The 288,358-nt window shown below is 39.6% G+C and overlaps 3 protein-coding genes and 3 non-coding genes across 10 annotated transcripts; 3 read left to right on the top strand and 3 right to left on the bottom strand.

The window, feature by feature from the left end:
* Positions 1 to 32,012: 32,012 nt before the first annotated feature.
* LOC126267117 (endoplasmic reticulum-Golgi intermediate compartment protein 3) lies at positions 32,013 to 124,907 on the bottom strand. 2 transcript variants are annotated; one of them, XM_049972030.1, is made up of 11 exons: positions 124,706 to 124,907; positions 104,776 to 104,934; positions 104,577 to 104,693; positions 100,585 to 100,613; positions 88,163 to 88,230; positions 87,854 to 88,019; positions 79,780 to 79,837; positions 65,632 to 65,760; positions 32,879 to 32,985; positions 32,699 to 32,793; positions 32,013 to 32,623 (listed from the first exon to the last, which is right to left on the bottom strand). In XM_049972030.1, exons 1-11 carry the CDS (start codon positions 124,800 to 124,802, stop codon positions 32,488 to 32,490), a joined length of 1,161 nt encoding a protein of 386 aa, XP_049827987.1. In that variant the 5' UTR covers positions 124,803 to 124,907; the 3' UTR covers positions 32,013 to 32,487. The 2 variants fall into 2 exon arrangements, with proteins under 2 accessions (XP_049827987.1, XP_049827988.1); XM_049972031.1 differs by having other exon boundaries at positions 88,163 to 88,221.
* On the top strand, positions 54,968 to 60,239 carry LOC126267119 (reactive oxygen species modulator 1). The gene is made up of 3 exons (XM_049972034.1): positions 54,968 to 55,135; positions 58,315 to 58,476; positions 59,705 to 60,239. The coding sequence occupies exons 2-3, from the start codon at positions 58,349 to 58,351 to the stop codon at positions 59,811 to 59,813; spliced, it is 237 nt and encodes a 78-aa protein (XP_049827991.1). The 5' UTR covers positions 54,968 to 55,135; positions 58,315 to 58,348; the 3' UTR covers positions 59,814 to 60,239.
* A 9,957-nt stretch (positions 124,908 to 134,864) lies between the features above and the next one.
* Positions 134,865 to 265,086, top strand: LOC126266681 (saccharopine dehydrogenase-like oxidoreductase). 4 transcript variants are annotated; one of them, XM_049971102.1, is made up of 11 exons: positions 134,932 to 135,088; positions 152,571 to 152,703; positions 169,981 to 170,163; positions 205,550 to 205,737; positions 205,822 to 205,951; positions 226,281 to 226,339; positions 241,204 to 241,334; positions 241,417 to 241,654; positions 244,387 to 244,554; positions 257,896 to 257,990; positions 261,225 to 265,086. In XM_049971102.1, exons 1-11 carry the CDS (start codon positions 134,996 to 134,998, stop codon positions 261,328 to 261,330), a joined length of 1,524 nt encoding a protein of 507 aa, XP_049827059.1. In that variant the 5' UTR covers positions 134,932 to 134,995; the 3' UTR covers positions 261,331 to 265,086. The 4 variants fall into 4 exon arrangements, with proteins under 4 accessions (XP_049827062.1, XP_049827059.1, XP_049827060.1 ...); XM_049971103.1 differs by having other exon boundaries at positions 134,954 to 135,088; positions 169,984 to 170,163; XM_049971105.1 differs by lacking the exon at positions 152,571 to 152,703 and having other exon boundaries at positions 134,865 to 135,088.
* A 14,128-nt stretch (positions 265,087 to 279,214) lies between these two features.
* On the bottom strand, positions 279,215 to 279,289 carry Trnas-cga (transfer RNA serine (anticodon CGA)). Its single transcript has one exon. It is a non-coding gene; the product is annotated as a tRNA-Ser (tRNA).
* Positions 279,290 to 279,514: 225 nt separating this feature from the next.
* Trnas-cga (transfer RNA serine (anticodon CGA)) lies at positions 279,515 to 279,589 on the bottom strand. Its single transcript has one exon. It is a non-coding gene; the product is annotated as a tRNA-Ser (tRNA).
* Positions 279,590 to 279,892: 303 nt separating this feature from the next.
* On the top strand, positions 279,893 to 279,967 carry Trnas-cga (transfer RNA serine (anticodon CGA)). The gene has a single exon. It is a non-coding gene; the product is annotated as a tRNA-Ser (tRNA).
* The last annotated feature ends 8,391 nt before the right edge of the window (positions 279,968 to 288,358 follow it).

Genomic DNA, 288,358 nt, shown 5'->3' with positions numbered 1-288,358 from the left:
CAGGGTTATAAATACAAAATCAAATAGGGGTAATGCAGAAGTAGGTTTAATAATGAATTAAAAAATAGGAGTGCGGGTAAGATACTACAAACAGTATAGTGAACGCATTATTGTGGCCAAGATAGACACAAAGCCCATGCCTACTACAGTAGTACAAGTTTATATGCCAACTAGCTCTGCAGGTGATGAAGAAATTGATGAAATATATGATGAGATAAAAGAAATTATTCAGGTACTAAAGGGAGACGAAACTTTAATAGTCATGGGTGACTGGAATTTGGTAGTAGGAAAAGGGAGAGAAGGAAACATAGTAGGTGAACATGGATTGGATAGAAGAAATGAAAGAGGAAGCCATCTGGTGGAATACTAAAAGGTATCAGATAGTTTATATAATTGTAAGACAGAGATTTAGGAACCAGGTTTTAAATTGTAAGACATTTCCAGAGGCAGATGTGGATTCTGACCACAATCTATTGGTTATGAGCTGTAGATTAAAACTGAAGAAACTACAAATAGGTGCTAATTTAAGGAGACGGGACCTGGATAAACTGACTAAACCAGAGGTTGTACAGAGTTTCAGGGAGAGCATAAGGGAACAATTGACAGGAATGGGGGAAAGAAAAACAATGGAGGAAGAATGGGTAGCTCTGAGGGATGAAGTAGTGAAGGCAGCAGAGGATAAAGTAAGTAAAAAGACGAGGGCTAGTAGAACTCTTTGGGTAACTGAAGAAATATTGAATTTAATTGATGGAAGGGGAAAATTTAAAAGTGCAGTAAATGAAGCAGGCAAAAAGAAATACAAACGTCTCAAAAATGAGATCGACAGGATGTGCAAAATGGATAAGCAGGGATGGCTAGAGGACAAATGTATGGATGTAGAAGCTTATCTCTCTAGGGGTAAGATAGATACTGCCTACAGGAAAATTAAAGACCTTTGGAGAATAGAGAACCGCTTGTATGAATACAAGAGCTCAGATGGAAACCCAGTTCTAAGCAAAGAAGGGAAGGCAGGAAGGTGGGAGATGTATATAGAGGGTTTATACAAGGGCGATGTACTTGAGGACAATATTATGGAAATGGATTAGGATGTAGATGAAAACGAAATGGGAGATACGATACTACGTGAAGAGTTTGACAGAGCACTGAAAGACTTGAGTCAAAACAAGGCCCCGGGAGTAGACAACATTCCATTAGAACTACTGACAGCCCTGGGAGAGCCAGTCCTGTCAAAACTCTACCATCTGGTGAGCAAGAAGTATGAGACAGGCGAAATACTCTCAGACTTCAAGAAGAATATAATAATTCCAATTCCAAAGAAAGCAGGTGTTGACAGATGTGAAAATTACCAAACTATCAGTTTAATAAGTTACAGCTGCAGAATACTAACACGAGTTCTTTACAGACGGATGGAAAAACTGGTAGAAGTAGACCTCGGGGAAGATCAGTTTGGGTTCTGTAAAAATGTGAGGCAATACTAACCTTACGACTTATCTTAGAAGAAAGATTAAGAAAAAGCAAACCTACGTTTGTAGCATTTGTAGACTTAGAGAAAGCTTTTGACAATGTTAACTGGAATACTCTCTTTCAAATTCTGAAAGTGGCAGGGGTAAAATACAGGCAGCGAAAGGCTATTTACAATTTGTACAGAAACCAGATGGCAGTTATAAGAGTCGAGGGGCATGAAAGGGAAGCAGTGCTTGGGAAGGGAGTAAGACAGGGTTGTAGCCTGTCCCTGATGTTATTCAATCTGTATATTGAGTCGGCAGTAAAGGAAACAAAAAAAATTCGGAGTAGGTATTAAAATTCATGGAGATGAAATAACAACTTTGAGGTTCGCCAATGACATTGTAATTCTGTCAGTGACAGCAAAGGACTTGGAAGAGCAGTTGAACACAATGGACAGTGTCTTGAAAGGAGGGTATATGATTAAAATCAACAAAAGCAAAACGAGGATAATGGAATGTAGTCAAATTAAATTGGGTGATGCTGAGGGAATTAGATTAGGAAATGAGACACTTAAAGTAGTAAAGGAGTTTTGCTATTTAGGGAGTAAAATAACAGATGATGGTCGAAGTAGAGAGGATATAAAACGTAGACTGGCAATAGCCAGGAAAGCGTTTCTGAAGAAGAGAAATTTGTTAACATCGAATATAGATTTACGTGCCAGGAAGTCGTTTCTGAAAGTATTTGTATGGAGTGCAGCTATGTATGGAAGTGAAACATGGACAATAAATAGTTTGGACAAGAAGAGAATAGAAGCTTTCGAAATGTGGTGCTACGGAAGATTGCTGAAGATTAGATGGGTAGATCACATAACTAACAAGGAGGTAGTGAATAGAATTGGGGAGAACATGAGTTTGTGGCACAACTTGACAAAAAGAATGGACCAGTTGGTAGGACATGTTTTGAGGCATCAAGGGATCGCAAATTTAGCATTGGAGGGCAGTGTGGAGGGTAAAAATCGTAGAGGGAGACCAAGAGATGAATACACTAAGCAGATTCAGAAGGATGTAGGTTGCAGTGGGTACTGGGAGATGAAGAAACTTGCACAGGGTAGAGTAGCATGGAGAGCTGCATCAAAGCAGTCTCAGGACTGAAGACCACAACAACAACAACAAATAGGTAGAATAATAACTAAAAACATAGCTTGTCCTTAAGACACATGTAAGTGTCTGCTTTCGACCACTTGGAGTGCTAACATCGCTCCAGCTGTCAAACAGAAACAACTTTACCATCAGAGAGTGTCGCAACTGTATTTATAAACTGTAGTGCCAAATACCTTCTCATTTTACCTTCATGGTAGTAATGGAAGTTTTGGAGTTTTTGATGTCCCTTGTTTTAGTTCAAGTTAATATTCTGGTTCATATTTGACAATATGAACATGAATTTCCATACTTTTCACAACAATTTCACCTTATTTTAGATGTGTACTATTATCATTATCAGTAGACCAGCGAAGAGTAGAATCTTCTTGATTTTTAACTGCATGCCAAGTAAAAATTACAGTTGAATTACCCTCCCACATTATTGCTTTATAATCTTTAAAAAATCCATGAACTAATTCTAGTGGATAAAGAACTTCATTTTGTTTGTTTTTATTTTTAGCATTGTTAAGAATATGTCCTTCCATATTTAATTCACTTGATAGATATGAAGTGAATCAAATAAGAGTTGATGAAGAAATAAATGGATGTTCTATTCTAGTCAAAATATTGTTTTCTTTTTTAATTGTAATAACATCAAACAATTAAAATACATAATTATCAATTAGTTTAATATTCGATTTACCACTGTGCAGTAAAAAATCTGTTCCATCTGTGTGAATAATACCAAAGGTGACATAAAGTTAAGAGCAATTAGGATGACTCCAAGTATCAACAATATTAATATTATTTTCTGTTTCTTTGTTATAAAGATTTAAATTATTTTTGTTTTCTCAGTAACTAGAAATGAGTAAAGTTTATAACTCTTGAGATTGTTCAGGATTCTAAGGGAAACATTTATTAACTCATTTTAAAATTACTGTTACATGAACACTGTTCAGGTCAATCAGATCATCATTTAATTATTTTTAAATTTTGAATAGTATCAAAATGGGATTATTTATAAGATGATTTAGTTCATGAATTAATGGTCATCCAAATTCAACATTTGGTTTGAATGAACTAATCACATTAGTTTCTCTATTACAATGATCATTATGTTTAACAAAGATTCCATCATCTAGTTTAAAATTTATATTGATTAATTCAAGTTAACTAATTTTAAAATCATTGTTAGCTACAGTTTCTTAATTAGCTTCAATAGTTAGATTATTAAACCCTAAAACTTGTGCAACACAATCTTCTTTTTCTATAAATAATTTAACATCACTTTCAATAGAAACTATATTTAAAAATTTATCTTCTTTAATGCTCATATTAGGTTTTCACGAATGAATAAATTTTTCTAAACATTTCAAACTATATTGACCAACAGGAATTTCTGTAATTTCTTCTTTAGTATATAATTTATTATTTTTTAATTTAATATTTGGAGTAAAAAAATTGAATAAAAACCAACTATTGAAACGTTTTTATAAGTTTATCTTATTGGAACAGTCTATCTTTTTTCAGACCTGTTGATATTGCAATAATCTACTCATTTATATTAATAAAAATATGTAAAAAATAACAGATTAGGAACCAAAAATAAGAATTCCAGAAAAGACATTAAAGAATATACATGGTAATCTTTTACCAAATTCTATTCAATGTGCAATCATACAACCAAGTAGTTGTGGGAAAACAACATTAATGATTGATAATTATAATGTAGCTCCAGGATGGTTAAATTGGAAAAAATTAAACATTTGTAGATTTATTCTATAAGTCTAGGTCAACCAAAATATCAAGAATTAATTAAGAAATGTGAAGAAATTGAAGATAAAATTGAAAATAATGATGAAATTATTTCATTAGATGAATTTGAAGATAATTCAGTTGTACTTTTTGAAAACTTCATTCTTGAAAATCAAGATATAGCTAGAGAATACTTCACTAGAGGTAGATATAAAAGTACTGATTGTTTTTTCTTAGGTTGAACTTATTCAAAAATACCAAAACAATTAGAGAAAATTTAAAACACATTTGAAAAGAATTTGTTGGTGGTGTTTTAAAATTTGCTCATGTTGGAGAAATATGTAGTAAATGTTGGAATGAAGATAAATTTGTTTGTATTACGATAGATATGACAATAAACGCTAATGATGCTAAATATAGAGAAAAGATTAAGCCTTTTTTAAACTCAGAACATAAACATTAAACATAACTGTTTGAACATAACTGTTTGAATATAACCGTTTGAACATAAAAACATTAAACATGAATGTTAAACATGAAATAAACATGATTATCGTTTTCTTATCCTTAATAAATGTTTGAGAACACAGAAATTGTTAAAAAAGCAAGGTAAAATAGAGTAAGGAAACAATGAAAAGAAGCATTTCAAGAATCGAGAAAACAACCAAGAGCAGAAAAGAACAAAAAGGAAAACCAACCAGTTATTGATGCAATTGAACAAGTTAACTAAGGAATCAAAGGATTAGGTGGTAATGCTTTGAAATCAATTGAAAAACAAATGGTTTCTTGTAATCAATATCATTTAGAAGAGTTTAAGCATATACCACCATTTAAACAATATATACTTTAAGTGAATCAGAAATACCAGGTTTACTGAGTAAATATGGAGAAGAAAGAAAATTAGAAAAAATTTTTGTTAAAAAATAAATATAAGTTAAAGGATGTTAGAATTTATCAATCATAGTGAAGATAATGTTATTAGATTAAGACCTGTTGGTGCTTTATATATATTGGTATATTACCATAGAATTCAATGGTGATAAATTAAAAATTGGTGAAAAGGAATATGAAGGAACAGATGGATTAATTAATCTTTTAACTAAAAACGAATAACTAGGGATTATTTAAGTACAGAGTTTGATTATTTTGCTGGCCAGAGTGGCCGAGTGGTTCTAAGCGATACAGTCTGGAACTGCGCGACCGCTATGGTCGCAGGTTCGAATACTGCCCCAGGCATAGATGTATATGATGTCCTTAGGTTACTTAGGTTTAAGTAGTTCTAAGTTCTAGGGGACTGATGACCTCAGAAGTTAAGTCACATACTGCTCAGAGCCATTTGAACCATTTTTTATTATCTTGATTTAGATAATTATCCTGGAATTTTATTCGAATCAAATGCTGCATATAGTCCAAATGAAATTAAATGAAATAAAATTAATAACTATCATTGCTTGATAAAAACAATTGTTGAAGTTCATTTTTCTAGTTTTAAAGAAAGAAATCTTAATGATTCATTTCAATTTTTTGAAGGTTTAGTAAAATGATACTCAGAAAAAACAGTTGAATATATGTGGGTGAATGACTTTCGTCAGTTGATAGATTATCATTAATTTGTGGAGAAGAATTAGCTGGAAATCAATATTACTTTAATGAAAAAGGAGGGACAACTAAAATATTAACAAATAAATTTAATGATTTTGTTATTAATGATCCAAAACGAGTTCCTTATTTAATTAGATTTTTGAAATATTTACCAAACACGTTTTGGGAAAGTGAAAAGTAATGAAAAGGTCGATTTTGTCGTCCAGGCGCTAATTTATATTAAAGATTAACCAGGAGTGATAAGGGAATTAACCCATTAGACGAAACGTTTATTGCTTATAGATATAATAAAGATTTAGAAACATGACATGTTGCTGTTACAGATCTTCGCTTATTTGCAAAAGAAAGAATGTATTCCTCCATTGCTTCTTCAGGAGAAAAACTAGCTTATACTGAAGTTAAAGGAATAATGTATGGAAAACAAAACTTAGGATTTTTGCCCCAGCTGAGGCAGGCTTGAAATGCGACTTGATGCCAATGGATGGGGTTTATAAAATTCTTTTATTAATTTTTAATCTATGTAAATGAATAATTTTACAATTAATTATACTTTGCTATGTATTGGCAAAATTAAAGCAAATAGAATTAAAATTAAAGCCAATAATGATCAACTACATAGTATTGATCAATTTTCAATTAATGCTCAAGAAAGAGAGACAAGAGAACTGATGGAAATTTACACGACATTAGCCATATTATCTGTGAAAAAATTAATTGAACATTTTATGAAAAAAGGAAACAAAACATGAAGGTGGCTTTTTACCATTATTTTGGCAGCTTTACCATATTTAACTACTATTTGTTCAGTAGGAGCAATTGATAATGTAGTTATAAATAAGAAAAAAAGGATCAGAACAAAAAATACATTATCTAGCAATGGAATAGAAAGGATGTGGATGCAATCCTAAGCCTGCTTCAGCTGGCACTGGTTCTAGAAAAAAATCAATAAAATACTCCCAAAATTTTATAATCATTTATCTAATTTTGATGTACAAGACTTACATAAACAACTAAAAATTAAATATTTGGGATTCATTTTTGTGATTCATCAATTACCTAATGAATTAAAAAATTTAGAATGTGGATTATTACATTTACATACTTCTGCTCATGATGATACTCATTGGATTTGTTATTATAAATCAAAAAATTTGAAATTTGTTTTCGATTCATATTAAGGAAATATAGCTAAACAAATAGTTAACTGTCTGGGAAAAAGTAATCATTTCTACATTGCCAGGAGAATTCAAAGTTTTAATTAAACTTAATGTATGAGTTATAAGTTAATGATATTTTAAATTTAATAAATGGACATTTTTGAAATAAGGCACCGCCCAAAGGTCACACCATTAGTAATCATATTTATTATAAGTTAGAAGAAAAAATTGATCCAAAAAGTAGGAACTTTTATTAATCAGTTTGCTAAAGAATTACATAACATTTTTAAAGTACTTAAAGGATATACATATATAAGTTAGAAAAGCAATATCTTACAAAACCTGAATATATAAGTATTTAAAAAAACATGATAATTATGTCACTACTAAGGAATTTACCAAAAAATTAGTTAACTTAATAAAAATGATCTAACTAATTATGCTATAAAAAGTGAATAGAAAAAGGTTTTTCAGATTATTTCTCAAAAATAGATTTAACTCAATATTTAACAATTTAAATAATCTTAAAGTAAAATATAACAACAAATTATTGAATTTATTTTTACAACTGGAGGAGAACAAAATGTGTAGAATTTCAAGAAATATGATGATATTCTTAAAATATGATGTTCTTGGTGGTGAAAACATAAACAGAAATTTAAAAGTTGATGATTTTGATATTTCGATAATTGTTTTTGAAAAACTTTAAAAAGAACTATTGCTATACAATCATTCAAAATGGTGTGCAAATATAAATGTCTAACTATAAGACTAAAAAATTCTGTTATAACTGTTCCTGTTGACTTACAGGTAATTATATTTGGTGAATTAAATTAATTATTTCTTATTCTATATAAATGAAGAATCATAATCACATCTACTGTTTCAAATGTAAAAAGTTCACTGAAACACATAATGCTCAAAGTGTCACCACTAAAATTGGAAGAGAGAGGATTGAAGGTCTTTGTACAATATCTAAATGTAAAGAGAGTAAATTCCTTAAAAAATTTGGTAGATGAAGCAGTGAGGTATTCGCTCTTCCCTTCAAATATCGGTGAAGAAATTGTTAATCAATTACATAAGCCAGTGAGAAAAAATTTTTTAAATGGTTTTAGGATCATTTATGGCAAGCTGGTTTAGCTGAAATGGATTCTGGAAAGTTAAAAGGAATTTCAAATATATATACAGTAGAGCCCCTCTAATCCATCACCATTTGGACCGGGACCATGGTTGGAACGAAAAAAAGGTCGGATTATCCGAAAAATCTAATATTTATTGCAAAATATAGAAAGGCATTTAGTACAAAAATTAAACGATTAAAGAACTAAAAAAGATGTCTACAGCAATATAAAAAGATGTTTTTTAAACAGTGTTAAACAATGTATTAACTAAAAAACGTCTACACACACTATAGTATGCATTGGTTTTAAAAGGAAAAACGACAAACAAATTACAGTACTGCACTGTCTTAATAACATATAAACGATATATACTGTAATCTACAAATTGTTGACAGCACTGTATATAAAAAAGAAATTTTTTATAGAGAAATAAACTACTGTATGTATAAACTAAGAAATGACAATACTGTATGCATTCTTTTTACAGTGAAAACGAAAACAAATTACTTGGAAAAAAAGTCAGTGATACATTTTTGTTTAGGATATGTTATTCTAGATTTAGCTCCAGTGTCCCTCCTTTATTTATCAACGTCCATTGGAGTTGAAGATGGATTCTGCTCGATGTATTGAAGGACGATGTCAAAAGCGTTTTTTGCAACATTGTGTGAAATTAGGGTGGGGGATTCCATCCGAGTCCATATTCACAGTTTCCTGGCTAACACCGCCAACAATCTGGCCGTCACTGAGCCCTTCAAAAGTGTGACACTCTTTGTCACATTCGTTGTTCCACTCTTCAACTACATTGGCAGGGACGTTCGGCTCCAGAGTTTACAGATCTTTAACGATTTCCAGTGCGTCGTTGTTTTGCTCATCTTTGTTTTGCTCATTTTCAGTCATAACTTGAGGCCAAAGCTTACTCCACGATTTCCACAGTGTGTCAGGTTTTAGTTCATCCCATGCTGCAGCGATTGTGTAGATAGCATCTTTGATGCTCAGGGATTTCATTGCCTCAAATAAGTTATGACCTCCTTCAGATTTTTCCATAATTGAGCTTATATACTTTCTGCGATATCGCCTTTTTAACCATTCCATAACGCCCTGATCCATTCGTTGGATGAGTGAGGTCACATTAAGAGGCAGAAAGAGAGCTTTTATGTCCCCTTTAACCAAATCTTCCTCAGATAGATGTCATGGCGCGTTATCCAACGACAGTAGAGCACGAACAGGCAAATTTTTTAGCTTCAAGTCTTTTTCGACCGATGGCACAAACTCATCGGAAAACCAGGTTTTAAAAAGGTTGCAGTCCATCCCAGCAGATTTTTTATTGCGGTAATAAACCGGCCAGGAAGATGAGTTTATATTTTTGATTGGCCTTGGCTTCTTAGATTTGCCAATGACGAACAAGGGGAGCGTGCGGGTACCATCTACATTGCTACAAGAAATGAGTTATTCTATCTTTTATAAATTTCGTTCCTACCACGGATTCATTTGTAGCTGCGGTCTTTTTTGTTGGCAACATTTTAAAATTTCAGCCCTGTCTCGTCAATGTTATACACTTGTCAGGGTAACAGTTCATTTTCTTCAACAATTTCTTGAAACTTAACAGAAAACTCCTTCGCAGCTGCAGCGTCGGCAGATAGCTTTTCACTGGAAATAGAAACAAATGGACAAATGGGACACCATGACGAGTTTTCCAGCGATCAATACAGCCTTCACTGTCTGCAAATTTACTTTAGGCTTCCAGTTATTTGTGCAAAACTATCGCTTTTTCTTTGAGAATTGGCCTAGATATGAGAGTTCCTTTCCTTCTCCCTTGACAAAACCACATCCACAATGCGTTATCAAGCAGTTCAAGTTTAGGCTTTTTTAATGTTTTGCGATTCTTCAGAGTGTTTTTACCATCAATCGTAACTGTATAGGATTCAATGTCTTTCTGATTCGTCCTCCAATCCTTAATTGACATAACACCTACATTCAGTTCCTTTGCAATTTTTTTTGGAGCGATTCTCCTTCGTCCAGTCTTTGTAGCACTGCTAATTTTCCATTTAGTGAAACTGTTCTCGTGTTTATGTTTGAATCCATACATTTTGAAAAACACACAACTGTACACACAATGAATCTACAGTAATAACTACTGTTGTGAACACAGAATAAAGCAAACAACGACGCTTTTTAATCCCAACAAAGGATAAAACTGCACAATAACATTCAGTATAACAATATGCATAGCGATAGACACCGCAAAAATGGCGAGCGTGAGCATGGTCGGACTAACCGGAGTGACAGACCATCCAAGGTCAGATTAGAGTGGTTCTACTGTACATATATTATCTGTTACAGAGGTATTTTCAAAATTTTCTTGGACTATTATTGTTTTCTTCAAAAAATATTTTAAAAAGCATGACCAAAAAACTTGCAAACAGATAATGGTAAAGAATTTTATACTAAAAAATTCAAAAATTAATGAAAAGATTTAACATCAAACATTATTCAACTTTTATTGAATTAAAAGCATCGGTTGTTGAACAATTTAATAGAACATAAAAAAGAGGTAGATATAAATTGCTCTTCAAGAAAATTGTAAATGTGGTGACTTATTTTGTAAAGTAATTGATGAATAGAACTACACAAAACATTCAACAAAAAAATTACACAAAAGATTACAGAAGTAAAATGAAAAAATCTTTATTGGAATCTGTTTGTGTAACAAATTTGTTTGATACTAATGCAAAATATGAAATTGGTGATAAAGTAAGAATAAGTAAATTAAAAGGAATTTTTGATAGTGAATATATTGCAAACTGGTCAACAGAAATTTTGAATATGTTATTCATTATAATTCAATCACAGAAAAATTGAAAGATTTAAATTGGAAAACAAATAGGAAACTTTTATGAGCAAGGACTACTAACAATGAATTGTTCTGATTGTTATCCTCTTGGAAAAGTTTTAAGTAAGTAAGTTAATGAAGGATATATTAAATGCTTAGGTTTTGCTACTTCACACAATAATTTCGTAAATGAAAATGATGTAATTTTTTAAAATGTTAATCAAAAGTTTATTTATAAATGGAGTTAGTTAGTGAAAAGTTGAACAGGTTCAGTATTGAATATAATTTGAACTATGCTTTTTCTTTATTATACAAGATAGAGTACATTTTTATATTCGAATAAGGGTGAAAAAAGACCTAATGCTGTAATTTTTGTAAATTTTAAATTTGAATTAATGTAATTAGATAGTTTTGATGAATTTTGTGTATTAAAATATCTAAAAATCTTTGTAAATGTTATTTAAAATGTAATTATGAAAAAGTACTTGCAAATTTAGTCACATTCTATGAAACGTTTGTTAGATTAGTTATATCATCATACAATTGGTCTTGTGAATAATTATTCAAAGGATTGAAATAATTTCGCTAACAACTAAGTCTTAAGGTTTGTTTCCTTTGTTGATATAAATATACTGAATTTGGTATGTAATTAATTCTTAAAAATTCTTCACAATTTAGAAGTCTACTTCTGACAATATCTATCTGATTTTGTATATTTTTAAATTGCGTTCAAATAACTTAATATTGTAATTAAAATCACATAAACTTAAAATTACAAATTAGGTCTTAAATTTTGATCATTTGTTTGAGGTACAACATGTGGTAATAAACTATTTATTTGTCCATTTCCTTCACGTGAAATTTCTACAGTTCTAGCATATATTTGACTTGCTTTTTGTATAATTATCCTTAATTTTATTCACTTCTTTTGTATGATTTATTTGATTTTCAAAGAGTTGTTTTACATTAATCTTCATTGTAAATTCTCCACTGTTCTTATTGAAGGTAAACGTCATGAGTAAACCATTTTTTAAATTGTATTGCTTCTCCTTTTTTTAATTTTAATATTCAAGAATACTATACATATTCAGCAACAAATATGATTGTCCTTTTATTTGTTTTTAAAGGCCTCAAATCAGGCTATTAAAATTTTCTGAACTTAATTTATCCTCTTCATCCACATGCTTTTGAATATCATCCCTAGATTTTTCGTATTCTAAAAGTTTAGCCACATCTTTTGCTTTAAACTGAGGATTAAAATTTTCATCAATAATTATTAAAATTTTTATCATTTATATAATTTTATAGAGCTACAAGGGATGCCATTTATATACAATAAAATTGAGTAGATTTTTATTTTTTAATTCGAATAAATTTCTTTCTTTATAAATGGAATGTGAAAATAAAATGATTTGTCCACTGTGCAATCAAAAAAAGGAAGACATAAAGAAATAAAAATGTGGCTGCAATATATGTTGTATTGATTATATAAAAAAGAAACAAAGAGACTAAAGGGAAAACAATTATGAAAATATTAAAGGGCTTGTTAATAACAGAAAAAAATTACTTGAAAAAATATATAAAAGAAATTACCAATTCTTCTAAATATATTCACAACTGTAACCATAATCAATCAAAGAAAGAGAAAATTGCTCTTAAACACAAAGAGAGAGCTTATCAAAAAGTTGAGTGATTCTGCACAAAATTTGTTCATGAAGTATATTTGGAAAAACATCAAACATTATCATATCATGGAAAATATTAAAAACTGCTTAAATTTTAGTTAATCTTCTATACAGCTATATAATTCCCATAAGAAATAATTGTCATCATCTATTATTTTGTTTGTGCTTAACTTAAAATGATTATAAGGTAATGTATTAGTTCTATCTTGTAATATAACACATTTATGATCAGCACTTAAGACAGTTCAACTGTATACACTCAACTCCATAGAATTTATATTTAGTTGATCTAATTAAATCAATATTTCTTTATTTTTTACTTTGTTATCTATCGATTTTTATAATCAGCATAATTAATTTCAATTTTTACCACAGATTTTTACCCCTTTAGATTTTTTCCTCTACTTTATCACCAAGCTTGTTAGTATACATTTTCTATCTAAAACTAATGCGCTCTAACATTATTTTTCCACAATTTCCATATTTCATTTTTCCTAAAACTTTTTTACTTACTGTTTTTTCCATAAATATTATCTTTTGAATAAGCAGTTCTGTCAAATTTTTTTATCATTGACTTCATATCTTCATTTTCAGTTCTTATATCATAAATAAAAGTACCAGTCTCCATATAACGTAAATCAATATTTTCTCGATGTTTTGGTTTCATAAGATTGTAATGAAAATATTTTTTTTTAATTTCGAAATATCTGGAATACTCATTCCAGTGTAAATTGGTTTATCGAATATAAAATTTATTTTTTCCATATAAACTGCTACTAACTACATTTTCTGAAAATACAGTGAAATGATCTTAATTTGGTTTGAAACATAATTTGTATATTGTTGCAAGGTTTCACATTTTTGGAAGTTTTAATAATAATTGGAAGTTTAAATATTTCAATATTTTGACCATTTCTAATATTTTCCACTAATTTTCCAAATATCAAATAATTCATTAACTTGTAAAAATCATTTTCAAATTCATTAGCTGCATTTTTCTCATTTCTGTAATAAAATCAATGTATTCCTTCAACCTTTATGATTATTCAGATGATAAGATCCTATTGATTTTCTTTAATTTTAATACAAGATTTAAACATTGTTTAAGATTTCTATAATATAAAACTTATTTTTCTGTATTGTTTAACTATGCTTCTGGTACTAATGGTAAATCTTTATGTAAATTATGTAATACTTTACAATATTTTATACCAACTTCTAAAATATAACCATGTTTATTATCATCTGATACTTTAAATATTTTTTCAGAGTTAAAATATTTTGGTCCTAACTAACTTAACGCTTTAAATGTTAAAAACTGAGCATCGTCCAAGCATGTAAATTATTTTTGTCTAAATATGCAGTGTAATTTGATTGTTTATTCAATATTTATTATTTGATTTAACATATTCTTTTAATGCTGGAGAAATTCCACCTCAAATTCTTTTTTCGAGAAATAAAATCTTGTCATAACAATTTAATAAATCTAATTAAATTTTTGTCATTTTTAACACAGAATCCCTTGATAATCCCGGAGCTGTAAAAGACCCACATGCATCGAGTTAATATGATTTAATCATGTATATAAAAAATTTCAAAAATATCTGCTTGTATTAAAACAACAGATTTATTATATAAATTTGTGTACCCATCTTAAATTTTTTATTAATTTTTTCCCAAAGTGTTCCTGCACAATTATAATATTTACCACACATGTCGTCTTTATTAAGTTTTGGTTAAAGACATTCCTTTTTAGGTAATTTAGTTTCTTGTAATTTTTTTCAGAATCCAATAATTTGTAAGGATAATTTCCTTTTTAATTATTAAATCTAATTGTTAACTTTCAAAATATTGTGCAGTTTTCTAAATTGAACTTTTGTAATATTAGAAGATAATTTATCAATTCTTGAGGCCATAAATTTAAATGTTTTCAAAAATCTTTATGTTAATCCATCTTAACCTATTTACTAAAAGAAATATATACTTTTTCATTATTTAGAATAGCATCAGTATCTTTATTATCTATTGCTAATTCTTTAATAAAAAAAATGAAAATAATAAATGGTTAAATTATGAATGGAATAAATTTAGGGTTTTCTTAATTAAAATTACAATGTTCATAAGCTATTCCTCAATTTTTTCCTGTTAAATGACAATGATCTCTTACTTTCTTTTCCAAAATAAAACCAGTTTTTTAATATATAAAACTTATTTTATCTTCTTTAATCATTGTCATTGGAGTATGTTGTCAATATATTTTCCCAATTTCTTTAGGTTCTCGTTTTAGCATTTCAACGAATTTTTTGGCTAATCATTACCGATATACATAACAGGTTTTTTATAATGACCATTAGAATATTTAATGTAGTAACTGAATGAAATCGGCTGATATTTATTAAAATAAGCTTTTTCAAGATTTGGCTGATAAGTGTCAATATGTTTCAAAAGACATTGGAATTCTGCATAAATTAAAATGGTACCCTTAATGAATTATCATAATTTTCAGATTCGATTTTTTCACCTTTAAATGCATATCTATTTTTACTTACTTGTGTTCTTTCAATCGCTTTCAGTATTACCTAATTCTTCTTGTCAATCAAAACATCTTAAACATGGATCACAATGTCAGTTTGATGACAATTTTTACTTGACTATGATCTAATTAATAGATTTTTGTAATAATGAGAATTATTTTCATTTCGAGCCAAGAATAACATGTTTTTCTTGTTTGTTTTTATGGTAAAGAGGTTAAAGTAATTGTTTTTCGTCATCATTGTTTCCATATGCATAAACGTTGACTGAAATATTTGGTTGCTTCTCAAGTTTTGGAACATCTGTAAACTGAACAGGAAAATTAATTGTCTCTTTTTCAAAATTTCATCTGAACTAATCTAATATTTTTATAATTATTAACTCTTTCTACATGATCATTTGTGGATATAATGCTGATTTTGTTGTATAAAGAAAACATTTTTGATCGCATATTTTTACATTAATTATAGCTTTTTTAGCTGTAGTTCCTTTTGGTAGATCAGTATAAAAAGAACCAGGAGTTGGTTTCTGTCTATTAACATTTTCACGAGCGCGTTTTTTGTCAGCTCAGTAAAGTTAATTTTATTGTTATTCTATTAGAAATTTGTAATTTTTGTAATTTAGGACGAAAAACTATGGTGGTACATTTATCAGCACTACGGCACATTTGTGAGGTATTAAAACTGGCTGTGAAAGGTATTGCCACTTCCCTTTTGTGTGCTGTTACGTATTGCCATTACACATAATAAAAAGTGAACAGCAGTTTCTGTTTTTATTTTGTGTTTTCTCTTACTTTATTTGCAAAATATTTGTTACTGATATTAAAGTTTACCTTCACAAAGTCAAAACAATCCTTGAAACTTCATTTCCCAATAAATGTATGAGCTGATACAGATCAGAATAATGTATTTTACATAAGTGAAGCAATGTGTTCTGACAACAGTAGTGACCCCACGAGAAACTGAAATTAATTGTTGTAGCAGTCTTCATAAACTTGGTGTAGTGTACTATCAAAATATTTCAAGCACAGACAGAGGTGGTAAAACATATTCCCAAAAGCTTTGGGATACCCTGAAGCTGCTAGTAAGTCTGCCTCCCAAGGATCAGAAATGACAGGTTAATCTTGTGGTAAGTATATACTTCCCAAGCCCCTTCCAGAAAGTACATTGGTGGTAACCATACTTCCCAGTAACCATTAAAATGCTGTCGTTTGGTGGGCTATATACTTCCCATAGTTCTGAAGGGTATATTTCACAGCAAACAGAAACTATATATAGCTGATGCAGCGGATTATCACTGGATGCCAGGAGCATACAGAAGTGGTAACACATATTCCCTTAAACACTGTGAAGAAATAACTTTAATAGGAAGTATATGCCCAACAGCCTACAAAAGGGTTAACATCACATCTATCTTGATACAGAGGGCGTCTTTTTGGACCTCTGGTAGTCGATAAGGTCAGCTATTTATCACTATGCCTCGTGCATCTTATTTCAATTTCATTTCGTGCTTCACAATCTTAGTAGGCGTTAACCTATCTTCAGGTAGGTGAAACACGTCATGATACATAATACACAATTCAATAATCGAAGTCCTTTCTTCTTTGTTTAAGTGATCCACTCGAACCACTTCCTTTAATCTACTAATTCGCGACTTTATCTCTCGGTCCACTGAAACTATACCACATACAAGAGGCAGGAAAAAAACGGAATAACACTGTCGTAGGCGAATTTGTGTAGTACGCATTTCTGCCACTAGTCGCGTGTAGTGCAATTCATTGGTATTATAGTTCAGTGCCACCTGTGTTCATCTGCAGTGATTGTTTCTGCTAGCGCTGTTTTGATCTTAATTCATTTCTTTAAGATGACAAGTCTAAGATAACAACATGCAGTTGCGAAATTATGTATTATACTCGGTAAAAATGCTGCTGAAACTGTTTCAATCTTGATAACAGCTTATCAAGATGATTCTATGGGAAAAAATCAAGTGTACAAGTGGTTTGCTCGATTTAAAAATGGCGACATGTCGTTTGATGAGAAACGTCGTTATGGACATCAATCAACTGCCTGACTCGACAAAAATATTGAAAAAATTCGAGAGCTTGTGCTCACAGATTGTAGACAGCCATTTGTCGACTGTCAGAAATTAGTGGGTTATCTCAGATCTCGGTTTAGCGAATTTTAACGGAAGATTTGGGAATGAAAAGAGCTGCTGCCATGTTTGATCCTCCGGTTCTGACTGACAATCAAAACGAACATCGAGTTGAAACACATCATTCTTTGAAACAAAAGCTTGAAACTGATACAGATTTTCTGTCAAAGGTCGTTACTGGTGCTATGGTTACGGCCCAGAAACAGAGTAACAGTCAAGTCAGTGGAAGATATCATTGTCACTCCATCCAAAAAATGTCATCTAGTCAAAACAAACATGAAAACAATGCTGATTTGCTTTTTTGAAGCCAAGGGCGCAATTGATTCAGAGTTTGTTCCCCAAGGTCAGACTGTTGATCAAACCTTTTATTTGGAAGTTTTAAGAAGATTGCGCAATAGTGCTCGTCAAAAAAGACGCTTTAGCCACAGTGTAAACGAATTAGGTCCTGTGACTCTTGCAGACAAAGACCGCAGCGCCAAAACCCGATTTGTGTCAGACAGGAGACTGATTCTTCCACCACGGCAAAGCACCTACACACATAGCCATCTCAGTTAGACAGTTTTTGACTAAAAATAGCATGGTTCCGCTGCCCCATACACCTTACTTACCTGATCTGACTGTGTGCGACTTTTTCTTATTCTCACACATGAAAAGCAAACCGATTTGACAACACTGAAGAAGCCAAGAAAAAACGAGGGAGGAGCTGTCAGCCATTTCTAAAGATGACTGCAAAAAATGTTTTAAACAATGGAAGCACTTGTGAGACAATGTATTTGTTGTAATGGAGAATATTTTAAATGGGATAAGGTAGTTTTGTAAACAATTTGAAAATACATACCTTTTAAAAAATAATTCCGATTTTTGGGTACCCCTCGAGTGTAGCGTTTCTCGTCCTTCTTCCATGTTGGGCACAACTTCTTCTTCATTTTTGGATATTTGAATGCAACTTCTTCTTCTGTGGCATTCAAAATACTATTGACGTATGTGTCTCCCACCACAGTCACCAAGGTTTCAGGCAAATACACACCTGTCTGCAACTGCTTCTTCTCTACTATTCCTTTGGTCAGACCTGTGTTCCACACTTTAATCCTTAAAATCTTTTCTTCTCACAGGCCTGTTTGTATAACCTCCCGCAGATTATCTGTCTTTTCCATCTGTTACTCATCGTTGTTTCTCTTACATGTGGCGTCTTATCGCTTTCTATCTCTTCTGGTTCCTTGCCTTGTCGATCTCTCTTCTCTCTCAGCTCTAAGTTCGATCATATCTTAATTCCTACTGCTATCTCTGGCGTCGCACATGCCATCACGACGCGTTTCTCTCAGCTCCTTAATGTCCATACGGGCTGCCCTTGAGCCATAACGTCTTCATTGCATAATTATTCTTAAACTTTCGCAAAAGTCTCTGCCTAAAATTCCTTCGTATGGAACATATAACTTATCTTTGACTACATGAAACTTGTCGTCCACACACACACACACACGCACACACACACACACATACACACACACACACACCTTCATCTATGCTCACTGTTAACACTACAGTCTGCACACTACTGTTACTTCTTTAGTGATTTCTTTAAGTTTCATTCTTTCATCAGTGTTACTCTTCAGTGCTGATTCCTTTATTATGCTCACTTGACCAGCACTGTCTACAATTAATAACTTCTTGTTCCTGCACTTCCCTGTGCTCATCTTGTATTTGGGTAAAACTTAGCAGCATGGTTGACTGCTTTCTCATACTGTTCTTTCACTTCCCACTTTCTGCATTTACATATTCACTTGCCTAGCACGACTATTACACAGTCAGGCTACATGTACTGGGTTCTTTGCAAACGTAACATCATGGGTCTCACCTGATCACTCAGTCCTAGGTGCCCTTGAGGATCACATCGATGACACACCGTTGCTCACATGCTTCCAATTTGCCTGTGATAACCTCTACATAGTGTTTCCTCTATCCTTCTCAGCGGTGCTGGAGGATAGAATGGCCATTTCTTTACTCCACTACAACTCGACTGTACAGCATCTATTTTTCCTGACTTGTTTCTCCATAGTGCAATTCCTCGCTTGATTACATCCTCTCCTGTACTTAAAACAATAACCCCTGGGGTGACTGGATTCATCGAACTTTTCCTTACAAGAGGTGCTTGATGTTTCTTCTGTTAATGCTCTGGCTACTGCCAGTGCTAAGATTCTATTCTCTCTCATGACTGTTTTAAACCTCTCAGTTTAGATTCGCTGTATGAAGACTGCTTGCGCCAGCTTACCAATTAGAGCATGGCCACCTGGAGCTTCTGATTCGCTCGTCACTCCTTTGGCAGCTTCTCGAAAGTGGTGTTGCAATGTGTCCTGCTCATTCAACCATACTTTCGGTCCTTTTCCGTCTACTAGAGAATAACAAACATGCATGGCAATCCAAAGTCAGTTTCGACTCAAAGATCTCCAATTGATTCCATTCACATCTGCCAACATTGTTGTCATATCACACACAAGTAGTTTACCCCAAGCTGTACCCACAATCATAATTTTAACATATTTTAGTAGCACACTATGTTGCCACTAGTTTGAATACTAGGTCACAGTTGCCACAAATTCCCTAAGTTCATCTTCATTTCCATAAAAAGCTCTTGGGATTAACTTAAATGCATCAGACAAGATTATATGCTCAATGGGGACCTCAGTGCCTTCCAGATTCACATATTTCCATACTGTGTTGTGATCCACTCCCGTGTTCCTCAATCAAGCAGCGGTGTTGTGTTGACGTATGATGCAGGTGTGAGGTTGGAATTTGGTGCAGTCAGCACACATGTGCTGCTGATTCGAGTATTGGTGTCTCTGGCCTCGGTTGTAGTAACTGCTGCGATGGCTTCCTGGCTTGTTTACTGCTGTGGGCTCCTTGCTGCAGTTTCGTAAATTTTCAGACAGGACGGTGACTTTTTCTTCTTGTCTCACTCTTGCTGTACGCTAAACAGGACTCCTCTGATTGTGCACTATACCTGACCTACCTCAAAAGCTCTAGCCCGCTAGTTTTAGGTGGCTTGCCAGTTCTCCTAAGAGAAATTCCTATCTCCCATACTCTAAGGCACCTTACTTCTTAGTGAAGGTACTCAGTCTGGAATCAAAGCCTGGACCCCTTATATTTGACATCAGTTTCATGTTGTAACAAGACATGGGTCGCAACATACTTACTTTAGAAATTCATTCTCCGATCAGATTTGCGAGATTATGAGGTCATCCATTTCTTGGTACTAGAGTGGTTGTGTACAGGAGTGAAATGGCAACAGGGTCAGGCTGAGATTTTTCAAGTCTGATCTATTTTTTTATTGCTTCTTCACAAGTGAAGGTTATAGGGTACATGAAGAAGTAGCATAAAGTAGACAAGTGAGCCAACCCAGAGTTTTATTTCCCCTATCATCAACATATCTACCTCCTTAGCCTAACATCTGAGTGATTCTCTACTGTATCGAACCACAGGTACCTGGAGAATCTAAAATCTCAGCTTGACACTGTTGCCATTCCACTTCTGTATACAGTTGCTTAGATACCAAAAAACAGATGACCTCAAAATCCCACGTCAGCTCTGATATGAGAGTGAACTTCTAAAGCAAATATGTCAGGGTTATGACACAGGTTTCAATTAAACCTGAATGGTAACTAGTCTCGTTCTGTGCATTTCAGTTGTTCTGTATTTATTCATTCATTTTTTCATTGTGTGTGTGTGTGTGTGTTGTTGTGTGTGTGTGTGTGTGTGTGTGTGTGTGTGTGTGTTTGTGTTTGTGTGTGTGCGTGAGTGTATAAGCACTACATGATTCAAAACAGACAATTAATTGGATCAAAAGGTGTCTAGAAACTACATTCAAGTTGGTCAGCGTCAAAGGAAACATAATATACAACTTTTCTGAATGTGGCAGCTTTTGAAAGTTGTGCATGTAAATAAAATTGTTCCAAAATTTATCTACGGGGATTTGTGTAATCGTAAGCACACCATCCAAGAAACTGAAGTTTTCTCATTTTCGCCTGGACCTTTCGGCCCAACAATTTCTGGAAGAGGTTTCTACCTCTCAAGTCAATACATTTGCTCTTATACTTTGTCCCTAAAATGTTTATCAATATCATTTAAACATGCTCTAGTCCTTGGAGTTGCTGTGCTTTTGGAGTACATGTGATGCTTAATGATCAAGAATCAGTTTGGGTTCTTCTCGCCATACCAAGTATCCCTTAACATGTTTTCCATAATTAATTTGCCACTCATTTCTTCATTATTCAGACTGCTGTCTGACACAGTGAAAACAAGAAAGTGGATACATCACAGGAGTCTTAGTCATTTCTTAAACAATTTTTGCTGGTTTTGGGGCATGCAGTACCTTAATACTGTCTTGCTTATAATGTTAGTACTTCTATACCGTTCGAGCATGTAATAAGCTAAGAGCCCCCACCCCACCCCAAAAAACAAAAAAACAAAAACAACAACAACTATCGCTTTTTGTAAATATATGCACTGAGTAAAGGAGCAAGTAATATAGAGGTGTCATTTTCATGTTCTCCAAAGTATGATGTTGTAGAGGCATTAACAAATAATTAAAATAGATAATATTCAAGGAAGAAAGATTGTGTTTATTGTCCCGTTGATGATGAGGTCAATAGAAACAGGGAACAAGCACGGATTTTGTGAAAGATTGAGAAGTAAATCAGCCATGCACTTTCAGAGGAACCATTCCGGCATTTACCTGCAGAGATTTAGGGAATTCACAGAAAACTTAAATCTGGATGGCCGGATGCGGATTTGAACTGTCTCATCCTCCTGACTGTGTGTCTACTGTGCTAACCACTGTACCACCTCACTTGGTAAGAATATTCATAAAGAACCATCTACCTACGCAAGTGAAGTATATAGATTCCAAGCAATCGTTTTGACATTTGGCATGTAACAGCATGTAGTTGCCAATGGCCGATTTATTCTTCAAAAATGAATTAATCATCTTTGAAACTTCTTACTATTCTGGCACTAAAAGACGTTCCAGGGCAGATTACTAAGTTTACTTTAGGCTTGTTTTAAATTACATGTGGGCCTACTGTTATGTTTACTTCTTAACACAGATAAAAAAAGATCAAGAATACTATACTGACTAATTGTGACTAATACACAATGGCCTACTTCTCTAGCAAAGGAATTAATCACAGAAAAGAAAACAAAGAGGGAGTGCTGGATTAGAGGGAAAAGGAAAATTACAGTTTTTAGTATGTAGTTATATGATTTTTATCTGTAAGAGCAGATAATAGTTGTTAATCACTTATTCAACACTCTTCAATATTAGTCCGTTCAAGCTTGTACACTAAAGCTATTGATCTTGTTCAAAATATATTTTTTGTTCTCCACCTTGCTTTTTCTAAACTTGGGTGTATTTTTCTCATTATGTCAAGCAGATGATCTTATACATTATTGTGTCAATTAGCTATTCCCACTACATATGCAATCAGGTGCCCAAAAACTAGCAATGATCAACTTGGTGCTTTACTTTACAAGTTAACTTGTGAATGTATCTTTTTGTACTTGACTGTCGAGCAAACACATTAAAATTATTGCTAAAAAGTATCAGATCTTTAAAAAACCTTGCTGTATTTATTTTGAGTTCTACCGACCATTCGAGATACATCTTTAAAATTTCAATAACCCAGCTGTATGGTCTCACTTGGGCAAACAGGCAGCAGAAATCGATAAAGTGGCAAGAGTTGATGTATCTATAATACATACTGTGTACAGTGTAGCTACCAGTGTCCTACAAATAGCCAACACGGCTATAGTCCAATCCACGAACGATGTCAGTTCGTGCAGGTCAAAACAAGGACTGGGACAGCATTGTTGCCGATTCCAAGTAAAAGTTGCAGTATGTGCACAAACGTGCTATGCACTTGATGAAAGTGTGTATCCTGCAAATTACGCCTCTTGCTTGCATGTGTAGAATTTGCCACTCACCACCTAAATCAGCCATAACAATTCGCAAAAAATTGAATAAAAATTCACTAACTCTTTATGATCACATATAATGCTCCCACTGCATGCAACATTCACAGCAGAGCACTCAGAATACTACTGAACGTTCATTGGCTGTCAGAGAAGTGTGACGTAGGTGCACAGAACAAACCTCAACTTGACTGCCATTGTTAGTGACTCCAACTATAGTGCCTAAGATTCGCAAGTCATGCTGTGGTGTTCGCGAACTACACTCCTTTTGCCATTGTATCATAGGCAGACCACTATACAACTTGCAAACAGTAATCTACATGAATACTCCAAAAATTACATCCACCTGTGCATAACTCAATAGGCTGACTATCAGTTTCTTGGATTTCTGTTATGGAAACGGACTTCTGCTTCCGAGGTTAAGCCAAGGGATAAATACAATTATGCGAACCACCCCAACCCCTCCCCTCTCATTCACATTTTACGTGAGAAATATGAGTTTCTTTAGATCAAGTATCGCTTTTCTCTTGATGGAGAAGGCGTGCTGCTGTTGCTTAGCTGGAATACTTCCTTACTATGCAGTTTAGCAGACAGATAACCTCTATGAAATTCCTTTTTCTCAGATACTCAGTTTGTGCAACATCCATCTGCTTCTCAAAACTGAAACATCAAACTATGACATGTGGTGTAAAGTGTCTATTCTGTGGAATAACATGTTCTACTTCTAACTACTTGGGCCGACGAAAGATGTTCATGGAAACTGGAAATGTTGTTTAGGAAGTTGTTAAGTGTGGAACTTCCGAGTGTGCGCTCTGGTTTGTCAGGAAATAAGTGCAAATGTGTGTAAAATATGCTGGCTTAAAACATCGACAAAATGCAGCAGCAAGTAACCGTCTCCACCTGCTGAGGAATGCTGCTTGTACTTTGGCATCACAGCTTGGTGGTGCCTTGGAAGTCATAGAGCAAAGGGTGCAGGAGATAATGTCAATGCCAGAACAGTTGAAGATTATATATGCAAATTGTCATTCTGTAATATCAATTCCGTACATGAACACATGTTGCGATCTATGCTGAGCTACCAGGTAAGAGAGATCTGTTTCACCCTCAATTATAAATCAAGGAAACATTGTGCTCATAATATAGAAGAGTTGCTGCAAAATGCAAAAGTGACCACATCATTTTTTAGCTTGAATACATCAGAGCTCTCGTTCAGCACCTGCCCACTGCAAAGGGTGAAGAAATTTCATGTCACAGTCTAGTTTCACTGAATAGAAGGTCCACTACAGCAAATAACTTCAAGAATGGTGACTGCAAGATATTTGTAAGGTAAAAGTTGGCACACATATTAGACAGGTGACAGATGTGCTTGGAGTGGAATAGAACCTACTAAAATCCCATTCATTGCACTTAAAAATTCAATGGAGTGACCAGATACGATTAAGATATTCATTGATGGATCAAAAATTGCTAATCAACCATATGAAGTAACACAATAAAATAACAGTACTATTGCTGTAACAGATTTTATTTAAAAAAAACATATATAATTAGTCATTATCACCCTCAATATACTCCCCTGCTCTATCCTTGCAAGTCTCCATGTGAACTGTCCACTGATGGAAACATGCTGGAAGTCTTCCTCTGTGACCTCCTTGAAGATGCATACTGCTTTTTCTTTCACTGCTTCAAGAGACTGAAATCTTGTTCCTTTCAATGTAGATTTGACCTTGACATGGTGCTTGGTGGGTGGTCTACACTAGGACACTGTACTTCGCTGGAAATATCTTAACAGCCAATGTCGTATGAGATGGTTTGTTGTCTTGATGCGCAGGACCCATGACTTGTTCTTCCACAATTTGGGTTGTTCTTTTCTTCTTTTCTCACAGAGTTGAGCAAGAACTCTGGGTAGTTTGACCGTCAGAATTCCATAAAAAGATATGGTGAAGTTGGGACCAAGATTCATCACATGTTATCATTCTTTTCAATGAATTAGAATCATGTTCAATGGTATTTAAAGAGGCAGTACAAAAATTTTCATGAGCTTTATTTGTTGTATCATGAGAATTGTTGGCACCAGTTTCACACACACTTTTCTCATGTTAAGCTGGTTATGTAAAATTTGCCTTGCACATTTTTTGTCAATTTCTACAGTTCCAGCAATCAATAAAATACACAACCAATGGTCAGGTCAAATCAGATTAGCTACTTTTTTATATTTTCATCCATCTTTGATGCTGAAAGATGTCCCAGGCATGAACCAGTTTCATTGTCTTCTTAGTCATCTTGGAAATGCTTGAACAACTCAAAAATCTGCATACATGATGAACAGTCTTCCCCATTCACTTCTTGCAGTAAAAGATATATTTCTATAGCAATTTTTCGATGCTCTATTATTATACTTAATAACAGCTCTTAGACAAATGAAGACTTTGACCACACTGATTTGTTTATAGACTCAGGCATGTTGTATTTGACTGAGAAGGCTTTATGCCTCACAGCTATTGGTCATTCATCTTTGGTGCATGTGTACTTACTCTGTGACAGCTTCAGTCCCTTTATTTTATAGCCACACCTCATATGTGGCTAGCACATTCCTTTGTCTTAATACCAAACGGTATAGCCTTACTGCCTGCCTCTAATATCAACAGTGTTTACCACAGAGACTGTGGCCAACATGCATGCTTTCCATTTTGTCTAGCCACTTGGGTTGAACATTATCTTGATTATATCTTATTAACTGTACTATCAGCTCTCAACATCATAGTGTTACTGAGGGAAAACAAACTCCAGTTTATGAATATTTTGCAAAAGATTGTTGAGCTGAAAGAGAAGGAAATTTTGAAGAACTTTCTCTGGATTCCATTGCACCAAAGACCTCCAACAAAATGTGTATGTCGACCTCCTCACACAGAATTCAACACACAGCTGGCAAGTACTTATCCCCAACTTCAATGCATCTGACTAAATCCTTGCACTTAATAAAAGGGCATAATGCAGAGCAAGGAGAGTGGTGAGGAACACAACAGACTTGTGCTCACCAGTGCTATAATCTTCAATGTCAGCATGAATGAAAGAATAGCACTTATGAAACTTAAAAAAAATACTGGAAAATATAAACAGAACAACAAATCTGTAGTTCAGTAATGTTAAATACAGCGTTGCTCCACCCCATCATGATATGCCTGGATCTTCTTTGTCATGCTGCCCATGAGGTGGTTGAGATGCTGCTCAAATCTGTGCCACAGCGACACTCCTGAGGTCATCCAGAACTTTAAGACCATTATTGTGATTAAGCACAGCAAATTTCAGCAGGTTCATATCCACAGGTACCGCACACCATCCACCTGGTTCATTCCTGCCTCTTGAAGGAAGGTGTTCACAGAGTGGGTGCCATATGCTCATTCTTTATCAAATGCATCGCCAAAATGTTGACTGCAGTGCTGAACAAAAGGTTGGCTGATTCTCAAATTGCTCTCGATAGTAATGAAAAATGTCCAATTTCCGTACAAGGTACCAGTCAAAATATGACTGAGCCATGTCACTGTCGAACCTGTGGAACTTCACGCTTTTCTTTATCGTGCTAGTGATGGGACAAATGACTGGTTTTAACAACTGAGGGGCCAGTCCATTGTTTTTTAGTTCAGTCAGTTTTTTCCAGTTGAATGAAACAACCAAATGAAAGTGGTCTCTGCACCCATGCCACCTATATCAATGTTCTCACTTGCTGTCGGTGTTTGAGTGATTTCACTTAATGTGAGGCAACTGACATGAATATTTTTACTCAATCTCCAGGTTTGAGTGTTTTCATTTACATACTTTTTCAGCCTTTTCAATTACACATGAACCATTACTTTCGAGACAAGTAACATACCTTATTTCAAGGAGAGATGAATAAAAAGTATATTTGTAAGAAAATTTATGTATTTATTTTCTTAAAAACGATTTTTGGTACTTCTTGATTTAAACATTGATTTTTGGTCGGTTTTGAAGGGTCAATAACTAGTGCTGCATTGTAATTTGTGTTTAAATAAATGAACAATTGCTTTTTATTTAAATTTATTGAAGCACTGTCTCTCTCTTTCTGCAGGATTGCACCTGCCAAATATAATTCTATTTTGGTAAATAATGAGGTGATGTGAACAGAAAGCACATAAGATACTTTTTTTTATTTGTTTGGTGACTTAATCATTTGTTTTTAAGCATACATATACTGTCACTCGTTGGAAGTATGTTTGTGCATGAAATATTTGTCAACATTTGTTAGTTTTTTTTCTTTAATTAACATATGTTCAGAATATAAATCACGTTTACAGGCAAGGTATACCACACGGAATTTATCTTGAGGATCAGTCATATGATTTCTTCCACTCCCAAGACACTAGCATTTAGGCATCCTGATCTACACAAAATTCACTCTTAAGAAAATGCCTATTCATAAACATGGATGAAAAACTGTGCTAAAAGCTACTTATTGATACTAAATAAAAAGTTAATATTGAGCATTAATAAAAGTGATAACAGGCATTAACAGAGAGCAGTCACAATAAGGATTTAATGGCAAAATGATCAAATGTTCCTAAATGCTCTGGACTGCAGGGACTGTTTTCACTCACAAGACGTGAATGAATAATAATCCTCCTGCTACATAAGGAACAGACAGAATCAACCATAATGCTCAGTTGCTCCCACAGACTAATTTCACTCAAAAGAATGAATGAATAGTTCAATCGTTACGTAAAACTACAATGGAATGAGTCAGTTCTTCTCCGACAAACAATTGAATCAATTGTTTTGAATCCACTGTTGCCATCACTATATCATGCACCATAGTGGTTAGGGGGTTTGCACTGGAAGATTCCAACCATTTCACACAAACCAGTGCACAATACCACTGGACTGTGGTTAACTGTAAACAGTGTCTCTGATATGTATCGAATGAACCTTCTCATTACGCAAATCACGCCCCCCCTCCCCCCCCCCCCCCCCCCACTAAATGTGAAGCGATAAACTGAGCACAATGGAAATGATTGAGGAATTAGTGACCCTAGCAAATGAGACAAGGGTGTGGCCCTTGCCAGAATCAATAGTAATAAACAAAGTTACAGGGTTCATTATTTATTGAAATCACAAATGGGTCTACTTTGACTGTAGTTTATAGTTAAAAAATGCAACAGAAAAACATGATTAAGATTAAGGAAGCATACAGTAAATTCTCCAAACCACTGGTCATAAGGGGACACTGGAAGACAGAATCCTTACCATAACATAAGTTAAACACAACAAGAGCAAATTCCACAGGGAGGGTGTGGTAAAGCTAATCTGATAATTAATATGCACTTCACTGAAGTAAATCAAACACGTGGTTCCATATTGGACAGGATGATTGTATCAGTCTGCTTTGGAGTAAGGAAATCACTTGCAGGAGCCCCAAGAGCCTCACTCATGAGCCACTGAACACTGAGCCTAATTCCTAACAAGGTGTCTTCAACTTTAGAAATAAACGCCCCTACCATTGTCTCATCACTCTCATCTCGCACTTGCTTTGGCAGTGTGAACTTGGCACAATTCTTTGTCACAAGAAAATGGAGTGTGCCCACTGGCTGGGGAAACGAATGCCATGGCTGAAATATCCAGAACGATGGGGCCAATCATTTCCAAGTTTCTACGGTGGAAGTCAAAAGCTCATGTAGCAGATGGAGTCATAAGTTGCATCTTTCAATAGCAAATCTCAGAAACTCAGCCAGTAGTCAGTAAGTAAGTAGCACAAGTAACTGTCTGAAAAACACTGCTCCCCCATGATCTCTGTGGAGAATCCAGCAAAAATATCTATTTTTCAATCAGAAAGTATGTTAGATGAACTTCCAGTGGGATGCTACATAACTACCCTCACCCTGTCCCCTCAAAAAAATTTATTTACCCACTCTAGTCCCTCTAATTTTTCCAAGTTAAATTCTCACAATTTGGTAACAACCTCCTATTCTTGAGAAAATCTGCAGCTCACACCAATGTGAGCAAGCTCATGCTCCTCCCCTCCCCCTTTTCTTGGAAAGCTCCTGATCTCCTCCTTTGTCTAGTTTTTTAGGCACCATTCAATCATCATGTGACCCATTCTTTTCTTCAGAAATTGGCTTAACAACCTCTGGGCTCTGCCAACAGAAAGTTGCGCCAGGTTTTTTCAAAGCAGGCCCAGCATTCCACAAGGCCTGCACTTCCACTGACCTAGCTTGATGTTATTAGCCATCCTGACTGCCCGCACTCAGTTTTTTTATAACTAGTGTCTGGCCTATGGCCAGCAAGCACTTCAGAGGCAATTTGGGAGAACAGGATGCTGCATAAAGAAATTGCCTTGGTCTCCCTCAGTTCCAGCTATTTCTTTATTCCACACTGCTTCAAGCTGTTTTGTGTGGCACATCTGCCAGACACCTGCCCAGTTTCTGCAAAAATGTCACCCTGCTCCACCAATGCAGCACCTACAGTCTGGATCTGTGTCATGCCCATACTTGGAAGTGACTGAATTAAAATCTGAATATGGCTCTTCCAGAATCTACAGTACAACTGTCTTGGTTAGTCACTGCCTAGTCATTTAGCTACAAAACATTTGCAACTGTAACTGATTACAAAAAAAAGCATAAAAAAGAATGACTGTTTTTGTTTATTGCATACTACTATGACAAATGTTTCATCAATAAGTGCAACTTTGAAACAAATCATTCAAAAACATGAGAGCAAGTGAAAGCAACTGAAGCATTATTTCTGACTAAGTAATGCAGTGAAGAAGATGTGTACATTACTTGAACATAATGTCTCACTGCAAAAGTTGCAGGCTATATTATGATATATATCTTATTTGAACATTTTGCTTACCAAACCATACATATATAAATGATCACAATACCTTACAGCATTGTAGATCATATAACTTAATAGCCTTGGATTTAGCCAGAACTGCAGTAATAGGTGCTTGTAGAGCAGTGTAACTGAAATGCATTTACTCTATGTTTATCAACTTTGGATTTTGATACACTGTTTACAAATTCCTGACAAGAAATCTTCTGGGAAAGACAACAAAGGGCAAAATTAACGTAACGTCAACAATGCACCTGTTTGTAAAAGATACTCAAAACATAAGGCATCATTTGGAATGCTTTGTAGTCAGTATTTTTAACCACAATGACAAAATGCCCCAGCCAGCTATTGAGAAGTGTGAGAATGGCACTGTAGGTACTATTTCAACAAAAATGTTCCCATTGAGTGTCTGCATGATTACATCTGACCATAAAGAAATTAGATAATGCACTGCATGTGATATGGTTGAAAAACCCACAAATACATAAAGGCATAACATCTCTACAGAAGTTGATGATAGTCTGTAGTTCCAAACTGATGAGATAGGCACCTGTCTTCTTTGCTTGTTGCACTAGAGTAACTGCTTTTTACATTTTTGAGGGTACTGGCTATTCTCTTTCACAGTGTCACACTTTGTGGTAGTAGTAGTAGGCTTCTAAGGGACTCGAAGCTCCCGTACCATCTCACATGATTCCTCCAGCTGCTCCTGTCTTGTGCTGCCTCTTGCAGTTATTTATTCCCAATCTTTCACATTTGCAATAAATTTCATTGCACCAAGTACTCACAGGTCTCCCCCTTGGTCTTTCGCCACATGGCTTGTCCCTGACTATTCTTAACACAGTTTGGTCTTCTTTCATTCTCATCAGATATCCAGTCCATTGCAGTCTTCTCACATTTATTATGTTTACTATCACTGGTTGTTGTGATAGCTCATAGATTTCTATGTCGTGTCTTCTCTTCCAGCATTGCGATTCATTGTCATAATATGGACCAAAGTTTTTTCTATAAACTTTATTCTCAAACACTTGTAAATGGTGGCGTTCTGTTTTTGTTGGACTCCATGTTTCTGCCCCATAGATTAGAACTGGTCTGATGATTGTATTATATAACTTTATTTTTGTTTTCCTAGTCAGTAGTTTGGACCATAAGAGATTTTGTATTGCATAATAGGTTTGGTCAGCATTTTGCAGTCTCACTTTTATTTCTACCTGTCTCTGATTTTGTTCATCTATCACGGATCCCCCACTTCATGACTTCTTGTAGAAAATCATTCCAATTCTGAAAGGGGTGAGCACATGCTGGTCACTGCGACTCCACGATGAGAGGAACCCAACTGTTGTGAGGACAATGGGAGATAAAGATCTTTGTCTCCAATTTTCCTCACAATAATGAGTCCCTCTCATCCTGGGTCTTAGTGGCCTGGTCTTCCTTTTTAACTTTTGCCAATCTATTCATCTCTCTCCCCTGACTATGGAACTAATAGTTCCTACAGCTATGATAGTGTCATGGACTTTTACATGTGCCTACTGGTGGTACAAGTATTTCATCTCCTAAAGGTGAGTAGTGACCGGTAATTTTGTCTTGTAATTTTATAGTTTTCTCGAGCGACTTTTCCTCTTGACGTATTTAAGCAAATATTGCACATTTCTTTGTTGCTTTCTGCCACATTCTTTTATATGTCAAGACTCCAATACTTACAGCTATTATAAATTCTTACCATCTTCTCGTCTTCCTTTGTGCTGTGCAACAGTTTGGTAAAAGGGAAAGGCCAAGTGACAATGCAGTAACTTTTTCTTGTCTTTTAATTAACGTGTAAAAACACAATAGTCAATAAAGAAAACAATTACAAAACTGATATGTAGGCAACAATGACTATTTATGATTACGTTTAATACTGAAAATCAGATTAAAACACCAGTTCTTACACTATACCATGAGCAAAGATGTTTCATTTTGCAAGGTATGTAAGTTACCTGCATAACTGTGTATATTTTTGGTACATAAATGCAATGTAATTAATTAAACGAATTCTTTTGGAAATTACATTCATAAAGGTAAGTGTCTGACAACTAATACAATAAATCTAAGGTAATCAAGACACATTTCAACTGTAGATATTTAATTGACAATTTAAACTTCATTCAAATACCTCTATTCCCCTGTATAACTGACTTGTGGTCTTTACATAACACCAAGGGAACAGCCACTAAGTGGAAGCATTTTTGCCCGTTCAGTAAGACTCTTGATGGAAAACTGGTTTTAATTCACCTTCCCCAACTCAATTTTCTTCTGAATAGCTTTATATGAGTGATACAAGAGAGAATCAATAAGACCAGCCACTGTGAATACACCACCTATGATGGCACATACATTAGTTGCAAAATGTCCAAATGACCTGAAAAAACAAGATTTCTTAGTTTTATCTGACTTTGTACTTTTAGTTTTTTTACTAAATGATATAAAACTTTACCTTTCTCTTTCAGTGTACTTCACCATCATAGGAGCCAACTCGTAGTTGAAAAAAATTCCAGGCATCCCTGATTCACCACTGATTGTAGATATAACCTATAATTTTAAATTTTTATGAGTATTTGAGTCAGTAAATTTGAACCTACAGTAACACAAGTTGGTGAAAGATTAATACACTTACTTTCTGGTGCCTGGTTACAGAAAACTGGTTTGTGAGTAAGATTGTGTTATCTTTGCTCACATATGTTGTAGGAACAATCTTGACATAGTACTGAAACATTGTAGAACCTGAAATGAGCAGTGTGTGTGTGTGTCAAGTACAACGTTAAAAAAAATCCAGTTTTGTTCAATACATAACACATACAACTGATACAAAAAGCACAAATATTACAGAAAATTAGATTAGTTAACATCAAAGGTAAGTCACAGACTTCTTGGTGAGTGACTCAAACATTAAAAGAATCAAATAAAAGTTTCTCAGGCTTCCAGCCACGTCATGTGGTTTAAAATCCATGAGCTTTTGGCTGAGTACTCCTTGCCCACTGTAAAGTGGTGACTGTCTTCTGGCTGCTGCTGCTGTCCTTATATAGCTGGGCTGCCTTCTCTGACAGCACTGGTATCCACTCCGGCACCATATATGGTAATATTTGCGTGGTGCGGCCCCTGCGCCTGCTTCAGCCTTCCGATGGCCAGGTTCCATGCTGCGCTTAGCTGCAGGCCGCCGTCTTTATTGAGTGTGTCGACACAATTTTTTATTTTGATTGCTTCTTTTGTTATGCTATCCCAAAAACTGTTGGTCCATGTGATAATAGATATCTCATTGAATGCAATGTGATGACCGTTTTCTAATGCGTGCTCTGCTACCGCTGATTCCTCTGGGTACCGTACATGGAAACATCTCTCCTGTTCTACACAGTGCTGTTCAATCGGACGCACAGTCTGTCCGATATAGAACCATCCACACCCACATGGTATTTTATATACTCTTGGCATTGTGAGGCCTGGATTTTAAACCACTTGATGCACTGAAAGCCCGAGAAACCTTTATTGGTACATATCGCTGTGAAACTATGCACTCCTATAACACTAAAAGAATCAGTTTACTTCAGCAAATATTATTCAACCTACTCACCCATTCCACATTGGTTTTTTTCTGTCAGAAGCTGATACACAGGTCAAAAGTATCAAATATTACAATGGCAACAATAGCTTACAAATAACTGTAGCCGACGCTGATTTTTGTGTCACAAAACATGAAGTTATTCTTTATAATTAACTCAGATGCATCAATGGTTTAAGAGCTGGTAAAAATGGCACGAAAATTTATCTTGTGTTATATGCTGGGAGGGGGGAGGGGCTGTGACAAGTCCAGATAATGGTGACACCAACTGTGTATTATTTGTGTAGTGAATCTGCATCTGAATAGTTTCATATGTTAAAGTTGTAGTGGGAGGAGTGTTTCACTGTATTACTGTTTGTTGTTAGCTTAACATTAACCGACATATAAAAGTTGCTGTCAGCAAATCTGGGCAAAGATACTTCTTACTAGATGTGATGAGACAGAAGTTGATACCAGCAAAACAATTCATTGCTGGGGAAAAAAAAGAAAAGAAAGAAAAAGAGAGAGAGAGAGAGAGAGAGAGAGAGAGAGAAGCAGCAGCAGCTCATGAATAGTGCAACAAATTCAGTGAGAGTAGCTACTTGTGCACCATTTGACGTTTAAGTTGTCACATGCCACATATGATGGATGCACAGTGAAAATAAAGTGCATAGGTGGCATGAATTCGATAGTAATTATAACTTGAAGTGAAATGATAAATACTGTCTTATTATGCATGTGAAACATGTAAACATGGTTGACATACTGACAGTGTTCTCTTAAAAGGAATAATCATGGACTGATGCATTTCAAAATGAACTGTCACTAGAGATAGGCATATCAGGCTGAAAGCATGGTTGTGAATACATACATTTAATAATAGAGGAGTTTGTCGCACAACTTGACTAGAAGAAGGGATCAGTTGGTAAGACATGTTCTGAGGCATCAAGGGATCACCAATTTAGTACTGGAGGGCAGCATGGAGGGTAAAAATCGTAGAGGGAGACCAAGAGATGAATACACAAAGCAGATTCAAAGGGATGTAGGCTGCAGTACGTACTGGGAGATCAAGAAGCTTGCACAGGATAGAGTAGCATGGAGAGCTGCATCAAACCAGTCTATGGACTGAAGACCACAACAACAACAATAACAGTCCAGGTGGAGACTACTGTCCTTCCTAAACTGTTGAAGGACTGCAAGTAAACAGAAAATAATCAATTGACTGATCTTTTTAGACTGATCCACACCGACGCATAGTGCATTGCAGAAATTAACATCCCCCCCCCTCCCCCTCTCCCTTTCCTCATGAGAAGTGTGGTGTGCTGTTGCTCCAATGGGTCAACAAGGTTTTATTATGTTACATTTGTGTCCTGTGAACAGAAGGCAAAAGTTTCCATAATTAACAAAAGTAAGAAAACTGTAATAACTTCTTGTTCCATGACGGAAATTATCCACTGATGATCAGTGTATGAACACCAAGGGGAAGTCACTCTACGTTCATACGATTCTTACAGTAAATATTATAGTTTCTGATGTAAAGAGTGAAGTCTTCTGGAAAAAAAAATATTTCTTGCATTTGATAAGAACAACAGAACCAAATGAAACAAGATCTCAACCAGATTACAATACTACACATTGAATTTGTACTGTAACTGCAGTTTTTGAGGCTCTTCTCTAGATTTTTACACAGGAATAAAAAGGGAAAGGGCTGCCAAAATAGCTTTACTGTGATTGCTCTTCTGTGAGCAGTTTAAGTCTAAATCAGTAAGCTCACTCTTAGATGACATGGCTTGGGGGCAGATGGAGTTGCAAAACCAAACACTTTGGATTCATTTCTTTCTGATTTCTGATTTCACCGCAGGGACTCTGGCTCATGTTACAGATTGGGGGGAGGGGGCGGGGGGCATTCGAGGAGAATGTGTGTCCCCTAGTCTGTGACATCACACTGGTGGTATTTTCAGCTACTGGCTAATGACCAGTTGATCATCAGCCTTCTTCTAGGGTGTCTTTTAGCTTTATTGTACTTCTCTGGTTATGCCAATGAAGTGGTATGCCAATAATGGGATTTATATAAGCTGCAACCCATGTTGTGGGTTTTGGAAACAGCCACAGAGCAAAGGAGTGGAGTTTTGTTCTTACAATTAGCATCTCAGTATGATATATGGTCAAGGGTGTAATATTCCTAAATTATCTTTTTCTTATCCTTCTTGAACTCAAGGAAGTCTGGAGATAGAGAATAATGTCAGCTCATGCCCTTCATTATCAGTAACAGACAGGAGGACATTTACAATACACTTCTTCATGCATTGTGCTCCCACAGACCTCACAGAGAGGTTGATGGGTTCCATGGGAAGCCAAATGCCTAAGCCTGAAACATGTAAAGTATCTCGTAGTAAATGAATGCTCAGCTTTACATTGCTCTTAAATATAACTCTGACCTTCCAGGAAAGTTATTTTCTTTGAAAATGAGAATGAAAGCACAGTATCCTCATGGTTTCTGATGAATCCAGTAAGACAGAAATATTCTGGCAGTCTAATTAATTGAATTCACTTCATAATCAGTTTTTAGTATGAGGTCTGTGTGAAAAGCAAGACCTTGGACCATGGCAAACCACTGTCTTGGAGTTCCGAAGCCAGCAAGCAACCACACTTGTGATGCACCTGACAATCGTCTTGCTGAGCAGTGTTCAATATCTTCACCAACAGAGACCTGTTTCTCAATATTTCAAAAGATAAAGACCTTGTCTTCAATAATGAAGGATGATTTCAGCCATCATAAATTACTATCTTTCATGGAACATGCCACATACTAGGCAAACCACTTTGCTCAACTGCTCTTCAGCTGATAACCTTCCCTTAGCATTGTATTAAACACACAATCACACCCCAATACAATTTATGTTTTAACATATCTGTTGTCTGGCAAAAGTTTGACTTGCATATCATTTGCCAGTATACTATTCAGTTTGATCAGTTTTTCCCATGGACAACATGTTCTGATAGGTGTTTTTACTTGTGTTGGTAAGTACTGTAACTGGGATTTGACAAAAGATTGGGAACAATTCATAAAACCAAATGAGGCTGGCCGACCAGTCTGGGCTCTCAAAGGTAGAACGCTGAATAAGCATAGAACACAACAACAATGAAAACAGACACTGGAGACAGCAGTATAAACAAACGAGCCCAAAGAGTAATGCAAGACAGAAACCAAAACGTACAGAAATGGAAAAACCAAGGAACAACAGTGTGTTAAAGCTAGCAATATAACTGTGAGATGATACACCACTGAAATCAGGGCCACAGTGCAACAGAATTTACAGAACTGCTGTGAGCACTAATTGGTCAGTGTAAGAGGCTTGGTGCTGCAGCAGGGTGAGACCAGCACTGCGGCTCAGCAATGTGCACACTCACAAATGTTGCAGTCAAGATCCACATTTTCCAGCGGAGTTTCAAAGTCGCCAGGTGGGGATACCAGATCCCTCCACCCTGAAATGGCCATGTATGGCTAGAAGTATCCAGGCTGGTGTTTCAGGATATGAGCTGGTATTATGATTTGTGTACCAATGTGGAAGCCTGCTGACAGGTATGAGGACCCAGGAGTGTCTGGCATGTTTCTGGGATGCAGTAACATGGTTGTGGAGAGTGTGTGGAGACTTCCACCTCCATGTCCATGTCCACAGAAATCGCTGCTGGTGTTCTGGAGTGCAAATTATATCTGTGCAGTTGCGAAAGTGGCCACGTGTGTTTCGAGGACAGGATGGCCTACCAGCAGCCGTGCAGTCAGTAGGTGAGGATGGAGACGGTTGGTGTGATGGCACTCCAAACTGCTCAGAGGGTCCACTGTTGTAAGGTGTCACCTATGAGTGATAAACATCTCGCCCTGTGTCCATGTGTCTTTCACCCCATATGAGCATGTTTGCAGCACTATGCCCACGGAATAGTGTCCAGCATGCTTTGTCCAGGATTCTCAGAGCGTGTCCAGGATTCTCAGAGCTGTAGGGCCAGAAAATGCAGGACAGTTCATGGTCACCTCCCAATGAAGAGCTTCACCGCACTACGGTCATGGACGGGTGTGCTCCGGTACGTGCTCAAGAACATTGCGAGCACTGCTGTGGTGGTGGTGGTAGTTTCCACTGCTTTTAACATTTGCTGCCTGAATGTCTGTACCACCTGCTCTGCCCCCACCACTGGGGGATGTGTGAATGGCAGATTAAAAAGGTGTTGTATGCCATTTGAAGTCCGGAGCTGTTCAAAAGTTGTCACCTCAAACTAGAGCCCATTGGCTGACATGATGGTTCAGGAAAGCCCTTTGATGGTGAGAATTCAGAAGGGCATGTTAATCGAGGCATCTGTTGTAGTGGACACCATACTGACCACATATATGTAGCTGGTGCAAGCATCCACAACTAGTGACCATACAGAACCTGAAAACTGGCCAACAGAATACAAATAAATGTGGTTGCAGGCGCAACAGAAGGTGGGCCTAGGGGTGAAGTATTGTAGTGGAGTGGCTTGATGAGGGGTACGAGTGGAACAGCTGTGCACCATGGCTTTGTGTCCTTGTTTAACTTGGCCAGTAAGAATGTCACTGCACTAGGCCTTTCAGCCATGACATTCCCCAGTGCTTGTGATGGAGTAGCTATAAAATTTGAGGGTGCAGGGTAGTTAGGACAAGAACACAGTGAATATCTGCCTCACAGTCAATCAGGAGGCTGTCACAGATGACTGACAGATAATGGGAGAGATGAGCTAAGCTTCAGAGCTCCAGAATAGTGTTCTCAGGAAACTAAGTGGGCCATCCACGAAGTGTTTAGTGCATGACTCACTGTAGGACTGGGTCACAGCCCATGTCAGCAGCAATTCATGCAGGCATAATGGGGAACCCATCCGAGGTTTGTCACCATTCTGTATTTTATCTGGACACATGACATTTCCTGCTGCTCAAAGGCCATGTCTGGTCCCACAGAGCTTCTACATTGGCATGTTGCACTGTGGGCTTGTAGTTCATGGTATAATTGTAGGAGATGAGGGAAAGTGTCCAAATCAGAAGCACTGTACTGTCCATTCTGGTAGTCAGATGCATGGCTCAAAGAGTGTCAACAGTGCCTTAGGGTCCATAATTAAATTAGTCCTGATCAGGTAATCATGGAACTTTTTAACTGCAAGACAATTACTAAAGCTTCCTTTTAGCAAGAGATTTTTTTTGAGAAATTGTCAATATCTTTGTTACATGGGCAAACTGATTGCCCAATACCAACTCTGCAACAATGCCATATGGAGAGGCATCTGTGGCCAGAACTGGTGAATGCGATAGTGAAGAGGGTGTGTGTTGAGGTGGCATATGCTTCAACTATGTGGAAGCACACTCACAGGCAGCTGTTCACCTGTATTGAAAGCCTCTGTTCTGCAGCTGATTTAGTTAATGCAGGATATGGGGCACTTGTGGGAAGCAAGTGCCTGAAGTACCCCATTTGCTCCTAAGCAAAATTAGCATTTTGTCTAAGGATCACTTTAGCCCCGCATCACAAATATAGTAAATACAGTGCAAAGGTTTCACATGCAGTCCTCAATCGTAGTGTATGTGAAAATTAAGTCACCAAAATAATTAGTACAAGTAGGTACAGACATGGTTACCTGTTCCGGAGTGGAACAGATCTCAAAAGGCAAGTGCTTGTATCCATACAAACCGAAGGTAGTGTTGATAACCGCAATGTCTTGCGACTCCTGCTACATCTGCAAATATGTGGCAGCAAGGTCTATCTTAGAAAAATATTCTCCTCTGAGAGGCAGTCTCCCCGACTTGGTAACAGGTAGGTCTCTACTTGTGCCTTGGAATGAAGGTCTCCACAGCGCCAGAGAGAACCACTGGATTTCTTTACCACTACTAGGGACATGACCCAAGCGCCTGATTAACTGGTTCAGTCACCCCAATCAATCAAATTCCTTCTTGAGAGCTGTCCATGAGGAGACTGGAATGGCTTGTGCTAAGCTGAAATGGGACACTATGTCTAAATGCACTAAGATATAAGTCTGAAAATTTGTGGCGCGCCCCAGGCCAGGTCCAAAAATAGATGCAAAAGTGGCACAAAGGTCATCGAGTTTCCGGAAGGGAAGGGCATAAGACATGACCTGAACCTTGTTACTGATGTAGAATCAAAACAAAAAGAAGGAATCTAGACTGAAAAAGTTTCTGGCTTAATGACTATCGACCACAAAGTGTTGAAACGTCCTGGCAGATTAAAACTGTGTGCCAGACCGAGACTCGAACTCGGGACCTATGCCTTTCGCGGGAAACTTTTCTACCAACTGAGCTACCCAAGCACGGCTCACGCCCCATCCTCACAGCTTTAGTTCTGCCAGTACCTTGTCTCTACAAACAGTGTTGTCAGCCACGTGACTTTCTTGGGGCTGTGGAGATCTGAAATGACCACCATAAGGAATTGAACTGTCAACACATGCTGCCAATGTAGGTGGGGCCATGTGGAACTACTGCCTGAAGTTAATGCAGTTGACACATGCGAAAAGCTTGGTCCAAATGTCCTGATAGCTTATGGCAGATTGTTTGGAAATGTCCAACCTTTCCACGATGGATGCAGTGCATGCAGAAGTTTGTACAATCCAAACCTGTGTGTGCAGTGCAACATGGGAAAGCCGGAAGACCCCACTGCTGGCAGGGTATAGCTGGCCGTTCACAGGCCATCAACACATATGAATTTGATGAATCATGAAGACTCCATCCAGGAAGTGGGTTATCAGGATATCTTGGTCCTGGAGTGTAATGGAGCATCTGGTCCACTGCTGCTAGTGGTAGAGCCATGAGGCACCATTTGCTGCCTGTATGATTTCAAAAGTGCACAACTGTCAAAATATCATATAATGATGGTTTGTTTAGCTTAAGAGTTGAAGTGCTTACTTCCATGTTGGGAGCCAAATGGACCACTATGTCTCAAATTACAAAATGTTTTGCAAGTGAGTTCGTTCCATGAGCTTTGAGAACTCTGCATCCTTTGTATGCTGCTAACCTTTTACAGCATTTCCAACTATTGTGACTGGTATTTGACAAAAGATCAGAAACATCTCAAGAAACTTGCAAGGCTGGCAACAGCCCTGGGGTTGTCAATAGTCGAATTATGAGTGCAGGAAGAAGACAATAATCAGGAAAACAGAAGAGATAGCAGTACAAATAAACAAGTGCAAAGAGTGATCCAAGAGAAAAATTAAGACACTGAGAAATGGGAGCCCAGGAACATCAGTGCATTTTGACTAGTGATATGATTGTGAGGCAAATACACCAATAAGATAGGAGGGCCACAGCACAGATAAACTTATAGCACTGCCACAAGCACTAATTGGTCAGTGAGCGAGGCATAGCACTGCAGCTGAGCGAGGCATAGCACTGCAGCTGAGCGAGACCAGCACTATGGCATGGGGTGTGCATGCTCATAGATATAGAAGCTGCCACAGAAAATACTCCTGAGAATGCCAGTTTAAGACACGTACTTTTAAAAATAAACTCCTCCTTCAGGCAGCCTGTTTTAAAGATAAATATTATATAATTATATATGCAGATCTCAGTCTGATACACTTAAATATTAATTGTTAGAAAAGAAAAGAGGTGTGCTTCGATTGCTTGAGTACATTTAAACACAGCAAGCCACATACCAAATATGAATCATTTAGGTTATAAATATCCAGAAATTCAAAATTACTGAAAGTTGTAGCTTTTGCTTAGACCAATATATGGAAATATACAGGAATGTTCACTAAAATCTAGGCAAATTTTAATTTCATACCACATTATTCTTATGCCAGGGGTCAATGTTGACACTCTGCACTGCTAAGTATGTTGTTTTCAGGAAATATTTGACTGCCAAACAGGCAAACGAAGATTCCAGTGTACCGACATCAAAGTGAAACTTGAAAGACTACTTTGTGAGGACCTCTGAAGTCAAAAAGAGCTCAACTCCTGATTTCTAAGAATTCAAGACCATCATGGTGATCATCGGCAAAAGTTATTGGTGAGCCAACAGCACTAAGCAATTTCCAAGGAGAATCTTCAATTAAAATCCCACACTCAACATGTGACAAATGCTCTCCAAGACCATTACAGTGAAGCATATTAGGCACTGCAATTAGCATTTTTGTTCATTTAAAAATGATGCTGTGGGACAAATCGATGCTGTGGGACAAATCGATTCTTTTCTTGTGAGAAAAGTTTTACAGCAGACATGAAAGTCAACTGGATAAAATTACCAAGCCTCGTACATGATCCAGGAAATATTCCCACTGATGTCTGAAAAAATTTGTCACCAGTCTTTAAGTGTGAAGTCGGCTAGTCACCCATTGGGTGCCTCCCCAGATGACAGATAGGGGAATACTCACCAGATATGGCAGGCATCGGGTAAAAAAAATACCCTAGGTGGACCCAAACTAGCACAAAGGGAAGACAGATCTCAAAGCCATAAAGAAGGCAATATGTCTAGGACAGATCATGTCTGAAATGAAATCAGCAGAGACAGAGGCTTAAATGTGGCAGCGTTCGCGATGCGGCCAGGGGACATTCAAATTGCCAAAAATCCAAAGAAAATTTCACGCTGGACTGGAGATGGTGTCAACAATTCTGAGGTGGAACAGGCCAACATGTCCAATCCTTGAGGATGATGATTATGGTGAGTCTTCATGTGCTAACTGTTGCAGAGAGCAAGAGTCATATCATGCTTCCACATTTTTAAAAGCAAAGAAGCTGCCACAAAAGAAGTTTATTTGAACAATATTTGAAGTACTATGAAGCTGTGGATAAAAACAGTGGTGTCTGGATCTCCATCTGTTTTCAGCAAGATAGTGCAATGACCACACAAGCCATTTAGTACAAAACTGAGTGTCAAACAATTTTAAAATGTTTTGTTCTAATGAATATGAGTCTTCAATAACCCTGGTTTAAATGATAGAATGCAGTTGAAATGGCCTCCAACAAATCACATCATCCCATTGAGGCATCATTAAGGACCACCATTGAGGCAGCTTTCGCTCAAAGGGCTTCACAAACACTGTACCCTATGTGTGTGTGCTTCACACTGAGATTATAGGCTGTTGTGCTTGCTAATGAGGGCATCTGAGTCACTTTGCTCTACAAAGGTCACCTGTGTACTCTATGGTGGTCGCCCACATATCATGTAAAAAGATTTTTGTAATATTTAATATTTTGCAAAGATAGACTGTTCCGTCAGTTCTTGGTACAATATTTGATACATTACAAATGAAAACACACACAACAGTAGTGTAATATTCTACAATGTTTATGATTTATTCCACAAACCAGTTTTAAGATGCTTTGCAATTCATTAGGTACAAAGATAAATATAGGTACAAAGATAAATACGTGGTGCAGAATTTTTTGAAGGATCACAGATTTTAAATTAGTGCCTTTATAGTGTAGCTCTGTTATCAAATATGAAATTGTTAATGTTAAATTTAAGAATAAATTAGAGAAATTATTTCAGTTATAATGCAATGTAAGGTTATGTAACTAAAATAAAATATGTGACACATCAACTAATAAACTATATAACGAATTACAACAACTGTTCTTAGAAGAAAATAAGTTGAACAAGAAAGTCTGCAGACATGTGCCATGGGAGTGGCTGAACCAAATGATCTTGTCTTTAAAAGGTCCTAAATTAAACACAGATAAGATATACTAGTGACATTACGCAGATAAGTGAAGCAGCTCTGTTTATACAAGACAATATTTTGAACAGGACAAGAGAAATAAAGGGAAAAAATGAGGCATGCAATTAAGAGGGGTAATTTACAACATGGTCTGGATAGGATTATTAGTAGTATCTGCAGTTAGGTGTGGTGAGTAAGGGAACTATGTCTGGTCATTCTTCAGTATTAAGCTTGGTCAGATGCGACATATGTTTATTAATTTCCATTATTCCATGGTAGTTCTTCTTCCTTCCTTTATGGATATGATGTAATACTTCATGTTGCACCTTGTAAGTATGGCCTTCTTTAAGCAGCTGGTCTGCAAAAGTAGGACCTTCTTTTCTTATTTTCCTACTGCTGTGGTGTTTTTTTATGAGATTATCCTGCCAGACTGACCTACATAGAATTTGTCACATTTACAAGTGTTTTTATATATTCCACTCTTTTCCAAAGCTGAAATGTCCAGAATGAGATTTTCACTCTGCAGTGGAGTACGTGCTGATATGAAACTTTCTGGTTGATTAAAACTGTGTGCTGGGCCAAGACTTGAACTCCGGACCTTTGCTTTTTGCGGGCAAGTTCTCTACCACTTGCCCGCGAAAGGCAAAGGTCCAGAGTTCGAGTCTCGGCCCGGCACACAGTTTTAATCTGCCAGGACGTTTCTGAAATGTTGTGCGTCCCACAGTGTTGCGCACATAAAACGATGATTTAAAGTTCCTGGACTTAAGCTTTCTGGCTACATTCAGTGAAATTTTTCTTAAATACGGAATTGTGCAGCGTTTATTGCATTCTTAAGGTGGTAGGTTGAGAACAAACAGGGTAATGAACAGAGCACACATGTTGTTCATGCTTTTTGTGAATTTTGGAGTCCATCAGGATAGGAGGGTAGCCATTGTTTGGAGATGTTGTTTGAATGAATATAATTCAATTTGGAAGTTGGGAGATGTATATTAACAATGTATCACTTAGTGAAAGGCGGCATATTAAGTGTCACTGGGTGTTGAGATCTGGAAGGTAGTACAATATCTGTGGTGGTAGGTTTCCTATAAATCTTGAAAGTGTGAATATGATAACTGACGTCTATAAAACTCTGACCAAAGAGGCCATCTACATCTACATCAATACTCCGCAAGCCACCTGACGGTGTGTGGCGGAGGGTACCCTGAGTACCTCTATCGGTTCTCCCTTCTATTCCAGTCTCGTATTGTTCATGGAAAGAAGGATTGTCGGTGTGCTTCTGTGTGGGCTCTAATCTCTCTGATTTTATCCTCATGGTCTCTTCGCGAGATATACGTAGGAGGGAGCAATATACTGCTTGACTCTTCGGTGAAGGTATGTTCTCGAAACTTTAACAAAAGCCCATACCGAGCTACTGAGCGTCTCTCCTGCAGAGTCTTCCACTGGAGTTTATCTATCATCTCCGTAACGCTTATGCGATCACTAAATGATCCTGTAACGAAGCGCGCAGCTCTCCGTTGGATCTTCTCTATCTCTTCTATCAACCCTATCTGGTACGGATCCCACACTGCTGAGCAGTATTCAAGCAATGGGCGAAAAAGAGTACTGTAACCTACTTCCTTTGTTGTCAGATTGCATTTCCTTAGGATTCTTCCAATGAATCTCAGTCTGGCATCTGCTTTACTGATGATCAACTTTATATGATAATTCCATTTTAAATCACTCCTAATGCCTACTCCCAAATAATTTATGGAATTAACTGCTTCCAGTTGCTGACCTGCTATTTTGTAGCTAAATGATAAGGGATCTATCTTTCTATGTATTCGCAGCACATTACACTTGTCTACATTGAGATTCAATTGCCATTCCCTGCACCATGTGTCAATTCACTGCAGATCTTCTTGCATTTCAGTACAATTTTCCATTGTTACAACCTCTCGATACACCACAGCATCATCTGCAAAAAGCCTCAGTGAACTTCCGATGTCATCCATCAGGTCATTTATGTATATTGTGAATAGCAATGGTCCTAGGACACTCCCCTGCGTCACACCTGGAATCAATCTTACTTCGGAAGACTTCTCTCCATTGAGAATGACATGCTGTGTTCTGTTATCTAGGAACTCTTCAATCCAATCACACAATTGGTCTGATAGTTCAAATGCTCTTACTTTATTCATTAAACGACTGTGGGGAACTGTATCGAACGCCTTGCGGAAGTCAAGAAACATGGCATCTACCTGGGAATCCGTGTCTATGGGCCTCTGAGTCGCGTGGACGAATAGCGCGAGCTGGGTTTCACACGACCGTCTTTTTCAAAACCCATGCTGATTCCTACAGAGTAGATTTCTAGTCTCCAGAAAAGTAATTATACTCGAATATAATACGTGTTCCAAAATTCTACAACTGATCGACGTTAGAGATATAGGTCTATAGTTCTGCATATCTGTTCGACGTCCCTTCTTGAAAACGGGGATGACCTGTGCCATTTTCCAATCCTTTGGAATGCTACGCTCTTCTAGAGACCTACGGTACACCGCTGCAAGAAGGGGGCAAGTTCCTTCGCGTACTCTGTGTAAAATCGAACTGGTATACCATCAGGTCCAGCGGCCTTTCCTCTTTTGAGCGATTTTAATTGTTTCTCTAGCCCTCTGTTGTCTATTTCGATATCTACCATTTTGTCATCTGTGCGACAATCTAGAGAAGGAACTACAGTGCAGTCTTCCTCTGTGAAACAGCTTTGGAAAAAGACATTTAGTATTTCGGCCTTTAGTCTGTCATCCTCTGTTTCAGTACCAGTTTGGTCACAGAGTGTCTGGACATTTTGTTTTAATCCACCTACCGCTTTGACATAAGACCAAAATTTCTTAGGATTTTCTGCCAAGTCAGTGCATAGAACTTTACTTTCGAATTCATTGAACGCCTCTCGCATAGCCCCCCTCACACTACATTTCGCTTCGCGTAATTTTTGTTTGTCTGCAAGGCTTTGGCTATGTTTATGTTTGCTGTAAAGTTCCCTTTGCTTCCGCAGCAGTTTTCTAACTCGGTTGTTGTACCACGGTGACTCTTTTCCATCTCTTACGATCTTGCTTGGCACATACTCATCTAACGCATATTGTACGATGGTTTTGAACTTTGTCCACTGATCCTCAACACTATCTGTACTTGAGACAAAACTTTTGTGTTGAGCTGTCAGGTACTCTGTAATCTGCTTTTTGTCACTTTTGCTAAACAGAAAAATCTTCCTACCCTTTTTAATATTTCTATTTACGGCTGAAATCATCGATGCAGTAACCGCTTTGTGATCGCTGATTCTCTGTTCTGCATTAACTGTTTCAAATAGTTTGGGTCTGTTTGTCACCAGAAGGTCTAATATGTTATTGCCATGAGTCGGTTCTCTGTTTAACTGCTCAAGGTAGTTTTCAGATAAAGCACTTTAAAAAATTTCACTGGATTCTTTGTCCCTGCCACCCGTTATGAACGTTTGAGTCTCCCAATCTATATCCGGCAAATTAAAATCTCCACCCAGAACTATAACTCAAGGCTCAATGGAACCGACCGGCTTCCGTATCATCTTCAGCCCACAATAATCACTGGATGCGGATATGGAGGGGCATGTGGACAGCACACCACTCTCCCAGCCATATGTCAGTTTACGAGACCGGAGCCACTACTTCTCAATCAAGTAACTCCTCAGTTTGCTTCACAAGGCCTGAGCACACCCCGTTTCCCAACAGCGCTCAGCAGACTGAATGGTCATCCACATAAGTGCTAGTCTAGCCCGACAATGCTTAACTTCGGTGATCTGATGAGAACCAGTGTTACCACTGCAGTAAGGCCATTGGCTTATTGATGTCTATGGTTTGATCTAAATAATTTATACAGTTGCCCCAAACTCCATTGTGAAGTTCATGCTATTATGGTCATCAACATGCCTAAACCAATATCCAACACTGGAAGAGGGTGGACCATTTCTGCAAAAACTATTTTTCAAAATGGTTAGTAATTATTTCAGCAAGGGTGAACTGAGGGGGCATCCCACAGCTGGATCATCCAACTGTTTGTATATCCTGCATTGAAACAGAAATAATTTTGTGTTAGGCACATTTGTGTAGCTAACCTTACAGTCATCTGTAACAACCAGATTAACTCCTGATTTATTAGATAAGTCTGCCAGAATGTTTAGACACTCCTGTACAGACATATTAATGAATAGTTATTGACATCAAAAGAAACTAGCTTGACACTAGAGGGACATCTGCAAGTCTTTCACCTTGTTCAGAAAGTCAACTGAGTTAAGAATACCGTGACTAGGTTTAGACTTTGTTTTGACCTTGATCTAGTCATTTAACTCTTTCGCTAACATGTAACATGGACTTGAGACCTGAGAATGAAGACACAACAGGAAGGACTGGGTTATGGTCTTTGCAGAGTTTAGGAAAACCATACAGTCTGGGGGCTACAGGGTTCATTGTTGATTGAAAATCCCAGCACTACCCCTTTCCATCCGCTGCTCAGTCACATGTGCAGGCAAGGACAAAGTTACAATGACGAGGCAAAACATTGTGATTGCTTGCTTCATAACATGTTGGTCCACCTCTGGAATGGAATACAGCAGTGACTTTGTGTGGCATGTATTTGAAAAGCCATTAGCAGAAAGTTTTCAGTTTTTCATCCATAGGTCATGCAATTCCCAAAAATTATAAGTTGGTGGTTTGTGGGCTCAGAGGTGGCACCAAATAGCAAATGGCTCTGAGCACTATGGGACTTAACATCTGTGGTCATCAGTCCCCTAGAACTTAGAACTACTTAAACCTAACTAACCTAAGGACAACGCACACATCCATGCCCGAGACAGGATTCGAACCTGTGACCGTAGCAGTCGCGTTGTTCCAGACTGAAGTGCCTAGAACCGCTCGGCCACTGCGGCCGGCACACCAAATAGCATACATGATGTGTAGCATTTGGACTTCTTGTGGGCTCAGAGGTGGCACCAAATAGCATACATGATGTGTAGCGTTGGACTTGACTCAGGTAAATCTCGTGGCCAAGACATTGTGTTAGTACACCGTCCTGCTCCTCAAATCACTTCAGCGTTATTCTAACTTAGTGACATGGACAGTTATCCTGCTGGAAGATGCCATTGCTACCAGGGAAGACATAAAGCATGGAGAGATGCAGGTGGCCTGCAGTGATATTCACTTATTCCACAGTTTGTCATGGTGCCTTTGACTGCTACCACAGGTCCTATGGAAGACCAGACGAAAATGACTCCCACAGCATAATACAGTCTCCACTAGCCTGTGCCAATAGCACAATGCATATTTCGAGCAGCAGCTAGCCTGGGTGACACTGTATCCAGGCACTTCTATCACCCTTGTGTAACCTGGGAAATGATTCATCTGAGAAAGCAAACATTTTCATTGATCCACAATTTGATATCGATGATCCCGTGTCCACTGCAATCGTAACTGACAATTTCATTGGGTTTGCACAGGAACACATAGGGGTCGTCTGCTGCAGACCCCCATGTTAAACAATGTGGGCTGAACGGTGTGCTCCAGAACAATAGTGCCTGAACCAGCATCGTACCCTGTTGTCAGATCTGTCAAAAACTGTTGCCTACCTTGCTTCACAGAATGGACAAGCCACTGCCCTCCATGTTCTTTGTTGAGGCGTGGATGTCCAACACTTAGTTGCTTACTCATGGCTTCAGTGATCTTCAATAACTTCCCGAGACGCTCGCTCCCAAGTGCCAAGCCACAACAATCTGCTCCCTATCAAAGTCACTTTTGTCAGTAGATTTCTCCATATCATTGCTGAAATGGTTACCCATTCATCTCTGCTCTGTTTATATACTTTTCTTCTGTGCCACACGTCTGCACTCCACCAGGTGGTGCTCAATCTCGTGGTAGACAGCAGTCATAATTTTTTGGTTCAGAACTATCTGCTGCACACATTCTATCAAAATAGATAACATTCTGACATTTGAAAGCATAGTCGGTTACCTAAATGTTTCATTGGCTCATGGTAGAGGATAAAAATGATGAAAAACTTCAACATGCAGACACTTGAGGACATACATGAACTACCCTATCAAAGCCTGCTTATGAAGTATCAACAACCGTATTAAGAAAGGAATCTAGAAATATTTTACAGCCCTCTATGTATTACTCTCGCAAGAATTGTGAACACAAGATTAGACTACTTACAGCATACATATACAGAACACTACATAAGCAAAAGGATCAGAAAGAAACCCTAACATGTGGTACAATGTGAAGTAGCCTCTAGCTTGGGCTTCGTAGTAGTTTGCAGAGTATGGATGTGCATGTAGATGTTTATCCTATCATGAATGGCTTCTTTAATCAAGATTCACAGTTGTTCACACCAACATTATCATAAATCATTGAAAAATAGAAAATCCTGAGATGCTTTACAGAGAGGTGACAATAGTGTGACAAGTGTTAACTCTAATTTAATGTATTTCTGCTGTATGTGTACCTCATAAAGACTAGGTGAGAGAGCAGCTAAATCAATAAAAATTCAAAAACACTGACTGGTTTTGAATGCTTCCCGGACACTACCAATTGTTGCTAGCAGGAGAGACAGCATTTAATGCATCTAACGTGTGTAGTATCTCAGTTTTATTTTACACCTCCAACACACCATTATTTATATCCATATCTAATTCTGTAGAAATATTGTCATCTACATCATGCACAGCACAGATTTATTTTACTCTGTGTGTGTTCATTTCTCTTTTCCTTTACAGAGACAGTGCCAGAGAAAGTTTGTTCATGTTCATCATTCAATGGAACTAGCTGCTGTTGTAACAAACTCTGCCACTGTTATCTGCCATTACACTCAGTATAATTAGTATCAGGTAATGTGGCATAATTACTTGGTTTAATTCCACAGACACATGTATGAAGAGTGCACACTTGATACATAGATGCTTGAATGTAATAAATATGTACAAGGTAAAAGAAATTATGTTTCTGTGACTTACTGGTGATAATACATTTTTATGTTCCCAAAATCCTGTGTGCAGAGGACCAAACTGACATAAATGTTTTATGACATTCCTTTGTTTCATAACATTCCTTCACCCATGAAAAGAGGTGGCATGGTCAGTTGCTAAAAACTTAAATGTGGGACTCTAAGCAATGATATAAATAATTCAATCACATAGTTAATACAAAATCTGCTGAAAGAGGGGGGGATGTTATACATGTCAACAAATGACTTCAGCAACCATCAATTCCATGTGCCACTTCTAGTTTCATAGACAGTCATTCTAAACATGTACAGGTTAATGCTGGCAGTGACCACAAATCATTAAAATTGGTTGATGTCACAGGATTTCCATTGATTCAACTACTCCTGTCAGCCACTACACAAGCAGTTTACTGGAGTGTGCAAATGGAAATAAATCTGTGACTGTGATTTTTGTTTTAGATTAGATTCAGTTTTTGTTCCATAGACACAAAAACGAGATAATTCTCGTGGGTGTGGAACATGTCAGAAAATGTAAGAAATATAAATCATTTGGCAGAAGACTGTCAAAATGTGGGAGTACATTACAGTAAACAGTTAGAGCTAACATTTGCTGAATTAATACGCTGTTAAAATGAAATAAAGTTATGCACTTTCAATAAATTCTAGATACACAAAATACCTAATCTTGACACTTGTGACCAAGCAATATCAAAGCTGAAATCTAACAGACCTTTTTCCTTAAACTGGTTAAAGTGTCTCTGTTAAGATATTCATCTACAGAGTAGAAGGAGATGCCTATCAAAAGGTCTTTCAAACTCTGTTTAAACAGTATTTTATCTGAAACCAAGTTCTTAATGGTTCCTGGCAACTTATTGAAAATGTGTGTTCCTGAATATTGTGTCCCTTTTTGGACCAGGATAAGTGATTTTAAGGTCTTTATGTAGATTGTTCTTATTCCTAGTATTGATACTATGTATTGAGCTATTAGCTGGAAACAGAGACATATTAGACCCTACTTGTGACAAATTTTACTGAGGAATATATATATACTGAGAAGCAGTGGTTAAAGACTTTGTGTCACAAACTGAATGAAAGCATCATGCAGTAATACAATGAAATTGTTAGGATTAGTGGGGATGTATGACCTATTTATTTACATAAGAAATGCAGTTTTGTAACAAAGAAAGTAAAGTCTAATATTTCTGATGATAAAATTAAATTGGTGTAAGAGGTAGAAAATATATTAAGAGTATGAAACACAGGTATTTTTAAAAATCTTACAATAAATGATACCAGAAGCATCATCAATATTTTGAATAACTCACTAGTACTAGTTCCCAAATATTTTGCAGTTAGATCTAGAGACAAAATATTTAATGCCTGCAGTCCTGCAGTAAGCAATGCTATGTATGTTAGGACAAAGCACAGTGACTCAGCCCTCTTTCAAATAAATGATGTATATAACTGATTCACTCAAGAAGTGATAATATCTCAAGCACATTACTGAAAGCTTGTTTTGTTTATTCTAGATGTCCTAGCCAACTCAGGCATCTTCAAGAACAATGTTAATTTTTATACAAGAAGATGGTTCAGCCAAGGGTGTTAGTTCCATACCTGCCTACATTACCAAATGACGTACTCTAAAAAGCATCAGTATTAAATTTTAGATGTGAATTATGGTGTTTCATTATGCTGAAAGGGATTATCAAGTGACTTAAGCATCATAATTTTGTGCTATTCCTAGATGTATGTAGATGGTCATAGAAGTGTCACAAGTTTCTTCAATGCAGGAATGTTATACTGCACATACATTAAACTACTTTAACTGTCGCTGGCAGTGTCTTACAGAATTCAAGCTTAAGATCTTCAGGTTCAGTGTCTAGTTTGGAAGAATTTTATAATACTTTGGCTTGTAGTTTGCCAAATGTTTGCATCGCTCTCCGATGTTTTTACTGATTCAACATAGAGAAACAAAGATCTTGTATCGAATGCTAGTTGCGTTGTAACCCCGCATTATCTTTGGAAGTTGTCAGTGATTTCTCTACAAAGAAAATGGAAGTAAAATCAAGTATTGGGATTTTCCCGTAACAAGAGTACCACATATTAAGAAGGATTTTAACCAGACACTTTGCCTACTCCTTTGTAGAGCACCAGAAGTTGTTTTTTCCTCATTTTGCGACAGGCATATATCTTCATCCATACTCACCACTGAGAAGTATTTAGCAGAAGATACTTTCCATGTACCACATATAATGGTTACATCACATTCCATTTGTGTATAAAGCACTAGAATAATAATTGCTTAGATGCCTCTGTGTGTGCTGTAATTAGCGTAGTATTTTTTTCGCGGCCAAGCTAGGTGGCACAGTTTCCTGTGATTTTCCTAAATCACTCCAGGCAAATGCTGGGATGGTTGGTCCCTTCAAAAGGGCATGGCCAATTTCTTTCCCCATCATTGACACAATATGAGCTTGTGCTCCGTCTCTAATGTCCTCAATGTCTACGGGACATTAAATAAAATCTTCCTTTCTTCCTTCTCTCAGCAGTTCCTACAAGAGCAATATGTATAGGGCTATGGTATATTCCTAACTTCCTCATTTTATACTGGTTCTTGAAACATTTTAAAGTGGTCTTAAGATAACTGATTTCCATCTTGAAGCCTCTGCAAGTTCAGGATTTCCATGACACACTCCCACGAGTCAAACAAGTCTGTGACCATCAGCACTGACTCCCTTTGTAAGTGTCCAAAATCCCTTGATAATTCTATTGGTTATGGATCCCACACATGTGAATTATAAGTCTAGTAAGGGTGGCACAAGTGTTTTGTACAAAATTTCATTTGTAACTTGATTTCCATTTTCCCAGTATCCTACCAATCATTTTAAGGCTGCCACCTGCTACACCTATGTCTCAGCCTAAGTGATCATTTCACATCAATCAGGTATGTGAGGTGAGTGATTCCAACTGTGACTCAACAATATTGCAGTCATAGGACACAATGGCATCAATTTTATGAAATGCACAATTTTACATTTCTGAAGTTTCAAAGCAATTTGTCACTATTTGCACCACTTTCAAATCTTATTGAATTATGATTGTATATTTGTGCTGATTTTTTCCAATAGTACTTCAATATGGATAACATCATCTGCTGAAAGTCTGAGCTTACTATTAATAGTGCTTGCCAGGTTATAACATAAAACGTTAACAGTAAATATCCCAACAAGTTTTCCTGGCGTATCGCTCTAAGTTAATTCCACAATGTCGACGGCTCCCCATTCCAGACAAAAAGCCGGGTGTTCCCTACCACTAAGCCATTAACCCTTCGATAGTTGTGCCCCTTTGTCTCCCAATCCATACTCGAACTCCACCTGTGAGGTCCTTCATCGATTTTCATCAGTACAGAAGTTTCCAAGCGTCTGGGCGGAAAGTGGCCGAATAAGTGGTACAGACCATGCGAGTACTGGCTTCTAACTGCTGTAGCACCTGCGAAGTGCGCGCGATTAACGTAAGGTTAATACACTCACAAATTCGTTTGACGTCTTATACATCGTCAGTACGAGCTGATGTAGTATCGGGTCAAATGTTTTCCCAGTTGATAAGAAATACTGCATCCACCAGACTATCTTGATGTATAACTGTCAGAATGTGACGTGAGTTCAGCACGGGTGCACCGTTTCTTCGCTTCCCGCGCGCGGCCTGGAACGGGCTACAATAAACTTACGAAGTTTCGTTTGAAAAGAAATGGTTCAAATGGCTCTAAGCACTATGGGACTTAACATCTGTGGTCATCAGTCCCCTAGAACTTAGAACTACTTAAACCTAATTAACCTAAGGACATCACACACATCCACGCCCGAGGCAGGATTCGAACCTGCGACCGTAGCAGTCCCGCGGTTCCGGACGTTTTCGTTTGATTATCAACCTTCCGCAGCAAATGTATAAACCCAGTATTTGGCTTTTTCAGACTTAGAGTGTACGGTACTAATTGCTTTAAAAATGTCTCTTCATATGAAAAGCATCATCAGCGGTATGTGCCTTCTGTTAATTCTTTTCACATGTAAATATGAAAACTAGTTTTTGCTATGATTGTTGGTAAAGGTAGGGGTAAATTTATATCGCTTTCACTATTCGCTTTTTTCGCCTTTTGGAAGCCCACTTTCCCTTTTGTACTATAATTTCGGAACTCTGTATGGTATAAATGATTTGACGTACTGTAGCTGCAATAGGCGAGCAGTGGAAATAATTTCTCGTTTTCCTGTCCGAAACCTCAGTTAACGAGAGAAAAACACGCAGTTGTCACTAAAACACTTGAAAATGAGCAAAAAAACAACTTCTGGTGCTCTACAAAGGAGTAGGCAAAGCGCCCGGTGAAACTCCTTCTTAATGTGCGGTACTCTTGTAACGGGAAAATCCCAATACTTGATTTTACTTCTTTTTTCTTTGTAGAGAAATCTCTGACAACTTCCAAAGATAATGCGGGGTTGCAACGCAACTAGCATTCGACACAAGATCTTTGTTTCTCTACGTTGAATCAGTAAAAACAACGGAGAGCGATGCAAACATTTGGCAAACTATAAGCCGAAATAATATAAAATTCTTCGAAACTAGACACTGAACCCGAGGATCTTAAGCTTGAATTCTGTAAGACACTGCCAGCGACAATTTCGTGTATGTATCTGAAAGTCATATATGTCCTGAAACTATATTTTAGTAAGTAAATAGGCAAATATCACGTTTGTTCTAACTCACCACTGCAATAGTTATAGTAAGATTGAAAAGGTTAAGCATAACGCTTCTTAATTCACGTCCCGTCTACCATATAAAATTTCTGCTTTAGGAGAAATCCTAATTTTTTCTTTCTTTGCCAATTTAACTCGTCGTTTCTTTTGTCATTAGTTTCAATTTTATGTTTAGTTTCGGGCATAATTTGCGGAAGGTGGTTTATGTAAGTACGAATGCTGTTCAAGATGACTGTTCTATAAAAGTAGCGTCTCATGGTGTTTACAAAAATTACGAATTTTGAAATATATGGCCATCTTTAACTTTGTCATCTAATGTAAAAGTGTAACATATATTTGATAAATGTCAATTTTCATTAGCCCTTCTATTTTTTTGTATTTTAGGCTTCACATGAATGTGCAGTCCTGTGTCTCATGTAATTATTAAAATTGTAAACTCGATTTCTGGGTCATAAATGCAGTGCGTATAAGAAGTGAAGCTAAAAATACGAAAAAGCTTGGAAGTGAGATACCATCTGCATCATTAATATTAGCTCACAAAAAAGTATTTTTTTAGTGTCTAAACATTACTAAGTGTAGAATGTAATGTTCAATCTTTACTGCTACACCAACCATTACAGTTCAGCTAGGTTACATGAATACTGTCCATGACATTTAGGTTGTTCCATCTATAACCACAGATTTTTCAGGGGTGTTAACTCCAGCAGGGTGTGCTCCTAAAAGCCCTCTGCATCACATAGTCTTAGTTAATCCAAAAGTTATTTTCATGGAACACAGAGCTGATAATTCTAATGTTGTCTTTCATTCAGTTCCATGTCCAGTTGACATTTCAAGAACATAGCAACTAGGGTGGCCTTGTGATTTGCCCCAATCACATCCTACTCTTACATGTTAGACTCCAGTATTCCCTCCAGTGACTGAGCCATAGCAATGTAGCTCTTTCTAGATTTCATCTGACAGACTACAGTTTGAAGATTGTGGGTGGATGATGGGGATCACTGACTTGCTTTGCCATCTCCACAATGACACACACACACACACACACACGCCATGAGCAGTTCTCAAGACCTGAGGTGTAGCTCCCAGGTGGTGCCCATCAGCTTCCTCAAAATATTGTTTCTTGCACTGACCTTTAGCCCAGTGTTATGCTAATGTTTCCTCAAGGACAGTATCAAGTCAAGAACATACACCCTGATATAGAGGTAATGGGCAATGTTGCCACGTGATGTCCAGTTCACTCTGGGCATCTTTATTCTATAAGTTAAATAGGCACTGTTGCATCATTGACATAGATGAAATGCCTTGGAGTGTTCTGTAAAGGGCTGATCATTGGGTAAATACTGAAAAACACAGGAGTGAGCACACCATGTCATTTCTATATGCCACTTGATCATCTTACCCTGGAGAAGGACCTGGATCTTCTATTCTGCAGGAGATTGTCTATAAGGGATGTTAGTTGGTAATCACTTGTGAGCTTATAGACTTTCCTCTGCAATATTCTGTGGTTGATAGTGACATAGCCAGCATTAAGCCGTCAGAGGCGACTCCAGATATCTTATCCTGTTTGGAACCATACTCAATAAGCTGGGGAGGTTCAATAATTGACTGCAGCAATGTTTTTCAGGTCAAGAACCAGCCACTGCGATTAAACCTGAAAGGCTGATTTAGTGGTGAATCTGAAACATCCACCACATACCTCATGAATGATCTTGGTGTATGCAAAGCTAATTACTAGAAAGCCAATAAACTGACATTGAAATGAGGTAATCTGGTCCAGATTTACCATCATAATGTGCAATTTCTATGGAAATATTAATTCTGAATATCACTTATCTGCCTTGATCCATTCCAGCATCAAAATAAAATTTGTGTGACAATAATTATAATAACTATTGTTGTAAAAATTATGTAATGGATCCCCGTGCCTATTTCAGTTTAGGTATGATATATGTGCTTTTTTATTTATTTTTGTGGCCTGCCCTAGTTTCACACAGGTAGTACCAAGTATCTGCATTCAGGCAATTTATCTTAATAGCAGCAATTAATTACATACATTTTACTTATGAGTCAGTCTATCTATTGGTGAAACTCATATCCAAATTATTACAAGTAGTTTCTGAACTTAGTCTTCACTACAGACAGACTGTGGGGAGGCCTTTAATTTGGTAATATGTTTAGATAACAGAAAGTTCACTAGCCCCTAAATAAGGTGCAAACATAAACGTTAGGCTACACTACAAATCAATCTGTTGCTATAAGCTTTATTTGGCCCTCACATTTGTTAGTTTCACAAGCACGCAAAAAAATTATCATCTTCCAACCCAACTTAGACATTGGGATTGTTAGTCTGTCACAAAAATCAGGATTTCATGGGGAGGTCCAATATCAAATTCTAGCTATTCTACTCATTACATAAAATTTGTTGACTCCACCAACTCTTAACCACAATTGTAACCTCAGCTGTCAAACTATGCTACAGATTGTTCCATCACTGCAATCTCCATTTCGCGAAATAATGTAGGAGCAAACTAAATATTGCAGGTGTTCTTTCTCTTTTTGCATTTATATCATTATGTGCCACTTCTTTATTAAGTCATGGGTCAAAGTCAATGTTCATTATGAGTATGTTCAATCATGCTGTCCAAATACACACACACAAAATAAGCTACAGCACTCCCAGTTTTCAACCAATAGGCTTCTCCTTCAGCCTTGAAAGGTGGATCAACTGGGGGGGGGGGGGGGGGCTGAAAAGGAAAGGGTGGGATAGGTCACTCAGGCTCTTTCCTCCTAATAGAATGGTCCCTCTTGGTCCAGAGGCTGAATGACCTGAAACTCACCCTCCCCCCACCCCTACCCCTCCTCCCCACTTTACAGCTTACCCCAACTAATTCCTCTTTCATAACTGAAGAAGTAATTACTTGTTTGGGGAGGGGCTCCTGTGAGTACTGGCCAGATTCACTTCCCTGTGATTTTTAACTATTTTATGTTTTGTATTTAACTACTTTGACAAATTGTTTTTCCTACATGCTCACCTGAATTATAACTTTGTGCAATCATAAAACTGTAATACTTATGCTTAACTTTCATAGTGAATTACATCTCTTTCAGTGAAAAATTATCCTGAATTTCTAATAAAGCAGAAATGCCAGTCCCTGTGGGTGCTTACCAAACTGGTCCCAGTTGTTGGGATCGTATGAAACTGGGATTTACAATTGGTTTCTGTGTGGGAATGGCATCTGGTGCCCTATTTGGAGGATTCTCTGCTCTGAGGTACAGTTTTCTGACAGAATTGTATTAATAAAAAATGGGATTGTTAATTTTAATATGTAAATGTCATTGAAGCGAACACAAAGTATGTACTTGTTGACGACAGATGCCTAGTTTTAAGTACAAAGGGACTTTAATTCTTCCCAGTATATCATGCATCACTTCTTTTCGATAAAAGGTATCCTGCTTTATAAGTGTCAAATTATGGTTTCCTAACTTGTGATGCTCATTACACCTTTCCTCAATACATATGTAATGTCTGATACATCTGACACTTTAATATTCAGTGAAAAACATGGTGTGAATGGCTCTCATGTTGAATTTTATTCAGACTTGGAAAAAGGCAGATTATTCTATCTCCTATTTGCTCAGATTTAAAATAAGTTTATTTCATTGCAAACTTTGTCTAAGGGGAATAGAGTGGTGTATTTGTTACAGAGTCTTTTAGTTAAAAACAAAACACAAACTGTGAAATGACAATGAAACAGAATGGATGGCCTTAATGATTTTCAGGTTGTGGACTTCCAAGCGCTGCCCATAAACAAACACAAAAGTACAAAGACTGTCCTAACTTTGGGATGTGTTAGGTAGTGAAAGGTTTGAAATGAGGTGTAGTTCATTCAGACCTACATATCCTGACAGTTCTGGCAACATGATAGGGTATATTTTAGCACCATTGAAAACATGTTTCCAGAGCTGTAGGCCAGAGCCCAGTAGTTTACTCTGCTACCAGTTGAGAGGGGTCTAAACATTGTGTATCAACTGCCTTGGCATTGCTTGTTTTTTTGGCGAGTGGCATGCCATTCCAATGGGCACAAAAATCCTCAATTACAATGAACTTTTATTCAGTAATTTCCTGTCAGACATATAAAATAGTTATCACCAAATTTTTTTCAGTTGGGCTTCTCCTTTCTAACCTTCGGTGACCTGCGGATCTGAAAGCTAGTTCTGCTTTTATATGGGTCTGTTGGCAGTACTGAGAGAGAACTAGAATCACAATTTTTCTCCATTCTAATGCATAAAGCTCTTCTTATTGGTTTTTGACTGATTCTGCATGTTAATCATTATCATAAAAAGCCATTACTTTAAACAATTATTTTTATTTATCAACGAAAGAAACAAGTCTTAATGTAAAAAGTCTCTACTCTATTTTTTTGTATCTATTACTGCGTTATATTATTTGAAATTTTTTGTGTATATCTCAATTTGTGGAATTTTCTTTATGTAACAGGTATGGGCTTCGTGGAAGAGAGCTCGTGAACAGTGTTGGTAAAATGATGCTGCAAGGTGGTGGCACTTTTGGAACATTTATGGCAATTGGTACTGGAATAAGGTGTTGAAAATAACTTTGTTCCCAGAATATAAGACTGGATATGACAGGTTAACATGTAGCACAATGTTAATATGGCATTAGCCAAAATTAGCAATGGACACATTATAGAATAGGTGGCATTGACAGATTAGATTATTATTAGCTGCATATTCTTTCTGGTTGATATGTTATGAAACTGTAAAAAAAATTGAAATTGAGTGAGTCTGTGGTCTGTGATTAATAAAATCAGCAAGTATGTGATTAATATCCTTATGGAACTGACACATGAATTACTAAACATAAGGCATTGACTGTTTTTAATTACATGTATAGTTGCTAACTATCATTTTTGGGTATACTGAACATTAATACTATTGGAAGTTTGTATCACAACCCATTTTTGGTTTTGCATTATTTCCTGTTGACATTTGTAATAAAGAATCCTCTGAGAACAGATATAAATGATGCTATTTAAAGGTGAAATTTCCACAGCTGTGACTTTTTACTGTATTTAAGAGATGACACTTTTATGCACATTTGACAAGTAAATGGGTTTGAATTATAAATATTCATGTACTATACATGCAGTAGCCAGGGTGTAGGTACAAAATCCAATGCTTTCGCTGCTAAGGTGATGCAATTAGATGAAACCATTCCCATCATGCAGAGATCTTGGTTGGGCATGCTCTGGGATAGGACGAGATAGAACATATCACAAATCTAGCAAACGTCTGAATTTTTTTAACATTAAGAATGTTTCACATAACTTGAGAAGTAAGTGAGCTGCTTACACAGATAAGAGTGGCAACAGACTTTGATTCCTCACCCTACATGGCCATTGGGTTTGTGAATACGTCACGGGAGAATAAGAAAATAAACTATTATGTTTTAACAAAATTAATTAATTTCTCCTAATATTAGGAACAATATATTAGAAAGAAACTTCCACATGGGAAAAATATATTAAAAACAAAGATTCCAAGACTTACAAAATGGGAAAGTGCCGGTAGATAGGCACAATAAGTAAAACACACACACAGAATTTCTAGCTTTCGCAACCGACAGTTGCTTCTTCAGGAAAGAGGGAAAGACGAAAGGCTGTGGGTTTTAAGGGAGAGGGTAAGGAGTCATTCCAATCCCGGGAGTGGAAAGACTTACCTTAGGGGGGGGGAAAAGGAAAGGTGTATACTCGCACACACGCAGACATATATAGCAGACATATGTCTGCTTGTGTCTGTGTATGTATGGATGGATATGTGTGTGTGGGGGGGGGGGGGGGGGGCGGCGAGTATATACCTCTCCCTTTCCCCCTAAGGTAAGTCTTTCCGCTCCCGGGATTGGAATGACTCCTTACCCTCTCCCTTAAAACCCACATCCTTTCATCTTTCCTTTTCCTTCCCTCTTTCCTGACGAAGCAGCCGCCGGTTGCGAAAGCTCGAAATTCTGTGTGTGTGTTTTATTCATTGTGCCTATCTACCGGCGCTTTCCCGCTTGGCAAAAAGGTACGGCCAAACTTTCAGGAAACATTCCTCACACACAAATAAAGAAAATATGTATGTGGACATGTGTCCGGAAACGCTTAATTTCCATGTTAGAGCTCATTTTAATTTCATCAGTATGTGCTGTAGTTCCTCGATTCACCGTAAATTTTCACAATCAATGTGTTTGGGCTGACGAGAATCCGTACGCAATTGTGCAATCACGTCATCAACACAGATTTTCTGTGAACGTTTGGTCAGGCATTGTGGGTGGTGTCTTGATTGGGCCCCACGTTCCTCCACCTACGCTCAATGGAGCACGTTATCATGATTTCATACAGGATACTCTACCTGTGCTGCTAGAACATGTGTCTTTACAAGTACGACACAACATGTGGTTCATGCACGATGGAGCGCCTGCACATTTCAGTCGAAGTGTTCGTGCGCTTCTCAACAACAGATTCGGCGACCGAAGGATTGGTAGAGGCAGACCAATTCCATGGCCTCCACACTCTCCTGACCTCAACCCTCTTGACTTTCATTTATGGGGGCATTTGAAAGCTCTTGTCTACGCAACCCCAGTACCAAATGTAGAGACTCTTAGTGCTCGTATTGTGGTCGGCTGTGATACAAAACGCCATTCTCCAGGGCTGCATCAGCGCATCAGGGATTCCATGCGACGGAGGGTGGATGCATGTGTCCTCGCTAACGGAGGACATTTTGATCTTGTCCTGTAACAAAGTGTTTGAACTCACGCTGGTACGTTCTGTTGCTGTGTGTTTCCATTCCATGATTAATGTGATTTGAAGAGAAGTAATAAAATGAGCACTAACATGGAAAGTAAGCGTTTCCGGGCACATGTCCATATAAGATATTTTCTTTCTTTGTGTGTGAGGAATGTTTCCTGAAAGTTTGGCCGTACCTTTTTGTAACACCATATTATATATATACCGTTCTCAGTTCACCTAAATCTCTTCTTGTGAAAACTTCCGCCGATGGATTAAATACAAGGCGGAAACTGGTAAGCACACTTGTGCTACAGGTCGAAACAGTTTGTGTCCTACACTTGAGATACTGACAGATAATTTTAACATATACAAAGGGCGTGCTGGAAAGTAATGACCCCAGTTTCTTTTATGTGAAAACTCTTTAAGGCATTTTGAAATAAACCAAATGTTATCAACACTTTAAAATTTATTCTTCGTGTCTACGTACTTGGCTGTTGATGTTTTCCCTGATGAGAGACCAGTTTGTTACTACCATCACTATCAAAGTGAAGTCTTTGAGTTCTGAAAACAGGTGAGGCCAAGTTGGGACTGTGTAGAGGGTGTTTCTCACACGCTTACAGAGTTACGTTACACACCATCATGTTACATGCTACAATTCGGAACCGTCTAGTGCCAGACAGATGCAGATAAGAAGAATAAAGATGTAGAATGTTAATAATGACAGTTTTACTTAAAAAATTTGTAAGAGTTTTCACATACATCCAGCATTACTTTTCAGCACACCCTTGCATATGTGTCAGTCACACTTCGATCATTGGATAAGCCTGTAAGCATTATTTTGGTCAGTCTCGCTAGCACCTCTGATTTATTGCCAATGCACAGAAACAATTCAAAGAATGAGCAAATTTGGTGAAGAAGAAAACATATTTGCTATAAAAACATCAAAACAATTATAAAACTTTAAATGAAATACAGTCAAAGGAAAAAAATAAATCTCTGGAAATATTGTTTTGAACACCACAATTCTTTACTAGGCATGGGCCTGTTGGAGGTGGTACACCACTGCCTTCATATGACCTTTGAACTGACTTGCCCAGCCAATTTTGGAGGACCTATAGTTTAACATGGATTCCAAACCATGGTACAACTCAACATTTTTCACATCAACAAACAATAGGACTGATTTAGGAACCTGAGACCTTTTGGATTTGTGGTCTCTCAAACAGCAGTTCAAACGGAATCTTGTTTGAACAGTCTGTACATTCATAAGTGTTGGAATGCTTGTCCTGTTCAGCACTCTCGTTACACCTCTTCCTTGTCACTTGCATTTTCTCTATAGTTGGCTCCCACTTTTGCACAATGCTTCTTTTATTATAAAGTCTCCTCGTATCTCTTCAAATTTTTGTTGAAAGAAGTAGTCTCTTTATTACTTTTATTTTGAGATCATACAGTTTTATTTTGCTCCCAAGAATCTGTTGTGTAGATTAGACTTTAAAAGTAGTGTGCCCATTAAGTGGAAGAACAGTTTTTAGGTCAGCAGGTAATCCTCCATTCACATAAATAATACAACAATTTCTGGTCCATCCTGCCTCCCAAACCCACAAATATTTGTGTTGTTTCTGCAATTGGTAGTATTTTTGAGATTGATTGCTGGCCTTTATTTGTTACTTGTACCATCACTGCATTATGACATTATGTGGAAATGTAACTAACATCACATCTAGCCTTCCCATTATCAGATCATCATGACTTGCAAATAACAAGCAGTTGTTTCCTTTACTTAGATTTGCAGGTACTACTACTTCAGGAGTGTTCCTCGTACTTAACGTCAATGTCCCAGTGTAATGTCTTTTCAGGTTCAATAAAGTTTTAGCTAACATGCAGCTTCTCCTCCAACAAATCTAAAACAACTTTTTCAGGACACGATTTTCCTCGCTTATTGTCGAGCATCCCTGTGTACACAGCACACTTATTTATAAAACCATTCGGATCGTATATTTTGATGCCATATTTATGTCTAAAGGACAGTATCTCTTCCAAAGGACAGCTGATTCATTTATCCTCCTGAATAATACATACAACACATTCTATTGTTAAAATAATTTAGTATGTGTCATATTTTATATAACTGATCCTCTGCTTGTGGGTATCCTAGCAGCAGATTATTAGCAAAACGTAATGAGTGCGAGATGATTTTATGTTCATGTCTGCTTGCTCATTCACATTGTTATTCATGTATTTTGAAACAGAGAATCTAACTTCCAATAGTTTTGTAAATGGTATGATTTCACATTACCCATATGAAATGAAATGAAATACCCAGAAAGACAAGTACTTTGTCCCCAAATCATCTTTGCAGTATCATGAAATGTATTTGACAGCTATCATCACTATGGCATGTTTCTGTATTCTCAACATTTTGGATCTCCTCCAATTTGTCATCTTTTGATACATCCAGTAACTGATTGGCATTGAATTTTAACTCTATTTTAGCATTAAAATATTGCATTGTTCTTGATTATCCATCAAAGAAAAGACACCTGTAGGGACAAAAAGTTGTTCCCGGGACTTCACTGCTTGTACAAACACATTTCACAGCTGCAATACTACAGTGAAGCACATTGGTCATGGGAACACTTATAAGAATTAGCAATACTGGGCTATGTTGATGCTTAGAAGTGACAGCCACAGTGAATAATGTGTTAATGCTTGGAAGGTTCCCCCATCACAGTTCCAGAATATTCCTTCCTTTATTGACAAAAATGGATTTCTTGGTATTTCAGTGGGATAATTAACCTTATCAAAGATATGGGTACCCAGTCTAAAATTTGATAGTGTTAACAATTTTCTTGAAACATATTACTGTTCACAGCTCTCCCTTAATCAGGGAAAAAAAAAACGCTTTGGGAAAAATTAAAAAAGTTTTGAGTTTTTGAGGAGGAGCACTGACAGAAATCTAAACAATTTCTCCTCTACAGACATTATTTAATTTTAATGCTGCAGGCCCACAGGAAATAAAAATCTCTCTTCTTTGGAAGCGGCAATGTTATTGTATTCTCTGAAAGGTACACATGGTGTACAAAATACTTAAAATGCTTGAAGCACTAACTGCGCTGCCCCCCTCCCTATCAATAATACTACTAATTTAAAACAAATCTGGAATAGAAACATTAGTTAATCATGTTTTAATTCCTTCTGTAATTTTTGCCATTCATCAGCATCATCTGTCATGATTCAACTGTAACCTGTGTTCACTGCCCTATCTCTAAAATAAGTTCCATTACACTCTACTCTAAATGGTAGCTTTCATTTTAGTATGTTCTATAAAAATTTATGATTAGTGCATGCGTACCAGTTTGGTCCTTTTTAAGTAATACATAATGCTTTCATGAGTTGTCTCATTTTAATTTCTGACCTGTCTCCTCTCAATTTTTACAACCTTCAGGTATTATTAATGTGTGATTTTAATTTCCTGTATTTTTATACAGTACATTCAGTTCCTTTCTACCATTCTGATAGGTCTAAATGCTGTTCACATTTCTTCCATACTTTCCACAAACACCTCAATAACATCACACATTGCTTATAATTAAGGAGTTTCACTATAACATTCATGATTGCAGCTTGATTGAGAACTTACCTTCATGAGTCACAACTTCAGTGCCATCTATAGGATTTGTTTTTCCAGGAATATTTTTACCAAATGATAAATGTGTTATACGATGTGATGTGTTGAAACTGGAGGAAGAAAATGGCTGCACATCATGCACTGGAAATAAGCACAGTAAAATTAGTAACTGAAAACTTACTCACAGGGAATGAATAATAAATCTGTTAATAACTTGTATTGACCCAATTACGCTTAAGATAGCTATTATTATTTACTTTACAAAAAAACACCAATGACACTACACTCATAATTGTAGTACATATCAAAATAGTGTGTACATAAAAAAATCTGGTGGTATTTCACAATTCAGGGCCTTTCCTTATGCAAAGATTTCGTGATACAGCATTGCAGCTTCCCTCAATCTGTAATTATGAACAACACTGTTAATGTTTTTGATACAATAACTTACATATACATAGATACTCTGCAAGCCACCATACGGTGCACGGCTGAGGGCACCCCGTACCACTACTTTTCATTTTCTTTCCTGTTCCACTAGCAAATAGAGCAGGGGAAAAATAAATGTCTGGATGCCTCCACATGAGCCCTAATTTATCATATCTTATCCTGGTGGTCCCTACAAGCAAACTATGTTGGCAGCAGTAGAATAGTTTGGCAGTCAGCTTCAAATGCTGGTTCTCCTAATTTTCTCAGTAGTGTTTCTTAAAAAGAATGTTGCCTTTCCTCCAGGGATTCCCATTCGAGTTCCTGAAGCATCTCCGTAATATGTGTTGTTTGGGCCTACCAGTAACAAATCTAGCAGCTCGCCTTTTAATTGTTTCGATGCCTTTCTTAAATCCAGCCTGGTAAGGATCCAAACACTCGAGCAGTACTCAAGAAAAGGTTGCACCAACATCCTATACAGGATCTCCTTTACCTAAAATTCTCCCAGTGAACTGAAGTCGACCATTCGCCTTCCCTTCCACAGTTCTCACATGCTTGTTCCACCTCATTTGCTCTGCAACATTACGCCCAGATTTTTAAACGACTTGACTGTGTTAAGCAGAACACTAGTAATACTGTATCTGATCATTACAGGTTTGATCTCCCTACCCATCCACATTAACTTTCATTTTTTTACGTTTAACACTAGCTGCCATTCATCACATCAACTTGAAATATTGTCTAACTTTTGTTATATCTTCCTACAGTCACTCAACATAACTAAGATGCCTTGATCAGAAGTCTTGAGAAAAAGGCTAGGTTCCCAAGAATCTTATCAAGAATTTCAAGAAATATTGAACTGTCCTGCCCCCTCTCCTTACACGGTGTGCAAATCAATGTACTATTAGTATAATAACCAGTGGCATACACTGAAAATGTTGGTACAGCAAGCAACATTGAACTTATCTACTGTATTGCTCACTCATTGTGGTGTTATCTGTAGTAAATTCCGCTCTGTTATTCTTCTTGCAGGACTACTCAATAATGTCACCAACATATCGGTTTAGAACCTTCATCTGCACCAGCAGATCCTTTACTATGGAATTGAACAGATGACTTCCTTAATGAAAGACATTCTTTTCAGTGTGGAAAACAATTGTTCTACTGATGAAGTTGTAGCCAGTATGATTAATATCAGTTCATTGAGTTTATAGAGTACAGGAAGTCATGTGTGACATTCATTGTGAGACAGGAAACTTTGAATTTCCTTCACAGACTTGGCTTCAAGATTACATGACATGAACATTGCAGTCACTTCAAACTTGAACCTAAAAATATCAAAAAAATTTCCTATTTATTGTCCTTAAGCTTTCAAACACCTCCTTAACAAACACATTTTCAAAGCTTGAGAACTTATCTGAGTTGAACATTTTTGTAAACTTTAAATCAGGCAGCAATTCAAATCTAATGTTTAACTGCATGATTATCGTATCTGGTATCTCCAGGTACAGCCTCCTGTAGTCATCCTTTATAGATGTTTCAGTGCAGTTTTCCTTTCTTCATTTTCCTGGAGTATCAAATATGCTTTCAGCCTTGCACAATGTTTTTTCAAACCCATCACATGTCTTAGTACACAGCTCTTCTTTTGTATCTTCCACTTCTTTGCTATATAACATGTCTAAGAATTTTGACTGCACAATGTTAAAAGTAATGTCTGTCAGTAAATTCAATTCTTCAGACACAACATGAAGTTAAAACTGAAAATGTCATAACATCATGAGAAATCCACATGCTTCACTAACAGCACTTGTGCCCCAATTTCGTGTATTTTCCAAATTGCACTCATACAAATCTTCAAGTTTGCCCTTACAATCTGCCATAATTTGTACCAAGTGACTTCAATAATTTCATATTATTGTTGGAAATCTCTTCTTCACTACTGTATCTAATAAGTTGGTTCTTTTCAAGGAATGGCCAAAAAATGGTACAAGACCACTTATATTAGCAAAAGGACATTCTACATTTACTCATACACTGTCATACCTGTGATAAAACCAAATTCAACTTGTTGGTATAAAAGTGCACAGATACTGCATGTGGAATTACTTCTCTAACTTTTTGTCTGCACACCATTTGAAGTGCTGTCAAATATGAATAGAGTTGACAAATGAGATTTGTGACATCCAATATTTCATCTAGTAAAATAGCAATAAATGTTGCTTCTCTCTTATAAGTTTTTATTTCGGAAGTGGTTTCATAGATATGTCATCAAACTCGGCCAACAAATGAATTAACTCCATGCAATTACCTTGATTGCAGCTTTCCCTGTGTCCTCGAAATGATAATTCTTGTCATCATAAAATGTCATCATAAAATGCACATGGCTGCTGTAAATCTCTTTAAGTATTTGCTGGTTCTGTTTCACTGTTTCATTGAGCTTTAAAATGCTTGCACATTTATTTTCACTTAACTGCAAATCAATCCTACTTTTACCAAATGTTTTCTGCCTTGAAGCTGCAGTGTGCAGTTTAAGGTCAAATAATCACAATATTTACTGTCCAAGGAGATTTGTCCTTTCTGAGCAACAAACATGGCCAACGAAAGAGTTTACACAATGTTTCACTGCTGCAGATTAAATGTTCAAAGTCAATGGCTCCTTCTGGCAGAATGGGTGAAGGAAAAGAACTGATGAGGTATAGAAAATGGGGAAAGTTGCCCAGAACCCTGGGTCAGGGGACAGGGGAGACTTACCAGATAGGAGAGACGGAAAGACTGATTGTTGGGAACCTGAGAGCTTAAAGGTGGAAGTGATGCTAATACACAAATAGATATTACCGACAAAACATTGTGCATGAGTTAACAAGAGTGGAAAGCTGTATGCGGTAGAGATGGGAGAAATACACAGATCAGAAAACTGCGAGGGAGTAAAGACAGATATAGTTACTGAGAAAAATTGCTCATACTGGAGAAATTAACATAAATTAAGGCCAGGTGGGTGGCAACATGTAACTCCAGCTTCCACCTGCAGAGTTCTGAGAAACTGGTGTCTGGGGGAGGAATCTAGATGACAAGTGTGGTGAAACAGGCACCAAGATCATGACTGACAGTTGTAGAGCATGAGTATACACCCTGTGCATATGCCAATTCACCCTAACTGATAACTTAGTGGTAGCCAGGCATATGTAAAAGGCCGAACAGTATTTGTATGACAGCTGGTACATGACATGTGTCATTTCACAGGGGGCTTTCCCCTTGATAGTATGTTTTGCCATTTACATATGCTGGTATAGGTAGTGGTAGGAGCGTGTACAGGACAAGTCTCACAGTGGGGATGGTCACAGTGGTAGGAGCTGTAGAGTGGTAGGAGCTGCAGGGTAGGAAAATGGGTGCAGGTGGAGCATAAGGTCTGTCAAGGATATTGTGGAGATTGGGAGGTCAATGAAAAGGTATTCTATGTGAGATGAGCAAAATATAGGACAGAATGGACCTAATTTCAGGGCATGGTTTTAGGAAGTCATGGTCTTGTCAAAGTCGCTGATAAATACATTCAAGACAAATATAATACTAAGTGATAAGAGGTGTACTCCTAAGTTGTTTTTTGTAGGGATTAGCAGTACAAGGATTGGATGTGATAGCCTGGGAAATCTGCTTTCAAACTAGGCTGGTAAGGTAACTACATCCAGTGAAGGCCGAGTTGAGAATGGTGGGGTATTGCTGTCAAGAGTCTACATCTGGACACATGCATTTGCCTTGAATACCAAGACTGTACAGGAGAGAATGTCTGACACAAAGTATGGCAACTGTCAAAATGTAAATATTATTGTTTGTTAGTAAGTTTAATGTACGCAGAAGTATGTAACTGATCCTTGGTGAGGATGAGGTCAACATCTAGGAAAGTGGCATGGAATTCAGAATAGAGCAATGTGAAATTTAAAAGGGTGAGATTCAAAGAATTTTAATAGCTCAGCTTTATCATAAGTCTGAGATGGCAAAGATGTCATCAATGTGTCTAAATCAAACCAGGGGCTGAAGGGTAATAAATCCTATGAAAAACATATACTATCAAAGGGAGAGCCACCTGTAAAACTAGACATATCGTGTACCAGTTGTCATGTAAAAACTGTTGGGCCTTTTACATGTATGACTACCACCAAGTTATCACTAGGCAGGACACAGGCAGAAGGTGTATACAGCCAACACACAATATCCTGTTGCACAGCATGCTCTACAACTTGAAAGTTGTGATCTTGGTGCCTGTTTCACCACACATACCACCTGGTCCCTTCCTACAGAAAAAGAGTACCTGAGAACTCCGCAGGTGCGAAATTGCATTACTTGGCCTTGGTTCTCGCCACGCCTGGTCTTAATCTATGTTAATTTCTTTGGTCTCAGCATTTCTTCTCAGTAACTATTTGTTTCTTCACTTGCTTTCAGTTTCCTTACCTCTCTATTTCCCCCATCTCTAACACACAAAATGCACTTAGCTTTCCACTCTTATTTACTCATGCACAATGTTTTGCCAGTAATCTCTGTCTTGTGTGTTGCCCTATCTTTCACTTTTAAGCTCTCAGGTTTTTAAACCTAGTCCAGTAAATCTCTCTAGACCGGGGTTATGGAGGGCTTTTCTGAACTCTCACCATACCTTACCAGGCATTCTCCTTCATCCCTCTTCCATCTGCTTTGACCCTTCTGCCAGAAGAAGCAGCCACTGGCTCCAGAATCTTGCAGTTTTCAGTACCTTTATATGTGTTTTCTTCTGTCACCACTTGGTGAGTAGATTTTTTATTTATCCAATTACATTATATTTTCAAAAACTGATAATTTTTGTTGAGATTAAATATTCACATGAAATTTCAGCATTTGTCCTCTGCCTTTAAACTGGTGAGAGAGGGGGTAGTTTGGCCATTTTCAACAAGTTCTAACTTGAATGGCAGTGAGTGTAAAGGTTTATTAAAAACATTTACTATAACATCACTGTCACAACCACTCATTTTACAAAACTGCTGGTTAAAATATTATTCAGACACATTAAACACGATGCATTCTTCCATCTCTTAACTCACTAATCCACATTGAATTCAGGGTAGAGAAAACATGTTGAATGCAACACACACATTTGGGCTAGCAGAAGAGAAAACATGCTGAATGTAGTCTTCCTACTTGCATACATTTACCCATGTTTCAAGCGAGCTTGGCATGATGTCACAAATGGCCAAATGAGACTTGAGACTACCAAAGTGCCTTGATTACATTTCAGTAACTATTACAGAAGTGCTCATGCAGGTGCAACATCTCTTGTTCAGCTACGAAACTAGTTATCGGTTTAAAGGAACGAAAATATGGATTGTGAAATAGGTATTACAGTATAAATAAAACAAAAAGAAACTTCCACATGGGAAAAATATATTAAAAACAAAGATTCCAAGACTTACCAAGCGGGAAAGCGCCGGCAGACAGGCACATGAACAAAACACACAAACACACATACAGAATTACGAGCTTTCGCAACTGGCAGTTGCTTCGTCAGGAAAGAGGGAGGGAGAGGGAAAAATGAAAGGATGTGGGTTTTAAGGGAGAGGGTAAGACTCCTTACCCTCTCCCTTAAAACCCACATCCTTTCATTTTTCCCTCTCCCTCCCTCTTTCCTGACGAAGCACCTGCCAGTTGCGAAAGCTCGTAATTCTGTGTGTGTGTTTGTGTGTTTTGTTCATGTGCCTGTCTGCCGGCGCTTTCCCGCTTGGTAGGTATTACAGTATGATTTATATATTGCAAGTGGACTTATATTTCATAGAGCATGGAGAATAAGCCCCTGGTAAGAACTATTCCCTACGTGTGCAGCTATCAGGTATCTGTTCACAGAGCTATAGTTAAACCGTGTAGCACCTGTTGCGGTCCCAAATAAAGTTACAAGAACAAAATGAACAGTCCACTTGCAGCAGTGTCAGTACTGGACTTTCAATTGTTGCATTTTTGGTTGATCTGCTAGAACATCTGTTCTAAGTTCATAGGTAAGTAACAGTTTATCTAAAAACAGGAATGACAGGACTACACAGAGTTTTGGTAGTAGTTAGAAACAAGTACATTTTATTGTTTTACACTGCATGAAGCTGTATTAGTCTACAACTTGTGTTCAAATTCATAAATCCTAATTTGAGAGGAAGGGCCAGTTTGGAATAATTGAAGAACTAGTTTAATCAGCTTTTAAAGAAAGCAATCTAATTTTTCTGTATAGAAGACATTACTTAATTTATCATTTTCCTTGTAATTTTAGGTTTTCACATAGCACGTCCAGAGCCGCAGCCCAAATATGTGTAATAATTACAACCATATAGTGTTCAATTTTTTCCCCCACTATTTTGGATTTACAGCAGTCTCTGTATGTTGATACTGTCGCAGTAATTGATCCCCCTCAACCAATAATGTTAATTTGCCTTCCTATCAGAGCACCGTATTTGTACTCGTCTTCCCATGAAATACAATAAAATAGAAATTGTAGTCCATATTTCAAACTTTTGGAACACTCTTATCAATGAATCTGTGGAATTATGACTGTCTGGAGACCTTGTCAATTGGAATGGCAGTTTCCAGTTAGATAATGCATCTAATTCTGCTGAAGAACAACTTCGTGCTCTATGTAGCCAGTGTAGTTGTGAAGATGGAAGGTGCTCATACCAACACACAAACTTGCAAAAGATGCACAAGCACCCTAGCAACACATGCAAATTGGTAACTGGGTACACAACATATGCACGAGAGTGATATTAAAAAGGAGACCTCAGTGCACTTTCGCTAGGCTACACCCAAAGATGCCCAGAAGACTGTGGCAGGAAGTTGGTGACATCTGGCAGTTCACCTGAAATTTCATGGAACAATCTATATGCTGGGAAAGTTTTAGATTTCACATGGTAAAATAGATAAAATGTAGAGACTATTAGGAATGTAATCCTAAAAGTAAGGTCTCCTATATTTTTATAAGTACGTAGACCTGTTTATTTCTACAATGGTTTACATCAGTTTACAGCTTGAACATTTAGCTATTTTTCGATATAATCACCATTTCTGTCGATGCAATTTTGTAGATGATGCAGTTTTTGTATGCCCATGTCAGCTCGCCGCCATGCTGTTCAGAAAGTTATGAACCTCTTCTTTCACCTCGTCATTGGAGCTGAATCAATTTCCGGCCAAATGTTCTTTGAAACTAGGGAACAGGTGATAGTCACTGGGCTCCAAGTCAGGACTATAGGGTGATGAGTGGGTGGGTGATTATGTTCCACTGAAACTGCTGCAGGGCAACAACAGTTTGCCGAATGATGTGTGGGCGAGCGTTGTCATGGAGAATGTGTACACCCTTGCTCAACATTCCTCTTCTCCAGTTCTGAATTGCCCGTTGGAGTTTTTTCAGAGTCTCACAGAACCTGTCAGCATTAATTGTGGTCCCAGTTGGCATAAAGTCGACCAACAATACCCCTTTCTGATCCCAAAAAATGGTTGTCATGACTTTACCGGCAGACGGTGTTTGTTTGAATTTCCGCGGCTTTGGCGAAGAAGGATGCCGCTACTGGCATGATTGTTGCTTGGTCTCAGGTGTAAAGTGGTATGCCCAGGTTTCGTCACCCATGACAACTGAGTCCAGAAAATTGTCCAGTTCAGCTGCAAGGCGGTGAAGAAATGCACAGGAAGCATCAACTCATTGCCGCATGTGGCCCTCAGTCAGCATGCATGGCACCCATCTTGCGCACACCTTCCAGTAGTTCAATGTTTCCGTTAAAATCTGTGAGCAATGCTTCGGGAAACCTCAGGAACCAACATGCAGAGATAATCCAGGGTGATCCACCGATTTTCACGCATGCTTTGCTCAACCGTCAACACTGTTTCCTCAGAAATTGATGGTCTCGAGCTCCTTTGTTCATCGTGAATTTCGGTCTGACCAGCTGCAAATTCTTTACACCACTTACGAACATTTTTGACATCCATGCATGACTCACCATACACTTCTGTCAATTGGCGATGGATTTCAATCAGTGCAGTGCCCTTTGCATTCAAAAACTGAATAATTGCGTGCAATTCACACTTGGTGGTAACATCCAACGGGAGCTCCATTCTCAAAGGCTGCCAAGCCAAGACTGAGCGCCTCAGAGTGGTGTGCGCATGTTTACACACAGTGCGTGAAGCACTCTTCATAACAGTGTAACCAACTGCCACACAAACAGAGTTCTGTACTTATAAAAAATAGGAGACCTTACTTTTGGGATTACCCTTGTACAGTAGAAATATCACATTTTCTTACCACACAGAAGTCTGTCATTTTATCTATCAGTCAGTTAAAAAATCCCAAATTAAAAATTGCAAATTCCTTAGCAAAAGAGCTCAAAATTCACAATAAGTAAACATGGCCAGCCATTTATTGAATTAAAAGGTTGAGCAAACTACTTCTAGCCTGGACAACACACAAAATTTTATGTTTCTTTCTAAAATAGCAATGTGAACAGTTAAAATAAAGGGCAGGTTCCCACTTAAGTTTGCTTCCGTCCTCTCATCATAATAAAGAGCACACTCCATTAAAATGAAGCAAAATGCGCCTCCTCAGCCACACATTGTGCATTCATCACACCGGGGTATATAATCTCATGCATAATGGATAGTGCTTTATACTCAAGAGTATCAAGGTGAAATTAAATGATCCTATGACTTTACTGACTGAGGGACTCCATCACGGGTTTTTCTGTCAGCGGGTGTAGTTAACATATCAAGGTAAAGTTTATTTTGTCATAGTTTCCTGTATGAAGTACGGCTATTTTTCATCCTGCATGTTGGACATGTCTTTGACACAACTGTGATTACGGCCAGTGGGAGAATGGCACAGTGTCATCTCTGCATGCCTCCTGCATTGCCATATCTCTTTGCTCATTTCACCATATTTTCTCCTGGTCCAGTACCCATTCAAATTATATACACACCTTCTACTGTTGCAGAGAGGAAGGTGGTCCTATATGTTATGGGTGATTTTTCTCATTTGGTCACATTACTTTTAGGGCTTCAGGAATCTGAGCAAGACAAAAACTTCCTTGCTTGATGACACCTTATCTGCTGCAGTGCCTTCAGGACCTCTCAGAGCTCAATGTTATGTGTATGAACACTGTCAGGAAGATGAAGCTGAGGGCATGCCAAGAAAAGACAAGTGGGCAACCAATGATGTCACCTTGTTTTGAGCTGAAGTTCATATACAATGTGATAAATTTGTTGTGCTAAATTCTCTCAAAACTGCAGCCCACTCACAAACAGTAGACACAGGAGAGAGGTAGATTCTGTCTTAATATAGTTTCAATACGCATTCAGAACAGTGCAATTTTGTCTGCTGATAACCATGATACACTCAGAGTATAATAACAAGTATACAATTTACTCAAAGAATTATGGGTTTATAAAATCCAGCACATGACACTGCAAAGCAAATGTTCAGCAGGAGTCCAAGCAACATTGGGTGTGCCATAGGGAAGCATTAGAGGATCATTAATGTTCTCAATAAAGATTCATCGCTAGATATGGTTAATAGCAGTCTCACTGCCTGCAATGTTGCTGCTTTTTCCTACAAGCATGTGTTTTTGTTGGCTGCTCATTAAAAAAATACAGAATAAATTGTTGCTTCAAATGGCAGCTCCTTTGAATATAAATAAAATCAAGTTAATGAGAGTTTAGTAGCACTTGACAAAGATTAGTGATATACTGCTAAGGAGTCTCCCTCCAATCTGCAGGTCATACTGTAAAGCAATATGAAATGGGGCAAACATCTGAAATCAGCTTTATAGAAGATAAATGGAGGATACATTTGTTAGCATGATTCTGGGGAAGTGTAATGAAACTGTAAAGGAAATTGCACACAATACACTAGTAAGACTTATTCTACACTACTGCTCTAGTGGTTGGAATTATTATCAGTAGTTACGCATTACTGACTGATTAACAACTTCATGGTAACTGGTGTTTAAATACTGGTTTTAAAACTATTAAAATGTAAAACTGAATGAAAAGCCCAACAGTCCACTGTAGCTCATCATCATCATCATCATCATCATCATTTAAGACTGATTATGCCTTTTAGCGTTCAGTCTGGAGCATAGCCCCCTTACAAAATTCCTCCATGATCCCCTATTCACTGCTAACATTCGTGCCTCTTCTGATGTTAAACCTATTACTTCAAAATCATTCTTTACCAAATCCAGGTACCTTCTCCTTGGTCTGCCACAACTCCTCCTACCCTCTACTGCTGAACCCATGAGTCTCTTGGGTAACCTTGCTTCTCCCATGCGTGTAACATGACCCCCACCATCTAAGCCTGTTCGCCCTGACTGCCACATCTATAGAGTTCATTCCCAGTTTTTCTTTGATTCCCTCATTGTGGACACCCTCCTGCCATTGTTCCCATCTGCTAGTACCTGCAATCATCCTAGCTACTTTCATATCCGTAACCTCAACCTTGTTGATACGGTAACCTGAATCCACCCAGCTTTCGCTCCCATACAACAAAGTTGGTCGAAAGATTGAACGGTGCACAGATAACTTAGTCTTGGTACTGACTTCCTTCTTGTAGAAGAGAGTAGATAGTAGCTGAGCGCTCACTGCATTAGCTTTGCTACACCTCGCTTCCAGTTCTTTCACTATGTTGCCATCCTGTGAGAATATGCATCCTAAGTACTTGAAACCGTCCACCTGTTCTAACTTTGTTCCTCCTATTTGGCACTCAATCCATTTATATTTCTTTCCCACTGACATTACTTTCGTTTTGGAAATGCTAATCTTCATACCATAGTCCTTACATTTCTGATCTAGCTCTGAAATATTACTTTGCAAACTTTCAATCGAATCTGCCATCACAACTAACTCATCCGCATATGCAAGACTGCTTATTTTGTGTTCACATATCGTAATCTCACCCAGCCAGTCTATTGTTTTCAACATATGATCCATAAATAATATGAACAACAGTGGAGAGAGGTTGCAGCCTTGTCTTACCCCCGAAACTACTCTGAACCATGAACTCAATTTACCGTCAACTCTAACTGCTGCCTGACTATCCATGTAAATACCTTTAATTGCTTGTAAAAGTTTGCCTCCTATTCCATAATCTCATAGAACAGACAATAACTTCCTCCTAGGAACCCGGTAATATGCCTTTTCTAGATCTATAAAACATAGATACAATTCCCTGTTCCACTCGTAACACTTCTCCATTATTTGCCGTAAGCTAAAGATCTGGTCCTGACAACCTCTAAGAGGCCTAAACCCATACTGATTTTCATCCAATTGGTCCTCAACTAATACTTGCACTTTCCTTTCAACAATACCTGAGAAGATTTTACCCACAACTCTGATTAAAGAGATACCTCTGTAGTTGTTACAATCTTTTCTGTTTCCATGTTTAAAGATTGGTGTGATTACTGCTTTTGTCCAGTCTGATGGAACATGTCCCGACTCCCAGGCCATTTCAGTTATCCTGTGTAGCCATTTAAGACCTGGCATTCCATTGTATTTGATGAGTTCCGACGTAATTTCATCCACCCCAGCTGCTTTATTGCACTGCAGTCTATTGACCATTTTCTCCACTTCCTCAAATGTGATCCTATTTCCATCATCATTCCTATCCCATTCTACCTCAAAATCTGAAACATTACTGATTGTATTTTCACCTACATTGAGTAACTCTTCAAAATATTCCCTCCATCTGCCCAAGGTATCCACAGGATTCACCAGCAGTTTTCCTGACCTGTCCACAATACTTGTCATTTCCTTCTTACCTCCCTTTCGAAGACCGCTAATTACACTCCAGAATGGTTTTCCAGCAGCTTGACCCATGGTCTCCAACCTGTTTCCAAAGTCTTCCCAAGATTTCTTCTTGGATGTTGCAATTATCTGTTTGGCTTTGTTTCTTTCTTCAACATAACTTTCTCTGTCTACCTGAGTTCTAGTATGTAGCCATTTTTGATACGCCTTCTTTTTCCTTTTACAGGCTGCCTTGACTGTGTCATTCCACCAATCTGTATTTATTTAAGTCGATCAGAGATGCACACTATCAGTTTCGCAACATTTAACTTGCATCTTCTGGTCCATGCCATACAGTAACAGTTGTGTGGCACAACAGCAGACATTAAACAAATTAGAAAAAAAAGTAGTACAGCCTATGCAAAAGAGTAATAAACATTCTCATGGCGTGTAAATGGAAATCTTTGGAAGGAAGGTTATGTTGTCCTTGGAAACACTGTGGGTAAATTCTGGAAAAAGTATCTGACGAAGAGCAGAGAAGCAGTATGCTGTCTTCATCGTGTATTCCACACACGGATTATGGGATTAAAATAAAGAGGACTGAGGCTGTTGGCCACGGCATACAGTGTTATTCTTCTGCACTCCATACACAATTGGACAGAAAGTCACCAATATTACAACAATTGTCTTGTGGGCTATTGTGTAGATATGTCAGGAACTAGTACTGGGGCTGAGTGTCACTGTAGATATGTATTACGGTATGTGTGTTAAATGAGAGCATATCTTGCAGAATTTGAAAAATTCTCAATGCTCATGCCTAACAAGAAGCATAGTCCTTACATTGTGACACTGTGGAACAATGAGAATGAAAACTGGCTCTGGCTGCTTGCCCGGTGTGGCTACAGCTGAGTGACAAATTTGTTATGCTTTCTGTTCACAGTGAATGTACAGTTGTTTGACTGACATGAACAGAAAGCAGTTGTATAGCTTCGTGAGGGTCTCCATAGGTCAACATTGTTCACTCTGTGTCATTCCTTTTTCTAAGTATAATTTTATTTATGTTAATCTACATAGAAAGGCGACACAAGATGTATTACATGTACCATAGTAGGTACTCAGAAATATTGGTTTATGGAACAACTGGACTCCCTAAGAGGCATTTCTATCACTATATGGCTCAAGAGAATGCAGTGCTTTTCACTTTCTCTTTATACGAGTTCAAAATAAAACAAGAAACTGAAATAAACTAATGTAATGCTGACAACACATCTTATTCTATGCTAAAATGAACAAAATATCTTATTGTCTATGAAATATCAATGAAAATGTAAGGAAATTGGATACATAAATAAATCTACTCACCAAGTGGCAGCTGGAGAACACACGTATATAAAGATATTGAAATCTGCAAGATTTTGGAGCTAGTGGCACCTTCTTCTGGCAGAAGGCTTAAAGGGGAATGAAGACAGATGAAGGAAAAGGACTGGGGAACTGCAGAAAATAGATACAGTTTGGAAACGTCACCCAGAACCCCAGGTCAGGGGAGACTTACAGGCAAGATGTAAAAACCTGAGAGCTTCCCCTTCAACCCTTATGCCAGAAGAGTGAGCCACTGGTTCCAAAAGCCTGCAAATGTATCTTTATATGTGTGTTCTCTTACTACTGTTTGGTGAGTGATCATTCTTTGTACATGTTAAACCTGCCAGCTGGACTGGTACTTGAACTGGGTTACACTTTTGTAGACAGGAGTATTCCCATAGAAAAGAATGGAGAAATAAGAGCAGTCTGATTATGCTTTGAATCTATCTGTAAAGCCTGGCAGAATCACTCAATTCGAAGAATATGGCTTGCAAAAGACAGCTTTGCAAGTTCAAGTTCCAGTCTTGCGCCCAGATTTAATGTCCCATATCACACTACCTTTCATTGTTATCATACTACCTTGGTACTTCCTCTGGCCATTTGTATATATTGACTTACCATGCACATGATTAATAGAGAAGCTCTGGCCAGGTGCTATATGGAAACTGCCCCCTACCTAAAGTAAAAATAAAATAATCTGTATAGTTTTGTTAGTGACAGAAACAATACAAAGATTACACAGTGGCTACATAAATATGAATCACTTGTTGACTTCACAGGAAATCTGAAGAGAACAAAGTAGTATTCTAGCATCTTTATAGAAATCATACTCACAGAGCTTTTGTTGGGGGAGATGTATTTGGAAATTCTTTTTACATGGAATCCAGGGCACAAGTGAGTAAGAGATAGCAAATCAAACAGAAAAAAGTGGTAATAAGGATTTCACTTTTTCATTCCAGCCCACTACAGCAATGGAAGAGTCAGTTTTTACAATTAACAAAATGCCGTCTGCAGCTAGAGTGTAAGCGTGCAACTAGCATCTTCTAGAATATCATAATCTTTGAGTCAAGAAAGTAGAAATGACTTGATGAAAATGTCAAATCATTCATAATAAATGGACTCTTTGGGGATCATCTTCTCAATGCCTTGTACAATCTGCCTAACTTTTTTGTGAGACCATTTAAAAAAAAATACTATTCATTCAAAATCCAACCACTCAAATAGAAACACACTGCTGCAAACTGAAATTGCAGCATTATGAATGCAGCATGCATCAACCATCAAATTGTCATGAAGTGTACTACATGCTTCTACATGCAAATTGTAGTATCTGCACCAGCATACATACATACATACATACATACATTCTTATGGATGTAGAAGAGCTGGCATGGGTCTCACGAAAGAGTAGTACAGAAAGCAATCACAGGTGGTGCACATCGAGTGTTGTATGGGCGGAACTGCTGATCCAGATGTTTACTTGCCTGCAGCAATGTGCTGGACCAGTTAGCTCTTACACTGAGACAGGCTAACTGGCTTTCACAACACACCATGCTCTGGGTTCCCATGCTAGTTGTTTTGGCGATCTGTACAGGTAGCATTTTGTGCTTGTTTCTATGCCAGTCTCTATGCACTGTTCAGACTCTCTGCTCCCTTGTAGACTGCCCCATATATCAAGATGTTCCTGTTCCAGAGTACTGCTCCCCAACTTTTGGATTGAGCACCTAGTGTTGGCTAGGTTAGAGCAGTCACACTTGTTCTGACAGGATTGTTCCAGGGCACTGCCATGCATGTACAGATACCAGAGTTGCAATGGAGGACTTTCTTACATGTGTGAATATTTTATTTATTTATATTTTCATAGTGTTAATTTGTGGGCACCGTGGACCTGTAATTTTTGCAATGGCGGCAGGAACAGTTATGCCTCCAGAAGCAATAATAGCTGCAGCAGGAGTAGATGCTGCTCAAACCAAATGCAGAATTGCTTTGCTCTCATGCTGTGCTGGTGACAGGGCAGATGCTTGCAAAAAAGCCTTCTCTCCCATGGCACAGTAGAGCACTTGCCTACGAAAGGCAAAGGTCCAGAGTTCGAGTCTCGGTGCAGCACACAGTTTTTATCTGCCAGGAAGTTTCAGGTTATTAGAATGCTCAAATGCAACTTACGTTGCCATTGGTAAATTCACTGTTGGCACAAAATGTTTCTTTTGTTTTTGGATTCCAGATTGTTGACAAAGTTGACTTAATGTACCAATCAGTCACCTTTCCTTTTGGACTCTTTACTGAATTTGTATGTCCAGCTGTTTGAGAATATATTGGGCTGGGCAAAAAATTTGAGGTCCATGTGTTCCTAATGCCATCATCAGTACCAAAAATTTTGTTGCTCCTGCCCTATCCTTTTTGCCATTTGCAACAAACTCAAGGCTGAGTCGCAGCAGCATTGGCAGGAACGTGGTGTTGTTTCCATTATTTCATCTAGTCAGTGGGCCACCCCTTTGGTAGTGATTCACAAGACAAATGGCAGAATGCTCTTTGTGGCAATTACAAACAAACCGTCAATGTACTCTGTGTCATGGATTTATTATTGTATTCCACATTCACAGGAAGTGCTGGTGAGGCTGTCAGGGGCCCAGTATTTTCCTGTATTTACTTATGTGATGCATATCTGTGTTTGCCAGTGGATGCTACTTCTCATTGTTTCTTAATGCCCTTGACCCTTTTGGGCTTTATCAGTTTAGTTGCTTGCCCTTTGGAATTTCTTCTGCCCCAGGAATTTATCAAAGATACATGGAGCATTTATTAAGGACATTCCCTGTTGCATCAACTACCCTGATGTCACCTGGGTCATGAGTTCTACAAAAAAATGTAGGTTTTTTGCCCCTAAGGTGCACCTTTCAGGCCATGTGCAAACAAAGATGACCTCATCCCAACAGATGAACAAGTCAATACCATTGTCAATGTGCCAACACCCAAGAACATGAAGGAGCTCCAGTCCTTTCTGGGCAAGGTTCCTTATTATACTAAGTTAATTCCCCAGGACACAGACATCTGCCATTCTCTTAACCAGCTCCAAAAGGGCATAAAATTAACATGGTCTGCAGATTGTCAATGGATTTTTTTCAGTTGCTCAAGCAGTTTTTGTGCTCTGCTCCCTGTTTGGCTGCTTTTATGCTTGGTAAGCATTTAATACTGACCACCAACACGTCCCAGTATGGCATTGGTACAGTCCTTTCACATCATAACCCATATGCCACTGAGCACCCCATTGCTTATGCATCAAAGACGCTATCAGTGACACAAGGTAAACTATTCACAGACAAAAAAAAAGCCAATGGCTATCATTTCCTGTATTAAAAAGTTTTACAGTATTTTGTACCAAGCAAGGTTCATACTCATCACTGACCAGAAGCCATTGACTTCACTGTTTGGCCACACCAATTGTAGAAGGGGAATTTTTTCTCAGTAATTATTGCTTTGACATTCATTGACCCAAAATTAAGTTCAATTGACAGGAGTCTTTTGTTTTCACATTGGATGATACCTTTCAGCAGATATTGTTTTTCTTTGATTGGGCAGGAAGTCACGGCCACCACGGCCCCTGACACCTCTTTTCCAGAAACCTATCTCAGCAGTCCAGTCGCGATGGCCCGAGCTTCCTCCTTCAGGAGCGAATTTGGCATGGCATACGTTTTTCACATTTTTGACATTGTCCATGGGTTCTCATGCTTGTCGTGAAGAAGCACAGCTGTGGACCAGTAATACCTCCTGCATTACATCCTCACATAGAGCAGCTGATGCATGTGTCACATTGGTGTATATCTCACATGGAGGCTTTGGCATGGCGATACATCTACAGGATGATACGATTGTGACAATGAACATCTTGTATGGATGTGCACAGCCTGTGAAGGAAACCAGGCTGCACTACTGAGTCAGTATTCCTTTTGGCCAGTCCTGGAACACACTTGGGACAGGGTATACAACTTCTCAGGCCCTTTGCTGGAAACGTGGTTGTTGGTGGTGGATGCACTGTCCAATTTCCTGTTTGTAGCCAAACTGTCCTTCACAACAATTTGTGAGTTGTACGTCATTTTTTCCATTGAGGGCTCTTCTCAGCTCCTCATATATGATAACAGTTGGAAATTTATGTCGCTGGAGTTGGGTGATTTTCCTACTTGCAATGGTATTTAACATCAGACTACTGCTCATTTCACCCAGTTACTAACGCATAAGTGAAGCGACTTGTAAAAATTTTGAAGACTGAAATAAAGAAATCTGGATGTGCCTCATTCCACAACAGTGCATTGTCTAGTTTTTTAGCTATGTACCAGGTGATACTGATAAATGGCTGCAGGCTGGCCTAACATCTGCACGGATGCTAGCTATGGGGCCTTTTGAATTTGTTACACCTCAAGTCGCATGCCTTAGAATGTCACAGCCCACCACATTTTCTTCAGGGATGTCATTTGGGCCTGATCTATTGGCTAGCAGCAGCAGTGGCTGCCGGGTGTTGTGGTGGGCTACAAAGGCCGGCCTTTGTTTGTGCCAGGCGATGGGGTCAGTTGTTGTGTCTTCCAGATACAAGGCTTCCGACTGCGACAGCACGCACACCCACTGCCGTCCCCTACTGTGCCCTTTACCATACTATTTTGGCCTGCACAATATGGTGCGAGCAGCAATCACTGTCATTATTTCTGATGCTGAGCCCATAGATCTGAAACATGTACTCTCCTTTCATCACTTGGCTGTGAATGAGTCCTTGCACCCAATCGCAAACTTCTGCCATTCTGAGAGGTGAGTCGTCACTACCTACTTTGGTAGACTTGCTGCCAGGGAATCTCGCACCTCCTCCGGTTTTGCAACAGAGGTCATGGCAGAAACCGGCCCATTTTTGTTCCTATGTGGCCTTTTCAAGGGGAAGGGATTTATTATTCCTGCCAGCGGACATAGATGTGGATGCATATGAGCTGGTGTGGGTCTTGCAGCAGAGCACTTCAGAAAGTTATCATGAATGGCACACAAGGTGCATCATATGGGCGGACTTGCTGACCTAGGTGTTTATTTGTCAGTGGTGATAGGCTGGGACAATCAGTTCTTACATTAAAAATGGCTAACAAAGACCTGACTTTCGCTTTGTATCAAGTTCTTCCTCCTCTGGGGTCCCACTCCCCTGCTTCTGGGTCAAGTACCTACCATTGGCTACAGAAAAGACATCTGTGCTGACGGGAAAGTTCTGCAGCATTGTCACATCTGTGCAGATGCAAAACAAATGCATTTCAGCACATCTGCACAAACTAGGTAAGATAAGACTGTCTACATTCTGTGTATATGGAAAGATTACTAAGGGGGTACTTGATCAGAAATAGCATTTGAATGCTTTTTGTCAGTAGGATCTTGTTGTACCTCACATAACAAGAAGAAACTTCTACCAACATGAGCTGTAATTAGACAGCAGCAGGACTGTGGTCTATTGAGACTGCAGTTTATCACTCCGCAATATTGATGCTCATGTTGTGTCATGATTCCATGACGATTATGAAGATGCAAAATTGATGTGTTCTGGGGGGTCATACTCAATGTCATGGAGGATCTCAATGGCCCCAAGTAACTAATGACTGGGAGTACAGACATACTGTTTGCTCAGCCATGCAGATTCTTGGAGTCACATTACATACCTTGAGCCAGGAAATGGGCTTGTCTGCTGCAAGACAAATATGTACAAAGACAGTGTGATAGTTTCTAGAGTGTGATCCTCTGTCAGCATGGCAACCACCTGATACGACAACAGAGAGAGGTGCTCCTACAGTGGTGGGCTTAACAACACTGGACGAAGGAGTGGCACAGTGTCATCTTTTCAGATGAGTCTTGGTTCTGTGTACTGCTTCACAACTGGAGAACCCGTGTCTAGTTGTTCCAATGAGAGCAAACATCAGATTTCATTTCTCATCTTCAGGCCTAGAACATGATAGGAAGGTATGGGCAGCAATTGGCTACAGAACATGATGATCTCTGGTTCACCCAGTGAGTAATTTGGACAGCAGCTATTACATTTGTGTTTTGTTAAGGCTAGTGACTGTTCCCTACCTTCAAAATTTCTGTGATATTATCTTTCTGCAAGGTAACACAAGACGGAATGCTGCCTATTTTTCCCTTACCTACCTGCATACAAGGGGACTTTAACATACAGGGAGACTTAAACTGATGCCCTAGCCAGCACTTTCCCAGGTCTCTCGCACATTGGAAAGGTCCGATCATGATTTGCCAAAAGATTAACATGTCACCACTCACCAACCACTCTGATTGATAAACTCTGGCCGAGTTGGAACAGCATGGAATGATGTATACAAGTATCTCTTTTATCCAGTCCTCATTAATCTGGGTTATCCACAGTCATTTTTTGTTACCTTGTCCTTTTTTTAACATAAAAAGGATGGTATACAGTTGGTACAATATGGTATATGCACAGTCATTATGATGGAACCACAGATGACATACAGATCACCAGTCTAATGATTTTAGTAACCTTTACTGCAGTCAGTGTGGGTCTGTTCTTTACTGAGTTAAGAAGCTGTACCAGTATTGTTAGTTTGTTTCCTTGTTTTGAGTGTGTGTAAGTGAATTAGCATCCAAGCAAAAGAAAGTGGTTGTTTTGATGGACAAAGAGTCGGAAGCGCTAAATAGGACAGACAAAGGAGAACTGTAGAGAAACATAGCTGCAGAATATGGTATAAGGATATCAACTATGTCAGACTGGAAGAAGAACCAAAAAGAAGCTGAAGACCTCTGCTGCAAAATGATAACTAAAGACAGTTTGCAGAACTGTGGTACAATAAAGTAAGCAAGAAGGAAAACATTGGATGAAGCAATATTCATTTGGTTCAGTGAGGAAAAAAGAGTATGGTGTTCCAATATGCAATCCTATCTTGTGGGAAAAGGTCCTAAACTTAAACAGCAATTGCCCAATAATGATTATCACTGCACAGTCAGCCAAGCTTGGTTGGAAAGATGGAAACCTCATCAAGGCACAAGCCAGTTTTCAGTGATGGTTAAAAGCTGTTTGTGGGACACAGTGGCTGCAGAAAACTTTAAAAAAAGTTGAAGAAGTAATTTTCTCTGAAAAAACCCCTATCTACACAATCATACTGCTCTAAAATGCCACACAAGTTTGAAACAAAATACACAAACACACTGTTTCAGTACATAATCATAAATATGAACAGGCTGCAGCAACTCTCAAGTTTAATCGCCTAAGAACATTTTCCTGTTGTGGCAAAATAAAGGGTTTGTAGGTCTGCATTGCAGTAGATATTAGAGTTTTTGCATTTAGTAGAATATTTCTGGATGTTTGGCAATCTGTATTACGTCCTGTCCCACCCAGTCTGGATAAACGAGGTTCTTGTGCACTCGTATCTATCGTCCACACTCAGTCTGCCTTAGCGCTAACCCAGGTTAAAGCCACTGTTGTTGCCAGAGGTGGCAGTTCTGTGTACTGAACTTGGTGCCCTGCAAATTTAATCGTATGTTCTTCCTACAGTATCGTATATGCTTCCTGTCCTTCCTGGTGTTACAATTTTAATGGCTAGCAGTGTACTTTATTAGTATAAAAGAACGTCAAATAAGCAGACAAATATCTAACCTTGTTTTTAAAAAAAATGTGATGTTCATGAGGAAGATGATAATTAAAAAATAAGTAAAATATGCAATCAACCACAAAGAGATCAACTGCTTATATGCAGAAAACTGGAAATGAGCATATGGCATCATTGGCCAGGAGGCCCCTATTCGGGGAAGTTCGGCCGCCAAGTACAAGTCTTATTTCATTCAACACCACATTGGGCAACTTGCACACTGGTGATTAGGATTAAAGGATGATGAGGAGAACACAACACCCAGTCCACGAGCGGAGAAAATCTCCAACCTGGCCAAGAATCGAACCCGGGCCCACTAGCTTGGGAGGCGAGCATGTTACCACCCAGCTAAGCAGGTGGACTGCTTGCATGCAAGGAAGACAGTACAGATTGTCATAGATGAAGGGCTATTGAGGATGCAAAGTCCATTAATTAAATAAGTGTGAAGAAGGAGCCCTTACCATATTTCTGAAATTAAGAACTTTAAATTGTGTGTGGTCTTGGGAGTATGGGAAAAATTATCTCCAGATTTAATGTATCCAAAAGGAAATGTCTTTTCATAAGTCACCACTGGTTTGTTATTTACTGGGTATCTGTTACAGCAATTCAGATACAGACAAATAATTAAACATTCATCATCACGTCTCAAATCTCTGGCTTCATTATTCCTCTGCCATTAATTATGAACTCAAAGGGTGGTTGTAAAAAAAATCATTTTACCCACATATACAAGTTCATATAGCTACAGGCCCATTCTACACAGTTGTCAAGATGAAGACATTAAAGTTTATACAATGTATAATCTCAAGAATCTGCAAACAGGGAACAATGCATTTTAGCGTGTATATGTTTTTAAGACACATCTAAAATTAAAATAATAAATTGCAAAATAAAATTCCGACACCGTTTTCTGTTTGTTTGTTGTAAGCTATCCACTTATGAAATGAGTTGCTCTTGTTTAGAACAATATAATTTTTTTTTTCACGAATAAAGGCTTAGCAAATATAATAAAACTGTGATACAAAAGTGCACTGGTAAACAGTAAAAATGGCAGTACTCTTACTTACTCTGTTCACTTCCATGTAGCCATATATTTGACAAGCTTCAGTAAAAGCTGTTTTCAGTTTGTCTGAATAATTCTCCACTTGACACTGTTTAACATCTTGCAACTTGTCAATTGCCCACTGTTTTCTCCTGTATGCTTGTTTAACTTCCTCACATGTATTACAACACCTAAAATTTAACAGCATTTTCAGAAAACAAATTTTCACATATACAACCTATTTTTGTCTTTAAGTACTAGACACTATCTATCTAGCAAAATTTGGCAAAAGAATAATTCAACTGTACCAAAAAAAGACAATATGGCAACTTACTCATTTGGTCCACCAGCCCCATAGCAGCTTCCACAAGTTTCCTTTGTTGTGTTACTGTCCTGCAAAAACTAATATCAGTACATAACACAAACATCTCTCTGAGCTTCCATACAGACTGAAATTATTTACAGATGCTGATTGGCAAGGATGCTCCCAAATTTTTTGATAGCTCAATAATCATCACACATGTTCTGTTATGTTACACCAAGACTTGTTAGAGACACACTAAACACCAAAAGTGTAACAATATGTAGAAACATGAAGTAGGAACAACCACATAGTCTCTCAGTTGTAAATAGAGCAATTGGCAATGTACAGCACTGGTATAATTCTGGGAAATTGCAGTTTCTTCGTAAAAGAAATTGCACACAAAACACTTGTAACTGAATGCTGCTCAAGGAGCCATTGAGCATATATACAAAGAAGGTTGGTGTGAAAGACCATAGGCTTGTTTAATTAATGAGGACGTTTAACAGAAACAATGAAAAACTCTAACTGGTAGACGCTCAAAGAAAGATGCCATACATTTCGCAACAATCCACTTATGAAATTTCCAGAACTAGGTTTCTGGGAAGAAAGTATGAGGCCTCTTTAACCCACTACACATTTATGACATAGATATCTTGCAATGGAGCAGGATGAGAATTTAACATTGGATACAATGAAATGTACCTTTTGTTACATACTTTGCAGTAATTTGAAGAGGACAGATGTACACAGAGAAATAATGTGTGCTGAATGGGTGAATGGGACATATCTTGCAACAGGATATTTCACACAAAGGTAAGAAATCGACAAAAGGTCAGATGTAAGAGCAAAAAAGGGACAGAATACCATTTTAGGAGAAATGGAAAGGATTCTGGGGACAATATTCCTTATTACATAGCGTGGTGAATGGTATCTGAAGACACAGTACAAGATATTTTACAGTTCTTCTACTGCTGTATAACAGAGGGTAATAGGAGAATTACACCTTTGTAGTTGGTTGGTACAAGTACAAATAATGTGTTTGTGGACCAGATTTGGACAGGCACAATCTGTTGGTGAAAATCCTGACAAGGTGAACAGCAGGCCATTTCAACAATGTCTCGTGGCCTATGGGTGTCTAGGCACAACTGTTAGCTTGCCCACAGACAGCGAAAGGTAGTACATACTACCCATCACAGTTCTGTTGCACGTTTTGCACTCGTACAAGCCACTTGGCCACCACAATCTGTGTGTATTCGACAAGGACAGTATAGTCATGTAGATTATAACCAAGTTTCCTGACTACTGAAGGGTCAGTGTTTACTCAGCCCTGACCGCCACAATGTGTGGGCATCTGGATGTCCGTTGATGGGCAGTTAAGCTGGAACAGCTTGGTCTACAGCATGGGTCAGAAACATGTCCAGCATGATCTAATGGTACATCACTAGTGCTTCCTTGAAAGATGCCCTAAGTACTGTGAGCATAAAGGGAAAATTGTTAGTAAAAACATCATTTTTTATTTTTTTTAAGCACTGAAAATGCATGCTCATTCGCCCAAGTCTGTTGTATTAGTTGACAAATGCAGTACAAACATCTTTCTTGAACATCTAAAACTGTGTTCATCAAACATAATAATGTTTCTTGTATCAGATCAATTACATACCACCTGCATGCCATTCATTGCTACATTATTTCTTTCATTTTTTTGCATTATTGGTTCAGTATGTGTTGAGAGAAATCAGTGAGTTTCATCCCATTATGGTGCACTACCAACTTCCACGACGTAATACAATTCGCCATGACAAAGAGAATATTATCTCAATGTTCATGTTAGGTTATCAGGGAGATTTTGTCATTAAGGCCTTCACAAGTGATGTTGTATTAAGAAAATAATACATAGTTCTGTGACCTCATACATAATGATTGGTGTATAAAATAAACGTAAAATTTATCATTTCTATTCCGAATAGGAACATGAATTTTTTGTCACAAAAAGAAATGGTCCACACATTTGTTTATTATGCCAAGCTACTGTTGCATTTGTGAATAAGCCAAACTTCGAGAGGCATTTCAAAATGTGCACCCAAGAGTGAATGCTGAGTTTCCTTTATACTGTGAAAAAAACTCTCACTACTTAAAAATCAATTAGGATTTCACCGAAATATGTTCACAAAATTGGTGGATGAAACTATTGCCTCCACTCTTGATTCTTATTATGTTTTCAGCATATTGGTGAAAAGGAGGAGTCCCTTTGAAGAAGGTGAATTCATACAAGAGAGCTGAAAGGTGTTTTGATTTGACATTCTGTACTGAACAGCTGAGGTCCCACAAATGTCCGTAGGAAGAAGGATAAAGAGAATGGAGCAAATTGATTGGTTCGTTTGTATTTGATGTGGGCTATGGTGGGCTTGACGAGATTTATGGAAACACCATTAGTTCATGGGCAGTTCCTCAGAAAACCCCCCAAAAAGGTTGTTTTTACCATTTGTACTTGTACCAAAGCCAAGCATTGGATTCCAAGATGGCTACGAGCAGTAAAAGGCTGTAATTTTTATAGTATATTCCTAAGATCCCAGTCTCACACATTCTTGAAGATTTTATTGATATATTTTTCCATTCCTGAGATAAAGAGGTTCAAAGGTACCTCACATGCACAAACAAAATATATGTGTAAAATCATGTGTGAGGCAAAGTCTGCTGTATCTGCAAGTAGCCAGATATTGGGATGCATGTCAGAACTCTGGAAGAAATGGAGAAATGGAGGAAGCTAGCAGGCAGGAGACCCACATGCAGAAGAGTAATCCAAATTAATGGTAGGGCAACAAAATGCAATAGATGAACTGTGAACAAGACAACAGACCTGGGCAAGCATAAACGACCTAGACGACAATGATGTGCTAAGTAATGCCGTCGCCCCATGATAAGAACAAGGCCAAGATGCAACCAAACAGAGTAACTAGGTGACAAGCGAGGTAGTTATCAGGCAGTCCTAGTACAGTAAAGCAGCAAAGATAGACCTGAAAGTATCAAGCACAAAAACTTAACTGACCGGCTGTGCAGTGAGCAGCACCTTTATACCGGCCACACGAAATGCGATTGGCTGATGCAGTCATGTGGTGAGACAGTGGTGCTCTCTCTGTGAGAGCATAGAGCTAAGCAGCCGCAGTGCCCCCTCATGGCTAAGTCCATCTCCTCTGCCAGGCATCAACCACCACCATGTAAAACACCAGAAAATCTAAATTATAAATAAACTCAGAAAATTCCTCAAATTTTAACATTATATTCTCAAGACATTTATCTAGAAGTTCCATCTTCCATTTCCATTATTGAGAAACACCACAAAACCATGGCTTCTGGGTACTAAGATCGAGCTATAAATTCCAAGACAGCTATGCACAGCAAATTGGTGTAATTTTTATGACAATTCCTAAGATCAGACCTTCAACAATCTTGAAAATTTTCTTGATATCTATACCCATTTCCAAGAGGCAGAGGTTCAAAGTTATCCTGCCTGTACACACAAAATCTGTTGTGAGGAGAAAACTAGTTTATAATGTGACATTGCACAGAGAAAAGTGTTGTAAGTATCTGCATTATTATCAGAAGGGTTCTGGGACACCATGTTGTTGCAGTGTATTGTATTGTATTTATTGGTGTTGTCTACAAAGCATCTTTTGCATAAGACATTGTACATGTCAAGTTATAAGTACACTTCTGAAAGTGATTTCTAGGCATACTTATTTAAGGTTACAATAAAACACTTTACACATTTTGTATTTACACTGAAGAGCCAAAGAAACTGGTACACCTGCCTAATATTGTATAGGGCCCCGAGCATGTGGAAGTGATGGGACATGACATGGACTGGACTAATGCCTAAAGTAGTGCAGAGGGAATTGACACCATGAATCCTGCAGAGATGTCCATAAATCTGTAAGAGTACTAGGAGGCGGAGAGATCTTCTGAGCAGCATGTTGCAAGGCATCCCAGACATGCTCGTGTATGGGGAGTTTAGTGGCCAGCGGAAATGTTTAAACTCAGAAGAGTGTTCCTGGAGCCACTACGTAGCAATGCTGGATGTGTTGGGTGTCCCACTGTCCTGCTGGAATTGCCCAAGTCCATCAGAATGCACAATGGACATGAATGGGTGCAGGTTGTCAGACAGGATGCTTATGTACATGTCACCTGTCTGAGACATATCTAGATGTATCAGGGGTCGATTATCACTCCAACTGCACATGCCCCACACCATCACAGAGCCTCCACCAGCTCGAACAGTCCCCTGCTGACATGCAGGGTCCACATGGATTCATGAGGTTGTCTCCATACCTGTACACGTCCATCTGCTCGATACAATTTGAAATGAAACTTGCCTGAAAAGGCAACATCTTTCCAGTCCTCAACAATCCAATGTCACCCAGGCAAGGCATAAAGATTTGTGTCATGCTGTCATCAAAGGTACACAAGTGGGTCTTCAGCTCCGAGAGCCCATATAGGTGATGTTTCATTGAATGGTTCGCACGCTCACACTTGTTGATGGCCCAGCATTGATATCTGCAGCAATTTGTGGAAGGGTTGCACTTTTGTCATGTTGAACGATCCTCTTCCGGTATCATTGGTCCCGTTCTTGCAGGATCTTTTTCCAGCTGCAGTGATGTCGGAGATTTGATGTTTTACCGGATTCCTGATATTCACGGTACACCCGCGAAATGGTTGTACGGGGAAAAACCCCAATTCATTGCTACCTCGCAGATGCTGTGTCCCATCGCTCATGTGTCGATTTTAATATACGTTCAAACTCACTTAACTCTTGATGACCTACCATTGTAGCAGCAATAACCTATCTAACAACTGTGCCAGAAACTTGTTGTCTTACATAGGCGATACCTACTGCAATGCTGTATTCGGCTTGTTTACATATCTTTTTATTTGAATACACATGCATATACCAGTTTCTTTGACATTCATTTTGGTGAATATAAGGATTTCCATGATGTATAGACATGATAAGGGAATAACACCAGATATCTTAGATAAAGGTTTGCAGGAGATTCTAGATTTGCATCCAAACATGATTTTAATGTTATAAGAACGTAGGCTTCCGCGGCCGGTGTCATGGAGATTAAAATTCATCTGGGTATTATACTGCGTCATTGCTAAAAACTAACAACAATAATAAACTAAAACCGACATTTTGGCCAAACTGCAATGGTCCTCCTCAGATCACGACAGGTTTTTTTTGCATGGGGATAGGTGCTTCTATTTATTACAGACTATTGATGTCTGACGTCACTGTTGTAAAACTTTTAATTGGCCCTCTAATATAATTGGCTAGTCATGACGTAAAGGAAGATGGAAGGAAAGAGGCTATTCGTGGATGACCATATTGTCAATGGTTGGTATCTGTCTGCCAATCAGCGTTTGGCTTCTGATCGGCAAGTTTTCCTCCTGGTGTGCGTGGAAGTGTACTGACAGTTGCCCTACAGCTGTTTGTGCATATATGTTCGTGTCCTGCGTAGCTTCTGCCCCATGACCACTCATGGCCCGTTGGACTGGGATGGCCAGCAGCCAGGATGCCAGGAGTTTGTAGCCATCTTCTCTGTTGATGTTGTCAGGCTGCTTAATAATTTCAATCACCTCCCGTATTTTGCATTCTCGGATCCACGATTCTTTTGCCAGTACTTGGGCTTCCTGGAACCTGATAGGTTGTCCAGAGTCACAGTGGTGTTCCACTAACACTGATTTATTATGTTGCTGTAATCATACATAGTGTTCATGTTCTACTACTCTTAAGCTACAGGTCTCCCTGTTTCTCCTATGTAGGAAGCTCCACACACACACCGTAGTTCGTCAACACCTGCAGTGTTAAGATTGTTGACTACATCCTTGGTGGAACCTATAATTTCGTGCATCCTGTGACTGCTTTGAAGAATCGGTCTGAAACCTCGTCGGCGGAGGACATTGCCTAGCCGTTCACTGACGACTTTTACATATGGTAAGTGCACCAGTGGAAGCTTCTCTTCTTTGCCTTCTCCACGTCTTCTGGTCCCTTTGGTTTTAGCTAACTTTCTTATGATGTTGTCATCATAGCCGTTGGCATGAAACATGTGTTGTAGCTCCTTTAATTCTTCTTTGATGTTATTTTCATTGCTTATCCGGTAGGCTCAGGCAGTTAACGTATGCAGAACAGGATACTTTTGAGCTGGGTGGTGGCGGCTCTCTGCATGCAGGTACTGATTAGTGTGCATTGGTTTCCAGTACACTTTGTGTCTCGGTTTACCTTCGGCAGCTCTGTATACTTCCACATCCAGAAATGGCAAGGTACCATTGTTTTCAGTCTCATGTGTGAACTTAATATTTTTCTGCAGGCTATTTAAGTGCTGGAGGAAGTTTCCCAATTCCACTTCACTGTGAGGCCAGATAACGAATGTGTCATCCTCATATCATAGCCAACAACTGGGACGTAATGGAGCAGAAGCTAGGGCTGTTTACTCAAAGGTTTCCATGAAGATGTCCGCAGCTACAGGGGAGAGCGGGCAACCCATTGCCACTCCATCTGACTGTTTGTAATATTTTCCCTGCCAGGTGAAGTATGTAGATGACAGGCATAAGCGCATCAGATCGCAGATATCTAGTGGGATCCGATCCTGTAGAATGCACATAGTCTCCTCAATGGGTACGTTAGTGAAGAGAGACTTGACGTCAAAACTGACCATAACGTCTGATGGCTTTTTTCTCTTTCCCCCAATCAGTTGTATGAAGTGGGAATAGTCTTTCACGTAGGAGTCTGTTTGTCCAACAAGACGGCGTAACTTAGGTGACAGATGTTTCGCAATATAATACGTAGGTGAATCTATTCCGTTCACTATGGGACTCAGTGGATAACCCTCCTTATTGAGCTTACGTACTCCACAGATTCTAGGAGGAACAGGCACCTTGGTGATTAGTCTCTTGGCTGTGTCAGGATCAATTGTTGAGTCCTTTACGAGGGCCTTCATATTTCTGCCTACCCTCGCCGAAGGGTCACTCCTTAGCACCCTGTAAATGGGATCGCTAAGCAGTTCATCCATCTTCTTTTCATATTCAGAAGTGTCCACCAGCACCATAGTGTTTCCTTTGTCCGCGTGTAGTACCACAATATTCTTGTTATTCCTGAGCTCCGATATTGCCTGTCTTTCTTCACATGTGATATTGGCTCTGGTTGGTTTTGCTGTTTGTAAGATTCTTACAGTTTCTTGCCTTATCTTTTCTGCTTTGACACACGGTACTTGATGGAGTGATGCCTCAACAGATTGAATGATCTATTCTGTGAGAATCTTTGTGGACATAACTGCCTCACCGATGGTCTGTGTCAAGATGATTCTAATGGTCCTTTTTTACTTTGAAATTGCTGTTAGCTGTTCTAGAGTTTCCTCAGAAACTCCACATTTAAGGCAAGAATGGAAGAAAGGCATGGTATGCATTCATTACCATTTTCTCACTACACAATGATTTAAGCGAGCAAAGAAGGTAACATGTCTTGTTGAGTTCTGCATTAAACAAGTACAAAAAGATAGATTTCTAATTACCATAAAGAAGAAATGTCAACTTGAACACAATTAAAAGACACTTAGATGTAGCTTGAAGGATGTGCAAAATTTTTCTGCGTGTAAAATCCAGTTTTTGGAGTAAAAATTCATTTTGTGGTATTTAAATTTCACATTAAGTAAACTATCAAAATTTATGAATGATATGTTCTGCTATGGCAGGGAAAAGAAGGGAACCAGTGGAAAAATACTCCTATCATAGCACAAAAAAGGTGAATATGCTCCTGTTTAAAAAACTCTTACTGAAAAGTGGCATACCACCTGTCTCAGTCTACATTTTGGCAAGTAAAATTATTAATGCTTTTTTTTATGCTGAGAGGCAATGTGACAATGGCAGGGGTGATAAGATGGATAAGTAATAAATACTGGAAGATAGTAGACAGTGTAGTGAGAGAATAAGAGCAACACAGTGGCAGTGGAGCATAGTTGACAGTTTTAGGAAAAGAGTGAAGGAGACACTGCCAGTAGGAGAGGAAAAAGGGATGCAGAAAGCGGAAGTGGGTGAGAGCCAGTGAAAATGAGAGACAGAGTGTATGAGAAAGAGAGAGGGTTACAGTGAGAAGAGACAGCAGCAGTAGGGAAGAATGAATGAGATAGTAGCAGTTAAGAGAGAACAAGAGGAAGACACTGACAGTGAGAGGAAACAGTCATAGCAGAACAGAATGAAGGAGGCAGTGGCTGTGACACAGAGGACAGTGACAAGGTAACACAGATAATAATGACAATGAGTTGGGCTGAATGACTGAGTGAAAATGGGCAAGTGGGAGTGGGTAGGTATAACCAACTTACAGCAATGGACTAGTGAGTGTGAGTGAGTTACAGTTAGAAAACAGGAGGGAGTGAGAGGCCAGTTGCATGTTTAAAAGAGTGTGAGTATGTTTGCATCCCAAAACTTTTGGGAAAATTTTTAAAGGTGCTGAGGAAGGTAAAATGAGGTAGCTGGTACCCCACATTTCACTCAAAACTCTTTAAACAGGGGTATATTCATCTTTCTTGTGCTCCAATAGGAGCATTTTCTGCTAGTATAAGAATATATTTGTACAATATTACAGAATAAAATTCTTATGTTTTAAATAAATAGTGAGAGTGTACAGATTTTTTGTTAAGTATATGTTTTACAGTATCCAAAAATTAAAAATGTAGCAATCACTCTATTTTTAAAAGAAATAGATCATTCTGATATGTTGACACAGAATTAGGGGTCTCCGCAGGTTTCATATCAGTAGGGGCAAAATATTTACATGTGATTTAGAAATTTTGAGAGCAGTTGTTATCTGCTCATTATTTTATATGTTAAAACCTGTTTTTACATTCCCAGCCACATTTTCAGTTTTTCTGCCATTTTTGTTATTTTCTTTTGGTCTCATTATTAGCTCTATTCCAATAATAAACAAATTTTTATGTTTATTTTGCACAATATTCACTGCTCATGCAGTGACTACATTTGTATTTCAATTAACAGTTCAGGGGGACGAGAGGGGGAGATGACAAGACATTACATTTGACTCTGCAAAAGTTTGTCAAATTTACTTCCATTGCAGTGAGAGCTTTGTTGAATGCACCTAACAACAGTATTCTACAATTACACTGTGTAGTACCTGTGAACTATAGTTTCAGGTTTTATAACCCCATTTTAAAGTATGTGTGTCCTACATGGGGCCATGCTACTTCAGACAAGATTAGAAGCTGCAATTGTTACGTGACATACTCTTGCATGAGCATTACATCCCCCAAATTCATTTGGGTTGCTGAGTTGTCCAGAGGCAGAAGATGGTGGCAAACAATTTTTATTTTTCCTGTGATACATCTCGAAACTGGCACATTCGGAACATCCGAACATATGACAGAAATGAAGAATGGGAACTCATGTGGCCGTTCTGGCTGCTAAGGTAGTGAGACAATTCATTTCAATGTCTTAATCATTTCAGCTAACCATATCAAGGCCATCATTATCTCAATTATCATCTATCACTAACTCAATTACTGTCATGCCATAATGACCAATGTATGGATAGTTAACGCCACATCTGAGCATGTAATACTGAAATAAATTCTAGCTGGCAACAGACATTAGAGGTTTTTGAAGATGTGCAAACCTAGGGCTGTGGGAACTGGGAAAATGACTTTCATTCCTTAGGAAGGGAACATTTCGGAGACGGAACTCTCACCGTAGATATCCTTTTTCATATGACCATGTACACATGTAATAATTTCATCACTCAGATGACTGGCAGTTTCGTCCCATTTTATTGTAGCTTTTTAGTAATGCCTGGGTGTACAGGGGTGGATGGAAGGAGCTTCTGTGAATGATTATTGTAGAGGGAACACAACTGTGCGTATCCTGGAAATGGTGAACTAGTGTCAACAGCTAGTCCTTTTACCATCATGAAACATAGGAGAAAAATGGCAGACATGGGGATTGGATCTCTTTAAAACTAAAAATAGTGACATCATCATTAAATATTGAAGGATTGTCAAGAAAGTAAGAAGTCTTACTACCACACAAATACAAACAACATTCATGAGACATTTTAACATGGAAGAAATACACAGAAGGGTAAACAACTGAAGAGCAAAAATTGAAGGCACGAAGACAGCATTAGAACACCCTCATGAACAATATGGTAGTATTATCTCTGTAAAACCAGATACGAGATTAAATCAATAAGTATCATGGACACAAACAACATTAAAATTTTTGCAATTGAACTACAGTTGTGTACAATTACATCAGTGTACAAACCATCTAACATTGATTTTACCTTCCACAGGCCAAATGACTTTCATGACCAAGACATTAAGATTGTGTTGGGATATTTTAACTGTCAAAGTATCAACTTCTATTAAGACAATCATTCAATAGGGGCAGTTGGTAGAGGGGGCATAATTCTTTTCGTGATTGAGAACATGGCTCATGATGTTACAAAAACAGTAGAAGAACCTTTCTCCAGGATGCAACATTGGCCTATATCTTGTATAGTTTCTGGAGTTTTCCGAGTGGCAGTTGTACTTGGCCTATATCCTGTACAGTTTCTGGAGTTGTGTGAATGGAAATTGTAGCCTTCAACATTTCCTGGACCCATTGCACTAAGGGATGGACTGTGTACAGCACACAGAGGCTTTGAATGGAGCAGATAATGCAACTGCAAAGCTTGTGTCGCCAGACATACTGCGTGGCCTGATACAGGGCATAGAGTTCTGCAGTAATACTGAGCAATGCTCCAGAAGCTGATACCGAAAAATGTCAGTGCCATTGATTAAGGCACATTCTACACCACATTCAGTCCGAGAGCCATCAGTGCACACAAAGGTACTATTGCGAAATGGTCATGAAAGTCAAGGTGATAGAGAGGAGCTCCAGTAGTGTCCTTAGGAAGCAAATGAAGGCCAAGGTGAACATGGGCCACCGCACGAAGCCAAGGTGGTAAAGGGTTCACACCCACTGGGAAAGTTGCAGGTACTGTGAAGGAAGTTAAGCTGCCACACAAAGAGCCGAAAACGAATTCGGGGGTGGGGGGGAGGGGGGGGGGTTACAGAAAAGAGAGACATGTTCCATACAACCAAAGGCGTCACTGAAGGAGGAGGTGTAAGATGGGTGGCCACGCAAGGTAGACAAATGGCATGCAGATATGCTCAGAAGAAACTCATGGTGGTAGGACAACAATAGTTTGGCAACTTCTGCAAACAGACACTAAACTGCACTAGTGTAAAAGGGTCTAGTGGCCAAACAGATGCCACGATGGTGGATAGTATTGAGATGGCATACGAGGGATGGAGGTGCAGAAGCATAAACTACACACCCATAGTCTAGTTTCGAACGAACAAGGGACCAGCACAAACAGAGGAGGATGGTTTGATCGGCTCACCAGGAAGTATCCCTAAGGACATGTAGGACACTGAGCGACCGCATGCAGTGGGCTGCCAGGTAAGGCACTTGGGAGGATCAAGAAAGTTGCTTGTTGAGCACGAGCTCCAGGAATTTTGTAGTTTCAATGAATGGAAGAGCAACAGACCCAAGATGTAAAGACTGTGGAAGAAACCAATTGCTCTGCCAGAAATTCATACAGATGGTTCTGTCACTGGAAACACAAAAGCCACTGTCAATGCTCCATGAGTGAAGATGATCAAGACATCACTGACGATGATGCTCAATGAGACAAGTATATGGAGAACTGTAATAGACTGCAAAATCATCAATGAAAAGAAAGCCGGAGATGTCAGGTGAGAGACAGGCCATTATAGGGTTAATGGCGATTCCAAAGACAACAATCAGGACGGAACCCTGAGGCACACCATTTTCCTGGCTACCAATATCCATCAAGGCAGAACCCACAGGGAGCTTGAAAACTCGGTCTTTTAAAAATTTCTGAAGGAAATGGGCAAGTGGCCACGGAAGGTGAACAAGATTGCAGAAATATCTCATGAGAATGCCACGTCACAGAATTCCCCAGAAGATGCTGACCTACAAGGCGAATGGAAAAATATATATCAGAAGATATTAAAAAAAGATGAGTATGATTTTGTTTATTTGTGAGTTCAGAGTGGGCAACAGCATAATCCATGAAAGGAAGAAGATAATGATGACGATATGATGATAATGGCTTTTTGATCACACCTTGTATACTGAACTTGGAAAAAGATTTGGCCTAAACCAATTTTAACCAGTCTCACAGCATACAGAGGCATGTAAACTTCAATGATTACCAGTTTTAAAAAATGAATATTGTTTTACTGTTTCCTATATTTAATTGCTCTTTAGGTTATATACACATTAAGTTTTATTCCCTTCTGATAGGTCTTTTGCAGTACGGTTTTTGCAAACAGTATTAAATTATGTCATTTATCACACAAATATCTTGTCATAATTACCTGTGAGCCAGTTATTGTAGCTCCCAAATCTGTAAAAACAAAAAAGATACACACTATATAAAATCTACACAATTTATCTGCATGGTGCAAGTTAAATGCATACTATGGGAACAATAAATATCAACAGGCATGAAATATAGAAACATGTCAACTGAGTACACAATACACAAGAACAGAATGGATAGTTTTACAATTAATTACAGCTGTATCAAATCTGATCTTAAATGAGTGAAGTTAAACAATTAGAAAAGGTGTATTTACACAAAGTTTATTTACACTAAACATCACATTATGACATAAAGAAAAGGATTTTCTCAAGTGTGGATACAACCATATGGGGGATTATAATTTCATATCATTAAATCAAGGAGGTGGTGTCTGTACTCATATCAATAAAATAGAAAAATGTACTTTGCATATCATAATGAAATAAATTTACGTTTAAAAAATATTAAGTTGAACCTATTGCACAAACAATAAATTTGGTGTACTTTCAGTAAAATGTAATTCTTGGATACAACACATTCTTAAATTCATCACAACAGTTATATCAAGAATGACCGAATCTTGTCCCTTCTTGAATAAATTTCTGCGTATGTCCACGACTGGGGTTAAATTTCCCAACATACTAATCAGGTTGAGACTTCGTGCGTTTTCACAAGAATGCTTAAACCAGTTGCCACAACAGTTCCTTTGAAAAAGACGTGTCTAATTCCCTTCCCAAATTTACCCTACTTTGAGCTCTGCTCCATGTTTAATACTAGATCTTAATCCTCTTCTTTCCAACTTTTGATCTGTCATATTTCACACTACCCCAACTGTGTTTCATTTTCTTTTTGTTGCTTTTCTGTTCCATCATTACTCTGAGTCTTTTTCCCTTCCCTCCAATCTTCTCTTTGACCCTTCTTCTTACTTTTCTAATTATTATTGCTGTTAAAATATTTTTCCCTACTTTGTTTTAGACTAATATTATCTCAAATTACAAATAAGTTCGAGGTTTTATCCTCCCTTACTTTCTAGTGGACATTGTGTTCTATTGAAGTGTAAGTGATGTTGATTTTAAGATACTTTTGCAAAGTTTCCAAGCTTATTGCATAATACTGCAACAAATGAATACATGATATTAGGCCTACATTCTAAACAATAATATTGCTTGTTGTTTACTTCCAAAAGTCACTACAAATGATGTCCACATTACCACAGCGATACAAATACATTTCAGTAATTACTATCTTACTTCACAGATTGATACAAGCAAAGAATGTACTATTTATATACAGTCAGCATTTATCGGTGCTTAGGACATCAACGGCAACAAGTAACTCACATATCAATGAGAATTTGGTTAATTATTACATTTAATTGCTGTAACAGTGACTCTGATGTGAATCACAATTTTTACAGGGGAAGGAAACTTGACAATATTAGTGTATCTCATAACTTATACACATTATGTGATCAAGATTTTCCTGACACCTGGCTGAAAATAACTTACAAGTTCGCGGTGCCCTCCATCGGTAATGCTGGAATTCAATATGGTGTTGGCCCATCCTTAGACTTGATGACGGCTTCCACTCTCACAGGTACACATTCAATTAGGTGCTGGAAGGTTTCTTGGGGAATGGCAGCCCATTCTTCATGGAGTGCTGCACTGAGTAGAGGTATCAATGTCGGTCAGTGAGGTCTGGCACGAATTCGGCGTTCCAAAACATCCCAAAGGTGTTCTATAGGATTCAGGTCAGGACTTGGATGTTATTCTCATGTAACCACTCCACCACAGGCCGTGCATTATGGACAGGTGCTCAATCAAGTTGAAATATGCAATCGCCATCCTCGAATTGCTCTTCAACAGCGGGAAGCAATAAGGCCACACAAAACAACAAGGGGTGTAGGTCCCCTCCGTGAAAACACGACCACACCATAACACCACCACTCCTAATTTTACTGTTGGCACTACACACACTGGCAGATGGCGTTCACTGGTCATTCTCCATACCCACACCCTGCCATTGGATCGCCACATTGTGTACTGTGATTTGTCACTCCACACAATGTTTTTTCCACTGTTCAATTGTACAAAGTTTATGCTCCTTACACCAAGTGAGGTGTCGTTTGACACTTACTGGCATAATGTGTGGCTTATGAACAGCCACGCGACCATGAAATCCACGTTTTCTCACCTCCCACCTAACTGTCATAGTATTTACAGTGGATCCTGATGCAGTTTCGAATTCCTGTTTGATGGTCTAGATAGATGTCTGCCTATTACACATTATGACCCTCTTCAACTGTCGGTCAAGAGACAAGGTCGGCCTGCACGCGTTTGTGCTGTATGTGTCCCTTCAAATTTCCACTTCGCTATAACATTGGAAACAGTGGACCTTGGGATGTTTAAGAGCGTAGAAATCTCGTGTATAGACGTCTGACACAAGCGACACCCAATCACATGACTACGTTCGAAGTCCACGAGTTCTGCGGAGTGCCCCATTCTGCTCTGTCATGATGTCTAATGATTACTGACGTCGCTGATACGGAGTACGTGGCAGGAGGTGGCAGCACAATGCACCTAGTATGAAAAACTTATGTTTTTGGGAGTGTCCAGATATTTTTGATCACATAGTGTATACTTTACCAATACTGCAAACTACTTGTGCTTCTTGTAGTGACTTAATCTGGCAAACACGTAGCAGTTTGTAACAACTTAAACTCAATATCATCCACAATTTACTTGTACATGTATTAGCAGTACTACAAACAATTTGTAGCATTTGTCATCATATCACATAACAAACACAAGTTGGCAAAGTGACTTAAAATCAATTTCTCTCAAACTTCAATAATGTAAAAGGTCTGTCCACCTAATGATGGAGGAGTAGAAACCCCATCAATGAAAGAGCAGAAAGTCTAAATGGATGGTGAAATAAAATAAGGAGGTAATAGTAGCAAGTTTTATTTGTCACTAGCTGAGAAACCTGGAGTTGCCCGGATATTCATTTAGAACTGTGCCCGAGACTTCATACATGTCGAATTTATTTTGAACTTACAAAGTTTCTTAGTATTCAACGGTGAAGTAGTATGATTGGGGACATGACCAAAGAGCTTGTTTGCTTCACTAACACAGGAGAGCTGGCCACATGAACAGCAACTGACACTAAGTAACATAAGCTCACCGGGAACCCCATCTATAGGATCTTTGGTGTGCTATGAAACCAACAGCGCCACCTACTGGTTATTTGGTGTACTACACGTGGATGATTATTCATCTGTACCACTAAGATGAGTAAATGATATTAGATAGAACTTTAAATTATGATATCTTTCTTTTCCATGTTCAGATTTTGATGAAATACATCTTATATGTTGCCCCATGCTACACTCAAGTTACCTGTGGAAACTGCACGAAAATTTGTCTAGTAATTTTGGAGATGGACTTTTTCATACAAACAGATACAAAGGTTTTTGATAAAATCAAAGTATTTTTTTCCTTCTTTTTTTCCATGATCCAAATTTGCTTGAAATAAAGCCAATACATTGCCCTCAGACTATGCTCAAGTTACCCTGTGAAAACACCATGGAAGTTGCTCTAGTCGTTTTGGAGAACAGCATGTTCTAACCGTCACGGTGGGTTTTCAGTTTTATCATTAGCACAGATTAGATTTTACACAGTTGTAGAAAATTTAATATGTATGTTAAAAATAATAAAAACAACATTCTCTCTTTGAATTACTTCTTTTTCTTTGAATCACTTCCTTTTTTTTAAAATTAATCCTATCAGCACTTTTTAGCTACCCAGTTCTTATCCTTCTTTCACATTTATTGGTGTCTGACTTGCATAATGCGTCACAGGAATATCAGATGCTAAAATGTCACAGTTTTCAATGCCTGAAACTATCTAAACCATAGATGAATTGAATAAGCACAGTTCAAGGCTGCAAGCATGTGAACACAATCATTTTGTACTAAGAAAAACTGCTGAGCAGAGAATTACATACCTTCTTTTTGTGGTTCTTCAACTGGATTTCCTGATTTATCTAATCTTCTCTTGTATATATTGTGCTCAATGTGCAGATGTTGCTCGCCTGATGTGTCCATAGCATCAAGCACCAAAACTACAGCAATGAAATAAAAATAAAGTTTTACTGTGAAAATCATAAAACTGTGACATGCTTTTTATCACTACATTAAACTCACATTCACAAGAAATGGAAGGTATAATAATGTCCAGATTTATCCGAAGTTTGGTTCCTCTTGAAGTATCCACAAATAGCTCTTCCGAAATGTCTGGTGACAGATAAGCTTGCAGTTCCGAGACGAAAAGCAATGTCATTATGATACCGCTCAATATAGTAACTGAAAGAGAAAAGATATGAAACAGACTAAGACTAAGAACAAACACTTTCATGTTTCTACTCAGAACAGTGTTACTTCAGTCACAAACACAATTCACACAATGGTGAGATATATCTTTTACATCAGTTAATTATAATCCAACTCATTTCCAATTATTCTTTCATCTGCAGATATCAACTACTCAGCTTGATACATGATTTCTAGCTCTTGTTTATGTCAAACATTATTTACAGAAACTATTAAAATTTTGGGAATGCCTGGATTTCAGTCCAAATTCCCACAATGAGTAATTTCAGCAGAAGCAAACAGACTGATACTGTGTAAATTAGATAACCACACATTTTCCAGAGGCCTTTTTGATAATCTAGGGATTCTTAGTATGTTTATTCATTAATGACTTTTGTTTCTGGTGATAAAAATCAGTTACAGCTGAACTGTGATCTGCACTACCACAGTAGAAGACAACACAATTTTTTTTGTCAGTTACATGGCAAAAAATAGTGGATTGTAAACAAGCCTCTAGTGTTACATCGGTAGGTAATTATATTCTCTGAAAAATACCAATGCTATTGACAGAAGGTTAACAGTATCGATTTCATATAACTTAGAAAGATATCTTTTTATCTTACAGGTAACAGCTTAGTTTAGTATTTAATGTTAGGTTTAGCTGGCATAAGCACAAATAATATTATGCAATACAATTATTGTTAATGCACTGTACATATCAAGTTTTTAAGAGATGTTTTTCTTCGACAATATGTATCTTAACTTGTTTCACAGATGAATGAATGAATGAAATTATTAAAACTAATGGAAGAAGCACCATGGTTGTGCTCTGCACAATATTCAATTGCTATCAGTAATGGAGCCGAAGAAAGCAACAACTACTGCCAAAGAAAATGAGTGGGTCAGTCCATGTGAAATTAACCAATGGTCAAGTTCTTGCCATCTCAGATTTTGATAACTTTTGTACATTTATAGTATTAGTTGTTTACACGAAAATCCCTTCATTTGGGAGTTACTAATTCTCAAAACTTCCAAATTATTCAATTTTTTGTTAATGTTTTAGAACCTTAAAAACACAATATCTCCAAAAATAGTTGACCTACAGACCTAAAATTAGTACCATTTTATTCAGTTTCCTACAAAACAGTATGTCCTGTTTGACAATGTTCATAACAATGTTGAATTTTCCCAGACAATTTTTTTTTTAAATCAAATTTCATGAGGGTGTTCTCAACATATTAAAATAAGCTCTATTTTACAGGTAAATGCAATACTCATTTTTAAGACTTTGGACGTATTACTAAGTTTTAATGTAGACTTTATTGTTTAGTCATTTTTATTTTTTATTTATTTTAGATTATTAGAAACATACATTTAAATTTAAATTCACATTTGGCTTTGCCGTGATAACTGTGAAACACTTTTTACATACATCATAACAACACCTACACAAAGACGACTATGAATAATTTATGTAATTATACCTTCATTTTACAAATACATTTATATTAATCAATATTATTAATTAAACAAAGGTTTAGCTTTTATTATTTAATAAAGTGTTATTTGAGTGCCTTGCAATTAGAAACTTTTCACTCATCTTCAACAAGGAAGACATTACGACACTCCAATAACATTCTTATTAGAGTCTAAGATTACATATTGCAGTTTTCTTTTAAGTGATATAACCTTGTTCTCTCAACCAATAATGACAGATTATTGATGTAACAACATTTTCTTTTCCAATATAATCTGTGAAGCTATTTGTGACTCTTCATCTGATAGTCAATATTGTCTTCCAGTTGCAGCTGCAGGATATAGTTTAAAAAGTATGATTTTTTTAGAACATTTCATTTAACGGATCTTTGTGATTATGGAAAAAATGAGATGATACACAGGGATACATAAATAAAAGATTTACTTCTCCTTTTTCATCTCTTGATAGCACACAAGTTATCAACCATTTATTGTCATAAGCACAAACAATAAGTCCTGTGAGCTGTTCAAAATCATGTCATCTGCATCTGGACCCACTTAAATTTTATAACATCCAAATCTTTACAACCAGAAACAATTTCTGCTTCGCATTTGGCTTTGCTCATAGTAATAAATGCATAATACTTTGAGTCCCTATGGCTGTTATGGCTCTATAAAATCTTTTTGCCAAACTCTTTTTTATTCTGCAAGCTCATTATTTGTACACAGAAAAAAATTACTTATGGAATACTTCAAACAACTGGAAATATTTCTTTTGTAATGGATGTAACCTAGTGCACTACTGGATTGTACTTGTGTTACACATACACATGAAGATATGTGGGCCTTTACGTACTTACTGGTTATTTAGCCAAATGTGTTGTGAAGCTTGAGGGTTGTGATTACAGCTTGAAAATGACTAGCAGTTGAAATGAGCTACTAGAATGGACAATAAATTTATTACAGCCTTTTTGGACAATGTTTTCTTTCTCAAAATTGGAAGGTGTGCTTCCACTGTGCTTATACTATCCAAGGCATGTTCCCATGCTGAAAGCAATACATTCATACTCAGCTGTTGACTTGCTAGGCCTAACTCTGGTGTTTACTCCCTTAGCCACTGAAGATCCCACTTCTCCAAAAGGCAAGGAATGCAATGGAACTGCTAAACTAGAAGTACAAAACAGAGTAAGAAAGAGATATAATGTTGTTTTTTTTCCCCCCAAGTGTTGAACCTTGTTTGGGACATGAGATTTCCTATGAGAACCAAACAATTATGGCATGTAGTTTAGAAAGCTGTCACTAACAAGACAGATCTGAGCATGCTACAAATATGTGATCTGAAGTTTCTGTGACCAGCCTTGCATAAGACTCGAAGAGAGAAAATGAGGAATGAAGACATCAGAGGAGAGATACAAATGGATATGTCAATGACTGAGTACTGCATAGCTCTAGTGGTTTGGACATGTGAAGGGACTGAAGGTAAGCACCTATCAAACAATACTTGGAGAGAAATGTGCTGGGGAAAAGAGCTACAAGAATACCCACAAAAAGATGGTAGGATCAGATTAAAGAGTATTTGAAGACTAGAGGAGAAAACTGGGAAACAATATCAAGACAAGATGAATATCAAGTGAAATGGAAGCAACTTGTTCGTAAACAACCCACCCGGCTCGCTGGAAGGATATGAAGATGATGATGATGATGATGAGCTTTTACATCTGATTGATATGAATGTTAAGAAAACTACCTGAAGTTTTACTTTAGTCACATTTATTAAGCCAATGATTTCGTTTCATATGAACATCCTGAGATGAAAAAGTGGAAAAAATGTGCCACTGTCATGATTTAAAATGATTAATTGCCCAATAAAATGTTGAACTGCATATGTTGAAATACAACAAGTACAATATCCCAATTCGTTTGTTGTGCTTGGTACTTACTGTATTCCAATACGTGTCTTTCAATGTTTTATTAGGCTAAGGATTTTCAGTCATGAAACAATCACTTTCCTGCCACTTTATCCCCTGAACACACATGCTTAATTAGTTATACATGCATGCACCATGTGCGCTTCTTCCCCTCACCAGTGCCTTGCAAATTTTATCTCAACAAGTCATCTTCACTGAGGTGAATTACTGTCAACAGAAGTGAACGCTGTGTTATTATACAGGCGAGTCTCATAAGAGATGATACTCCATTTATTTTGTGAATGGTTCCAGAAATCAGTAACTGATAGTATGCTGAGGGCATGTAATGTTTTGTTTGAATAATTCTCTGAACTCTGCTATCAACCGAGGTACTGAAACAAGTATGGTTATTTTTAATGGAACCATATACTTTTCATTCAATAGCTCTTAAAAAGGCAATTACAGTGATATTGTGCTTTTTAATATTGACCCTGAAACCTTTCCCAAAAGAATCCGATAAATGTACTACAACTGAAAAGCATTGTGGCCAGATATGGCTACTGTGGTGCAATCACTGCTGGGTAGAGCTCTCATACGAGGTTCTGTCATTATATGCAGCAAGACAGGCCTAATCTGCTAAGATAAAATCTCATTTCCTACACTGCATAAACAAAGAGTCAGCTTTGATTTTTGTATATAGAACTATGGCGTATGATAGCTTCTGGCCCATCAGACAAGGCTTAGGAAAACTATTTCAAACTTGTGTACATTTCCAGGTTGATGGGGAAACAACTACTGTTTAGTCAGGCATTTTTCTATTTAAAGCCTCCCCATTGCTACTTACTTGTCAAAGCTGATATAGGACCAACTGTAAGTGATTCATACTTGGTAATGATGCACAACCCGATTCATGGAAAAAAGAAACTTATGAAATTGTAATTGTAGGAAATTAAAAAACTAACCATTTTATTTGGAATGACTGATAACATGTAACATACACAATAAATACTTTTCTTAATGAAACATAGTCTTACACTTTACTTAAGAATGTGTTCACATTGTTTACCACTGACTCCAAGGCACATGTGCAATCACCATTTGAGAGACAGATGAACATATGAAAGTACACTTGCTTCCGAGACATAACAGGTACAATAGAAGACTGGCAGTGTGGCTGCATTTACATTCGTACAAACTTACTCCCTAATGTTGTGCTCACATTCAAAAATGAGGAAAAACAACCCATATAAATATTTCTTGAAATTCAACTTCTCAACAGAAAATGTCTTATCTGTGTAATATACAGTCCACTCAAAGTTGGACAGCTCTCTAGCTTTGAAACCACGCACTCACAGGTCTTGAATCTTTGTATGAGCACTTAACTGTAGCCAGAGATATGAACATGAATTTTATAAGCAAAAGGCCTTCAGTTTCAAAATTCAAGCACATATTCTCCTGCTCAAATCTTACATTGCTTCCATTTGGGCCAACTCATCACACTGCAGACACTCATACTTCAATCGATATTTTTGCGACCAAGTCTCCAAACAAAGTAATTCCCACTGATGAAATTTCTGCACCTCTCTTACCTGCTCATGATGTAATATTCATGAATTATTGATTGATTACTACATCCAAAGAACAAACCACAAGTGTCCACTTTTAGAGATTTTGACTGCTTAAATATGTCTGAGCTGACAGCTGATGTTTATGATATCTCTTGACAGGGAATGACAGTAAATAACTTTGATATAAATTATGAAGTATCAAATTTCACTAAGAGACTCAATAATTTATACAATAAATATGCTTCAAAAAATCCAGAGGAGTCAGGAGAAAATCTGCACCATTGTTTACCAATCAATCCTGTCAGTAAGAAATGCAAAACTCAGATACATCTGCTCATTAACTGAGGACTTTCACAGACCTTCTGTCTTGTGAGAAAATCTTTGAGGGCTAGAACTAACCATATCTCATCTGCAGCTGAACCTCTCATTTCTACTGAGAATTTGAATGAGTATTTCACCACATCTACATCTCTACTTGATCAACGCCTGAGGACACAAAACACTGAATCCCTTGATATATCTGCAGTCAGTACAAACGAAAAAAAGATTTTCTGCAGTTGGTAAGCCTTAACACAGAGAGGAAGTCAACTGCACGAATTTGTTCTGCAATTGCACGATACAACAATATTACAATACAAATGAGCAATTTTTTCAGCAACCCATTACTGCTTATTATAATATATATTTTTAATCATTCTCCAGCATCTTCCCACTAGCCTGCAAAAAGGGACTCATTAAACCTCTACCGAACCACAATCTGCAAAAAAAATCTGGACTACTGGAATACAGGCCCATTTGCATTCTACCAGCATTATCTAAGGCTTTAGAATACATAATTCACAATCAATTTACCAGTTGCTTAACCTTAAATAACTTTATGGATGAATACCAATCTGGCTTCTGGCAAATTAGCAGCATGACTTATAAAAATGACTGATGAACTGAAACAAGCTATGGACAAATAAGAAGAGGCTATTGTGTGCTTTAATGGTCAGAATGAAGAGGTTGCAACGGAAGAATGTAGTAGCAGGTGTCCCACAAGGATCAGTATTAGGACCACAGGACCACTACGTTTCTCGGTATATGTTACTGATGTGTCAATTATTACCTCCCATTGCAAATATCATTTATTCATTTATACGCCATTGACCTGTAATTATACCTACGTGCAAGCCCAACAAATCTGGATGCAGCCATCCAGAATGTATCAGAATGGGTGCAGAACAAAAGATTTTCAAACTTAATCCATCTAAAATTCAAGCAATTTCAGTCATTCACAAAAGACATATTACTACTCAGTTCAGAGAAACTCTTCCACCCTTAACGCTAAACAGCACAGGCATCAAAGAATTTGGGGTAATTCTGCACCATCACTGTGAATGGATTGAACACACAGCTGCAGTTTGCAAGGTGTCAGGATTACTGCATTCTTGAGCTTAAAAACAAACTAATAGAGACACTAATACTTCCCATCCTTGATTATGATGACCCTATTCTCCAAGACTTTTTATACAAGAGTTCACATTGACTGGAATTGGCCATGACTGCTTGTGTGTGATACATTTGTGATGCACATTATTTCAACCAAATCATTCCTGATATTTACATTATCATGGCTATGTGACGATAAGTGTAAATATTATCAGATCCTGGGTATTCTGTATCTTCTCCTCTCAATCATTGCATTCCTTACAATTTATCTTCAATCCTTACACTACTATCTGAACAAGGCAGCAGAAATACTGTTTCCCATGAAATTAAAATCCTCACCTTAGCACTACACACACTACTTTGTTCTCTGAACAATTTTCTGCATCAGGAACCTGACTCTGGAACAATCTTCCTCAAAATATTAGAAAAACTAAAATCCTTTCAAACTTCAAAAGACAGCTAATAGCCCACTTTCTGTCACAATAGCTATCTCTTTTTACAGCTCAATTTCGTTAACCCTTCCTCCCACACCACTATTCCCTACCCTTGTCTACAGAGTTCTCTATGGAAATTCTCTTCTTTCCTAGCAACGACTGTCATTCATTTCAGTCCTCTCCTCTTTGTTTATAAGTGTTGTAGCCAGAACAGCTTCTTCATGTATTCTGTCAGTTGCAGTCTTCGGCCTATTCATCCTAATCCTCTATTTGATGTTGAAGCTGCCAATTCACATTAGTGAGCTAGTAAATTGTGCAAGCGATGATGCGATGAACAGCAGTGAACTAGGATAGACATGACACAACAAAATCATCTGTATTGGTATCACCAGGGCATTTAGGAGCTCTGGGACCCACAGGTCATGGTTCCTTCAGTCATTGCTTTGCATCAGGCCTCTGATCTGTAGGTCCCAAGAGGGAGCCCTATCAGTGCTTGATGCCTGAAGGGACAAATGGTTTTGAAAAAAATTGAGGCACTGGGAGTGATGGTTGTGATATTCACATAATTGGACATCATGTCAAAAACATGTAGGCACTCATATTTTTTTGTGCCTCTGTATACATCAGGCAGTCAATACATTCATTTTTTTTTTTTTCTTTTCTTTTACCAAGATTGGGCAAACTGGCAAACATGGAGGATGGTGTTCAGTGCAGTTAACACACAAAGATGGTTTTCACAAGGACTACCTTCATGTAGTTATTGTCTACAGCTACCACATTTTGGGTCCGCAGTGAAGTCAGATGACATATGACCAAAGTGTAAACATTAGAAGTACCTCATGAGCGATGGGACATAAGGTTTGATGTCGCAACTGTCTATTATGACTTTAATTTTTTTCAGGATGACATTTTCTTCAAAAGCTGAGATAAAGGCACCTTTATCTATCCCATTATCATTGGAACCTTTTTTGCCTCATTAGACAAAATGTATGCCTTGCTGCTCAAGATTAGCCTGTAGTTCCTCATCTGGAGTGTAAGATGTCAGTATAAAATGATTCCTTGAACCATATTCAAGACCTTGTGTGGGACAATGGTCACTGGTGTGTCACGCAGATGTTCAAATACCTGATGGTTGGTACGTTGATTAGGGTTGAAGGACCAAACAGCAAGGTCATCAGTCCCTTGTTTAACAGGTGGTCCATTCAGACAGATTTACTTATCAGAAGAGTCATAACGAAAAAAGGGAAAAGGCTAAAAAACGTAAAAGTGCAGTCATGTAGTCAAAGGTGAAAACAAAAGGAGGGAAAGCGACAGGTGAGCAACCCAAAGGCTATGCTAGAGGCAGGAAATATCCCACCTCTGAAGCAGTACAGGCAAGACCACCTGCTATTCAAAAGCGTTCAACCACTAGAATGTAAAAGAGCATATCATAAAAGGAGACCAACCAAATCTAAAAAACGTCAAAAACAGAGTAAAAGGGAGAGAAAAGAGGATCTTGGCCAGGGAGTGGAGTCAGGAATCTCCAAACACATCTTAAAGTGGGAGACAGCCCAACCCCCACCGCCCTGCCCCTACTCCAGATGGAGATTAAACACCTCAGATTGAAAATGAAAACCACTTTCACAGAGGAAACTGAGAAACAGTTCAACCATCTGGGAATCGTCGGCCAATATTAACGGTAAAGTGCAGGGAAGTTTGTACTTAGTATGAAGAGCCAAAAGAAGGGGGCATCCCACCAAAATGTGGGCTACTGACTGGAAGGCTCCACAACCACAATGGGGGAGTGGATCATTACGCAAAAGAAAACCATGCGTCAGCGTGTTATGTCTGATCCGGAGATGACACAGGGTGGTAGAGTCCTTTTGGGAGATGCAGAAGGAAGAACGCCACAGGACAGGTGTCATCTTAATCACGCAAAGTTTATTAGACAGGGAGGCAGCCTCCCAAGAGTTGGCCCATGACTGTGCAAAGTCGGATTTGATATGAAGTCATAAATCTGCCGCACGAGGGGTTAAAGAGAAGGGGGGTGAGTGACTGCTCCCCCAGCCAAATGATCAGCAAGCTCATTATCTGGGATACCCACATGGCCAGGCACCCTAAGGGAGTCAGCATGGTGAAGATCACTGAGACGGTCATGGATGGCCAAGACTAAGGGATGGCAGGAAAAACAGCCTGAAGGCCACTCATTGAGTCTGTACATAACAAAACGAGGTTGAGTTGGGACTGTTTAATAAAGGTAAGAGCCATTAATTCCACAGTAAACACACCACATGCAGTTTTCAGGAGATGATTTTCCATGCCAGCAGAGGACGTGAAGGCACATCCCACACAATCAGCAGATTTAGAGCCATCGGTGTAAAAAACAACAGCATCCCAAAACTCCCATAAAAGTCGGCAGAAAAAACAATGGAACATCATCGGGGGAACGGAATATTTTGGACCTTGGCAGAGATCCATCCGAATCTGGGACCAAGGAACTATGGGGGGAGGGGGGGGGGGGGAGGAGGGAATGTGGGAGACAGGACAAAGAAGGAAGCTGAAAATCACAGCAAAGAGACCCAAGGTAGAGCCCAACTAGTAAACCTGCCATGTGGTGGGAAACAGGTGGGTGACGTCCTTGGTCTGAGAACAGGATAGAATAGGGAGGATGAGTGGCTGCAGAGCAAGCAGCAATTGCATAAGGAACCAGAAGCTGGGACCACCAAACAGAAAGGGGGGATGGGGGGGGGGGGGATCCCAGCTTCAACTAGGAAACCAGGAGACTATCAACAGGGCTAGTAGGGAAGGCACCATTGGCCAAACGGATACCATGATGGTGGACCGGATCCAGGAGGCGCAGTGTGGAAGAAGCAGCCGAACCATAAACTTGACAACCAAAGTCCAAGTGAGACAGCACTTACGCCCACTGAAGGTGGAGAAGAGTGGAACGATCCACACCCCAAGAGGTGTGGGCAAGGAAACGAAGGACATTGAGTTTACGGAAACATCCTATCTTCAGAAGTCTGATATGAAGCAGCCAAGTGAGCTTGTTGTCAAAAAGAAGACCCAGGAAATGAAACTCTGGGACCACAGGTAATCATTGTGCAGTGAGGTACAGCTCCAAATCAGGGTGGACCATAGTATGGTGACAGAAGTGGACCAACCACGAATTCAAAGGAGAGAAGTGAAACCACTCTGAGAGGGTCCATGCAGAGGCAGACAGTATAGCAACATGCAGCTGCTGCTCTGCAAAGGCTACCGAAGAGGAACTAACCCAAATGCAGGAATCATCCACATACAGAGCAGGGGTGACCAAAGGACCGGCGGAGGCCACAAGTCCATCTATAGCAATGAGGAAAAGAAGTACATTCAATACGGAACCCTATGGGATGCCATTCTCCTGGGCCTGTGGAGAACTAAAAACCAACCGGAACCCTGAAGGACCGATGGAACAGGAACTGGCGGATAAAAATTGGGAGTGGGCCCCAAAGACCCGACTCACGAAGTGTAAGTTGTGATGGTGCCAAGCCATGTCATAGGCCTTGCATAGGTTGAAAAATAGTGCAACCAAATGGCGGCGCTGGGAAAAAGCCTGCCAAACTGCGGATTCCAAGCGAAATAAATGATCGATTGGAGACCATTCCTCTCGGAAGCCACAATGGTAAGGCAACAACAATCCCGAGATTTGAGGACCCAATTGAGCTGATGGGCTACCATCCATTCAAGTAACTTGCAAACAATGTTTGTCAGACTAATTGGTCGATAGCTTTCGACAGACAGGGGGTTCTTACCAGGCTTAAGGATGGGAACCATGATGCTATCCCTCCATTGAGAAGGGAAGTCACCTTGGAGCCAAATACAGTTGAGCACCTGGAGAAGATGTTGTCGTTGTGGAGCACTGAGATTTTGAAGCAATTGGTTATGAATGGAGTCTGGGCCAGGGGCCGTATCATGAGAAAAAGAAAGTGGGGAAAAAAGTTCCCATTCAGTAAAAGGTTTGTTGTAAGATTCTGACTGACAAGAGGTAAAAGATAAGGTGGAAGCTTAGGCCTCCTGTTTCTGGTGAAGGAACGCAGCCAGATAGGAGGCTGATGCTGTGTGTTCCCAACACATCCATTTTCTCTGTTTGATTAAGTAACAGGCTTTGCTGTGAAGGCGTTTAAAGGTAATAAGATTGACAGCAGATCGGTGTCTCTTGAGGTGTTGCAAAAGCTTGACGGCAATCACGGATGGCAATGGCCGTACTCCACCATGGGGCTTGCCGGCAGTGAAATGGTCCAGATGAGCCTGGGATAGCAAGGCTAGCAGCAAAAAAAATCATATCAGATACGTCATGTAGGACGTCATCAATACAACCCGATAAGGAGGGAGAAAAAACGACATTTGCAAGAAACTGGTCTATGAGAAGACCCCGACCAGATGGAAATGCACTGCCCCACAAGGGATGATGAGCATTAAAATCCCTAAGAAGGACAAAGGGAGGAGGAAGTTGCTGAAGAAGAGCAGTTAAGGCAGCAGGTGTAAGAGTCCTGTCAGGAGGGAGATAAATATTGCAAACTGTGACCCCAGACTCCAGGTGGACCCTAACAGCAACTGCTTCCAATGTAGTTTGAAGAGGAATCCACGTGCTAGCAACATCCATATGGACCAATGTATAAATGCCACCAGAGGCCCACAGGGGGCTGACCTGATTGCAACAGAAAGCACAGAACCCATGGAGGGTCGGTGAGTGATCATCAGTAAAATGAGATTCCCGTAGGACCACACAAGCTGCAGAGTAAAATTAAATAAGGGATTACAACTCCAGAAGGTGACGGTAATATCCATTACAATTCCATTGGGTAAGCACAGAACGATGATTCAAATGGGGGCTGAACAGGCTAAAACCAGTCACGCTGCCGGGTCACCATCTGTCACTGACAAGGAGAGGGCGACATCCACAAGGTCAGAGACAAGTTGCGAAAGTGGGGACGGGACCTCTGCTGACACCACAGGCTCCTTGTCCCAGAACTTATGCTTCTTTTCTGTTTGAGATCGAGGAGGGCTATACTGCAAAAGGGAGCCAGCTGCAGCAATATTTCGAACAGAATAAGAGCAGGCGACCTGGGGGTCCACAGACCGCGGTTCTCATGCTCGTCGTATGGCAGCAGACCTTTGGCCTGGAAGGTGCGGGAAGGGGGTCCCGGGAGCTGGGGAGGGGGAGTGGTGCCCGGAGGGGAGGGTGTGGGAATTGCAGGGGAGGGATTCAGGACTGCAGTAAAGAAGGGGTGAAGATGTAACTAATGCATAGCTAGATGTCATTGACACAGGATGAAGACATGCATACTTTTTACAAGCCTTAGTGTAGGTTAGACAATCAAGGGACTTATATGCCTGTATCTTCTTTTCCCTCTTATAAGCCGGGCAATCCGGTGAACATGGAGAATGACTGCCATGACAATTAACACATACAGGAGGGGGAACACAGGAACTCCCCACATGGAGGGGACATCCACAGTCACCACAGAGAGGGGTCTGCAAACAGGGGGAAGACATGTGTCCAAAACACAAGAACTTCAAATGTCTCATACATGGTGGGATGTACAGCTTCACATCACATTGATAAACCCTAATCTTGACCTTCTCAAGGAGGGCATCCCCTTCAAAGGCCAGGATAAAGGCACCAGTATCAATGTGATTGTCCTTCAGGCCCTTCTGAACATGCCAAACAAAGGAAATACCCCACCATCTTAGAGTGTTCCTAAATTCCTCATCAGTTTGAAGGATGAGGTCCCTGTGGAAAATTACACCTTGAACCAGAATTGAAGACTGGTGGGGGGTTATGGACACAGAAATTGTGCAAATACTGTCACAGGCACTACAGACTAAAGCAGTTTTGAACAATGAACCCAACCACATATCGCTCAGTGTCCACTTCGCCAAATTTGTCTTCAATGTGTTCAACCAAAAATAAATGTTTGGTATTGGTGAAAGTATCCCCATCAGTCCTGGTGCAAACCAGATAATGGGGGAAAGGTTCACCCCCTAGCCAATGAGCCTGACCCTCCTTCCAGGGGCAGCCACGGAAGGGAAGGCAGAAGGGGCAGAAGAAGCAGCACTAAAAGTATCATTTCCATTCAAAGAGATGGCTGTAGAATAATGGCCAGAGTTTTGAACCCGTATGCATTTCATTTGCATAGCGGCTGCCCTGATACCACCCACTCCGATCAGAGGCTATCCCCACGGGCGCCACTCAGCCACAGCAAGGGCCATCTGCCACGGCGGCCAATGCCGGGAGCACCAATACTCCGGGATGACAAGCAACCACTCCTAGGCTTACATGAGGAGGTCATAGCTCAGGTATCAGACTCACAAGTGTGGTCCCAGTGTTTACAGGGGACTCAACCAAAAGGGTACATAATGATCTCACCACACGGGCTGGCTACCATGCTGGCTGTGTACCCTAGCATCAGACAACGACGTGAAGGAAAAGATGGAAGGAACTACGAGGGCATAAGCCAGAGACACTAGGTAAAGTGCTCTTCCCCAAATGGCTCATACTATAGAACAGGAATTTAGTAATGGAGGTCAAAGCCCAGAGGGGGACCAGAGAAGGCCAAAAGGATGAGGTAAATACACAACAAAACCAAATTGCAAAGCCAACATAACCAGGAGGGTAGCGGGGCCAACATAAACAAGGACACCAAGAGAGGGAGAGGAGTGAGCAGAGGGGAAGGGCAAACCGGCAATCTTTAACACTGCATGCAATTGGTGCTATTTAAGGTGTTCTTGCCTAGTCACTCTGCACTACAGAAAAAAATTGGAAAATGAAGGTCAAACCCAAAAAAGAGGATTGCAAATACTTTAGCCAAAAGGCAGTGAATGAAAGAATATTTTAAGAATGGAAGGCAGAACCTAAGGAACAGATGGACTGACATCAAAGGCTGACACCATGAGAAAGAGAGCCTCAGGCTGAGCATCCAGCACACGTTCAAGTCAGCCACGTAAGGCTGTACACAACCAGCTAACAGACAGATCCCAAGGAAATGGGATTGGCCGGACACATCAGACATAGGTGCTGCATACGAGCATTTGTTGCTGTTTGGGTCTGTGTGTACTCTGTACTTCATTATCACCTATGGACATAGAAAAGTCTTGTGAATGAGAACAGGCCAAAATGTTGACTCAAATGAAACAATCACCAGGCCTTATGCCAACTGGACACTTTTTTTTCTTTTGAGACCATTAAATATGTAAACAACTTACCTCAATGTTAAAGCCAAAGATTCCTCAGATTGTATAGTTTCCCTGAAATGTGACAATTTCGTGATTGCATGATGGTTACCTGTAAGGATATAGTGAAATGTTTCTATGTTTATTCCATAGTGAATAAAAATTTTCCCGAGTCTCTCTTCAGTTCTTCATGTAAAAGATGAAATTCTCCCAATCTGCTTCGTCTGTGTAGTATAAAAGATGAAATTCTCCCAATCTGCTTTGTCTGTGTAGTATAGGTCCAATTCAGATCTCCCTTCGCTTTAGTTCAGTTCTTTGCCTCGTGAGGTATACATTTACTAGAAAGTACAAATCACTTTCCACTGCCCAATCAAGCTGTTCAGTTATCCCCCTGGGTTCAAAAGCCCAGTGAATGACTGGCTGCCACTAATGTTACTCGGATGCAGTAAATGAGCTTCAGCAGTTGGCCATTGTTGTATTATGATACAGACAACCTGTCTGTGGGATGAATACAGCCCCAGTGGATATCCAGGCTAATCCATATGCTTGGATCTCTGTTAGCAGTCTGCAGTGGGGCACTGTGTCTCTTTTATCTTTCTTCAGACAACTGCAACTTCACACCAGTGCTTCTGTCTTGGATCCTTCTAAATTTAATACTTTCCTTCTGAAAATATCTGCATCTGATCCCAATTGCTTTTACTTTCTCAGTGGTACTTGAAGATTGTTTTTACAGCCTGTTCTCTTTAATGCTACATAGAGGTACCAAAAATCATATTTTCGTTATTGTTTCTGTATTTTGTTGTAGTTAATCATATTATTGTTGTGGTCTTCAGTCTTGACGACTGGTTTGTTGCAGTTCTCTACACTAGACTATCCTACACAAGCCTCTTCACATTTGCATAACTACTGTAACTTACATCCACTTGAACCTGCTCACTGTATTCAAGCCTTGATCTACCCCTACAATATTTATGCCCCACACTTACTCCCATTTCCAAACTGATCATTCCTTGATGCGTCACAATGTGTTCTATCAACAGATCCTTTCTTTTAGTCAAGTTGTGCCGTATTTCCTTTTTCCTCAGTTCAGTTCAGTTCAGTTCCTTCTCATTAGTTACTTGATCTATACATCTAATTGTCAATGTTCTTCTTTAGCACCTCATTTCAAAAGGTTTTGTTTTCACTTCCATACAATACTATAGTCAATACAAACACAGGGTGACAATTATTGAACAATAAGAAATAAAACTGTCATAACCTCTGTATGGTTTGTGTTAAGATGCTCAAACTGCACAGTTGGTTGCAGGGCATGATGGGAATTAGTACAGGTGTCTGGTTTGCTTTAGTGACGAAGCCCACTTTAATTTGTATGGGTTCATCAATAAGCAAAATTGATGCATTTGAGGCACTGAGAACCCGCATTTTGTGATTGTGAAGTATCTTCACCCTCAACGGATGACTGTGTGGTGAGCAATGTCCAGACACAGAGTAATTGGTGTGATATTCCTTGATAGCAGAATGACTACCTAACGGTATGTGAAGGTTTTGGAAAATGATTTCATTCCCATTATCGAACGTGACCCTGATTTCGACAAGATGTAGTTCATTAAAGATGGAGCTCGACCACATAGAAACAGGATAGTATTTCATGTCCTGGAGGAGCAGTTCGGGGACTGCATTCTGGCTCTGGAGTACTCAGAGTCCCAGAGTCCACTGGCATGGGCCTCGATTGGCCGCCATATTCTCCAGATATGAACACATGCGACTCCTTTTTGCAGAGCTGTCTTAAAGACAAGATGTACAGCAATAACCCCAAAACAACCGCTGAGCTGAAAACAGCCATTTAGGAGGTTACGACGGCATCAATGTTCCGACACTTCAGCTGGTTGTGCAGAAGTTCACTACTCATCTGTGCTACATCATCATCAATAATGGTAGGCACATCAAACATGTCATAACCTAAATCCAAATATCTGTAGTGATGTTTACACGTTGAATAAAGTGTGTGCACACTGTAGTTTGTAACTAATTTACATTTTTTTTTCATATAGTTCAATAATTGTCACCCTGTACCTTCAGAAATGATTTCCTAATGATTACATTTCTATTAAACATTAACAAATTCTTCTTTTCAGAAATGATTTTCATTGCTATTGCCAATCTACACTTTATGTCCTCTCTACTTCAATGGACATTAGTTACTTTGTTGCTTAAACAATGAAACTCAACTGTCACTTTTAGTTTCTGCTTTCCTAATCTAATATCAGCATCATCTGATTTAATTTGACTATATTCCATTATCCTTGATTTACTTTTTTTTTATTTTCATCATATGTTTCCAAGACAATATCCATTCCATTTAACTGTTCTTTAAAGTCCTTTGCCATCTCTAACAGACTTTCAATGTCATTGGTAAACTTTATATAGGTTTTTTTTCTCTTCCCTGAACTATAATTCGTATTACAAATTTCTCCTTGGTTGTTCAATGCACAGATTGAGTAACATGAGGGAGAGCTACAACCCCATCTCAGTCCCTTTTCAACACTGCTTCCCTTTCACACCCTTACACTATTGTAACTACAATCTTACTCCTGTACAACTAGAAGATAACTTTTTGCTCCCTGCATTTTACTCCTGCCACCTTCTTGGATATAAAGAGTGTATTCCAGCCAACATTGTCCACAGCTTTATTTAAGTTTACAAATGTTATAAGCGTAGGCTTGACTGTTTTCAGTCAATCTTCTATGATAAGACATAGAGGCAGAATAGCCTTTCATGTTCCTAAATTTCACTGGAATCCAAACTGATCTTACCTAAGGTCAATTTCTGCTAGTTTTGCCATTCTTTCACCAATAATCCATGTCAGTACTTTGCAACCATGACTTACTAAACACATTTTTTTGGTAATAGCCACCCATGTCAGCACATATGTTCATTGGAATAGGAATGCTTCTTAACTTCCAGTATTCTGTGTTGCTTATTAGACCTAAAATTCTCCTCATAAGTCTTCTCTCTAATATTTTCTATTTCTCCAACTTATAACTCAGTACTATGCATTTCGGTTTCAATATAGTATTATTCTTATTGTGCTGTAGTTTTGACTGCACCACAACTAATAAATTTTCAATGATGCCTAGCTGGTCTTGTAAACTGTTTTCTAATTTTTTTCAAAGTTATTGCATGTATGGAAACAGAAACAAAATCATAATTATTTATTGGAATCAATAGTTTGAAGAAAATATTTTGTGATGTTTCCTACATGATTCTCTGCAATTCACATTGAAGTGCTTGGCAGAGGATTCATAGAACTGCTTTCAGACTATTTCTTGACTATTCAATCTCAAATACATTAGCACATGGGAAAAATGAAACCTAAATCTTTCCCTGTGAGATGTGATCTCTCTTATATTATTAACATTATGGTCTTTTATCCTACATAGATGAAGCACTAAATTTTTTCACATTCAGAGGAGAAAGTTGATGATAGGAATTTCATGAAAAGATCTTGCCGCAACAAATATCATTTTGTTTTAATAATGGCCACACCAAATGGAAATTAAAGAAACTGCCAAATTATGTTAACCACTTAGAAACTTACAAATAGGAAAACTGGTTGTCATTGGGTTTGTGGCACAGATATGAGTAGTTCCACAGCATCTGTAAGTGCTAAATGTACAGCCAAATTTGGTCAAAGTATTTAATTTCAATGTTGGTGTGAGTGAATATTGTACTGTATTAACTGTAAACACCACCAAAAACTGATTCATTAATTACAAGCTACAGTTCATTCTGTGATTGAAGAACTACTGCACAATGAGTGATGATTTTTTTGGAAAAGGACTGATGTGGGAGGGCAAGACTTAGTTTCCCAACAGAAGACAAGGGTAAGATGTGATGGTGCTGCTCCAGGTAGACATTCTGAAGGAAAGACAGAAGGAAGATTAGCATTTTACACACCACTGATGAAGACAAAACCCAAGATCAAACTGGGGAAGGAAATCTGCAGTGCCAATTGAAAGAAATAATTCCATCAATCACGTATAATTTATGAAAGAAGATATTATTGAGTTACAAAACAGGAATTGCTTCCCATATCATTCAGAGGCCATGGCAAGCTCGTTTAGTTACTACAGCTACTTAATACATTTGTTACGATGTTAACGTACGACCTTAAAAATTCCAATCTCCATAAGCCTTACACAATAGAAATTTCTCGTTAAAGATTTCTGTAGGAGACTCCCAATGAGTTGCTGAGTCTATGCCATGTCAAGATGCTGCACTACACCAAGCAAACGGAGGTATCCCACGACTACTATCACCTTAGTGTATTTTTTTCTATTGTCTTAGGAATAGAAGACATTTCTGGTATCTCTTACATAGCAAGGTACTTCAATCCCTGTTTACAACTTCACTATAAGAAGCATGTACAATTCAGCAAGCAACTACAGGTACTGTAGGTTTAGTTGTGTTTTAATATTTGTACCGAGGTATTTCCGCACTCTCCAGCAAAACATACACAAAAAATAAGTGATACTGTTTGCAATAAAGCATACTTGAAGGCATGAGTTTCAAACGAGAAACCATTCTAAATAATGTACATGTATGTGAAGCAAGTTTACAATAACTCTAACCTAAGTGGTGTATTTTGTCAACAGTAAACAGCTATTAAATTTGTAATCTGTCTTACGTGCACATCCGTACAGCAAGTGTAAACAAGTGACTATAATTTTAAACTATGCTGATTTCCTTCTCATATAATTAAAAGACTTGAGGTTCAGATTCATGCCAAATGACATCCTAAACCACATGAAACACTGCTGCAACAGGATGAAGCATTAAACATCATTAAATCACCATAACACTTGCAAAAACAGACAAATGATAAAGTTTTAATAACATGTATTTGTTGAGAAGAGTAGCAAATCGGGTTAGCTGCAGTATTGTCCAAAACCATTGCCCCAATGACGTACAATAGCCAGATCAAGTAAAATCTTATAAACCACCTCTTCAACTCACTACTATTTAACTTTCGATCTAACCCAGACTTCCGTTTAATCTGAAGATCAGTATGTAAACACAATTAAGATAACGCATTCACATTTTCAGTGTTCGCAAACTCTCAATCAAATTGTTAGCGTATAATTTAATCTGTATCTTGGGTTGGGTACAACACAAATTAGTCTTACACCACACTCTTATATACCAAAAAATTGTAGATATATAAAAGAATATTGTCAGTGTTCTGATATCTTGTTATTCGCACATGTAAGATATCAACGACAAATAATTCTACATTAAGGGTCAAGGTCAAGTTCTGGTATCGGCAAGTTCAGTCGAAGATAAAAGGGAGAGGTGTATTCAGCATGTCCCCTTGTTATCTTCTGGTACGATGGCATGTATCATAGTTACGGTGATTATCCCTCAAATACGATCGTTAAACTCCGTTACACACTCATATAAGTGAAATACGTTTATTTGGGCGATCGGTAGTGTTAATTTCACTGCTGTTAATTACGAATGATGGTAATTTACAGATAACTTAACGCTACATAGCATGTCACGGACGCTCACCCGGCTTTAATATTTACTCATTTGTATGTTGCCTGCAGATGTCAACTGCCTTCTCGGCTGTTATACATTAACATTAAAAAGGATTTATATTATGCTATCCTTGTGCAGCAATCAAGGGATCCCCAATGAAATTACACGCGTAATGCCTGTAGGCGACGTCAAACGCGGTGGCGGAATGATGCAGTACCTGTTGCGCCTCCAAATGTTTTGATCCTAAAATCATCCAAAGTTTTGGGGTATGCATCGAATTTTCGTAACGTACTAACTATATCAGCCGAGCTCATTTTCAAACAATATTACAAATATAAACAAAACTTTCAACCACAGTTACACAATCTTTGGTCAGAACGTAAACTATAAACATATCCTTGAAAAACAATTTCTTCGACAGGAAATAATCGAAATAATAAATAAAACATATCGAAACTTATATCAAACCGTGGTCAATGGAATATCAGTACATAGATTGCAGCTAAGAAACAATACAAGTAGAATAGCTTTGCACTTTGTTCTGCCGTGTTTTTAGTAATTTGTAAACGCTTATACAGTCTGTGGGAGTCGCCAGCAGAACATCCGTAGACGTACCGTGAAGGATAGCATTATTCTGTGGCGGCACGCATAAGGGACAGATTATTTATTCTTTGATTATGTATAATTGTTCTGTTGTTATTGATTCAATATTAATATGAGCTTTTTGTTGCAATAAAAAATATTATAGCCTAACTACTTAGTGAGTCTTTCTGAAGATTGTAATAAGTAGTACGTGGCTAAAGTGGTAACACCAACGTGATGAATTTCGTTGTAGACGAACAAGTGCACCCCAGTTCAATTTCGTCTACCAGGAGATCGGCGAATCCGCGCGGCACATAGTGTGTTACGGATCGGCGCGACGTTTTGCTAAAGAAACATTGAGGAATTACAACATTGAAGAACAAGAAAAGGCTCTGTTGAATTTTTCTGCGCCATCAAGTAACGGCCTTTCGACAGAGAACAGTAGCGAGATGAAATTACGCCCACCGCAGTTCATACCTGATCAACATGAACTGTGGCTTGCAATGCTTGATCTGACTTTCCATCATCATGGCATTGTAAACGAAGAGACAACATTTATGATCGCTGTTAGTGCGCTTGAGAATAAAACAGCAACGATCAGCGCAGATATAATACTTCAGTCGCCCGCCACGCAAAAGTATACGCGTTTTAAGCAGTTACTCATTGAGCGACTACGTCGGCCGGTGGAACAACGTATCCAGCAAGTATTGCTCGGTGAAAAGAGAGGAGATAAGTCACCTTCGGAATTTGGCGGTGTTAACAGAAAAGAAAAAAATTCCTTGAGGTTTATGCTTATGTGCTGCTCCATGACTCTGCTGTCACTATCTTTATTCTTGGCTTGTATGTAACTTCTGTGTTTTCTTTCAGTAAATGTGTTATTTTTTTTCGTATCCAGGATGTAATTATAAAGTTAATAAAATGTTTTCTTGCCTTTAAAATAATATTTTTCATCAGGTTATGGGCCCAAAACAACATAGTTTAATTAAAACAATATTTGAAATGAGCATATGTCTGTAAAGAAACATAACAGCTAGTGGCGATTATAAGGTGAGCATTGATAAGCTTGAAGGACCTGACGACTGGGCTAAATGGAAATGGCATATTTCTATGGTGCTGCGTTCATATGGACTAGAAGATATTATTAACGGCAAGATGCGACAAGTGCACAAAAAGAAGCGTATGTGGAATGGCACAAGGACGACTCAAAGGCAGCAAGTCTTATAGCAAGTGCACTAAGTAAACCTGTTGCAGAACTCGTCTTAATGTCCAAGAATGCTAAAGAAATCTGGGACAAATTACGCGCCCATTTGAACGTAGCAGTACTCAGCGTCTGAATATGTTGATTGAAACATTTTTCTGTGTTAAACATGATGAAACGGAAGATACTAGTGCACATGTGGTCAAACTGCAAAAGTTATTTCTGGAATTGAACGATGAATTAGAAAAACATGAAGAAAATACGCTATCTGAAAGAATCTTAAACGGTCGAATTTTGTCTACACTGGGAAAAGACTACAACAATTTTAAGGATCTCTGGGATTCGATACCGACAGAAAAGCAAAGCTTGAATTTATTAATTGAAAAACTTTGTACTATTGAACTGCGTGAACAAGACAAGTGCAGCTTTCATAGTTTCTAAAACAAGAAAACGGCAAACAAGTAATCAGCATGTAAAGATGACGAACTCACAATTAAAACAGAAGTTTCTGTGTAATATATGCAAACAATTAGGTCACTGGGCAGCAGAGTGTCCAAAGAACACTCGTGACAGCAATAAAAGAAAAGAGAAGGAAACGAGAAAATGAACACGCTGCATTTACTTCATACGCTATGGGTGTGTGCACCAGTAATCACAGTGTCCCAAACAAATGGTATTGCGACAGTGGCGCTACAAATCATATCACTCCCAACAAACCGTATTTGGTTTCGTATAGTGAATTTGATGCTCCTCAAGTAATTTCATTGGGAAAACAAGATGACAAAATGTGTGCACACAGTCAAGGAACACTTTACATTAAAATTCGACGAAACAATAAATGGTACAAACCTAGAATGGGCAATGTTTTGTACGTCCCTGATGCAAGTGCTAATTTGTTCTCTGTGAGAGCCATTGCCTGCGGAGGCTACAGTACTAACTTTAGTTATAATAATGTCTGTGTTCGAAAACAAGTCAGTGGCAATATTGTTATCACAGGTTATGTGAAAAATGGATTTTATGTGTTGAACATACGTGTTGTTAGAAATGCAAAAATGAATCGTGTGAACTTGATGACTTCATCCGAAACATTGCAAGTGTACCATGAAAGGTTTGGTCATCAAAATGAACAACATGTGAAGAACATTTTAAAAGGAATGAACATTAATGTGAAAGATGCCAAGAGTGAATTTTGTGATTGCTGTGCGCTTGGAAAGATGCATAGCCTGCCATTCCAAACACGAACAATACGCTCTACCAGTAATGGTGAATTAATCCATGCGGATGTCAATGGACCACTGAGCACGAAATCTTTTGGAGGTAAGCATTATAATGTATGTTTCAAAGACGATTTTCGTAAATTTCGTCGAATTTTCTTTTTAAGACACAAAAGTTAAGTGTGTACTGTGCTTAAGCAGTTTTTAAATGAAGCACGAACTAATGGACATGTTGTCAAAGAATTTAGATGCGATGGTGGCAAAGAATTTAACAGTAAGAATGTCAGTGAAATGCTTGCAGACAGGGGAATAGAGCTACTGATTCCTCCTCCTTACACTCTTGAACAAAATGGTGTGGCTGAACGGGAAAATAGGACCATTGTTGAAGCTGCCTGGTCAATGCTAAATCCGAGTAAATTACCTAAAGGGTTGTGGGCAGAGGCATGTAAGAAACAATCTACCTAATAAATCGTACTGGAAAATCTTCAGTTGAAAATAAAAACCCTTATGAACTATGGTTTAATCGACCAGTAGGACGACTTGATCATCTCAGAATTTTTGGCACAGGCTTCTATGTTCGCATTAATAAACAATTCCGTTCCAAGTTTGATGATAAGGCAGTTTTTGGACGACTTGTTGGATATGTTAATAACAAAGATGGGTTTAGAGTTTGGATTCCATCTAAAAGAAAAGTGGTGTTGAGTCACGATGTAAAATTGAAGCCAGAAATTGATTGTGATTTACATAGTGATCATGTTGAAATTGAAGTCCCTCAGGAAGAATTTAATGATCTGAATTCATCTAAAGATGACCAACGTAAATATCCTAGACTGTACACTTCTGGAGGAAGTCAAACTAAAAAAAAAAAAAAAAAAGATTGGCACCCTCGATTCTAGAGAAAGTCAAGAGTCGTGTGAATCTGATGAAAATAAAGAATTAACAGAATTTCTAAATGCAGAAGCTGCTGAATCTTCTAATGAAGAGAAAGAGAAGAATAAAGGGCAGTGAAGAAAAACAACCTGGATGGAAAGTGGTGAATTTTGTATGGCAACAAAAGTTGATGCAGTTGAACATAAAGATCCAAACTTTTTTTCAGAAATATTGCAGTCAAACGAGAAGGCAGGATGGATGCAAGCTATCAGTGAAGAACCTCAATCACTAAAGGAAAACAGTACCTGCATGCTGGTTGACTGTCCGAAGAATGCCGAAGTATTGCAAAACTGAAGAAGAGTTATGCAGATTTCGCAGGTGATAACCAGACAAGGCGCTCAACAACTGGAATTCTTGCTAAGAACTCAGGTGGTGCAGTGTCATGGATAAGTCAGTTGCAGAAAGTAAAGCAATAATTTCATGATTTTTTTCTTTTGGAGGAAGTGTTAAAAGGAAAGAAAAAATTCCTTGAGGTTTATGCTTATGTGCTGCTACATGACTCTGCTGTCAACATCTTTATTCTTGGCTTGTTTGTAAGTTCTGTGTTTTCTTTCAGTAAATGTTTTTTTTTCATATCCAGGGTGTAATTATAAATTTAATAAAATGTTTTCTTGCCTTTAAAATAATATTTTTCACCAGGCGGCACCTGCCAAGTTTAGTCAACGACACCGAGTTGCCAGATACGGCACTGCAACATGTATGGCGTGTGTAGTTGCCTGAACGGCTGTGGCGCTCTCAGACGCACAAGATATCACGTCGTTGATCTCATTAGCCGACAAGGTCTACACCTCGTTAGACGCAGCGCGTACGTCGACGGTGATGTTCGGACACAACAGTACAGACTCTCAGGAAACGTCGGCGATACAACGACGCCAGCAGCCGGACGTTTCTCAACAACTGGATGACCTACGAAAACAAGTTGACGGATTGAAGTAGCAGATATCGACGTTGCTCGGAGGCAAACAGGCACAAACAAGAAGAGCAAGGAAGATGACATTGTGTCTAAGGAGCGTATCTGCTGGTATCATCGACGATTCGGAAGCGAGGCGACGCGTTGCACATCAGCCTGCAATCACCCAAATGGCGACAGCGATCGGAGTTAGGCGCCGCCGGTCGCGAGCTCGAGCACCAGCGCCTACTGTTACGAGGTGAGATCGACGAGGGGCAGCTGTGGGCAAGTAACCTTTCTTCTTTACTTTCATTGTTCCATCGGCTGTTTCTTACAGACGTTAAGTCCGGCCGTGCTTATGTAGTCGACTTAGGTTCGGACGTTAGTGCATAGCCTGTTAGAAACTGTGATGTGAAGCTCCCTCCATCTCAGTCGAAACTCACAGCAGCAAACCAGACGTCGACAGCGACTTATGTAAAACATCAGACAGAGGTAGATCTCGAGTTCCATGAAAGTTTACCATGGACTTTCGTAATTGCCGATGTGTCAGACGCAATATTGGATGCAGATTTCTTGTTTCATTATGAACTTGAGGTATCTATTAGGTCAGTGAGCATTCGACAGGGGACACAGTGCATTAGAGGCACCCTAGGAAGAAGACCTATGTCAACATCTGATTGCAGGCAAGTAGCAAATTGCGAATCCATGTCTGGTGGGCAGACAATAAAGCACAATACGGTACATCACATCAGGACTACACCCGGTCAACCAGTGTCTCGACGCCCACGCCGGTTAGCTCCGGATCCTTTTGCTGCAGCGAAGGCATAGTTCGAAGAATTATTACTCTCGGGAATCGTCCGTAGATCCGACAGTCCGGGCTCATCGCCACTTCACCTCGTAAAGAAGAAAGATGGGACTTGGAGACTATGCGGAGATTACAGGGCACTAAATACTCGTACCATCCTCGATCGTTATCCGATATAGCATATCAGGGATTTTACGCACGCACTTGCAGGCACGACCATTTTTAGTGTCGTTGATTGCAAAAAAGCGTATAACCAGATACCGGTCGCACCTGCTGATATACCGAAGACGGCTGTCACGACAGCATTCGGTTTATTCGAATACCTCCGTATGCCGTTCGGGTTAAAAAATGCGGCACAAACTTGGCAGCGTTTGATTGACAAAGTCCTCAAAGGTTTATCATATTGCTTCGCGTACCTCGACGACATCTTGGTTTTTTCGTTGTCTGAGGAATTGCACGAACTGCATCTAAGGACTGTTTACCAACGTATTGAGGCATATGGCATTTCGGTCAATGAATCAAAGTGTTTACTTCGACGACGTCAGGTGCCATTCTTGGGCTACTCAGTGACAGCAGCCAGTATCAGCCCACTGCAAGACAAGCTCGACCTTATCGAAGAGATAACTCGCCCCTTCGACTATCGCCAACTACGCCGGTTTCTTGGAGCAGTTAACTTCAACAGACAACATCTGCCTAATGCAGCGGCCATTCAATCACCTTTGATGTCAGCACTAGTCGGCAAGGATGCAGTAGGCAAACGACCTTTACAGTGGACATCAGAGATACAGATGGCATTCGACAAGATCAAAAGCTGTCTACGTCAGGCAATAATGTTGGCACATCCGGTTCCTCAAGCTCAGCTGGCAATTGTTGTGGATGCGAGCCAGCAGGCTATAGGTTCAGCTCTACACCAGAAGGTGGGAAACAATTGGCAGCCCCTAGGTTTCTTCTCCCGCAAGCTTACATCATCACAAGTAAAATGGAGTGCCTATGATAGGGAGCAACTGGCAATTTATGAAGAGATCAGACAGACCGCAAGCAGAAGGCAAACCATTGACTGTTTTCACAGACCACAAGCCAATTACCTTTGCCTTCAGTAAGAACAAGGATGTTTGCTCACCACGACAATTTAGACAACTCGGGTTTATCGCTCAGTTTACGACAGACCTACAGCACATAAAAGGAGCTGAGGACGTCGTTTCAGATTTCCTGTCTAGGTTGGAAACAATCTCTCGGACTATTGACTACAAGGAAATAGCTACAGCACAGAAAACAGACCAGCAACTTGCTAAATTCTCTCGTGATAGTACGTCCGGGTTACGCTCGCAACAAATATAACCTACGGGTGAACACTTCCGAGTTTGGTGTGACGTATCGCAAGGAAAACCGAGACCGTTCGCATCTGAGAGATTGCGACGACAATTATTTGATAGCATCTATGGACCGGCGCATCCCGGAATAAACGCGAGCGTCAAACTAATGACAGACAGATCAGTGTGGCCCGGCATAAATAGAGACTGCTGTAATTGGGCAAAAACGTGCCTGGACTGTCAGAGGTCCAAGGTGGGACGAAACGTGCACAAAGCGGTAGGAAACTTTCCACTTACCGCACAACGTTTCACAAATATGCACCTGGACATCGTGGGACCGCTGTTGCCGTCAGAAGGATACCGTTATCTCCTCACTGCAGTGGACCGCTTCACCAGATGGGCAGAGGTGATTCAGTTATCGGATATTTCAGCAGAAACGGTGGCACGCGTATTTCTTTCATCTTGGATCGCACGTTTCGGCTGCCCTTTACATGTCACCACAGACCAGAGGCGTTGTTCTCAGAATTGGCCAACCCCTGTGGGTTCCAACATCATCACACCATAGCGTACCACCCAGCAAGCAACTGGATGGTGGAACGCTGGTATACAACATTAAAAGCTGCATTAATGTGCCATGCACAATCCTGGTCGTCAGCGTTACCACTAGTTTTGTTGGGCCTACGCACAGCATTGAAAACGGATTTAAGGCATCCACCGCAGAATTGGTTTATGGTGAACCCTTACGACTGCCTGCAGAATTCTTCGCCGATAAAGAAGGGGCACGATAAACCGAATTGCCGTTTACATTGCAAATGGTACGCGAGCTTATGGCCAACTTCGCCCATCTCCTGTCTCGATGCATGGAGTGGTAAATACGTTCGTGCACAAAGATCTACACTCATGTACACATGTGATGCTACGGACGGACGCTGTCAAGTCACCGCTGCAGCCTCTATATTCTGAACCTTACAGACTGCTCTCACGGGATGAACATACCATGCAGATAGATCTAAATGGAAAGAGTCAAGTGGTATCATTGGAACGACTCAAACTGCACATATGTTTCCAGAATGAGATTTTCACTCTGCAGCGGAGTGTGCGCTGATATGAAACTTCCTGGCAGATTAAAACTGTGTGCCCGACCGAGACTCGAACTCGGGACCTTTGCCTTTCGCGGGCAAGTGCTCTAGATCTGCAGGTCGAGATGAACTGTCAAGTGCGCATCCTCCACAGAAACTGGTGAAGGATGGGTTGGAAGACGTAATCCACGAAATGAGGCAACAGTAATTAATGTATGTATGTAATGTTTGAGAATGTTCTGCAGCTCAACATCAACAAGGAGAGCACGATTCAATCGGTAACTTCAGGAAGTATTACTCGAGCTACCACCTTACAAAAGCGCTGTTACAACAAAAAAATTAATAACACTCCCTTTGAGCTGAGATAAATTTGTGCAGAGGGGAGGATTCAGTATTGAACAAGCATGTAACAGAGGGGTCACCAACTGCAGATTCCCCTGTCAGATTCGTTGGCACTGCCAGTGACATTGGAGTGGAAGAAATTATGTTTGCTGCAAATGAAGACAATACGTCATAATTTCAATCTACACATACATTTAGGTCTGTGATCAATAAAAAGTACGTCTCACTGCTGTTACTGTAGCTATATCACCTTTACATAATCCTTCTAAACTTCAACCAAAGCTTGACAAGCTGCAGGAACAATTTGTGTTGTGGCTGCCTTTGAAATGTGTAATAACTGTGCAAGGCTTTGATAGAAATCTCCATTGCCAAGAACGAAGAGCAAGTCTTTGATTCACATGAATTTCTTTTCTGACATTCGTGTCTTTCTCTGAAACAACTAGCTAGATAATTTCGTAGAATATAATAACTGGAAGACGACGTCCTAGTGAAGTTACGAAAGTGAGACCGTCTTCTAAATTCAGCTCGCACCACATGTCGCCATGTCTTCTATAGCATGGTTATGTACATCTACGATGGCTGCAAATTTTTCTTCGTCTGATTATTATTGAAGTAGCACCACACATCTTTAATTCATCCTGCTCACTTGTCATAATGTGGCCCTTGACGCGAATTCACAATGTGAAATGATTGCTGCCTGTCCAGCGTAGCAAACGATGCTAATAGGTATACAGTAATGTTTGAACATAGAGTTGATGAAGATGCGAACAGGTTGCAGGCTTTGATAAATCGACGTTGCCAGCAGAAACATACTTTTAAAACTCAAGTTTAGTAGGTTTCTACTGATTGGGCTTGACAGATAGTATTACTTAAACATGTGCACATGGTCCTTTATTAGTGACAAACTTAATTATTTTTACAGAACTCGAGTAATTTGCAAGAATGAAGTTGATAGGTTCTCAGTTACATAGTAAGGAAAGGCAGAAATAGCTTCCAAAATTGCATTGCAATTGTGAATTGAGTATATTTCTTTACTTCTTCTGCTAGAACAGCTACCACCATATTTTATGGGTTCGTCCCTTATTTAGCCTAAATGTACCATTGTTCCTTCAAAATACATACAGGATACAAATTGACCCATTTTTCAATAACTGCCCCATGTATTTTGAAATAACGTAATTGTAATTTATGTGTAGCATAACTACATAAAGAGCAAATGTGGTCATACTCAAAGAATAAAGAAAATACACTCTTTGATTACACCAAACTGAATGAGGTCTATTATCTTCACATTCCTTACATCTCAAGGTAACTGCTGTAAGAATTTGCAGCTCATTACTGTGTTTGTGCTAGCTCTAGTTGCATTAATGTTAATGTAGAGAGAGAGTGTTCTCAGTTACAGTTTTCTGAATTGATGAAAAGAAGTTTAGTGTCGAAGGCAATAAGGAAATAGTTATAACTAACATTCATTTTCCAGATACGTCATCTGTTGATTTTTATAGAATTTCGTTTGGAGACATCAAACTCCTGGATGACATACATTCTCCTGCAAAATATAACAAAAAATATTTCACAGGAAGTACCCATAGTGAAACTTCCAGCCAGTTGAGTCTGAAAAATAAATAATCTACGTAAATAATAATTCTCCACCCTAGTTGTGACATATTGTTTCCGCATTTGAGAACAATAAAATATTTACTCAGATAGTAACGAAAGGTATTCTGATAGTTCTTTTGGTATATTTGTACGTTGCTCTATGTAGTTGTGGCGTAAACCAAGTACTTTAACACATATATGCTACATAGTTACAATTTTAACGAAAATTTCCGCAAAACGTCGATTCATTTCATCTTCTAATGTGGCTCCCATATTTATATTTTAGAACTCTGGTCTTCCTGTCTTATAAGGATATAGAGTGTATATATACTTTCGGTGGTCAATGACCGCTGTTAGTATCTCCCGAGGCGAAGATTGACCGAAGCACATAACAATGTAGAAGCACTGGAGAGGATTTGTTTTGCTCTATGATCCAAGATTTTGCTGTGTCAGCGTCATTGATCTCTGGTCACCGCGTAAATTTGAAACGCCCACTTGACCTTGTGTTTTTGTATTCGTTTGATAAACCGGTTTGATTAAAGTTCAGGTACGATGTCGGATAATGACAAGCAGGATCAGTAGTAAGCGAAAGTCAGCGGGTGCCAGGCGAACACATATTCCACCGAATTCCGGTGAAGCAAGCTTCATAAAATGTGTTTGTATTCGTATTTATACATTCATTTTTTCCTCAGAAGCCTATCGTAAAGCAGACGACGCGTGAAAATGTTTTATTACTAGTGATAGTAATATAACACATTGTTAAACCTGTGTTTATCAGTTTTTGACAGTTTCGTTGTTTTATTAAGTTATTAGATCGAAGGTCTTCATTCATTGTTAATTACATTAAATGCGTAACAGAAGTAAAGTACGTTAGCGCGTGGCTGTCAGTTTTTGTAAGGTTTGTTTGTTTGCGATGTTGGCAGCAACTTTAATTCAAAGTTGATTAATAGTCAATGAATTATTGATTTCAGTGAATTAGTCACTGACGTTGCAATGTTCGCAAAGCTTTCGAGAAGCGCCCTGTCTTATTCAAGAACACCCATGCCATGGTTGAATTGCAGATAAACTTTTAATTTCATTAGAATTTCTATATAAATATACGTCAGGCATATTTCAAACAGTCAATTCAAATGTTAGAGAATGGAGCCAAGGTTTCTATATTCTGTTCATCCGTCAGAATAAATCAATTTTGCTGTATGGCTAAACCAAGTTTAGTTCTAAACAACTGCAAGATGTCGTTCAGTTTGACAGCTAAGAATTTTCAAATTACTACTGGTACCCGTGGATGTGTGTGTGTCCACAAACCTAGACATGTTTTGCCGATAGTATTTTGAGAACCTACTCTAATATTCATTTTCAGGAATGAGCCACTCTACTTAATATTCTACGTTGCTAGAAAAATCTTCCCTGTTAAATCATGCAAAGGTAATCTGCAAATTGATGACAGATATTTGTTTCAGCTATGAGCAGAGCAGTGTGTATTTTCTATAAGTTAGATCCAGTATTAGTACTGTCTGTAATTATTAGGTTAGCGTCATCTCCTTTGGAAGACAAAACACACGCCCTTTTCAAGAAATTTCTTTGAGTGGCTAAGTGAAACATTCCTTTATTTTTGACATCACACTGTCATTAAGGCTCCACAGCTCCTGCACTACATCGATTTCGTGCAGAGGACTTGAACAAAGTGCATAGTTAGTTAGTACCACATTATTTTATGGAGGCACTTTGGAATGAATTTCTGGTGCAGGGGAGGGTGCTGACAGTGACTGATGCAGTAATACTCAAAACAGGAGATGATATATCTACCAATGTGCCCTATGGATACTCTGTGAAAAAATCCAAGAAGGGCTTCTTTCTGAATAGGTACTGATCCATACGGAGCTGATTGGACCAAATTGTATTCAATACAGCTTATGGAAGAAGAGCTCCATTGTGAATGCAATAAATTCGACATTAGAGCTACTCAAGAGTGTAATGTCTTGCTACACTGTGGAAGTGATGACTGATGTCCAGTGAGATATTGATCATTTGTGGTGGCCGCCTTTTTTTGCCAAGATCAGGGAGTTAAAGAAATCCAAGATACTATATTTGAGTGTGCTAGATTACTGCAAAAAACTGGAAGATATTATGGATAACTTAAGCAGTAGTATGAGGAAACATCATAGAGGGGTGCCTCCAGGAATCCATCTGTGAGCCTACCTTTGGGACACAGTGATGGACCCTCACCTCACTTAAATTAACGAAAGCAAGTCAAGAAGTTACTTGAGTTGTGGCACCTGCACATGACCTGCTAATCATTCTTATTTTATTTATTTATTCATCCATAGATCAATTGGCATAATACTATCAGATATGTCAGAAACAGTCAGAAATAATATATACATATAAAGTATTTACAAAACAGGACAGGATAAGGAGCAGAAAGTGCAGGAAATCAGTCATGGTCTAATTAAAGGAACCATCCCAGCATTCACCTTTGTGATAAGGGGAAACCGTGGAAAACACAAGACAGGATTGCCAGATGGGGAACAAATGCCAGTCCTCTAGAATGTGAGTCCAATACATTAAGACTGGAGCAGTCATTTTGCTCACTACGTGATTGGAAGGGGAATAACAAAATACGTTGTCTTGATTGTGAGTGCAACATGCATGATAAGTACATAAAAGGAAAAAAATGAAAATAATATTTCAAGGAATTTCAAAGCACAGTTGGAAAAAGAAACGTAATGAGGTTTTAGTCCCGGTGCAGAACTAGTGTAGGTGCAACAAGCCGCAAATGGGACTAAATAAAACAATTTACATATTCCTGAAGGGCAGATTGTCTAGACATTGAATTCAACCAGTAGACTGAACAAACTATCAGTCAAAATACTGCAGGTTTATGAATATCTTAGTCTCCATTTGGATGAGGATATGACTTTTAAAGACTGCATGAAACTGGTGTCCAAATGAGCAACAGAAATTGTGTGCAAGATTACTAGTACTGCTGCCACAATTCAGATCAGACATTTTTAGAAAATATAGTGATAGCTGTAATTTCATTTCCAGCCAATGTCTGGGTGCACAAACTGAGGTGAAGAGAGATGGTAAAAATCTTGAAAAGTATGCGGAGTGCATACAGGACACTAGAATTAGAGTTCCTCCTAGTAATCCTGGAAATAAATGCTGTGGATCTGCAGATTCAAAGGAGAGGGGCCACTTGTTTGGCTACCCTGGGGAAAAAGAGAAAAAGTGTGGACAATAACTACAGAACAGATGCAGTACTGATATGGCAGACAAAGAATGGCAACATTCATTGGTGACAAGGTGCATTTATGTTTGCAAAATTGAAAAGAATGGAGTAGCTGAAGCACTAAGTTCCCACAAAATGTCTTGTCCACCTCATCTCTGGTCATCAACACTGGTATCTATGCACCTTTAAGTGTAAAGATGATGACAGCTGTGCATGTGGTGACAGGGAAGGCCAAAGCCTTGCAGACAAACAAAAATTACGCGAAGCAAAATGTAGTGTGAGGGGGGCTATGCGAGAGGCGTTCAATGAATTCGAAAGTAAAGTTCTATGCACTGACTTGGCAGAAAATCCTAAGAAATTTTGGTCTTATGTCAAAGCGGTAGGTGGATTAAAACAAAATGTCCAGACACTCTGTGACCAAAATGGTACTGAAACATAGGATGACAGACTAAAGGCCGAAATACTAAATGTCTTCTTCCAAAGCTGTTTCACAGAGGAAGACTGCACTGTGCTTCCTTCTCTAGATTGTCGGACAGTTGACAAAATGGTAGATATCGAAATAGACGACAGAGGGATAGAGAAACAATTAAAATCGCTCAAAAGAGGAAAGGCTGCTGATCCTGATGGGATACCAGTTCGATTTTACACAGAGTACGCGAAGGAACTTGCCCCCCTTCTTGCAGCGGTGTACCGTAGGTCTCTAGAAGAGCGTAGCATTCCAAAGGATTGGAAAATGGCACAGGTCATCCCCGTTTTCAAGAAGGGACGTCGTACAGATGTGCAGAACTATAGACCTATATCTCTAACGTCGGTCAATTGTAGAATTTTGGAACACGTATTATGTTCGAGTATAATGTCTTTTCTGGAGACTAGAAATCTACCCTGTAGGAATCAGCATGGGTTTCGAAAAAGACAGTCGTGTGAAACCCAGCTCGCGCTATTCGTCCACGAGACTCCGAGGGCCTTAGACACGGGTTCCCAGGTAGATGCCGTGTTTCTTGACTTCTGCAAGGCGTTTGACAAAGTTCCCCACAGTTGTTTAATGAACAAAGTAAGAGCATACGGACTATCAGATCAATTGTGTGATTGGATTGAGGAGTTCCTAGATAACAGAACGCAGCATGTCATTCTCAATGGAGAGAAGTCTTCCGAAGTAAGAGTGATTTCAGGTGTGCCGCAGGGGAGTGTCCTAGGACCGTTGCTATTCACAATATACATAAATGACCTGATGGATGACATAGGAAGTTCACTGAGGCTTTTTGCGGATGATGCTGTGGTGTATCGAGAGGTTGCAACAATGGAAAATTGTACTGAAATGCAGGAGGATCTGCAGCGAATTGACGCATGGTGCACGGAATGGCAATTGAATCTCAATGTAGACAAGCGTAATGTGATGCGAATACATAGAAAGATAGGTCCCTTATCATTTAGCTACAAAATAGCAGGCCAGCAACTGGAAGCAGTTTATTCCATAAATTATCTGGGAGTACGCATTAGGAGTGATTTAAAATGGAATTATCATATAAAGTTGATCATTGGTAAAGCAGATGCCAGACTGAGATTCATTGGAAGAATCCTAAGGAAATGCAATCCGACAACAAAGGAAGTAGGTATGCTTGTTCGCCCACTGCTTGAATACTGCTCAGCAGTGTGGGATCCGCACCAGATAGGGTTGATAGAAGAGATAGAGAAGATCCAACGGAGAGCAGCGCACTTTGTTACAGGATCATTTAGTAATCACGAAAGCATTACGGAGATGATAGATAAACTCCAGTGGAAACTCTGCAGGAGAGAAGCTCAGTAGCTCGGTACGGGCTTTTGTTAAAGTTTCGAGAACATACCTACACCGAAGAGTCAAGCAGTATATTGCTCCCTCCTACGTATATGTCGCAAAGAGACCATGAGGATAAAATCAGAGAGATTAGAGCCCACACAGAAGCATACCGACAATCCTTCTTTCCACGTACAATACGAGACTGGAATAGAAGGGAGAACCGATAGAGGTACTCAGGGTAACCTCCGGCACACACCGTCAGGTGGCTTGCAGAGTATGGATGTAGATGTAGATGTAGAATTAGATTCAATGTTTCACTGGGTTGTTCTTTCTTCTTCCTACAGAGTACGTACATAGTGTCTAAATCCTCCTTTTATATGCACTTATGTAAAACAAATTTGCTCTGCTTCCTGATGTCATCCCTGAGATTTTGAGCTGTTACCTGCCTGTATGTTTTTAGGTGGGACATAATCATGATTCATATTACCAATATGAGGCCCATGCAGAATTGATATGATAGCTTCTTTCTAGTTTAATATTGTCAGCAATAATTCCAATTTTTATGGCTGTTATTGGCCTGAATAGCATCATAGTCCTGACAACAAAAGTTTGTAAATTTTTATCCAGATTATCTTTGCACAACAACTTTGACGCATATTGACTAGTAAAGGTACCATCTATGTACATTTTACAGCATAATTAGCTAAACCAATTAGGAGCTTTGCTTTCTGTTTTGGACAAAAAGTGGTAATGGTGTCACATGTCTATATGACATTTGCAAGCTTACTCCTGGTTTGTTCCAATTAAAGAATAAATGTCAATCTTTGGCTTTCTTCTTGTTATTAAATTCACAAAGAGAATGATGGCCTGATTGGTGTTTGTAAGCAGCACAGCTCTCAGTACAGCTTATAAGTTAAGGTAGTGCTACTTGTTTTCAGATACTTTCATTGTAGGAAAAGAAGGAAATGGTTTGGAGGGGTTGGAGAGGTTAGACATGTCATTCAGAACACAGGAAGAGGAAGCCAAATTATCTGAAACAGAAATGAGGCAAAGATATAAGTGTATGGCTCTCTTGATGTTGCCTTGTCATAATAAGTTTTCAAAAACATTAAATCATTTCAAGCAGTAACTATTTTGTAGCAACAGTTTTCTTGGTTGCTTGTGGCTCAAGATCTGTGGCCAACATTGGTCAGTGAAGTGCTGCACTGGGCAAGATGTTGGAACCTCAAAGTATTTGATTAGTCTGTTATACAAAGGATAGCTCACTGTTTTTGTAAGGGGCTGCCAAATGAAACAAGGCACACGGAAAAATTAAGTAAACTGTTTATTATTTAAAAAGTAACCACCATAACTGTTAATACAATGATACTGTGAGACAAGATAGTCAATGCCTTCATGGAAAAATGTTTTCAGTTGCCTACTGAACCATTATTGTACCAAGGCATGCACCTCTTCATCTGAAGCAAACTGGTGATCACAAATGTCTTTCTTCGGGCCTCCAATAATGTGGAAATTGCATGGGGAAAGGATGTGTAAGGACTTGCCCACATGTCGCCAAGGTTGTTTAGACTATGCTGCAGAAATTTTACTGGGAAGCCCTTACACATTCTCCATACAGTCACAATCTCTCCTCGCACAATTTCCATATTTTTGGAGCCCTGAAGGAAAACTTTCATGGCTGTTGATTTGCTTTCAATGAAGAAGCACAACCATTATTCAGTAGGCAACCACAAACATTTTTCCATGAAGGTGTTGACTGTCTTATCTCACAGTGGGATAAATGTATTAACAGCTTTGGTAATTAGTTTTGAAATAATATATAGTTTAATTACTTTTTTATCATCGGTCTCATTTTCATTTGACTACCCCTTATGCTATCAAAATTTTGTGCTTTTTAGAGGTCCATACAATTGAGAAGGTGAAGGCAGAAATGATATTTTCATGAGAGCAACAATTTTCTTATTGTGAACAATGTTACAGGTTCCCAAATTGTTGCCTAATGCTAGACAGAAACATAAAATTAAACTGTCTTGTACTTTTGTGACAGAAGTATGGTGTCTTAATTATTTGATTCATCATTAAGCTTGTTTTGTTGTTGTACTGTGATGATTGTCTTTGGCTGCCTGTATTTAGAGGATTAAGGACTGTTGATTCTTGGTTCAGATTAGACACACATTTCCTACTGATTCCTTCTCTTTGCTTATTTTATTTTTTGCTGTATGCAAGAGATAATTTTCCTGTTAAGACACTATTCTTGCCCATGTTATCTGAAAGTCAAACCTCTGAAGAGCAGCAATATAGGTGTTATGTAAGTCAAGTAAGGTTTAGAAATGACTGCTAATCAAATTTTTGCTGACATTAATAAATGCTTTAAAGCTAATTCATCCACTTTGAAAAGACCCACTATATGCATTTCAGAATATGTAAGATATTGCCTTCCAACATCTGTATGACATATGAAGAGATGCTGACTGAAGAGGTTGACAGTGTTAAATTTCTGGGATTACAACTCGATAATAAATTCAGTTAGGAAGGGTATACTACAGAAGGACTTGCCTATGTGTTACCAAGGTTGTTTCGACTATGCTGCAGAAATTTTTCGGGAAGTCCTTACTCATTCTCCATACAATCCCAATATCACACCGTCTTTACAATTTGCACTTCTATCACACCATGAATTATGTTATTAGTGACACAATCAAAAACATATCTGATTCTGTCAGAGACATGCCCACCACTACTTACATTCTGACCGAGCGAGGTGGCGCAGTGGTTAGCACACTGGACTCGCATTCGGGAGGACGACGATTCAATCCCATCTCCGGTCATCCTGATTTAAGTTTTTCGTGATTTCCCTAAATCGTTTCAGGCACATACTGGGATGGTTCCTTTGAAAGGGCACGGCCGATTTCCTTTCCAATCCTTGCCTAACCCGAGCTTGCGCTCCGTCTCTAATGACCTCGTTGTCGACGGGACGTTAAACACTAACAACCACCACTTACATTCTGTGGTATCAGCTACTTATATAAAAAGAGGCTGTGTTAGAAGAGGATGTCCCATTACAATATCCCCTTCACAGTGTGTTTACAATATTACTATAAAGTTTGCCAAACAGTGTACAAACAGATGCTCAGGATAGAATATAGATATACAGAAGTATCTGATACATAACATATTACAGAAAACATAAGAAAAATATCTACTATACAAGTCACAATCTATACATATATCAGGATATGGTATTCAGATTTTCAAAATCTCAAAACAGATGAGAAAAGTTTCAGAGCTTTAAAATGTAAAACAAGTGATTCAAATCGAAAAACTCACAACGGTGGGTACAGACAAGCAAAAACACCCTCAGTCATGACTAAGAATCAATGTAGTCACATAAACCTTAGTATTTAAGGATATGTTGACTCGTGAAAGAACAAAATAATGGAAAAATATTAGGCCCTAAGTTTACGATGCGGGGATTGACCGATGAATGTAGACCCCACTGAGTGCAAACTATAAAAAATCTTTGAGAGACAGTGAGTGTGAGTGTGTGTGTGTCGCGATGATCAAAGAATGGTGACGCAATGTAGTAGCTTGAGAACCAAAATCAGAGTACAAAAGCATATATATATATATATATATATATATATATATATATATTGTTATATTGTTTTTACTAGTAGATGTCTTCCATACATTTAAAGTTACATAATGCATTGGAAAGTCAATCCCCATTAAAAAAAAAAAAAAAAAAAAAAAAAAAAAAAAAAAAAAAAAAAAAAAAACCTGTCGCAGCACAGATCCAGTCAACAGATGCTCGAGTACATTACGTAGCACCCTGAAAGTTGACTGGTCAAGCAGGGTATAGCCATACAGCAGTGTGGGGAGAGCAGTGTGGGGAGTGGATCTGCCACATCTTTCAGTTTCCTCTTTAGAGTTCTTATCACATACTCCAACAGATAGGTAACTTCCAGTCTAGCAATCGCATCAAATTCTGAAACATTGTTTTGTGTACTAAATATGCTGTTCAGTACCTTCTTCACATCATATGAGATATGTTCCCCTCAGTAATTTTTCGAAGTCAATTATATGGGATTAATGTCAGATGAAATCATAAAGTGTTCACATATGAAACATTAATAAACAGAGTTAAATACAATGAAAAGAATGGACTAATAAGGTAATTCAGACAGATATGCTTAGATACTATTCCTAATCTTTACAGTACAAATTATGAACTTGTTCCATTTCAAAATTGGAAAAAGATCTGATTTAGTCTCATGGCAGATATGTATCAAATTCTAAATAAAAAATCTAACACAGCACACAATTATGTATTGTATCATAGATTTTAACTCAATAAGTAAGTAAGATAGATCTTTAAAAATCATATCATCTTACATTCTAAATTACAGGCAAACAAAACACAATTACATAATTTTATGGATCTGAAAATGGATTTACACTCAGTCAATGGATAAGATAGAACTCTGGAAATACATCATTTTACATACTACATTCATGGCAAACAAAACACAATTATATAGTCTTAAAAATCTACACACATAGTGAATATTTTCTTCTAGACTAGGTATGATTATGCATACACGTTCACAGGTCTTGTTCTTTATACTGTAAATGTTAACAGTACTTGACATTTTACATTCTTGCTTTGCTTACCTGTAACTCCTCTTATCTTTACATCTACAACGGGCATTTTCACAAAAAATTTACTATATTTAATCTTGTCTCTAAATTGTTCAAATGTAACACAAATTAGGTTGCCCGTATTAATAAAACAGTTCCCTTACCACTGATCAGTCTTAATCTTAATGTAAGGACATCCAAAATCTGAATTACCATCTATGTTATTGGACACTTCGTGTAAGAGATCAAATTCAGTTTCGTCAAATTCTACATCCACACTGTTTTTGCAGGGTTTTATCAACATCATTACTATCATATCATTACTTTGGTTACACATGTTGACAGGTAAAGATTTAACACAATGAATGAATACCATAGTGTAACTAACATCTCTTATTATGGAAGGAACACAAAATATATTACTGTTAAAATTACTTTTCCTACTAAACCCTTCTTTCACTTCATTCCACTAATTTGGGTACAAATTTTCACTAACCACAGCTAACATATTCCAGAATGCACATTTACATATGTTGTCATCAACCTGGTCCCAAACAAACTTCAAAAAGTTTTCACCTTTATTCTGTAGGCATACAGACAACTCACCTTTACTGTTTGGATCATTATTCTGCACGATGATGATTACCACCTACATTTATTTGCAATAAACTACCAGTCTCAGACATACCGACCTCAGCTCTCATTCACATCTACATAAAAAATACCACCTAATTCAGATCCAATACAGTCATCACCTGTTTTGCACACATCAAAAACACTGTTTTCTGATCAAGAGAAGAAATCATTAGTACACACTACATCAAAATTCTCATTACTCTCAGATTCTGGTTTGTGATTAGTATCTACATCACTATGATTACATAGTATTCCAAAACTTTTGATCAAAACATAGATGAGAAATCTGATGTTCTTTCTGTTCAACGTCAGATACCTGTGCTACATTATTAATACTCTTATTATTGTCTAATTGTAAGTGTAATTTGGGGGTCCTGTATTCATTGTGTTTATTAACTCCGAAACTGTGGACCTTCACTGAGACTGCCATTTCCTGAATAGTTACATCTATGATTGATTTTCCTGTTAAATTTCCCATAGTTATCCCCATTGTTCCTATTCTGCTGATGTTCAAAATTTCTACCCCTGTTACCATTTTGTCCCTCATAAAAATTACCATTATCTTTGTTTCTGTTGTTATTACCATTGCGATCTCTATCATTTTGATTATCACGGTACATGCTTCTTTCTGCTGCCCTATCCAGGCTGTCAACATATTGTAACAATTGTTAAAGGCAATCATCAGGTCTGTATACTAAATCCCACTCCAGTCTCTCTGGCAATCTGCTATTGAGTGCACCAGTCAGTCATTTCATCAAATGGTTTGTCAAGGTGTGTTAATTTTCTTAAGATGATTCTTACAAAACAATTTTAGGGTACCATCTCTATTCCTCTAATTTGGACCATTCAGAAATTCACTTTTACTTCTCCCTTGTTCAGCTTCTGACCAAAATGTATTTAAAAAACTTTTTTCAAAAGTTTGGTATGTCTACCACTGACTTAAATTTATATGTACCCAAGACAGAGCCTCGCCTTCAAGACATATTTTAACAGATTTAAACTTTTGGTCATCAATCATGCCTGAGACACAATTATCTCTACAGTAGTGAGGAAAATCCACTGGATGTAAATTGATGATGGAAAACTTTTGATAAGAGTGTTGAACCATGCAATACCATTGTTTACATTAGTAAGCAAACTGTTTTAAACATTTAAAATTTGTCAATCTAAACTACTAAAGTTCTGTTCCATTTTTTCTGCTACGGCTTTCAGTTTATCTCTGACATCATCAACATTCATCATTTGTTGTGCAGATTAGGCCACAAACTCATTTTCCAAAACAAATTTTTTTTTCTAACTAATTGACTTTTTCATTCACATTTTTAATCCATTTGACAACTCATTTTCTTAGCTCCAGAAGCTGATTACTAAGTTGGTCTATTTGATATTGTACCCTGTCCATTTTATCATTGTTTTCAGTTCGTATTTCCACTAACTGATCATTAACTGCACTAAATTTGCTGTTGTTATCGGTTTTTATTTGTGTTAACTGATAATCAACTGCATAACACCAGATTTAACTGTTTCTTTGCTGACTACACTTTCACTTGATTCAAACCTGTCTAGACTATGTCCTACATTTTTCACTTCATCACTACTACCCTTCTATCTATTCATTTTCCTAGCATTCACAAGAGTCCACAAAAAAAATTAATTTCACAAAACTTCTGTACTTTTCTTTTTTCTTGTTGATGTCCCTTGTCGTACTTGTGAAGTCCTGTTTCAATTCATTCCGTTTGTCATTGTTGATATCTCGTCACTGTTCATCTGACTTTGTTGGGCGGCACACAGGTCTTCTCTTGAGTGATTGAAGTTCTTGTACATAAAAACTGCAAATACACAAATAACTGTCCTTTCTTCTCATCCAACAGACAAAACTTCGTTATCAGTCAACAGATCCCGGAAGATGCCCACCATTGTAATCTTACCCTCCCACATATCACCATTAAATTTTTCTTAGTCTCTTCATTATTCTCAAAAGCTTCAAGAGGCGTAAATTAAACAAAAGAAAAACTTTTTACTTATCTTCATTTTTTCTTCTTGTTGGTGGCAACTGTTATTGCACCTGGGAGTACATTCTTGTGGCTGAAATTTTGATTTTTAACATTGTGGGTTCCTGATGACTGTATAACTGATGAAGATTTGCCTGTATTATTCTTGAATTTCAATGTTTGTCAAATTTTTCAATATCACACTGTCTTTACGATTTGCACTTCTGTCACACCACAAATTACATTATTAGTGAGACAGTCAAAAACATGTTTGATTCCATCCGAGACATGCCCAACACTACCTACATTCTGTGGCATTCACAATATTCCACAGAATTTACAAAGCAAAAGAGTTTGCAAACTTTCTTGGCAGAAGTAGAATCTTTACTACATTATATCTATCTTATAAATGAATCCAGAAATAAATTTAATAATTCACATTAGATTGTGCAATTAATAATATGAATTTTAAGTGTGCCAGATATTCCATAATTTCAAATATTTCTAAAAGAAGAATAATTCCTTCTTTACACACAGAGTGTAACAAATTAATTTCTTTTTATATCTTTTAGCCTGAAATATAATACATCATATACAAAATCAAATGAAATTCTTTCAGTGAAACAGCCGAGAATGTTCACCTATCATATTCTAGATTAATCCTGGTATCGGCTACTTCTATTAAAAAAGTTATGCTAGAAGATGGTGTCCTGTTACACCTGCCTGATTAATGGACCTAACATGCCATGCTCCAATCTGTAGCAAGCTGGCCTTATTTCTCCTGATGACAACATCCTCCTGAGTAGTCCCTACTCAGTGATCTGAATGGGGGCAGCTGCATTATATACAAACGAGACTGAAATAAAGGTAATGTCAGTTTACATGTTGCAAAGAGATATCATAACGAAAGAGCAACTAAGTATGTAGTTCAGTAGTGCATCTGAAGATATTATTATGTGATTTTAATGCTCCTCAACATGCTTGAGGTTCAGTGTGAGAAAACGTAGTCGGGGAAAATGATAGTGGAGACTGTTGATGAAAATAACTTAATTGTTTCAAATGATTGTTTTGTGAGGAGGATAACTTTACCAGACCAATGATTGAGCACTGTAGATATATGTTTGCTCTCAATCAGACTTCACATGGGAGTTAGTCGCTGAAACCCTTGAACTGATCTCTGTGCGCCATTCTCAGATCTGATGCAGGGGCAATATGTGGTGTCATATGACCGGCCTACAACTGGACTGTTTGGAAAGCAGACCACTAAGCTTTAGGGAAAGGTAAAACCTTTTTCGGAATGTTGAGAAACAAGAATTTTATTGCTTATATTGAAGAAGGTGAAACACTGTGCATCCCAGAATATAAATGCTTTGTTCGAAAAACTAAAATGTTATCAGTAAAGTTGTCTGTGGAATACAATAATGCATTCTGGAATAAAGGGGAGCACTAAAACTGTACAGAAAGCATCCTCTGGAAAAAAGTTCTAAAAACGTCAACAGACAGCAGGCAAAAGTAAAGTACCTACTCAAAAATAAGAAGAAAACTGTGTGGCTAAACAACTGTAAGAAAGACACAGCTAGTGCAACCATCTAATAATAAAATAATTAAATACATGGAACCTGGAACAACAATAGTACAACAGTGTTTTCAAAGAAAATAGAGGACCTAGCCGTTGGTGGGGAGGCTTGCGTGCCTCAGCGATACAGATAGCCGTACCGTAGGTGCAAACCACAACGGAGGGGTATCTGTTGAGAGGCGAGACAAACATGTGGTTCCTGAAGAGGAGCAGCAGCCTTTTCAGTATTTGCAAGGGCAACAGTCTGGATGATTGACTGATCTGGCCTTGTAACACTAACCAAAACGGCCTTGCTGTGCTGGTACTGCGAACGGCTGAAAGCAAGGGGAAACTATGGCCATAATTTTTCCTGAGGGCATGCAGCTTTACTGTATGGTTAAATGATGATGGCGTACTCTTGGGTAAAATATTCTGGAGGTAAAATAGTCCCCCATTCGGATCTCCGGGTGCGGTCTACTCAAGACGATGTCGTTATCAGGAGAAAGAAAACTGGTGTTCTACGGATAGGAGCGTGGAATGTCAGATCCCTTAATCGGGCAGGTAGGTTAGAAAATTTAAAAAGGGAAATGGATAGGTTAAAGTTAGATATAGTGGGAATTAGTGAAGTTCGGTGGCAGAAGGAATAAGATTTCTGGTCAGGTGACTACAGGGTTATAAACACAAAATCCAATAGGGGTAATGCAGGAGTAGGTTTAATCATGAATAGGCAAATAGGAATGCAGGTAAGCTTCTACAAACAGCATAGGGAACGCATTATTGTGGCCAAGATAGATACAAAGCCCACGCCTACTACAGTAGTACAAGTTTATATGCCAACTAGCTCTGCAGATGATGAAGAAATTGGAGAAATGTATGATAAATAAAAGAAATTATTCAGATTGTGAAGGGAGATGAAAATTTAATAGTAATGGGTGACTGGAATTCGGAAGTAGGAAAAGGGAGAGGGGGAAACGTAGTAGGCGAATATGGATTAGGGGTAAGAAATGAAAGAGGAAGCTGCCTGGTAGAATTTTGCACAGAGCACAACTTAATCATAGCTAACACTTGGTTCAAGAATCATGAAAGGAGGTTGTATACATGGAAGAAGCCTGGAGATACTGACAGGTTTCAGATAGATTATATAATGGCAAGACAGAGATTTATGAAGCAGGTTTTAAATTGTAAGACATTTCCAGGGGCAGATGTGGATTCTGACCACAATCTACTGGTTATGACGTGTAGATTAAAACTCAAGAAACTGCAAAAAGGTGGAAATTTAAGGAGATGGGACCTGGATAAACTGACTAAACCAGAAGTTGTACAGAGTTTCAGGGAGAGCATAAGGGAACAATTGACAGGAATGGGGGAAAGAAATATAGTAGAAGAAAAATGGGTAGCTTTGAGGAATGAAGTAGTGAAGGCAGCAGAGGATCAAGTAGGTAAAAAGACGAGGGCTATTAGAAATCCTTGGGAGACAGAAGGAATACTGAATTTAATTGATGAAAGGAGAAAATATAAAAATGCAGTAAATGAAACAGACAAAAAGGAATACAAACGTCTCAAAAATGAGATTGACAGGAAGTGCAAAATGGCTAAGCAGGGATGGCTAGAGGATAAATGTAAGGATGTAGAAGCTTATCTCACTACGGGTAAGATAGATACTGCCTACAGGAAAATTAGAGAGACCTTTGGAGAGAAGAGAACCACTTGTATAAATATCAAGAGCTCAGATGGCAACCCAGTTCTAAGCAAAGAAGGGAAAGCAGAAAGGTGGAAGGGGTATTATAGAGGGTTTATACGAGGGCGATGTACTTGAGGACAATATTATGGAAATGGAAGAGGATGTAGATGAAGATGAAATGGGAGATAAGATACTGTGTGAAGAGTTTGACAGAGCACTGAAAGACCTGAGTCGAAACAAGGCCCCAGGAGTAGACAACATTCCATTAGAACTACTGACGGCCTTGGGAGAGCCAGTCATGACAAAACTCTATCAGCTGGTGAGCAAGATGTATGAGACAGGTGAAATACCCTCAGACTTCAAGAAGAATATAATAATTCCAATCCCAAAGAAAGCAGGTGTTGACAGATGTGAAAATTACCGAACTATCAGTTTAATAAGTCACAGCTGCAAAATACTAACACGAATTATTTACAGACGAATGGAAAAACTGGTAGAAGCGTACCTTGGGGAAGATCAGTTTGGATTCCGCAGAAATGTTGGAACACGTGAGGCAATACTGACCTTACGACTTATCTTAGAAGAAAGATTAAGGAAAGGCAAACCTACATTTCTAGCATTTGTAAACTTGGAGAAAGCTTTTGACTATGTTGACTGGAATACTCTCTTTCAATTTCTGGAGGTGGCAGGGGTAAAATACAGGGAGCGAAAGGCTATTTACAATTTATACAGAAACCAGATGGCAGTTATAAGAGTCGAGGGGCATGAAAGGGAAGCAGTGGTTGGGAAAGGAGTGAGACAGGGTTGTAGTAGGAAACAAAAGAAAAATTTGGAGTAGGTATTAAAATCCATGGAGAAGAAATAAAAACTTTGAGGTTCACCGATGACATTGTAATTCTGTCAGAGACAGCAAAGGACTTGGAAGAGCAGTTGAATGGAATGGATAGTGTCTTGAAAGGAGAGTATAAGATGAACATCAACAAAAGCAAAACGAGGATAATGGAATGTAGTCAAATTAAGTCGGGTGATGCTGAAGGAATGAGACTAGGAAATGAGACACTTAAACTAGTAAAGGAATTTTGCTATTTGGGGTGCAAAATAACTGATGATGGTCGAAGTAGAGAGGATATCAAATGTAGACTAGCAATGGCAAGGAAACCGTTTCTGAAGAAGAGAAATTTGTTAACGTCGAGTATAGATTTCAGTGTCAGGAAGTCATTTCTGAAAGTATTTGTATGGAGTATAGCCATGCATGGAAGTGAAACATGGATGATAAATAGTTTGGACAAGAAGAGAATAGAAGCTTTCGAAATGTGGTGCTACAGAAAAATGCTTAAGATTAGATGGGTAGATCGCATAACTAATGAGGAAGTACTGAATAGGATTGGGGAGAAGAGAAGTTTGTGGCACAACTTGACTAGAAGAAGGTATCGTTTGGTAGGACATGTGTTGAGGCATCAAGGGTTCACCAATTTAGTATTGGAGGGCAATGTGGAGGGTAAAAATCGTAGAGGGAGACCAAGAGATGAATACGCTAAGCAGATTCAGAAGGATGTAGGTGGCAGTAGGTACTGGGAGATGAAGAAGCTTGCACAGGATAGAGTAGCATGGAGAGCTGCATCAAACCAGTCTCAGGACTGAAGACCTCAACAACAACAACAACAACATGATAAAAGGAAAGATGAGATACATATCTCTCAACAAATAATCTAATTAAATGCTGTTGAAATTGCACATGGGAATATCAGATAGTGTCACAGCTTTATGCTTCGAAGTGGCCTCTATCCAATGAAATATTTCACTGGCCTAGAGACTGCCAGAAGATTTTACCAAGAAATTTGTCACCATCTAGATACACACAATCCAAATACAGTAGAAGCACTCTTAGTCTCTACACCAGATCATCAGTGCAAGCAAGATGCTCATTTTACGGGACATGCTGAGCAGTATGGGGGTGGACTGTAAAGTGGTGAGAGACATCACATTACAGAGAACGAGAAATTAAAATCAATGAATGACTGTGATGTTAGTAGTTACAGCAGAGGGAGGAGGGCTGCCTCCTGTGTTGTTTTGACGTGTAAAACCTTGTGCAAGGAAAATTTTTCTAAGGTGTTTGTGATTTATTTCTAAGAGAAAGGCTGGATGACAACACGATTATTTATGGACTGGCTAGGTACTGTGTAGAACTGTATACATGATTGACTGATCAGTAAGAGTTCTGTGCAAGTATTGGATGTCACTGAAGGTCATCTCACACCTAAAGTAAAGAATAAAGCTTCTGCATTGAAGAGAAGACCTAGTCATTGTATGACTTCAAAACCAAGATAACAGAATTCAACAGTTCACTAAAAAGTAGTAATTCTGTTGGCTGTGATAGTGTTTCTAGCAGAATATTAAATTCTTGTTTGGACGACATAGAATCACAGTTAAGCGATCTTTATAATCAATCACTGTCATGCAGCATATTTCCTGACTGTCTTAAATGTGCTGTAGTAGCTCTAATTACAGATGTATGTCAATCGTTCTAGTCTTTTCAAAAGTGTTTGGGAAAGTTACATATCATAGAATACTGACTCATTTATGAGAAGAAATTGTTAATTGCATATCAGTTTGGTTTTTGTTATAAGTTCTCCACACAGAAAGCCATAAGATATCTCACCGATGAAGAGCTAGCAGAAGTAAACAAGAAGAATTATCCTGTTGATAAATTCTGTGACCTTGCCAGAGCTTTTGATTGTATGGATTACAAAATTCTATTTAGTAAGTAAAATGTTTTCCTATCTCTCTTGCTTGGGGGATCATAACATATGAAGCACAACAGGTATCAGTACTGGGTGCTCTCTTTTTTTTTTTTTTTTTCCTAACCTCCATAAATGAAGTAACGTGTAAAATTCTTTGGGGTCTAACTGGGTTACAAGTTAAAATGGAGTCAGCACATGGACAAACTAGTAAAAAAGCTCAGATCTCTGTATTATGCCCTTAGAAGCATTTCTCATTGTGTTAACCTAAAGATAAGAGTGTTGACTTAGTTTGAATATTTTCGTCCCTTGTTGTCATATGGAGTTATCTTCTGAGACAGTGCATCTAAAAAAAAAATAAAGTGTTTATTGAGCAGAAGCTGACAGTAATAATTTTGTGTAAAATAGATTACTGTACATTTTGTAGAAGGATTTTTGAATTCTTAAACTCACTTCCCAACACATTTACTCCTGAACTGCTTTTGTTCATGGTAATAAAAATCAGTTTCAGCTGGACTGTGATACACAATGCAAGACACAAAAATCATTTGCATGTAGACTTTACCCAGAATTCACAATGGAATTATGTGCTGTGATGGTTAGCATTCTATAAGTTTTCATCTAATGTAAGTCAAGAACGTGAGAAATCCTAGCGATTGAAAATTTGAAACATACCTCATTAGCGACTCTTACTCATAGTTATCTGCATACCTGTATTCGGGTACTGGAAAGTCTTCTTAGCTACATTGCAAATAGTAATGCTTGTTATAAAGCTGTATGATGATGATGATAATAATAATAATAACAATGAAACTTCCTGGCAGATTAAAACTGTGTGCCAGACTGAGACTCGAACTCTGGACCTCTGCCTTTCATGGGCAAGTGCTCTACCAAAATGGTTCAAATGGCTCTAAGCACTATGCGACTAAACTTCTCAGGTCATCAGTCGCCTAGAACTTAGAACTAATTAAACCTAACTAACCTAAGGACATCACACACATCCATGCCCGAGGCAGGATTCGAACCTGCGACCGTAGCAGCCGCGCGGTTCCGGACTGCGCGCCTAGAACCGCTAGACCACCGCGGCCGGCAGCAAGTGCTCTACCATCTGAGCTACCCAAGCATGACTCATGCCCTGTCCTCACAGCTTTACTTCCACCAGTACTTTGTCTCCTACTTTCCAAACTTCATAGAAGCTCTCCTGTGAACCTTGCAGAACTAGCACTCCTGGAAGAAAGGATACTGCGGAGACATGGGTTAGCCACAGCATGAGGGATGTTTCCAGAATGAGATTTTCACTCTGCAGTGGAGTGTGCGCTGATATGAAACTTCTGGGCAGATTAAAACTGTGTGCCGGATCAGGGAGTGATGGCCGTCCATCGGGTCGTGAAAAGGGTCAACAAGGACCTCATATCGACCCGAACCATATTCCTGACATTCGACAATGTGCAATTGCCTTCACAAATTAAAGCAGGTTATGAGCTCATTTCTGTTCGGCCATATGTACCCAGCCCTACAAGGTGTTACCAATGTCAGCAGTTTAACCATACACGGCAGTCTTGTGCAAGTGCTGCTAAATGTGTTGCCTGTGGCAGGGACGTCCATGAGGGTGACTGTCCACCTCCGTCCCCTCATTGCATCAATTGTTTGGGCGAGCATGCTGCCTCCTCTCGCGACTGCCCTGTCTACAAAGATGAGAAAAGTATACAGGAAATTTGAGTGAAAGAGAAGGTAGATGCTCGGTCCTTCAAAAAAGAAACGACATGCAAAGATTTCTTGCTTACACAAATTTCACAGCCATCAACTGTTCTTTCGGCAAAACGTAATTCTTCAAAGAAGGCTCATAGAAAAAAGAGTTTCCCATCTCTGCCAAGGCATGTTTCTTGTCCTCCGCCACCCTGCGGTTGCTGTCCCCGGCCATCTTCAGTTTGCCAGGCTGCAACGCTGGTAGCTGATCATCTGGCCTTTCACCAGCAGAGGAAGCTGCCCCTCCTGACCAGCTCAGGAAGGTGGCAGACACAACTGTTGAGTTGATGGACCATGACTCACCCACAACCTATCGATTGCAGCAGCAGTGCTCCCTCAAAGCCAGGCCTTCAGCGGCGATCGAGGTGACCCTGTCTTCCTTTCTTGTTTCTTCTTCTTCTTCTTTCTTTGTTTTGTTTTCATAATGGCACTTCTTCAGTGGAATATTCATGGCATTTAGTCCAACTGAGAGGAACTAAAATTGCTCCTTCAAATGCACTGCCTGCTTGTCATAGGTCTCCAAGAAACGAAGTTACGCCCATGTGATTGTATTGACCTGGCACACTATACCTCTGTGCGTTTTGACCTACCCCCTGTGCAAGTATTCCGGCTCATGGAAGGGTCACGTTGCTGGTTCGGGATGATGTCTACTACGATCAAATCACATTGCACACGCATCTGCAGGCAGTTGCCGTCCGAATTGCTTTCCCCACTTTCACATTTTCCATTTGTACTGTTTACACTCCATCATCATCTGCCTTTACTAGGGCAGACATGATACAACTGACTGCTCAGCTTCTACATCTACATCTACATCCATACTCCGCAAGCCACCTGACGGTGTGTGGCGGAGGGTACCCTGAGTACCGCTATCGGTTCTCCCTTCTATTCCAGTCTCCTACACCATTTTTGTTGATTGGTGACTTTAATGCCCACCATCCCCTTTGGGGCTCTCCAGCATTCTGCCTGAGAAGCTCCCCCTTGGCAGACCTTTTCAACCACCTCAATCTAGTCTGCTTAAATACCGGTGCACCTACCTTCCTTTCAGACGCAACACATACCTATTCCCACTTAGACTTCTCAATATCCACTACCCAATTTGCACATTGGTTCGAGTGGTATGCTCTGTCTGACACATACTGCATTCCACCCCTTCTCCACGTTCAACTAGCTGGAACATCTCGAAAGCCAACTGGGGGCTTTTCACCTCCCTGGCGAGCTTCCATGATCAAAACTTCTCCAGCTGCAATAGTCAGGTCGCATACCTCGTAGACATTATTCTCACTGCTGCTGAATATTCCATCCCTCATACTTCCTCTTCTCCACATTGAGTCCCAGTCTCCTGGTGGACTACAGCATGTGGCGACGCTATTCGTGCTTGGCAACGTGCTTTACACACCTTCCACCGCCACCCTACGATGTTGAACTGTATCATTTACAGACGACTCCATGCATAATGTTGTCGTGTTATTAATGAAAGCAAATAGGCTTGCTGGGTGGCTTTCACCAGCTCATTCAACAGTTTTACTCCTACTTCGGCTGTCTGGTGTGGCCTGCACCGGCTATCTGGCACCAAGATCCACTCCCTGATTTCTGGCCTGACTGTAGCAAATGAAGCCCTCGTCAATCCTGAGGATGTCTCAAATGCCTTTGGCCACTTTTTTGTGGGGGTTTCGAGCTCTGCCCATTACCACCCTGCCTTACTCCCCCGAAAACACGCAGAGGAGGCATGGCCATCTTCTTTCCAGTCTTTGAATCATGAAAGTTACAGTGCCACCTTCACCATGCGGGAACTTGAAAGTGCACTCGCCCGGTCCTGATCCTCTGCTCTGGGGCCCGATGGTATCCATATTCTGATGCTGAAGAACCTTTCTCATGCAGGTGAAGGCTTTCCTCTTCATGCCTATAATCGTATCTGGAAGGAAGGTCATGTTCCCACACACTGGCGTGAAGCAATTGTTGTTCCCATACCCAAACCAGGAAAGGACAAACACCTTCCTTCCAGTTATCGTCCCATCTCCCTTACCAGATGCGTCTGCAAGGTGGTGGAGCGCACGGTAAATTCTCAATTGGTTTGCCTCCTTGAATCTCGACACCTTCTTTCCAATGTCCAATGTGGCTTTCGTAGGTGCCGCTCTGCTGTTGACCACCTAGTTACTTTGTTGACCTTCATTATGAACAACTGTTTGCGTAAGTGCCAGACAGTGGCTGTGTTCTTCGATTTGAAGAAGGCTTACGACACCTGTTGGAGAGTGGGCATTCTCCGCATCATAAACACTTGGGTCCTTTGCGGTTGCTTCCCTCTTTTTATTAATGCATTTTTAATGGGTACGTGTGGGTTCTGTTTTGTCAGATGCCTTTCGCCAGGAGAGTGGGATGCCCCAGGGCTCCGTTTTGAGCGTGGCCCTTTTTGCCATAGCTATCAATCCAATAATGGGTTGCCTTCCAGCTGACGTTTCAGGCTCTCTTTTCATGGATGACTTTACAATCTACTGCAGCACTCAGAGAACATGTCTCATGGAGCGCTGTCTTCAGTGTTGTCTCGACCATCTATATTCCTGGAGTGTCACTAACGGTTTCTGTTTTTCTGGTGAGAAAATGGTCTGTATGAACTTCTGGCATTACCAACAGCTTCTTTCACCATCCTTACACCTTGGTCCCGTTCGTGGAGACAACAAAATTTTTAGGTCTTACATTTGACAGGATACTTTGCTGGTCTCCACATGTGACTGATGTGACTGCTCATTGTACCCGTTCCATAAATGTTCTCCGTGTTCTCAGCAGTACGTCATGGGGAGCAGATCGAATGGTCCTGCTTCACTTTATATCGGTCCATTGTCTGATCATAGCTGGATTATGGGGGCTTTGTCTACTCTTCTGCCTGGCCGGCCATCTTACACTGTCTAAACTCTATCCACCATTGGAGGTTACATCTGGTGACTGGGGCATTCTACACCAGCCCTGTCGAGAGTCTGTATGCCGAAGCTGCCGAATTACCACTAAACTAGCGGCAGGATACGTTGCTTTGTCGGTACGCCTGCGGACTAATGTCAATGCCCGACCACCCGTCGTATTTCTCCTTTTTTGACGGCTCTCTTGACCACCAATACAGGCTGTATTCTCTGCCCTGTTACCTCCTGGAGTTCGCTTTTGTCGCCTGCTCCAGCAACTTGATTTTACCCTCCCTATGACTTTTCGAGTGGGTGAGTGCCCGACACCACCTTGGCTCCAGGTTCAGGCTCGCGTTCACCTTGAACTCAGCTCGCTCCCAAAGGAGAGGACCGCAGATTTGATATATCGCTCGAGGTTTGTTGAACTTCATTCGAGGCTTGCTAATAATGTCTTTATTTACACAGATGGCTCCAAGACTACTGCTGGCGTCGGATATGCCTTTGCTGTTGGGAATGATACCTTTCAATACCGGCTCCTTGACCAGTGTTCAAGCTTTACAGCTGAGCTTCTTGCGCTCTATCAGGCTGTTCAATATATCCGCCGCCATCATCATTCTCCCTATTCCATCTGCTCTGATTCTTTGAGCGCCATTCAGAGTCTCCATGACCCATATTCGGACCACCCTCTTGTGCAACGAATTCAACAATCCGTACAGTCGCTAGCTGATACCGGCGATCGGGTCCTTTTTATGTGGATTCCTGGCCACGGTGTGCCTGGGAATGAAGATGCTGATGCTGCAGCCAAGGCTGATGTCCTCCTGCCTCGGACAGCTTCCTTTTGTGTCCCATCAACTGATGTTAGTGGGGTTCTTTCTCAGCGCATTTCATCATTGTGGCATGAGGCTTGGTCCTCTCTCCATGAAAATAAGCTTAGGGCCATCAAACTGATCCCGACGGTTTGAATGACCTCCTCACGCCCTTCCTGGCGAGAGGAGGTCATTTTGGCCAGGTTGCGGATTGGGCATTGCAGATTTAGCCACCGCTACATGTTGTCCAGTGACCCCACCCCGCAGTGCCCCTGTGGTCATCCATTGACGGTGCGCCATATTTTATTGTCCTGTCCCCATTTTATTCACTCTTGTGTTGTCCTGTGTTAGCTGATGATGCTCGAGCAGCTGCTCATATCCTTAGTTTTATTGCATTGACGGGCCTGTCCAAAGAGATCTAACTTCTTTATTTTGTTTATCTGCGCCTTTGTAAGTCCTTTCTGGTGTTGTCCCCTTGCATTTTTTACACTATTAGTGCACTAACGTTTGTGACTGGGCACTAATGACCTTAGTAGTTGAGCGCCCTAAACAAAAAAGAAGCCTTTCCAGGCGCCAACACCTGATTGCTCTCTTTTCTGACTTACGTAACGCGTATGACACCACCTGGCGACATATCCTTGCCACATTATATGAATGGAGTCTCTGAAGCCTGCTCCCGATTTTATCCAAAATTTCCTGCTGAGCAGCACCTACAGGGAGCCATCCACAAGGCATAGTCAGGGGCTCTAGTCTATGGTTTTCAGTTTTTGGCCGCAACGTCGTGTGTTATGCACTTCTATCGGCGTTTAACCGTTCAACCGGAATCCAGAACTTTACCTTAATGATGATCCACTCACTGTAGTAGAGACATACCGATTCTTAGGACTGGTTTTCAACGCCCAATTGACTTGGCTTTCTCACCTCCATCACCTTAAGTGTAAGTGCCGGCAGCACCTCAATGCCCTCCGCTGCCTGAGTAATACCAACTGGGGTGCAGATCGCTCTGTCCTGCTGCAGCTCTACAGAGCCCTTGTTCAGTCTTGCCTTAACTACAGGAGTCTGGTTTATGGTTCAGTGGTACCCTCAGCATTGTGTTTACTTGACCCAGTGCACCACTGCGGTGTTCGCCTAGCTACAGGAGCTTTTAGGACTAGTCCGGTGACCAGCGTCTTGGTGGGGACCGAAGTCCCTCCATTGCAGGTTAGGTGTGTGCAGTTGCTCTCCAGTTATGTTGCACACGTTCGTAGTTCTCCTGCATATCTGAATTACCATCTCAGTTTCGCGACCACAGCGGTTCATCTCCTGCATCGGCGGCCCATGTCAGGGCTTACAATTGCAGTCTGTGTGCGATCCCTTCTCTCCAAACTGGAGTCCTTGCTTTTACCACCTTTACTTGAGATTCATTCAGGAACACCTCCATCATGCACACCTAGGTCGTGACTTCGCCTGGACCTTTCACATTGCCCTCATTTAATCCTGCAACTCTCCACTGTCACTCCCTCTGGGTTCTTGACATGTACTGGGGCCATGAAGTGGTTTACACTGATGGATTGATGGCTGATGGTCACGTTGGCTTTGCCTGTGTTCATGGAGGACATATAGAACAGCACTCCTTGCCAGATGGCTGCAGTGTTTTCACAACAGAGCTGGAGCCATATTCCATGCTCTTGAGCACATCCGCTCGTGCCCAGGTGAGTCATTTCTCCTGTGTACTGACTCCTTGAGCAGCGTACAAGCTATCGACCAGTGCTACCCTCGTCATCCTTTGGTAGTGACCATCCAGGAGTCCATCTATGCCCTGGAACGGTCCAGTTGTTCAGTGGTGTTTGTCTGGACCCCAAGTCACGTCGGAATCCCAGGCAACGAACTTGCAGTCAGGCTGGCCAAACAGTCTACACAGAAACTGCTTATAGAGATAGGCTTCTCTGAAACTGACCTTCGTTCAGTATTACCCTCCAAGGTTCTGCAGCTTTGGGAGATGGAATGGCGTAATCTCAGTAGGCACAACAAGCTGTGTGCCATTAAGGAAACTACACATGTGTGGAAGACCTCCGTACATGGCTCTCACAGGGACTCTGTGGTCCTCTGTCAGCTCTGCATTGGCCATACGTGGCTGACGAATGGTTACCTCCTCCATCGTGAGGACCCACCTTAGTTTCGCTGTGGCTCATGAATGACGGTCGTGAATCTCTTGCTGGACTGCCCACTTTTAGCTACTCTGCGATGGACTTTTAACCTTCTCAGCACCCTACCTTCGTTGTTGGGTGACAATGCCTCAACAGCAGCTTTGGTTTTATGTTTTATTCGTGAAGGTGAGTTTTACCATTTGCTATAAGTTTTAGCACGTGTTCTTTGTCCCTGTGTGTCCTCCACCCTAGTGCTTTCAGGGTGGGGGTTTTAAAGTGTTGCAGAGTGGCTGGCTTTTCCTTTTTACCCTCATGGTCAGCCAGCCATGGTAGCCTGCTTTCTTGTTTTAACTTCTTCTACATGTTTCTTGTGTCTTTGTGGTTTTTTTGTCCTCTTTTGTCCATTTAAGTGTTTGTTGCCTGTCAGTCGTTGTTGTGGTTTTTCCTTTCATTCTGTTTTGTGTTGTCTCATTGTCTTATTCTCACCCTTCAGCCATTATTTCCTTCAGAACAAGGGACCGCTGACCTCAATGTTTAGTCCCTCCCCCCTCTTTTAAACCAACCAACCAACATTGACATGGTATTTTGTACACTCCAGGCGTGCTGAGCCCTAGTCTGCTCCTTCACAAGCCTCGTGAGTTGTATTTCTTCTGGAGGCCTGAACACTTTTAAAATTTTATGTCTCTTCAGGAATTGGCTAATCCTTCACAACATTGTGACACAGAAAAGCAGAAAAACATATTTCTTGCTCTCTTCTTCGGTGGTTTTCTTCTTACACATTTCACCAAGAATAGCTCATGACACCTGTCGGTGATTGTAGCCAGTTTGCTGGAAGATCCTTTGGAGGTGGTTTATTTCTAGTGGAAAGTTTTTGGCATCTGAGTCAACTTAAGCGTGATGTACAGAATACCATGTTTTTGTGCCAGGCAGTGGTGGGTGAGGTACTGAACTGCATATGGGTTTCCTGTAGATACTGTGGATAAGGTGCCTGTTGTTGTTGTTGTTTTTTTTTTTTTTTTTTTTTTTTTAAGTGACTGAGGACATCAAGGAAGGGTAATGTATTATTTATGCCTAATTTCATAATAAACCTGATGTGGTTGTGAACACAATTCAGATGTTCTAAGAATTCTCCCAGTTTTCATGTCCGTGGGCTAGATAATAATGTGTCATTGATGTAACGATGAAAGTAACTGGATTTAACTCGTGCCGTGTCCAAGGCAATGATTTCAGATTTCTCCATAAAACGGTTGGTTATGGATGGTACTAACAGGCTTCCCTTTGCCTCACTGTTCATCTGGTGAAAATACTGGTCACCATATAGGAAATACAATGATTTCAATATGAGCTTAAACAGTCCCACAATTGTACAATCAAATAGCTGAGACAGGAGGTCTGTACAATCTTTAACTGCAGCATATGTAAATAGGGAAACCACATCAAAGCTGACCAAGAGTAGATGCTTAATTCGGTTGATAAAATTGTTGGTGTTTTTGATGTAACACAAACAGTGACCCACATGCAGTGCAAAGAGGCTGGCCAGATGATTTGCCAGTCTATAAATTGGTGACCCAATGGTGTTCACAATATGGCAATTAAATGAATTCATTTTGTGGATCTCCAGTAGCCCCTAGAGCATAGTTGGTCATGATGCCTGAGGGAGGAGATTCTTAATAGCAGTCTCTTCCATTGCCTACTGTTTTGGGAGCTCTGATATCTTCCTCTTTGTTCTTGACATCGGGACCCTTGGCAGTTTCGTGTTGGTATCCTCCTCAAGTATGAACTAAATTTTAGTGTCAGTCAGCTTTATTCAGAATGATCGATACACTGCTGTAGTCAGTTGGCAGAACCATGATGAGGGAATCACTGCAGAGTGCATGAATGCCGAAATGTGTTTCGCATTGCTATGTCTCTCTATCTTGTTGATGACAGTTCATTCTGTTGTTTTTGTTCTTCTTTTTGTTGTTGTTGAGTGAGCCAGCTGGATTTTGGAACAGCATTATAAAAGAAGATGTAGAAATAAAAATATCTGTAAACACCATAAATAAGGAATGCAGTTTTCAGCTCAGCAGAGCCTGGAACCTGGCTATTGCGGGCTAGGAATGAACACGACAGATATAGGGCAAAAACATTGCCCATTTGGTGAGGAAGTGAGCACCAGTGATGTCACAGCCAACAGCACAGCTATATAATAGCAAAGCGACCATGTCAGTCATTTACTGCTTGACAATAGCCAAGGAGAGCTCGATTGGAAGCTTGTGGGACATTAACCATCTGATGTGGCTAGAAGCCAGAGAAGATTTTATTAATTCATATCACCATACAAATAGAGAGGAAATGTGACACACAGCAGGTGTCAACACAGAAGAGAACCACAGAGAAATGGAAAGGGGCATTCAGCCAGCTATTGCAACAACAGCATGATGCTGAACAAACTGTCATCAACATGATGGAGAGAGATATTGACAAGGCTGCTATTTTGACACTTACAGAAGGTTTTAACAGTGCACCAGTACCTCATAGTATCTCAATCTGTGACATAAGTGGGGTTGAACAAGCAATACGCAAGATGCCTGGTGAAAGCACAGGGGAAATTCGTCAAGAAGCGTGTAGGACTGGGAATGAACTCAGTGGAATTCATTCATTCTGCAACAATCCCCTCATTGTGAGTCTGCCAGCTGACAAGGGCAATATATCCATCATTCTGAATAAAGCTGACTATGATACTAAAATTCAAGTGATTCTTGAGGAGGATACCTACAGGAAACTGCCAAGGGACCCAATGTCAAGAATAATGAGGGAGACACCAGAGCTCACAAAATGGTCATTATTGCAAGAGACACAACATTTAATCAATGTTCAGACCCCTCCCAGCAAAAATGCAACAACTCATCAGGCCTGTGAAGGGCAGTATAGGGCTCAGAATGCCTGAAGTGTACAAAATACGATGTCAATGTGGCTGCTACCATGTCAGGCAAAGAGTAAGCACCATATTCATAAATCATAAATGTGTGCTTTCAGGCACGCCTAAGGGTTATTGTACTTGAGATCCATTTTACTTTCCTTGAATGATGACAGTTGAATAAGTACCTGTGTTTGGAATGAAAATATCAATTTTTATTGGAAAACAAATTACTTTTCAACATAGTTCTGCTTTTTCCCAATAACTGTCACTTGACATTCTGATTTGAGTAGAATTGTATATTTCTTGCAAATCATTCTTTGTGTTTAGAACAAGATAAAATGGAAGCCGGGTCAGATGAGTGAGGAGTGCAACACCAATTTGTAATGCAGTTTGAGCAGTTTTGTGGCATCAAGTCCAAGTGAATGTGCTGCTGCACTGTTGTAGTGGAGCAGTGCTTCCTTCTTCATTAACTGTTTCCTTCAATTTCTTAGTAAGTGGCCAGTATTTCATTGCAGTATGTCCAGTGGTTATTTTTTCTTTTTCTAGAAAGCCTAAGAGTATGACCAACACCACAAAAAATCATTGCCTTAATGTTATTGGCTAAAAAGACAGCTCTCATCTCCTACAGATTCACCAGAAGTAACCAATTATTTTAATTAGTTTTTTGGGGTGTGGTGGTGATTTTAGGCCTCATAAAGGGTAATAACTTGATGCATAGAGTACTTACGCTCTTACTAAACTTGCTCCACACACAGCTAAAAGTTGAAAACGTGATCTATTTGTTATCCACTGTAAGCAATCATGGCACTCTTCAGGATAACCAGTTTTTGTATCTCCATCTTAATCATGAACAATATCATTATTCCCCTCAACTCAATTTTGCTCTCTAGTATTTCATGCACTTTCATTTCAGGGTCGTGAAGAATCATGTTGTGAAATTTTTCGCTGCTGCTTCTTTATGGGCCAAACCGTATATCAAAAAGATGATCTGATGGGGGAAAGGGCAAAGGGTGGTGTTGCAGTTTTTGTCCGTGACATGCACCCCTCATCTGAGCTCCCTCTCGTTACCGACTTGCAAGCAGTTGCAGTTGACATTCTTGTGGGTCGGAGGCTCACAGTCTGTTCAGTTTATTTACCGCCTCAGGATGCAATAGACTCTGAGGCTCTCACAGACCTTATTAGCCAACTCCCCCACCTATTTCTTCTTCTGGGGGACTTCAATGCTCATAATGTCTTATGGGGCTCTCTGACTAATTGCTATGTGGGAGGCTGCTGCTGACCTCCATTCTAGTGACCACTTCCCCCTTTGGATTCGCCTCCTGGATGAGACTGTGGCATTACCAGTGCCGCCCAGGTGGCACCTCTGCAGAGCTGACTGGACACTTTTTAGCCATCTGGTTGGTTTGGAACACCATGCCAGCATCCACGAATGGGTCAACCATGTTACAGCTGTGATCTCCCATACTGCTGAATTGTCGATCCCACGGTCCTCAGGTCATCCCCAGAGGTGTCCTGTCCCTTGGTGGACCACTGAGTGCCGCTCAGCCATCCCAGCGCGGCGTGCAGCTTTGCGCCGCTTCAAGTGCCGTCCCTCAGCTGACAATCTTGCGGCCTTTCAGGTGGCAAGGGCCAAAGCGCGCCGAGTGATTAAAGAGAGCAAACAATGGTCATGGCAATCGTTCTTGAACTCCATCTCTCACTCCACTAGTTCTACGAAAGTATGGGAAGCCATCAGGAGGATTTCCCGGAAACTCAGCCAACTACCTGTCATGGCATTGCTGCGTCAGGGATGTCTCCTCACGGCGCCGAGAGAGATTGCCCAGACACTGGCCATGCATTTTGCGGACTCTACCGCCACTATTAACTGTGATCCAGATTTCTGCCGCTACTGCACTGGCATCGAGAGGGGTCACTTGGACTTCCGGTCTCTAAATTCTGAACCCTACAACTGCCCCTTCACAATGTGGGAACTGGATTCGGCGCTGTCTGTGGCTCATGCTACTGCGTCTGGTCATGATCAAATCCAGTACAGCATGTTGCGGCACTTGTTTCTGCCATCCAAGGAAGTTCTCCTGAACTGTTTTAATATGATATGGTTATCCGGCACGTACCCTGACTCGTGGAGGGAGGCGATTTTGATTCCCCTCCTCAAACCAGGGAAGAACCGAACGCATCCCAGTAGTTATCAAAGTATTGCTTTGACAAGCTGTGTCAGGAAGACGTTGGAACGCATGGTCAACCGTCGTCTGGTTTGGCTGCTCGAGACCAGGCAGCTCCTTAGCCCCTCTCAGTGTGGCTTTCGGAGATGTCGTTCCACTATAGACAACTTGACCCTACTTGAGGCGTCCATCCAGCAGCCAGCAGGCCTTCCTATGTAACCAGCATTGTTTAGGTATATTCTTTGACATTAATAAGGCGTATAACATGACTTGGCGCCGCCTTATCCTCAATCAACTCCATGAATGGGGCTTTCGTGGCCGTCTCCCCATCTTCATTCGGTCCTTTATTTCTCACCGCCTCTTTCGATATCGGGTTGGTAATGTGCCATCTGATTTGTACATGCAGGAGAATGGTACTCCTCAGGGCAGCGTTTTAAGTGTCACCCTCCTTGTTGTCGCTATTAACAGTATCACGTCCACTATCCGGAGTCCTGCCCAATGCTCCTTGTTTGTGGACGATTTTGCTGTTTTCTGTTCTTCCTCCAGTCTTGTCAGTGCTAGTCGGCAGTTGCAGCTTACGATAAAGCGCTTAGAGGCATGGACTGCAAAGATGGGTTTTACCTTTTCTGCAGACAAATGTGTGTGTGTTCATTTTAATCATTCTCAGCGTCTTTTTACCTCCCCTGAATTGCGTCTGAGGGACACCGTTCTTCCTTTTAGAGACACTGTGAGGTTCCTGGGCCTCATTTTTGATTCCAAGTTGTCGTGGTTGCCTCACCTTCTCACCTTAAAGACCTCAAGGTGGGGGCCCTGAAGGCACTGAATAATTTGAAGTGTCTGAGCCATTGGTCCTGGGGAGCAGATCGGGCTCGTCTGCTGCAGTTTTATAGGGCTTTCGTCCGATCGCGTCTTGACTATGCTTGCACCATGTATGGGTCAGCAAGGCCTTCGTATCTGAAGATTCTTGACGCAGTACACCATGAGGGTATCAGGCTGGCCACTGGTGCCTTCCGTACCAGTCCCATCCCCAGCTTGTGTGCTGAGGCAGGGGAACCGCCGCTCGCCATTCAGTTGAAACTCCTCATGGTGCGACGGGTGTGTCATTTCCTTGCCTGTCCTACCTCCCCTGCGTACCCTACCGTTGCCCGACCGTGTGTGGAACGTCTCTTTTTCCAGTCGTCCCAGGGCAACGAGACCATTTGGGATTCGTGCCAAGCATTTACTTGAGTCCCTTGGTGTGAAGCGTGTGGCCCCCCAACGACAAGGTTTTACTCACCTGCCTCCCTGGTTGCTCCAGAGGCCCAGCATCCTTATAGACTTGTTGGAGTACCGGTGGAGCTGCACTCCAGCGTTGGTTTTTACCTCCTTATTTTACGATCTTTTACACCAGCATCTGGACCATGTACCTGTATTTACGGATGGCTCTAAACAGGGGGACTCTGTTGGTTGTGCTGTTGTTTTCCCTGATCGAGTCATCAAGTTACGGCTTCCTGCAGCGTTTACCATCTTTGATGCCGAATTGTTTGCGATCTTGGGGGCATTGGAGCAGATGAGATGTGTTCCCAGTCTTAAGTTCCTCATCTGTTCTGACTCCCTGAGTGCCCTTCAGACCATGCAACACTTGTACCCAGCGGATCCGGTCGTCCAGAACATCCATGATGCCCTACGCCACCTGCAACGACAGGGGAAGGAGGTTTCTTTCTGCTGGGTGCCGCGGCACGTGGGTGTTAGGGGAAACAAACTGGCGGATGTAGCTGCCAAAGATGCATGTTCCCTCCCTCACGTTGTTCAATGTGCCGTCCCCCTCCATGCTGTTACCTCCCTTTTGCATTTTCGTGTTGTGAGTCAGTGGGAAGAGGAGTGGCTGGCAGTTGGTGACAATAAGCTGCGTCTGGTCAAGGCCACTACGCGGCCATGGCGTACCTCTTATCAGTCATGCAGGCGGAATGAGGTTCTCTCACTCGTCTCCGTATCGGGCACAGTCCCGTAACGAATGGTTTTTTACTCCGGCGGGAGGACCCCTCAATCTGCAGTGCTTGTGGCGTCCAGATTACTGCCCACCACATTTTACTTGACTGTCTTTTATTCTCTGACCAGAGGGCGGTGGTTTCTTTGCCACCGGATTTGCCCTCTATTTTGCAAGATGGCCCAACGACTGTGGTTAAGGTCTTACGGTTTTGTGTCCTGTCCAATTTGTTGCCTCGGATTTTAGGGAGAGGGTTTTAATGTGCTGCTGGGTGACTGGCTCACCCAGGTTTTAGGTAAGAGGTCCGTCAGTCACAATTACCTCCTTGTTTCCCTTCGATTTCTGTTCTCCTTTCCTTGTGTTTCCTTTCCTTTTTTAGTGTGTTCCTTCTCCTCTTGTTTTGCCCATGTATGTGAGGATTTGGAACTGTGTCAGGTCTGTGTCTCTTAGCTGTTCTCCTTGTTCGCTGCACACACACACACACACACACACACACACACACACACACACACACACAAGAATCTTCATGTTGCATATTCTGAGTGGCCCCCTACCAGGTCCATGTGAAGTTGGAAGCTCCATGCCATACTTGTCATATGCAAAAATGAGGTCCTGTACAGTATTTCAAACCTATGCTTTAATTTAACATTAACAAAAAATACATGTTTACTTCTTTACATGTGAAGACAAAGGTACAGAAAACTTCAAAACTCTGACTCTTAAGGTCAAAATCCTGAATGTAACTACACAAAAATTCAGTACTGTCACATCTGCATCTACATGAATACCCCAAAAACCACATTTAAATGCCTGACAGAGGGTTCATCAAACCACCTTAACAATAATTATTTATTATTCCAATCTTGTACAGTGCATGGAAAAAATGAACACATATATCTTTCTGTGTGAGCTCTGATTTCCCTTATTTTATTATGGTGATTGTTTCTCCTGATGTACGTTGACATCTACAAAATATTTTTGCATTCGGAGGAGAAGGTTTGTAATTGAAATTTTGTGAAACGTTTCTGCCACAATGAAAAACACATTTGTTTTAATGATGTCCACCCCAAATCCCATATCATGTTAGTGACACTCTCTCCACTATTTCATTACAGTACAAAACATGCTGCCACTACTTGAACTCTCTCAATGTTTTCCGTCAATCCTACAGCAACAGTACTCTGAAAGATGATGGACAAGTGTAGTGTATGTAGCCTCTTTAGTAGATCTATTACATTTTCTAATATCCTGCCAGTAAAATGCAGTCTTTGCTTAGCCTTCTCCACAACATTTTCTGTGTGTTCCTTTCAATTTAAGTTGTTCGCAATTGTAATTCCCAAGGTATTTACTTGAATTTATGGCCTTGAGATTTGACTGATTTATGTGTAACCAAAATTTAACAGATTCCTTTTAGCACTCATGTGGATGACCTCACACTTTTAGTAATTTAGGGTCAATTGCAAATGTTTGCCCCATCCAGGTATCTTTTCGAAATCATTTTGCAATTTGTTTTGATCTTCTGATGACTTTACTAGTCGATAAACTACAGCTCATCTGCAAAAAACCTAAGATGTCTGCTCAGATTGTCTCCTAAATTGTTTATATAGATAAGGAACAGCAAAGGTTGGGGAATGCCGAAATCACTTCTGTTTTACTTGATGACTTTCCATCAGTTACTGAAAACTGTGACCTCTCTGACAGGAAATCATGAATCCAGTCACATAACTGAGATGATATTCCATAAGCATGTGATTCCACTACAAAACACTTGTGTGGTATGGTGTCAAAAGCCTTCCAGAAATCTAGAAATACAGAATCAATTTGAAATCCCTTGTCAATAGCACTCAAAGAGCTAGTTATATTTCACAAGAGCGATGTTTTCTAAATCCATGTTGACTTTGTGTCAATAGATCATTTTCTTCAAGGTAATTCATAATTTTTGAACACAATATATGTCCCAGACTCCTGTCGCATATCAGTGTTAATTATATGGTCCTGTAATTTAGTAGATTACTCCTACTACTTTTCTTAAATATTGGCATGACCTGTGAAAGTTTCCAGTCTTTGGCTACGGATCTTTTGTCAAGCGAATAGTTATGTATGATCGTTAAGTATGGAGCTACTGTATCAGCATATTCTGAAAGGAACCTAACTGTTATACAGTCTGGACTGGAAGAATTGCCTTTGTTAGATGATTTAAGTTGCTTCACTACTCTGAGGATACCTACTTCTATGTTGCTTATGTTGGCAGTTGTTCTTGATTTGAAAATCTGATCTTAGTTCTTTGATGACAGTTCTTGCAAGGCATGTGTGAACATTGTGCCCAGTAGCTTGCACTCATGGAAAAAAATAGTTTATTATTTAAATCATAAGGTTTAATGAGCACAGAGTCTGCAAAATACCAAAATAAAAATTGCATAACTGAAATCCCTGACTCATAACTTTTAGTTTTTTGAATATTAGAAAACTTTCATAGAAAATAATTTTAATTAATACATTGAGTTTCAACAATCAGTTTATTTTGGTATTAACAGTGTGATATATGATGTTTCTTTTTCTAGTGGCTCTGTTACCTGTATCAGAAAAACTGCCATATTCCAATTGTATTTTATAAAAAGCATTACATTCAAACAAATGTTATAAGATAACAATATATTTGCAAGTCACTTCAATTTTTTTCTCATTAGTGTTGGAAATTTTCAGCAGGATCAGTTGAAGGAGAAAAACTGGACCTTGTTATATTTGGTGCCAGTGGCTTTACTGGAAAATATACTACTGAAGAAGCTTTAAGATTATCGAAAGTAAATGATGGTTTTACATGGGGAATAGCTGGTAGGAGCTCTAAGAAGTTAAAGCATATTTTAGATGATATCAGTAAGAAAACAGGTATGTGCTTTAAAAATCACAAACATTATGTAATGATACCATATCTGTTGTCTCCACATTTACAGTTATCAGTAAATAATAAGTCTTTAAGATACATACATTTTTTATTTATTTTTTCCTCAAGACTATTAATTTGAAAATATAATGCAGTATTCATTTAGCATTAATTACACTATAAATACAAAACAGTCTCCAAAACACTTGACATAATAAAAAGAATCTATTTCTAACTGATATTAGATTTCGTCAGTGTTGAGTGAACATGGCACCTGTTTGTTTCATTGAAGTGAAAGAGCAAGTTGGTATATTCTCAATAATAACCAGCGCTGAAAATTTTAATTCTTACTTCACTAGTAATGCACCGTCTAGCCACTGTGAGAATCTATAGTCTGCATCTACATCCACACTCTGCAAACCATAGTAGAGAGTATTTCCCATTGTACCATGTTCCATTGGTGTTTGAAGCACAGAAAAAAATGACTGCTTTAATGACTGTGTGTGGTGCCATTAGCCTCATTTTGCCTTCATGGTGCCCCTGGGATTGATACATAGCAATCTGTAGTATGTTTCTAGGTTACTGAGTTAAAACATTTGTTTGAAACTATGTAAGTGTACCTCGTACTCTAATCGTCCCACACATCACCATAAAATTCCTCATAGTCTGGTCATTTTTTATAAAAACTTTGAAAGGCATAAGATATACAAATGAAGATCCTTTCTTTTAAGTATCTTGATTTTTGTCGCCTTGTTTTTGGCTCTAATTCTTGTTGTGTCTAGAGGTACATTCTTGTGGCTATAATTTTTATAACATTCTGGGTTCCCAAAGATGAAATAACATGAAGATTTGCCTGTTGCTATGAATATTATTTTACTTTATCCCAGTCTTCTAAATCACACTGACTTTTCAATTTTTACTTCTGTCACACCAAAAGTTACATTGTAAGCGACACACTCAAAAACACATCTGATTCCATCAGAGGCATGCCCACTACTAATACTTACATTCTGCAGTACTCGTACAATTCCAAAATGTTTACAAAGCGAAAGAGTTTACATACTTTTTTGCCAAAAGAAGAATCTTCACAGAAATATTTAATTATCTTGTAAATTAATCCAGAAATGCATTTAATAATTAGCATTAGATTGTGCAATTAATAATATGGTTTTTAAATGTGCTTGAAATTTCATAATTCCAAATATTTTTGAAAGAAGAGTAATTTTAACTGTTAGTACATATCAATTATAACACATTAATTTCTTTTTATACATTTCAGCCTGAAATATAGTACATTGTATAAAAAATCATATGAACTTCATTCAGTTAGACAGCTGATTCAATATTCACCCATACAAGACTCAATACATACATGGTATTGGTTATTTCTATAGAAAAAGGTAATGTTAGAATACAGTGACCCATTATAACCTTCACAGGGTAATTGGTGTCTGTCAGTTTGGTTTTTCAGAATTTCTATGATGCTCATCCCTGATTCAAGCAAACTGGAGCCAATTTGCACTGCCCTCCTTCATAAATATGCAATATCCCTTGTTAATCCTACTTTTTTGTGTGTCCCACATACTTGAGCAATATTCTAGGCTGAGTCACTTTGTAAGCAATCTCTCTTGTCTACTGGTAGCATTTTCCTAGTATCTTATCAGTGAACTGAAATGTCCACCTGCTTTAACTCCAACTGACACTATGTGATCATTCCATTTCATATCCACAAGAATTGTTACACCTAGGTATTTGTGTGAGTTAATTGATTTATGTTGTCTCTCACTGATATTTTTTGCCTTTTGTTTAATTCACTATTTTTTGTTTCTGTACATTTAAAGCAAGTTGCTAACCTTTGCATCACTTTAGAATCTTGAGATCTGCTTGGATTGACAAAATCATCTGCAAGAAGTCTTTGGTTACTTCACAGTAAATGATGACAGCCAAAACAGTTACAGGATACAGATTAATTAATTAATCTTTATCCTGCAACTGTTTTGGCTGTCATCATTTACCGTGAAGAATTTCAACAGTTGCTGTTTCAGCCATGTTTAAAATCTTGATCTTTGGTTAGTATTAATGTTGTCTTCTAGGTGATTTATATATTTTATAAACAGCGAAGGTCCCAATACACTTCCCTGGTGGACATTCTTGAAGTTACTTCTGTATCTGTTGATGAATCTTCTTTCAAAATAGCACGCTATGCCCATCATAGTAAGAAGTCCAGTCAAACAATTAATTTGATACCTCAGCAAGATAGTACTTTGATGACTTAGCATTGGTGTGGACTGATAAGGGTAGCATACCACTAAAGGAATTACCAATTTTGCTCATCTTTAGCACAGCTGTAGTACATATGGGGATGTTACAAATGATGCTTTAATATGATGCACTTCTCCAGCATTTTCAAGGAATTAAGGTTCAAAGTTTTATAGCATATGAGAACACCAATTGTCAAGCAGTTGCATTAGCACAACCAGCTAAGATAGCAAACTAGAAATCTGCCTGTACTGCTTCTAATAATTTATTTATGTAGGATTTTGAAGAAAAATGTGTGCATTGGCATTTTAAACCCATCAGTGTTCGGAGATTAGGTTGCAGTAGATACTTTGAGATGAAGAAGCTTGCACAGGATAGGGTAGCATGGAGAGCTGCATCAAACCAATCTCTGGACTGAAGACAACAACAACAACAACAACAACAACAACAACTGTCTTATCTACTTATTGTAAAGTATTAGATGGTACATATTTACAATTAATTTGATTCAGAATGATCACAAAATATAATCTAATTAAAAAAGTGCAACTGAGACAGAACAGTAAATGAGAATTATCTTAATTTTCTAAACAGTTGCTAGGCAATGGCCTTGCCGCAGTGGATACACCGGTTCCCATGAGATCACTGAAGTTAAGCGCTGGCGGGTGTGGTCGGCACTTGGATGGGTGACCATCCAGGCCGCCATGCACTGTTGCCATTTTCCGGGGTGCACTTAGCCTCATGATGCCAATTGAGGAGCTACTCGACCGAATAGTAGCGGTTTCGGTCAAGAATACTATCATAATGACCAGGAGAGCGGTGTGCTGACCACACGATCCTCCTATCCGCATCCTCCATGGAGGATGACACGGCAGTCAGATGGTCCCGACGGGCCACTTGTGTTCTGAAGATGGAGTGGTTTTTCTAAACATTTGCTGAATCACACAAGACAATTGTGTCAACTATACTGAAAATGGTGTCTTGTCAGGTGGTGAGACACTGTTTTATTGAACTTGTGTAAAATTAATGAAAACTGTTGTACAATTATATTTAACATTGAATACTTACTTTATATATATATATATATATATATATATATATATATATATATATATATATATATATATATATATATAAAAGATTCCAAGACTTACCAAGCGGGAGAGCGCCGGCAGACAGGCACATGAACAAAACACACAAACACACACACAGAATTACGAGCTTTCGCAACTGGCAGTTGCTTCGTCAGGAAAGAGGGAAGGAGAGGGAAAAATGAAAGGATGTGGGTTTTAAGGGAGAGGGTAAGGAGTCATTCCAATCCCGGGAGCGGAAAGACTTCCCTTAGGGGAAAAAAAGGACAGGTGTACACTCGCACACACACACACACACATATCCATCCGCACATACACAGACACAAGCAGACATATTTAAAGGCAAAGAGTTAAGGGCAGAGAAGTCAGTCGAGGCAGAAGTACAGAGGCAAAGAAGTTGTTGAAAGACAGGTGAGGTATGAGCGGCGGCAACTTGAAATTAGCGGAGGTTGAGGCCTGGCGGATATCGAGAAGAGAGGATATACTGAAGGGCGAGTTCCCATCTCCGGAGTTCGGATAGGTTGGTGTTGGTGGGAAGTATCCAGATAACTCAGACGGTGTAACACTGTGCCAAGATGTGCTGGCCGTGCATCAAGGCATTGCCTTTAAATATGTCTGCTTGTGTCTGTGTATGTGCGGATGGATATGTGTGTGTGTGTGTGTGTGTGCGCGAGTGTACACCTGTCCTTTTTTTCCCCTAAGGGAAGTATTTCCGCTCCCGGGATTGGAATGACTCCTTACCCTCTCCCTTAAAACCCACATCCTTTCATTTTTCCCTCTCCTTCCCTCTTTCCTGACGAAGCAACTGCCAGTTGCGAAAGCTCGTAATTCTGTGTGTGTGTTTGTGTGTTTTGTTCATGTGCCTGTCTGCCGGCGCTCTCCCGCTTGGTAAGTCTTGGAATCTTTGTTTTTAATATATTTTTCCCATATATATATATATATATATATATATATATATATATATATATATATATATATATATATATATTCCAAGACTTACCAAGCGGGAAAGCGCCGGCAGACAGGCACATGAACAAAACACACAAACACACACACAGAATTACTAGCTTTCGCAACCGATGGTTGCTTCTTCAGGAAGGAGAGGGAAAGACGAAAGGATGTAGGTTTTAAGGGAGAGGGTAAGGAGTCATTCCAATCCCGGGAGTGGAAAGACTTCCCTTTGGGGAAAAAAAGGACAGGTGTACACTTGCACACACACACATATCCATCTGCACATACACAGACACAAGCAGACATATTTAAAGGCAAAGAGTAAGGGCAGAGATGTCAGTCGAGGCGGAAGTACAGAGGCAAAGAAGTTGTTGAAAGACAGGTGAGGTATGAGTGGCGGCAACTTGAAATTAGCGGAGGTTGAGGCCTGGCGGATATCGAGAAGAGAGGATATACTGAAGGGCGAGTTCCCATCTCCGGAGTTCGGATAGGTTGGTGTTGGTGGGAAGTATCCAGATAACTCGGACGGTGTAACACTGTGCCAAGATGTGCTGGCCGTGCATCAAGGCATGTTTAGCCACAGGGTGATCCTCATTACCAACAAACACTGTCTGCCTGTGTCCATTCATGCGAATGGACAGTTTGTTGCTGGTCATTCCCACATAGAAAGCGTCACGGTGCAGGCAGGTCAGTTGGTAAATCACGTGGGTGCTTTCACACGTGGCTCTCCCTTTGATCGTGTACACCTTCTGGGTTACAGGACTGGAGTAGGTGGTGGTGGGAGGGTGCATAGGACAGGTTTTACACCGGGGGCGGTTGCAAGGGTAGGAGCCAGAGGGTAGGGAAGGTGGTTTGGGGATTTCATAGGGATGAACCAAGAGGTTACGAAGGTTAGGTGGACGGCGGAAAGACACTCTTGGTGGAGTGGGGAGGATTTCATGAAGGATGGATCTCATTTCGGGGCAGGATTTTAGGAAGTCGTATCCCTGCTGGAGAGCCACATTCAAGGTCTGATCCAGTCCCGGGAAGTATTCTGTCACAAGTGGGGCACTTTTGGGGTTCTTCTGTGAGAGGTTCTGGGTTTGAGGGGATGAGGAAGTGGCTCTGGTTATCTGCTTCTGTACCAGGTTGGGAGGGTAGTTGCGGGATGTGAGGGCTGTTTTCAGGTTGTTGGTGTAATGGTCGAGGGATTCAGGACTGGAGCAGATTCGTTTGCCACGAAGGCCTAGGTTGTAGGGAAGGGACCGTTTGATATGGAATGGGTGGCAGCTGTCATAATGGAGGTACTGTTGCTTGTTGGTGGGTTTGATGTGGACGGATGTGTGCAGCTGGCCATTGGACAGATGGAGGTCAACGTCTAGGAAAGTGGCATGGGATTTGGAGTAGGACCAGGTGAATCTGATGGAACCAAAGGAGTTGAGGTTGGAGAGGAAATTCTGGAGTTGTTCTTCACTGTGAGTCCAGATCATGAAGATGTCATCAATAAATCTGTACCAAACTTTGGGTTGGCAGGCTTGGGTAACCAAGAAGGCTTCCTCTAAGCGACCCATAAATAGGTTGGCATACGAGGGGGCCATCCTGGTACCCATGGCTGTTCCCTTTAATTGTTGGTATGTCTGGCCTTCAAAAGTGAAGAAGTTGTGGGTCAGGATGAAGCTGGCTCAGGTGACGAGGAAAGAGGTTTTAGGTAGGGTGGCAGGTGATCGGCGTGAAAGGAAGTGCTCCATTGCAGCGAGGCCCTGGACGTGCGGGATATTCGTGTATAGGGAAGTGGCATCAATGGTTACAAGGATGGTTTCCGGGGGTAACAGACTAGGTACGGATTCCAGGCGTTCGAGAAAGTGGTTGGTGTCTTTGATGAAGGATGGGAGACTGCATGTAATGGGTTGAAGGTGTTGATCTACGTAGGCAGAGATACGTTCTGTGGGGGCTTGGTAACCAGCTACAATGGGGCGGCCAGGATGTTTGGGTTTGTGAATTTTAGGAAGTAGGTAGAAGGTAGGAGTGCGAGGTGTCGGTGGGCTGAGGAGTTTGATGGAGTCAGGTGAAAGGTTTTGTAGGGGGCCTAAGGTTCTGAGGATTCCTTGAAGCTCCGCCTGGACATCAGGAATGGGATTACCTTGGCAAACTATGTATGTAGAGTTGTCTGAAAGCTGACGCAGTCCCTCAGCCACATACTCCCGACGATCAAGTACCACGGTCGTGGAACCCTTGTCAGCCGGAAGAATGATGATGGATCGGTCAGCTTTCAGATCACGGATAGCCTGGGCTTCGGCTGTGGTGATGTTGGGAGTAGGATTAAGGTTTTTCAAGAAAGATTGAGAGGCAAGGCTGGAAGTGAGAAATTCCTGGAAGGTTTGGAGAGGGTGATTTTGAGGAAGAGGAGGTGGGTCCCGCTGTGATGGAGGACGGAACTGTTGCAGGCAGGGTTCAATTTGGATAGTGTCTTGGGGAGTTGGATCATTAGGAGTGGGATCAGGATTGTTTTTCTTCGTGGCAAAGTGATATTTCCAGCAGAGACTACGAGTGTAGGACAGTAAATCTTTGACAAGGGCAGTTTGGTTGAACCTGGGAGTGGGGCTGAGGGTGAGGCCTTTGGATAGGACAGAGGTTTCTGATTGGGAGAGGGGTTTGGAGGAAAGGTTAACTACTGAATTGGGGTGTTGTGGTTCCAGATTGTATTGACTAGAATTTTGAGGTGTTGGGGGGAGTGGAGCTGGAAGTGGGAGATTGAGTAGATGGGAGAGACTGGGTCTGTGTGCAATGAGAGGAGGTTGAGGTTTGTTGGAAAGGTTGTGGAGGGTGAGTGAGTTGCCTTTCCGGAGGTGGGAAACCAGGAGATTGGATAGTTTTTTGAGGTGGAGGGTGGCATGTTGTTCTAATTTGCGGTTGCCCTGTAGGAGGATGCTATGTACAGCCGGTCTGGATGTGGGAGAGGAAAGATTGAGGACTATATATATATATATATATATATATATATATATATATATATATATATATATATATATATATATCCAATGAACACACCCGTCAACTCCTATCCCAAATCAAAGTCCTCAATCTTTCCTCTCCCGCATCCACACCGGCTGTACATAGCATCCTCCTACAGGCCAACCGCAAATTAGAACAACATGCCACCCTCCACCTCAAAAAACTATCCAATCTCCTGGTTTCCCACCTCCGGAAAGGCAACTCACTCACCCTCCACAACCTTTCCAACAAACCTCAACCTCCTCTCATTGCACACAGACCCAGTCTCTCCCATCTACTCAATCTGCCACTTCCAGCTCCACTCCCCCCAACACCTCAAAATTCTAGTCAATACAATCTGGAACCACAACACCCCAATTCAGTAGTTAACCTTTCCTCCAAACCCCTCTCCCAATCCGAAACCTCTGTCCTATCCAAAGGCCTCACCTTCAGCCCCACTCCCAGGTTCAACCAAACTGCCCTTGTCAAGGATTTACTGTCCTACACTCGTAGTCTCTGCTGGAAATATCACTTTGCCACGAAGAAAAACAATCCTGATCCCACTCCTAATGATCCAACTCCCCAAGACACTATCCAAATTGAACCCTGCCTGCAACAGTTCCGTCCTCCATCACAGCGGGACCCACCTCCTCTTCCCCAAAATCACCCTCTCCAAACCTTCCAGGAATTTCTCACTTCCAGCCTTGCCTCTCAATCTTTCTTGAGAAACCTTAATCCTACTCCCAACATCACCACAGCCGAATCCCAGGCTATCCGTGATCTGAAAGCTGACCGATCCATCATCATTCTTCCGGCTGACAAGGGTTCCACGACTGTGGTACTTGATCGTCGGGAGTATGTGGCTGAGGGACTGCGTCAGCTTTCAGACAACTCTACGTACAAAGTTTGCCGAAGTAATCCCATTCCTGATGTCCAGGCGGAGCTTCAAGGAATCCTCAGAACCTTAGGCCCCCTACAAAACCTTTCACCTGACTCCATCAAACTCCTCGCCCCACCGTCACCTCGCACTCCTACCTTCTACCTACTTCCTAAAATTCACAAACCCAAACATCCTGGCCGCCCCATTGTAGCTGGTTACCAAGCCCCCACAGAACGTATCTCTGCCTACGTAGATCAACACCTTCAACCCATTACATGCAGTCTCCCATCCTTCATCAAAGACACCAACCACTTTCTCGAACGCCTGGAATCCGTACCCAGTCTGTTACCCCCAGAAACCATCCTGGTAACCATTGATGCCACTTCCCTATACACAAATATCCCGCACGTCCAGGGCCTCGCTGCAATGGAGCACTTCCTTTCACGCCGATCACCTGCCACCCTACCTAAAACCTCTTTCCTCGTCACCTTAGCCAGCTTCATCCTGACCCACAACTTCTTCACTTTTGAAGGCCAGACATACCAACAATTAAAGGGAACAGCCATGGGTACCAGGATGGCCCCCTCGTATGCCAACCTATTTATGGGTCGCTTAGAGGAAGCCTTCTTGGTTACCCAAGCCTGCCAACCCAAAGTTTGGTACAGATTTATTGATGACATCTTCATGATCTGGACTCACAGTGAAGAACAACTCCAGAATTTCCTCTCCAACCTCAACTCCTTTGGTTCCATCAGATTCACCTGGTCCTACTCCAAATCCCATGCCACTTTCCTAGATGTTGACCTCCATCTGTCCAATGGCCAGCTGCACACATCCATCCACATCAAACCCACCAACAAGCAACAGTACCTCCATTATGACAGCTGCCACCCATTCCATATCAAACGGTCCCTTCCCTACAGCCTAGGCCTTCGTGGCAAACGAATCTGCTCCAGTCCTGAATCCCTCGACCATTACACCAAGAACCTGAAAACAGCTTTCGCATCCCGCAACTACCCTCCCAACCTGGTACAGAAGCAGATAACCAGAGCCACTTCCTCATCCCCTCAAACCCAGAACCTCTCACAGAAGAACCCCAAAAGTGCCCCACTTGTAACAGAATACTTCCCGGGACTGGATCAGACCTTGAATGTGGCTCTCCAGCAGGGATACGACTTCCTAAAATCCTGCCCCGAAATGAGATCCATCCTTCATGAAATCCTCCCCACTCCACCAAGAGTGTCTTTCCGCCGTCCACCTAACCTCCGTAACCTCTTGGTTCATCCCTATGAAATCCCCAAACCACCTCCCCTACCCTCTGGCTCCTACCCTTGCAACCGCCCCCGGTGTAAAACCTGTCCTATGCACCCTCCCACCACCACCTACTCCAGTCCTGTAACCCGGAAGGTGTACACAATCAAAGGGAGAGCCACATGTGAAAGCACCCATGTGATCTACCAACTGACCTGCCTACACTGTGATGCTTTCTATGTGGGAATGACCAGCAACAAACTGTCCATTCGCATGAATGGACACAGGCAGACAGTGTTTGTTGGTAATGAGGATCACCCTGTGGCTAAACATGCCTTGATGCACGGCCAGCACATCTTGGCACAGTGTTACACCGTCCGAGTTATCTGGATACTTCCCACCAACACCAACCTATCCGAACTCCGGAGATGGGAACTCGCCCTTCAGTATATCCTCTCTTCTCGATATCCGCCAGGCCTCAACCTCCACTAATTTCAAGTTGCCGCCGATCATACCTCACCTGTCTTTCAACAACTTCTTTGCCTCTGTACTTCCGCCTCGACTGACATCTCTGCCCTTAACTCTTTGCCTTTAAATATGTCTGCTTGTGTCTGTGTATGTGCGGATGGATATGTGTGTGTGTGTGCGAGTGTACACCTGTCCTTTTTTTTTTTCCCCTAAGGGAAGTCTTTCCGCTCCCGGGATTGGAATGACTCCTTACCCTCTCCCTTAAAACCCACACCCTTTCATTTTTCCCTCTCCTTCCTTCCTTCCTGACGAAGCAACTGCCAGTTGCGAAAGCTCGTAATTTTGTGTGTGTGTTTGTGTGTTTTGTTCATGTGCCTGTCTGCCGGCGCTTTCCCGCTTGGTAAGTCTTGGAATCTTTATTTTTAATATATTTTTCCCATGTGGAAGTTTCTTTCTGTTTTATTTACATCGTCATTAATTTGAACCCAACAATTACGTTTGTTATTGTCTCTGTTGCATTTCGAAATCTTCTCTATCGTCTTACTTTCTCTTTTCGTTTGTACAAGAAGTTCCACTTTGTATTCATCTTCCATTTTTCCGTAATCTACCATACATTTTATCCTGCCTAATTATACTCAATAATACGTAATTTACTTCCAAACCATAACCTAAAATTTTCAACGCTTTCAACATAACCGCTGCTATAAAATCCATTGTTCCAAGTTTACAAACATTTCGTGTAAACTCGTGAATACTATTTCACAGCTTCAGTTCCTTTCACCCATTACACAACCATCTCAGATTTTTTCCAACAACTTTCGTTTTATTTCCATTCCCGTTTTTTCCCACAAAACCGATCATTTTCTAGCAGCTTCCCACAGGTTTACACGTTATTATTTCTTCATCAAACAATTGTTAGCCTCATTATCATAACCTGCCAGTACATAACCAGTCCTTTGAATACATTTACACACATATTCTTCGAGATTTTATTCAAAAAATTTTTTTCGAATTTTATTTTTTTGCAAATTATTTCTTCGAAACTTTTTTCGAAAAAATTTTTTTGTCGAAATTTTCTTGAATTTCCCCACCCTTTAACGTGATCTGGAGACAACATAACTACCCAACCTTTGCACCCATTGTTGTTCACCAACCTAAGTTCAGCACATGATCAACATAGCTCATCTCAAACCAACACTGATCAACATAGCTCATCTCAAACCAACACTTTTTCGACTTTTTTCACACCTTTATCTCTCCCTATATAAATCTCTCTTTACTTTCACTTTAACCTCATATTACCCTTTCCACCTACCAATACCATGTCAACCTCACAACATCCCTACAACGACCCCATTAAATTTTATTTACATTCCCTCCGCAAACATGCCTTCACCCTAGCCAGATTACGCTCCCATATTTTATTTACTCAGGCTTGTCTGACATTTGGCATTACTCCCAAAGGCCTCACACTTAAAGTTCCCATCTCTGGCTGCAATCCTTCTTTCCATCAGTCCTTATACCAGTTCCAAACAGCACAATCCATAGCCCTCACCCGCCTAATCCTTCACCTATACATCGACTCGGCCAATGAACACACCCGTCAACTCCTATCCCAACTCAAAGTCCTCAATCTTTCCTCTCCCGCATCCACACCGGCTGTACATAGCATCCTCCTACAGGCCAACCGCAAATTAGAACAACATGCCACCCTCCACCTCAAAAAACTATCCAATCTCCTGGTTTCCCACCTCCGGAAAGGCAACTCACTCACCCTCCACAACCTTTCCAACAAACCTCAACCTCCTCTCATTGCACACAGACCCAGTCTCTCCCATCTACTCAATCTCCCACTTCCAGCTCCACTCCCCCCAACACCTCAAAATTCTAGTCAATACAATCTGGAACCACAACACCCCAATTCAGCAGTTAACCTTTCCTCCAAACCCCTCTCCCAATCCGAAACCTCTGTCCTATCCAAAGGCCTCACCTTCAGCCCCACTCCCAGGTTCAACCAAACTGCCCTTGTCAAGGATTTACTGTCCTACACTCGTAGTCTCTGCTGGAAATATCACTTTGCCACGAAGAAAAACAATCCTGATCCCACTCCTAATGATCCAACTCCCCAAGACACTATCCAAATTGAACCCTGCCTGCAACAGTTCCGTCCTCCATCACAGCGGGACCCACCTCCTCTTCCCCAAAATCACCCTCTCCAAACCTTCCAGGAATTTCTCACTTCCAGCCTTGCCTCTCAATCTTTCTTGAGAAACCTTAATCCTACTCCCAACATCACCACAGCCGAATCCCAGGCTATCCGTGATCTGAAAGCTGACCGATCCATCATCATTCTTCCGGCTGACAAGGGTTCCACGACTGTGGTACTTGATCGTCGGGAGTATGTGGCTGAGGGACTGCGTCAGCTTTCAGACAACTCTACGTACAAAGTTTGCCGAAGTAATCCCATTCCTGATGTCCAGGCGGAGCTTCAAGGAATCCTCAGAACCTTAGGCCCCCTACAAAACCTTTCACCTGACTCCATCAAACTCCTCGCCCCACCGTCACCTCGCACTCCTACCTTCTACCTACTTCCTAAAATTCACAAACCCAAACATCCTGGCCGCCCCATTGTAGCTGGTTACCAAGCCCCCACAGAACGTATCTCTGCCTACGTAGATCAACACCTTCAACCCATTACATGCAGTCTCCCATCCTTCATCAAAGACACCAACCACTTTCTCGAACGCCTGGAATCCGTACCCAGTCTGTTACCCCCAGAAACCATCCTGGTAACCATTGATGCCACTTCCCTATACACAAATATCCCGCACGTCCAGGGCCTCGCTGCAATGGAGCACTTCCTTTCACGCCGATCACCTGCCACCCTACCTAAAACCTCTTTCCTCGTCACCTTAGCCAGCTTCATCCTGACCCACAACTTCTTCACTTTTGAAGGCCAGACATACCAACAATTAAAGGGAACAGCCATGGGTACCAGGATGGCCCCCTCGTATGCCAACCTATTTATGGGTCGCTTAGAGGAAGCCTTCTTGGTTACCCAAGCCTGCCAACCCAAAGTTTGGTACAGATTTATTGATGACATCTTCATGATCTGGACTCACAGTGAAGAACAACTCCAGAATTTCCTCTCCAACCTCAACTCCTTTGGTTCCATCAGATTCACCTGGTCCTACTCCAAATCCCATGCCACTTTCCTAGATGTTGACCTCCATCTGTCCAATGGCCAGCTGCACACATCCGTCCACATCAAACCCACCAACAAGCAACAGTACCTCCATTATGACAGCTGCCACCCATTCCATATCAAACGGTCCCTTCCCTACAGCCTAGGCCTTCGTGGCAAACGAATCTGCTCCAGTCCTGAATCCCTCGACCATTACACCAAGAACCTGAAAACAGCTTTCGCATCCCGCAACTACCCTCCCAACCTGGTACAGAAGCAGATAACCAGAGCCACTTCCTCATCCCCTCAAACCCAGAACCTCTCACAGAAGAACCCCAAAAGTGCCCCACTTGTGACAGAATACTTCCCGGGACTGGATCAGACCTTGAATGTGGCTCTCCAGCAGGGATACGACTTCCTAAAATCCTGCCCCGAAATGAGATCCATCCTTCATGAAATCCTCCCCACTCCACCAAGAGTGTCTTTCCGCCGTCCACCTAACCTCCGTAACCTCTTGGTTCATCCCTATGAAATCCCCAAACCACCTCCCCTACCCTCTGGCTCCTACCCTTGCAACCGCCCCCGGTGTAAAACCTGTCCTATGCACCCTCCCACCACCACCTACTCCAGTCCTGTAACCCGGAAGGTGTACACAATCAAAGGGAGAGCCACATGTGAAAGCACCCATGTGATCTACCAACTGACCTGCCTACACTGTGATGCTTTCTATGTGGGAATGACCAGCAACAAACTGTCCATTCGCATGAATGGACACAGGCAGACAGTGTTTGTTGGTAATGAGGATCACCCTGTGGCTAAACATGCCTTGATGCACGGCCAGCACATCTTGGCACAGTGTTACACCGTCCGAGTTATCTGGATACTTCCCACCAACACCAACCTATCCGAACTCCGGAGATGGGAACTCGCCCTTCAGTATATCCTCTCTTCTCGATATCCGCCAGGCCTCAACCTCCGCTAATTTCAAGTTGCCGCCGATCATACCTCACCTGTCTTTCAACAACTTCTTTGCCTCTGTACTTCCGCCTCGACTGACATCTCTGCCCTTAACTCTTTGCCTTTAAATATGTCTGCTTGTGTCTGTGTATGTGCGGATGGATATGTGTGTGTGTGTGCGAGTGTACACCTGTCTTTTTTTTTTCCCCTAAGGGAAGTCTTTCCGCTCCCGGGATTGGAATGACTCCTTACCCTCTCCCTTAAAACCCACACCCTTTCATTTTTCCCTCTCCTTCCTTCCTTCCTGACGAAGCAACTGCCAGTTGCGAAAGCTCGTAATTTTGTGTGTGTGTTTGTGTGTTTTGTTCATGTGCCTGTCTGCCGGCGCTTTCCCGCTTGGTAAGTCTTGGAATCTTTATTTTTAATATATTTTTCCCATGTGGAAGTTTCTTTCTGTTATATATATATATATATATATATATATATATATATATATATATATATATATATATATATATATATATATATATATATATAAATAGAAAGAAACTTCCACATGGGAAAAATATATTAAAAACAAAGATTCCAAGACTTACCAAGTGGGAAAGCGCCGGCAGACAGGCACATGAACAAAACACACCAACACACACACAGAATTACTAGCTTTCGCAACCGATGGTTGCTTCTTCAGGAAGGAGAGGGAAAGATGAAAGGATGTGGGTTTTAAGGGAGAGGGTAAGGAGTCATTCCAATCCCGGGAACGGAAAGACTTCCCTTAGGGGAAAAAAAGGACAGGTGTACACTCGCATACACACACACACACACACATATCCATCCGCACATACACAGACACAAGCAGACATATTTAAAGGCAAAGAGTAAGGGCAGAGATGTCAGTCGAGGCGGAAGTACAGAGGCAAAGAAGTTGTTGAAAGACAGGTGAGGTATGAGTGGCGGCAACTTGAAATTAGCGGAGGTTGAGGCCTGGCGGATATCGAGAAGAGAGGATATACTGAAGGGCGAGTTCCCATCTCCGGAGTTCGGATAGGTTGGTGTTGGTGGGAAGTATCCAGATAACTCGGACGGTGTAACACTGTGCCAAGATGTGCTGGCCGTGCATCAAGGCATGTTTAGCCACAGGGTGATCCTCATTACCAACAAACACTGTCTGCCTGTGTCCATTCATGCGAATGGACAGTTTGTTGCTGGTCATTCCCACATAGAAAGCGTCACAGTGCAGGCAGGTCAGTTGGTAAATCACGTGGGTGCTTTCACACGTGGCTCTCCCTTTGATCGTGTACACCTTCCGGGTTACAGGACTGGATTAGGTGGTGGTGGGAGGGTGCATAGGACAGGTTTTACACCGGGGGTGGTTGCAAGGGTAGGAGTCAGAGGGTAGGGAAGGTGGTTTGGGGATTTCATAGGGATGAACCAAGAGGTTACGAAGGTTAGGTGGACGGCGGAAAGACACTCTTGGTGGAGTGGGGAGGATTTCATGAAGGATGGATCTCATTTCAAAATGAGGCCTATACTTTTTGAATTTGTCAAAAAAAAAAAAAAATAAATAAATAAATAAAAAAATTTAAAATTTTTTTTTGACTGTATGCTTTTAAAGTTTCACACTTTGAACATCTTCAGACACTAATTCATTTTCCGCTATTTTATCCCAGTTTTACACATCCATTGTGGTGTCTCAACAGAAGGTTTTTTTTATATTATTGAATTCTTGCATTTTTGGTATAAGACTATCTCTTGTTAAGCCCATAGTATCCTTGCCAGTCCCTCAGCAATTTGCAAGTAAATGTTTGCAGTGGGTAGAATGCCTGAAGATCATGCTGGCCAGGGAAGCAGTGAAATACCCTCTTTATCAAGACTGGACAGGACAGTATGGACAGAAAAATAATGTCATGGAGTCATTGATGATGGGGCATAATCCCCAATCTTAACCTGTCAGAAATGTACATTTGTTGTCCAAATTTTGGACTGTGCACACCAGACATGATAGTCTTACATACCCAATGGCAACCTGTGCCATCACACCAGGTGCTGAGCTCTAATGGTAATGACAAATTCAATCTGTAAATGGTTCAATCCCCTAGTTAGCTCTATACACAGATATGTCTTTTTTGACGTGGTACACAGACCTGGGATTTGTCTGATGGACAACATGATTCCTTCCTGTGTCCAGTGCCATTGGGCACACCACTGTCAGTGGACCTCTCTCTTCTATTGCATCAGGGGACGTCACAACAATGATCACCACACTGACAGTTAATGGTGCTCCATACAAAGTCACCCTGTCTGTGTGGATATTTCGCTTACTGCAAACAAGCCCATCTTTGGGCTTTGATAAATATTTCTCTTTTTTCAGTGATGAGTATCACCATCTTCTTATAAACAACCAACATTCAAATGCGGTTTCTGGATGAGAAATCTTTGGCAGGATGATCGTTCAAACCCACATCCAGAAATCCTGATTTAGGTTTTCCGTGATTTCCTTAAACCACTTAAGGTAAATGCTGGGATAGTTCCTTCAAAAGGGCATGGCTGCTTTCTTTCTCTGACCTTCCCTAATGTGAACTTGTGCTCCATCCCTAATGACCTCATTATCAAAAGGGTGTTAAACAGTCATTTCCTCCTCCTCCTCCTCCTCCTCCTCCTGGATGAGAAATCCTTTAGGCTTGTGTAGCATTGGACGGGTTGTCAGAGGCCTGACAGTTTTATGAAGAAAAAGAAACTAAACTAAAGCATGTTTGACAGACATCTCATTTCATGAGATAAGGGAGCAGAAGGCGCAATAATGAAGGAGAAAAAACTATGTAAGAATATTAATTAGTGGCCAAAATTTAACATCACCACCAAGTACAGTCCAGACGATAGCTGAAGAGCCCTGTAGCTAGTTCACAGGAAATAGTTAAAATCTTAATCTCACAAAGACATAATTTCCACAATTCAAAGTACTTTTTATTTGTGGTTCATAACAGAGTTCCATATTCTGGTGTAAATGTCTTCAACAAACTACCATCAGTCATAAATCAAGATACTTGGAATCCACACACATTCAGAAAAGGAATCTAACCAACCATTCCTACAAATGTATATAATTTTTATTCTCTGAGAAATATCATTGTGGTCAGATAAGTATGAGGCAATGATCATAAAGAAGATAAATAGTTGCTTGTTCTAATTCCTTACTTTGTCAGATAAAAAATATATTGGTGAATGTCAGTTTTACAAAATATTTACTTTCTGATTCCACTTTTAGACTCCAAGAATTATCTCCATTTCTAGTGGAGCTGTGGAGAATCAGAAATTATGTTCTTTTGGTATGTTATGAGAAAGAAAATGTCAAGAAAAACATACATTTAAGAATAGAAATATGAGTAAAAACAAACACACAACAAATAGCTGCACAATTTTTAAAACCAGTTACAACAGTCTAGAAAGAAAGTTTGCAGAAGCCACTGTGTGATGTCAAAAAATGTGAAGAAAGTCTCCATTTACTGCCTCATAAACATAATAATTGCTAATGAATGGTCAATGAATGATGATTTGTAACTACCAGACCTTCACAACAAAAGTTTGACAAACTTAATTCTCAAAATAAATTGCTCTAACACAATTGTGCAACAGATAGAACCTTAAAAGCCTTTACAATTAAAACATTTCTTCGCTGATAAAAAACCAGAACACTTGGAAGTAAGGCAATATTTAAATATTTTAAGGCTGAAATGCGAAAGTGACTTTTTTGTGATGTAACAGTAAGGAAGTTAACATTTAGTTGTTTCCAGCACCAGTTCACCTTCATTGCCCATTCACCGATGATTATTAGGAAATGGCTGTGGTAATAACCACCTTGAATTCCACACAGAGCACCCCTCAGGAACTCAGCATTCGTTTGCTGAGTATGGGCTTGGCGACCCTGGGGTTCCTGAGCTGGGAACTGGTAAGTGCCACGAGCCCTCTGTCACTGTAAGCTCTGTGCTTGCTTGAGTGACCTTCATATGGCGCAGCAGTGGAATGTTGAGCGTTTCGGAGAAGGGGGATCTGGGCTTCCCCCCTTGGTCCCAAAGGTACACACACTGTAAAAAAAAACCTCAACCTCAAGTTGTGCTACATGCTGATGAGGTGAAGGGCTCTTGAGGCAAAACAGTCTCTAGTGGGCAACCTATGGGCCACCTGCCGCCCCCCAGTTGTATAAGACTTGTTCAGGCACACAGGGCTCTGCCTGGGTGATAATTGTTTCCTTAGTGTCTCATGGGATCCCTATGGAATGGTCTCATCAAACTAATACTACTGATGGGACAGGTGTACCATCTGTACTGTCAGGTAATACCTACACCCACTACTCAAAGAGAGCTTGGTTGGTCAGTCCTCCCAAATAGCAGTCTCCAAATCATAGTAACAGGGCATTAGTGTGCCATAAAACTTTCATTGAAATCAAGCAAATAGGGGGAACTTTTGAGAAGATCTCTCCTCTCTATATTCATAAGGCATTGGAAGGTATTGCTGGGTCTCTAAAAAAATGTCAAATGACTTCGTAATGGAATACTTCTAGTTGAAACTGCTAACTCAAACCACATATCTCAGCTCCTGGGATGTAAAACTTTAGTTGACTGCCCAGTCAAGGTTGAGTTGCATAACTCCCTTAACTTTAGTAAGGGCGTGGTTATCTGCTCAGATATAATGGAGGTGGAACCCACGGAGTTACATGAAGAATGGGAAAATATGGGTATCATGGAAGTGCAGAACTATAGGAGGAGAGTCAATGGCAAATTGGAAAAATTGGCAACATTTCTACTCATGTTTAGTGCTCTGAAATTACCTGAACATATCCTTGCAGGCTATATCCATCATAAGGTTTGTCCATTTTATTCTTAACCCAATGTGATGCTGCAAATGTCAACAATTTGGCCATACCACTATGAGATGTAATGGGAAGGCTGCGTGTGGCAGTTGTGGTGGCTCAGCTCACAAATCAGGCAATTCTTGCACACTTCCTCCAAAATGTGTAAACTGCTATGGGGTTCACATAGTGTGGAACAGAAATGTGAGATTTACAATGAGGAAAGGAAAAATCAGGAGTTGAACATAAAGAGATGCACACACTATGGTGAAGCTAAAAAAGCTTTCAAAGCTATGCAATCACCAGTTTTTGCTACTTCTTTTGCATCAGCCCTTAAGATGCCAATCACTAAGTGTGTTGCCTCCACACAAACTGAGACCACAGATTCACGTATGAGCACATGCACTTGTTGATGTACCTGTGGGGGAAATGCTCCACTTGAAAATGAAGTTGTTCAAAAGCCATCAGCAACAGGCTTATCAACTAAGCCACATACCACTACCCAATACCAGAAGCCAGCGGAGCCATCCTCTGAACCCAGGAAACCCCCTCCTTTGCATCCTTTGAAAAGTAGTTCCAAGTCCAAGAAAGTGAAAGATAAACCTTTGGATTGGCAAGCTCTCTCCCTTTCTGATGGGGACTATGCTCTTGAGGATATGGACTTACAGTTGGAGGAACCGGAGAGCAAGGAATTGGCTAACATTTCCCCTGACCCCTCTGGTAAATCACTGCTTCCGAGGGAGAAACACAAGAACAACCATCACTAACCAATGGCTTCCACAGGGACTTCTGTGTTGCCGTGGAATTTGAATGGATATCACTCACATTTGGAAGAATCACCGCTACTGGTCCAGGAGAAACCGTTCTGCATCTGCTCACTAGAAGTGCATCTTAAAGTACCGACACACCTGCATTACGGGGCTCCCACACATACAGGAAGGACTATACTTCTGGAGACAGGGCTAAAGATGGAGTGGCTGTTTTCATTGATGATAGATGCCACTCCCTTCCTGTCCCTCTTACCACGGCAATGCAAGCAGTTGCTGTGAAAGTTCTCACACCCTTTAATAACGCAGTGTGTTCTTTGTACCTTCTCCCCAATGATGCTTTGGATGCAGACACACTGGCAGAACTCTTCTAGGGGTGATTTCGATGTGCTATGGGGATTGGCTACCACTTGCTCCGGGGATTGAATGATTGAGCGACTCATCCATTCTGAGAATATCAGCCTTCTGAATGTGTATCAGATGACACACTTTTCCACAGATAAAGGGTCTTTTTCAGCCATTTACCTTTGTTTTTGTTCTCCTGCTATTGCAGACTCAGTGCAGTGGAAGGTAGCTCCAGATTTACATTCTAGTGACCGCTTCTCAGTGTGGATCCGTCTGCTGACTAGGACGGTGGCTGACAGGGGACTGAACAGATGGATGACACAGAGGACAAACTGGTTACAGTACAGTCGACAGGTTACTTTAAAAGGAATTGTGCACAGGAGGTGATGGCCCGTATGACATGAGAAATCAAACAGGCTGCCACAGAGCCCATCCCCAGGTCTAGTAACCAACTCAGATGACAGCCTGTACCTGGGTGGAATGACGAGTGTCAACTGGCAATTAGGGCTAGACCAACAGCTCTGTGGAACTTCTAACACTGTCTAACTACAGACAATATCCATACCTTCAGATCTGTGAGAGCACATGCGAGGTGAGTGATAAAAGAATGGAAGGGGGTTTCCTCGAGGGAATTCAAGACTTCCATTATTCGGTCCACTTCCACTGTACAAGTTTTGAAATCAATAAGACAGATTTCAGGCAAGGATAGTACATGTCCCCTTACGGCCTTGTCAAGTAATGGGGTCATGGTAGATATGCCAAGAGACATGCTCAGGTTTTAGCTGAACACTTCTTTACTGTTACTACCTCATCCAGACAAGCTCCTGCTTTCCAGGTGTTCTGTAGGACTGCAGAGATGAGGGAGCTCAATTTCTTCTTACATAATGAAGAAGTCCACAACCTTCTGTTCTCCATGTGGGAACTGGAATCAGCATTGTCTGCAGCCAGAGACACTGCTCCATGACCTGATGAAATCCATTATGCCATGCTTCATCATCTGTGCCCTGAAGCGAAGGACAGCTCCTCTCTTGTTTCAATCAGATCTGGTTTTAATGGACAGTACCCCACGACTTGGAAGGAGACAATATTAATTCCATTCTGGGAACCAGGCGAAGACAATAGCAACCTAATAGTTACCAGAGTGTCACCCTTACGAGTTGTATGGGTAAGATTCTTGAACACATGGTCATCTGCCACCTCGTCTGGCTGCTCGAATCCCGAGGTCACCTGAGCTGCTCCCAGTGTGGTTTCAGGCACTACCATTTTTGATGAGAAAAGAAAAATTATTATGTAAAAAGAATGGATGAAAATGGGGAAGAAATGGCCTTAAATATTTTTGTTATTTACTCTTTCAGTACGAACTTTGTTGTAGAACCCCTTTTTTATGTGTGGTAAAAATAATTCATTTAGACAGAACTAAGCACATTTAAAATTACGTGAACTTTAGCAACCCTCTCATGCTGATAAATTCAAACTAACTGATTAATAACACTTATTACTTTGAAAATTATTTAAATTAATTTTTTTACATATTTCGGCCTTGGCACACGTTTTCTAGATGCAGTGGGTTTTTAAATATTTACTGAATTATTTCCCGGCGTTAGCTATGAAACACAAGACTGTCTCTGTTAGCATAAAATTGTTAAATATTGCCAAGCCGACCTGAATGTTTAATCATAATTGACAAAACACACTTCACTATTCGTTTAAGTTATTTGCTTTGGAAATTGAAAGAACCCACAGATTAACAACTTCAACGGTAATTATCTGCCTATGAATGCACAAATGTAAAACCAGTAATAAATTCAGTCAGCCTCAGGATCAGTGTAAAAGAAAAACATTTCGTAATTCACTGCTAATTTTACCTGCTCCCGATTTACGGGTTTGGTTAATTTTATAGCGGAACAATTTTTTAAATGTGCTGCCGCTGCAAATCGTTCGGTCGCGGCACAGCCCAGCAACACCAACGATAATCGCCAAAAATGCCGAAAATTCTTTAAAGAAATATTATAGATGACATGGGCAACCTAATTTACATTAGCAATACACAACTTTGATAAATTATAATGTATTTAGACCATAACAATAATTAACCCTCCAGCAGGCACGTCAACTTTCATGACGCCACTAGTTGCATTGTATCTCGTGGATACATGCAACAATTTTTGTGGTTTTTTGTTTGTTTACAAGTTCTTTTTCTTTTGTTTTTGTTTTAAATTGCAGTTACCTTTATTGTTACAGATTTTACAAATACAGAAGTGAACATCAGGCTTATTACACTTTCAAATTAACAGAAATATTTGACATTTTGTAATGTAGAAGTACATGAAATTCTTTTAAAACTTGGTTTTATTATAGATACAAATAAATTATTGAACTAATCAAAGCATGTCTCTTTTGACTGATTGCCCTCTACAGAAAGACATTGTTCACAAATTGTTTTTGCATGCTTTTGCAAACAAAGATGTGTACCACATTTTTCACATGTATACTTGCTGAGACAAGTCTTTTTTGTCTTCCTGTAGCATGACTGGCACCTTTTTCTTTTCTTGTTTTCTGATTCCAAGGATTGTTCGTTTTCTTGCTCTTTTCCTTTAGGTTTGTACTTTACTAGCATTGACTTTATATCATCAGGTAGAGTCATAATAAGAGCTCTTCTTTTGAGATGATCTTGCAGTAGAGTCAGAGCCAAAGGTTTTAGGTACTCGCGCTGATTTGAGTATTTATTCTTGTTGCCCAAGAAAATTACTCTTGAGTTGATGCCTGCAATGTTCAACAGGTGGAAAAAAAATCACCATAGGCCATCTTCTTGTTGACCTAGCTACATTGTAGGTTGCACAGAGTTTGTCAACTACACCAGCTCCAGATTTGGTGTCATTATAGTGTAGAATAATTGCTGGTTTTTGCTCTAAATCTTCCGAAACCTCACTTGACGATACATGCATACTCAAAAGAAGGGCTACAGTTTTCCCTTTTTTCGGGACATACGACACAAGGGTTTCATTCTTGCTGTAGCCAAATATGCTATCATATTGCTGTCTACTTTTTGGTACTACGAAATTCGATGGCAGTTCCTTCTTGTTTTTTCTAATTGTGCCTACAAATGACAGTCTCCTTTTATGCAGTTCTCTTACTAACTCCAAACTAGTGAACCAGTTATCTGCTGTAATGTTTCTACCCGTCCCATATATTGGTTCGGCAAGTCTCAGAACTACTACTTCGGCGGAGTTGTTATTCTGAAAGGGTCCTTCTGGTTGTAATCCACAATATATTTCCATGTTGTAAGTATAATAAAGCTTGGCATCACATAAGCAGAAAATTTTGATGCCATATTTATATGGTTTGGATGGTACAAACTGGCGAAATCCACGGCGGCCTCGAAATGCTGGTAGCTGCTCATCAACTGTGATGTTCTGACTGAGGGAGTAATGTGTCTCGCCGTTATTCAAACACATGGTAAACATTTCCCTCACGGCCGCTAATTTGTCTGTCTTGCGCCGTTCTTGTCTTGTGGCTCCATCATCAAACCAAACTCATCTTCATAGGAACAGGAAACGTCTTTCGGACATTGTCATTCTAAAAATATTCAGACCAAGGTCATCTGCTGTCCAGAAGTTGTGAACATTCTGTCACCCACCACGGAACACACCAGGAAGGTATAATAAGCCAAGACAGGCTTTTATTTCGATTGCATCTGTGTCCTTGCAGTCACTCTTGCGAGCAAAGTTTCCTTTTAGATCAGCTATACGCCTCTTAGTGTTGACCACAATTAGGTCTAGGATATCATTACTGATGAATAGGCTTCAGCAGTCAATTTCAGTTACCATTTTCTTTGCGTCTCCAGCTACCCCAGGCAGTTTGGTTAGTATATTATGAGGCCGTGTCTGTGTTGCTTTCCAAGGCACTTTCCTACATTTAGTTCTATCCTTACCTAAAATAAAAAAATAAGTACATTACACCATTATTAGATATTGTTATTATTACATCTGAAAGCATATATATTGTCTTTTCTACTCACCAAAATAGTAATGTTCATCAGTTTCCTGTGCTTCATAATTTTCCTCTTCATCAAATTCATGATCTGTGTCTGAGTCTACAGATCATGTTTCGAGTATATCTTCAGTTTCTGAAGAAGTTTCTGCAAGATCATCTTCATCTTCAATGGATACCTCGTCGCCAAGAAGAAGGTGATGTACTTCTTCCAAATCCTTAGGATTTTCTAGATCATATCGTTTACTCATTTTGAAAGAGAGTACACGTAGTACACATAGCTTCATTTAGAAGAAAACAAAGGCAACTGCTGACTTGCATATACTGCAAACAATGCAACAGCTGCAGTCATTAGCGGCGACAAAGCGTTACCCGAGTAGGCGCGCTGTATTGAGAGATACAGGCAGTACACGTTCCCACACCTGACCCCCCTGCGGGTTCGGGGGTAAGAATAGGCCCGCGGTATTCCTGCCTGTCGTAAGAGGCGACTAAAAGGAGTCTCCCAAGTTTCGGCCTTATGTGATGGTCCCCACTTGGGTTTGACCTGCCATTTTCAAAATTTCCGTTGTTAGTGCGTGCCATTTGGGGAAGGACGCCTTTCGTGGTGTTTTTCTATTGGTCCATCGTACACCTCCATCTTGCATGCTATCTATTGTCGTGTGGAGGGATTTACACCCCATGTCTTCTGGGTTGCCATCTCGTCTTGTGCGCAATCCCCTTCTTAGCGCCCACAACAACTGTGGACCCTTTCAACACCTAAAATCCAGCACGGTAGCCAGTCCGTTGTGGTGGGGTCGTCATGTACCCTCTTGGTGGTAGCCCCCTGACCACGCAGGGATCGCACTACAGATGCCAGAGCTGTTTCCTCCCCATGCATGCCAAGGAGTATGTGCCCATCTTGTCTGGGGCATGGGGACTCCGGGCAATGGGATATCGGCCAGGTACCCGTTGCTTTGGCTGGGTGGCGCCCTTGGGGAGAGCCCTCGTTCAGAGTAGGTGGCATCTGGGCGGATGTGGCGCAATGAAGCGCAATAAATCTCACCAAGCTGGTGGTCGCACTGCCACCAGCGTCTCTAAGCGAGGCAGAATTGAATTCGATGCTGCACAATATGATCCTCAGTCGTTCCCCTCGTTGGCTGCACCATGGGAGGGACGCAGATCTAGTGCCAAGCAGGAGCCTTATGTACCACAATACCTTGTCTGCAGCAGGACTGATGGTGACTTCTTTCTTTCGACAAAGCCTATGTTTTTTGTGGAACACCTGGAGGATAAGTTTGGGGAAGTGGCGGGGTTGTCTAAAATGAGGAATGGGTCCATCCTCCTCAAGACGTCCTCCCCAGCCCAGTCCGATGACGAGCTGAGAGCTGACTTGGAACGACGTGGTGTGCATTTTGTCCGTCGTGTGCACAGAGGACCCAAGACCAACAGGGTGGCCACCGGTGCCTTTATCTTGGCCTTCGAGGTTGCTGTATTGCCTGAGAAGGTCAAGGTAATGGTTTACCGTTGTGATGTCAAGCCATACGTCCCTCCCCCGATGCGGTGCTTCCAGTGCTGGAAGTTTGGGCATATGTCCTCCCGTTGCCCATCCAGCGCCACATGTCGGGATTGCGGACGCCCCTCTCATCCCGATTCTCCATGTGCGCCTCCGCCTGTCTGTGTCAACTGTGGGGAACACCACTCTCTATGCTTGCCGGACTGCCCCGTTCTTCATAAGGAGCGGAATATTATGGAATTTAAGACCCTGGACCGGCTTACTTATCGCGAGGCAAAACTGAAATTTGAAAGGTGCATCCTGTCCCTCTTCAAACTTCTTATGCTGCAGCCACGTTATTGTCGCCCTTGCGGGCGGCAGTTGTCGCCTTCAGTGGGCCCTCAGGGCTGTACACCTCTGTCTGCCCCCCTTGTGTCTGGGGGCAAGCGTTCCTCTGTTGCCCCCTTAGCAGTTGGGGGCAAACCCCCTTCTGTCACTCCCCCCGCACATGCTTCGGGAGTGACATCTGCTCCAAAACCAGAGGGCTCAATCCCTCCCCCTCCCCCTCCTTCTCCGCCGGCGTCGTCTCTGCCGGCTCCTCTCTCGCGGAAGGGGTCCCTCGGGGCCCTCCCTTCTTCCGTTTCTTCTGCTACCCCGCCGGATGTCAGCCAGTGGCTGAAGGTTCCTCCACCTGCTGGTCGTAGGGCTTCTGCGTCGTCATCAGCCTCCGACGCTCCTTCAGAGAAACTCTCCCAGCCCTCTAAGCCAAAGGACAGACGCGAGAAGAAAGAATGGAACGTGTCCAAGAAGAAGGATGCTCCGGCAGTTTCAGTACCGCCTGCTGTCAATAGTTCTGGCTCTGGGGATGCGGTGGAGATCCTCGCCTCTGCCACGGATCTCGCCCTCACGGAACCCTCGGGGGCCTCTCCTATGCTCACAGCTGACTCTCGCCCAGTGGCGGCCGTTGACTCTGCGGTACTGTCTGCCTCTTAGTCGCCTTCACGCCCTCCCAGTCCCTTCCTGTTTCCATTCTCCAGTGGAATTGCGGCGGTTATTTCCGCCACCTGCCTGAGCTCCGGATGCTTCTGAGTGTTTCCCCTGTTCTCTGCATCGCTCTTCAGGAAGCTTGGTTTCCAGCAATGCAGACCCCTGCCCTTCGCGGTTATCAGGGATACTATAAGAACCGCGCTGACTGTCAACGAGCTTCAGGTGGAGTTTGCCTCTTTGTTCACCACTCTGTCTGTAGCTCACCAGTACCCCTTCTGACGCCTTTAGAGTCAGTCGCTGTCAGGCTTGAGCTCTCACCGGCTATTACTGTTTGCTCTGTTTACGTTCTTCCGTATGGGCAGCTCCCCCGACATGTCTTGGCTGCGCTGCTGGCTCAACTCCCGCCGCCATTGCTGCTTCTGGGCGATTTCAATGCCCACAACCCTCTATGGGGTGGGACTGTCTCCGATGACCGCGGTCGCACTGTGGAGCATGTGTTGGCTCAGCTCGACCTTAGCCTCTTGAACACCGGTGCTCCCACGCACTTCAGTGTGGCCCATGGCTCGTTCTCGGCCATCGATCTCTCTCTTTGCAGCCCCGGACTTGTCCCATCTCTTCACTGGAGAGTGCATCCTGACCTGTGTGGTAGTGACCATTTTCCCATCTATTTGTCACTGCCCCAAAGTCATTCTTCTGGGCGCCTGCCCCGCTGGGCTCTCAACAGGACTGACTGGCCGGCTTTTACTTCCGCTACCACCATTGCTTCTCCCCCACAGGGTGACATTGACGAGGTGGTCCGTGTCTTGACCTCGTCAATTATTTCTGCGGCCGAGACTGCCATCCCCCGCTCTTCTGGACTCCCGCAGAGGAAGGCTGTCCCCTGGTGGTCGCCGGAGATTGCTGAGGCTATTCGCGACCGTAGGCGGTCTCTCCAGCGTCATAAGCGGCACCCGTCTCTGGAGACCCTCATCGCCTTTAAGAAGCTCCGTGCCTTGGCCCGTCGTCTTATTGCACGGCGTAAGCAGGAGTGCTGGGAGAGGTACATTTCATCCTTGGGCTCCCGTGTCTCCCAGTCGCTCGTGAGGTCCCGCATCCGGCGGATTTATGGATACCAGACCCCTATGGGTGTCCCTGGAATCTCCCTGGACAGTGCTGTCTGCACGGACGCTGCCACCATTGCTGACCACCTTGCCACGCACTTTGCTACGAGCTCTGGGACTACAACTTACCCTCCTGCCTTTCGCTCTCTAAAGGAGCACGCCGAGCGGACGCCGTTATCATTCCACACATGTCGTTCTGAAAAATACAATGCTCCTTTCAGCGAGAGGGAATTCCTCGCTGCCCTCGCCGATTGCCCTGATACAGCGCCAGGACCGGACTGCATCCATGCGCAGATGCTGAAGCATCTCTCCGGGGACTGCCAGAGACACATCCTCACCATCTTTAACCGCATTTGGAGTGAGGGCGTGTTCCCGTCGCAATGACGAGAGGGTGTTATCGTCCCCATCTTGAAGCCCGGTGCGGACCCTCTGGCGGTGGACAGCTATCATCCCATTACCCTCACCAACGTTTTGTGCAAATTGCTCGAACGTATGGTGGGGCGGCGTTTGTGTTGGGTCCTTGAGTTGCGCGGTCTCCTCGCTCCATCCCAGGGTGGCTTCCATCAGGGCCGGTCTGCTGCAGACAATTTGGTGCGGCTGGAATCTGCTATCTGTACAGCCTTTTCCCGCCAACAGCATCTCGTTGCTGTATTTTTTGATCTGCGGAAGGCATATGACACAACATGGAGGCATCACATCCTTGCTACGTTGCGCGAGTGGGGTCTTCGTGGTCAGCTCCCAGCTTTTCTTCAAAACTTTTTATTGCGCCGCTCTTTCTGGGTGCAAGTCGGTGCCGCCTCTAGTTCATCTTATATACAGGAAAATGGGGTCCCGCAGGGCTGGGTGTTGAGCGTTTCCTAATGCCCATTAATGGTCTGGCTGCAGCCGTGGGGTCGTCGGTGTCTCCTTCTTTGTATGCCGACGACTTCTGCGTCTCATTCAGCTCAACGACTACAGGAGTCGCCGAACGCAGGCTGCAAGCAGCCATTTGCAAGGCGGCATCATGGGCTCTGACACATGGATTTCAGTTCTCTGCGGCCAAGACTCGAGTTATGCATTTCTGCAGGCATCGGACGGTCCACCCTCACCCGGAACTTTACCTCGACGGTCACCTACTTGAAGTGGTGGACACTAGCCGCTTCTTAGGACTCGTCTTTGATGCCCGGCTCTCATGGGTTCCTCATATTACTCAGCTGAAGCAAAAGTGCTGGCGGCACCTCAACGCCCTCCGCTGCCTGAGCCATGCGTCTTGGGGTGCAGATCGCAGCACACTGTTGCGATTGTACAGAGCCCTTGTGCAGTCCAGATTTGATTATGGGAGCCTGGCCTATGGGTCTGCATCACCCTCAGTGTTGACGTTGTTGGACCCCATACACCACTGTGGGGTTCGGCTTGCAACTGGCGCTTTCCATACAAGCCCCGTGGATAGTCAGCTGGTGGAGGCCGGGGTTCCCCCGCTGCGGATTCGCCGCCACCAACTGCTCGCCGACTATGCTGTCCACATGCATTGCTCACTGGGCCATCCCAATCATCGCCTGCTTTTCCCTGCCAGGGTCCTCCCTCTGCCCGACCGGCGACCTACCTCTGGGCCTTCCATTGCTGTCCGCATCCAGACCCTTCTGTCGGAACTGGGGTCGTTCCCTCTTCTGCCGCCCTTCCGGGCCTGTGCACCCACGCCTCGCTGGTGTATGACCCGTCCGTCCGTCCGCCTGTACTTGGCATGGGAACCCAAGGACTCGGTTCCGCATGTGGCCCTCCGTCACCGTTTTCTTGCGCTCATCGCCTCATTTTCAGGCTGTGAGCCTGTCTACACTGATGCTTCCCTGGTGGATGGTCGTCCTGCCTACGCTTTTGCTCACGCTGCCCATGTTGAACAGCGCTCCTTGCCGGCTGGCTGCAGTATTTTTACTGCAGAGCTGGTGGCCATATTGCGCGCTGTTGAGCATATGTGTTACTGCTCAGGTACGTCCATCGTCATCTGCAGTGACTCCCTGAGCAGCCTCCAGGCTATCGACTGCTGCTATACCTCTTCTCCTCTGGTATCCTTTATTCAGGAGTCTGTTTTTCCCATTACCTGCTCTGGTCGTTCGGTGGTCTTTGTTTGGACGCCAGGTCACGTTGGCATCCCGGGAATGAACGTGTCGACAGGCTGGCCAAAGGGGCGGTCGACGCCCCCCACTTTGGCGATCGGCCTCCCGGCTCGTGATTTGCAGCTGGCGTTGCGCCGTAAGGTGCTTCAGATATGGCATGACGAGTGGCGTAGCCTGACTTCTCCGAATAAACTGCGGGCTGTTAAGGAGACGACCGATGTGTGGCGGTCCTCCCTGCAGGCTTCTCGCAGGGACTCTGTCATCCTGTGTCGGCTCCGCATCGGCCATACCTACCTGACGCACGGACATCTTTTGCGTCAGGAGGATCCCCCCCTGTGTCAGTGTGGGTCCCGGTTCACAGTCGCCCACATTTTGTTGGAGTGTCCCCGCCTGCGCATCCTCCGGTAGACTTTTAATCTCTCGGGCACGTTGCCTTTGGTTTTATGCGACGATGCCTCCATGGCTGACGACGTTTTAAATTTTATCCGTGGTAGTCCTTTTTATGGTTCCATTTAGGGGGGACCTGTCCCTTTCCCTTTCTGTGTATCTTGTCCTCGAGTGTCTCATTGGTTGCAGATTTTAATGTGTGTATTCGGATGGTTGACTCTTTCCCAGTTTTTGTTCCCATGGTCAGTCAACCAGTCTCCGGCCCTCTTCTTTTCTTCCGTTTCTTTCTGTCCAGTGTTCGTCTGTACTCTTCTTGTCTCTAGTGTTCGCTGCCACAGTGGTGTTCTTTCAGTGACTGGGGGGAGGGGCGTCTCCTCCCCCCTTGTGGTTTTACTTGTTCGGTAAATTTTGTTTCGCCTGTTTTTGGAATGGGGGACTGATGACCTTAGCTGTTTAGTCCCCCTTAAACATCCCAACAACAACAACAACCCACACCTGACTCATTTATGACCATGTCAGTATCAGGATAAGACTGAAATTTCTGTGAAGCAATAAGAAAGGTATGACACAAGATGTCGTGTGCCAGAAAACCATTACCACTGTTCATTGTGGTAATATTGGAGAAAAAGTAGATCATGTATCTCACAGATACATGCGCGACTGTCGGAGGGTTAAAATTACACACCTTTACAATTTCTCCTCTAATTGCAGCTAAAGATAGATACAGACAAAAGAAGTCTACTCTCTCTCTCTCTCTCTCTCAGCTCTCGAGGAAGATGACAGAGAATGCACATTATGTAGCGCTATTTATATTATTGCTGATTGTGAATGTCTCTTTGTAATCTTACAACATTATTTTCCTCTGTGGCTATATTTTACATTTTTTCATCGCAGATATTAACATATTTCGTAATTAAATTATGAGTATAGAAATATTACAATTGTAAATACATCGAGAATATTATTACAGAAAATATTACAATAATAACCAATGTCCTTTACACAAAATTAAATAATATTTTTTGTTAAACAATTACAGTACATACGAATTTTTTTTTGTTGGTATGAACTGTACGTAGTGTTCTCATTACAGGCGTGCCACAGTTGTTGTTAAGCATTTGCAAATGTGCACGCTCGAGTTCAGCAATTCTGTGTGTCATTTCATTTTGTTAATAGTGTGTGTGCTACCAGGGAACGTTACACATTCCATCCTTGACTACTTAGTTCTACTGGAGATGGCAATACAGGAGTCCTCCTTATGCTGAAACCATTTGATTTGTATGTTTTTTGACCTCAAAAAAGCATATGACACTACTTGGAGATAAAACATCCTTTGCCAACCTCATAAATGCGGACTATGTGGGTGCCTGCCACTTTTTATCCAATCCTTTCTTGAGGAATGGCATTTTCGATATCACGTTGGAGATACCATGTCTGACTGCTATGTGCAGGAGAATGGGATCCCCCAGAACAATGTCCTCAATGTTACATTGTTTGCCACTGCTGTCAGTGGCATTTCCTATGCAGTCAGGAACCCTGTCAAATGCTCTTTGTTTGTAGATGACTTTGCAATCTTCTGGTCTTCCTCCAATCTTACGACAATCGAGGCAGCTACAGCTGATCGTTGGGAGACTGTAAACCTGGACCAGGACAACTAGTTTTCGGTTCTCACCCAAGAAGACCACATGTGTTACTTTTAACCATGTTCAGCAAAGTTTTAACCAACTGGTGCTCACTAAGGGAGACAATATTTTAAGTTTTCAAGACGCTGTGTGCTTTTTGTTTTTATTATTTGACTCAAAACTGACTTGGATCCCTCACCTGAAGGACCTACAAACAAAGGGCTTACAGTCATTGAATATTTTGAAATACCTTAGCAAAAAAGCATGGGGGCCTGACAGGTCCTGCCTCCTGCAGTTTTATAGGGCATTTGTTCGATCACACTTAGATTATGGCAGCATGGTCTATGGATTGGCTCATCCTTCCTAACTCAAGATGTTAGAAGCTATCCACCATGAGAGCATTCAGATATTGACTGGAGCCTTTCAGACCAGCCCATTTCAGAGCCTGTGTGCAGAGGCTGGTGAACCACCACTCTGGATTCGGCGATGTATCCTTTTGGCTGGATAGGCACAGAAAATCTCAGTGCCACCTCAGTCATTGACATTTATTTCAGTGGTCCAACCAATTTTTGAATGGCTGTTCAGGAATCAGTTTCATGTGACCAAGCCATTTGGCATACATGCTACGGATTGTCTCAAGGATGTGGATCTATCAGGCATCAAAATACACAGCTAGGAATATAATACATTGACACCTTGGCATCTCCAGAGACCTGGAGTGATTTAAGCTTGACACAGTACATGAAAACTTGTACTCCAGAATTTATTTTTACAACTTTGTTTTCATCCACATTAAGTACTTGCCACAGTTTTATCATTGTATATACAGATGGAGACCAGCAATAGAATGCTCTCAGTTGTTCTGCTGTTTTCCTGATAGGGTTTTTAAAGTGCATCTTCCAGAGCAATTTACAATTATGATGTGGATTTATATGGCATTCTGATGGCCCTAGAGAGGGTTCACAGACATCACTGTACAAGGTTTCTTATCTGTTCAGACTTGCTTAGTGCACTGCAAGCACTTCACAACTGTGTCCAGTAGATCTGCTGATTCAACTCATCCATGACTCTTTGCAGTGGCTGCAACACCATGGGAAGGAGGTGATCTTTTGCTGGAAACCAGGCCACATTGGGATACAGGGTAATGACATGGCTGACATAGCCACCGAGGAAGCATGTTGGGATGGTGCTGTCCATCAGTGTCACATCCCATCGCACGCCTTCATCTCATTTTGTGACAGATGCATCATGCGCCAGTGGGAACTGAATGGTTTCAGGTGACAGACAACAAACTGTGGTTGCTCAAATCAACAACAAAGGTGTGGCGGACTTCGTGTCAGCCTTGCCGCTGGAAGGAGGTTCTGCCTACCGGACTACATATTGGACAAATCCCTTTAAAACATGGCTTCCTCCTCTGGTGGGAAGATCCACCAGTCTGTGAAGTTTGTGGCATGCCGCTTTCAGTTCAGCATATTGTGCCTGTGTTTATGCTGTATACTGATATTAGGGAAGCCTTCAGTCTCGCTGGAGATCTGCCCACCATCCTCACAGATACCAATTCCAGTGTTACAAGGGTGGTGGAATTTTGTGCACTATTAGGCCTCATCCCTAAATTGGTGGGGAAGGGCAGCAGCCTTCAATACATTATAAACTACTCTGCATGTGGGGACAGCCTTTGTCCCCACCCTTGAGATTTGCATGCTGACTTTTCATTAGGGTGCTGATGACCATGATGTTGAGTGCCCCCTCAACCCAAATAATAATGATAATAATAATAATAATAATAATAATCATACACAGCAGCACAAACTTTGATGCAGCTTCAGCAACCTTCAAAAGCAATAGACAGACACCCTACAGTGCAAGTGTTCAAATCTTCACGTAACAGGCCACGAGACAGATACAATGCCCCAGTTCACAATTATCATGAGTTGGCTTCAGAAAGAACTCCCTTTCCCATTGGCCACACACACACACACACACACACACACACACACACACACACACACACACACACACACACACACACCATTCAGCAAAGACAACAAATCCTCTGTCCACACTCTGGCCAGGCAAAGACCTTCCGCCAACTTTGTAGTGTTGATCTTCAAGCATTGTACTACACCTGGCACAGAATAAAGTATACATACTGAAGATGACTCATTGAATGATACATATTCAGGGCATAAAAAATTAAAACAGACATAATTGTGTTTTTTCATAAGTTTATCTCCAAGAGCTTATTATTCTGTAATTATTACCTAACAAGTTGCAGGTTCTCAGTTTACAACAATAACACCTCATTTCCAAAGTTTTCCTTCCCAGGGTAATATTACTATTTTCATTTCAGTCTGAATAAGCAAAGCAATCTACAACAATTTAGTGATAGTTGTTAACTTGTCGATTCTGCAGAAGAACATGTTCCATTTTTAAACACGTAGGCTGATGACAGATGTTCATGGAAATTGGAAACATTGTTTAAAGATGCTCATGGAAATTGGAAACATTGTTTAGTAGTTGTTAAATGTGGAATGTCGTGCTGTGTGCACTCTGACTTGCCATACATACAGATTTGGTGCAACCGATATCGGCTCAAAACATCAAGACTCAACAGCAAGTGTAATTCTTCACCTGCTGCAGAGGCCTGTGTGTTGTTGGCCTGGCAGCTTGCTGTTGCCTTGAAAACCACAGAGACAAGGGCACAGGCAATAATGTCATTCCCAGAACAGTTGTAGATGATAGAGGAGAACAGTCATTCTGAAATGTCAAATCAGTACAGCAGTACATATTATTATCTCTTGTGCACTGCAAGTAATGAGACATCTCTATCGCCCACTGTTGTGAATGATATTGTACTAAGGAAACATTGTGAGCATATTGCAGAAAGGCTATCACAAAACTGATTATGTTATTTTAGCATCTTAAATAGATCAGAGCTCTCTTTCAGCACCCACTTACAGAAAAAGGTGATGAAGTCTAGTGGCACTGCATAGCAGGTCCTTTACATCAAATAATTTCAGGAATGGTGACTGCAAAATACCTGTAAGATAAAAGTTCGCATACCGGTACATATTAGCAGAATGACAGATCATGTATGGAATGGAACACAACATATTAAAAACATTCATACATAACACTCCAACAGCGTGACTTATTCCACATAGCCAAAGGTACTTCTTGATGACAAGGTTGTGAAGTATGTATGACTGAATGTATGGCTAATTGTATCAAAAAGGAAAGAGAGAGAGAGAGAGGGAGAGGGAGAGAGAGAGAGAGAGAGAGAGAGAGAGAGAGAGAGAGAGAGAGAGAGAGACAAAACTACGTACACTATCCCAACTGTTGAAACTATTAGTTCATTCATTAAGAAGGAGAGAACAATAGGAGGAGAGGAAGGTAAAATAGAGGACAATGATCTTACTAATATTTTTCTCCTCTTCTCCTCACAACAGGTTCTCCCCCCCCCCCCCTCCCCCCTTGAACTGGGTCTCAGTGATCTGCCCTCCTTTCTGACCTTTCCCAACTTAATTCTCTCTCCTATCTGACAAAGGGACTATTATTTCTGACAATTAGAATAGTGCTTGTACATTTACACAAGTCTCTCGGTAGTACTGCTGAAGGTAAGGCACAGCCAAAGATTCTGTTTCAGTTTTATATTGTTTTGTATGGATAACTGCTTCGTTAGAAACACACTGGGCTTGTGGAGAACATTTATAAATAGGTGATTTTACACCTGTTAGGACCTCTACCTTTCAGTTTATTGTGGCTTTTGTTTTAGGGGAAGATTTGTCACACATACCAATTATAGAGGCAGACCTGCAGAATTTTGACTCACTACTTCATATGGCCTCAAGAGCTCGTGTTGTTGTGAACTGTGTTGGTCCCTATAGATTTTATGGTGAGCCAGTAGTAAAAGCATGTATAGAGAGTGGTGCTCATCAAGTTGATGTTACTGGTGAAATTCAGGCAAGTAACTTTTGCATTACTTCTAAATATTATAATCTTGGGAACTTAGTTTTCAAGGAAAATCCTGTTTTCTTTTTGGTACAGTATATCCAAAAACTTATGCTCAGCTACAACACATTGGCAGAAGAGAAAGGTGTTTTCATTATTAATGCCTGTGGTTTCGACTGCATTCCAACAGACATGGGAGTAGTGTTCCTGCAAAATAAGTTTGAAGGTACGTGATGACTTGTTATAATTTAAATATTAAGTAAAATATAAGTTACTTATTGCCCCATATGTAAAAGCACAAAGAGACTTTTACTATGTTTCATTCAAATTATTTATTACTTAAAAGACTACAAGTGAATTTCAAATGGGTGGTGGTGGTGGTGGTGGTGGTGGTGGTGGTGGTGATGACAATGACATTATTAAAGCATGCTTTAAAATGATATTGCTTAATCTGTAGCTAGGTATCAGTAAGCAATTTGCAAAAAATAAAGTCTGTGTACGTTGCTTGCACGCTGACTGTTTCTACAATATTACTTTAGAAACTGCACAAATGATATCTAACATGAAGTTAACTAAGTATCCAACTATTTATAAAACCATGGAGTCTCATTTTACTGTGTTAACACTAGAACCAGACAAACTGACCATTCTGAAATTTTGTCTACCTGTAATCACAATATTTTTATGTTATACTTCAAATGTTTGTGGCTATTGTTTCCTTCCCCCCCCCCCCCCAGTAACCCCACTGTAAAAATTATAAACCTGTATGTGTACTCATTGCTTTTATCTCTCACTGTATACTTACAAATACAGCAGCAAGCATTTTTATTGGTTAATATTTCTTTATGCAGTTATCTCACTTGAGACCTGCATCGAGTTTCAGAACAATAGTTCAGAGGTAGAGACATTGAAAGATAATTAAGAGCTATTACTATGACTATATTCCAGACAGCTCAGAACTAAGTGAAAGTTGTTGTGATGTGTCCATAGAAGTTACATCAGTGACTGCTACAGTAGCAAAATAATCTTCCCCATCAAAACCAGGATGTCAATTAGGAAGAGATAGTATTTCATTCAACAGACGATGGCAGGGAGGAAGAGGTAATTGTTAGTTACCTTCACCATTTTTTTGCGAACTGTTCAGAATTCAGGAAAGAATGAACAGAATGGAATGTTTCTGGCCATATCTTGAATGCATCTGGGAGACTACAAAAGCAAAATGTAGTACACTGTACAGCAGGACCAAAGACACTTTCAGACAGAAACATCAGAATTCACAGCAGTACTAGTTGTTAGTGGCAGTTCATAAATGACGCAGTGCTAGAACATATAACACTGTGCACAAGCACAGAAACCCATAAAATTTGGAGTATGCACTCACTACATTTTCGTATGGTTCTGACTTTCTTGTGCTATAGGTTCAAAATTGATAACTTGTCAACTGAAAACTGGCAACCCACAGTTCTTTTGTGATACAGTGTCAAGAATTAAATTTAGAGACATATTGAATTTTTATGCTCTGATATCAAGGTAGAAAGGTCAAGAAGACTCAAGCAGACAGAGTTTGATTTCGTATCAAAAATTTGGAATCATTTGATTGAAAATTGTTTTGTATTTCACAGTCGCAGAAAAACTTTTCTCATTAAGGTGAGATGTTGATTTGCACTTCACTTGATTAGTAAGCCTTATTAATTCAGCAACAAATGTAATGTGAAATATCTCTTCAATGGATTTCTAAACCTTGGGAAAAGATGATCAACCAGAGAAGGATACCATTCCTTAGAAACAGAAGAAATGTAACAACAGATTTTCACCTGGCCAAAATACAGAAAGCTAAGGGTATAAGCCTAATGCCTGTTGGATATAGTAAACAATTTAAGAAGAGAGGTAACAAAATCAGGAAGAACCTCAAAGCACTACCACATGAAACTACTGTGATGTAGCATGGAGGTACAACCTCTTCTACTTATCAAGGCATGAAAACAAAAATGCTCTCATCCTCAGTACTCTAAAATCAAGTATAGAAACAGAGAACTATTAGATGTGTCTTTCAGAAACTGTAAAATTTTGTAATGAATGACATATAGAGTAGCTATATTGGACCAGCTGACTAGAAAATATTGAGTGAAAGCAGCTTTTTGGAGATGGTCAGTACAAGTGTTCAATGCATTCAGCTTCACTGGAAGAAATTCGTTGGGCCTTTAAGAACAGTTACAGGGAAAGTTAACAGCAGTAAACAGTTTCTGCAGAATCTCAGCAAATAACTAAGGTGTGAACATGTGAAGAGTAGGTGACAAATGTATTTCCTGTAATCAGCAGTGGATCAAATAATGAAGATGAATCAGTGAATAAGAAATGTAGATGGCAATGCATAGTGACAGAATGCAAGAGCAAAATGACTAACAAATGTGACACTTGTAACAAACATGTATATCAAAAACGTATGGAAGTTAACTTGAAGAAATCCATTATTTACATTTAGGTTGGGGTATATTTTCCCCTCTTCTCCTGCTGATGTATATTCTGTATGGTTTGTGGTAGGTCTTATACCAGCACTAGTGGGAGGTCCCTGGCCAATATAACTGGGCAATATTTTGCTGACCCTAATACACCACCAGATGGTAGTAGTATTACCTTTATCCTCTCTTCTCAGAGTTGTTGTTTGGTGGGCCGGATCCTTCCGTACCACCTCCCTGTCGATCCAACTGCAGTGAATATTCCTGGAATGCTTCCACAAGTGCTCTCTACTGCACTACTGGGTAAATAGCCATATTTCTCACAAGTGGGTATATTTTGCCCAACATTTTCACTATTTATTTTAACAACACAACAAACAATTGCTATGGTAATACCACTCTCTTGAGTACATTCAAAAACGTCCACACATTTGTACTTTAGGACCTGAGAGAGCAATCAAAACACAGATAAAAAAAACTACTGCTGTTCAAATGTTCTTTTTAGAGAACTTAAGTTCTTTAATATCCCACCTTCCAGGTGTGTGGACTTGTATTGCAAAGCCTTTGTGTGCAATAATGTGGAGGTGTAAATTGTCTCCACCACTGCACTCAAATCCTTTCTACTGTAAACCATTTGGAAAAACCTCTTGTTATTTATTACAAATTTTAAGAATAATCTGCATCTTAGTACAGTAATATATACGTATTTCATTCAGTGTTGTAGTGCCCCATATTAATTGCTATTCTACTATGATACAGGTCAATCCCCTTCTTGGTGCCCCTGCTCACACAGTATAGGTCAGCCTTTCATAGGTCCGCCTATCTGCCTTTTATTTGTCATTCCTAATTAGAGAGTACACTCCACATTTCAGATACATTTATATCTTCCATTACTTTTTCTTCTACTTTCTCCCGTATTACTTTGAGGTTCCCTTTTGATTTCCATGTCTGCACTCTGTTTCAGGTGTAAAGTCTCTTGCTTACTACCTTCTCCATATCTTAACTCATCTATTGACAACACTACAAGTCTAAGTATTCTTAACTGCTCTCTATTCTCTCTTTTGTTCTCTCTTCTTAAAACCCAAGCTCCAGCTAGATTACCAATTCAAAAACTTACTGTCTCTACTGTCATCTTCTATTAATACATTTTCTGTACCTGTATCCTATTTGTCATCCTATTATTATACTATTTATTACTTGGTTGCTTGTCCCCTCTCCCCTCCTAATTTATGATATGTAAGCATTATGTAAACCTTTCTCCTGAATAGTGTGGGTCAATTAAATAGTATGCTTTTGGGTGTGGACTATCCACAATCTTAAATGGTCCTGCATATTTCAGAAAAAATTCTGCATTTCTTTTTTAAGATTAGAACTATGATGTTCTTCTTTTACCATCATAAGATCGTTTATTTCATATGTGGGGCTTATTGCTGATGTATTATAATTTTGCAGTCTTTTGTTAGCTGCTACACGCAATTCATTTTCTACTATTTTGTCTAAGTTAGCACTTTCTTCCTGTTGTACCTCTGGCCATTTGAAGAATTTTAATAGTGGTTCCCCTATAAATTTTATTCGTGGTATTTCTACAGGAGACAATCCTGTAGACAAATGGGGTAGTTCATTCAAAATCAATTGAAATTCTGGCACTAATTTTGCCCGAGTTGTATGTCTCGGTGAACAATAAGTTCTGCATAAACGTACTATCTCCTTCATAACTCTTTCACACGGATTCGATTTTGGATGATATTTTGATATCATGACATGCCTTATGTTCTCCCAAGCTAAAAACTCTTTAAATGATTGACTCAAAAACTGTGAAACATTATCCATTAATAATCTCGTAGGTTTTCCTACTTCTACAAAATATTTGTGCATACAGTTTATAACTGTCTCTGTGTTAGCTTGTTTAATTGGATATAATGTAATATATTTAGACCAACACTCTAGTAGAACATAAATATATCTGACATCTCCTTGACTTGATGGTAATGGTCCATAAAAATCTGAAGCTGTTAAATCATGTAAGGCTCTAGGTAATATAGGATACATTGTGTAATGTGTTCCTTTATTATTTTCCTTCTCCTTTTGACAGACTTGACATGTCTGGAGTAATCTAACAACTTTCTTACCTAGGTGTTTAAAAAATGCTAAAACTTTATCATATGTTTTATACACTTCCTTATTGCAAAATTCTCATAACCTTTATGTATAAACCAAATTAAATCATTTTGTGCACACTCAGGTACACATAATTTCCAATATGATGTATTTTTATTCTCTCTCCAAAACAACACTTGATTGATCAGTGTCAAAATGTTGTCTTCTGTGGATGGTAACTCATTTTTCTCATACTTTAACATTTTAAGATTTAACTCTTCTTCGTCTTTCATTCCTGATTTTAGTAGCTAACACATGTACTTCATCTTTTGTATAGCTTATTTTCATAAAATTTATATTAAAAATCATTCCTGGTCCAGTATTTCACTGAGAATTACTCATTCCTAATGGCAATAGTGACAAAGCATCTGGTACACAATTTAATGTTCCCTTGATGTATACTATTTGTATCTGAAACTGTTGTAAAATCAATAGCCCCCTCATGAGCCTCCTATGTAATAAACGACTTTCCATTAAGAATATCAATGCTTGGTGATCTGTATATATAACAATATCTGAACCCCAAATCAGTGTTTCAAATTTCTTTAAACTCTGTACAGCAGTAAATAATTCTTTCTCCATTGCTGTATAATTCAGCTCATGTTTGTCTAGGCTGTGACAAGTGAAAACAGTGGTTTTATGTTCTCCCTCTTCTGGGTCCCATTTCCCTTGAAATATTTCTGCTGCTATGCCATGTTCTGATGCATCTGTTGTGATGCCAAATGGTTCATGAAGACTCAGTTTAAAATAGGAGCACTGACCATGGTATCCTTTACTTCCTGGAATGCCTTTTCTGCATTTTCATCCCATATCCATTTCACCTTTTGCTTTAATAGCGGTAGTAGATGTGGATTATTCATGACCTCTCCTTGTATATACCATCTATAAAATCCCACTAATCGTAAAAAGGGACACAACTGTTTCACATTCTGTGGATGTGGACAGTCTTTAATCGTTCTAATGCATTCTGGATCTGGCTTAATTCCTCTTATTCCTACAAGATGACCCAAGAATTTTAGTTCTTCTTGCCCAAAATGTGATTTAGCGAGCTTCATAGTTATTCCCTTGGTATAGAATTTCTCTAGTGCTCTTGCAAGTAAATCACAATGTTGCTCCCAGGTTTCTGAAACAATCAGTATATCATCTACATAAATCAATAGCTCTTGTAACAACTTTCTACCTAATGCTCGATCTAGTGCTCTTATAAACATTGATACTGATATATTTAACCCAAATGGCAAAAGTTCAAACTGGTATGATTTTCCGTCATATAGGAATGCAGTATAAGGTATAGATTTTTTAGCTAATTTCACCTGCCACTGCCCAGTCATCAGATCCACGGAACTAAAATAATTTGCTTTTTCAAAACAAGCAAGTAGTTCATCTATGCATATGGGACAGTCTCTCCCTGGTTCAATGTGATGACTCAAGGTTCTCACGTCTAGTGCTAGGAGCACACCTCCTGCTGCCTTTCTGACAATTAACAGTGGATTGTTGCATACACTTGTACTTCTTTCTATAACATTATTATCTAACATTTTATCTATTTATTCCTGTACTTCCTGTTTTATATTGATAGGTACAGGGTAAGGTATACAGAAAAATAGTTCCTTGCTTTTGATCTTAAAACTACTCATATAATCTCCTGTATTCCCTGGTTTGTCTAAAAATATGTCTCAATATTTGTGTAATATTCCACGTAGCTCTTCCTTTTGAGTAAGGGTAACAGTTCAGATTTGTAAGCCTTTGCATACTAATCAGCTTTATTTGCAGTTTGTTCTAGATTACTTACATCCTCCTCCATTGAACTCGTATTCGCTATTAACCATAAATTATTACTTCCATTTAGTTCTTGACATCACTCTGTCTTAAACAAAATCTCTTTATTATAGTTATCTAGGTTGCATTTAAAAGGGCCACTCTGAAAGTCTATTACCGCTGCATATTTTATTAGCCAATCAAGTCCTAGTAATACTTGTGTATTTATTTTAGGGACTATTAACATGGTTTGTTCAAACACCAGTTGATCATTTCAAAAGTAATCCTTGTTTCCCATTTCACTACATTGCTCTTAGCACCTGTAATACCTACAATATGTATTCCCGTAACTGTTAACTTAGGAAATTCCTTTATTTTTCCACTTCATAGCCATTCCTTCAAAATTATTGATACTTTGCTTCCTGAATCGGTGTAAATTTCCACTACTTTATTTCCTATTCTTCCGATTACAATTGGTTTGTGTTGCAATTTTGATAAATTTTGCTCTTCCGCTAATAACCAATTGTTAATAGGTAATATTTTACTATAAGCGATCATTTTCCTTATGTATGGGCCGAGTATTGTTCTGTCTATCCTGGATTCTGGCCCTTGACCCAGGATTTCAAAAATGGCTCTGAGCACTATGGGACTTAACATCTATGGTCATCAGTCCCCTAGAAACTCAGAACTACTTAAACCTAACTAACCTAAGGACATCACACAACACCCAGTCATCACGAGGCAGAGAAAATCCCTAATGACCCAGGATTGTTCTTGTTTTCCATCACTACGATCAGATACCAGTTGGAACTTACTTCAACAATATGCTGATCTGCCTCTGTGTCATTATTTCATTGCATATTTATTTGTTGGTTTTGAGGTATAAACAGCTGCGAGTCTGTGTTATCAGTCTGAATTCTTCCCCCTCTAGGGTTATTGTGACTTAGACTGTTATCCCTGCTGTGAACAGTTTCATTACTGCTCACTCTATAATAATTGGATTCCTTTGCCTACGGTAAGGAATTAGGAAAGGATTTGTTATTCCTATTCCCTGTATTTTGGTTATTCACTGAATAATTTTCATTTCTTTCAGTATTCAGTGTGTCTAAACCTTCAATAAATAACCGCCTTCTCAAAGGGATCCTCCTCCCCTCCCCCAAAACCATCCCTTGCAGACGTTTCAGGAATTCCTCACATCCAGTGTTGCCTCCCAGTCCTTCTTGAAGAACATTCCGACAACTCCCAACATCACCCCAGCTGAATCCCGTGCCATTAAACAGCTGAAAACAGACCGCTCTATTGTAATCCTTCCGGCGGATAAAGGCTCCACAACTGTGGTACTTGACCGTGTGGAGTATGTGGCAGAAGGACTGCGTCAACTCTCCGACACCTCAACCTACAAAGCTGTTACCCTGGATCCCATTCCCTCCATTCAGACTGAGCTGCAGAAAATCCTAAAAATCCAAGGTCCCTCACAAGGCCTCACAATGGCTTCCATAGACTTACTCACTCCACCTGAGCCACGTACCCCTACCTTCCACCTATTACCCAAAATCCACAAAGAGAACCATCCTGGCCGTCCCATTGTAGCAGGCTTCAAAGCCCCAACAGAACGTATCTCAGCTCTGGTAGACCAACACCTCCAACCTATCACCTGCAGGCTCCCATCCTACATCAAGGACACAAACCACTTCCTAGAACGCCTCAAATCCATTCCCACTCCTCTCCCACCTGAAACCTTTCTTGTCACCATAGATGCTACATCCCTTTACACAAACATCCCACACACCCATGGTCTCTCTGCCCTTGAGCACTACCTCTCCCAACGCCCACCCGAAGATCTTCCAAAAACCTCGTTCCTTATCACACTTACCAACTTCATCCTCACCCATAATTACTTCACTTTTGAAGGCCAGACCTACAAACAAATCAGGGGAACTGCCATGGGAACCAGGATGGCTCCATCCTATGCCAACCTCTTCATGGGCCGCATGGAGGAGGCTTTCCTGAAGACCAAAGAGCTGCTTCCCCTGGCCTGGTATAGGTTTATAGATGACATCTTTGTGGTCTGGACTCATGGTGAAGAAACACTCCTTAATTTTCTCCATAACCTCAACTCCTTTTCGAATCTGAATTTCACCTGGTCCTTCTCCAAAACCAAAGCCACCTTCCTGGATGTTGACCTTCATCTTGTTGAAGCTCACATCCACACCTCTGTCCATATCAAACCCACCAACAAACAACAGTACCTTCACTTTGATAGCTGCCATCCATTCCACATCAAACGCTCCCTTCCCTACAGCCTAGGTATTCGTGGCAAACGTATCTGCTCCAGTGACGAATCCCTCAACAATTACACCAATAACCTGACCAGTGCTTTCCTCTCCCGCAACTATCCTGCAGACCTTGTCCACAAACAGATCTCCCGAGCAATACATTCCTCCCCGTCCAACAACAATATTCCTAGCCTCAGACCACACACAAGCATCCCCCTTGTCACCCAATATTATCCTGGCCTCGAATACATCAATAAATTACTCCGCCAGGGATATGACTTTCTCAAGTCAACCCCTGAAATGAGATCATCCCTTGACAAAATTCTCCCCACACCACCCAGAGTTGCCTTTCGTCGTCCCCCTAACCTCCGTAACATCCTTGTTAAACCCTGCAATATTCCCAGACTACCTTCTCTACCCAGCGGTTCCTACCCCTGTAACCGACCCCGCTGCAAAACCTGCCCCATGCATCCCCCCACAACCACCTACTCCAGCCCCGCTACTAGGAAGACATACACAATTCAAGGAAGGGCCACGTGTGAGACTACACATGTCATTTATCAGCTGACATGCCTGCACTGCACAGCCTTTTACATCGGTATGACAACAACTAAACTGGCTGAGCGCATGAACGGACACAGACGAACTGTCCGCCTAGGAGATGTCCAATACCCAGTAGCGGAGCATGCCCTCCAGCATAATTCTAGGGACCTAGGAACCTGCTACACTGTACGTGCCATTTGGCTTCTCCCACCCAACACCAGTCCCTCTGAACTGCGGAGATGGGAACTTGCACTCCAGCACATCCTTTCATCCCGCCATCCCCCTGGACTAAACCTACGTTAAACAACCTCACTCCCATTTACTTTTCAGTCTTCTCCTCTTTCCCTTTCCTCTTTAGCCATTCATGCATCTTTCCATCCTACATCTTTATACTATACACCTCTTTACTTCTGTATGCATCCTCTTTGGCTTGAAGCTGGCACAGTACCTGCAGTAGAATATCTTTGGCTTCCCTCTGACAACCATGCCTCCATCCTTGCTACCTTCCCTGTTTTCCTTTCCCTGTTGCTTCATAACCTGGGTTGTGAGTAACTAAATCCACTTTCCCTTCTTCCCTTTCTTTCCCCTCTCTCCTCCCTGATGAAGGAACATTTATTCCGAAAGCTAGGAGCTTAAATTTTCGGTTGTTTTTTGTGTCTCTATCGGCTGTACTGAGCTGAGGTAAGTACTGGCCAGCCCCTCTATCTCTTTGTTAGTAATTGTTTCACATCTTTATATGAGATTTTCCATTAATTATATAAATGGTAATAACTCATTCACTGTTTTCCATCCTCTATGCAGTATTCCTTGTCGCGCGTGGTATGGTAAAAGTCTAATGAGTACTTTTATTAAGTGTATTTCATCTGTTGGGTCATCTAAGTATTTCAGTTTTTGTCAAATGCCTTTCTATGTACTTCTTATATGTACCCCATGAATTGTTTTATGGAGTTGGGTCTAATAACTTTAAGATTAATTTTTGAGTTCTTGAAGACCATTACTTCCTCCTAAAGCTTTCCTCAAAATCTTTCCACGACAAATTCTTCTGCATTCCACCACATCTCCCATTAAATAGCCTAATGTGAAATCTACTTTCTTGAAGTCATCCCAATTTCTAGGTAAAGATCTGGCAGATATTCGTAAAAAATAAATTGGGTGTACATCACCGTCTGGTTTATACTTTGGAAATTTCTTTGCTAAATTAAACCCATTATCTATCGATAAACCGTCTATTTCATCTTTAGTTACTCCTGTCATAGTTTCAGGTTTACTATTTTTTTATTTCTTTTTATTATCACCAGTTGCTTTCCGTATTCTATTAAGTTCTTGTTTACTGTTACTTTTACATTCTCCAGAAGTAATTTTGTCATTATTTATTTCAGTTTCGTCTTTTACTTCTTTTTCTGGAAATAACTGTAAACGTTTTTCCAAATATTGTTTAGCATCAGTTGTCCCTGTTACAACATTTTCCTGTATGGACGTGATTATTTGTGTCTGAAATACTAGCTCGTACTGCTTGTAATCGGGAATTCAATTTATCTACATAGCCCGTCCACTGTCGAGTTGTTAATTTATGTACACTTTCCTGTAAATGAGCTGTTAACACTTGTTTAGCTACTTGTTGCACCTCTATTGGCACTGATTCTTGTAATTCATTTACACAAGTATCTATTTCCATTATTTTAATGTTTTGATCATTAATTTGTGCATTAAAGTTAGATTCTAAGTTAGCTTTTTATGGTTGAGTATGACATCAATTGATTCAGTAACTTGTTCCTTAATGGACTCAACTTATTCTATCCTACTCTGCTTATTCTTTAATTATATCTTCTAGTATCGATCTTAACTCCTCATTTTGCATTGCCATCTTTCTTGTGTCGGCATACACTATTTATTACCACTCGACAATATTAATATTGAATTCTATACTCACAGAAATCTCTCTACTTTTTTTTAAATGTTCACAGTTCACCCTTCTGTGGAACTGTGAACTGCTGCTGGTTGTAGAACAACCGAAGCCGATGCTGAAGTTGAAGCTGACGTTGGCTCTCGTGCTGTGCGCTGCCACTGGCTGGACAATACAGTACCCTGTACTTGCGTAACTGCTTGCCACTTTGCATTGATAACTCCTTCCAGATCGCTGTATGCGTTATCCCGTCGAAACAATTTTGTTAAGTTCTGAACTAATTCTGTGCACTCCAGATATCCAACAGTAAATTATAGTTTCCATTCATTATGTGTTTACTAATCTTTCTCAGACAATTTGTTCAAAAGAAACTCTGAATTAGTTTTGATTTCTTGTTACATGCATTATAAGGCACTGTTGTTGATTGCTGATTGCCAGGGGCAACTTCTCTGTCTTCTATTCTTTGGAGTCATAAATCTGACTTGAATTAATTTTCTGCACTTCCTTGCTGGTGCATTCTCTGTCTGCTTTTTCCAGGGTCACCACATGGGGTGTATTTTCTCCTCTTCTCCTGCTGATGTATATTTGGTAGGGTTTGTGATGGGTCTTATACCAGCACTAGCGGGAAGTTGCATCTCTGGCCGATATACTGGCAAATATTTTGCTGACCCTAATACACCACCTAGTGAAAATAGTATTACCTTTATCCTCTCTTCTCAGAATTGTTCTTTGGTGGTCCAGATGCTTCTGTACCACCCCCCTGTCAATCTAACTGCGGTGAAGATTCCTGGAATGCTTCGGCAAGTTCTTTCTACTGCACTCCTAGGTAAACAGCCACACTTCTCACAAACAGGGGTATATTTTGCCCGAAATTTTCACTAATTCTTTTAACAACACAACAAACAATAGCTATGGTAATACCACTCTCTTGAGTACATTCAAAGAGTGTGTACTTTAGGACCTGAGAGGGCAATCGAAACACACATAAAAAACTACTGCTGTTCAAATGTTTGTTACGCCCTTTTTGGTGCATCATTTACTCTATGGCTCTCGTATTCAGGCACTTGCTGCACATGATCCAAATGACTTCCAGGCGACCAGTGGTTGCAATACTCTTTTTACTGGTCCCCTTCTTGCCAGCTCCACCACTGGTCCACATTCAGTGCATACAAGAAAGGAAAACACACAGTTTCTCTTTCCCACTACATTTATCCTTATTCAACTTACTCACAAGAATCTCTTGTTGACTGCTTCCCAATGATGTGTTGAGATGTTTACAAATATCCTGAAACACTACAAGGTCGCATGCAGATATCTATGCCCTGTCCCACACAGTATTCAAGAAAATTATTCCAGAGTTTGTTCAACCACTAGCCATAGTAATCAACAAATGTTTATCCTACAGTATCTTTCCAGAATTCCTGAAAATGGTACAAACTATACCAGTCTACAAAAAAAGGGACCCATGTCAAGTATCCAGTCCATGGAGCAATCTTGCAAGAAAGAAAATTGGAGTGTGTTGAATCCTAGAGATCTGTCATAGGACCTCTCCTGTTTTTTATTTATGTCAATGATATAGGTTGCAACAACTGTATGTTACAGTTTGCTGATGATACTGCCCTTTTTGCAAAGGTAAATCTGACCCGCAAGCTCTAAAGCAACAGATGTGCTCTTTGGAAACATCAAAGAGTGATTCATCAAAAATAAAATGAAGATGAATGAAGGGAAAATACATCATCTGATATGCAGCCTCATTCTCATTGGATCCCAGGATAATGTGGAGGCTGTCAAACTGCTGGGCTTCGTGATTTATAGCAAACTCTCAATGAATGAGTACATAGTGTATGTGCGCTCCAAGCTCTCCTACTTAATTTACCTTCTTGGAGACTAAATGGCGTATGAACTGACCAGTCCTTAATAATGGTGTATTGTGCACTATTTTATAGCCACATAATCATGGCCTGCTGTTATGGGGATACTCTTCAGGTTGCAAGGACATGTTAATGCTACAAAAGAGGGTCATCACTTCTGGAGAAAGAATGGAGCATTGCAAGCCTGTATTCACACAGTGAGGAATAATTGTAATTTTCAGCCAGTATGTGCTTTTGTGCTTCATCAGTATAAAAAACGACAAAGGGGCTTTTTATATGAGGCAAAAAATAAACAATCATGACACGCAGAACAAAAGGAACATTGAAATGCCAAGCTGTAGATTGTCTGGAACAAAAGACAGTTTTCCAATGGTTGCTCTAAAAATGTGCAAGACACTGCATTGAGAAGTGCAATGTCTCCTACCAGAAAAATCCAAAAGGAAAACACTATTGGACATGCAACAGCACTCTTTATACTGTACTGAAGAATTTTTTTTACAATGACGAAGGTGATAGGACAAAATAATATTGTTTTCAATTTGTTATCTACGTCCTTATTGTGAATAGTTTTGTTCATACAATCTTTTATATATATATATATATATATATATATATATATAGAGGGAAACATTCCACATGGGAAAAATATACCTAAAAAGAAGATGGTGTTACTTACCAAACGAAAGTGCTGGCAAGTTGATAGATACACAAACATACACACAAAATTCAAGCTTTAGCAACCAACAGCATATGTCTTTGTGGCAAATGAATCTGCTCCAGTCCGGAATCCCTGAACCATTACCCCAACAACCTGAAAACAGCTTTCGCATCCTGCAACTACCCTCCAACCTGGTACAGAAGCAAATAACCAGAGCCACTTCTTCATCCCCTCAAACCCAGAACCTCCCACAGAAGAACCCCAAAAGTGCCCCACTTGTGACAGGATACTTCCCGGGACTGGATCAGACTCTGAATGTGGCTCTCGAGCAGGGATACGACTTCCTCAAATCCTGCCCTGAAATGAGATCCATCCTTCATGAAATCCTCCCCCTCCACCAAGAGTGTCTTCCTGCTGTCCACCTAACCTTCGTAACCTCTTAGTTCATCCCTATGAAATCCCCAAACCACCTTCCCTACCCTCTGGCTCCTACCCTTGTAACTGCCCCTGGTGTAAAACCTGTCCTATGCACTCTCCCACCACCACCTACTCCATTCCTGTAACCTTGAAGGTGTACACGATCAAAGGCAGAGCCACGTGTGAAAGCACCCACCTGATTTACCAACTGACCTGCCTACACTGTGAAGCTTTCTATGTGGGAATGACCAGCAACAAACTGTCCATTCGCATGAATGGACACAGGGAGACAGTGTTTGTTGGTAATGAGGATCACCCTGCGGCTAAATATGCCTTGGTGCACGGGCAACACATCTTGGCACAGTGTTACACCATCCGGGTTATCTGGATACTTCCCACTAACATCAACCTGTCAGAACTCCGGAGATGGAGTATATCCTCTCTTCTCGTTATCCGCCAGGCCTCAACCTCCGCTAATTTCAAGTTGCCGCTGCTCATACCTCACTTGTCTTTCAACTTCATCTTTGCCTCTGTACTTCCACCTCGACTGACATCTCTGCCCAAACTCTTTGTGTTTACAAATGTCTGCTTGTGACTATGTATGTGCGGATGGATATGTATGTGTGCGTGTATGTGAGTATATACCTGTCCTTTTTTCCCCCTAAGGTAAGTCTTTCCGCTCAAAAGCGCTGGCAGGTCGATAGACACACAAACATACACACAAAATTCGAGCTTTCGCAACCGGCGGTTGCTTCATCAGGAAAGAGGGAAGGAGAGGGAAAGATGAAAGGATGTAGGGTTTAAGGGAGAGGGTAAGGAGTCATTCCAATCCCAGGAGTGGAAGACTTACCTTAGGTGGAAGAAAGGACAGGTATACACTCGCACGCACACACACACATATCCATCCACACATATCCATCCACACATATCCATCCACACACATCCATCCACACATATCCATCCACACATATCCATCCACACATATCCATCCACACATATCCATCCACACATATACAGACACAAGCAGACATATTTAAAGGCAAAGAGTTTGGGCAGAGATGTCGGTCGAGACGGAAGTACAGAGTCAAAGATGATGTTGAATGACAGGTGAGGTATGAGTGGCGGCAACTTGAAATTAGCGGAGATTGAGGCCTGGTGGATAACGGGAAGAGAGAATATATTGAAGGGCAAGTTGCCATCTCAGGAGTTCGGATAGGTTGGTGTTAGTGGGAAGTATCCAGATAACTCGGACGGTGTAACACTGTGCCAAGATGTGCTGGCCGTGCGCCAAGGCATGTTTAGCCACAGGGTGATCCTCATTACCAACAAACACTGTCTCCCTGTGTCCATTCATGCAAATGGACAGTTTGTTGCTGGTCATTCCCACATAGAAAGTGTCACAGTATGGGCAGGTCAGTTGGTAAATCACGTGGGTGCTTACACACGTGGCTCTGCCTTTGATCGTGTACACCTTCAGAGTTACAGGACTGGAGTAGGTGGTGGTGGGAGGGCGCATGGGACAGGTTTTACAGCGGGGGCGGTTACAAGGGTAGGAGCCAGAGGGTAGGGAAGGTGGTTTGGGGATTTAATAGGAATGAACCAAGAGGTTACGAAGGTTAGGTGGACGGCGGAAAGACACTCTTGGTGGAGTGGGGAGGATTTCATGAAGGACGGATCTCATTCCGGGGCGGGATTTGAGGAAGTCGTATCCCTGCTGGAGAGCCACATTCTGAGTCTGATACAGTCCTGGGAAGTATCCCTTCGCCAGTGGGTTACTTTTGGGGTTCTTCAGTGAGAGGTTCTGGGTTTGAGGTGATGAGGAAGTGGCTCTGGTTATTTGCTTCTGTACCATGTCGGGAGGGTAGTTGCAGGATGCATGTAATAAAGATGATAATAATTTTACATTCTGTTGTGTTTTTATACCGAAATGAAAACACTGGTGAAGTCAATGAATAGACCTGTGCCTCGTGTCTTGAACGAATAGACCAATACCCTCGAGAAAATTACACAGTTTTAGTATATCTTTAAATTACATTTATATGTGAGGATCTGTTTGTATTCCTTAGTCTTTTTTTATTTCCATGCAATCCTATCTTCTAGTTTTTTATATTATTTCCATTTTCCAGTTTTGTGTTTCTTGCTTTTTTCGATAAAAATACCTGATATATGTAGTACACAGCACAAGAACTGCATTGTTATATGACGAAAATGTAGAACCAAGAATGTGGTTGAGCTCATTTGCATTACATGTGGTCATATTGGATATACTAGTTACCAAATATTAGCATTACTCACATAAAAAAACAGTAATTAATTATCAAAAGTAGGTGGACTTCATTTACTCAGAAGGGCACTGTATACACCATTGACAGATATTACTTTCAGAAGTACATTTCCTAAGGCCTTTAAAAATATAATTAAACTACTAAGACATAGCAAGTCTTTTGGTTTGGTATTGTTTCTGATCAAGTATTAAAATCTAGTTTTAATGTTATAGTTCCCTTGAGCTTAAGCTGTTGTTTCCTTGAGCTACATCTACATTGGCATGAGTGGTGATATTAGCTGGATATCAGCTGGTAAGGGGATTATGAAAATTATACTGGCATGCTGTATAAGGATATGTACATACGAACAAATGTATGTACAGTGGAAGTGGATGGATACTATGAAAGGAGTCAGAGGTCAGGTTGATGGGAACTAGTAGAAACTGGTAAAAAAGAGTATAAGGGGAACATGAAGATACAGCATGAGAGAAATAGTGAAAGATTATTCTGAGCAGTCAAGTTGAAACTGGAAATGTTTAAGATTTGCTTTTCAATAAGTCTCTTCTCATGTCCATATTTTCAAAAACAACTGTGTAATGTACATCAAAATAACAATACTTCTTGTTTTATTGATTTCTCCAGTTACTTTCAAAATTTTCAATACTGAACTCCACATTAGTAGGGATATAGTAATTTCTTATTCTTCTATAATTTTTCTATTAAAATACTTGTGTAGAACTTTTATTACATATAAGAGTCAAAAAATAGCCAATTACCCATGGGTCTTCCATGTAACCAAAATTACAACCAGTAAATTGGTTCTTCCTTGTAACACAAAAAGAAAAGTACTTCCCTACACAGAGGACAAAGGGCACTAAGGCCATAATAATTACTTGCAGCTTCTGAGTCCCCACTCCCTCATACTAAATCAATTTACACTATTACTGGTGCCCACATCTTAATGCATAAAAATAGTTCTAAGATCACAATATTAAATACTGCTACAACTCTTTGAGTCTTCATACATCATAATCTATCACAGTATGCCATAGTTGGTGCCACCCCTTATTAAGGATGCAAAGAGTCCTAAGACTACAACCCACTTACATCTGCTTGTATATAAAAAAAACACAACCTCCACTTCACTTTTTTATGGTCAGTTTTCCTGCTTTACATGCTATAAATACACACTCTAGTTTAATTCTCTAACAATGCCCTACAGTTAACATGTTGAGCAGGGACTCAATTTTACTGGGCTATCTGCTGAGGCAGCAATCTCACATGCCACTGACCACCTAATGTGTGTATTCATGAAATGGAAAACGTGACAACTAAAATAGCAATTTATTGAAAACCAAAAATTCTTACTGAATATAATAAGGCAAATACTACTACTCACCTTTTGGATGAGTTGTGTGTATATAGCAGTCCATTGGGAAAGACAGTAAAATAGTATCAAAAGTTAGCATTCAATATCACCATTGCTGTGAATGTGTTATATGTATTCCAATATGTAGTGGGATGGTAAGTGTCAGTCATGATATTTTGGAAACAGTTGGCAGATGCTTTCACATGGCATTCACATGAAGAGACTCCAGTCACTACTGATACAAACTCACTATCGATACATGAAGAAGCAAACATTGGTTGGGCAGAAAGGGAGGAAAGTGCTTAATGTATGTAGATATTGTTCCAAATGTAGCAAGACAAATATGAAAACATTTAGGCCCAATGCATCTAAAAAATTACCTAAAGAGGTGGTTACCTTTTGTTATGCATGAAACTCTAAACCGCATCTTTGTGCTGATCATTTTAATGAACTTCATTAAAATTACAACATTTGTTTTTTAAACTCATTACTAATCTTCCCATGCACTGATGTCATCTGAATGAAAAGTACACTGTCAGGCCACAGGATGTGACACAGCACAAACCAAGAGTCCACTCGCTGTCCTGCAGGACTGATGGCATGCTTTATTTTTTAATAGATACAACAATGTGGTTATCTCTGCCACTGGGCTCAAAAAACTCTTGGAAGAGCTGGATATACATAAGTGACTAAAATTTTGAGATTTGTTCTCTAGTATTTATTATTTTGTCTAGTCACTTACAGATAATCATATATTTTGGTACTAAATATTCTGTTGATGTTCCAGTAGTGGTGTAGCATCATTGCCTTGGTGTGTGGCATACCCACAACTGCAAAGGATCTTTTCATTTAAGGGATAAAAATTTTTAACTACTTTCTTATTTTTTAATAGTACTCTTATGGCTTTTAACTAGAAATAAATTTCTCTCTTTGTACTGCACAGCAAGGGCACCCATGTCTGGGGGTAAGTGGTTCCATGAATGCCCCCTAGCTCGCAGGTAAAGGACAAAAATATTGTGTAGTCAGGTGTTTTTCTTTCAAGATGATTTAAAATCTGGTATTAAGTAGATTTTTAACTACGTCTTAACTGGAACTTTTTATGGCTAGTTACAAGTTTTCTTCCAAAATACTGAAAGTACAAACTTTTGCATGGCCCCCTTGCTGCACAGGTTTCCCACATACTTATCTTTTTTTCATCTCACTCCCTTATTGTCTAAACAATATTTAATATTTATTGTTTGTCTTACTGTGTCTACTACAAAATGTATGCCAGTGGCAGTGGAACAAAAAGGTCTGCAATCACATGATCCTAAGTGCATCCTGCCATTCTTTTTCTTTTCCTGGTGCCTTTGTCCAACAGTTCGCAGGGTTGGCATGGTTACGATCAGGTTTGACAGTGTTAATTTAAGAATCATGAAAGAAGGTTGTATACATGGAAGAACCCTGGAGATACTGACAGGTTTCAGATAGATTATATAATGGCAAGACAGAGATTTAGGAACCAGGTTTTAAATTGTAAGACATTTCCAGGGGCAGATGTGGACTCTGACCACAATCTATTGGTTATGACCTGTAGATTAAACCTGAAGAAACTGCAAAAAGGTGGGAATTTAAGGAGATGGGACTTGGATAAACTGAAAGAACCAGAGGTTGTACAGAGTTTCAGGGAGAGCATAAGGGAACAATTGACAGGAATGGGGGAAAGAAATACAGTAGAAGAAGAATGGGTAGCTTTGAGGGATGAAGTAGTGAAGGCAGCAGAGGATCAAGTAGGTAAAAAGACGAGGGCTAGTAGAAATCCTTGGGTAACAGAAGAAATATTGAATTTAATTGATGAAAGGAGAAAATATAAAAATGCAGCAAATGAAACAGGCAAAAAGGAATACAAACATCTCAAAAATGAGATCGACAGGAAGTGCAAAATGGTTAAGCAGGGATGGCTAGAGGACAAATGTAAGGATGTAGAGGCTTATCTCACTAGGGGTAAGATAGATACTGCCTACAGGAAAATTAGAGAGACCTTTGGAGATAAGAGAACCACTTGTATGAACATCAAGAGCTCAGATGGAAACCCAGTTCTAAGCAAAGAAGGGAAAGAAGAAAGGTGGAAGGAGTATATAGAGGATCTATACAAGGATGATGTACTTGAGGACAATATTATGGAAATGGAAGAGGATGTAGATGAAGATGAAATGGGAGATACGATACTGCGTGAAGAGTTTGACAGAGCACTGAAAGACCTGAGTCGAAACAAGGCCCCCAGAGTAGACAACATTCCATCGGAACTACTGACGGCCTTGGGAGAACCAGTCCTGACAAAATTCTACCATCTGGCGAGCAAGATGTATGAGACAGGCCAAATACCCTCAGACTTCAAGAAAAATATAATAATTCCAATCCCAAAGAAAGCAGGTGTTGAAAGATGTGAAAATTACTGAACAATCAGTTTAATAAGCCACAGCTGCAAAATACTAACACGAATTCTTTACAGACAAATGGAAAAAACTAGTAGAAGCCGACCTCGGGGAAGATCAGTTTGGATTCCGTAGAAATACTGGAATGCATGAGGCAATACTGACCTTACGACTTATCTTAGGAGAAAGAATAAGGAAAGGCAAACCTACGTTTATAGCATTTGTAGACTTAGAGAAAGCTTTTGATAATGTTGACTGGAATACTCTCTTTCAAATTCTAAAGGTGGCAGGGGTAAAATACAGGGAGCGAAAGGCTATTTACAATTTGTACAGAAACCAGATGGCAGTTATAAGAGTCGAGGGACATGAAAGGGTTAGTGAATTTATGTTCTGTGATTAACTGTGCATAAGAAATTAAAAATAGAGTAGACATATGTATTAACTGCAGCTGGATGCTTTCACTTTGCAGGTGACATAAACTCTGTGGAAGCATATCTTGAGATCGACGTTGATGTCAAGGATCGAAAGGTCTGTAGAGATACTGTATGCCATTATAAATTGTTTTAATGCTCACATTCTTTGATTTAACATTTTTTATGAAACAACAAATAATGGAATACACGTGTAACTGCCCTCCACCTTCATGCACTTGTTTTCCTGAGATAAAAGTTTCAAGCAAATTTTAATGTTCACTACTGAATTACTATTTTGTATTATTGATTCTGAGCTTACATTGAAAGATAAATCAAACTTTTCTTAAATCATTCTTTAGTTTTCTACAGGGGCTGCTTGTGCAAATTTTCACCAGTGTGCTACAACATTATAGAAATTAAAGATTCTGTTTCACTAAGCGATCATGATAGGTGCTACATAATATTATTGCTATATTAACTTTACATAAAGCATTAAGGCCAAGTATATTGTTTATATATGTATGATTTCTGCTATTTTTTTATTAATTCTTTAATATATACTAGAGCTTCCACTCCCCTCACACATCACTGTTTCTGAACAACAGATATGGAAAGCAACTCTTTTCATACACTTTCATACTTAATTTTCTCATACTCTCAATTTTTTACCACTACCTATCACCTTTTGACTTAAAATATTAGCAATTGTGACTAAATCAAATATATTAATTTTACATATATAAGTTGAACTGTATAAATATATGTACATTTTATAATTAATAGTTCAACATTGTGAGGAATAAAATAAAATGAAAAAAAGAAAGATGGTAGAGGCAGGAATATACCCCAAGCTGACAAAATGCCAGTTGGTGTGCTTGAACACTGTGACACAAATTGATATGTCAAATGTTGCTCAAAAATCCCTCATAATCTATTCATAAATCATTAGAGAATGTTTTATCTTTTCTTACTGCCTACTCAGGCAAAATATTGTACTTGAAAAGTTCACCTACCTGCTTCTCCTAAACAGTTTGAGTCAAATTTGGGAGCCCCATCTCAAGCCCTCCCCTTGTTAGATTTAAATTTGGAGTAGGACTTCCTAACACTTTAACTCTCACGTTCTCTTTCAAAGATGTACAGGAAAAGGGCCTCTTTAGCAGATCATCTACAAAATGTACCATGTTGCTTGCACAATACTTTACACATTCTTTCAAAGAAAAATACTGACCTGGTGCTGTGAGCACAATCGAAAACAGGTCGCTTTGACCCTTCTCTGAGTTCATTATAGTGTGGCTGACCATCATTTTAACACTTGACACTGGTTTCTCATTATTGCAGAAACAGTGCTACAAAAATGTCTTCATTTATGTATTTCATTTATGTATCAGGATGCAGTCAAAGAGAAATGACATAATTTTAGTGTGATATTTACAGTGTGCTCTAGCACTGTAGCGCATGATCAGTGGCCAGACTAGTTTTCTATATTTATAACCTTCCTCTGCTAAGACGTTAATACAGGTTATACTGGTGCATTTCTTACAGGGGTTTTAACTTATTTTGAATGTTGGCTTTGATGTATATGTTGTTAATATTTCAAATAACAGAAACTCCAGGTAGAAATATCAACAATGTAGGAAAAGAAAGATTACAACTTACTGTAAAGATGACATGTTAAGTTGCAGACAGGCACAGTTAAGACACCTACACAGAGCTTTTGGCCATAGCCTTCATCATCCAAAGGGAAATGCACACCATTCATACACACAAGTAAACACACCTCACACACACATGACTGACAACTCCACCAGCTGGGCCATATTGCAACTATCACATGGGATGGAAGCAGCACTCTGGAGGGGAGGGGGAAGGATAGTAGTGTACAGGTGGGAGGATTTGATGTGGAATGATCGTATAAAATTAATTGTTGGTAAGGCGGGTGCCAGTTTGAGATTCATTGGGAGAGTCCTTAGAAAATGTGGTCCCTCAACAAAGGAGGTGGCTTACAAAACACTCTTTCGACCTATACTTGAGTATTGGTCATCAGTATGGGATCTGTACCAGGTCAGGTTGCGCCTATTGGCATTCTGATTCCTGTCCTGTACACCATCAGACAGCATTCCTCTTTCCCCCACCCATACACTACTATCTCGTCCCCCTCTTCCTCCAGATTGCTGCTTCCATCCCACTTGATAGTTGCATTTTGGCCCAGGTGCTGGATTTAACGTGTGTGTGTGTGTGTGTGTGTGTGTGTGTGTGTGTGTGTGTGTGTGTGAGAGAGAGAGAGAGAGAGAGAGAGAGAGAGAGAGAGAGAGAGAGAGACGTGCTTGCTTGCGTATATGAATGGTGTGTGTTTCTTTTTTGCTGATGAAGGCCGTGACCAAAAACTTTTTGTAAGTGTCTTTAATTTTGCCTATCTGCAACTTAATGTCTCATCTTTACAGTAAGTAGCAAACTATCTTTTCCCAAATCACTTATAATTTTTTCTTCTGTTTGAGTTGTTCGTCAATGTGTAGTTGCGTAACCTTAAAATCTGAATGTCCTTGAAATAATACATTTTTCCTTTTCCTGCTTTCTCTTGGCTACCATTGGAAGGCGTATTTTATGCAAAATTGTTCTAACTTGATCACCTCTATTTTTTGTGTTGTTATGGAATATACCACACTATACATTCCATCTTAAACACTTGTAAACCGTAGAAACTGAGCATGTAGAGCTATAGTTAAACACTTAGATTCTTTCCATGTCACAGCAATGTGCATATTGTTTATGGAACTAACTGTTATGTTTTGTTTCTAATAACTTTGATTATGCTAACTGTAGAAAAATAACTAGAATTGATTTGAATGCAAAAGAAAATAAAAGCAAAATGTATTGAAGTAAACATCTTCTTTGTGAGCCACACAGGCTACTGCAGCACTCCACATGATAATGCATACTTGGTTGTTGTTCTGCTACAATTCAAATCAAATAACTTCAGTAACTGCTATGTTGCAAGCATTAAACTGATCTTCAGTTTTTGGTGCTTTGTATTAATTGGCCACATCATATGGTGCCTAAATGAACTATATTTAGTCACTAACTTTTCCAAGATAGCTGAATCTAGAGTTTTCATGTTCAGCACCTGTAGTTTCAATTTTGCTTGGATTCAAATACTGGTAGTCAACCAGTATTTAACAATAGTGATTGATTTGAGGAATCGGGTAACAGACAAGTCTTTTAGCTTATAAGGGAAAAAATCTGCAAATGGTCAGTGTATAGCCATATTTAAATATGAATGAGTAAAGTGAATGTGAAATGACTCATTCCACATCTTTGATTATTCATACGAATGAAACATGAAACTAACCAACCAACTAATTTCATTGCTTATGTAAACAATGAGGATGAGTCCTAGGCTGTATAAAATATACCAGTAAAATAAAATACAAGCAGTGAGATGTGGGAAAGGATGGACTACATCTCAGTCTGAAGTATACTGTGCCAGTGTGAGATACCTCTAATTCAGAGGGCAGGCGGTGATCATAATTTGAAACTACAAAAGCAACAACATTGCAAAACTTTCCAGTATGCTATAAACAGGCAAAAGGGATCTGCATTTAAAAAATCTCATTAGGATATAGAAAAAGCAATCTGTAGAATTATTTAAAAAAATGAACAAATTCAATTATTAACACTTGATAAAGGCAGCATACATAGTAACTAAAATAAACAGTCAAGAAGAGATGCTAGATTTGTCCTAGCACACATTGTGTATGCCAGTTAACAAAGAGAAAAGAAAAGAAAGAAAAACAACAGTCAATTAGAGTAAATAATCTTTCAGTAGTTAAAAAGTAATATTTTTGTAACAGCTATCTCGTGTTGATAGCTGAATATTAAAATCTTGACATAATTCAGCCCTCTCCCCCACAAGGGCTTGTTATACCTTTTTGTTCTTCCAGACATTCAAACTATATTTGGTAGACAGACTTGGATATCCTATAGCAACACTAATGGTAATGTGTGTGCTCTGTTCAGTTTGTCAGCATGCCCCAAAGGGTCATTTCATTCTCTGCCCATGTGTGCATTTTTGGCATAGAAAACTGGCTGCCACTTTGTCATACACCACAGTGATGTTATTTGCATATTCAGCCACTGTTATGAGACACAGAACCTGGAAGGCCTGCCTCACAGTCGCCCACCAGCTGAAGACCACTATGTGCAATTATGGCTCACAAATATTCTGAGAAAAATGCTCCATATTTGCTGCCTGTATGTGGTAACTTGGACCACTATGCCAACAAAAACAGTATGCAACAATCTCCACATGGTTTTGGCCATAAGGCATCCTTCATGTGAACCATTCAAATATCTCAGCATCATGATATGTGAAGAAAATGGGCAAGGGAGCACTTGAAATGGAACTTAATGGTGTTAGACTAATAATGCACTCATTGTGACTATTGTCATAGAGAAGTCCAGAGATGTCAGAAACCAATATACTTATCAGGTTTCTCAGGTTCATCTAGCCATAGGGTTATTCTGTCATCTTTTGGGCCTGTGTCATGTACCTTATGGACAGCATGCAAAGAATAATCAAAGAATATTGGAGTATGTGGGTGAAGCAAAATGAGATAGAATAATGTTACCCAGCAGCAGACACTAATTTTACATATATGCACTTTCACAGCATTCATTTTTAATTTCAATAAGACTTATCTATTTAATTTACTTGAACTCTCCCTTGTGTTCTCTTGAAGTATACACATTAAGAAAAGTTGAACAAAAATTCCAGGAGTATGCACTTTCTGAAACTGACACATCAGACAGTAAAATCAAATCATGGAATATTGTTAAAGGAGAGACAGGGAAAGAAACCACAGAGGATGACATCATTTCTGTGGAGAAGAATGGGAACATTATAAAAGGCATATTGTAGCAGATATTTTTTATAATTACTTGTTAAAAAATAAATGAGAAAATTTGTGCAAACATTTCAGAAGAGAAAGTAAAACAGTAAGCCAAAGAAGAAATATAAGGGTCATTTATTGAAATTTATTTATTTATTTTTGTCCCGTAGATCAAATCAGTACAATGGCTTGTACAACTGATATGGGATAAGTCAGTACAAATATACAGTTTACAGGAGTCTAAAACAGTAAACAAGAACACAGAAGAATGATTATTTTACATTACCTACAAAATTATGTTACTTAAAGTTACAGCTTTACAGAGAATTGTTGCATGATGTGACCAAATTGACTTAACAACATTCAGCTTTGATACATTATCATGCACTTAGACAATTTTGATTCCAAATATTCCTGGATGGTATAAAAGCAGTCTTTTATTAAAAGAGACTTCACTGTCTGTTTGAATTTATTTATTTCTTGGATTTCTTGTATAAAAGTTGGAAGATGATTATATAATTTTATTCCCGTACACTTGACACCATCACTGTACAGTTTTGTTGAGTGGGTAAGTATTCTTAGAGAGGTTTTTGATCTTGTGTCATAATCGTGGTAATCCATATTTTTGCTAATTTTGTTGATACTTTTTTTGGTAAAGAATAATAATTCTAGTATGTATAGGCATGGGAGGGGCAAAATATTTAGTTTCTTAAATAATGGTTTAGAAGTGTCTCTTTGTTTTTTGAACATAATTGTTCTGACTATCTTCTTCTGCAGTTTGAATATCTTAATTGATTCAGAATTTTGGCCCCAGAAGATGATTCCGTAGTTAAGTACAGAGTGAAAGAGTGCATGGTACATTGTGGTTAGGGTACTTGTGTTAGTGACATTCCTTATTGATCTAATCATGAAGCATACTTTACTAAGTTTTGTGCTGGTAACATCAATGTGCCTTTTCCTTGTGAGCGTATCAGTAATAGTGACCCCCAAAAATTTTATTTCATTTTCAAGTTTAACATTATTTTTTTCCAGTGATATAGTTGGTAGTAATGGATTTCTGTTTTGGGCCGTGTGGAAGATTATTCCAATTGTCTTTTTTGCATTAAGCAGCAGCCTGTTACTTTGAAGCCAACAACTTATTTGATCTGTGGGCCTATATATATATTAGATTGGAGAATTTGTTCGGGCGCATATATGGGTATAGAGGTGTAAGGGGCAGCTATTTTTAAGATGGTTAGCCAGGATTTTACTGTTTCTGTAAAGTAGTTATTGAATTCCACTGCTGTTTCTTTCCCACTGGAGACTAATTTTCCATTTATTTTTAAGCTAACATCACTTTGTAGTTGTTTTCCTCTATTAGTATTCATATTAATAAGTTGCCACGTGCTTTTGCTCTTATTTGATGACAATTTGAGGCAGTTATCATTCTGTAGCTTTTTGGCTGCATTTACTACGTTCCTTAATATCTTTTTATATAGTATAAAGTATGACTTAAATGCTTCACTACTACCTAGTTTAGATTTGCTAATGTAAAAAAGTTCTCTTTTTCTTTGTGATGATCTAATAATTCCTGGGGTGATCCAGCTGGAGAGTTTCCTATCTTTGTTGATACATTTTGTTTGTAAGGGAAAGTGGCAATTAAAATAATAACAGAAAATGTCCAAGAATGCTTCATATTTGCTGTCTACTGTTTGAGCCTCATTAACATTTTGCCAGTTTTCATTTTGTCAACTGATTACAAAAATAGGTTTTTTTTTGTTCCAGTCTTCTGGATAAGTGAGAGCCTTACTTACTAGGGTTACATATTATTGGCTGGCACTTTTAAATAAAAATTAATCTCAGATTGCCATTTGAAATAAGGAAGGCTGTCATGACTCCAAAAGGTAAAAGTTCACATGAGTGGATAATATCTCCAATAAGACATGAAAAATTGTACTCTTACAACATGCAGGCTTGTTAGCCACCAATTGGCCGGTGTGTCTGTGCGGTTCTAGGCTCTTCAGTCTGGAACCGCGTGACTGCTACGGTCACAGGTTCGAATCCTGCCTTGGGCATGGATGTGTGTGATGTCCTTAGGTTAGTTAGGTTTAATTAGTTCTAAGTTCTAGGTGACTGATGACCTCAGATGTTAAGTCGCATAGTGCTCAGAGCCATTTGTTAGTCACCTGTTAATGCATCATTAACTCAGTGTTTTTCCAGACAGATTGAAATATACCATTATTAGGCCTTTGTATAAGAAGAATGATTCCACTACCATCCAGTGTCACACCTTGTGTCATTATTTAAATGTATCCAAAAGAACAGCAGAACTTTATTACACAATTCCTTAAACAGGCACAGCTGAAACAGCTTCTGAGTTAATATGACTATGGATAACCCTGATCTGAGGATAAGAGTTTAACACCAATGTAATAACAGTATCTACATCTCAAACCTGAGTGCCCTGTCTGGCTCAGTAGAGTAACACTGACAGCCCAAAGCCTGTATAGGCCATGAGTGATGGACTGGTGATGCCTCGGAAGGTTTGATGCAAAATGTGAGGACATAAACTCCGACTGATGTATGCTGTGCTCCAATGAGTGGAAATCTGATTCTGGGACTGTTTGTGTTGTCAGCTCTTGACCTGGTGAACCATAGCTGTGAACTCCCAATGTTGACTGACTGGAAAGTAACTGGGAATCCTATAAAACTGTCCAGTAGAGGAATACCCACAACTTGTGCTAGTGTCACATAGTTCGTGGAGGCGAGTCAGTGTCAAATATAACAGCACTGTCTCTGGCAATGTGGTGCCACCAGATACCGTGGCAGCTGCTACTGGCTTGATGTGCTGTACTGATATTCAAAAGTGCCTAGGAGGGGCAGCAATTGTGATATCCTAATGCGTGGTTGGTGGTTGGATCGAAAGGCACCAGCTGTGGAAACAACAGGTTCAATCATTAGATTGCCACTGTACTTTCCTTATGTTAATAATTCACCATTTTATTTTAATCATGAGGTATAATTAGTCCTGTCTGCAGAATCATCCACAGAGAAAATAGTAATTTATCTTTTTGTGAAAGTTACTGGTTAGCTTTAAGCTTTGAAAAACACAGTTCATCCAGTTTTTTAGTGCTAAAAATATCCCCCCTCCTATTAACCAAGTATATCAACAGAACTAATAAACAGAGTACAAAAATATTCCACCTCCTATTAATCAAACTAATAAACACAGTAGAAAATTCTAAGTTCTTAGACATAGATACTGATGGAAAATTAAACTGGAAAATCATGTAGCAAATCTGCTAAAATGCTTAGATGTGGTTATCTTTTGCTATAAGAACAACTGCCCAACTCTGGGGGTACAAAAGTTGTTGTGTCCAACTTCTTCAACACTGAGGTGCCTAGTAATAATACAGTTAATCAGAACACTCCAAATAAGTACTACTTTATTAATTACAACAAAACTTGTCTTTGCTTGCCATGCTTGGCTGTAGCTATGAAACTGTGAGGAAATGTGGGCTTACAGTTCAGAAAACACTAAATGCACCAGGGTTACTAAGTGGCAAATTGATCCAAGTTCAGAATGGCTGTACTGTGGCTTCACTACAGTCACTAAAAAACACAAGTTTGTAGACACTTGTTGACAGTTCTGATGGCTTTGGCGCACAGACACAGTTCACTGGAGAAGGAAGTCTCTTCATTCCCTGATAGTTGACGTGGGCTGTGTCACAGTGAGTAGGCAGCACAATGGCATTACTCGGACAGGAACTTCCTGGAAGGGGGCAGGTTCCAACCTCAAACAGAAGTGCCCTCCTGGCCTCTAGTGACACTATTTCAGGGTAGAAGAGTGGTGATGGCACCTCAGAACTGCAGGAGGCAGAGTTTCTTCCTAGCATCTCATTGGTGCCTCATAACATCACTTTGCTGTGGAGTATCTCTGTGCTAGTTGATACTCCTTGTGCCACTCTCGATACTCGATGACACTGCAGAAGTCATTGAATTAACATATTTTGCATATTTTCATTCATAGATATGTTTTGTAATAATTTTCTGGGGGTAACTCCTCACTTAGAAAGAAAGTATTCACTGCACAGAAGAAAGTAATTAGAATTATGCATGATATTCACATGTACACATCTTGCAGGCATCTCTTTAAGCGGTTGAAAATGTTAACCGTAACCTCACATTATATTCATTTGCTTATGAAATTTGTTATTTACAATCCATCTGAGTTTCAGAGTAACAGATATAAAAATAAGTACAACACTAGAAGAAAAATGATCAGGAGAGCCCTTCTAATGACTTTATCTTTGGCACAGTCAAGGTTGAAATATGCAGTTGTAAAAATCTTTGATTGATGTAACTGTTTGACAGTCTACCCATGGAAATAAAGTATCTGACAGGTAGCAGTAGCGCTTTCAAATATAGATTAAAAATATTTTGCTTACCCACTTCTTTTAGAGCAAAGAAGAAATCTTGAATAGAAATAATTAGTCATTTTTACAAAGAAATCTGTGAATGGCCTACATATAGTTACATAAACATTTTTACACCTTATACATGCACATGCGTGTGCACTACTTTTTATTCTGGTGGCATGAATCACATTATAGTGTTTATCACGAATACAATCTATGGAATAAGTAACTATCTAAATAATACATGTTAACAAATTTGCAGGTGGTGGAAAACGTGTTTTAAGCAATTTTCCATGTTATTTTTTGTGTCCTTACCAGAAGAAAATCTTCCAATATGTGGATTAATGGTATTCTCCTTATATGGAGTCTACTTGCACAACAAAAAACAGAAAATTACATTGATGTCGTTGGCCACAGAAGTGAAACTATACTTGGAATGTGAAACAAAAATGAAACTCCACACATTTCAGTGCTGGGTCCATTCATGTTCTTGTCTACAAGTTTACCGACACATACACGTTAAAGAGTCTCTGATGCCTTTCCTGTTGAAGCAGTTGGGCAAGTTTTTGCGGGGCAAACATGCCTTTACATTGGATGTTAGTTATCATATTCTAAAGGATGACCCATTTGTAAACTAATATTTTCTGGAGGGAGCAAGTTGCAGATTAAAGCAGTGGCTGCCCTCTGCGAAAGTGTTTCTTCCCACTTTCCTTCACAGGAATTGCAAAGGTTGTTCAGAAAGTAATGTCTGAATCACCATAGCTATGTGATTATCACCCGAACATTGAAACTCGCATGCTCACTGGCTTCCGGCATGCGTTGCTCATCCAAGGATGCCATATGCATTTTGTAATGTTGCAGTTAGCTTTTTACAGTGTCATTTCAAAATGTTTAAACCAACTGATCAGCCAGCCAACTGCAAAATATAGTGTGATTCAGTTTTTGACAGCAAGGAACATCGCAGCAGTGGAAATTCATTGATAGATAAGTGAGGAATATTGCCCCAATACAGTGAGTGACAGCAGATGTGTAAGTGGGTGTGAGCTTGCAAGGATTGATGGGAAAATGTCTATGATGAACCTAGACCAGGTTGACCATCAGTGACCTAGGAAGATTTGGTCAAATATTTGGAAGACCAGGGATTCACAGTTTCAGTTTTAGCATTGGAATTTCTGGATGTAGTTAGAACAACTTAACACAATATTGACTCTGAAAAATTGTAATTTTGTGAACTGTGTGCACATTGGGTTCTCAGCCTACTTACTGAGAAACAAAAAATGGAAAGAATGGCTCATGCACTTGATTTTTTGGACTGATATCATAAGGAATGTGATCAGTCTTTCAAGAACATAGTTACAGGGGACAAGATGTGGCTTCCTTACATGACCTTGAAGTTTAAATGTCAGTTGATGGAATGGAGTCACATGACATCACCAGTCAAAGTCGAGGCCAAGCACGCAATCTCAACAAACAAGGTTATGGTAAACATGTTTTGTTATATACATGGAGTCCTGTTAGTCAGGTTTTGCAGCAAGGGACAATATTAAATGCAACCACTTATTACACTACCCTGGCTAAACCCCAATCATTTTGTTGGAGCCCTTGGTGTTGTGGTATGAAGATGAAGTTGACTGAAGTGCCATACCACTGTAAATCAACCATCTTCTGCATTATTTTCATAAGATGAATATTTCTGTCTTTCGTTGCTGCTGGGATGGTGAGAGCTAATGGTACACTTAATTTGATCTTATTCATTCAAAATGTCCTGATGAACTGAAAGCTTATGTGATGACTACTGACTCTGTGGTAAACACTGATGGGTTCTACGGAGGAAGAATGACTGTTCTGCTTGGAGATCAGGCCAAAAGAAACCACCACTCTCATGTGGTTCATCAGTTATTGGCCTTAGTGAATATTTTATTTGCATTTGAGTATTAGTCATGAATATGGTGTGAATGTTTAACATTTATGTTTGAAGAGCAGATAGATGTTGTGGGATGCAAGTAGCTGAGAAAAAGGAACTGTGAGGTACTGGTTCATCCTGTGAATTAGTTAGCAAAGGATTGTTTATGTTAGGTAGCAGTTATTATTCAACAACATATTGCCTGAACAGTGAAACAGTAATCGGCCCATAGAAGTTTTTATAGATCCGCTAATTTCTGAATAACTGGGGTACCTGAGAGTTTGTATTCTCTCCACTATTAATCTGTCCACAAGGAACTAGCATTTAATATTAGCTCTGGCTGAGTATTGAGCACTGGGCTATGTTGAAGGAATTATTTTAGATAAATATTCTAACCCAGTGGTAGTGTAATTTGGTGGGTGCAGATCAGATGACTTAATAGTAAGGGATCACACTGTAATCTAATTCAGCTTGTAGCAGTCATTCTTACAGGGTGGCTATTGTGGCAGGATATTGCCCTAGTTTATTGTATTAGCCAATGCATGAATAACATTTATTGCTTATTCTAGCTCAGAAGAAATTATCTGATATTGCCATACTATGTCTGCCATGAATTGTTACATTAGCCCCAGGAATTCTGCAGTATCATATGGACCCCCAACTTCTGAACCGCATTGCAAAGCGCGTCATTCATGTTGCCATCAAACTGTATTGTCCACCTTTCTGTGAAATATGTGGTGACCAACATTGATTTACCATGGTTGCATATTCTCCCAGAAGGCCCAAACATTACATTTTCATTTACAGTATAAAGCTACTTTTCATGTTGCAGTAACCTGCTAGCAATGCAAAAAGATTGTTATGTTTCTCTGGTGATACGTGTTTCAGCCCTTATACCAGACCTGAAACTAATCTGGTCAAGTGCTTTTGTGAACAACATATTCCAACAAGAGTCATTTCACCCATTGACTGGGAGTGCTTGTGTGATTAACTATATGGACACTGACTCATTGGAAGTGGGTCAATACCACAGCTTCTGCAACTTTTGTTGTTTTTTGACTTGTCATCTGTGTACCATTTCGAGTGGTTAGTTTTCTTCTTGTTATGTGTAGACACACACACAAGCAAATCTGTTTTTGAAAAATTCAGATGTGCTTTCTGATCAAGATTGCCTCCAATGATTTGGTCAGGATTGAAATCAATTCATCCTTTAATGTATGAAAATCACAATACTCAGCCAGAGCATAACACACAGTGATGAATTTATTGGCAGATGATATAAACTACTGAATACTGACCGCATAAGTTATGTTACATTCCAGGGTAAAACGACTATCAAAAGTTTTTATGAGAATTGCATAGTCACTGAATTGTTCTTTTGTTCCTGATCTTGAGGACCCATACACTCAAGCGACAAACTTAATGCTTGAGGTTTGGGATTTGGATTCCATCAAGAGGTTTCTTGGAGCCATTAGAACAAAGTAGGGAGACTGTTTCCTTGTGTGACCAAAATTAAATAATTCTATTGGTGCCAAAGTGTAAGCTTGATATTTATATTCTACTTTTGGCAGGTACAAATGTTGTACCAGTTGAGGTACTTTGGAACCTTGTTTACTGCTACAACTTTTTCAGCATCTTGGTTGCTGCTACCACCATGTAACATACACTCAAGAATGGTCAGACATGTGTAGAACATTTTATTCCAGTTCATTTCATTTTTTCCCTTTCTTCTATCACTGTAAGGAATAAATACAAACACACATAAGAGACAGTTTGTAAAGTTACTTACCTGCAAGACATCTTTCAGCTACATTATTGATAGAGTAAATGATACAAGGAATTTCCAATGAAATACTCAGTATTACAGATGTATAAAGTACAGTCAACCACCATTATTTTAACAAATAGTGTGAAACTGTGAACAGTGCACAGTGTTATATTGCCCAGTATACAACAAAATAATTGACCATTAGCTTCCAAAGACTCATATTTAGTCAGTATTAATGTAATTCAGTGAGTGGTAAGTTTTCATGTAATAACACAAGTTCTTCACACTTATTTTCTCTGGTAACAGGTGACTGGCATTATCCCAGTGCCTATTTATCAGCTTGCCCAGTAACTGCATAAAAAAAACAACAAATTAGTTATATGCTGATAAAATACCGCTCAATTACATTTTCAGCAATAACATTCAAAACAAGAATTAAATGAGAAATTTCTGTGTCTTCAGAAATGAAGTTTTCTTTTATTACTGGATAGATTTTTCTTTAAAAGCTTTAATATTAGGTCCTATTTTTGTAGGCAGGAGTTTCTCACATGTTTTCTGATAAAGCTCAGCAAGATTATTCCAGAAACAAAATTTTAAGCTTGCAATATTTCAATAACAATATATTTCACCAAGTATACCACAATTTTTTGAGACAGAAAAATTAAGACATCAAAATGGTAATAACTTATTTTTCGCAGATTACTTTCTACAAATTATGTAGCATTGGGTTACATGCAAAACGTTTTTGTGTACCAATACTTCCTAAACAACAAAATTTTGACAGAAGATGAAGTGTTATTTCTGTTGATGAAAATTAGGTCTTTAAAGTAAAGTACTTCGGTACTGTAATAGGAATTTAGTAGCAGGGTCAGAACTTTGATAGCATGTGGTCTCTCAAAATCTTAATTATTGAATATTTCTTTAAATAAAAAGGTTCTATTAAAAATCTTTTATATTTTTGTAACCACCCAAATTTAAGCTCTACTTTAAAAAATAAGAATGTGAAAAATATAGCAAAAAAAAAAAGAAAAAAAGAGAGAGAATTTTGGAACGTCATATGTATAGATTAATTAGGTATGAGGAGAAAATCATTCATGTTAAGAATGATACAAGCCCAAGAAGATCTGTTTCACTTTGCTATTTTTCAACTTTTATTGTTGTTACAATTTTATTTTTTGCATTTAGCCTACCATAGAATTCTTTCCCAAACAAACTGTGTCAATCCCATCCATGAAATGAGAAAGAAGCACAGTTTCCATAAAGTCTCTACAACCCTCATAGCCGGCCGTTGTGGCTGAGCGGTTCTAAGCGCTTCAGTCTGAAACCGCGCAACTGTTACAGTCACAGGTTCGAATCCTGCCTAAGGCATGGATGTGTGTGATGTCCTTAGATTAGTTAGGTATAAGTAGTTCTAAGTTCTAGGGGAGTGATGACCTCAGATGTTAAGTCACATAGTGCTGAGAGCCATTTGAACCATTTTCTACAACCCTCATATAACGTTAAAAGGAAGTTACTAGTCTATAAAAGTCACAACAGAAAATAATAAACCACAGGTGTTAAGTTTTTTTTAAAAACATTACTTTTATCGCATATGCTCCATAAAATATAAGATTATAAATTGAAATTTAATGTTATGTGCTCACTGCAATATATAAGTAAAAAATTACATTTCAAGTAATGCTGATACCAACTGGTAACCTTAAGTTAGACAACTGAACATAAAAAAACTTCTCTGGTATTAATGAATTAAATATCTCATGTGGATTAAAGCACTCATATAATATTGTATTCTTTGACTTCTCCTGGATTTCATTCATTGTACTATAAGAAATCAAAGAGGGACAAAAAGAATCAAATCAGTCAAATACAATACAACAATTATTTAGCATAATTTGTTATCTAAATTAGGCTGTGTGCTGACCACTCACTGGAAAGTATGTATGACAATAAATATATATATATATATATATTTCATTTAATAATGTGTACCCCATTGTCTTAATAAATTCAGTTATTCTGCTCTAGGGACCCGCCATACACTTTGGCACCTGGGAATCTGCTATTCATGTAACATCCCATTATGGTGAAATCCAGTCACTGCAACGGAAATTGTTCCCTGATAGATTACCACGACTTACTCCAAAACTAAAACAACGGTAATTTTTTCAGGTGAATCTTAAATAATGCACCACTGGAGTTGCATCATCAATTTATTCTCCTTTAATTTCTGTTTAATAGGTTGCTGCCTCATAGAAGATCTGACGTTGAGGGCTGGTGTTTACCATTTCCAGGGACAGATATTGCAGTTGCTGAGAGTTCCCAGAGACATTTTTATAAAAATGAAATGAAACGTCCTGTGCAATTTAACATGTACTTTGTGCTTCCATCATTGTTAACCACAATTGGCTTCATCTTCAGAGCTTTGTTGGTGGGTCTTCTGGCACAGTGCAGACTTGGAGTTAAATTTCTTCTTAAGGTAAGTGATAAGTACTTAAATTTGATAAGTATTTCATGTAAGAATAACTGAAATGCTGTTATGAAAAGTCTTTATCATACAACATATGTGCCTCATTGCATGGTATCATTTATAAAAAAAAAAAAAAAAAAAAAAAAAAAAAAAAAAAAAAAAAAAAAAAACCCTCATTTTGATATCTTGAATTGTTTATGAGATGTGATGATTGTTATGACATGGTTCACAATGCACAAGGATGTCTATGAGAATATTGGGTATGATAGATCTTCAAATATACAACCCAATAAGTAAAGAACAAAATTATCCTTCTGCTATCAATTTTAAATAAAATTTCTGTTTCTTATGTAGCTTTAATTCCCTGCAATGTATAAGAGCTAAAACCAACCACATGCAAATTTTATGCAATGCATTTTTACCTCTGCAAAATCTTTAAAATTTCATGCAATGTTTTACTTAATTTGGTGTAGTGCATTGAGTATGGTGGATGGCAAAAAGCAATTCATTTCTTTATCGAGTAAAGATATCAGACTGTAAGATGTGCAAAATCAATTTTTTCACCCAATAGTTTTCAAATAATATCTGATATTGGGTGGAATGCCATCTCTCAGCACAGGCATCAGCATTTGGCAAGCAGTATAGCTGTAACAAAAGCCACCCCGTGCAGCTATAGCAGCAAAAAGGTTCAGCTGGGTAGTACTGGTCTTTTTGGAAACTTCTGCCAAGTTCACAAAGATTATTTGGCTTCTCTCTTCTACACTGCAGCTGAGTGAAACACACATGGATTGAATATGATTATGTATTGTTCTACTCCACACTCTTTAGCACGTATTTCCACATGCACATGCTGCCACATAGTCAAGCAGATGAGTTGTAATACGAGAGGCATTTGAAAAGTCCGTGCAAAGTCCAATATATGGCACCACTGGTGCATATCGAGGTAATGTTTAGTTAGCAGCATCTTTGAAAAGAACACACACCAAGTTTCAGCCATATTGGTCTATTTCTTTGAGTTTGGCATTCGTGTGAATCAAGGAAGTCTATTAATTGTCAAAAAATGGACAAAAAAGAATTTTGTGTGGTGATTAAACATTACTTTATGAAAGGTAAAAAGCCTCAGGAGACTAAAGAGAAGCTTGATGAATATTACAGTGACTCTGCACCTTCAGTTAGAACAGTATATAAGCGGTTTCAAAATGTTTGGAGTGGCCATATGGGCACAAGTGATGCTGAACATTCTGGGCGCCATCTGGAGGTAATGACTCCAGAAGTCATTGATAAAATCCATGATATGGTGATGGACGACAGAAGAGTGAAGGTGTGTGAGATTGCTAGTGCTGTAGGCATCTCGAATCAATGGGTACATAATATTTTGCATAATGGATATGAGAAAACTATCCACAAGATGGGTTCCGTGATTGCTCACACTTAACCAAAAACGGAATCGTGTGAGGTGTTGCAAGGATGGTTTGCAGTTGTTGAGGAAAAATCAGCAGGACTTTAAATATTGTTTCGTCACTGTGGATGAAACATGGATACATTACTATACCCCTGAGACCAAACAGCAGTCTAAACAATGGGTTACCAAGGGAGAATCTGCACCAGTGCAGAAAGATTATGGTGACTGTCTTTTGGGATTTGCAAGGGATAATCCACATCAACTAACTGCAAAAGGGTAAAACTATTACAGGTGCATATTATCATCGTTTTTGGACCATTTGAAAACTGAGCTGCAAGAAAAATACCGGCGATTGGACTGCAAAAAAGTCCAGTTTCATTGCGATAATGCACCAGCACACACTTAAACAGTTTTGGTCCCAAAATTAGTGGAAATAGGATTCCAACTCGTTTCACTTCCCCCCTGTTCTCCAGGCTTAGCACCCTCGGACTTCTATTTGTTCCCCAATTTGAAGAAAAAATGGCTGGCGAGACAAAGATTTTATTCAAAAGAGGAAGTGATTGCAACAACTGATAGCTATTTTGCAGACTTGGACAATTCCTATTATTCAGAAGGGATCAACAAATTAGAACAGCATTGGACAAAATGTATAAGTCTAAAAGGAGACTATGTCAAAAAATTAAAAAAAAGTTTACTCCGGACACATAAGTAGTTTTTATTTTTGCACAGACCTTTCAAATGCCCCTCGTAGCTTGTGTGTTTCCTGGAATGGAGACAGTATCAGGAAGAGACAATAGGATCAAGGTACCATTGACAGCCATGGATTTACCCATATAGTCACACTGTCTAATGTAATGTACCAGTGATTGAGACTTTTGTTGATGAGATTTATTTATTTGCACTTTTTATAAAACAGATTCATTTATTTGTTCTTGTTGTTGCTTGTCTCTATGACTTGCAAGTAATGCTGAAGACATGCAGTGATGCAGGAAAACGTTTGGTTATTTTACTGCATCAAACCTGAGTAAAATTTGCCTAATCTTCATCAGCAGCAACCAGGCATCATGGCTGCTGCGATTATGACTTGAGGTTTTACACAGATTTGATGTTGTTAGGTAAATGAGAATGTTTTATACAAGCATGCCATCATGAGAAATTTGTTTCCATAACTGATGTTTCTCACATCTCAATTAAAGCCCACTTATAAATCTGAGCACTGTGTTGGCACTGTGGCACATTTCACAGTACAATGGATGCTGACTGATTTAGTTTGCAGTTTTTAGCTCTCCAAATAGGACTGCCAGATATCATTAAATAATTTTTAACAATTTCTTTCTAGCATCCAGGAATGTTTACATCTGGTTATGTAACTCATGAAGATCCCGCAGAAGAAATCTTGAAAAATACTCTCTTCAGATTTACGCTTTTTGCTGAAGGATGGAAGGAAAGATTACCAGAACCAACACCCAAGAATGTAATGCCAATAAATAAGAAAGTAACTGTACAGGTATAGTAATGTTTTTCCTTTTTCTGTAGGCTAGTTTTCACTTTTTATTTTCCTTGCTGCTGCTCCTTCCTCTTCATCATCATCATTTTCTTCTTCTTCTTCTTCTTCTTCCTCCTCCTCCTCGTGCTCTTCCTCCTCATTCCATTAATTACAAAATTTGGGATCCACTTGTTGGCAGGTCTTCCTCCACTTTTCTCATATTGTGCCTAATGAATTACGGTACAACAGTTAAGTGGAATGGATTGCTGGTACTTACCTTCAGGAGCCGAAATTCTAATTTCTGTTGACATATCTATTCAAAATAGAAAAGGCAAAGAAAAGAAGAAAAACGATGGCCATCTTTTGGTATTAGTCGTTCCTTACTCAGGGAGGGAAGAGGGATAGCTTGGGGAAGACTGGAAAGGAAGGGAAATTCATTTTAATTAGCTTTGTACAAGTGAGAACATTGTTTTCAGCTATTGTCAGTGTGCTTCTGTTTATAGAAAATATTTATCATTCTGCTCATCACAATTAATCAAAACTAATGGGAATGAATCAACTGAGGATGTGGTCAGATCTAAGACAACAAAGGGACTGAGAAAAAATCTGAAGAAGTACAGCATCAGGACTATTTATACTGGATTCCTTAAGGCAAGTACACTTAAATGAAGATAGAAATTTACTATTTAACAACAGAGATAGACTTGTCCAAATGGTGCATGAAATGTATATGGAGCACAAATATCACAGATTAGGAACAACCAACAAAGTTAGCTGTCACAGAGCACTGCATCTCCAAAGGAGATGGCATGAATTATGATGGCATCAAGTTCTTGAAACAGGTCAGCACATTCTGGGATTGAATTTTAAAAGAATCTGTAGATATCTTGCTTCATCTGAGCTGACAAATAAATCCACACCCATCAAGCCAACTGAAGAGCTCAGTTCATACCATGCAAATGTGTATCCTTCACATAAGTAGTGTCCTGACCCTGCACAGAGCCTGAAAACTGTGACACATGTCCCAACCATGCACTTTCCCATCCGCCTCAAGAGTGGAGCTGCATCTGAATATGATGGACCTGAACTCAGCAGCAGGAGGAAGGGAGTATATATGATGGGTACTGAACAGAAGATAACTGGTCATTAGGACTGCCTGAAAATGGCAACAAGTCACCTTGCCAAAATATCACACCATTTGGACGACACCACAGGGGTGAGTACCTGAGAAAATTTCAGAATCGTCGGCATGTTCCTGCTGAGATGCCTAGAAAACAAATTGCACAAACTTTTACAAAGGGTTTTCATCATGTAAGATGTCCAGCCTGCCTTGGTAAGGGAAAGATGTGATACACATGCCACAGACCAGATTAGACTGCTTGAGAACTATTCGTATTTTACATTCAGATGGCATCAACATAGCCCCATGGTTCTTTGCATTGGATACACAGTCAACCAGGCTCCAACCAAAAAGTCAGGCAGTCTAAAAGCCATGGCAGACAAGCCACAAAGTATATATATATATATATATATATATATATATATATATATATATATATATATATATATATATATATATATATATATATAATAGAAAGAAACTTCCACATGGGAAAAATATATTAAAAACAAAGATTCCAAGACTTACCAAGCGGGAAAGCGCCGGCAGACAGGCACATGAACAAAACACACAAACACACACACAGAATTACTAGCTTTCGCAACCGATGGTTGCTTCTTCAGGAAGGAGAGGGAAAGACGAAAGGATGTGGGTTTTAAGGGAGAGGGTAAGGAGTCATTCCAATCCCGGGAGCGGAAAGACTTCCCTTAGGGGGAAAAAAAGGACAGGTGTACACTCGCACACACGCACGCACACACACACACACACACACACACACACACACACACACACACACACACACACGCACACACGCACACACACACACACACACACATATCCATCCGCACATAAATACATAAATAGGTTGGCATATGAGAGGTCCATCCTGGTACCCATGGCTGTTCCCTTTAATTGTTGGTATGTCTGGCCTTCAAAAGTGAAGAAATTGTGCGTCAGGATGAAGCTGGCTAAGGTGACGAGGAAAGAGGTTTTAGGTAGGGTGGCAGGTGATCGGCGTGAAAGGAAGTGCTCCATTGCAGCGAGGCCCTGAACGTGCGGGATATTTGTGTATAGGGTAGTGGCATCAATGGTTACAAGGATGGTTTCCGGGGGTAACAGACTGGGTACGGATTCCAGGCATTCGAGAAAGTGGTTGGTGTCTTTGATGAAGGAGTGGGGACTGCATGTAATGGGTTGAAGGTGTTGATCTACGTAGGCAGAGATATGTTCTGTGGGGGCTTGGTAACCAGCTACAATGGGGCGGCCAGGATGTTTGGGTTTGTGAATTTTAGGAAGTAGGTAGAAGGTAGGAGTGCGAGGTGTCGGTGGGGTCAGGAGATGTGCCAGCACATCTTGGCACAGTGTTACACCGTCCGAGTTATCTGGATACTTCCCACCAACACCAACATATCTGAACTCCGGAGATGGGAACTTGCCCTTCAATATATACTCTCTTCTCGTTATCCACCAGGCCTCAATCTCCGCTAATTTCAAGTTGCCGCCACTCATACCTCACCTGTCTTTCAACAACATCTTTGCCTCCACACTTCCGCCTCGACTTACATCTCTGCCCTTACTCTTTGCCTTTAAATATGTCTGCTTGTGTCTGTGTATGTATGGATGGATATGTGTGTGTGTGTGTGTGTGTGTGTGTGTGTGTGTGTGTGTGTGTGTGTGTGTGTTTTATTCATTGTGCCTATCTACCGGCACTTTCCTGTTGGGTAAGTCTTGGAATCTTTGTTTTTAATATGCATATCTACCGGCGCTTTCCCACTTGGTAAGTCTTGGAATCTTTGTGAAACATTCCACGTGGGAAAAATATATATAAAAACAAAGATGTTGTGACTTACCAAACACAAACGTGTGTATGTTTGTATATATATATATATATATATATATATATATATATATATATATATATATATATAAGATGATGTGACTTACCAAACAAAAGCGCTGGCAGGTTGATAGACACACAAACATACACACGTTTGTGTTTGTTTGTGTGTCTATCGACCTGCCAGCGCTTTTGTTTGGTAAGTCACATCATCTTTGTTTTTAGATATATTTTTCCCACGTGGAATGTTTCACAAAGATTCCAAGACTTACCAAGCGGGAAAGCGCCGGTAGATAGGCACAATAAATAAATAACACACAAACACACACACACACAGAATTTCTAGCTTTCGCAACCGGCGGTTGCTTCTTCAGGAAAGAGGGAAGGGGAGGGAAAGACGAAAGGATAAGGGTTTTAAGGGAGAGGGTAAGGAGTCATTCCAATCTCGGGAGCAGAAAGACTTCCCTTAGGGGGAAAAAAGGACCTGATTCTGTGCTGAACTTAGGTTGGTGAATAACAATGGGTGCAAAGGTTAGGTAGTTGTGTTGTCTCCAAAACACGTTAAAGAGTGGGGAAATTCAGGAAAATTTCGAAAAAAAAATTGTATCGAAAAAAGTTTCGGAAAAAAATTTTTTTTCGAAAAACGTTTCGAAAAAAATTTCCAAAAATATCTCGAAAAAATTTTTGATAAAATTTTTCGAAAAAAGTCTCGAAAAAAAATTCGTGTAAATGTATTCAAAGGACTGGTTATGTACTGGTAGGTTATGAAAATGAGGCTAACAATTGTTTGATGAAGAAATAATAACGTTTCAACCTGTGGGAAGCTGCTAAAAAATGATCGGTTATGTGGGAAAAACGGGAATGGAAATAAAACGAAAGTTGTTGGAAATAGCTGAGATGGTTGTTTAATGGGTGAAAGGAACTGAAGCTGTGAAATAGTATTCACGAGTTTACACGAAATCTTTGTAAACTTGGAACAGTGGATTTTATAGCAGCGGTTATGTTGAAAGCGTTAAAAATTTTTAGGTTATGGCTTGGAAGTAAATTACGTATTATTGAGTATAATTAGGCAGGATAAAATGTATGGTAGATTGCGGAAAAAGGGAAGATGAATACAAAGTGAAACTACTTGTACAAACAAAAAGAGAAAAGAGAAGATTTCGAAATGCAACATAGAAAATAACAAACGTAATTGTTGGGTTCAAATTAATGATGATGTAAATAAAATAGAAAGAAACTTCCATAGAAATTCTGTGTGTGTTTTTGTGTTATTTATTTATTGTGCCTATCTACTGGCGCTTTCCCGCTTGGTAAGTCTTGGAATCTTTATTTTTCCCATGTGGAAGTTTCTTTCTATTTGGCTACATCAGTTTAAGAAGAACCATGGAATACGGTAATCAGTTGTATAGAGCAAATATAGAGCAAACAGGTGGTGATGCAGCCTTATCTGTATTCAAAAACTGACTTAATTTGCATTGATGCTGATGACACAAGGAAGACAGGAATGCACTTAAATTTCTCCAGGAAGTCTCTGAGAAGTCATCCTTCTAGCAGATACAGGCAACTCTACAGTCTTGCTACCACTTGAAGTATAGAAACAAAAAAATGCACATCCCACTAGGGGACAACACCAACAGAAAACAGAAAGCCTAATATATAGACTTTGCTTCAGTAGGCCAGATGGCACACTAGAACACAATTTTTACCTTAAACCAATGCATACAGATTTATATTTGCATGCTTCCAGATATCATGCCTCTTCGCACTAGTCCTGAGGACTTGTAAAATCTCTGACCAAATGTGTTTGACAGATGGTATAGAACATCTAAAAATTGTTTTCTGGAAGAATGATTACAACCACTGCCAGATAAAATTAACCGTAAAACTGGAAAGTCTAGTTCACAGATTCCAGAGGAAGAAGAAAAATTGCTGCAGTCATCTTTATTCCTTCTGTTAGTAATACATCCACAAAAATTGGAAGAATGCTCTGGAAACATAATCTCAGGTGTGTATTTTGCTTGCTGTACTATACAGAAGCCTTGTAGGGATCTGTTAAAGGCTTTGAACTCTGAAAACCAGAGTCAACCATATCCCATGCCAATACAGGAAAATGTATGTAGATCATAACATTTGGACAGTAGAAGAAAGATGTGTGCAGCAGAAATGTCACACATACGAGGAACAATTATGGAAATCGGCTGTCACCAAGCATTGCTTCTCTAATGGACATAGCAAGAACTGTGATGCTGCCAATTTGTTTAAACATGCTAGCACTTTCTGGCATTGTGTACTACAAGAACCTGTAGAGATCAGATTGCATGATGAGTTGACAAATAAAGATAATTGTTTCCTAATAAGTAAGGCTTGCGACCCAGCCTTGTACATGCTCAAAGCGCAGTCTGAGAGAGGATCCATTCACATTATGCCAACTGAAGAAGTTGGATCAAATCTCATAGACTCACCACCTCTGCACCAGTGGCATCCCAAACCCTGCAGTAGTGGTACAGTGTTTTAGGCACACACTTCCTCCTCCACTTCACCAGTAAAATCACGCCTGAGTACTGTGGGCCTGAGCTCAATAGTGGGAGGGAGGGGATCTGAAAAGCTTGTAAGGGGGCTGCAGGGTAGGTTGTGCTGAGAAATAATTATTAAGATAAAAATTGAACACACATGTTAAATTGTTTTCAAATTAGTTACCACTGAAGTTAGCCAATCAGGCCATTGCACATGCAAATTCAAGTGGCCCACCAGATACAGTTGTTCTTATAGTGTAGGTGATAGTGCAAGAGACTGCTCAGCCTTTGTCTCAGGTTAATCCTTACTACCGTCCCATGTCCAACTTCTGTATTGCTCTCTTGTTGGGTTTTATGAAACCAAATGAAACACACATTTGATGGCACTGTTTACAGTGGGCCCCTCGAATTTGCATGCATAATAGCCTGGTTGGCTAACTTCAGTTCTAACTCAGAAATAGCACAATTTTTTACTAACAATTACTTCTCCATATAACCTACACTGTAACACCATTAAAAGCTTTACAGACTGTTTCTGACCACCCTGTATAAGACGGTGTCCAGTGGAAGATAATCTGCCATCAGGACCAACTGAAAATGTCAGCTAGTCATCTTCCTGAAATATCTCCCCATTCGAATGAAACCGCATGGCCGAATATCCAAGAAATTTCAAAAGCATTGTGCACCTAGTAAGTCTAAAATCACATATTTCCCCATAATTTTTCTCCCTCTTCATTTCAGTTCCTCAACATTAGTTATCTGATCTACCCACCTAGTCTTCACTGTTCTTTCATAGCACCATATTTTAAAAGCTTCTGCTCTATTCTTGTGTGAGCTGTTCATTGTCCACATTTTACATTCATACAAGGCTACCATTTGGACAAATACTTCCAGAAAATACTTCCTAAGGAATTAGTAAAAATCATGTACTACTTTTTATGTTTTGTTCTCTGATCTAATTTCTTCAGATTCACCTGATTTAATTGGATTACATTCCATTCCCTTTGTTTTACTGTTGCTGATATTTGTATAGCAACCTCTTTGCAGTACCCTATATATACCAGTCTTTTGCCATCTCTGACAGAATTACAATGTTGGTAATCCCCAAATTCAAATCTTCTCCCTGAAGCTTAGTTCCTTTACCAAATAGTTCATTAGTTTCCTTCATGGCTTGCTCAGTGTGCACACTAATAACATAAGGCTAGGCTATAACCCTTCTCAACCACTGACATGACCTTAGACTCTTATAACTGCAGCCTGGTTTCTGTACAAGTTGTAGATTACCTTTAGCGTCTGATAATTACAGAATTTGAAAGTGTGTGTTGCCGTCAACATTATCAAAAGCTTTCTCTAAACCTACAAATGCTATAAACTTTGGTGCATTTCTTCAGTCTATCTTCTGAGATACGTAAGTAATATGGCAAGTATTTCTTCATGTGTTCCTACATTTCTCCAGAATGCAAACTTACCTTCTCTTAGGTTTCCTTCTACAAATCTTCCCATTTGTCTATAAATAATTTGTGCTGATATTTCGTAATGTAACTAATTAAACTGAAGGTTCAATAATATTCTTACATATCAGCACCTGCCTTCTTTGGTATTGGAATTATTACATTCATCTTTAAATCTTGAGAGTATTTTGCCTGTCTTATATATTTCTCATGCCAGGTGGAATAGTTTTGCTATGTTTTCCCAAGGAACTCAATAATTCTAACGGATTGTCGTCAACTTCAGGTGCCTTACGTCTATCAGTGCTCTGTCAAATTCTTTTCATCTCATCTGATCCTGATCATCATCTACTTCTTTCCATACAGATCACTATTTAAATTGTACTGTCATCAAATCTCAGCTGCGTGTTTTATAGTTGAACTGTAATAATTTGTTGTCTGGGCCAAGATTTTCAAAATTTTTAATTTTATTTTGTTCACTTTCCCCAAATGGTGTTCTTCTATGGACTATTTGTCTGTCTCCCTTTGTTTATGGAGCATTTGTGTTTAGCACTGCATTTGGTTACAATATGAATGGCTTATCCCATGTAGATACTGCCACATTCACACAGGTTGTACATACATGAGACCGCTATGTTGTCTTTAATGTGGAGTAACATTTTTTGGATCTTCAGAGTAGGCCTGAACATTGGTTTCAACCTATTGTATGTGCCCTATAAGGTATCACGCCAACAACACAGTGGAAAATATTAGATTCAATTCTAGCCACAGCCTGGTAAAAGTTAAACCACTGAAATTTAGTAGCAGCGTGGAAAAAATACAGTGTCTGAGTCTGTTGCACGAGGATGGGAACATGGCAATCTCAGCTACCAACAATGGGAGGGACACATTGTTTCTTAACACTGAATACTACTACCTGAAATTGCTACTGTTATTGGATGGTGACACACACGACAAGATGAGTAATGAACCTACTCAGCATATCATCATGAGAATGGGAAACCTAGTAAAGGATGCTGACTATGTTGGCAAACTTGCTATTTGTTCACAATGCCATGAACCAAATCTGAATTAGCAGAACTCAGTAGACTTCAGCCTGCTAATGTTGTGTGCCTAGTTGGAGCCAACATAGGTGATCTAACAGTAAAGTAAATGATGCATCATGCCAAATCTTTGAGCACATATGTGTGGTACTGATGAGAATTTAAACAGAAAGAGGCACATTTTGGACCTCTTAAAATAATTTAGTCCAGCTACATTTGCACTTAAAATCGCTGCAGATCTTGGGGAGAGACAAATCAGTGAACTGACTTAGTCTGCATATTTTCATTCAGTAATGTGATATGAAGTAGTGTTCTTTGGTAATTCATCTGTAAGAAAGAATGTCTTTATTGCTCAAAAACATGCTGCGAGAATAATATGTGGTGCTCACCTGTGATCATATTGGTTGCTGTTTAAGGAGCTGGGTATTATGACTACTGCGTCATGGTATATTCATTCTGTCATGAAGTTTATTGCAAATAATCCACCACAGTTCAAAAGGAACAACAATGTAGATAATTACAATACAAGAAGGAAAGACATAAGGTTGACTCTAGCACAAAAATAGGTGCACAATGCTGCAAGTAAAATTTTGATAAATTACCCAGGGATACAAAATATCTGAAGCCACAAACTGAAAAATTTTCTCATTGACACCTCCCTCTAATCCATACAAGAATTTCATTATTGTAATGTGCAAAAGGTGGTGCATAGGAAACAGGGACCAAGGAGAAGTTAGGATGTTATACACATTCTGCTAACCAACACATTTGAGGTGCTGTCTTCTTTGTGTGTGTGTGTGTGTGTGTGTGTGTGTGTGTGTGTGTGTGTGTGTGTGTGTGTCAAGGGGTGGCAAACATGACACAGTAGGGGTCTATTAATTGTCGGCAGTTCAAAGGTGTTGCAAATAATGGTACCCCTCCGGGAAATGGCAGTGAGGGGTGGGAAGGAACGCCAGGTGTACTCAGTGTGTGCCTGGGGCTCATTTGACGTGTTGAAGAGGCTATTCCAGCAGCCACTGAGGAAACATGGTGCAAACAACTGTCGATATTGGCTCACATTGAAACAAATGATGCCCATCTCTGAGGTCATACTTGGATCCCGTAGAGGACTGGCCTTGCTCATGGAATTTTAGCGAAGCTCACAGTCTGCAACATTGTACCCCAAACAAATCATGCCCCCTGGTCCTGAGTCTAGTGGAAAGGTTGAACCAGAGACTTTGAGAGCTTTGTGACAGGATACTCATTGACTTCCTAGACTTGTGACATTGGGTAAAGACCTGTAGTGTCCCTGTAAAGGATTGAGGTGTGCACCACACATCAGATAGTTGATTGTGTATGTGAGGTGCAGACAAGGGCTTCTTAGATTAGGTGATTCTCCATCCCATACAAATAACGATAGCTGCAGGAAACCCAGAAATATCAGTGTAAGATCCAAAGAACTGCACACAACAGGGGAGAGTATTAAAATCACAGTGGTTAACTGCCAAATCATTCACAATAAAGTGCCAGAGTTTGAAGTGCTCCTAAGAGGCATTGAAGCTCACATAATACTAGGTACATAAAGCTGGTTAAAACCAGAAGCTCACAGTAGTGAAATTTTTGGAGAAAATTTAAGCATATACTGAAAGGATAAACTAATGGGAAATGGAAGTAGTGTATTGGTAGAAGCACACAAGAAACTCAAATCCCCTGAGACAGAAATTGAAACTGCATGCTAGATTGATTGGGCAAGACTTAGTTCAAGAATGGACCAAAATTATAATTGGATATTGCTGTTGACTACCAGACTCACCTCCCTCCTGATGCAACCAAAAATTTTATAGGAAACCACAGTTTTTTTGTAAAACACTTCTCTAATCATACTGTAATCATTAGAGGAGACTTTAATCATCTGCCAATCAGATGGGATAATTACAGTTTTGTTAGCGATGGGTGTGACAAGACATCCTGTGAAGCATTACTAAATGCCTTCTCTGAAAACTACGTAGATAGTTTGGAACCCTTCTGATGGTGGAAATATATTAGATCTAATGGTAACAAATAGACCTGACCTTTTTGACGATGTCCACATTGAAACTTGTATCAGTGACCAAGAGGCAGCCACAGCAACAATGACTACCAAAGTATAAAGGGCACCTAAAACGAGAAGAAAGAATGTACATTCAGTAAACTAGATAAAGAATCAGTACAGTTACAATTCAGTGAGGAACCTGAAACTTTTAGCTCAGGACAGGAGTAAGTAGAGGAACTGTGGCTCATGTTTAAAAAAATAGTTGACCATGAACTGAATATATGTGTACACAGAGGAACAGCTTATTATGGGAGGAACCCTCCATGGCATACAGTCACTGTAAAGAAATGAAGGCTACTGCATAATAGGTATAAAACACAATATATATTAGGCCTTTACATATGGTCTGCTTGTGTGTCTGCAAGTAAAATTTTTGATAAATTTCCCAGGTATACAAAATATCTGAAGACAGCAAAGTAAAATTTGAAAACAAACTGACAAATTTTCTCATTGACACCTCCCTCTACTCCATACAAGAATTTCAGTTTGAGGTGCTGTCTTCTTTGTGTGTGTGTGTGTGTGTGTGTGTGTGTGTGTGTGTGTGTGTGTGTGTGTCTGTCTGTCTGTCTGTCAAGGGGAGGCAAACATGACACAGTAGGGGTCTATTAATTGTCGGATGGATATGTGTGTGTGGATATGTGTGTGTGTGTGTGTGTGTGTGTGTGTGTGTGTGTGTGTGGGAGGGGGGGGGGGGGCGTGCGAGTGTATACCTGTAAGTCTTTCCACTCCCCTCGGGATTGGAATGACTCCTTACCCTCTCCCTTAAAACCCACATCCTTTCGTCTTTCCCTCTCCTTCCCTCTTTCCTGATGAAGCAACTCTGGGTTGCGAAAGCTTGAATTTTGTGTGTGTGTTTGTTAGTGTCTCTATCAACATTCCAATGCTTTTGTTTGGTAAGTTACATCATCTTTATTTTTAGATCCACATGGGAAAATATATTAAAAACAAAGATGCTGTGACTTACCAAACGAGAAAGCACTGGTAGATAGACACAATAAACAACACACACACAAATTTCAAGCTTTTGCAACCCATGGTTGCTTCATCATGAAAGAGGGAAGGAGAGAGAAAGACGAAAGGATGTGGGTTTTAAGGGAGAGGGTAAGGAGTCATTCCAATCCTGGGAGCAGAGAGACTTACCTTAGAGGGAAAAAAGGACAGGTACACGCGCGCGCGCCCACACACACACACACACACACACACACACGCACGCACGCACGCACGCACGCACCCACACACACACACACACACACACACACACACACACACACACATCCATCCGCACGCATACAGACACAAGCAGAATCACTAATACTATCACATCTCAAGCATAGTTATCTTTAACAAAGTATAATCTGAAAGGAATTGCACAAATATTCAGTCAGGCCTTGATAAGATTTCAAAGAGGTGCAAAGATTGGCAACTTGCTTTAAATGTTCAGAAATGTAAAATTTTGGCTTCACAAAATAAAAAATAAAAAAGATGTAGTATATTATGACAATAATATCAGTGAGTCACATTTGGAATCAGTAAAGTCATATAAGTACTTGGTTGTAACACTTTATAGGGATGTCAAATAGCATAATCACATAGATCCAGTCATGGGTGAAACAGGTAGCAGACTCCGGTTTATTGGTACAATACTAGAGATATGCAATTAAGCTACAAAGGAGGTTCTTACAGAACACTTGTGTAACCAATCCTAGAATACTGCTAGAGCGTGGTGGACCCATATCAGAAATGAGTGATGTGAGATATTAATAATAATAATGGCGTGTGACGAGGGCCTCCCGTCGGGTAGACCGCTCGCCTGGTGCAAGTCTTTCGATTTGACACCACCTCGGTGACTTGCGCGTCAATGGGGATGAAATGATGATGATTTGGGCAACATAACACCCAGTCCCTGAGCAGAGAAAATCTGTGACGCAGCCGGGAATCGAACCCGGGCCCTTAGGATTGACAGTCCACCACGCTGACCACTCAGCTACCGTGGGTGGACATGTAGGATATTAAACATACACAAGAAAAGGGCAGCAAGGATGGTCACAGGTTTGTTTGACCTGCAGGAGAGTGTCATGGAGACGTTTAAAGAACTGAACTGGCCGACTCCTGAAGACAGGCGTAAATTAACCCGAGAAAGCCAACTTAAAAAGTTTCAGGAACTGGCTTTGAATGATGGCTCTAGGAATATACAACAAACTCCTACACCTTGCTCCCACAGAGAGCATGAGGACAAGATAAGAGTAATTACAGCATGTACAGTACCAGCAATTAAATAACTTAAATAATCATCCTTCCTGTAAATGAAATGGGAAAAAGCCCTAATAACTGGTACAATGGAACCTACGCCACATTGGAAGAAGAATTTTTTTTTTTTTTTTGCGATCATGTGATAGATGCTCACTTCTTGGGCCTTGTTGGTACTTGGTTTTGGCAGCTTGTGATCATGGGTTGGACACCCCTGATGTAGATGATGGGACATGAAAATGGAAACAACTTTTAAAATATCATTTCGGTTCTGACTAACAGGACATGCTTATAAATGTTCTTCTCAAATGATTATCTGTGTAATGAAATAGACACTATAGTTACACAGCCTCCAAATACTAGATTGCCTCCTAGAGGCATATAGGCAACTGCAATTCCTTTAAAATTAAATATACAGTCACATGCTTAATAATCACAGACTGATCCTGATTATGCTGTTGTTTAAAGTTTTTATGTCTGTTCAAAATAAACTGGTTTTATTGTAAAGTATATGGAAAAGGAAAGATAGAGTTAATCAGATACAAGTCATAAATGATGTGTGCAGGTGGGCAAAAGTCCTTTCTTCTTTTTCTTAAGAACTGTCTATTATTAGATAAAAATGATAACACTGAAGGTCACAAAATTTGAGCATTTGTAAACCAGAGACTGTTTGTTTGAGAATTACACAGGCAATTTCACTATTTAGTTATGATGGAAGGACCAGGCAGCAATGTTACAGGAAAGTAGTAGCAACAGTAGATATAATGAAGATGCTGGCAACAGTTTTACTAATGTTAGCAATGTTTATCATCTTGATGCAGAATTGAAGACTTGCAGTAATTGTCATCATGAACAGTGAAGTCCTCTGAAGACTCACTTAAATTATGAATACATATGTTAATGTGTTCTCCCTAATAATTGTTCATAATGAAGAATTTTTATCTGTGCTGCTTATAATGTGTGGAAGTTTTTATGCAACAGAAGTCAGTTGCTTTTAATCATAAGCTATTTTTTTTAATGCATAAGCAAAAATCAGTAAATATGTGAAAGATGTTTCAGTGTGTATGTTTCATCTATTTGCAGATTAAAGGAAGAAACCCAGCGTATGGTGCCACTTGTACTGCTCTTGTCCTTTCAGCAGTGACAATTATTAAAGAACGTGAAAAAATGCCAGCTAGGTAGGTTTCTTAACTCTGCTTTCATCCTCAGTCTTGTTAAAGTATTGTTATAATAAGAAAATAATGATCCAAAGTTAGGTACTAACTAAAATGTCTGCTTTTAAGTACAGCAGTGTCAGGAATTGTACTGGTTACTCAAGTTCTCAGGTTAATGAATTTCATAAAAAAAAATGAGTTTTTAGTTGCTTTGTATTTTCCATACTGTAGTATGCCACTGAGAAGTTTGAAAAATATCAGCATTTCTTGGAAACAACAGCCCCAGTGTCACGCATTTTTGAGAACTTATTACTCATAACAGTAACTAATGTATGTAAGAATTCATAGACTAACAGAAGAAGACAAACAAGAAGAAAAAAAAAGAAATGTGTAAATGATGTGCAGTAAGTAAATGTTAAGGGGATTCTCAGTTTTCTTGATAAACTTGATATTATGAGACAGGGGCACTGAAAAATTATTTGCTTGTGTGTGTGTGTGTGTGTGTGTGTGTGTGTGTGTCTTTTACTGATGAAGGCTTTGGCTCAAAGCTGTTTGTGAGTGTGTCTTAATTGCACCTGTCTGCAACTTCATGTATCTTCTTTATGGTAAGTAGCAATCTGTCTTTTTCCTAAGTTGTTGATATTCCTACCTGGAGTTTGCATTTTTTGATATTTATTTTTATAACTGTATAGAAACTTTTACTTATAATTTAAAAGGTAGGTGACTTGCTTAATAGATTCACTCCCTTACACTAATCCTATTCTCTTTCTGCCACTCTTTCCTCTATTACTCTTTTGCCAAGTTCTTCCAGCCTTAGTGTGTCTCTCATGCTCTGCGCCCTTTCAGTTTCAAGATAGTTACCATAATGAACCAACATTTTGCAATTCCTAATGATTTCCACCTGTCTCCTCCTCCACTGCTTCCTATTGCTTCCCTATTCTTTCCCTGTCCTCCATATCTTCTTGCCTCTCATCTACCAAAATTCACTGTTGTCCCCACACCCATCTGTCAAGCCTCACAAACTGATCAGAAGAAAAAGGAGGGTATGATTTGTTCAGAATTGGTGTAGTTGTCACTATGAGAAAATAGCTGTTTTGTCAGTGTGTTATGGTTAAATTCCCTGTAAAAGAGGATGTGTGCTGTGCTTTGTGCATAGCTGCAAGTAGTGAAAGGAAATAGATTGAACTTATGTATATGGAAACTGTAGCACTGGACAGTGTTTTAACACTAGCATCTGTTCCACCTCTGTGGGTGGATTGGTAAATCTTAGTGAGCGACATTTTATATTTCCATTGTTTAGGACATAGAAATTTTCAAGAATTGGGGAATCACAGTGTCTGCTATCATAAGATACAACAGTTTTTTACTATGATCATAAAAATACGTAGAAAAAATCTTCCTTGGAAGTGTTTACACATTAACAAACAAAATGCATGGTATTGTCAGAATTTCTATCACTTCTAAACAGAGTTAGGTCATTTGCAATGTGCAAATAATTATAAGATAAGAAACACTTGAAACTGATGAACACAACTGAAGTGAAGTATCATTTTGCTTGTGGCTTCCATTTTTTTTAAATTCCTGCTTGATAAGAAATGTCTTTTGTTGTTAAATATATATCATAATATGGAGTGTTGAAAATAGCATTTTTGTGTTATGCATCTCTCAGTGTAAATAATGTGCTTTTATAAAGATAGAATTATTACTGCTTGTTTCTTTGATTTTTGTTTAGCATGCATGTCACTGACCATACCCATTTAAATCAGTTTTCTTTTATACATTACTTGTCAGTGTACCATATCAGTGATCTCTTCATCCTCCCATTTTAACAATGTACAGAGGTAGCACATGCAGTGTGAGCATGGAATGTGAAAAGTGGTGGGGAATGGAAGAAAACATGTTTATAGTAAGAAAATCTTACTAAGGGATATATGGGGATTAGTTTCTGCTCTCTAATAATGTTGCTGCAAATCACTTAAGATGCACCTTAAAGATGAAAAAAATCCAACACGTAATCAAACATTAGTTGTGTGAGACAGTGCATACCCCACTTTCACGCATATTCCAATGTAATTTTTTGATCTCATTAAAATAATAAATACACTGCCAGTACTAAAATTGGAACACCATGAAGAGGGCATGCAGTAAATGTGCAAATGGTCAGATCTCAGCACAAGCTGTGAATTTCTCATTCAGAATTGAATATGTGATGAGGAAAAATGTCTAGACGCACATGTCAGAATTCAATGACAGCAGGATTTTGGTTCATTGACACACACACACACACACACACACACACACACTTACAGTATGCTCCTGATTATTCGAAGTACTGTGGGGAGAAGATGCAAAAACATGAACAATCAAGGTATTTTATGCGAATAATCCATATGCAAATAATCCTGAGTATACTCTCTCTCTCTCTCTCTCTCTCTCTCTCTCTCTCTCTCTCTCTCTCTCTGTGTGTGTGTGTGTGTGTGTGTGTGTGTGTGGGGGGGGGGGGGGGGGTGAATCTCAGCAGTAGCAGGTGACTAGTGCTTGAGAAGACAGACAACATGTTTACTCAGCTGTTCAGGATTGCACAGCTGCATCATCTACCTAGAGTCAGGAAATGAGCTCACTTTCAGGAAGTCAAGTATCTGCATGGACAGTGCAAAAACATCTGGAATTGCATGGATTGTAGGCACAGCTGCCCATGACACAGCAGCAGAGAAAGGTGCACCAACAACTGTGCAGCCTATTAAAAGACTGGGCAAGGGAATGGCACCACTTCATCTTTTTTATCAACCATATCATCCAGTGGAGTATTCAGTATTTACTAGTTATTATTGTACTCTTTCTGATATTTTCAATAACAAGATTCCTTTTCACATCCTAGAAAACATTGGCTATATTTTTTTGACAGACAGAATTAACTTTGTCTATTTTTGGTAAATGACAGACAATTTTATCATGTTATTTTATTGCTATTCTCTCCTTGGTGTGAAATAGTGGAATGATGACTCACTTACAGTAGTGAATTAGTGCACAAAATGTACAGGATTCTTTTTAAAATGGTCAAAACATTCTTATGTGCATTTGGACAACATTCAACAAATTGACACGCTTCATGTACAAACTTCTTCACAGTTCATTTTTAATGTAAAGTGTTTAAAAAATGTAGATATCTGTATGATAATGATATTTTTAAACTTTCAACCACTTACAAACATACAAAATTTGTTTCATTACTTACACTCTCACTTTTTAATGTTTCAGGGGAGGTGTGATTACTACAGCTACTGCATTTTCAAAGACATCCTTAATAAAAGAGCTGCACAAAGAAGGTCTCACATTTGATGTAATATCAGTAGAAGAGAACTGAAAGCCAGATATTGTACATTTTACTTCATGCAGAGTCTTTGTGTGCTTGGTTAATATCATAGAAACTGCCTTGTTGTGAGAGGTTGTAGAAATTTGGTTGTCCATTGAAGCTTCTAGTCTATTAGTGATGTGAACACCTCTCTTATGATTTGTACTAGTTGTTGTTGAATTTGTACGCACAGACATGATTCATAGAAACAGTCAACTTCCGTATCCAAAAGCAACCAATTAATCAGTTAATCACTCAGCATATAGCACATAGAAAGTAATGTTACAACAATTTTCTTGAGACTGTAGTCTCAGATTCCACAACCATATACTACTCAAAAGTGTGAAAAAACTGAAAGGGATGCAGTATAGACCTATGAGGGAGAGTAACGAATCTCTAAAGTGATTTGTGAGAAATGGTGAAAATAAGCAACTGTGAGTCTTGACCCTCCAAACTGAGAGTTGTAACAAAATCTGACCAAATTAATGTGTTGATGGTTGTGAACTAATGAATGTGGCATAATGTCATAATGTGTCAATCATTCAGTGCTTGTAAAGCACAAAAATGAAGAAAAAGGTCGAAAACTGTTGACTTGGAAAAAAACTTGCATCATAATTGTTTGATGATGTGTGAAACTGCACACAGTGGCAATCAAATCATTGTGGGGAAGTTTGTTGCCATCTTTCCTATGCTTTCAATGTATGCAACATCCAAAAAGTGTTTGACTTTCACAATTCTAAAAAAAATAGAAACCTACAAACCCAAACTGGTCAGAATGGAAAGGCACAAAGAGGGGGAGGGGAGGGGAGGATAGTATGTTGAATATGTTTTCCCTCCTTTTTAGCATAAGAGAGGTGGACAGTCTCTAACATTTTGAAAAATTTTACTTCCTTCTTATATGGGCCACTCTGATATTACTATTTCCCACCTTTTTAACTTTGTACTGTTGGTGCATTTTGTCAACAAATTTTAATTTTCAGACATTTTTACTGAAGTTGTGTAATGGGGGAGGGTGACGATGGATCTCATCTGCATAGCCAAAGTTGGTACTATACACTTAATGATGTGATCCATCTGTCTGCTTCAGTTTAACATTTAATAGATCTTCTAGCTTGTATTTTATGAAAAATTTAATGTAAAGAGTAACATATTATGTATCACTGTAGTTCCCTTTCTGAGATAACGTCTTCAAATGCCATATAAAATGTGTAGTGTTCTACTGAAATAAAACTAAACTTATTCTTGTGGCTTTCCAGATAGAGAAGTTTTTCCTTTTAACAGTACATGAAAATATTTCTCCCTTGACTATTTTCTTCGCTATGAAATATGAAATTTCCAAAGCACGTGCTGTCAGATTACATAATTTCAAAGCATTGTCATAACTGTGGCCAATAACAAGAACCTGCTGTGTTAGGCTATATGATGTGTAAAGTTTTTACTATAAAGTTTATTTCATTTTGAGTAAGAAAGATTGTACTGTGTAGAAAATGCAAGACTTTAGAAATTGAATTTTTCATTTCTAAAACAGTTATCCAAGAAATGAATGTAGTTTTGTGCTTCATTTCCCCCAAAAATGTTTTTAGCTCACAAAAACATGATTTGTCACCAGATGTTGTGGGCTAGTGTAAACTGGGCTTCCTCAGCATAAAGACCATCAATGTACACAATGTGTACATCAGTTAAGTCATGTTGTTCAGAATCACCTCTTGAAAATATGGAACAAAAGCCACAACTCCACACTGCATGTCACAGAGCACAGTAAATAGCATGAGCACAGCTACAGATCCTATGGATGATCGAAACATGGAAAAAATATCCTGAGGTAATGAGTTGCACCTGTGGGGAAAATACCAATGACTGAATACAGGTGTCAGTAACTACATCAGATGATGCACCCTATTTGCTAATAGGGCACTATCTATCGATGTGCTGAAGATATTTTCCTGTGTGGATGATGCTTACATGGGTTGCAATGGAAACCCTGATATGTCTGTCATCATCTGTCAAGAAAACATACTGCTCAGTCACATGCAACTATTTGTTCACCAGCAGCACCTTGCATGTCATTTGTTCTTTCAGCAAGACAGTGTTTCTTCCACAAGTGCTAGACCTGCAAGGCATGCAGGAGAACTTTTGTAAAGTTTGTTAAGTAGGAGTGACGTGCTGACAGAAGTAAAGTGGTAAAGGCCAATCACGGGTCATACCTGTATAGCTCAGTTGGAAAAAGTGTTGCCCATAAAAGGCATTGTTCCAAGTTTGGCCAGCAAGCAGTTTAAATCTGTTAGGAAGTTTCCAAACAGTACCCACTCTGCTGCAGAGTGTAGATTTCATAATGAAATCTGCCATCCCATTGCTTCCAAATTGTGGCAGATTCATTTGAGGAACACTTTATTGATATGAGAGAGCTTCTTTGGCTTCACTAAATATCTCACATTCATCTCTATAGAGTATGTCTATGTATCATCAAAAGAAGTATTTCCACTTGGGCCCAGCTCTGACCAATCTTTTTAATTTATAGGCAGCAAATGAGCAGTCATGGTTAATATGACTCTCTTAGATATGTTCAGTGTCTCATGGAGTCTATTCCATGATTCAATGCTGTCATAAGGATGAAAGGGACTGCCACATACTGCTAGATATGTGTCTTTTATTCAGTTGATCTCGAATGCTTTTCATAGTTTTTGCATATTTGTTGTATGTAACTCAGTGTTTAGGTGTATTTAATCTACCGACAGAGGTTGCTTTTTAAGATTTTCACCTTTGCGTACATGTGCTCAACATTTAATGTAGCAGAATAAAACAACATTTAATGAAAATTACAGTTCTGAAGGTAACAAAATATCTGATGTTAGGTTGTGAAGTTTATGTGAAGTTATGAAAATGAAAGAGCTTATCTTGTAACATTACTGGATTACTGTACTGATGAAATTAGATCAACTTGAGATGTATCAAGACCAGTTAAGATAACTGCAACTAATTTCTAAAGATACTGAACCACAAAGTGAAAATATGTCAAAAACAATGTAAACAAAGTCCCATTTATTATTCACAGAATTCATATGTAGAAAAGTAATAGAAAGTAATAGTAGTTACAATACAGTTAACTGTAAAATCACATCATTCACCTTAGGAACAAAATTCAGTCTGTGTTTGTAAATCTATTAACAAAAAAAAAAAAAAAAAAAAAAAAAAAAATAGAATATTGTTACAGATACATATTTCACATAATTTTATCACAAACATTGTAGTATTTTGACATGCTAACTGATTCAAAACCATCATCATGAATTTTAAAACTAAATTTTATAACCAGTTTTGTAAAAGCAATGAAATCTCAATTGTAAACTCAAATAAATCTGATTGAAACAATGTGTAATACATATAAAATCGGTGAAAAACAGTCTACGTTGCAATAGTATTTTATTAAAATGACCGGTTGTGGCCTATACTTAGGCCATCTTCAGACAGCACCGTCAGCTGATGGTGCTGTCTGAAGATGGCCTAAGCATAGGCCGGAACTGGTCATTTTAATAAAATACTATCATGATCTGGACTGTTTTTTCACTGATTTTATATAGATTACAAGATTGCTGCTTCTCGAAAAAGTTACAAAAAATTTTGAATGTATAATACAATTCTGTTATTGTTGGAAGCTATCTAGGGAACAACAGTGGTACCCGAGGAGACACAATAAGACACCAGTTCTCAGGCACTAAACCCACATCAGTCTTTGTCAGTTAGGAATGCAATAAATAAGTTTTAAAAGTATTTTGACTGTTTTGGCTTCATCATTTATTTAACCCAACACAGACCAGCTGACATATGTTAATTGGACCCAGGTGTTATTCCAGGTGGAGAAAACCAGCTTAGCTGAGTTACACACTTCACTGAAGATGATGATTATCGACAAGCTAAGCTGCTGAATTGCAGCCATGAAAGATGCTTGCATTTTAAACAATAAGTAGATTCCTATGAAATCCAAGCTTAGCTTGTGGAGTGATATAAGACCGATATTGGTTTGGCAGGAAGCTAAAACTGTTACTATCTGACAAAACATGCCTTCAGAAGAAGGCTTTCTATGTATGGAATAGTATGGCTTTGGAAGTTAATGTCATTACATGTGGAATAATAAATCACTGCACAGTTACACAGAGACAGTGTGTTGGTTGCTTATATACATCCTTAAGTCAGTTTAATAGGTATGTTTTCGCCCTAGAATATGACAATATTTGTTAAACAGAGCTCACCTTGAGGACAAAAATAACCAACAACCAGAAGTTCAAAGTAAGAAGTAAGCAGCTTATTCTTCTAAACTGAATCACTACAGCATTATATTATCAGGAGGCATGTTATTGGTCACATTCATATTTCCATGACTTTTCCCGTACTGAGAACAAAATTGCAAGAAGAAAGACATTACTTTGTGAATTTTACAAATATGGTCATTACCAGTATTGTATTGTTTGCTGACGCCAATCCTTACTGAAAGTACTTGCGCTGTGCCAAATGGTCATATGAATTTTGTATGTTTCAAGTGTGTCCTAACTTGAAACATACATTGTTTGTTGAAAATTTCTTTTACTAATGTCGCAACATGTGTTCTATATCTTTGTTAAACTTCACAGCATCTGATACATAATTTTATGAGTTACAGTTATTTTTGTAAATTTCCTTGCAGTATTGACAGTAAATACTTTGCAGTTAAGTGTTGTCTTCTTTTTAATGCAACTGTATTTTATGATTCATTTCGGGTTTTATGAAAATCAACGAGTGATGTTTTCACTTTGAATTATGGCATACAAACAAATTGATAATTATCATAAGTTGGAGTACGGCATTTAAAATGAAGTGTGTGCATCAAAATACACTCCTGCTTACAACTGAGACATAAACTGCCTGAATGTTAAAGTCCAAAAATTGCAATCTTCTAACTATTTTACAAAGTTTTGTTAAAAGATATAAAGTTTTGGAGCAGGAAAAAATTCATTAGTATTAAAATACTTATCTTAATTAATCAGAGATGGTGGTGATTGTTGATAAAATTAGCACACTATTTTCTTTTGCTACAGAAGGTATCAGGGTAATTCTCTTGAAATATAGTGAATCCTTACAGCATTAGAAATAATTTTATCACAAACAAATTTTTTCAACTTTCATTGTAGTTTATCTATAGTTCCTTCATTTCTCCATTACAAAACTTCCCATTAACAATCAGACTGAGGAAAACTGCAGTAAAACTGACATATAACTGAGTTTTCAATTAAAAACTGAGAATGCAGTTACAGCCCACATCTGATACAGGTTTCTAAAAATGAGAGCATTGGTCACTGGTATAACTTTTTAACACTGCTATTAGTGTTGACATCTTTATTAAGATTTACATTATAATTACAGTTTTATAATCCAAATGATTTCCCTATAAGATTAAAAATATAATTTTGCATGATAACTTAAACTAACAAAATCACAATAACAATTTCTGAAAAATTTAGACAGCTGCAGGTATTCCCCAGGCACACAAAATGCCAGTTTATTTGTAATAATAAGTATTTATTTGATTTACATCTGACAACATAAAATAGTGACTTATGATTAAACAAGAGGCCACACAACCAAGAGCCTTCATCTTCTCTGAGTTATTCTCTCCCGTACTATGGACACACTGGTACTTTTCCTTGCAAGGCTGTAGCTGGACTCCTATTTGTAGTACAGACTGTGGCCAACACTGTTTTCTCCATAAACTTGTCAAGTTGTGATTAGAGAAGCAAATGATGTGTGTTATCCAAAATAGTTGTATTTAGACATGCAAAAACCCTATTCTGCTGCATGTATATTGCATTATGAACTCAAATTGAATGGTCAGGTCTTCACAGAAAGTCTTCAGATCATTCAATATATACTCTTGCCTATTATCAGAATTAAGACAACTTATTTTCAAATTAAACTGACATGTAGGTATTATTTCAAAAATCTTGAAAAACTTTGGCACCTTCTGAATTTGTTTCGAGAAAATATACACAAGAAGTGAGTAAAGTCATTAATAAATGTTAAAATATACCTTTTCTTATCATATGAACCTGGAGCAACTGGTTCAATTGTATCACTATGAGCAAGTTTCTACTCTTCTTGTTTTATGGGCTGCAACATCTATTTCCCTTCAATAGATGTATGGCAAAAATCATAATATGACTAGTCAGACTTGAAGTTCATTCTGTCAACATGTGTCTGCAACTTAAATATTATTGTAACTCTGACGAGACAGCTCACTGAGCCACTATTCAATCATCTCTGTTGGTGAAGCTACATGACACTGAAGTTTTTATGCATAAAATTTGGGTGTGTACATGTTTGACTCATTTATATGTGCAATAGCAAGAGTTATGTTGTACTTTTGAATAATACCTTTATAGTTCTCAAAAACTATGCACAGACCTTTTGATTCTTGATTACCTACTGACAGCATGTTATAGCTGACATCTGGAACTGACAGGATATCTGTAACCAAAATTAGAAATCTCTTGCCAGTTACATAACTCATGATTTCAATTTCACTGACACATTTAGCATATATAAATGTTCCATACTTTGCAATATCCATTTGTAATTGGCTCTTGCAACCTTTTCACATTTTTTTAATGCTTCAAAGTTCAAGAATTCAAACACTGTTTAATTTCAGTTGATGTAACTGAATTTTCATAACTATGTACAGGTAAACAGTAACTATTCACCATTCCATCTCAATCATCAGAGACTACACCTGCAGAATCTTGTTTCAGTTTCTGCACTTCACTTATTTTTTTCCCCTCAAAATGTACTAGCATGTTAGGTTTTTGAGTTTTTCAGTTTTTTTTAAATTCTAGGTCCTTCACTCATTTGACACAAAAGTTTCCTGTGTAGAGTGAAGCAAAGCTGACAGAAGGCATATTTGTTGGGCCACTAACAAAAATTGATAAAAAATCCAACATTCCATACCAGACATGAAGGTAATGAATTAGCTGCTTGGTCCTCTTTCAGAGCAACTGTGAAGGGCTTTTTGGGTATTATAAGATATGATATCTATGTTTTCATTATGAACAATTTATTAAACAGTTGCATCAGGTGTAAAATGTTGCTTAAAATTTACTTTTTTCATGCCCACCGTAATATCCTTCTGAAAAATTGGGGAACCATAAGTGATGAGCAGGGTGAAAGCTTTCACTGCAACATGCATATGATGGAACACTGTAATCTTGATCACTGAAGTCCTATGATGATGGGCAACTACTGCTGGGGTTTTGTCAGGGAGAGGGATGAAAAGGCAAGGAAAAGAAGAGAATCATTGTTGAATTTTTCGAATTGCAAATATGATTGCATTCAAAATATGTTGAGAACTAATTTGGACCTAATATTAGCATCATGTTCATGCACACATATTAAATAGTACTGCATTCTAAAGTTCTGAGTATGTATTTCTTATCTGACAGATTGCCTGTTGGCTTCTGTCTTGGGTTCTTAAGCTGATGTTTGTTTCACAATTTTTCTGACGTTTCACTAGTATGAATGGATGGCATTGTCAAAGCTCCAACCTCCATTGCTGGAGGTGGACTGGAGTTGAGCTCATGGCTGCAGATTGTATGTACCTGGTGCACCAACGCCCAAGGGCTTTTCCGTGGTCATTACTGCTGCAGTTCTCCCCTTGCTTCGTGCAACGGTCATTCTCTGCAGCATGGGAATCCAGGATTCATTCACCTTTCTTGTTGAAGCTGTTGTCATGATTGTGTATTTCTATAACTTCCCTGAACAACAGCAAGAACTTCCGTGTCGTCGGATTTCACTACATGGTCAGTCTCACACAGTACGTGGTCCACCATTGCCAATTTCTCTACCTGCCCCAACCTGCAATGCCACTTATGTTTGGTGATCCTGATGTTGACTGATCGTCCTGACATTTCAACATAGACATTTCCACATGTGCATGGCATATGGTATAGCCCCGACATTCCAAGTGGGTCCCTTTTCTCTTTTGGCAATCTGAGACACTCTTTAATCTGCCTTGTCAGTTTATAAATAGTGTTTATGTGCCCCAGACATGAGGTGCAAGACCTGGAAAGTGTTCTCAGGAGCAATGGGTACTTCACCAGTTGCATAAGAAGTGTCACACAATCAAACACAAAGCAAAGTGACACATCACAAAAGGAAATGTCAGATATGGCCTTTTTTGCCATACATTCCCAGAGTGGCAGAGAGAATGAGCCATATATTGAGAAAACACAGTGTAAATCATTAGACAAACTGTTTCTTCCATATATATATTAAACATAAATTGTGCACATAACTTGTGCTTTGTTTCCTTCGTCACGGCTGGTTTTCACGGAAATCAGGAAAGTTATATTTCTTGCTTATTGGCTTATGATTAGAATAGTACTGCAGAATCTGAATTTGAAATTGTGGTGTTGTCCAAAAAGTGGGATGCCAAAGCACAGTTGGCATATCGCAATGAAGCCACAGGAGGGTACAGTTGCTACATGCTTCACTGGTGAGTAAGCAATGCCAGAGTAGCCATGTCACCTAGAACTTCTCTTCACTACCACAATGCCTCATCTTCTTACAGATGAGCAGAGGAATGCTCAGCCCAATTCATAGTCAATGATCAAGATGACAGCACCACCTGAGATAGGTAGCCAGTGTATTAAATGTCTTAATGTCTTATGCAGAAAATTACATCCATTATTCTTCAAATGAAGGGTCTTGTAATAAATTGAAATAATACTTTACATGTTATAGTTCAAACCAGTCCCTGCCTGGAGCACACCAAAAGACCCACCGTTGCACTGGTGATTGTGTTACCATATGACACAACAGCAGCAATAACAGTTAAGAAGTCTCAAGGTGATTTTTGGGAAGGAAAAGTAGGGGATGGGGGGGGGGGGGGGGGGGCAGAAGAGGAGATGGTCAGAGGGATGGGAGAAAATGAACATAGGGTGGAAAGAACAGAGAACGGGGACAGGAGGAGATCAAGAGGAGGACGCGGGGTGGGGGAGTTGGTAATGGACAGAGAGAGGGGAAGGAGGTCATGGACAGAGAGAGAGGGTGCGGGGGGAGGGGGGGAGAAGGAGGAGTAGAAGGTAGAAGGAGACAGAGATGAGAGAGAAGGAGATTAGGATGAGTATTCAATTCCCATACACATTACAAATGTGTGCTTTCTCTTTGCTTTCTTTTCCATTTGGCCAAACAGAGACACAGCAAAGTGTGGCCGGGTTCAGCTAGTTTCATAATAAATTCTCAATACTTTATAAATTACCTCAATCCTTCAACTAACAGTTACTTCTCACCAAACTGTAAAGCCTTGAAAATAGTGGATTGATGTCCATTTCATAAAAACTACTCTACAAACAGAACATTCTGAACATTATTAAGAGTCCATCTTCAACAATATTTTACCTTTATTATGACAAAAACAACAAACATTGCTTCACTCAATTTTTACTACTTTGAAAGGTCTTTTTTACACAGAACTTTTCTCTTCTTACTGTGGTTAATAAACAACTCAAAGTATGTATGAGTTAATTAATAAAAGACTGTTCTACATGACATTATTCCACACAAATTTCTATTTACCTCAAAGCACTTTGCAACACTTCTCGTTGTCATCTTCATTTTCCCTGTATCCAGCATGAAGGAGGTTTGGGACATTTATGGCAACTTGCAACTTTCCCCCCTCTTTCCACTATTTTTCTTCTGTAACTGAAGTATCCTCTTACTGAGAAGTTATTGAAGACATTTTATTTACAAAACCAGACTCAATTATAATGTCCTTGGATGTATTACAATGCAAATACGTGCAACAGAAATATCTCTCCTGTGACATTGCCTGTGATTTGCCTTCATGACAAACCCTGTAGTCATGGTAGGTAGTGTTGTGAAGACCTGGGACATTACTGGGACACTGCTATCAGTGTGTGACATCTGATGTACTGCTGGATGAGTCTGCCAGCACAAAGTACTAAGGTGAAACAGACAGCAATGTGATGCAATTGACTACCCGGTGGATACAACTTCCCTCTCCCCTTAAAAAGGGATAATACTGCCATCTCAAAGATGTGCCAACTCATGGGGAGAGGCTGCCCACCACCACCAGTGCTGACTATCCAGGAAGCTTGAACAATCAACAATACAATCAGCAAAAGGAAAATTTGTTCCTGGGAATTGGCCAGAAAAATATAACCTAGCATTCCATGTTCACTGAAATGAACAAAAACACTATCGATATGTAAGAACATTGGGAATTACATGGTCACTGTACAAGAATGCAAAGAGACAACTAAAAGACTACTGAACGTGAGTGTAAGACTGTGACTTTTGATACACAAGAGTAGTACAGAAAATTCACAAAAACTCAACACTATTTCTGCAAAAATACCAAAGTGAACCACTAATTAACACGAGAAATGATCCCAACAAAACAAGCATGCCATGTCCTTGAAGGGGAAAGGTGACAGGCCTCCGTCACAGGTAGTGACAGGGGGTGGTTGGGTGTTGGTGGAGCTAGCAATGAAACTTCCAAGGAGGCGCAACCCAGAGCCTAGCAGAACAGTGGTGCCAGTGCCAATGGGGAACCTGGTGGCTAAGTCAGCAATAGCAAGTGGAGCAGATGTGGCAATGCTGACAGGAAAGACTGAACTAGATGCAAGCGGCTGTGGGGTATGCTAAGGCAGGGCCAACGTTGAACTCACTGTCAAGACAGCTGGAATCAGCCAGCAGGAGGGCTGGCTGAAACTGGACCAGTGGCGAGAAGAGTGATGAACAGTCAAACAATGTTGCAGACAGGCCTGGCAGAACTTGAGGGACAGGTGAGATAGGGCCAGCGATGGCACGAGAGTTGGCCAGGACAGTCTGGCAATGGACAGATGAACAACAGGACTGATGGAACAGGGCCGCCAATGGCAGGACAGATGAGACAGCTGGTGGCAGTGTTGAGAGTAGTGTCAACAAAACAGGCTAGCCACAACAGGACTGGCAGTGGACAAACTGACAACAAGACTGATGTCACTGTAGGCAGACTTGACGATGACAGGAGAGCTGGCCAGGATTTGGGGATAGGGTCAGTAATGACCAGATTGATGACAGGGCTGAGGTCATCACAGACAGGCTTCGCAATGACACTAGGCCTGCCTGTGACAGGGATGGCATCAACCAAAGTGATGCCGAAAGAAGGGCTGGCTGTAACAGGGCTGGTGGTGACGGGACTGATGCCAATGATGAAAGAGGGTGTCCAATGGCTTCACAGGCAAGGGCTGGTCTGAGAGTCATGGTACTGCTGCTGTAAAACTCTGAGAGCAACACATGGAGTGCTGTATGACATGAAGACAACTTTGTTAACAACCGGACTAAAAGTTGCCCAGCTTCCCACACACAAAACGTTTGGGTGGCCTATCTGGACTTGATTCCTGAACAATATCAATCAATTATTGCAAAAGGACTGTCCGACATTATCTAAGGATGTGGCATGCTAATTGCTCAACCAGAGGTGAATGACACAAGGAAAATGTACATTTAACCATTCCACTAACATTTAGTTGTATGCCAGGTGCAAGTTGAGAAAAAAAAAACTGACGGTAAAAACAAAAAATGTCTGCACCCCTCAGTGGCAAGAAAATGAGCACTGTATTGCACACCTTTGATGCCGTAGGCCATAAAACACAACTCCAACTGTTGACAGTTCAGGTTCTAGTCCTCTTCCTGACTGTTGAATACACAAAAAAGTGGCACGTACACAGAAGTGGCATGTCGAGATGCAACTGTAGTAGCCTAAACTTGAGTGAACTGAGTTATGCCCTCTAACAACTTAATCTGCAACAACTTCAGCTAGCAGCATGAATGTGTGGCAGTTATCAACTGCAAGAGTTGACCGCCTTATCTTTGAGAACGAACTTCTTTGAAAACTCTTCATGTCAGTGTTTTCCGATCTCTGTATTCGAGTGGATGTGTTTGTACCGACATGATCAAAATAAAGATAATTCATTATAAACGAGTGAATACTTAATGTTGGGTTCAATACTACTGTATTTAACATCTCAACTCCCACACTGGTGACCCCAACGCTCAAGAACGCCACTTAAGATGCCAGAAATGTGTACTGGAACATCACCATGGACAAACAATGCAGCAACCCTTTGTCGGATTTCTACGTCCATCGACTTCGCATCGGGCTGCATCTGGATGCAGTGTACAGGAAGTGTAATTACTGTGAAAATTCCCGACTCTTGTGTGAATCGTGCTTTTTGGTAACTTTCGTCACCTTCTCACACATCGACAATGCGACCAAGGCGCACACGTCATCCGTCGAAAGCCGCTCAATGCATCGGTAATTTCACTTCCGGACAGTGCAGTGCTCCTTTGCCAAACAATCTGGACTATTTTGACTTGCTTTTGTGTAATGAAATAAATTTGTGCAGTGCTTCGATATTGGACAATCATGCCAAACAATGGACTGCAACAAACGGGGACTATGTTGCAAATCCCAGTTCGCACGAACTCCGAACTATGGCTAAATCGCATGCCTGGTCGAATTCACAGGAACAATTTTATCAGGTACATCCTATCGATCAACAAAAATGCACTAATTACACTGACGACAATGCCGGTTGTTTCTTAGTGCAACACTGGAAATGCCACGCCTCCCTCTACACAGAACCCGAGCCGCACCTACTCTGCCCGACCGCTACTGTCAGCGACATCATGGCCACCACCTGCTGGCTCACTGACCTCGACCCAGTCAAAACAAACAGCTGCGTAACATATGATCCCGCCACGGTTACTGCATCCACATCTTGTATCTTGTCAACAACACACCGACACTATGCACACTTACCGCCCAGCCGTTCACTACTCGAACGTGCCCGCAACTAGTTCACCCAACCCAGAAGACGATTTCAGCCGCATCAATGCTTCATGCAGCAGTGAACATGTTCCTGCTCTGCCGACGCCGAGTATTGAGTTGCACATTCGCGATTGCACACGATCTCTTCTACTCGAACTATTACGTCAATACTGTGCCGCCGACCTTGTCTTGTATGCCAGGTTACCCTTTGATAGAGACAGATTCTGATTTCGACCCCATCTTACTCAGTGATACACAGCAGACTGCTTCACAACATACATTTTCGCCTGAACAACTGCGACAGCTACACGAGCAAATTGTGACATACAACTTGTTGGTACAAGATCAGTTACACATGCTGCAGCCGACACCGACTGAGCACGACATGCAACGAGATGCTCCTGTCTTTGTTCTGTCTCTGACTGCTGACGATCCTTCGCCGTTACTACCAGCTACAACTAATCACACATCTGCCATTTCTGCTTTGATGAGTGAGCATCTTTCCGCTCCAACACACGACTGTGCAGCAGTTTCGTGTGAGCAGGTTGCAGCCTTAAGACGACCGCAGCACCGACAGCGACAGTCTGAGGTAAGCTTCAATTTAGATGAGATAAGTCGTAACATAGTAGATGTACTGGAAAGTGTATCTAGGAAGAGTTTCAAGATATAACTTACACACACAGCTCCAGTTCCATCGAACTGTGTTGCCCCTCTGCCACAAACCAGTAGTTCATCTGCCGGTTTGACTTCTTCACGCTCACATTACGTCTCATCGCCTTCCTGCTCTGACCATGGTTTCGCCGACCACCTCTGCCTTCCACCACCTCTCGCCGTTGCCATGCCTCATGCACAGGGCTCACGCCCACGTCCCCCAACCTTCGATCACGGCTGTTTCGCACATCAAAACACTGACATTGTCAACTCTGCTTGGAACATCCTGCCATCTTCCGCTGTAACACACTCACCGTCCACGGGCTCTGAGGTGACGCTTTCGTCTACACCGAAATCATCTGCCGCCAAGGTCAGTCATTTGCAGCTTGCTGTTCTCTCTCCTGCTGTGACTTCAAGTGCCTCTATAACTCCGTCATTATCGCACGTGTTGCTCATCTGGCATCTCTTATGCAACCTGTTAAGCCACAGCTCCTTTACATCATACAGCCAATAACAAACTGTTATCGGACGCATTGCACTTACCGCGGTGCACGCCAGCAAATACTTTGGCAATACATCACATCGCATCTTCAACGCACTCCATGCCTTTGATTGGATCAAAACTCCGCTGCGCCGCACGGCCTTGGCATGATGATGTTCTTCCCACCGACATGCCGCCACCTTCTGCTTCCACCGTGCCATCAGCAGCATGGCACAGTCAACCTGTGGACGCCTTCCGCACCTCCTTCCCTCTGCTGCTCGTGCCTACCAAGACATTGAGAAATGGTCTAATCATGCCTCACACTAGCGCCTGTCACGACACAATCTGTCATGCACAGCTGCGCCATCAGCCAGCCGGATGCACACACGCCTCTCATCATCCTTACCATGCTCCGCACTATTGGCGGGGGCTTTGTGGTGGTTATCGACTGCAAGAGTCGACCGCCTCATCTTTGAGAACAAACTTCTTTGAAAACTGTTGATCTCAGTGTGTTCCGAACTCTGTATCCGAGTGGATGTGTTTGTACTGACATGATCAAAATAAAGTTAATTCATTATAAATGAGTGAATACTTAATGTTGGGTTCGATATTACTGTACTTAACATATCGATTCCCACAAATGCAAAGTCACATTGGTACACACATTAATAAACCATCTGGACTAAGCAGAAAAGACAAAAACTGCTAAGAAACTTGCTGCATAGACTGAAAACTGTACCTAGGTGTAAGAATCGTGGATGAAAAGAATGCTGCTCTCTCACTGGGGGAACAGAAAAAAGTGGGAAAACTAGCCACAGCAAAACTAACTAGCATACTACGAATAATATGAAAACAAAAACAACCCAATAAATGGAAAAACTCTTAAACCAGGCTGAAAGTGAACTGAAACCCAAAACCTGTGAGAGATATAAATATCAAAACACACTTTTACCTTGTTGCCGTTGAAGTATAGCAGACAAGAGGAGAGAAGACAACAACAACAACAATGTACTTCAACACACATGGACACAGACTCATCGCCACTGACATATGGCAGACAAGAGGAGAGAGAGAGAAAAAAAAAAAAAAAAAAAAAAAAAAAAAAAAAAAAAAAAAAAAAAAACTTAGCTCAAATCTATTGAAGTGTACTTGTGCTGAGGATTGATTGAAGACACTTTCAAACAATAGCAGTATTTACAAAACCAAATTCAGTGATAATGTTCTTGTATGAATATCCCCACAACTACTCCTGTGATACTGTCTGTGGTGTGTCTATTTGACAAACCCCAAAGTCATGGTAGACAGTGGTGCGAGGACCTGGGACATTATTGGGACTTTTCTGCCAGCATGTGATGGCTGATGCGCTGCTGGGGAAGCCCATTATGCACTGGGCCAGGTCTGCTGGCACAAAGCATTGAGCTGAAACCGCTGGTACTGCCAACTTGTAGCACTGGAACTGAACGGCTGATGTGCCTGGATGGAAATGACTTCATGGCACTTTGAGGCCAAATAACCTGCTTAGCAAAGTAGTGCCCTGATGACAGCACTCTCTGTTGCAACAGATGCATTGCCTGTCAGCGAGGTTGGCTCACCCACATGCTGCGGAGGTGAAGTGTCACTTGATGGTAAACAGGCCAGGCCATACAAGGAAATATCTCACCGTTGATGAAGCAGTATACCCAAGACCTCCTGGCAGGACAGCTGCCCACATGGCCTGCCTAGTGTGTAGGGGAATCAGTACTAGGTGAATAGGATACTAACTGTTTCGTTACAGCCCAGATTCCTTCTTCTTAAACTGCTCTTTATCAAGTCAGTCTGTCATGTTCTGTGTCTCCACCTTGGCCTCAAACTTGGCCTCCATCAATTGCATTGGTAGTTTTCCATCTGCCATTCTCTTTACATGCCCAAACTATTCTAACCTTTTCTGAATCTTCTCATTCACCTTTTAAACTCCATGTTCATTCCTAACATCTTCATTTCTCACTCTGTATCTTCAGGCTTTCCCTATCATACTACATAGAAATTTCATTTCACTGGCTTGGATTCTACTCCGCTCTCTCCAGGTCCTTGTCCACGTCTGCAATGTATATGTCAGCATGGATGTAAAGTATGTCTTGTATAGCACTTCCGTGCTCTTCATAGGCAGCACCCTTCCCCAGACTAAGCCCCTCATGCATTACTAAAATGCTTTGATCTGTTGTACCCTTTTGCTGACTTTACCTCCATTCTTTCATTCCCCATTATCACACCTCTTATATATTTAAAGTTACCCACAATTTCAATATCCTGTCCTTAAATATTGATTTTTCCCTTGCCTTCCCTGTCTCCTATGGTTGTCACCATACTCTGCCTTTCCTGAAACTATATTTCGTTTCATATTTCTCAATTTTTTTTCATTTAAGATGTATATTTGTTGTTGTACATATTTACTGTTGGTTCCCCATACCACAGTATCATTAGAAAATAGCAGTTACTTGATCTCCCTTCCTCCAAGAGCTTCTTCTGTCTATTTCACATTTTCATCCATCATCATTACAATAATAATGGTGATGTCACACTTCCTTGTCTCAATCCTGTAATATTTCTAAACCAACCAGTTCTTCCAACTTTGGACTGAGGACAGCTGAACCTTTTGTCATGCATTACTTTAAGAATTTCTGTTGTTTGTTTCCCAGCTCCCTTTCTCTCCAAGGTTACTAGCATATTTTCTCTGGGAGCTCCATTGTAAGCCTTCACTAAGGCAAGAAATGTTGTCAAAGGTCTTTTCCATACTGCCAATGCCTTTATATCAACTGTCTCACACTACAGTGTAAAGACTGGGTCCACTGTTGATCTTTTGATCTACCATGTCTAAAGCCCTACTGCTCTTCTTCTAACTGACCTTCCATTTTTCCCCTCAATCTTCTTACCAGTATGCTCTTCATTATTTTTGCTACTTGTGATCCCTCAATGATTGTCATGTACTTTTCTGTCTCCCTTCTTGAACACTGGAATTATTGTTTCCTTTCCCCATTCTTCAAACACATTTCTGAGTCCATATGCATCTTAGAAATCTATATAACCACTATAGCCCATTAAGACCAGCTGCCTTAATCATTTCCACAGTTATTTAATGTCTTCCAGGTGCCTTTCCTGTTTTCATCCTTCTAGCTGTTAGCTCAACCTCTAACACTGTAATAACTTTCTCTTCATCCAGGCAATATACCCATGCTGTACATATACTCTCTTTTCAGTGCTGTTTTTAAGTAGTATCTCAAAGCATTTTTTCCATCTTTTTCTTATCTGCTCTGCTTGAGTTATTAGCTTTCCATTTTTCTGTTTCACCAGCTCTGTATGTTCTTACCTTCCTCTTACTCCTTGTAATTCCATACAGCATCCTTCACCCTCAGCTGTTGATGCAGTTGATTCCATGGAATGGTGTGATAATCTATTTGACATTTTCAATTCATCAGAATGTAGCAATCCCAAACAGTATAGAAAACCACTTTGTAGTGATTCTAAACATTTACAGAAGCTATTGGAAATTCAGGAAAATTTAAAGCAGTTATTTATACCTAATAATGGAAACAAAATCCCTGTGGATTCAAGGTTGGAGTGATAGTATCATTGCTCTAGTCTTGTGGTCAGAGTTAAATTAAAGGTTTAATTTTAAAATTCTTTTTACTCGAAGACTGACACAGGATTGTATTGAAAATGCATTTGCCATAGCAAGAGGTAAAGGGGGCAACAATGCTACCCCAGATGCATCAAAATTTCGCAATGCTCGTAGGACAGTCATGATAAACAGCTTGTTATCCCCATCAGAAGGCAGTAACTGAATTCGAAGTTGCAGCATTTCTTATTACACAGAAAGAGCCAGTTTGCGTCAATAATAAATTTGAAACTTCCTGGCAGATTAAAACTGTGTGCCCGACCGAGACTCGAACTCGGGACCTTTGCCTTTCGCGGGCAAGTGCTCTACCAACTGAGCTACCGAAGCACGACTCACACCCGGTACTCACAGCTTTACTTCTGCCAGTATCTGTCTCCTACCTTCCAAACTTTACAGAAGCTCTTCTGCGAAACATGCAGAACTAGCACTCCTGAAAGAAAGGATACTGTGGAGACATGGCTTAGCCACAGCCTGGGGGATGTTTCCAGAATGAGATTTTCACTCTGCAGCAGAGTGTGTGCTGATATGAAACTTCCTGGCAGATTAAAACTGTGTGCCCGACCGAGACTCGAACTCGGGACCTTTGCCTTTCGCGGGCAAGTGCTCTACCAACTGAGCTACCGAAGCACAACTCACGCCCAGTACTCACAGCTTTACTTCTGCCAGTATCCGTCTCCTACCTTCCAAACTTTCCAGAAGCTCTTCTGCGAAACATGCAGAACTAGCACTCCTGAAAGAAAGGATACTGTGGAGACATGGCTTAGCCACAGCCTGGGGGATGTTTCCAGAATGAGATTTTCACTCTGCAGCGGAGTGTTCGCTGATATGAAACTTCCTGGCAGATTAAAACTGTGTGCCCGACCGAGACTCGAACTCGGGACCTTTGCCTTTCGCGGGCAGAAGTAAAGCTGTGAGTACCGGGCGTGAGTCGTGCTTCGGTAGCTCAGTTGGTAGAGCACTTGCCCGCGAAAGGCAAAGGTCCCGAGTTCGAGTCTCGGTCGGGCACACAGTTTTAATCTGCCAGGAAGTTTCATATCAGTGCACACTCCGCTGCAGAGTGAAAATCTCATTCTGGAAACATCCCGCAGGCTGTGGCTAAGCCATGTCTCCACAGTATCCTTTCTTTCAGGAGTGCTAGTTCTGCATGTTTCGCAGAAGAGCTTCTGTAAAGTTTGGAAGGTAGGAGACAGATACTGGCAGAAGTAAAGCTGTGAGTACCGGGCGTGAGTCGTGCTTCGGTAGCTCAGTTGGTAGAGCACTTGCCCGCGAAAGGCAAAGGTCCCGAGTTCGAGGTTCGGTTGGGCACACAGTTTTAATCTGCCAGGAAGTTTCATATCAACACACACTCCGCTGCAGAGTGAAAATCTCATTCTGGAATAATAAATTTATTTGTAATGTAGCCACTGATGGAGTTAAAGATGCAGTAGATACTGCACAAAGAAAAGCAGATAATTATGTTATTTATTGTGCTATAAGCAGAATTGAGCACAATGAGTGTAAAATTGCTTTAATATCAGTTGAACAAAATTATCATGACCCCGACACTTTTCATACTCAGTAGAAAGGTGTGAAACAAGCAAAATATTGTTCCCAATGATTTATTTATTTATTCATCCATCCATAGAACAATATACACTGCATGGATGTCATCAAATGTTTGTACAATATTTATTATAAAATAAACATGTCTCTTTCCAGTATATACCGCTCCTACACTTAGTTCTACTTTTTTAATCACGTCAAGTTAAATTTGTTATGCAGTACAATGTTGATGAACATTAGTCTATAGTTATTTCAAATATTCATCTGCATTGTAATAGCTATTATCTAGAACATATTTTTTTAGCTTTTGACTAAAGGTGTGGGGATCATTTACATGTTTCATTTCTAGTGGTAATCTGTTGCACAATTTAATACCATGATGTAATACACTATTTTGAGTTTTTGACTTGTTTCTTCTGTTTAGATGTAAACAGTGTCTGGATTTGGTTCCATGGTCGTGAATTAAGCTGTTCGTTGTGTACAGATTAATGTTTCTCCTTATATACATTATGTTTTGAAAACTACGAGGGTAATCCCAAAAGTAAGGTATCCTATTTTTTATAAGCACATAGACCTGTTTATTTCTACAATGGTTTACATCATTTTACAGCTTGGACATTTAGCTATTTTTTTTATATAATCACCATTTCTGTCAACGTATTTTTGTAGATGCTGTGGCAGTTTTTGTATGCCCATGTCATACCAGCTTGCCGCCATGCTGTTCAGAAAGTTATGAACCTCTTCTTTCATCTCATCGTCGGAGATGAATTGCTTTCTGGCCAAATGTTCTTTTAACCAGTCCAGAAAATTGTCCTGTTCAGCTGCAAGGTGGTGAAGAAATGCGCAGGAAGCATCAACTCCTTGCCACATGTGGTTTTCAGTCAGTACGCGTGGCACCCATCTTGCGCACACCTTCCGGTAGTTCAATGTTTCCATTAAAATTCTGTGAGCAGTGCTTTGAGAAACCTAAGGAATCAATGTGCAGAGATCATCCACGGTGATTCACTGATCTTCATGCTTGGTTTGCTCAACCTTCAACACTGTCTCCTCAGAAACTGACAGTCTCCCGCTGCTTTGTTTGTCGTGAATTTTGGTCCGACCAGCTGCAAACTCTCTACACCACTTACGAACATTTTTGAGATCCATGCATGACTCACCATACATTTCCATCATTTGGCGATCGATTTCAATCGGTGCAGCGTTGTTTGCTTTCAAAAACTGAATAACTACACGTAATTCGCACTTGGCGGTAACATCCAACGGGAGGTCCATTCTCAACGGCTGCCAATATACCCTCGTATATTCACATGGAACTGTTAGAATTTCTAACTTTTTGAACAACTCTTTGCAGTGTGCCCTGTTATTGCTATTTGTTACTATTCGAACAGCTCTTTTCTGTATCTAGAAAATAGTTTGTTTGTTTCCAGCACTTACCCCCCAAAACATTATCCCATAACTGAGTACTGAATGCACATACCCAAAGTAGGCTAATTGGAGGCATGAAATATTGCACACTGGTGCAAGGATTTGCAGAGCGTAACATGCTGAAGATAGCCTCTTTGCTAAAATTCTCACATGCCCTGTCCATTTTAGCTGACAGTCTACATTCATCCTCAAGAATTTGCTGTCTGTTACACAATCAAGTACCTCATTGTTTACTTTCAGTGTAATATCAATGGGTTTTCTCTTTAGTCAGAAGTTTATACAGTTTGTCTTTTTGACATTTAGAGTTACTTTATTCTTTAGTGACCAGTTGTGGATGCCTATGAGAGCTTCATTGGATTTTTCTATTAACAGTGTTGAGCTTTTGTCTGTAATCACTACAGTGCTGTCATCAGCATATAGTATTTTTTCCGCGTGCTGACACTCTGCGGGAAATCATTTATATACATATAAGGCAGAGGACTGGGCCCAGTGAACTTCCCTGGGGAACACCTACATTAATATAAATTGGATCAGAAAATCTTTTGCTGATATGTGAGATTTCAACTCTTTACACCCTGTTTTTCCAGGTATGATTTAAACCATTGCTTTGCTGTACCCCTTATTCCTAATATTTCAAATTTGTGTAATAAAATTCTCTGGTCAACTGTGTTTGATAAATTCAACAACACGAGTGTGCAGAATTTTTGTGTTCTACAATGTCTGGCATTTCTAGGTGGCATTTTAGTAATTTTTTATTGGAAAGCACTTGTGAAGTGAAACGAATTGGTCCATAGACTGATGAGTAAGTGCTGCTATAGATGGTGTTTGCGAAAATTGTTTCCTCTTATTGGCCAACAAATACATTTCAGTGATGATTAAAGCATACACAAATAAAATAAACAACCTTCCTGCATCTCAGTCTTCGAAAAAGAATGTCAAACTGCAGAAAATTATATATGTGCGATGAGATAACTTTCGTTAGACATCAATTAATGTAGTCTCGCAGTCAGTTCTCTAACGAATAAAATTGTTTATTCCACAGCAAAAATATTTCGTTAATGTCAAGATTCCCAACCTATGATTCATTAAATGCCTTCTTGTGCCCATTACTTTATGTATGAGAGTCAAATCCAAGACATCTCTTACTTCATTTCATGCGTGTATTAGCTGCTAGCAGGCGATCAAAATATGAGCCTCTGGATGTCACAGCTGTGTGCTGTTATGAAGGGAACTAATGTATTCTTGCGTAAGTTTCAACTAGTATATTTATAGGCTATTTGGTGAAACATATATGTTAAGTGTTAGTATACGTGCTGAACGGAATGGACAAGGTCTTTAAAGGAGGATATAAGATGAACATCATCAAAAGCAAAACGAGAATAATGGAATGTAGTCGAATTAAATTGGGTGATGCTGCGGGAATTAAATTAGGAAATGAGACGCTTAAAGTAGTAAATGAGTACTGCTATTTGGGGAGCAAAATAACTGATGATGGTCGACGTGCAGAGGATATAAAATGTAGACTGGCAATGGCAAGGAAGGCATTTCTGAAGAAGATAAATTTGTTAACATCGAGTATAGGTTTAAGTGTCAAGAAGTTGTTTCTGAAAGTATTTGTATGGAGTGTAGCCACGTATGGAAGTGAAACATGGACGATAAATAGCTTAGGCAAGAAGAGAATAGAAGCTTTCAAAATGTGGTGCTGCAGAAGAATGCTGAAGATTAGATGGGTAGATCATATAACTAAGGAGGAGGTATTGAACAGAATAGGAGAGAAGAGAAATATGTGACACAACTTGACTAGAAGAGGGGATCGGTTGGTAGGACATATTCTAAGGCATCAAGGGATCACCAATTTAGTATTGGAGGGCAGCGTAGAGGCTAAAAATCATAGAGGGAGACCAAGAGAAGAATACACTCAACAGATTCAGAAGGATGTAGGTTGCAGTAGGTACTGGGAAATGAAGAACCCTGCACAGGATAGAGTAGCAGGGAGAGCTGCAACAAACCAGTCTCTGGACTGAAGACCACAACAATAATGTATACAATTGAGTTAATAACATTCTGTGCGTATATGGGCAGTAAAGTATTATCACAAAGTAAAAGCTGAGGTGAAAACAGGTCTATTATGAATGAGCAATCATTGACATATTAATCAACTGAATGACATTTGAGTTGAGCAGACATCACATATGATGATGTCTATATGAGATAATGAATGAAAGAATGTTCATCAGCTGTATAACAATACACTGTCAGTTTGAAAATTTGATGATGTGTGACGTGACCACACGTCCCGCTTTGGGCGAGGCAGTCCCGCTTTCAGGCTGTCTGTTCCGTTGTCCGAGCCAGAGCAAAAATGTCCCACTTTTTCAAACACGTCAAATGATAATTGGTTACGCATTACAATCGAAATGCGAGGGTGACGGCAGCAGTTAGGGCGGCGTGGAGAAAGAGCGAGTAATGTGCCAGAGCGAACAGACGCTGCCACTCAACTCAGCCAACAACAACACTGAGCGAGTGTGAACTTGACATGTGACAATATTTTTGTTTGTATTGGAATGTTTGGGCACATGTGCACAATCAGACAACTCAGTCAATGTTTTCGTGTTTGTAACACTAGAGAAATGCCTACCCGCAACTGTACCTTCAATACTGTTTTGCAAAATAAATATCTATGTATAAAACAAAGGAGTGGTACATCAGATTTTACGTGTGAATAGTGTTGTATTTTATTTAGTGTTGGTCATGGTGGTGTCAACGATATTGAAAAACATTTAAAATTGAAAAAAAGGCTTTCCAATTCAGCTGCTGCTTCCAGGTCTCAAAGCTTCCTTTTTTCAAAAGAAACAATTTGCCGACTTCAAAGTATTTGGATGTTGCAGCAGCAGAATGTGCATGGACTTATCAGACAGTTCAAGAAAACAAGAGCTTTCGCTCAAATGACTGTGTCTCTAATTTGAACATGTTTGAGAAAAAATTTAGATGTGCTCAGCAAAATCCCATGGTATTGTGGTAAATGTGCTGGCATCTATGGTGATGGATGAATTGAAAGAGCACCTTTGTGAAGCCCTCTGCATATCTTTATTAACAGATACCGGTACTTAGAATCATGGCTCAGTAAAATTATTCACTTTTTTTATTCGACATTTTTTACCTTACAGAGGTGCGAAAGTCAAGATTTTAGAGTTCCAAGGACAGCCTGGTGAAACATCGGATATTGTTGTCAACTATTTGAAGGAAATATTATCATTAAATGGTTTAAATAACAAAATTGTGGCATTTGTGGAGGTAATACTAACTGCAAATTTGGAGGAATGAATAAAAAGGAAATAATAATGTTTACGCAAAACTGAACCTATCACTTGGATGGCAACTCACTGGGAATGGATGTGCAGCCCATATAGCTCATAACACGATCAAAATAACTTCACATTGTCTCCTTGTGGATCTCACATGCGTCACTGTAAAAATTTACTCTTTTTGGCTCACGTTAATTTTGGCGCTTGAACAAATTTTAAAAATATTTCAGACCTTTTTTTTCCATCAGTTTACTGACTGGTTTGATGCAGCCCGCCACGAATTCCTTTCGTGTGCTAACCTATTCATTTCAGAGTAGCACTTGCAACCTAAGTCCTCAATTATTTGCTTGACATATTCCAATCTCTGTCTTCCTCTACAGTTTTGCCCTCTACAGCTCCCTCTAGTACCATGAAAGTCTTTCCCTCATGTCTTAGCAGATGTCCTATCATCCTGTTCCTTCTCGTTCTCAGTGTTTTGCACATATTCCTTTCCTCTCCAATTCTGCGTAGAACCTCCTCATTCCTTACCTTATCAGTCCACCTAATTTTCAACATTCGTCTATAGCACCATATCTCAAATGCTTCGATTCTCTTCTGTTCCAATTTTCCCACAGTCCATGTTTCACTAGCATACAATGCTGTACTCCAGACGAACATCCTCAGAAATTTCTTCCTCAAATTAAGGCCGGTATTGATATTAGTAGACTTCTCTTGGGCAGCAATGCCTTTTTTGCCATAGCGAGTCTGCTTTTGATGTCCTCCTTGCTCCGCCCGTCATTGGTTATTTTACTGCCTAGGTAGCAGAATTCCTTAACTTTGTCGACTTCGTGACCATCAATCCTTATGTTAAGTTTCTCACTGTTCTCATTTCTACTACTTCTCATTACCTTTGTCTTTCTCCGATTTGCTCTCAAACCATACTGTGTACTCATTAGTCTGTTAATTCTGTTCAGCAGATCATTTAATTCTTCTTCATTTTCACTCAGGATAGCAATGTCATCAGCGAATCGTATCATTGATATCCTTTCACCTTGTATTTTAATTCCACTCCTGAACCTTTCTTTTATTTCCATCATTGCTTCCTCGATGTACAGATTGAAGAGTAGGGGCGAAAGGCAACAGCCTTGTCTTACTCCCTTCTTAATACGAGCACTTCGTTCTTGATCGTCCACTCTTATTATTCCCTCTTGGTTGTTGTACATATTGTATATGACCCGTCTCTCCCTATAGCTTACCCCTACTTTTTTCAGAATCTTGAACAGCTTGCACCATTTTATATTGTCGAACGCTTTTTCCAGGTCGACAAATCCTATGAATGTGTATTGATTTTTCTTTAGCCTTGTTTCCATTATTAGCCGTAACGTCAGAATTGCCTCTCTCGTGCCTTTACTTTCCCTGAAGCCAAACTGATCGTCACCTAGCGCATTCTCAATTTTCTTTTCCATTCTTCTGTATATTATTCTTGTAAGCAACTTCGATGCATGAGCTGTTAAGCTGATTGTGCGATAATTCTCGCACTTGTCAGCTCTTGCCGTCTTTGGAATTGTGTGGATGATGCTTTTCCGAAAGTCAGATGGTATGTCACCAGACTCATATATTCTACACACCAACGTGAATTGTCGTTTTGTTGCCACTTCCCCTAATGATTTTAGAAATTCTGATGGAATGTTATCTATCCCTTCTGCCTTATTTGACCGTAAGTCCTCCAAAGCTCTTTTAAATTCCGATTCTAATACTGGATCCCCTATCTCTTCTAAATCGACTCCTGTTTCTTCTTCTATCACATCAGACAAATCTTCCCCCTCATAGAGGCTTTCAATGTATTCTTTCCACCTATCTGCTCTCTCCTCTGCATTTAACAGTGGAATTCCCGTTGCTCTCTTAATGTTACCTCCGTTGCTTTTAATGTCACCACAGGTTGTTTTGACTTTCCTGTATGCTGAGTCTGTCCTTCCGACAATCATATCTTTTTTGATGTCTTCACATTTTTCCTGCAGCCATTTCGTCTTAGCTTCCCTGCACTTCCTATTTATTTCATTCCTCAGCGACTTGTATTTCTGCATTCCTGATTTCCCCGGAACATGTTTGTACTTCCTCCTTTCATCAATCAACTGAAGTATTTCTTCTGTTACCCATGGTTTCTTCGCAGCTACCTTCTTTGTACCTATGTTTTCCTTCCCAACTTCTGTTATGGCCCTTTTTAGAGACGTCCATTCCTCTTCAACTATGTTGCCTACTGCGCTATTCCTTATTGCTGTATCTATAGAGTTAGAGAACTTCAAACGTATCTCGTCATTCCTTAGAACTTCCGTATCCCACTTATTAGCGTATTGATTCTTCCTGACTAATGTCTTGAACTTCAGCCTACTCTTCATCACTACTATATTGTGATCTGAGTCTATATCTGCTCCTGGGTACGCCTTACAATCCAGTATCTGATTTCGGAATCTCTGTCTGACCATGATGTAATCTAATTGAAATCTTCCCATATCTCCCGGCCTTTTCCAAGTATACCTCCTCCTCTTGAACAGGGTATTCGCTATTACTAGCTGAAACTTGTTACAGAACTCAATTAGTCTTTCTCCTCTTTCATTCCTTGTCCCAAGCCCATATTCCAGTCGCCCATGACTATTAGATTTTCATCCCCCTTTACATACTGCATTACCCTTTCAATATCCTCATACACTTTCTCTATCTGTTCATCTTCAGCTTGCGACGTTGGCATGTATACCTGAACTATCATTGTCGGTGTTGGTCTGCTGTCGATTCTGATTAGAACAACGAGGTCGCTGAACTGTTCACAGTAACACAGCCTCTGCCCTACCTTCCTATTCATAACGAATCCTACACCTGTTATACCATTTTCTGCTGCTGTTGATATTACCTGATACTCATCTGACCAGAAATCCTTGTCTTCCTTCCACTTCACTTCACTGACACCTACTATATCTAGACTGAGCCTTTGCATTTCCCTTTTCAGATTTTCTATTTTCCCTACCACGTTCAAGCTTCTGACATTCCACGCCCCGACTCGTAGAACATTACCCTTTCGTTGATTATTCAATCTTTTTCTCATGGTAACCTCCCCCTCAGCAGTCCCCTCCTGGAGATCCAAATGGGGGACTATT

Source organism: Schistocerca gregaria, chromosome 4 (genome assembly GCF_023897955.1).
Source record: "Schistocerca gregaria isolate iqSchGreg1 chromosome 4, iqSchGreg1.2, whole genome shotgun sequence".
NCBI lineage: Eukaryota > Metazoa > Arthropoda > Insecta > Orthoptera > Acrididae > Schistocerca > Schistocerca gregaria.
The sequence above is the reverse complement of the archived record's forward strand: the minus strand, read 5'-3'. Positions and strand labels throughout refer to the sequence as shown.

What these genes read in the sequence shown, in the direction of transcription:
- LOC126267119 (XM_049972034.1), top strand. Translation starts at nt 58,349, where the DNA reads ATGCCAGTCCCTGTGGGTGCTTACCAAACTGGTCCCAGTTGTTGGGAT. An exon ending in GGAGGATTCTCTGCTCTGAG is followed by an intron (nt 58,477 to 59,704) that starts GTACAGTTTTCT and finishes TTTATGTAACAG; the next exon opens with GTATGGGCTTCGTGGAAGAG.
- LOC126267117 (XM_049972030.1), bottom strand. Translation starts at nt 124,802, where the DNA reads ATGAGCTCGGCTGATATAGTTAGTACGTTACGAAAATTCGATGCATAC. An exon ending in TGAAGAACCACAAAAAGAAG is followed by an intron (nt 100,614 to 104,576) that starts GTATGTAATTCT and finishes TTGTTTTTACAG; the next exon opens with ATTTGGGAGCTACAATAACT. An exon ending in CTCTATTAATCATGTGCATG is followed by an intron (nt 65,761 to 79,779) that starts GTAAGTCAATAT and finishes GCTTATTTCCAG; the next exon opens with TGCATGATGTGCAGCCATTT.
- LOC126266681 (XM_049971102.1), top strand. Translation starts at nt 134,996, where the DNA reads ATGACAAGCAGGATCAGTAGTAAGCGAAAGTCAGCGGGTGCCAGGCGA. An exon ending in GGATTACAAAATTCTATTTA is followed by an intron (nt 152,704 to 169,980) that starts GTAAGTAAAATG and finishes GGAAATTTTCAG; the next exon opens with CAGGATCAGTTGAAGGAGAA. An exon ending in ACTCCAAAACTAAAACAACG is followed by an intron (nt 241,335 to 241,416) that starts GTAATTTTTTCA and finishes TCTGTTTAATAG; the next exon opens with GTTGCTGCCTCATAGAAGAT.